This window comes from Homo sapiens, chromosome 1, assembly GCF_000001405.40.
Source record: "Homo sapiens chromosome 1, GRCh38.p14 Primary Assembly".
In the NCBI taxonomy this organism is placed as follows: Eukaryota; Metazoa; Chordata; class Mammalia; order Primates; family Hominidae; genus Homo; species Homo sapiens.
Genome location: NC_000001.11, coordinates 73,126,591 through 73,414,948, shown reverse-complemented (window position 1 = coordinate 73,414,948; position 288,358 = coordinate 73,126,591). Strand labels below are relative to the sequence as shown.

The 288,358-nt window shown below is 34.9% G+C and overlaps 1 long non-coding RNA gene and 2 pseudogenes across 2 annotated transcripts, besides 3 other annotated features; 2 read left to right on the top strand and 1 right to left on the bottom strand.

Moving 5' to 3' along the window:
• The first annotated feature begins 72,433 nt into the window (after positions 1–72,433).
• LOC105378800 (endogenous retrovirus group K member 21 Gag polyprotein-like) lies at positions 72,434–285,801 on the top strand (annotated as a pseudogene).
• LINC01360 (long intergenic non-protein coding RNA 1360) lies at positions 76,072–108,779 on the bottom strand. Of its 2 annotated transcripts, NR_110676.1 has the most exons (4): positions 108,675–108,779; positions 107,586–107,781; positions 103,959–104,096; positions 76,072–79,503 (listed from the first exon to the last, which is right to left on the bottom strand). It is a non-coding gene; the product is annotated as a long intergenic non-protein coding RNA 1360 (long non-coding RNA). The 2 variants fall into 2 exon arrangements; NR_110677.1 differs by lacking the exons at positions 76,072–79,503; positions 103,959–104,096 and having other exon boundaries at positions 107,377–107,781.
• Positions 116,404–116,905: an enhancer, noted in NCBI's record as "H3K4me1 hESC enhancer chr1:73763727-73764228 (GRCh37/hg19 assembly coordinates)". NCBI's record gives its function as "activates a minimal SCP1, AML or CMV promoter by ChIP-STARR-seq in naive H9 embryonic stem cells {active_cell/tissue: H9 hESC(naive)}" and the evidence as "EXISTENCE:reporter gene assay evidence [ECO:0000049][PMID:30033119]".
• Positions 223,094–223,345, top strand: RN7SKP19 (RN7SK pseudogene 19; annotated as a pseudogene).
• Positions 230,456–231,655: an enhancer, noted in NCBI's record as "BRD4-independent group 4 enhancer chr1:73648977-73650176 (GRCh37/hg19 assembly coordinates)". NCBI's record gives its function as "activates an origin of replication core promoter dependent on BRD2, P300/CBP, MED14 and CDK7 cofactors, and independent of BRD4, by STARR-seq in HCT116 cells {active_cell/tissue: HCT116}" and the evidence as "EXISTENCE:reporter gene assay evidence [ECO:0000049][PMID:35650434]".
• Positions 276,886–277,049: a silencer, noted in NCBI's record as "fragment chr1:73603583-73603746 (GRCh37/hg19 assembly coordinates)". NCBI's record gives its function as "represses an EF-1alpha promoter that drives an FKBP-Casp9 reporter gene in an ReSE screen in K562 erythroleukemia cells {active_cell/tissue: K562}" and the evidence as "EXISTENCE:reporter gene assay evidence [ECO:0000049][PMID:32094911]".
• Positions 285,802–288,358: the final 2,557 nt, after the last annotated feature.

Below are 288,358 nucleotides of genomic sequence, written 5' to 3'. Positions count from 1 at the left end.
TTGTTTTATCTAAGTCCCCAGCCGATTGGATGGCGCCGGCCCTCAATGAGGGCAAATATTCCACTGCTCAGTTCTGTAGCCCACATGCCAGTCTCCTCTAGAAACATCTTCACAGACACACCCATAAATAATGCTTTACCATTTCCCTGGGTATTCCTGAATCCAATAAAGTTGACACCTAAAATTAACCACCACACCTACTTCATTAAATTATTGTAAGAATGTAATGAAATGATACATATAAAATGGTTAAGTAAAAGCTCAGTAAAACCAAATTATATCTATTATCTCATTTCAATTCGAATTAGTCAATTAATTACTTTCATAAAAGAAGTACTAACACTTGTTTATAAATGTGTAATTCAATAACTTATTTCAGAAATGGAAACATCACGATACAACACCGACAATAAAATTGGTGATACCAGGAAGAATTTCTACTGCATAAAACAGAACTGAAGTTTTTCGATGAAAATGCAAGTGGTTGATTATGGCCTTGTTAACTACCAACTCAGTATCACAGTACTATTTATTTTTTGGCACAGCTGCTCTAAGAGATTAATGGTGCTTTCTCACTTTAACCGTTGATTAAGATCAACGAATTCACATATAAATTCCAACATAGCTGAGTGTGGTGGCTCACGCCTATAATCCCAACATTTTGAGAGGCCAAGGTATGCAGATCACTGGAGCTCAGGAGTTTGAGACCAGCCTGGGCAACATGGTGAAAACTTGTCTCTACTGAAAATACAAAAATTAGCCGGGCGTAGTGGTGCACCGCTGTGGTCCCAGCTACTTGTGAGGTTGAGGGAGGATCACCTGAGCCCAGGAGGTGGAGGCTGCAGTGAGCCATGATCGTGCCACTGCACTCCAGCCTTGGTGACAGAGTAAGTCCTTGTCTCAGGAGAAAAACAAAACGAAACTTAGTGAAGTGAAGATGGTACGATATAAGTAGAGAGAAGAACGGGGTATTTTATGATTAACCAAAATATGATTGTTTTGATTGCTTTTAGATATTATCAATAATTTGATACAATTTTTCATTAAAAATCAGCTGCTTTTATAGAAAACAATAGTCTGGAATTTAGCACTGGGGTATATTTCTCTTCTTCATGCCAAACACAAGGAGGGCTTTAGGACTTCTCCCATAAAAAGAAGAATAATTTCCTCTGAAATGTTACAGAAAATTTTAAAGAAGACCTATGACTCCTGAAATTATAATAGAACACTCAGCATTTTAAAAGTTGAAACAAAACTAGCAAAAAAATTCCATATTTAACAAACTTTTAACTCAAAACAGGTTATTGTTATATTGAGGACAGATAAAGAAATATTTATACTAATATGTAACAGTAATATCTCATAAAGGAAACAGTCATAAATATAAATTAAGGAAGCTGTTCAGAGATTGACTGCCTAGATTCAAATCTCTGCCCAGCATCTTTTCTTTTCTTTTCTTCTTTTTTTTTTTTTTTTTTTGTGATGGAGTCTCACTCTGTCGCCGCCCAGGCTGGAGTGCAGTGGTGCTATCTTGGCTCACTGCAACCTCCGCCTCCCGGGTTCAAGCAATTCTCCTGCCTCAGCCTCCCGAGTAGCTGGGATTACAGGCACCCATGCTCAGAATCTTAATACCTGTGTAACATTGGTTAATCTATTCCAACTCTGTATTCCTACTTTTCCTTCCTCTGTTAGATGGGAGTAGCATAATGTAATAGAGCTGCTATATGCACTATTAAAATGCACATCATTTTGTGTATAATGAATGTTAGCTTTGGTAACTATTATTAAGCATAAATTCATTCATATATCCAGCAAATATCTATCAAAAGAATACTGTGTGTTGTGGCCCCTCTCATTCTACAAGATTTTCTTATCCTTCGCTGTTATTTTGCTCCTTACTAGTTTTTTTTATTACTTATACATCAGGTGCACGTTGCATGGCTTAGGAATGTTTCCTTTTGCCTTCAATGATCAGTTAAGATATCACCTTCTCTATGAAAGATATACCAAACTACATTTGACTTCTGTGCATCCATAAAATCGTATTTAAAAGATCTGTACTTTAATTAATTCTTTATATTTTTCTCCTTTACTGTTGCTGAAGGAAAGCCATTGTATCTTCTCCATCTTTTTATGCAAGGTCCTGAGAGAACAGTGTTGGGAATGTAGATCCACAGGAACCATCATTTGAATTGATGGCTGGATAAATGTGTACATTAGCTTGAGCTATTTGGCAACTTCAATCTTCACTTGAAATAGAAGAAAGATGGAAGATCTGTTTCAAATTGTTTGGATTATCTTGTAAGTGTTAACTGTCAAATGCTGAAGAGGAAATTATAATAATGAAGATCTCAAAGTTCATCATGGATCAGATATTCCTAATGATAAGCACTAGTTAATATCCAACATTAGGTAAGAGCCATTATGCAAGAGTCAGAGTTCTATCAGGAAGGTTAATAATTTAAGTGACAGAATATGATCCCCTATTTTAATAAGAAATTAGAATTTGAATGTGGTATTTCTTCAGTTATAAATTCAGAGAACTTCTAATGCTTTGTCGTGTCACAAAAGTACTTTATTTTATTTTTATTTTAACCAGTCCATGGCTTCTATGTTGGGTAAAAATATTTTAAAATTAATAAGTGTTTCTGTTTGTGGTTCATAAATATAACTTTTCATATTTACTCCTTTCTGTAGACATTACCCACTGTGTACCTTTAGGCCTGACCTAGACATAAAAGCGTATTTTATAGTCAAAATTCTTACAATACTCTTGTCTTCTCTTTTTTAATTTTCCCTTTAATTTTCAGTTGCCTTACAAATAGGTCAGATGATAAGTTTATCATTCAAACATTTCCTCTGAGACAATATTTTTCTCTCATATTAGTGTCACTTGCCTGTGGCCCTAGTGATCCTGGCAGATTTAATTATTTTATTTCTGACAGACTATGTGTGACACCACATTCTATTTTAAAATAGTGCAAGGGCTAGTTATTTCACTGCTACCTTATCTTACCTCTCTCCCAACTACATGTTAAAAGAAAACAAAATGGGATATCAGGTCTGTTTTCTGATAAACACTGAATGAGAATTGACAGATGTTTGATGTTGAAACAGGTGGTGACAAATTAAGTAAACTAAGAGTATATTTGTGAAAGAAACATTGAGAGAACAAGGAATATAGAATTGCATTTGTAGCGTTTGCTCTGGACAGAAGGGGTACATCATGTGGCCCAGATTCCAGATGCTTTTTTTTACCATTTCACATGCCCTGCAGCTGCTACTTCTGTTGTGATTGCTACATCACCTCCTGTCACTGCCCACTTGAAAGTGAAGAAATGTCTCTAACAAAATGAATGAAACAGCGCTCACTGTGATTTACTTTGCTTTTATTCTTTAGCTGAAATAGCACAAATCACAGATCCCTCCTTTTTTTTCTTTCCGTGTGTACCTCTCTTAGATCTCTAATTATATGAGACTGTAATTTTGTTCAGAAGCTTAAAAAGGAATTATATATTGAAAAGCAAGTGCAACACATATTCAATTTGTCTTCTTCATGAATTTTTAAATATCAAAATTATCAGGTCAGATTTAGGACCAATGCTCTGAGAAAGTTCATGATTAAAAGGCTTAGTCTGTGCCTGGCCATGAGATAATGAAGCAGTCAACACACCTTTAGAATTTTATGAAGAAGGAGGAAAGAGGTTACTGATCTCTGCCTTCTCTATTGCCAAACTGATGTGTACATGGAGTTTGGGTAATATAATACATATTCATGCTGACAGCTAATTTTCAGACTAATGTAATTCAAAACAGAAAAGATAATGAACCCTAAAAAACAGAGTTTGTAAATGGAAATGCTGACAGACTCTTAACTCTAATAGCTTTGGTATTGGGCACCAAAAAAAAAAAAAAAACCTAATATTAATGAAGATTTGAAAGTAGATGAGGCATTTATCTTAGGTAATTATGGTGCTCCACTACAACTAATATCTAAATGGAATTTAAACCATTTAAATGACCCAAGGGAAGGGACAATTGTAGGAATAATTCCTGCTCAGTGTGATTCCATAAAGTTTATCGGTATGGGTATATTTCAAGAGCATTTTCCCCAATATAAGAACAGGGCACATTCCAGCTATAAACACACTATTCTTTTCTAACTTTGATTTTAGAAAATCTGCTTCCAAAACCAATCTAGTTGAAATTTGCTTAAAGTATACTTTTTAGAATAAATTTATTATTTTTTGAGACAAGGTCTTCCTCCGTCACTCAAGCATGTATCACCTGTGTCAATCACAGCTCACTGCAGCCTTGATCTATGGGGCTCAAGTGATCCTTCAAGCTCAGCCCTCAAATAGCTGGGACTACAGGCCCACGTCCCAGTGTCTGGCTATTTTTTTTATATATATTTTTTAGAGACAGAGTCTCATTGTGTTGCCCAGGCTGGTCTTGGACTCCTGGGCTCAAGCGATCTGCCTGCCTCAGCCTCCCAAAGTACTAGGATTACAGGCATAAGCCATGTTGTTCAACCAATTTATTTTAAAAATTGTTGATAAGGGAAAAGATATGTTACAAGTCTTAGTAGCCACCTACTTAGCTTCTCCAGTATCTTTTGCTAAACCTAGATTCAGCATCTTAGTTGACATCTGTGTCAGACTTGCCCTTTTACTCTGGGGCATCGAATGCATTCATGTATATTATAAATATCTATTAAGAATAGTTCATAATGTTAGGAAACATTCAACCCTTTGGGGAATATATGTAAACACATTCAAATGTAAATATAGCTCTCCTCCTGTAGAGATTTGCAACCTAACTGCGGAGATGAAATCCTAAAGAGATAAAATTTAGACACGTGAACCAGTGAACACTCGGTTTCAAGTCTTATTTCTTTGCATTATTCCCTGTTATCTTCTCAGAACTCTTCAAGAATAGGCATTGTTTTCATTTCTCCAGGACCATTTTAATAATTTGGACATTCCTCTTTTAAAAAGACAAATGACTAAAGTCGAAACTCACTTAAAAAAGTCTTCAGCACATTAATTATGTGACATAGTATTAGTAATACTACCTTGAAGATTACTAAATATTTTATCATGGTTTGTTTCCTTTGAACCACATAACAATTTAATGAATTAGAAAACCAAGCGCTTATTTTTCACTTAAATGTATATGGGCAAATTAAGCATAGATAATAAGTGAATATCCAAATAATTTGATGGCTAAGAAGTGGAAATAAAAATGGAACTTTATCTTCTACCTTTTTAAAATCAAAATGTCTATTGTAGAACAGTTTCAAATTTACAGAAAAAATGTGAAGGTAATAGACAGTTCTCATATACTCTGTACCTAATTATTAACATCTTATATTAATATGGTACATTTGTGTTGAAAGTAATATTGATGTATTATTGCAAAATGAAGTTAATCTATACTTGATTCAGATATTTTCAGTTTTTAACCTAATATGTTTTAAAATTCTAGTATCCTATTAAAAATGCCGCCCTACACTTATCCATCGTGTATCCTTAGGCTTATTTCAGTTGTGGCAGCTTCTTCCCTGCTTTTGATAAACTTAACAGTTTGCGGAGTATTACTCAGATATTTTGTAGATTATCTCTATTAGGATTTATTAATGTCATTCATTATTAGATTGAGATGATGGGTTTTGGGAAGGAATACCAGAGATGTAAAATGCCATTTTCAGCACATAAAGGCTACATACTATATACATGTCATCCTACTGTTCATTTTGACCGCTATCACCTGATTTAGGTAGTGTTCATTAAGTTTATCCACTGTAAATTTCCTCTTCTCCCTCCATTCCACATTGAAAGAAAGTCACAATGTGCAGGTCACACTTAGGGAGTAAGGAGCTATGCTCTACCTCCTGCAAAGTAGAATATCTATATAAATTATTTGGAATTCTTCTGCATTGGAGATTTGTCTCTTCTTCTCCATTTATTTATTTCTTTAATTGCTTACTTATATCAATGTTGATTCAGGAATATTCATTAGATACTTTAAGTTATTATCCAGCATCACTTAATTTGTTTTGTTGCTCAAATTATTCTAAATTTGGCCATTATGAGCTCTTTCCATTGGTTCTTGTGCTTCTGTGACACACCTGTATCAATGTAGTGAGTCTTTGGTGTTTGTTTTGGCTTTGGTCTTGGTTTGGTTCAGATTTCTTTTGGTTCATTGGTTTTTTTTTTTTTTTTTTTAGTAGAACCTTACCTTCTGGCACTCCAAGAAGCTTTGGGCTCATCTTGGATATTTTCTTCTCTAGTAATAGAAGTAGTCATTTCTTTTAGGAGTGCTTGTTTCTTTCATTGGAGAATGGTATTAGAAACCAATCTCTGGGTGCTAGGTGTGCTTGTTGCTTTCTTCTTAATTTTCATACAGTTCAATTTCCAAGCTGCATTTTGCACATACTGAGTAAAAACAGATGAAGAATGAGAAACACTCTGCTCTGATTGAATTCCCTCTGAAGGGCTTCAGTTCATTATTCTGGCTTTTGAAAACTTACTACTATCGGGGGAAATTCAGCCAGATATTGGGCAAAATTCATCCCCCATATTTCATGTAGGTTCTTTTTTATTTTCCCTAAGTGTTGGCTGGTTTGAGAAATAAAGCTAAAGAATATAAAAGAGAGAAATTTTAAAGCTGGGCGTCCAGGGGAGACATCACATGTTGGTAGGTTCCATGATGCCCCCTGAGCCGTAAAACCAGCAAGTTTTTATTAGGGATTTTCAAAAGGGGAGGGAGTGTACGAATAGGGTGTGGGTCACAGAGATCATGTACTTCACAAGGTAATAGAATATCACAAGGCAAATGGAGGCAGGGCGAGATCACAGGACCACAGGACTGGGGTGAAATTAAAATTGCTAATGAAGTTTCGGGCACCATTATCATTGATAACATCTTATCAGGAGGCAGGGTTTGAGAGCAACCGATCTGACCAAAATTTATTAGGTGGGAATTTCCTTGTCCTAATAAGCCTGGGAGCCCTATGGGAGACTGGGGCTCATTTCATCCCTACAGTCTCGACCATAGAAGATGGCCACACCCAAGGGGGCCATTTTAGAGGCCCACCCTCAGGGGCGCATTGTCTTTCTCAGGGATGTTCCTTGCTGAGAAAACGAATTCAGTGATATTTCTCCCATTTGCTTTTGAAAGAAGAGAAATATGGCTCTGTTCTGCCTGGCTCACCGGTGGTCAGAGTTTAAGGTTATCTCTCTTGTTCACTGAACATTGCTGTTATCCTGTTCTTTTTTCAAGGTGCCCAGATTTCATATTGTTCAAACACACATGCTCTACAATTTGTGCAGTTAACACAATCATCATGGGGTCCTGAGATGACATATATCCTCCTCAGCTTATGAGATGACAGGATTAAGAGATTAAAGACAGGCATAGGAAATCACAAGGGTGTTGATTGGGGAAGTGATAAGTGTCCATGAAATCTTCACAATTTATGTTTAGAGATTACAGTAAAGACAGGCATAAGAAATTATAAAAGTATTAATTTGGGGAACTAATAAATGTCCATGAAATCTTCACAATCCACATTCTTCTGCCATGGCTTCAGTTGATCCCTCTGTTTGGGATCCCTGACTTCCCCCAACATACTACCACTGAGACCAGCATGCTTCGCCACTACTCTGGATGCAATTTTTACACTATTATTTGATATTGCTTTTTGTATTCCTATTTTACACCTGTAAAAATGAAAAGGAGAGGTTTAATGTGCTCGAATAATAAATAATGTTTCTAAGGTCATAGAGATAATTAGTGGGTAAGTATGAATATAAAATTGTAAGTTGCCTTCCCATAACATTACAGTGCTACAGTAAATGACCTCTTTGCTTGTTATTGAGCCCATGCCATCACAAATGCAATCACTATTACTTTTGGATTAAGTGTCCTTATAATCTGCTTGAGTTTCTATAGAGTCACAGACCAGTGAAAGCATTTCAGAGGAATGAGTTTATACTCCTAAGGGACAATTAAATGGAAAAAAAAATATTTTAATGAGAACATTTAAAGATGAATCTTGTCCAGCAAAGGTAACTAGTACATTGTATACATTCAGTAAGGATTTCTTAAATCTTACTATGTACAGTTAAAGCAATAAGCAGTGGTGATCAACAATTTCAGTATTCCTTCTACAGGTAAAGGGACTTATTCTTTACATAGGAGAGAAAAATATTTAAGCAAACATGTAAAGGTAAAGAAATAGAAAATTAAATGTTTGTAGATTAAAACAGTGGTTCTCAGACTTTAATATGTCTAAGAATCATTCAAGAAGTCCAATAAAATACATATTCTTTATCAATAGACCTGAAGTCGTGTTACTAAAACTCCAAGATTTTTGTCTATGTCCTGCTACTCACAGTATAGAAAGCCAGTCACTGAGACAAAGATTATTGCCAAGGAAAAAGGTATTATTCGGGCACTGCAGCCAAGGAGATGGGCTGTCAGTCTCAAATCCATCTCTCTGATGGACTAAAACTATAGTTTTATATAGCAGGTAAGAAATGTGACCATGTGTGGGCAAAGAACAGTTAGGAAGGAGTGAGGAAGATAAGTTCACCAACAGGAAGCAGGTGGTCAGTTAGCCAATCAAAATGTGTGAGGGGTATGGTGCCCCGTTGTTCAGATGCAGTGATACAGCAAATTTCAGTTCCTTGATATTATCTGAGAGGGCTGATGGTTGGTTTCCTGAAAAAAGGAATTCAGATAAGACAATTGTAATTTTCTCAAGTTTTAAGACCAGGAGGGCCACTTTCTATGTTTATTCAAAAGAAGCCATATCAGTAAAGGACGATTGGAACGGTTTTAGTTGGACTAACATTTCTGCATTTTTAAAAAGTGTCAGGTGGCCGGACGTGTTGGTTCACGCTTGTAATCACAGCACTCTGGGAGGCTGAGGTGGGTGGATCATTTGAGGTCGGGAGTTTGAGACCAGCTTGGCCAACATGGTGAGACCTGTCTCTACTAAAAATACAAAACTTAGCAGGCGTGATGGTGCCCACCTCTAATCCCAGCTACTTGTAAGGCTGAAGTAGGAGAATCACTTGAACTTGGGAGGCAGAGGTTGCAGTGAGCCAAGATTTTGCCACTGCACTCCGGCCTGGGCAACAGAGTGAGACTCCATTTCAAAAAAAGACAAAAAAGTGTCAGGCCACTACACTTAAAAGCAGTGGTGTTAAAAACAGTAGGCTACAAAAATAGTGGTTACTTTTATAAGGAGAAGAGTCAGAAAGGTTTCATAAATCAAAACGCACAAATTAGAGATACAATGGGTATCTGAATCAAGAAAGAAAAGAATCAAAGTTTGGAAATAAAGCAATTAAAGGTAAAATGTTAACTGGAAAACTCTACATTTTATTTTTATACATGAAGTTTTGTTAGAAGATATATATTTTTACTATACTGTTAAATTTGATGTTGTATACACTTTCTCTTCATTTCTGGCCAAATTTTAAAAAAGAACATAAAAATTACCTACAGTTCTAATGGTATTTTTTTCCCATACCCTCACCAAATCATATGGAAGTAGGTTTGTGTGTATATGTTTATGTGCCTAGGTGTGTGCATGTGGGGAGATGTGTATCATGGGCTATAGAAATCTCAAAATGTATTTCTCTTCTGAGATCTGTTATGCCTCAGTTCCTCAAGTTTATTTGATTGTATATAGATAAGTAGAAATTTGAAAGAATCACTTTTTGATGACAGATACAATATCTTTCTACAGCATGATAATATGTACTTTTAATTATATTTTTAATTTCCTGGATTCTAGAAATAGTTTCCTGACTTATTTCCACAGCTCATTAATTAAAAAAGTACAAGAATTGGGCAAGAGTTCTTTTCTTCTAAGAAAAGAAATGTTCTATTTTCTTGGCAGCCAGATTCCATTAACCTTTTATCTTTTAACTGTTCTTCGAAATGTGTTCTCTAAAACACGTGGAATATTCCTTTTGAGATAAATTATTGAATCAAAACAGTTCTGTTATCATATTATGTAATGAAACAGCATGCTATTGATTTGGCATTGCAAATGAACTAGTTTTATTTTTTATATTGTAATTTATCTCATTCTATTTGTATCTACGCATGTATCTTGCAAGCCAATAATCATTTTAGTCTTATGAACTAGAGTTCAGCTAAAATAAATTAACTCATAAGATTGAAAAGAAATATATCAGACAGATTTAAATATATGTGGTCATTAGAGTTCCATGACATACACATGAAGTATTTCTAGGAGAAATATGCCAGTCTTCCAGCTGTGATAGAAGATGAACAAGATACCTATAAACATTTAAAAAAAAAAAAGCCTGAAGTTAATTAAATGAAACTTCATGCAGCACTACACTGGATGAGTGTTTTCAAAACCAAGAGAATGGGGAGCTGGATGAAGGTGACTTCATTGTTCAATCAGCTATATAGATCTATTGATAATTAAAAGGAGATTGGCACTGATTCTCACTGCTTGCGAATCTTTGTAGAAACAACCTAGAATAAAAGTCCATCTATTTTATATAGCTCTTAAAATATCCTTGCAAAAAAGCATATCATAGTACATGCACACGAATAATGTAGCTCCATAATTACCATTCACATTTATTAGAATCACACAAAATAAGGCCTTTTGTAATGTACTGATGTAAATATAATACTTGAACTATGTAATTTCTCGAAACTCAAGTTTCTTCCTCATTAAATTAGAGATATAAATACCTACCTCATAGGCCTATTTTATGAGATGATTACATGGGACAGTATATACTAAGTTATTAACACAATGCCTGAAATACAGAGTTTTATTTTTATCATTGTTGTATCCAAGTGCCGCATTTCTTAGCTCAATTTCTGGGTTAAATTTTATATTTTGACATTTCAGTGCTAGCCTAAAACAATTTCAAGGGGACTTAAAATTTGGCTTCCACTATCTCAAACAGCTTTGTGTAACTTAAGTGATCCGTGTTGACTACTTCATATTGGGAGCAATAAAATTGAAAAATTTCTTCTTACCCCTTTGCAACATTTCCTCATTCCCTTCTCCATATTTTTCCATCCTTGTCTCCCTTTCTAGGCAACCATGGATGTTTTTTGTCACTATATATTTGCATTCCTGTGTTTTCTTTTAATAAGTGGAAGCATTTAGTGTGTTTTTTGCTTTTCATTGATTGCAACATTATTAATTGATAAATTTATTATAGCATTATTAATGCTGACATTTTATTCAGCATAATTATTTTGATATTCTTTCATGTTATGCCTTGTATAAAGAGTTCACTTCATTTTTATTATGTAGTAGTATTCTCTTTTATGGCTATGCCACTGTATGTCTGTTTAACTGTTTGACATTTGAGTTGTTTTCAGTTTGAGGCTATTATGCAAAAGCTGCTATAAACATTCATGTGCAAGTCCTTGTATGAACATATCTCATTTATTGAGGAAACACCTAGGAGAATGCTGAATTATATGGTAGGTGTACATTTAAATTTTTACAAAACAGCCTAATTGTTTTCAGAGTGGTTATTAGCTTGATGAAATTCTCATGTATTTCTACATTTCTTAGAGTCTATAACAGGAGTGAACGCTAAATTTGGTCAATTCCAGTAAACAAGATAACTAACTGAAGAGGGCAAGGAGTCAAGTTCTAGGATGCCACTGTGCAACAGGCCTAGATGTTACCTCATTTAATTTGATGTAGGAGGATGCAAAAGCCTGGAAGAATGTTGTGAGGAAAATATTTATTTATAAGGGAAACTGTAGCAAAGCATAATATATACATATATTCACACACATATGTGTGTTTATGTGTATATTTCCAATACTACTAGCAAATATAAAGCAATTAAAATCCCAGATAAGTGATATAAGAAAAAAATGTAACAACTAATATTCCTGGCTCTGCAAAGTATAGTATTTGCATGTCCACCAAGATATAAGCAATACTTACTGACATTAAATTTCATAAATGAACTACAGACAATACACATAAAATTTAAAATTATGGTTTCAGAAAAATGACCTATCATCAGCATTCACAATTCAGAAAATAAAAGTTCAGTTGACAGAATTTAGGAAGGGAAGTTAGAAGAGTTGAAGGGAAGGGTCACCTTACAAAGTAGAGAAAAGTAAGAGATAGTGTGGGTGCTGAAATTTTTTTAAGAGTTATGTACTCCTCAAAGTTACAAAGATTAAACAATAACAAAAATAAAATTTGAAAAAAATGAGTGAAAGTAGGATATATACCTAATTTCTCTCTATATATATTTATATATGTAAGATATATATTATATATAATTACACAACTGTATAGTATACAATTACATAAAATACATAATAGAAAACATATAATATATATTTTTATATATTTTAGCTTACATTCCTTAATAAACAGAAACTCAGGCAAGGATTAAGTGTCAACTCTTTATTTGGGGTGTGTAACCTTATAAAAGCAGAGACAGATTAAAAATGGATGTGAAGTTCTAAGGGTGGAAAGGAATGCAAATTGATATTTTACTTTGCTGTCACTCTTTCACAATGAGCCAATCAACAGAAATAATTATTCACTATGATTTCTCGGTCTTGGAATTCTCTAGACTTACTAAAACTAGCAACCATGCCTTGAAACAGTCCATCCAAGGGAGAGAGGGAACAGAAATTTATCCTTCATTTAACTGCCTCTCAACTTTCTCCACATGGGAAATTAACTTTCATTATTACAGGTTCAATTGCCTAATTCCTTCAGTAGCTGCTCTGGAAGCCAGGTTCCATATTCCCTGGTGTGGTGTTTTTCTGATACCAGATGTACTGGACAAGTCAGAGTCTGGTCTTGTGACTAGTCACATTTATCTGGTAAAACCCCAGGGGCCTCCACAAAGTAGGCTGGCTGTGGTTGGTGATGAAGGAGTAAGCAACTGATGATCTAGGAGACAGATGAACACCAGAGAATCTCTATTCAGTCAACCTGTGGAGATCTAGCAGAAAGATGGTGGGAGGAGTACAAACCCTGACATCAGTCTCCTCTCACTACCCGATATACTGTAATGCCTCCTACTGGACACACTCAAATGGAAGTCAGCAGTTAAGGAAGCCAGTGGATGCAATCCTATAGCATCAGCCTCCTGCTCAGGTAGTGATAGGCAGTGAGAATCTGTTCGGGCACAAGGTGAGGTTGGGAAGAAGGGAGAAATGTAGACAGTGCACTTGGTGGGGCAAATAGAGGATATCTAGGCAGCCTGCCCCTTGTTTACTAATTGCTGCTCTTTGATTCTTACGTTCTGTTCATGTAATGGGAATGCTTGTTAAGATTTTGTTGTTGGCCGGGCACAGTGGCTCACATCTGTAATCCCAGCACTTTGGTAGGCCGAGGCAGGCAGATCACCTGAGGTGGGAGTTCAAGACCAGCCTGACCAACATGGAGAAACACCGTCTCTACTAAAAACACAAAATTAGCTGGGCGTGGTGGTGCATGCCTGTAATCCCAGCTACTCAGGAGGCTGAGGCAAGAGAATTGCTTGAACCTAGGAGGCGGAGGTTTCAGTGAGCCAAGATCGTGCCATTGCACTCTAGCCTGGGCAACAAGAGTGAAACTTCATCTAAAAAAAAAAAAAAAAGATTTTGTTGTTAACACTGACACCTTCAGAAACTGTCACTGTTCTTTTCCATTCTCACTGTCTTTCTAGATCAAACAACTCTATCACTGACTTTGTCCTACCTACAAAGTGCTCCCTTTTTCCCTTTTCTCTCATAATTTCATTCATTCTTTATGGAGCATCACCAAGTTTTAAATTCATCTGGCCGATATATACAAAATAATTTTAAGAAAATAAAATGAATGCCAATGTAGTACATTACCTTGTACCAGAGAATTCTGCAACTAAAATAACGGGGGAGTTATTTTTCTTTTCTATCAATTAACAGTTTTGATTGGGGAAAAATCATGGAGTATTTAAGGACCATTGTTCAAATTGAAATGGAACTCCAAGATTTGTAATTGTTTTCCATATATATTGTAGCATAATTTTTAACAAACTAATTTAGACCTCATTGGTATTGACACATAACTTCAATTAGTGCATTCGATTAATATTGACAGCACCAATATTGTCTAAATGTTGTGGACTTAATAGACAGATGGTTTAAATTCTGAATTTGTTGTGACTTCAGGCAAGCAATTGATCTTTCCAGATCTTATCTTCTCCTTTAATGGGTAATATCTACCCCATACAGCTATAGTGTGAACATATTTCCTGCTAGACACTACTCCAAAAAATAAAAATAAAAATTTGAGTGGTTAACTCATCATTCAAATACAATATAGTAAAATGTGATATCATTCAATATACCAGAATATCATGTGTAAAAGAAAAAAAACACACATGGAAGCACAAATGCACAAATAATATGGGTTCTCAGTCTTCCTAATATTTGATAAATACATACTTGCACATAAGATGTTAAAAAATACAAGAGTATGTGGGATGTAAATACTTTGTTTAGGCAGCTGTATAAGTTATGCACAGTTCCTTTTGTCTTATCAAAACATGTAGTATAAAATGACCTCTGAAAAGTGTATTGCTTTCATTCAGTCTAGTGCTATTAAAACAGTTGTTAACTATATTTGTGTGTAATTTATGATAATCATCTCATGAAAGCAATTTTTTTGATAAGACAAAAGCTGCAGGATAAAGCAAGGTACGTGATAGAACTGTTGACCTAGATCAGAAATTAGTTGTTATTAAAAACATCCAAGAAATGGACAAAGATTTAATATGAAGTTGGCTTCTTGGTTTGTACAGTGAACTCTATTACCAAAAACAAATATGTGAACTGTACAATTTTAACAATGTTTATTGGCTTAGTATGCCATACTAAAGAGACAGTTATGGCAACTTTCTCCTTTTTGAGATTTAAGTATATATCAAAATATAGTTAGCATACATGCTTCTTATAAAGATGGTTATATTAAAAAATTCAAGCATTTGTAAATAGAAAAATACAAGAAGGCCCTTCATTTGTAGTCAGTGAAGTTAACATAATTGATTTAAGGAACAGATGTGCCTTCCAGGGTTAAGTGGTAAATTCTGAGTCCTGTTGCAAAGAAAGCAAGAACTTTGCATAAATGGGATCTTCTATAACTGAAGAGAGGGGGAACAAACCAGGACAAACTTTGGATGCGGATGAGAGTTTATGTTGAAAATAACAATAAATATGAGCAAAAGATTAACAACAATTCACCAAAGAATATATAAGTATGACAAGTAAGCACATGAAAAAGTTATGTACACCATTTAATTATCAGAGAAAAGCAAACAAAAATTGCAATTTTACTGCTGTAGACCCGCTGGAATGGCCAAATAAAAAAAAAAGATTACACTAATTATTGGCAAGGATGTGGGGTGATGGACTTTCATACAAAGCCGGTAGGAGTTAAAATGATACAAACAGTTTGAAAGACTGACAATTTCCTATGCATTTAAAAATAACTTATTCTATAGCCCAGCAAATCTAGGTATCTGCTGAAGTAAAACAAAAATTTAAGTCTACAAAATGACTTATACTCAATTGGTTATAGTAGCAATATTAATAATGGAAAAAAGTAAAAATAAGAACAAGCATTGTGCTTCACCATGAGAACAGATAAACAAATTGTGGCATATTTATACAATGGAATATTTATATCTCAGAAAAAAAGTATAAAAATACTGATTATTGATTGTTGATTTTTCAGATGCCTTTTTGTCACCTAACAAAAATAACTTATATTGCTTTTTTCTCTGATATTCTAATATTATAATATAAGCAACATAAAATTACCAATTATATAAGTTAAAATGATAACATATTGGAAGTATGTTTCAACCTCAATGTTATTTTGTTAATTTTCTGGTATTGCAATATTCTTACCTTCCTGGAAGGAACTTTATATGCTAAAATTTTAGTTTCCTCCTAATGCTTTGGAGCTTTCTTTCTTTCTCTATATTACAAGGAATGTAGTAGTATATATACTACCTATGAAAGTGCCTTGATTTAGTGAATAACATCTGTAAAAGTGCATAGGTTTAGAGCTAGTTATGTGCTAGTGTTTCTTACTTTCATATAGTTCATTTCCTTCTGTAAACTTTGTTAATATGTATTTTCACAACAACATCATTTTGTCAAGACATTTAAATTCAACAGTAATACAAAGAAGAAAATAATTTTCAAAGACTTTATTGTACTACAAGTAAACTTCCTTTCAAAAGTATTGCTTTATTTCACTCAATAGCAATAAATGACAATCGTCAGTTAAGTATCACTTCAACAAATTTTAGGTTATTCAGTCTTCTTTTGACTAGTCATTGTACACTCGTTCTTATTTTCTCCTAACCTCTCCCAAAGTTAGCATTTCTGGTATAGGAATCTTATGTGAGAGAATGTCATTAAGACAGACGTCAGGTCAGTGGTCATTCTGCACCGCAATCTGCTATGGCATAACACCATTCCTAGGGTTTTGGGCCTGGTAACTGCTCTATACACCACTTATATCTGCAGTCTTATCATGGCCTACCATGGTCAGGTGGGTCCTTGGCAGTCACTACTTACAGCACTGCCTCTAGCAGTTCAGTTGCTTTAGGATTCTTGTGGCTACTTCCTTGTTCCTCATGAGAGGTCCAGGAACTTTGTTCTCTCTTTCTATGCCACTCTAGGATCCTGTGAAAATTGAATGATGTGGTGTCTGTTCTCCCTATTTAACAAGCTCTTTCCCTCATTTAACTCTCATACAGTTCTTATTTGGCTTTCAAAACTCATCTTAGGGAGCCTATGATTATCAACAGTTTCTTCCATCTGATATTACTTCGCTGCAATTTCACAGCAAATCATGAATATTGATATTTTTTCTAGTAACCCCCTCATCATCTTATATTAAGTAGTATGTTTCTTATTTATAATTATTTGTTGTTTCCTTTTATGAGAATATGAGCTCCCTGGCCAGGCGCAGTGGCTCACACCTGTAATCCCAGCTATTTGAGCAGCCAAGGCAGGAGGATAGCTTGAGCCCAAGAGTTGGAGACCAGCTTGGGCAACATAGCAAGTCCCTATCTCCACAAAAAAAAAAAAAAAAAAAGAATAGCTGGGCATGATGGCATGGTGGCACATGCCTGTAGACCCAGCTACTCAGGAAGCTGAGGTAGGAAGATCACTTGAGCCCGGGAGGTCGAGGCTGCAGTGAGCAGAAATCCCACATCTGTACTCCTGCCTGGGAGATAGAGCGAGACCCTGTCCCTAATAAATAAATATATGTATATAAGCTCCATCACAAAAATCAACATTTTTGTTTTATTTTCTTGCTGCTCTGCCTGCACAGCCTGGAACATGTAGTAAGGGCCCAAATTGTACTTGAATAAATTTGTTTCCTGTCTGACCTCCTTGCTATACTGGGTTTTTCAAGCCACAAACTGTCTTTTTCCTTTGTTATATCCCTAGTGATTATCACAGAGTCTGTCTAATGGTGGATACTCAATCAATTTTTATTGAATAAATGCCACAATACAGTCTTACCTCATCAAATTAATTGCAAATTAAAAGTAGAACAGAACGTAGAACAGAATGAACAGAAAAGTTTATTTGAAACTTTATTCTAAAAGTGGTTCTTCATTTATATGAAGCATTTCCTGGCTCTTTTAAGTAGAATTCACCCGTGCCAAGCGTATGTGATTGCATATATCATAATCTATTACAAATATGTATTACATTTATTTTCTCTGTTAGATTTTGAATAGTTTGGGACAGGAATATATATTATTTATCTTTGTGTACAATCATAGAGTCATTTAGAGTTTTCAAGGAAAACAAAACAAAAAATTATGTTGAAGAGATAAATAATTCAAAGGCATGTGCCTCTTGAGGTTTTCCTAATTCGTTGAACAGAGGGTGTAGTTTCCATTAAATAAAATGGTCGCCAAATGAATAAAGAAAACTCTCTAATCATATTATCTTAATAGTAGGGGACCAGAAATTAGTTATGAGATTGAAGGCTTCAGTATGTGGTATCTCATCTTTCTCTGTTTCAGAACCTCAGAGCTTTTTTGTTGTTGTTAATATTAAATAGTTGTGGTTTGAAAAGGCACTGTTATTTTCTGGGAGGAATTCTTTCCTGGATCCTGTAACCTCCTTGAAAACATGGGACATACCTTGATCATCATTGCATTTCTTGTATTTAATAAATGTTTTTTTTTGGCTGGCTAGCTGGATGATGGATGAACTAATAAAGAGCATGTGACCTTGGGCAAGTTATTTTACGTCTTATGATTCTTTGGCTGTCTTTGTGAATCATTTTCTGTCCCATGGTTCATTCCTATAACCTTTGATATTTTATAACATTAATTTTTAACTCTGAATAACCAAAACTGTTTTCAAAGTCATAATCATCTAATTATTAGAATTGTATAAAAGTTCAAATAATATGCCATCCATGGAGAATACATTTAATTTTGTAATACATTTTTATTTTTGTAAAGCACTTCCTCTTATAATCTTATTTTGCTTTTAAAAGTATTATAAGCTAAATATTATGTCTGTTATAAATATGAAGATACTCAGAGTCAGACAAGTTAACTTCCTGGAGAAAACTTCTATGCTAGTTGTCTAAGCTTTGAAAACTGTCTTGTGAACAGTAAAAGATAACTACAGAGACAGGGATAATTTGAAAAAAAGAGATGGGTAACGGACTCTCCAATTGAGTGAAAATATTCAACTGAGGGTAAATGTCAAATTGAAGATAAATTTACCATAGCAATAATTGAATTTCTCATTCTGCTTATCAAATACATAGATCCTCTCCCAAGAGGGTGCACAATCAGTCAAGAAGCTAATCTAAATAAAAAGAAGTCAAATTAAGTAGAAAGATATATGAATACTTGGAGATCATGTGGTTTTAATAATGGAATTTAAAGCAAAACACTTTGTCCTCCAGTTCAACACTTTTCAGACTTTTATTTTGTCAGCTGAATTAAGTAAGCCCTCTGCTTTTTACCCCAATTTTGAATATTCTTATAGGCTAGTGATAACTTTGTACACTTATTGATTTGTGTCAATAATTTTATAGTAATTGCATGGAGCCAAATAGCCAGAGTGATGGTGGAGTCGGGGCATCCCTCTAAGGTTAGTCAAGAGTTGTAACCAAATGTTTTGGGGTTCTCATTGGTTACAATACCAGTACAAATGGGACTAAAGCTTTCATTTGATTTGATTTGATCTCTGTATGGATCAGTCAACGTTTCTCTCTTCCATTCTACTGACACATGATTCTAAAGGCACCTAACAAAATACCTGACAAAGATTAAAAACTTAACAAATAGCTTTTAATTAAATTAAATTGAGTCAAATTCAGGATTAGTAATACATTATATTCAACAACTGTGTGTCAGGAACATTAAGAACCTGTTTTTACTACCAATTAAACTTCAAGTCATAACCTTATGGACAGCCAAGGCAGTCATGATATCATCATCTAGAGAGAACTACAAATTATTTTAAACCGTTTTTTTCAGTCGGTCACTACTGTGAGAATAGAGATTAAAAACTAAATCTTGCCCTAAGTTCAGATTTATTAATTCTCTTATTTTAGGAAAAAAAATCAATACATCTAGATTATTTCAGAAGCAGAGCAAAAAGTGACAGTCCACTAAAGATGTGACATAAATTTACAATAACACCTTTTAGAGTTTTGGTCCTGTTAGTAATTTTGTTCCTGAGATATTTCCCATGAATTCTAGCATCATACAGGTTGACTAACTCACTTGAAGTAAATGTTTCTGGGAGGGGATACTTCTTTACAAATAAACCTTAAGGCATGCATATCAGAATGGGAAGCACACTCTACTGCTAAACAGCAAATGTCAAGGTTGAGGCCTGAAAAGTCAGAGTATAGTGGCTTCATCTCAGCAAGGTATTGTTATTCCAATATTATAGAGAAACAAATTGAGTTGCAAAGAAGTTATCTTCCTTTGAATTTCAAAGATTTTTATCTTCTACTGTAATGTACTGTGTGGGTTTCAAGATCTTTAGCCATAGGATTTGTTCTTTTGTAACAATGACAAAGACCAAAATCCAACATTAAATTAGATTGTAAAATTATCAGAAAATTGTTAAATTCTTTGTATTTAATTTGTATCTCAGCATGATACAAAGAAATGAATTTGGGCATTGGAAAGAGAAAGTCCATGGTGTGAAGATTACACTTGCTAATTGTTATCACTATTATTATTTTTTAGTGTTGCCTTGAGCAAGGTCCTTAGCTTCTTGATTTTATTTTCTATAACATTGTGCTAATAATATTTTGCAAAGGTGATCTAGATATTAAAGAGAACTATGGTGTAATAAAAACACTGACTACATGGTAGACATAATATTCAGCATCCATTCATTTTATCTTTAACCAATATTTACTGAGCAGTTCAGTATTCCAGCTGCTAGGTGATGAAGTTCATTTTAGCAAACAAGACAGATAAATGTCTAACACTCAAGAAGCTTATATTTAGTTTGGAAAAAGCTAATCCAAAATTGACAAATATGTACAATATCCAGTTGTTTTGGGGACTAAGAAAGCAATGAAGTAGTAAAGGGGTTTGAAGAGAGAGAAGGCACCTCAGAAGAGAGAATATTTGAACAGACATGAAGGATTTGAGCAAAGAAGAAAATATGATACCTGGGCAAAGATGTTTCCTGGTCGAGGGAATAGCAAATGCCAAGTTTCTGAGATAAAAGAGTGTATTTAAGGAAGGAGGCAAGGCCCATGTGGGTGAACCAGAGCAATCAAAATACAGTGGAAGAAGAAGAGGTCAGAGAGGCAACATAACTAGATGACATAATGCCTTTGCTATGGACTGAATGTGTCCCCCAAAATTTTACATGGCAAGAGGTCCTCATGTTATCCTCAATCCCCAATGTGATGATAGTTTGAGATGTGAGCCTTTGGGAAGTAATTAGGTCATGAGGGTGGCTCCCTCAAGGTGGGATTAATGCCCTTATAAGAAAAGAGAAATGACATGAGAACACAGCAAGAATGTGGCTATCTGCAAAACCAGGAAAAGAGTACTTACATAAACCTAAATCAGCCAGCCAGCATCATCTTTTTTTTTTTTTTTTTTTTTTTTTTTTTTTTTTTGAGACAGAGTCTCCCTCTGCAACCTCTGCCTCTCAGGTTCAAGCTGTTCTCGTGCCTCAGCCTGCTGAGTAGTTGGGATTACAGGCGTGACCCACCACACCTGGCCAATTTTTGTGTTTTTAGTAGAGGTGGGGTTTCACCATGTTATCCAGGCTGGTCTCAAACTCCTGGCCTGAAATGATTCACCCACCTCGGCTTCCCAAAATGCTGAGATTACAGGCGTGAACCACCACACCCACCAGCCAGCATCTTGATTTGCGGCTTCCAAGCCTCCATAACTGAGAAATAAATGTCAGTTGTTTAAGCCACTTAGTGGATGGTATTCTTCTCCAGCAGCCTGAGCTAAGACAGCCTGATAAACCACTTTAAGGAATTTGACTTTTACTCTGAGATGGAAAGTTATTGTAGGTCATAAAGAGAAGAATGACATAATCAAATTGAACTTTTAAAAAGATAATTCTGGCTATTGTATTGAGAACTACCAATAGGAAGGCAAAGGTAAGGGCAGATAGGTTAGTTAAGATGTGAATATCCCTTATCTTGGGGTACAGATGTGAAGTACTAAACCCATTGTTTGGATATTCTTTGTTATTCTCCTAGACTGACTACAACAAAGATCTGGGAGTAGGACTAGAACGCATTTACATATACCACACCCCCTTCTCTATTGTGGTTCTCAGTAACAGGACTCTAACTCCTTACTTAACAGCATTTCATTTAGCAATTGTTTTTTTTTAAATTTATTTTATTATTATTATTTTTTTTTTGAGACAGAGTCTTGCTCTGTTGGCCAAGCTGGAGTGCAGTGGCATGATCTCAGCTCACTGCAACCTCCACCTCCGTGGTTCAAGCAATCCTCCTACCTCAGCCTCTGGAGTAGCTGGGATTACAGGGGCCTACCACCATGCCCAGCTAATTTTTGTATTTTTAGTAGAGATGGGGTTTCACCATGTTGGCCAGGGTGGTCTCAAACTCCTGGCCTCAAGTGATTCGCCTGCCTCGGCCTCCCAAAGTGTTGGGATTACAGGCGCGAGCCACCATGCCCGGCCAAATTAGCAATTGTTTATTAAATGTTGGCTGTTGACTACATTACTATATTAGGCGGTATGGCAAAAAGAACTAAATAAATATCCAAGAAAGCTTTGCTCCTTAAAATGCCTGTACTTTCATTAAAGTTGACAACATTACTGAAAGTGTAACATGTATATCTGTGTTCAACATCAGGGTAGATGCAAAAGGCATGCTCCCAGTCATCAAGCAGCCATATAAAATGAAGTTTATGAAAAAGAAGTAGCGTGAAAAATATTTCAAATACAATATTAATTGTGAAAACTGATTACAACTGTGTAAAGAAACCTTAGGGAGGAAAAGATATTAGGAGGAAAAAAGGGAAAAATAATAAAGCTATATTTAAGTAATGGGAACATGAGACTATCGGTGGATTCGATTTATCTTTTATTTTTATTTATTTTTGAAAATAAAAATGTCACTCTCCAAATGAATTATTTTAAAATAGAAACACCTACACTGAGGGGAAATATGCTAGGTAAGGTTATTCAGATCAAATATTCTGTTGGAAAAAACAGAACTGTAGTACACATTAGGAAAATTCGACCTTAAGAATTTTTAAACATTTTTTTTAGTGCTAGAAATTTTAAGTAAATCATAAAACTAGATGAGTAACTGAGAATTGAACAGTTAAACACTTGCTTTGTTCTGAGAGAATTTTCCAGGTTTAGGTAACTTAAAATTTGGGTTTGAGGACCTCTCGGGAAGAAAGAAATAGATATCAAAGCCCAGTGGGTTTTAAGTTAGGGAATTTATGAATTACAACTTACTCGTCTAACATTTATTTGGGACTTTCAAGTTGGACAGAGTAAAGTAAAAGATGTCTTCAACTCATTTTTTTTTTCAGGTATGCTAGTCTGATTCAGTGTTAGAAAGTCAATCAGTGTAGTATATCTAATCTACTTTTCAGACAGAAAAAAGAAATATAATGATGCAGAAAAGCTTTTGAAAAAATTCCAACACCCTTCCATGATAACAATTCTTAGCAAATTAAGACTAAAAGGGAATGTCCTCAACTTCATAAAGAAAATCTACAAAAAAAGTATTGATAATAGCATACTTAATCATGAGAGGCTGAATATATTCCCCCTAAGATCAGGAACAAGGCAAAAATATTTTGTCTCACCATTCCTATACAAGGAAGTCCTAGCAAGTTCAAAAAACAAACTGTATATCAGTTGTACATGAAGAAATAAAATTGCCTTTATTCAGAGATTATATTACTGTCTTCAGAGTCTATACAAAAGATTCTACAAAAATTTCTGGAAGTAATGAGTGATTATAGGAAAGTCATAGGAGGCAAAGTCAGTTTACTATAGTCAATTTCGCTTTATATACAAGCCACAAATCATCAGAACTTGAAATAAAAATGATTATTTTACAATATTACACAAAATGAAATACTCAAGTGTAAACCTAACAAAATATGTACAATATCTGTGTCAGAAAACTATAAAACATGATTAAAATTTATTTTAAAATTAACTAACTAGAAATATATTTTGTGTTCATGAATTGTACAATTCAATGCTCTTAAGATGTCAATTATTCATAACTTTGTCTGTAGATTCAACACAATCTATCAAAAGGACAGCAAATTATTTTGTAAATATCAACAAATTGACTTTAAAATTTATATAAAGAGACAAAGAACTAGGAGAGCCAGCACAATACTGAAGAACAAAGTTAGATGACTGACTCTATTAGATTTCAAGACTTACCATAAAACTGCAGTAAACAGAACAGCATGGTATTGATGAAAGAATAGCCACTCCAGGAAGAGCAAAAAGCCTGGAAACAGATCCACCAGACCCATACCAATGTAGTCAACTGATTTTTGACAAAGGCTCCATGGAATTTGAATGTGGAAAGGCTGGTCTTGTTAAAGTGCTAGAAAATTGTGCTAGAAAAATCAGACATCCACATGCAAAGAAGAAGAAGGGGGAGGAGGACAAGGAGAAGCAGAAGGAAGAAGAAGGAAAAAAAGGCGAAGAAGAAGGGGAAGAAGAAGAAAGGAAGAGGAAGAGGAGAAGGAGGAGGAGGAGAAGAAGAAGAAGAGAAGAAGGAAGAAGAAAGAAGGAGGAGGAGGGGAGGAGGAAAGAAGGAATAAGTTAGAAGAAGAAGGAGGAAGGAGGAAGAAGAGGAAAAGGAAAAAGAGGAAGAGGAAGAAAAGGAAGAAGAAGGAAGAAGAGGAAGAGGAAGAAGAAAGAAGTAGGACGAGGAGGAGGAAGGAGAGGAAGAGGACCAAAAAAAAAACCATGCCTAGACAATAGAGTTTTCACTTTACAGAAAATTTAAGTAAAAATAGAACATACAGATAAATGGAAAATATAAAACTACAAGACTCCTCAAGGATAGTAGTATCTGGGAAAATCTAAGTTACCGTAATTATGTTGATGACTTTTTAGACACAGCACCAAAAACATGATCCATGAAAGAAAAAATTTGATAAATTGAACTTATTTTTAGAACTTCTAATTTTCATCTGGTAGCATGTACCTTTAGTCCCAGCTACTAGGGAGGCTGAGGTAGGAGGATCACTTGAGGCCAAGAGTTCCAGGCTGTAATGCACTAAGAGCATGCCTATTAATAGCAACTGATCTCCAACCTGGGCAACATAGGAGAACCTATCTCAAAACAAAATAAAACAAAACAAAAAGAACAAAAGAGCCTAGAATGGGAGAAAAAATCTTTGTAAATCAAATATCTGATAAAGGACTGGTATCCAAAATATACCAAGAACCATTAAACTGCAGTTGAGGAACATTCTACAAAATACGGTATGCCTCAGACAACTGCCAAGGTCATCAAAATAATAAATGTCTGAGAAACTGTCAGAGCCAAGAGGAACCCAATGAGCCATGGTGACTAAATTTAATGTGATGCCATGAATGGGATCTTGGTATAGAAAAATAATATTTTATAAAAACAGATAAATTAATAAATTATGAATTTTAGTTGATAATAATATAGCAATATTGTGACAAAAGTACCATATCAGTCTAAGTTGTTAATAGTATGAGAAACTGGATATGAGGTGCTATAGACTGAATTTTGTTCCCCCAAAATTTGTATGTTGAATTTGATGACATTTGGAGGTGGGGCCTCTAGGAGGTAATTAGGTTTAGATGAGGTCATGAGGGTGAATTCTCCATAAGATAATTAGCACTCTTATAAGAAGAGATCAGAGAGCTTGCCGTCCCTTTGTCTCCACTACGTGAAGACACACCAAGAAGGAGGCTGTGGCAAACCAAAAAAAGGACCCACCTCAGAGAGTGATTCTATGGACACCTTGATCTTTGACTTCTGAGCCTCCAGAACTGTGAAAAATAGACACATACTGGCCATAACCATTCCTTATTCTCAAAATGCTGGAAATTTGACTTCTCTTATTCTTTCACTAAATTATTACAAAATGTTGATTTAAGCTCTAATGATATCTGTTTTTCAAAAATAAATATATGATTCAGTGAAAAGAGCACAGATCTTATGGTTGTAGATCTTATAGCTGTAGTTGTAAAATTTAGAATTCGAATTATCAAACACCTGGTTCAAAGATGTCACTCAGAAGGGGCAACCAGGAAAAGCAGAAACCACTTATTGCTTGCTACATCTCATTCAACAATTAGATTGAGCAAGTAAGCAATTCAGTCGGGGTTTCTGAAAGAGTGGTACCTAAAGCAACTATGTCAGCATTACCTAAACATGTAGAATTGTAAATCCTCAGGCCCCACTCAAACCTACCATCTCAGAAACTGTGGAATTGGGACCCAGAAGATGGTGTTTAAACAAACCCTCCAGGTGATTCTGATGCTTGCTGCTCAAGTTTAAAAACTACTGAATTAGAGTAGTAAACGAGCATGTGAGCTAACAACAACGACAACAACAACAAAGGCGTTAACTTACTATGAAGGTTTGGTCAGTCACTTCTTCTCTCTGCCTTCTGTTGTCATTTACTCCAAGGCAAAATATCTGTTGATCTTTTTCTCACAAATACCCTTTACTCTAAGAAGAGCAAGAAGGTCATAGTAATCATCAGCCCTACGCAAAATGCTTTGTAGACAGCGCAGTATACTCAAAAGAGACTCCGGGAGATGGTTGTTGTTTGCAAATAAACACATCTTACATTCTTTTGGTTTAGTATTGTATCATCCTCATTGGTGCATTTATTCAAAAAGTGTCTCTTATTTACATCCTCATTGGTGCATTTATTCAAAAACACTTATTTATCAAAAAGCGGACAGATTGAAATAAAAATACAATGAATAAACATATTTAAATGTTCACGTTATGTTTCACATAAACATATTAAACATTTCAGATTATTTAAATAAAGGCGATATACACAATGCTGTTTATCTCTAAAACAGCCTGTCTTTGAGCAAAGTAGCACAATGATCCAGCAAACACATTTAGACATTTTAGGAAAAAAAAATACGCTTGCCAATGTAGTAGTGTTCCCAACCAAATCGAGGGTTGGGCTGCTTTTTCTCGTGGCCGAATAACGAGATGCAGATAAACTGAAAAAGAAGGGAGTTTATTTCTGCAGCCAGGTACAAAGAGAAGGCATGGAAATTATCACCAGAGCAACTCAAAATTACAATGTTTACCAGCGCTTATGTACCTTTTAATCTATATGTCTACATGTAAGTGTGCATTCATCTGAAGATATAAGTGATTAAATTATTCTAATCTATAACTAAGATATGAGTCCTGAAGACCTTCCTCTGGAGCCTCAGTAAATTTATTTAATCTTAATGGGTCCAGATGCTGGGGTGAATACCCTTATCTTGTCTCCTGCAAAATCATGGAGGTTTGTGGAGTCCCTTCAGACCCCCAATAAACTTGTTTAATCCCAAATGGGTCCTGTTAAGAATTCCTGCATTATCTTGTGAGGAAGGCTCCAAGGCCCAGCAAAGGCCTGGGCAAAACTCTTGGGGGGCTTTTGTTATATCCCAGCGTTTGTAAAAGGTCACTGTCTCTCTCAGCTTTTAATATTTAACTTAGCCACTCAGTCAGTGCTGAAACAATTGTTACAGAGGCCTGTCTTAGTGAGACCTGGCCTTCCACAGTAGGTCACTGATAAAACACGAAGCAAATAACTAAAAGGAGATATCCTTTACATGATCTATAAATTACACATGTCACACTATATTTCCAAACTGCTCAGATTGCTTAAGCCAATGTCACATTCTCCTGATCTGCCAAATGGAAATGTTAATGATCACTCTATCATTTAGCATTGATAAGAGAAATAATATAACAAAGTGCTACACACATAGTAAATAATAAATATTTAAAGGATATAATACCAGTTCCAGCTCTGCCACCAAATTTTGGAGTGATTATGGAAACTTACTTAATCTTGTGCCTTAAGTGATTTAAAAATTAGTGGGTGGATGTAATAATCCTTAGGACCATTTCTCTATAACTTTATTTGTTATACATCAATTAAATTACAGATTCTGCTTGATTTACAATAGGCTTACATCCCAATAAACATATTGTAAGTTGGAAATATCATGTTGAAAATGTGTTTAATACACCTGACATACTAAATATCATAGCTTAGCCTAGCCTATGTTAAACAGGCCCAGAACACTTACACTAATCTGCAGTTAGACAAAATCATCAAACACAAACCCTGTTTTATAATTAGGTGTTAACCTCTCATGTAATTTATTGATATTTATTGAAATTGAAAAACAGAATGGTTGTTTTTGGTACTCAAAATATGGTTCTTACTGAAAAACAGAATCGTTTTTGGTACTTGAAATACGGTTCTTACTGAAAGTTGTATCGCTTTCACACAATACTAGAGTCAAAAAATCATAAGTGGAGCCACTGGAAGTTGGGGACTGTCTGTACTAAAATCATTTCATCTATATTGCTTTGTATGTTACCAATAACATATTTCAAAGAAGTACATAAAAATTATTTGTAATCAATATTTGCATTTTTCAAAGAATGATTAGTGACATCTTAGTGAAGGTGTATATAATGGACAGTAATCTCCAAAGGACAATTCATAAAACTTTGAAATGTAAGAATTTGAGAGCATTCAAAAGTGTCCAGTTATTCAATTCAGCAAGACATTAAAAATAAAAAAAATTTTGACATTTTCTATCAAAAAAATTAAGGTATCTATTTCTTCTTTTTCTTTTTTTGTGGCATGAGTCAGTATTGGGAAGGTTTTAGAACATTTGCCATTGAAAACTGCATTTAAGAATTTCAGCTCAGAATGCACTGGTCAGGCTGTTATTTCAGAGCTGAAAAGCATTTAAGATTTTATACAATCTTCACTGTGACACTGACATCAAACAGCTATGTTTATTTTATATTTGAAGTGAGGATGAGGGGCAATGAGGGTATTATGGTAAGGGTGGACAGATTGGTAGAAAAACATAATGAGTAGTATCTACCACGTTCATATTTAATATTTTTTCATTTTGAAAAGCCATGATAAAAGACATCTTATTAAATATACATGCTTCTGTCCCAAGATTTTTTAAAATTCATGTTCTGTTCTATTTGTTTGGGTTATTTTGACACAGCAAAGCTGTATTGTTTCCCCAAGTTGACAATTACACTTTAATGAAGTGTAGTCTTCATTATATTTCAAGAGAGAGAATATTGCCTTTACCCTGAGAACTCAACACTTTGTCATGTTACGTTCTGTTTCTCAGATAGATTTCATAAGCAAATCTTACATGATATCACAGAACGCTAGTATTCAGGAGACAGTGCATAATATTGCTTAAAGGGTCTATTACTACATTTTCACTTTATCATATCATTTTTGAACATTTTTATATACTCAAGTTATACTCTGCAGGGGAATTTATTATTGTACTAAGGGACTGAAAGAGACTTTAAAGGGACATATATCCAATTATTTTGCCTTCAGGCAACAGAGCGCCTTGGTTGTCCTCTTCCTTTTAAGCATATTTTTACTGAATATTTAAATTTTCCTCCATGATGTTCGTAAAATATTCACCATGCCTTGGAACATCTGGCTATGTTCCAATAACCCATGTAGAATTTGCTTAAATTTATATTATCTAGGGTGAAAAACTACCATAATGCTATTTTGAATAAATTTCTCATATATAATTTTATTCAAAAATTATCATTTTTTAAATGTGTCTGGAAAAATATTCAAAAATAGATCATTCTGGATTATCAGAGGTGTTAAGGATTTTCTACAGCCTAGGCACATTCAACAGAATGTTGATTGATAACTACAGCAAAACACTATGATGTTGGCATATTTATTTGCTTTTTATGTATTAAAAACAAACAAACCTCTTGCAATTGTCTGAGAGCATTGTGACAAGGCACAGGGTGATCCTATAACCTATCATTCAAAGCAGGACACTTTTGAGAACAGCAACACTAAAAGTATCCTGGATTGGATGAAAATAAATAGATTAAAACAGGGCACCAGGTGTAAACTGGAATGCTGTGCATACATCTAAATGAAGAGCTAATTAGAACTTCACTACGAACTTTATGGATATTTTAGGGACTCCATATTCTAGACCCCATTCTGGGACCCACGAAATCATCTGACCACTTTTCAGTAGTGGAATATGAATGTAGTAATTAGTGTTACATTTGTTAGAATAAAGAAGAAGATGAGCTTTCTTACCTGTTTCTCTTTCTCTCGGCTGACTGCAAAGCACTCAAAGTAGGCCCTAGAGAATGGGAGAGCCACATGCTGCATGATGTCAGTGGGCCTCGATACCCAGGTGGAAACCTATCAGTATTTGTTGGTGTAGGAGAGCAACAATCAACTTTAATTGGGGTAAATCTTTCAGTTTGTGAGTTGGTTTGTGATAGCAGCAGATATTATCCTAACTGATCCAATCATAAAATAGAAAAAGGTGGTGATATAATTTGGCTGTGTTCCCATCAAATCTCAACTTGAATTGTATCTCCCAGAATGCCCACGTGTTGTGGGAGGGACCCAGGAGGAGGAAATTGCATCATGGGGACCAGTCTTTCTGGTGCTACTCTCTTGATAGTGATTAATTCTCATGAGATGTGATGGGTTTATCAGGGATTTCTGCTTTTGCTTCCTCCTAATTTTTCTCTTATTGTCACCATGTAAGAAGTGCCTGTTGCCTCCCACCATGATTCTGAGGCCTCCCCAGCTATGTGGAACTGTAAGTCCAATTAAACCTCTTTTTCTTCCCAGTTTCAGATATGTCTTTATCAGCAGTGTGAAAATGGACTAATATGGATGGCTTATTTGAAAATCTTAGGATTGGATATCAGCATTTTTAGATTCTGATGCAGACTTTTACAATATGTAGGACTTGAACAAATCACTTTAATGTCATGAGGTCACAATATCATTTGTGTTGTGTTAAGTGTGACAGTTGTCCCTTATCAGGGCTTCCTGAATACAGATTGAGCCCCATTCCATTTTTACATATATTTTTAAATAAGATTGCCCTACAGGTTTTTTTTAAATTTATTCCATCTTACTGGTTTGATATTTGTAACAGTGTTACACCAGCCTCATTTAAAAGAATAAATAAATAAAAAATAAAGGCATGTGAAGCTTCCTTCTCTTTTATCTGAAAAAATTTCTGTTAGATTATAATATTTTTCAGTGTTTGACAAGACTTGCTATAGAAACAATCTGTCTGAATCTCCCATATTATAAAGAATATGTGGCCTCGCAGTTTTGAATTTATATTTTTTACAGTAAATTTTATTTTGAGTGTACAGTAAGTTCTCAATGTTGCCTTGGAAACTGCCACTTTAAGCAAAACAACTATAATTAAACTAATTTATCATAGGCTAACTGATATAAACAAGAGTTAAGTTACTATGGCATATTTCTGATCACAAATGATCACCACACTTTTACATAAGGATGAAAACACTTCTAATATTAAATATTCAAATAAATGTGATCTATATATATATTTAACAAAGATTAATAAAAACAAGTAAGGTATTTATTTACCTAATTATTCCAGGGTCTCAGATTGTCAAAGCCCATCCCAGCAGTTTGGGGAACCAGTTGGGAGCCCACATCAGACATGCTGGCTCACTCACACTGGGATCCTTTAGACGTGCCAATTCAGCTCTCATGCACAGCTTTGAAGTGCTCCAAGAAAACCCACGCAGACATAGGGTGAACATGTAAACTCCAGACAGGCAGTGGGCCTACTGGGAATCATTTTTCTTTTATCATCAACGTTATAAGGAAGTGATGTTGAATCAAAAGATGGTTATTCAAGATCTGACTGTATAGTAGTGTTCCCCTTATCTGAGGTTTTACTTTCTGAGGTTTCAGAATATTACATGAAAAATTCCAGGAATATACCATTCATAAGTTTTAAATTGTACACACTCTGGTAGCATCATGAAATCTCACCTGGTCCATGCATCATTCCTTTGTCCAGCGTCTCCACGCTGTCTACAGCTCCCCACCCATTAGTCCCTTAGTAGCCATCTTGGTTATCAGATTCACTGTGGAAGTATTGCAGGGCTTGTGTTCAAGTAACCCTTGTTTTGCTCAATAATGGTCTCAAAGTTCAAGGGTGGTGATGGTGGCAATTCAGATATGCCAAAGAGAAGCCATAAAATACTTCCTTTAAGTGAAAAGGTGAAAGTTCTCTTAATAAAGAAAAATAATCATATGCTGAAGTTGCTAAGATTTGCTATAGGAACAAATCTTCTCTTTGTGAATTGTGAAAAAGGAAAAAGAAATTCGTGCTAATTTTGCTATTGCACCTCAAACTGATAAAGTTACTGCTGCAGTGCATCATAAGTGCTTAGTTAAGAAAGAAAAGGCTTTAAATTTGTGGGTGGAATACATGAACAAAAACGTGTTCTGATTGACCGCAATTGGTTTGGTACTGTCCTAGGTTTCAAGCATTCCCTAGGGGTTTTGGAACACCCTTGTGGATAAGGGGGGACTATTGTATAATAAGGTAAAAAACATAAAAAGTTTGTCTTAATTGATAAACTAACATTAGATTTAAATCTATCATTTATATGACTATTTCGACTCACTAACAAAAGCAAAATATGTAGGTAGTTATTTATATCATAGAATGTTGATCAAGTCTATTTTTACAGTATGCAAGATAAACACTTTTTGGCATCACAGGAACTAAAAAGAGCTAAAACAAGGTCATTTGAATATGCAAAGAATATGCTTCTGTCCCCTATATCAATAAACATAGATACACCTCTATTTGTGGGGAGAAAATAGCCTTTGGTTGGTAGCTTCAGTGGCAGGATAAGAAATCACTTAAGTGAGGCTGCATTACTCTCCTCCGTCTCTAAGCTGCTCAACAGCAAGGGAATACCTTGGGTTATGTTAGATTTCAGTGGGTCATAGTAATGAATCCCATTATTCATCTCCTGAGCAATTCACTTCCATCCCCAAGGGCATTCCAAAGCTAAAATGTACTTTGGGTTAAATTTTCCAGTTTTCAAAATATAGCTGTGTATTCAAGTTCCTTTATGTAAGTACCACGGCTGCTGACAGGAGAAACCCTTGAGATGACAAACAGAACCAAACTTTAAGAATAGAATAAAAAGGAATACTTTTTCCCGTTGATGATATCAGCACTCTTAGAAATAAAAGGTTCTTTAAACTCAATCACAGTCCTTTGATACTATCTTGTTGCAATAGAACACTTATCTTCAACATATTGCCTTTTTTTTTTTTTTTTCTTGAGGAAAACTCTACCCTCTTCCACTATGTCTTGGTCACCCTGAAAGGCTATGAGTTTCCCAGAGTCTGGTCCCAAGCACTTTTTATCATCCTCTTTCTCCAGTCTCCGCTAATCCAAACTCAGATGCACACCTGATCTCAGTATTGCACCACTTGGGCAAAGCCCTAGTTGATGTTTTCTGCATTCCTTCATCCCTGGCAACCCACAGTCTTTTCCTTTCCTTGTGAAATCTCCACCTGATTCTAAGGTGTGGTGTAGATTCTGGAGCCTACTGTGCTTGTCTTGAATGTTTATTTCCCCATTTCAATGTCACTTTTTATGTATGGATTCTGTACGATTGTAATTAGTTTCCATGTTTTCTTGCATAGTTTTTGGAGTCTGTGTAGACCAGTTCATATTTCAACATTTAGCATTATTTTATGGGAACCTGGGTGGGCAGGAGATGGGGGAATTTCAAGTAATGCAAACCATAGCAAGTTTTGCATTACAGTGGGGGAAGAATCATAATATGAGGTCAATTATAATTTTGGCTTAGTCTAGTCACTGTTCATGTGGACTTCCCAAAACATTTATGCACACCAGCAAATTAACTGGTAAGGGCCTCAGGAAGTTCATAATCATGGTGGAAGGTGAAGAGGGAGTAGGCATATCACATGGTGAGAGAGGGAGCAGGAGAGTGAGGTGGGGATGTGCCAGACCTTTAAATAACCAGAACTCTGAACTGAGCGAGAACTCACTTATTACCAAGCGGATGGTGCTAAATCATTCATGAGGGGTCTGCCCCCGTGATCCAGTAACCTCCCACCAGGTCCAATCTCCAACATTGGGAATCACATTTCAACATGAGATTTGGAGGGGACAAACATCTAAACCATATCAATAACCTATTAACTGATAGTTTTGTGTGTGTGATTTTGTTTTGGGCTGTCCAGTGACTGGGGACCAGAGATGTTAGTATGTTGTTGTCAAGGACAATACACAACATGCAGTGTGTGAGACAGTCCTACACAGTAAAGAATTATCCCACCTAGGGCCGGGCGCAGTAGCTCACGCCTGTAATCCCAGCACTTTGGGAGGCCTAGGCGGGTGGATCACGAGGTCAGGAGATCGAGACCATCCTGGCTAACATGGTGAAACTCAGTCTCTACTAAAAATACAAAAAATTAGCTGGGCGTGGTGGTGGGCACCCAGCTACTTGGGAGGCTGAGGCAGGAGAATGGCGTGAACCTGGGAGGTGGAGCTTGCAGTGAGTCGAGATCGCGCCACTGCACTCCAGCCTGGGCAACAGAGGGAGACTCCATCTCAAAATAAATAAATAAATAAAAATTATCCCGCCTAAAATGCCAAAAGTGCTCTCACTAACAGATACTGATACCAACATATAGGGTACAGTCTGTACTATGAAGGAATGACATTCCCAAGACAAAAAATGTGTTCCTGTTTCAGAGACCAAAAGTGTGTAGTTAAAGTGTAATATGCATTATTATCCTCATTATAACACTGGGACCTCCCAGGGAACAAAGGAATTAATTGTGGAAAATGAAAAATATGTATAAAAGAAAGTTTCTCTTATACTACTACTCCCCAGAAATTAAATTTCTTACAAATCAACCCCTGTCATGGAGGGTGCTTTGAGATTCCTGCCTGTTTATGTCACTAAGCACACTACCCGTTTCAAGTCATATTTCAGAGTGGTATGACTCAGGTCAGTGTCCTGACTGTAGTGATCCCATTTAACATAACACATTCACACCCTCTGTGGAAGGCAGAATAAAAGATCCCCCAAGTATATCTTTAGAACTTAATTCTTGGAACTGTTATCCTACATGGCAAAAGGTACTTTGAACACACAATTAAGTTTAAGGACATTGAGTATGGAAATTATCCTGGATTATCCAGGTGGGCATAATCTAAATACATAAATTCTTAGAGGCAGAGAATCTTTTCAGGCTCTAGTCAGAGAGATGTGAAGTGAAAGGGGCTCTACTTGCCATTACTGACTCTGAAAATAGAGGTTGTGATCACTATCCACAGAAGGCAATTGAGACTTAAAGCCCAGCGTGATGGTGACTTGAGGGTAGGGCCGATGCCCTAAATTTTGATCAGGCTCTCATCTAAGTGAGAACCTGACAAAAAGGTGAGAATTGCTAAGCAAAATTTATAGGCCATTGCTTTAGACTAGGCTTTTCTGCACTAGGTTCCGACAGACCAGACCAAACCAGAGTGGAATCACTCATGCAAGGTACCACATCAAACTCAACTTTGAAATGGGCTACTTTTCACAACAGATGCTGGTGAAGTTATAGAGAAAATGGAATGATTTTACACTGTTTGTGGGAATGTAAATTAGTTCAACCATTGTGGAAGACAGTGTGGAGATTCCTCAAAGACGTAGAGGCAGAAATACCATTTGACCCAGCAATCCTATTGCTGGGCATATACCCAAAAGAATATAAATCATTCTATTCTAAAAATACATGCATATGTATGTTCACTGTAACACTATTCACAATAACAAAGACATGGAATCAACCCAAATGCCCATCAATGATAGAATAGATTAGGAAAATATGGTACATGTAAACCATGGAATACTATGCAGCCATAAAAAGGAAGGAGATCATATCCTTTGCAGGGACGTGGGTGGAGCTGGAAGCCATTATCCTCAGCAGACTAATGCAAGAACAGAAAACCAAATACCACATGTTCTCACTTAAGAGTACAGTTGAATAATGAAAACACATGGACACATGAGGGGCAACAATACACACTAGGGCCTGTCAGAGGGTGGGGGGTGGGAGGAGGGATAGCATCAAAAAGAATAGCAAATGGATGCTGGGCTTAATACCTAAGTGATGGGATGATCGGTATAGCAAAGCATCGTGGCACACATTTACCTATGTAACAAACCTGCACATCCTGCACATGTATCCCTGATCTTAAAAGTTGGAAATCAAAAAGAAAAAAGAAATGGGCCAGTTTTTCAACAAAACAAAACAAAAAAACAAAAACAGGAGATTCACAGCAACCAGACATAAGGAGACGAGTTTACCTAAGTTGGCATGATAAGAAAGTCCTCTCTGTTTTAACACCACAAGGAAGGAAAATAACTTTGAAAGGACCTATCCCCTTTTTATTCTGTTTCTGCTTTCTTCAGCCTTTTTCTCTCTATAAAGCCAAACTTCTCTTCTCAGCTCATTGGAACACCTATTCTATTTTATAGAATAAGATGTCACCCAATTGTAGAATTGCTAATAAAAGCCAATTAGATCTTTAAGCTAAGTTTTCTGTAATTTTTTCTTTTGACAGTGTAAATTACACAATAGCTCATTGCCTTCTCAAGCCTAAAAAAAACAAGGAGCCTCTGGGTTATTTGTGTGCCTTAAAACTTTCTATTCTTCCAATTAGATATAGTTATTCAAATTATAAAGTTATTCTTAGAAGGCTGCACACATTTTACTTGGAATTGGATTGTCGTATCATATTAAACATAGGGTATAACAATTCCTGTTGAATTTGCTTATATATAAATAGGAAATAAATGCCAATAATAATACACAGAGAATGTTGACAGGCATAAGTAAACCTTAAAAGCACATTATTCTTATTTGGAGGTCTTTGGCTGCTTGTAATTTGAGCTGAGCAAACTCACATTATATTTTTAGTGTCTGTTTTCACCAAGTACTAGCATCATATAGCAAATACTGTGAGAAAATTCCTACTTCCTATAGCTAAAACTACAGATAGGAACAGGGACAATATATTTTGAGGAAGCTTTTCAGCACAGATTGCAGCAGCAGGAGTGTTTTTTCTCATTGTCATTTTATGTAACAAGATATGGTAATGATATCATAAATTAAAAGAAATAAAATTATTTGCATTTTACCATAAAAATTTAGTCCAAAGGAAACAAGTTGCTTTTTAATACATAGTGGAGGGCAATCTATTTATCATTAAAGGATATTTATCAAAGTAAATCTCAATTATTCTCATAAAGTTGACAGTTTAAAAAATCTAGTAATTGAGACAATAATCTTTTGATATTACTTTTAAAAGTTAAGTGATTTGAAAACCTTTCTAGCAAGGTCTCCAAATGAAAAGATTATTTTTGGCTGTTCTGCCCAAGAACAATGATCAAATATTATAAAAATGCATTTTATTTACCATTCAATTTAGATAAACTTTGAGATTTGTGGAATATGATATAAACAACATGAAAAAGTATTATCTCTAGTGAGAAAGCTGCATAATTGTAGTTACTCCAACTAATCCACCATTAATGCCCACATACACTGGCAAAAGCCAAAGCATTTATTTGGCAGCAAAAAGTAACAACAGTCCAAGAAAGTATGGGCTTAATCCTGAAGGTTAACATTTCTGTCATTAATAGTGACATCTTACTTACCATATGATTGATTTTACACCTAACTCAATTTCTTTCACACCCACTGCAGGTTTCTACTAATATGCATTGCTGATGATCAGTCTTTTTAATTCCAATTGAGCATTATTGGTACTTAACATTTATTACTCAATAGTGCTCTCTATCATATCTGTGAAGAGTTTCCTATTAAGCAGATATTGTGCAAACACCACTGAGTAAAGATAGAGGTAAGAGAAAGTGAGTAAAACGGTGACAAAGAGAGGAAAATCAGAGAGAAAGAAGGAGAAGAGGAGCAATAGGAAGGAGAAGATATAGGAAAAGTAATATTATTTGAGGTGGAGGAAGACATTAGTTTATTACAATAAATAGAGTAAAATAACACCATGTTCCATGGAGGAGAGTGTGTTTGGGTGCATCACTAAATGTTGCCTCTATAAGAATAGCGTTTGCTCATTTAGTACTTAATATGTGCCATATACTCAACTATTATGAAGGTTATTCTATTTGTTTCTCATGTTAAGAGACTTAGACTTTTCCCTGCATCCAGTGGAATGCCATATTAAATTAGATGATCAATTCAAATTTATGATTTTAAGAAGATAATTTTGCAGTATGGGCATTAGATGAATGGAGAACAAAGGCAAATTGGAGAGATCAAGAAGATAGCTGTCAATAACTTACAAAGAAAGAGGTAACAGGAGTTTAGTTATGCATTTAAAGAATAGAGAAGAGACAAATGTAACTGTAGTAAAGATAGGGAGAGAATAATAGTAAGATATAATGCGAGAAAAGAAATGGGGGAGGAGCAGGTGATCTAGGGCAATGCAGCCCATTATAAGGTTTTTGTTTTGTTTCTAACATGGAATGCAATTGATGGTTTGGTGTGGAAAAGTGTCATGATCTGACATATATTTAAAGGGGATTACTATGTATGATACGAGGATAAGTTAGTAGGGTTAATGTATTAGTCTGTTTTCGTGCTGCTGATAAAGACATAGCTGAGAATGGGCAATTTACAAAAGAAAGGTTTAATAGACTTACAGTTCCACATGTCTGGGGAGGCCTCAAAATCATGGTGGAAGGTGAAAGTCACATCTCACATGGCAGCAGACAAGAGAAGAGAATTTGTGCAGAGGAACTGCCCTTTTTAAAACCATCAGATCTTATGAGACTTACCATCACGAGAACAGCACAAAGAAGACCCACTCCCATGATTCAATTACCGCCCACCAGATCTCTCCCAGGACATGTGGAAATTGTGGGAGCTACAATTCAAGATAAAATATGGGTGGGGACACAGCCAGACCATATCAGTTAAAAAAAGACAAAAGCCATTTAGGAGACTATTTCCCTTAAGCTTAGAAGAGAAACTTCTGTCCTAAACTCTACTCCTGCGCCTTTCTCAATGAGAAATCCATGAAGCAAAGAGAATACATTCCCACCAACCCAGATCCCACCTGTCCTCTTCCATTCTCTAGTCATCTGGATCCCTGGATCTTGATGCATCATGACTCTGCTCCAGGTGTGCCTCTCCAAGAGCAGAACACACCAGTAGTGTATGCAAGGCTGGCTTGATGGGCACACATCCTTGTAGTCACATAGGACCCCATATTCAGAAGGGACCCCAGTTAGCTGAATGCATTTGTCATCATTTTAGTAATTTTATATTTGAATTTCTGCCTTGTAAATGAGGTTCAGTGAAGTCCAATCAAGCTTATGCATAAGCAGAGGAGGTATAGGCAAGATGCGTGTAAATCATTTCTTGGTACTTATACATAAACACAGAAGTTTATATATATATATATTTGTCATTCTGATAAGTGTGTAGAATGATATTAAATAGCCAACAAAAAACATGATGACAAGGAAAAAGACCACAGAAGAAAGGACATTTGTTTATATGTAGTAACTTTACAGGCATCCTTTTTTACTCTGCCTTTTAAACAGAGGGCCCTGTTTTAATTTTGTGCTGGGCTCCACAGATTATTTAACCACCTCTGGGTAAATGTATCCAAGTCTAAGGGGTGGTCAAAAACAGGTTGTTCTCAGAGGTTGGGAACTAAACTTGAATGTACAAGCTAAATGGTATGTATTTGTATGAGAGATCTCATATATGGAAGATAGCAGGGTGGGGGTGGGGGCTAAGTGGTAACAGAAGGACACGGGCTACAAACAGGCACCTGGTGCCCAAGGTCAATAACCTGGCTTTTCCTTTGCTGCCATATTTTAATCATTTTTGGGATGTTTTATTTACACTTTTACATATTTAGATATATGATATGTCAGCTTCCATTTCTACTCTAACCATTGGCCCCATAAATGTTCAGGGTTGGATCAATTGCTATAGTCCAGATGAGAGATGACGGTAGTATAAACTAGAGATGGGACAAAGGGCCTGGATGTATTTTCATTGTAAAACTGTAAAACTGTGGTCTTTGTTTAGAAGTCAAATATATGGTGCCCAAGAAAAAGTGGTGTCAACAAAGATTTTAGCCTGAAGCATGGAAGTACAAAGGCATATGAATATACCAATTTGTTTACAGACATTTAGTCTATTTCCAATTTTTGGTGATTATGAATAATGCTGCTGTAAATACTCACATAATTTTTGTAAATTTTTTTAAAAAAATTCTTATGGGTAAATTACAAGGAGTGAAATTGCTGGGCTATATAGTAAGTATACTTTTAACTCTGTAAGAAATTACCATATTTCAAAAAGGGCTGCATTATTTTATAGTCTCACCCACAAGATGTAAGCATTCTAGTTGTTCAACATTCTTTCCAGAACTTGGTAATGTCCAGCTTTTTATTTTATTTTTTTAATCATTTTGCCATTCTAATAGGCATGAAGTGGTACCTCATAATGGTTTTAGTATTCTGTTATCTAATGACTAATGCGATTGAGTATATTTTTATGTGTTTATTATCCAACCATATATATTTTTTGATAAAATGTCTGCCCAAATATTTTGCCTATGTTTTATTGATTTTTATTTCTGTTACTGAATTTTTTTGAGAGTCCTTAATATATTTAGAATGCAAATTCATTGTCGTAAATGAATGAACATGATGTTGCTTCACCTTCTATTTTGTGGGTTGTCTTTTCATTCTCTCTTATATGGTCTATCAAAGACCAAAAGTTTTAAATTTTGAGGAAGTCTAATTTTTTAACTTGTTCATTTATAGTTGCTCTTAGTTCACCTCTTAGGTGGATAGTGTTTTGGTTTCATATGAAACTTTAGAACTACAGATACTATTTGAGAATAGTGAACATAAAGATTGCTGTAAAAATATAATATTACATTAGGAATATTACTTAAGAAATGAGCAGGAATAAAGAATAATATAGATCTGTTGTTCCCTAGAATACTACAAATTTTACAGTTGAGAAAGATGAGAGATATCCAGCAGAGAGATTGGAATAGAGCCTGTAAGACAGGAACATAACTAGGAGAATACGATGAAAGCCAATTGGTGAGATTATTTCAGAGAGAAGGGAATGATCAGCTGTGTCAAATCTCACCAAAAGTCAAGTGAGCTGAAGCCTAAGAGGTGACATTAGAATAGCAATGGGGTGACCATTGGTGAGTTTCAACAAAAGTAGGTTTATATAATAATGGAAAAAAAATCCTAGTTAAGGATCAATTCAAGGAGGCAGTCAAGAGAGGTAAAGTGGAGTCAAAGCATCTGAATTTTTTTTTTTGCCTATTAAAACCAGAAAAAATGCTTAGAACAGAAATTGTAGGTTGAATGGGATTGAAGAAAGTTTTGTTGTTGTTGTTTAGTTTAAGATGGAAGACATTATATCATGCTCATATGCTGATGAGGATGGTATAGTAGAGAAAAATATAATAAGGTAGATCACAGAAAATTTTGATGAGGTTCTAAAAACAAAGGTGGCAGGAAATAGGATCTATACACAAGTAGAGAGTTTGATCTTAGAAACGAGGGGACCAGTTCACTCATTGAAATATGAGGGGAAGCCGAGATTGGGGGAATAGATACACAGATAAATTGGTGGATGTATTGGTAAAGAAGCCTGTGAACAAGTTCTGTCAACAAGTTCATATAGTTTCTGATTTCTTTTGTTTTTAAGTAAAATGAGAAGCAAGTAATAAATTAAATAATCTCCTTTTAATGACTATTATTGCCATACCATTATGTATCCATATAGACAAGTCCCCTTTTTTGTTATACTCTTTCTTGAAATCTTCAAATAATTGAGTGCTCTGTTTTCAAATATTTTACAGTTAAGAAAAGTGCCTATCATTTCCATGCATGGTTTGGATCTTAAAGCATTCCTGAGGCTAGCTCAGGGATTATCTGGGTCCTAACTGTGCTTATTTAAAAGTAAAATAACTTAGTTTTCCCAGTCCCTTCTCACCCTTCTAGTAGATTTATTGTATGAAACTCATAAAATTTCTCCTTCCTGGTTATATCACTGTTCCAGTTCTAACAACAAAACTGCCAGTTTTCAGGAGTTATAAGCGATAGAAAATAGTGGTGCCAATCTTCAATACCATCACTCCGTGCTAGTTTTGTCATTGTTCTGACGTTGCAGTATGCAGAAATAAATCACTGCCACTAGGATGCATGCAAACCAAATCTGGAACTTCCATATTGAATTAACTTTCTGTCTATTCCCTAGGCCACACCCCTTCAATTGCCTTGTAACAGTGATGACTAATATAGCAATATAGTACTTATTTACCTGTATACAAAACAGGTTTAGAAAACTTTTGTTATATAAAAATTTGTCCAAATGACAAAAGTATGACTGTGAAAACAAGATAACATCACTAAGAATTTATACTATCTGCCATGCAAATTATTTGATGGCTGCTTGGAATATTGTTGCTATTTAAATATTTGCTAAATGAACTGAGTTCATCATACAAAAAATGAATTGTTAGTACAAAACCCCAAATTTTGATTCAAAATATATGAGAATTTTTTTTTATTTCTTCTAGCAAAATGACATTATCACAATGAATCTGATTGGAGGACACAAAAACATAAAATATTGTTTTTAAAAAAAATTTAAAAAGTTAAATTTCTCAGTTCTTTGGGATTTGCCTTATGCTTTGTTCCTATCTGGGAAATTCACAAGTCTTATAAATATATTAAAGTTCCTAATAAGATGTTTAGGAAAGAAACTTATTTGATTTGTTAACTAAGTCCTACTCCAGTTTATTAGGCTTTATTTTTCATTTGTATTATATATATATAATATTCCATATATATGTATATGTATAATCCATATATATGTATATATATGTGTATATATATAATCCATATATATGTATATATATGTGTATATATATAATCCATATATATGTATATATATGTGTATATATATTCCATATATATGTGTGTGTGTGTATATATGTGTGTGTGTGTGTGTGTGTGTATATATATATATATATATATATATATATATATATTCCAAAGAATAGGAGTTTTTTTTGGCCTACATATTACAATTGCCGACATAAAATTGCCAATTTTGTAGGACCAGTTAAATATTTTAAGATTAGTACTTTCTATCTTTCTTAACAGTGTCTCTTGATATTTAAATGGTCTAAAATGGAAGCAAAACAGAATCATGATTTACACACAATCCATAGAGTTAAAGTTGACAATCTAAATTAGAGCACTATCCAACTATATAGCTAGGGAATAGGAAAGATTTAAAAATTGCTTTTGAGGAAGTTAATGCATTTGAAGAATCTTTAAAGGGTAAATGGAGTAAACCTTACAGTTAAAACCAAAACAATACTAGGGTTTTGCCATTTGTGATGAAAATAGACAAAAAATTGTCCCATCTAGAACTTGCCAAATACAAAACACGACGCAGAAGTTATGAGCATATAGAGAAGGTGTGGGGTGTTTTTGTTACCATTAAACTTGGTGGCCCCCCCAAATAGCATCTTTCCCTCTTCAGTGCTGCAGAGCCAATACATGAAACTGAAAGTGAGCATCAAGCAGAGCAAGTTTTGTTCCATGAGCAGGGGATGGAGAAGTGGGAGCGTGGCTTGGAAATCCACTTCTTAACTAGTGAGAAGTGAGGCAGTTAAAATATAGGGTTTCTCTAATGAAGGGATTGGACTTTAAAAGTGAGGGGAGGAATTATTCAAGTCTTTTCTGGAAATGAGTGGTGAACTCCTCTGAACTGGTAGTGGCACCTTCCTTTAAGTCCTTCAATGGTTTCTTCTAGTCATTGTTATGACAATTCTCAACTGTCATGGTGCTGATGGGAGTGGAAATGAGATTTTTATTTTATTTTATTTTATTTTTTTGAGACGGCGTCTTGCTCTGTCGCCCAGGCTGGAGTGCAGTGGCGCAATCTCGGCTCACTGCAAGCTCCGCCTCCCGGGTTCATGCCATTCTCCTGCCTCAGCCTCCAGAGTAGCTGGGACTACAGGCGCCCACCACCATGCCCGGCTAATTTTTTGTATTTTTAGTAGAGACGGGGTTTCACCATGTTAGCCAGGCTGGTCTCGATATCCTGACCTTGTGATCTGCCTGCCTTGGCCTCCCAAAGTGCTGGGATTACAGGCTTGAGCCACCGCGCCCGGCCGGAAATGAGATTTGAATGAAGCTTTAGGTTGGCTATCCTGGTTCTAACCAGTCTCAGCTGGTCTGACTATAAAGGGAAATTCTTATAGCAGGCATCCCATTTCTTAAAGATAAGCAGAAGTCGAGTGGGGTAGAAGTTCAACTATGTCATATAGGCATTACATTTGGTAACATTTTTATAATATATGATATCATGTGACACAAGGGGAAGCAGGCAGTAGAATAAGGTTCATCTCCCACTGCACTTCATAAAGTCTTCCTAGAAAACAAAGAACTATATTTGTGAATCAACATAGTACTGTCTTGCTCTCCTCTTGCTTTTAACTTTTAAGATCTTCATCCTTTGAAATTATTAGAGATTAATACATTTATATGAGATGAGGCTCTGGCATATTTTCTGGGGCACATTAATGATGCCAAAGGCATATACATATACTACAACACGATGTCCAAATAATGATAAGAAAACTACGGTCATTGAAGTGTTCCTTATGAAGTAGAACTAACAGTAATCAAGAGTTTTGGAACTCTTAATTCAAAATCAAAATGAAAACAATGATTGCCTCTCTATATTGAGTGGGTGGTGGGAAAATAAAGAGACAGAAATGAAAGAAGATAAAGCGGCAGAGGCAATAAACTTTCCTTATTCAGAATGTTATCTGTGCTTGATAGCCCCCAGTCTCTCTTCCATTAAATATACTATTCAATCTGGAACACAGTCATAACCTAATAAAACTAAAGTCATCTAATATATAATTGAGAAATGAAGATTGTTTCAAGGCTTTCGAATATCCTTTCTGATTTAAACTTTCAATTTTACTCAGATTGACATTGGATTTGGCATACAAAAGAGAGTAATATTAAGGACAAAAAAGAAATATTGACTTATGTCATCAGAAAAGTAATGTTCCAATCTACGTAAAAGTAATACAGAACATAGTAAAGTTTTTTTTTGAGTCAAAGTAGATTGTGATGCGCAAGAAATATCTTATAAGTTAACATCTAAAATCTTAACAGGGCTTTCAGGTCAAATTCCTCTAATTACAGAATGTATTTTTTGTCAAATTAGATAAATAGATTTAATATACTTTTTGTAGTTAATATTTTTTACTTCTTTTTATAGATAAAAAGATATATTGACAGGCACTACCAAAAACTGTAGTTATCAGTAGAAAACCCAACTTTGCAACAGTGAGAGTCTTCTACAACACAAGGTAGTGTCTTCAAACAGATGTTAGATCTCTCCTGGTTGTGAGAACTTAAAAGCTCAATAAACTCACAAAGAGTTTATTGAGTGGAATGTGGCATCAGCAAAGTCATTCAACTGCTAGGCATACTGTATATTTTCTCACAAAATAGAGATTATGTATCAGGCAGTGCAGCACAAAACCTTGAAGGGCTTCATTATTGCTTTTGATTTTGCTGATTGCTTATTAACTGGCTCTCTTCAGCCACCTGGTTGTTCTAAATGAAAAGAATCCACTTGTATTCTAAGTGATTATTGGCATAGTGATTGAAAGAGGGAATCATTCCAAGAACATGTTTAGTATGCCCTTGACCATGTGAGAAGCAACCAATAAAGAAAATAGCTTGCTGAATAGAGCCCATTACACATGATACATCTGCATAACTGCAAATTGAAAGATTGCAAACTAATACAATGACTACAAGGGCACACTAATGAAGCATTTCTTATGTTAACTTCTCATTGGACATAAATATGGAGAAGATGCTATAGTTATTTGACACCTGTCAAATTTTTTAGATTAATATTTCCATATCACTTAACGTGATTTCAACTCTAGTAGAATACAGTTAAGTAATTACTGGAAAACAAAATAATTTTTACTTCCTGTAACATACCTAAACTTAAACTTGCATGCCTAAACTGTTTTTAAGTATCCTAGTGTTTCTGACAGACTTCATCCTTTTATTATTTAAATAGCTTTCAAAAACGTATTTGGATACAATAGTCCAGAGTGATTTCTTGGATATCCTTATTTCAGCAGCACCACTGTGTCCTTCATATGTGCCCTTGCCATTTAGGTAAACACCTGGGTTGTTAAAAATTTCTCCACACCTAGCTTTTACCTATGAGGAAATATAGTCAGACTATTGCTAGGGCACTGTCAAGTCCATGTATCTTAACTTAAACCACTCCCATGACTTGCTTCCTGCCAAAGTTTTTAATGTAGAGAGGCAGAGAAGAAGGACACAAGCATTAAGACAGGAGTTTGTAACATAGTTAATTGCATGGTAATCTCTACATAGTCCATTTGTAATTGCCCTACCCTCTTCCCAGTGAAACAAGTACCTTATTTATATGTAGGTCCTCAGTCCTCTTTTCTAGGTCCATGGTCCTTGGTAATTATTAACAGTTAATAGTCCCATTATTGAAAATTATATCAATGAATCATCTCAATTTCAGTAGGTCAGCTATGACTATATGCTGTTGCATTATCTACGAAAGCAGACTTAATGTTGCCAAAATGGCAGTCTTCCCAAAAAAGTACACTCTGCCTGCAGAGGAAAATGCCAAGCCATTGACCAAATTGCCTTTCTTACATAACCTTTAGCTTTTAATTTAGTCATCCTGTTTTCTGATGAGAAAATAGCCTTAAAATGAAAAAAAATAAATAAAAATAAATAAATAAAAGGAAAGGTTTAAAGAGGGCAAATGAGTTTTAGATCCTTCTTATTTTGGGTTGCTTTCTATTGTAGAGGCTTGCAATTTCTAACAAGTTGTCAAAGGTAGCACATAAGTTTAAGTGTAAAATAAAAATCTCAAGAGAAAAACGTAAGATAAGTTTAACCATATATCTTTCAGAGAGTATAGTGTTTAAAATACGATAGCATTCAAAAAGTGTAGTAATTTTATAGGCTTGGGAGTAAAAGGCTATAAAAGAATGTAAAACTGCAGGTCTCAAAGTGTCATTGAAGTAAAATATGATGGATTATTCCTACCAGGATACTGGAACCTATATTCGTTTTTAGTGAATGTATATTCTCAAAGTCTGGCAATCAGACTTCCATAAGCTTCAGTGTTCAAAGGTGGACACAGTTCAGCTGAGAGCAACGATTTTGCATCATCTGCCTTTAGCCACAAAAATATTTAAGAGTTATTCTTTAGTTAAGTGACTACAAATGTGAGGGAGATGGCCTGAAAACTAAATATTAGGTTAAGTCTTCAAAAAGTTATGCAAATGTGTTGCAATTGGTATGTTAGGGGAAGTTTGGTCATGTGATATCTTCATTTTCCTCCAGGTTCTCATGTCTTACCAGGAATTAAGTGTGATACTATTAACATTTGTAATTTTATCTTTTCAAAGTTAGTATAAAGCAAATGGTTGATCTTTCTTCTTTATTTTCAGTAAACACTACCTTAAAGCTACAGTGTAAGAACAATCAATTGAATATGCATGTTCTATACAAGGTAATGGATTGAGAAAGTGGGCCAAATAACTAATTGATTATGAAAGATATTTTTGTAAGGAAACAAGGAGAACGAAGTTTCAAATACGTAAATTACAACTTGTCTAGCCAAGAAATGAACATTCAACACATTTTAATATGGAAATTTAACTATGTTCTCTTTCCACCTTTAGTTACCTGTATTGTATAATAATCCATTTATTCATAAATTCAACAAATATTTATTGAGTTACTACTACCTGACAGAAACTTCTAGGTACTGAGGATCCATTACTCAACAGAGCAGACAGTGCTCTTGTCCTAATAGGCATTATAATTTAAGAGTTAAACTCATTATAGGAGGGAAGTCTTCTCACACAGATGACACTTCCAGCATGAGTTGCATCATATCTCTCTTGTCACCCCAAGGAAGCGTTTGAAGATTCAGCACAATCGAAACTAAAACCTGTTTCTCATATGCTGATGTTTGGGATTTTGTTTTTTAATGCATCAATTTTTATCATGAAAGAAAATGAGAATGGAATTTCTGAAGGTTCAAGGAAAAAAACCCAGGATAGAAATATGTAAAGGAAAGGAATATAGGAGTCAAGGAAGAATGGAGTGCAGGAAGTCAGGGTCAATGGGAGGCTCCGGGGTGTGACCTTGGCTCCAGGACCTTATCTGTCTACCGCTAACAGCGTTGGTCTATGCCCAGGACTTTCATCTGAAACTGCTGGTAGGACCAGTATTATAATATTCTGGGTTGCTTATATGTCCTCATTTGTTATTGGATAGAGATGGGCAGAATAATTTTATGAGCACTGAGTTGTAACAGTAGTTAATAATGCTTCCATTATACTTTCAGTAGAGCATAGCTGTTAAGTTGTGAGGTTCAATTTATGGCCCTGCAGATGTTTGGTGAGTTACTTAACATCCAGTTCTTCAGTCTCTTCAAGTGTAAAATGGAGATAATAATATTGTCTTGCTAATAGGGTTGTCTGCTGCAAAGAATAAATGTGTTGTTATGTGTACAGCACTTCCAATGGCACCTGTGCCATAGTAAAATCCAGTAGATGTTAGTACTATCTTCTTGCTTTCAAATATGTATATTGATAAAAGCATTGATTTCCAGAGGCTGATGTTTTTATTGAAGTTCTTATCTTCATTATGCATTTCTTTTCTCCTCCAAGCTTCTGCATCTAATCCATCATTGACATTTTAAGTCTTTTTAACATTTCTAGCTCTAGAACTGCTGATAACATATCAATGGAATGAGTCATTCAGCAGTAAGTTGGAAGTTTAACAGAAGGGACAAAATTATGATTGACCATTCTCACAGATCAAAAATACACTTGTATTAATAGCGTCTTCTTAAAATCTTTTCAGGAATTTTTTCACATAAGGACATAACTTGCAAAGCTCAGTGGTTGGGTCATTTTGAGACAGAATTTCTGCATGACGTTTCATTATTTGTGCACATTTTAAGGACTCAAAGACTGATCATTATGTGCTACTTTTTATATATCAGGTATATTTCCCAGAATACTATAAACCTCTTAATTGATGATAATGCATAGGTGATGCAGATGCCATTAAAATTACTTACATTTTAAGTGTTATTTTAATAATTTGCAATTAAAAGTAGAAGTCTAAAATAATAACATTTGAAACCTGCAGTATTTCTCATTTATGGGGCCAGTACTGTTATTTATGTATATTGGCTTTGGAAGGTATACCTAGATGGAGCTGTACGATTGTATGTGTTCAGTGTTAGCATAAAATATATGTTTACAAAATCAATTGCCATTTAATGGTTTTATATTTAAAAAATGCATTCTTCTATTCGTTGTTGTAGTCAACCTCTTCAAATAAACTGAGAAATGAAATTTGTTATTTTAAAAATGAAAAACTCAATTTGTTACTTATTGGTGGTAATACATGATGAAGGCTGCAATATTATGGTTTACTTCATGAGACTTACTTTTTCTATAAAACTGAGGGTTAAAAAAATTTAAATTTAAGTATCTCTTCCAGCCATGAGGAAATAAGATGGTTTAGAATTATCCTCCCACTGTAAACAATTGGACAAATTGACAAGATACCTAAAATAAGAATTTTCACATTAGAAAACAGGCATAACAGGACTGTGATTACTGAGAGAAAGGAAACTGAGGAGGAGAGCCCTAAAATCTTCCCAGCTTTCTGACTAGGAGCAATTTCTGGAACACAGTTCAGGGAAGAGAGCTCAAATAGAACCAAGAGATGTTCGTGGCTCTAGGTGACACAGATCAGGGTTTAGGGAGACAAAGTCACCTAGATTTTGTAGGGCAGAGTACAATACAGGAGCATATAGACGAAGAGCCCAGAAATTTGCATAGATTTTTCCTAAGGTCTCTGGCCAAATACCAATCTGCATAGACATGAAGTGAATATCCAGGAGGCCAGGCAAAAACAACTTAATGGAGTCTTGACTCATCAAACTTCCCAGAGTAAAAAGACGTCATTGAGGCCAGGAGATACTCAGGAAAGACAATAGAAAGGTTCTTGAGCTTCTTGCCTTTGTAGATGTATAGTTTTCACTTGATAAATCTTTATTCATTTTTTCAATTTTGTTTCTATTCCTCTTCTTTCTCTCTTCCTGGAATTTTAAACATAACTATGTATGAAATGTTTGATGTTGTCCCTCTGTTCAATAAGGTTGTGTTTTTTTTCTTTTTTAGTCTTTTCGCTCTGTGCTTCACTTTGCATAGCTTTATTTCTCTGTAAAATGTCAGTTTTAAGAAAAAAAAAAACAGAAAGCAAAATAATAATATAGCAAATCAAATGAGGATTTTCCCAAGTAATATATGGTGACAACACACATAATTTATTAACATAAATTCATGTATTAACCAATTAAAAACTATATAGTCATCACAATGGCAATCAACACAATGGAAGCATAAAAAATGATTTAGAATTTATTACCAAACATTCCATTTTAAATCTTAGCAAGATAGGTAACAAGGGAGCAGTTACTATATGCATGCATTTGTCTACCTGCTATTGAACACAACTGAAAAGACAGAGAGCAAGCCAAATGGAAAGAAAAGCAGGAAGACATACATTTAAAAAATTAAAAAAGAAAATAAAAGAAGAAAAAAGAAAAAGAAAGAAAAAGAAAAAAGAAAGAAGGAAGGAGGGAGGGAGAAAGAGGGAAAAAGAAAAAGCAAGATAGAAAGTAAAGCAGAAAGAAAAGTAGAGAAGGAAGGAGAGAAAGAAGGAAGAAGGAGAAGGGAAAAAATAGATGAATTCTTGATATGAGTAACAACGTGGATAAATCTCTAATTATGGTGAGTAAAAGAAGCTAGACCCCCCAAAAATGTGCATACTGTATATTCAGTATAATTAATTTGAGATGTATCCATGTTGTTGCTCATGTCAAGAAACTAGCATAGTGACAGGAAAGAAAATCAGTGGTTGCCCTGAGGATGAGGGGTTAAGAGGGTTGGACAGGGTTACAAAAAGGAATAAGAAAACTTACCACTGGGCAACATTCCATTATAGATCATAGATCTATACTACAATTTGTTTATGCATTTGCCTTTTGATTAATATTTAAGTTGTTTCCAGATTTGTGTTATTGCAGGTAAACTTGTGATGAACATTAATGTGCAACTTTTTGTATGCATATTTGCTTTCACTTCCCTTGTGTAGTTAGAAGGAGAATGACTGGGTCACATGGTAGCTACATATTTAATGTTTTAAGAATGTAAGAGTTTTCAAATTGTAGCATTTTGTAAGCAGTTCTTCCACATCCTGTGACACTTGTTTTTTTAATTTTAGACATATTAATAAATATGTAGTTGTAATCATTGTAGTTATAATTTGCATTTTTCTAATGAATAGTGATGCTTAGCATCTTTTCATTGCTTATTTGCCATCTATATATCTTCTTGGTGAAGCAGCCATTAAAATACTTTGTTCATTTTGGGGGTTTGTTTGAATTTTTTTTTTTTTTTTTTTTTGTGATGGAGTCTTACTATGTCGCCAGGCTGGAGTGCAGTGGCATGATCTTGGCTTACTGCAACCTCTGCCTCCTGGGTTCAAGCAATTCTCCTGCCTCAGCCTCCCCAGTAGCTGGGACTACAGGCACTCGCCACCATGCCCAGCTAATTTTTGTATTTTTAGTAGAAACGGGGTTTCACCATGTTGGCCAGGAAGGTCTCCATCTCTTGACCATGTGATAAGCCCGCCTTGGCTTCCCAAAGGTCTGGGATTACAGGTGTGAGCTGCCACACCCGGCCTGTTAGATTTTTTTAAATAATTGAGTCTTCAGTGTTTTCTGTATATTCCAGATAGAAATTATTTATTAAACTCTTTGATTTTCAATATTTTTTCAGTTGTAAGCTTGTCTGTTCATTCTTTTAACAGTATCTTTTGCAGATCATAAAATATTAATTTTAACAAGGTCCAATTTATCGTTTTTTCTTTTCTTACTTTGCTCTTTGCGTTCATATCAAAGAGAGCATTACCTAACTCAGGCTATAAATAACTTATTTTATATTTTTTTCTACAAGTTTTATAGTTTTAGGTTTTTCATTTAGGTCTATGATGCATTTTTTCTTTATATTATTATATGGTGCAAAATATAGATTAAGTCTTATTTTACTGGATATTCAATTCAATCACCATCTGTTTAAAAGATTATCATGCTTCCACTGACTTATTACCTATATTAGTCAGAATTCTCCAGGGTTTTCCAAGAAACAAAAACAATAGAATGTGTGTGTGTGTGTGTGTGTGTGTGTGTGTGTGTGTGTGTGTGTGAAGAGATTTACTATAAGGAATTGGTTCACATAATTATGGAGGCCAGCAAGTCTAAAATGTTTAGAGTGGGCCAGCAGGCGGGAGACCCAGGAGAACCAATGCTTCAGTTTGAGTCTGAGAATGCTCTTCTGTAGAATTCTGTCTTGCTCAAGGAAGACTGGGCTTTTTGTTCTATTCGGGTCTTCAAATGATTGAATGAGACCCATCTGCATCATGGAGAGCAACTTGCCTTACTCAGTATTCATCAATTTAAGTGTTAATCTTATCCCAAAACACCCTTGCAGAAACATCCAGAAGAATGATTGATCAAATATCGTTTAGTCAAATATTTTGACCAAAATAATATTTGACCAACTTGGGCCCCCAGTGGCGAAAGCCGAGTTGAAAGTTAAAATTGAGCTCCTTTGTTAAAAATCAAATTACCATATAGGTGTGTGTCTATTTCTAGACTCTCAGTTTTGTTCCATTAGCCTAGTAGTCTATCTCTATTTCATGATTGGATAATGCCTTAGCTTTATAATAATTATTGATATCCAAGTTGGTTTTTCTTCTTCAAAGTTGTTTTTGGTGATTCTAGGTCCTTTTGTAGCCATATTAATTTTAGGCTAAGCTTGATAAATTCTACAAAAAAGTATATGAGATTTTGATTGGTATTATATTGAATACAGACATCAAGTTGGAGATAATTGATTCTTTAACAACATCTTCATGTCAGATTTATTTCTAACCATTTTATTTTTTATGTCATTATGAATCATATTTCAATTTAAATATTCATTTATGAGTATCGGTGTGGATTTGTGGAAATACTTTGATCATTTTATGTCTATCTTGAATTCTGCAATCTTGCCAAACTAGCAAATATTTGGAAATTTTCCAGAGGTTTTTTTTGTTGTTTGTTTTTTTGGGGAGGGGGGGAAAGAGTCTCACTCTGTTGCCAGGCTGGAGTGCTTGGCACAATCTTGGCTCACTGCCACCTCAGCCTCCCGGGTTCAAGTGATTCTGCTGCCTCAGCCTCCCAAGTAGCTGGGACTGCAGGCACACACCACCACACCCAGCTAATTTTTTGCATTTTTCGTAGAGATGGGGTTTCACCATGTTGGCCAGGGTGGTCTTGATCTCTTGAACTTGTGATAAGCCCGCCTCAGCCTCCCAAAGTGCTGGGATTACAGGTGTGAGCCACTGCACCCAGCCAAGATTTTCTGTAATTGATTTCCAGAGATCTTGTAGTATTCTCATTAATTCTATTTTTCTTAGGTAACATAGAGACTCATCTCATGGCCAAGATGATGGTCAATTTTGGCAAACGTTTTACATGTATCTGAAAAAAATGCATTGAGACAAAAACAAAATAACAAAAACTCTGCTGTTAGGCAGAATGTTCTATAAATGTCAATCAGATCGATTTGGTTGTTAGGATAATTCACTACCCTTATGGGTTCTATCATTTAAAAAAATTTTCTACTTTTCTATCACTTATTAAGCGATGAATTTTGAAATTCTTCACTATGAATGTGAATTCATCTTTTTTTCATGCAATTCTTTTCTTTTCACTTCATGTATTATAATACTACACATTCATTGATGCTCTATACTTTTTCTCTCATTCATTTTAGAGATTCTCTCTTCTAGGTCTTTGCAAATCTTTAATCTTGCCTTGTTGAATCTGCTGTTATTCCCTTCCAGTGTATTTTTTACCTCAGACATTGCAGTTCTCATCTATGGAAGTTGAATTTTGCCTCTTGTAAAATATCTTCCATATGTCTACTAACCATACTCCATATTTCTTCTACTTTTTTAACCTATCGAGTATCTAATAGTGGCTGCTCTCATTCCTTTGTCTGTTAATTCCCTCACTGGTGTCATTTCTGGTTCAATTTTGATGGGTTGTTTTTCCTCCTTATTTTGGGTCTATTTTTTCAGCCTTTTTTTTCCCCCATGGATGGTAAGTTTTTATTAGATACAGCCATGCTTGGTTGCTGTTGAATATTTTTGTATTTCTATAAATATTCTTCAGGTTTTTTTTTTCTGGAACACAATCAGTTGGTTGGAAATAGTTTGATACTTTCAGTTCTTGCTTTCAAATTTTCTCAGGAGAGCTCATAGCAGCCTTTAGTCTATGGCTAATTTTCTTCCATTACTGAGGCAAAGTAATTCTGAGTACCCTACTTCATGTTTCATGACTTAAGTGGTTTTCTCCTCTGTCTGTTGAGATCAGGAATTATTCCTCCTAGCCCTGTGTGAGTTCTAAGAATTGTTTTCACAAATTTTTCTGTGTTTTTGTTCGTAGACATGGTAGTTTCCTCACATAACTGATCAGAACTCAGCTGAAGGCTTCAGGACTACTTTCTGCATGACATTGGATTTTTTTTTTTTTTCTCTCTCTCTCACTCTGTCTGTCTCTTTCTCTGTCTCTCTCCCTCTCTCCCTCCTTTGGTAGAACTAATGTCTCTGGTGAATTTCCTATAAACCCTAGCCAACTTGGCCTTTCCCTCCTGAACTCTCAGCCTCACTTCCTCAACTTAGAGAAACTTCTGGGTTCTGTCAAGATTCCCATTATCCACACCACATTCTGAGAACTCTAACCCGGTGTTAGAGCTAAGAAAACTGTAGGACTCACCTCTTTCATTTTCAATTTCTCAGGTATCAATGTCCTTAATTACTAGCTGTCTAATGTCTTTAAAACTGTGGTTTTATATATAGTATTTTGTACTTCAGCTGTTTAGGGGGACTGGTAAATTGGTTCCTGTTATTTCATCTTTTTTCAAAAGCCAAAGTCCTCTGAATTTTCTCAACAATTTTTGACATAGATATTGATTTTGGCTTTAGATTTGCTCAATACTATAATGTAGTTTGATTTCTAATGAAGAACATATTTTTAAGATAAAAGTATAGAGCATCTGAGATGCTCCATCATGTAGAAATGACATTAGTCACTTACTTCGGATGTAAGTTAAATGCACATGGAAAAATTAAAACATGGCTTTTTTGGGTGAATACTCTGCTCTGCCCTGATGATAGGAGTCTCAGAAATGTCTATTTAAGCTTTATTTATATTATACAGCGGAGTACACAATAGTAGACTGTATGGATTTAAAAAAAAAGAACAAGATTCTCTTTGCGGCACAAAAGAATACTATAGTTGTTCAGCAATGTACAGGAGAATAAGAAGAAATTGTCCTTTGTCCTTCTAAGCTCTTATTTCACATTTTACATAGAGAAAGGGAAACAGCTTATTTCCAGTTGTGAGAAACACACATTCACCCATCCAAACCCAAAGAATGGACTGGGAGACACAAAGAACAGTGGAAGCAAGACTTTTAATGGTGGTCTTGCAAGATCGGGTGTCTAGTAGGCAGGCACACCTGGGGCAGTTACAGCAGGTAATTTATCTCCTAGCATGCGATTCCCTCTCCCAGTTCGTCACTGGTCAAATACTATGGGGTTACAATCTTCCCAGACATTTCCTAAGTTTCATTATCCCCCTCACAAGGTTATATCCTGTCTCCTTCTCCGCTTAAGTTTCGATTTCCCAATAATGGAGCTTTCTTCCCTCTTATGGGCTGACCCCTCCTCTACATTCTTTTTGCTTATCATGACTTTATAGGAGCATGAGCCCTGTGGTTTGTTACATCTGCAGGCTGGCTGGCTGCCAGTGCTCAGATTTATCATGCCTTGAAGATGGACCATTTAAAATGTTTTCTCACACAGTTAAGATGTAATAAATAAAAATATTCAAGCTCATAGTTCAAGAGATAAAATTGTATCCATCAATGCATGACAAGGGTTTTTATGCCTGACTTTATCTATATGTTTAAAGTCATGCATGTGATAACTCCTGTGCCCTCTGCCACTGAGTATCATGTCTTCCTATAGTCATGGAGTCATTCATCCTCCTGTATTATTCACCTAACACAGGCTACCAGCTAAGTAAATACTGGGGCAATCAGAGCAATTTACCGTTCATTTTTTCTTTTATTTATTCATTTATTTATATATACAGTATGTATTTATTTAGCACTAATGTGCCAGTCATTGTGAGAAAATGCCCCATATATTATTTAATATTTCATAAAATAACCCAAATGAAGAACAATGAATTTATAGGTTTAGAAAGGTTAGGCAATTTCCCCAAACCCGCCAACATGGTATGTACTAGAGGTAAGCTTTGAATAGACTTTTGTCTAACGTTAAGTCTGACTTAACGTCAATACTGCCGCTTACAGAAATTGCCTGTGAAAAGTAATCTGAAACCTAGAACAAGCTTATTAATTAGCATGTGACAATATCCTATGTGGATGATCCTGGCATATACTTCCCCTTTACAAACTATTATGCATTGTATTATTATATATTTTACTATATGATGGAAACATATTAATTTCCATTACAATTATAAAACTGACAAATTTGAATTTGATGGAAGAAAGAACATTTTATGTAAATAAATGTTTTATAAAACTCAGTAAGGTATAATTTATATGCTATAAAACACACTCATATTAAATGTGAAATTAACAAATGTATACATGTATACACCTGTACACCTAACACTACAAAGAAGATATACAATATTTCCACCACTCTAAAAGTTTTCCTTCTCAATAACCCCAACAGCCAGCACCAGACAATCACTTCTGCTTTATGTCAATATATATTTGCTTTATGTTGTCCTTCTGATCTGTTATTGGATTACATATATATCATATTGGATTACATATACATCTGAAATAATATCACATATTCTCTATTGCGTTTGGCTTCTTTCACTTAGCATATGGTTTGAGATGCATCCGTGTTATCACATATATCTGCAGTTCCTCACTTTTTAATGTGAAGTAGTACTTTGTTGTGTGATATATCACACTTGTTTATTCACTCTCCTTTTAATGGACGTTTGTATATTATTTCTACTTTGGGGCTATTATGAACAAAGTCATGATGAAAATTCTATGTTGGTTTTGTGTGGTGTGAAGTTTTCATGCTTGTTGTAGACTAAATGTTCATGTCCCCTCAAAATTCATATGTTGAAACCTAATCCCAAATGTGATGGGTATTTGGAGGTGAGGTCTTTGAGAGGTGACTAATCCTGGATGGTATTAGTACTGTTATAAAAGGGACCCTAGAGAATTCCCTCACCCCTTCTGCCATATGAGGACACAATAAGAAGTCAGCAGTTTGTAACCTGGAAGAGGAACCTCATTAGAACTCTAACTGCTGGCACCCTGATCTAGGACTTCCAGCCTCCAGAACTGTGAGAAGTAAGTTTCTGTTGTTGATAAATCACCTAGTTTGTGGTATTTTGTTATAGAAAACAAAGCTAACTAATACAATTCTCTTTGGTAAGTAATAGTGTATTTCTCATATTTTATGGTAATCACATGTTAAAGATTTCAAGAAATTGTCAAACTTTTGCAAATTTGTTATACCAATTTACATTCCCAAGAGCCACAAAGTTGAGAGGAAGTTCAGTTACTCAACATCCTCATCGATACTTCAGTATTGTGAAACTTTTTAATTTTAGCCATTATAATGAATATGCAATGATATCTTCCTGTGGTTTTACTTGGAATCTCTTTGATGACTAGTGATGTTGACCATCTCTTCATGTGCTTGCTGACCATCTGTATATCTTCATTGTGAAGTATTTGTGTTAAATCTCCCATCTCTTTTATATTGCAATGTCATATTTTTGAGACAACATAAATATTTTTTCATAAACTGTGTTTTTCATTCATGTTTTAACCAAACATGGTAAATGCACACTTTTGTGTACAATTATGTAAATTTTGTCAAATGCATACAATCATATAATTACCACAATCAAAGTATGAAACAGTTCCATTGTATTAATTTGCTAGGACTACCCTAACCAAGAACCACACATTGGGTGGTTAACCCTAACCCTAACCCTAATAAAACAAAAATGTATTGTCTCATGGCTTTTGGAAATAGAAGTTCAACATCAAAGTGACAGCAGGATTGATTCCTTTTGAGGCCTGAGGAATAATCTGTTCCAGGCCTCTCTTGCTGGCTTGCATCTGGTCATCTTCTCCCTATGTCTGTTTATCTTGTCTTCCCTCTCTGCATATCCCACTGAGCAAATTTCCCCTTTTATCAGATTAGATCTACAGTTATATTGTTAATATGGTTTGGCTGTTTTTCCACCCAAATTTCATCTTGAATTGTAGCTCCCATAATTCCCACGTGTCATGGGAGGGACCTGATAGGAGGTAAATGGATCATGGGGGTGGATCTTTCCCATGCTGTTCTTGTGACAGTTAATAAGTCTCAAGAGATCTGATGGTTTTATAAAGGGGAGCTCCTCTGCACATGCTCTCTTGTCTGCCACCCTGTAGGATGTGACTGTGGTCCTCATTCACCTTTCTGCAATGATTGTGAGGGCTCCCCAGCCATGTGGAACTATGAGTCAATTAAACCTCTTTCATTTATAAATTACCCAGTCTTGGGTATGTCTTTATTAGTAATGTGAGAACAGACTAAGACATTGTATTAGAGCCCACCTTAATGATCTTGTTTTAACTTGATTACTTCTATAAGTGAAAGACCCTATCTTCAAATAAGGTCACATTCTAAGTACTGAGTATTAAGACTTCAACATATGATTATTTTTGGTAAAAGAGGCATAATTAAATCCATAACAGCTACTAAATCAAAAAGTTTCCTTGTGCTGCTACTGTGTAGCCAATACCCTTTATAACCTCCAGCCCTTTCTAAGTATTGATTTCTTTCCTTTCCCTAAAGTTTTGTCTTGTTCAGGATGTCATTTTACGAGAATCATAAAGTATGTAATCTTTTGAGTTTGTCTCCTTTCATTTATCACAATGTTATGAACATTCATCCATTTTGTTTCATGCATCTGTATTTTTTCCTTTTTATCATTGAATAGTATTATATCGTATAGGTATATAACAGTTTATCTAATAAGCAGTTGAAAGGTATTTGGCTTTTTTTATAGGTGTTTGGTGATAAAAATGAAATTGTTAAATTTTTAGTAATGTTTGATACTGGGTAAAATATCCCATTCTTATGAGTATGGTATAATAATGTAATATTTTCTGTTATCTAACTGTAGTTGTTTGTTATTTAATGATGTATTAAGTGCCAATGAAACAACCACTTACATGGAAACTAAATTTTTAAGAAAAACTTACTTTTGTGGCCCTCTATTATTCTATGCCTTGGCTTTCCACAATCTAAAGGCACTACTATGTCAGATGATCATTCCCTTGAGTAACCAGAACATTCCAACATTCTGAAATCATCCCACTACTTACCTCACAAGGTATGTGATTTGCATCCCAAGACACAGCATATGTCAAATGGAATACATGCCCCACTACTACAAAACAAGACTCATCAACGTTCTAGCCTATAGTGGCAGGATTCTCATTTCCTGATATACCCTACCTATTGCATTTCCAATTCCACCATTTAGATTCTGTTTTGTGCATAATTCCATGTCCACATAACTTATACAACTGTGCATTGTATAAGTTAACAATATACTTGCCTACCAAAATAGAAATCCCTGAAAAATATTTTAAGCAACTAAGGCTTATTTATTTCATGCGATAAAATATCTAGCAGTAGAAAGTTTAGGGCTCAACAATGCCATTAAGAAACAGAGATCCTTATATCATTTATCTCTGTTATCCTTAGAATAAAGTGTTGATTACAAGATGGTCACTTCTTCAAGGTGTCAGTTTATATTCTAAGCCTGGAACAAGAGAAAGAATAAATAGCTTTTAATAAACAGCACCAGCATATTTCTGCTAAATCTTATTTGTTAGAACCATGTAATATGGACATCATTACCTACTAGATAAATTGACGAATTGAGTTCTTAGCTTTTATAGCCTCTAAGTTTCAGGCAGGAAAATAAGAATGGGGTGTGAATGACTTTTATGTAGGCACCCGAGTGATTGTCATAGTGATAAATAACTGATAATCTACTCTCTAAACTCTTAAATAACCCCAAATATTTTTCCTTATTCTTAGCAAGGAATTAATTCTTGACTGAGTATGGTTCTTGTGTTGCTGTTAAGTTTAGTGTTCTGCCGAAAGTATTCCACCATCTTCTAGCTTCCAGTGGCACAGATGAAAAGTCCAATACCAATTTGATTATAATCTGAAAGATAACTTGTTCTTTCTGCCTGGAAACATATAAGAATTTTTTGTTTGCCAGAAGAGTTCAATAATTCACCAATGTGTGAGTACACAAGGGTAGGCATTAGTTTTATGTCTTATAACAGCTGATAAATTAGTTATTTTTTCCCTCTGCACACTTTGTCTCCAAGTCAAGAAGATATTTTCTATTATGGTTAAAATATTACCTCTTTCCTTCTGTTTCATTTCTCCCTGGAATAGCTGTTGTTTATACAATGGGTCTCCTGATCACTCTTCAAAATCTATTATATTTTGCCTTTTGATTCTCTTATATTTATATGTTATCCTGTATTTCAAAATGATTCTCACTCACCAGAGATTTTATAAGTTACAAAACTGAGTATCAATAGCAATTGTTTTCTTCCTTTAATTCCTCCATAATTATTTTTGTGAATTTTTCTCCTGAATACCAGAAAATGCACATATTATTATTGTTTGTTCACAATGTCATTTCTATCCCTCTGCAGCTTTATTTCACAATTTCCAATCTCTCTCTCTCTCTCTCTGTCTCTCTATTTCCTCTTTGCTCTCCTCTATGATTGCAGAGCTTTCTGCTTTTTGGGTCAAGATTTGTTATTAAATGATGAAAAACAAAGCAATATCTGCTGTCATAGACTGGGACATAGTGCCTGGCCCTTGAAACAAGCATCTGTGTTCCAAAATTGTTTTGTATTTTTCAAACTTCAGTAGCAGGGTAGACTCAATGTATCCTTCTAGCTATTTCTTAGACTTTAGAAGGCTAAGGAGATGTGAAGCTCATTCACATATTATTCCAGAGCTCCAAACATCTCTGGATACCACATCTTCAAGGACTTGATACTTTCTGATCTTCTCCCAGGCTCATACCTCACTAAGCTGGGTTGCAGTCTCCCTCGGAGGGGTTGGGGGTGGTAGAGTTAGGTAGGGAATAAGAGGATAGGAAGGCTAAAGGGGAAAAACTGGAGAAGAAAACCTTCCTTATATTCCTCTATTGGAAACCCATTAGAGGATAGCACCTCTCTTGAACTTACATGCCTATTGTCTATATGCTACTTGGCTCATAAAGACTGTTAGCTTGGAGTTCAGATTAGAACTGGGAACTGTGTTTGGGTTGCCATGTTCCCAGCGCACCATTCTTCTACAACATCTTTATTTTAAGGTCATCCTTATCTTCTTCTACTGTTTTTATTAGATCGAAATCAGTTTACATCTTAGTTACAGTTTTTTCTTGTTATCTTTCTTAGTTTTGGCTTTTCTCTTACAATTGTAATTTTAATTTATAGTTTAATGTTCAGTGGGAGCTTGTGTTGCTTTTGTTATTTTTGTTCGTTTCTTGTTCTCTACACTCCCCCATGCTACTCTCATGGTAAATATTCTGTCCTTGAGGCTCCGCTGGCTCCCAGTCCAGAAACAGATATATGACGCAACTATAATTCTTATCCTACAGTGATAATGTTGATCTCATAGATACCCCTACTAAGAGGAAGTTGTATTTTCTGGATTTCCTACAAATGTTTTCTACTTACTTTTGTTTACTTCCTTTCAAACTATTTGATGTATAGCAACAGAAAAAAATCAATTTTTTTCATTTCTTAATGTGCATATGTACGTATTAGGAAAAGAAACCTTTATGAAGCAAAACATGTGCAAGTTTGCATGTGATGCACTGTAATATTCTTTATTTTAATTTTTTTTATAAAAAATACTTGTTATGCCAGTCTAGATTGATTTCAAATCCAATAAAGGTTTCAACTTGTAGTTTGAAAAACACTGATCCACATTCTCTGAGTATGAAGCTTTATTAAAACTTATCTCCTGAGTGTTTCACCAGTTTTTATCAAATTATTTTTTATGGCATTAGAACCACATAAAATTTTCTGATGTCAGTCAGTGAATCTGGCTCAGGTACTTTGCTTCTCAAAGGATATGTGACTGTATACTAGACACATCTGGAGTCTAGAAAGTTTGAAGCACCAGTGCCTGCTGCTATTATATTTTTCTATTCTGCAATGTTCCATAAAAAACCTTTGCCTGGTTTTGAATGTGAACCTTTGCCTGGTTTTGAATGTGAACATCTTATTATTTTGTTTATTTTTGCTGTATGCTTACAGATCAGAGAGATGTTCACAGTATAAACTTAGGATATCTATCATGATCAGAATTAATGAATTTGATTAACTTATAAAGACTTGAGAAGCCCAAATATCAATGACTGTAGTATGAAATCTATACATAATTATAAACACATAAAATGCTGACTACAAAAGCAATGTATTAATGGAAAAAATATATATTTATTATAGGGCAAGAGGTACATAAACAAAAAATAAACACACAGTTCAAATAAGTGATTGAAAAAATAATAAAAATATCTGCCATCTTAAATTTGTAAAATAATTTCTGTGCATTTTGTTTACTGTGTTTCCAAACTAAGATAACTGGAAGTTAGTCCTTTTTTTGTATTGATAAATACCTTTCTTCTCTTTTGATTATCTGCCCCGCTCCCTTGTCCATGTTTTACATCTATTACTGTTACATGTACTTGTATAACACACAAGAATGTCATCAAAAGATGAATAATATCAGTTTTGTGAAAATACTTCCAGCACAGCAGAATAAATATATTATGTAAACGTAGCATATGATTACCTTTAGCTTTATTATTTTCCATTAGAAGGCCAAATATACTTTATCTAAAAGCTATGTAAATAAATGACTCTTTAAAAAGTCATTTAATGTTTTACTTAGGCAAGCATTAAATAAAGTTGCCCATACATATTTTTTCTATAACTATGAAATATATGAGCATCTCAGATTTTTACTTGTTTTCTCTTATCACAAAAATGTTTCCATGCTCATTTCTCCCTTTCTATATAATGACCTAATATGTATATCTATAATAATTTTCCTTTATGAAGTGTTTCACAATCATTTATTTTAAATGTAACATTTCTTTAACATACATAATCATTTACTCAGTACATGTCAATAAGCTTTATCTGCAGATAGTGGAATAAGAGTCCTTTTCTTGGCTTACTTATAAATATACAAAATCACAAGGAATATAAGTTAGTTATTGCAGATTGCACAGTCGGTGGCAGAGCTGAAATTAGCACTCGGATTTCTAGCTTTCATCATCTGCACCAGTGCTTCTTAAACTTGGAATTTGGAAACCCTGCGGGAAATTTTTTATGCTTCAGAACTTCAACTTTTGTGGTGGTATTGAGTGAGACATAGGCTAAGGTGACAGATCAGATATAAATTAAACATGAAGAGAGTGATCATACTTTCTTCCCTGAAAACCAAAGAAATGTCTCATAGAGTCCTAATGTTCTTTTGAACATGGTTTGAAAATGATTGTTCTAAGCTAATGTATCTAAAATTGTGTTGTGGGCAAAATCTGAGTTTACTTAAAATAAAATTTTATTGGCATGAAGATAAAAAAGAAATTCATACATATTTTTAAAGTTTTTGTTTATTATGTTAACTGAAGGAAATCACAGAGACGGTGTTATGTTCATTTGCAATAGGACTATCCAGATGGTGGATTGGGTCTGTGGTATTTCCCCAAAATCTTTGGCCATAGAATTATTTCATCAAAAATCACAGAGACGGTGTTATGTTCATTTGCAATAGGACTATCCAGATGGTGGATTGGGTCTGTGGTATTTCCCCAAAATCTTTGGCCATAGAGTTATTTCATCAAAAATACATCTGTTTTACACAAATGGCTTTCAGAACACAGCTTAAACTAAAGATTGATGTATACACTGTGTAATACATTTGTAAGGTATCAAATATATATTTCACTTAGAGTAGATTCTAATATAAAGTTATAAGTACTAAAGTTGCATTTGTCAATTGTTACATTAATTATTTTAAATATTCAAGTTCTCTTATTTTTTAGAAAAAACAACGTAAACATGTTTAGAAGTATGATGGCTTCTGATATCCTTGCTCATAGTCTATTTCACTGACAGTGATCAGCAAAGATTCCAAGAGAGTGATCCTTTTACACATCATTTGCTGTCTTATTTGACCATTTGTTCCCAATCACAGACAGTGCACCAGAATCATCTACAGATCTAGTAAAGATAAGATCTTCTGATCTAGTATGGTAAGAATAGAAACTAGAAATTTCTTTTTTATAAAACAAATGACCAAGTAATTCTATTGAATTTAGAACCACAAAATCTAAATTAAAAAAAATTATTTGTCAAAATTTATCAAGTGGAAAGCCAGACAAAATATGTTCTACTCTCTACTTCTGTCCTTTCTCTTCCATCACCCTTCAGGATTTGAAGAGTAGATACAGAGGCATGTCAAATGAGAGTTGGATCATTTTCACTTTTAAAACCAGCTTTTCTTCCTACAACTTCTTCCTCAATCAGAAAGTCTTTCTTTAACTGTCTGGAAAATACTGCCTATATGATCTCAATTTTTTTGTGTGATACTGTTTGCCCTCCTGTCTCTTTATAGGGTCATAATATAAAAAAATGGTTGCTAGAAATGTGACTTGCACTACAGAAGTGAAAATCTATAAGGTTAACGTTTTGAAGTATTATTTTCTTCACACCTTAATTTTGTTCCCACATTTATTGAACACCTACTAAGTTCTATGCTTAATTCTAGATACAATGAGGACAAATACATCTTGCCTTAAAAATTTAGGTCCCAAGAAAATAGTCATAAACACATTCTAAGGTCTAAAAAATAATTCATTTATCATGAGACTTTGACTTATTTCAGTAGATCAAGTGCAGTTGCCTAGATGTTTCCACTAAAATAGAAAGAATTTCACTTTTCAAAAAAACTAGGCTTTAAAAGTACTACCCATATTTTATTATATTCTTTGGATATTCTTGTACCTTATAACTTAATAAAATAACTAAGAAATTTTTTTTAGATTAAGGTGCTTAATTTGCATAATAATAGGACCTACAATTTATTTTTTTGAAGGAAGGGATGAAGAAACTAGTATCGTTATGTTTAGCTTTTCATAATTTAAAATTTGGTTATCATTGTATATGTCTCTTCTCTCTCTCTATATATATATACACACACAGACACAGACACAGACACACACACACACACACACACACACACACACACACAGACTCATGTCTTTCAATCCTAATTTTAATCAGCTGTTTCACAGAGGATTTGGAATTGTCTTCTAGATCTCTGCTTCCATTATACGATGCCTGCTTTATACTTTTAGCATGGAATATTACTAACCAAATAAACTTCTGAACATTAAGGAAACATTCCAAATATTGATTGGAAAACACAGAAAGATGTTTTCTTCTGATATAATAACAAAAAATAATAGCATGAACTCAGATTTATATATTTCTACCCATGTGCCAAAATGCAGCACTAAAAGTTTTATATTCTTTTCTCATTTAACTCTTAAAACAATCCCATATTACAGGTGTGTGTGTGTGTGTGTGTGCGTGCGCGCCTGTGTGTATGCTTTTCAAACTACGTTGTAAAATAAGTTCTAGAAGAGACTAACAGGTAAATGGACCTTTCTTTGAAAATATAATCAGGAAGAGCCTTCTTTTTCCCCCTCCAACTATTTCTTAAAAGAGTAGCTATTCTTCGCTATCAAACAAATTCAATGTCCTCTGCAAAGTCTTCCATAATCACTCTGGATATGAGTAAGTATTCATTTCCTTTGGAACCTGATAGCAAGCTGTATTTTGTTTTACCTCACATTTCACCCTCTGTAGCTATGTCACTAAATAAATGTTGAGAATCTAACCTGTATCCGTATTTAATTTTTACCTGGTTCCATGTGATGTATAATTATTTTTTTATATATATCAACCACAAGAACACATGCAAATCGTTCTACTTTTAAGTGACAGTGAATGAAATTAAAATATCTCTTTTCACTTGTCTTCTTGCATCTATCCTATCTCGTTTAACTTCAAATAAGTCAATTTTTTGTAGATCTTTGTGAACCAAGTACTTCAAACCCAATATTACTTACACTCATTGATCTGAGCCTTCACTGAACATCCTAAGCAAAGAGAATAAAAATTTTTATTGTGTTTGTTGCCATAGTTTCTCTTATTGAATTCCACTTGGCTTTTCTGCCTAAAGAGATTTTCTGTGTAATGATCACAAGACCATGCCTGACATGGTTAGAAAGATAGAACATTGAGACTTAAGACATATTCAGCTTAATCTCTGACTAATTAATATTAAAGTCTTCACGCTCAAACTCAAGAGATTGAAATTCAAATAAAAAAATTATTCCGTTTTTAAGTACATGAAGCATCAGCATTTGTAAATGTTGAAGAATATATATCCAAGTAACATTCTAAAAGGAAATGCAATGTAAATTTTTATTTATAACAATATGATAATTTACTATTTAAATACGTTTGATTTGCTCCATATTCTCTGTATCCAGTCAGTATAAGTCCTTACATGTCGGCTCTTTACAGGGCTTTAACAGGTGCAGAGTCTGAGGTGACAGGGAGTTTGGTTTATTGATCTACTAAAATATAAAACAGAGGAAATATTATTCAATGAATCTTCATAATAGTTATTAATTATAATTTTATTTTGTGAGAATTAATTTTTTATGAAGGGGAAAATCCAGTACAAACATTTACTAGGTGCTAAGTAAAAATGACAGTACTTTTCTGTTACATATGTTTTCCATGTACCTCTTCTGAAACAGGAATTACTTACCCTCATTTTACAAATGAGAAAGTGAGATAGATAAAAGTGTAGAAGTACACAATTGATCAAAGATTGCAAACCAGGCCAGCCAGGATACAAAACCTACATACTGCATTGTCCCATTCAGTGCATGTACTATTTAGTACATGGCCAGCCAGAATACAAAAAGGCCAGCCAGGATACAAAACTGACATACTGCATTGTCTCACTCAGTGCATGTACTATTTAGTACATGGCCAGCCAGGGTGCAAAAAGGCCAGCCAGGATACAAAACCTACACCCTGCATTGTACCCTTCAGTACATGGTACTAAATGGTACATGCACTGAATGTTTCAAGTGTCATTCTAAAATATTCATATAATAACATATATAATATTTTGAAATTTTTATTGTATAGTTATATATTATTTACTCAATCATCTATTCTGCTATTATATCATGCCTGCAATAATGCAATGTAGTGGATTCTCTGCTCATGAACTAAATAAATGTGCATTTATCTCTCCATATATGTTTCATGAACCAAGGTTAAAGCAAATTTGCTCAACTGGCAAATTATCATACCAATATACCCTGGGATATTAGAGAGAGCTTGTATCACTTCACATGTAAGAAGGGTGAAAAAGATATCTCTAAAATGGAACACACCAACCACACATGATGTTATTCTTGCACAGTCTTTCAATCAGTGATGCAATTGGTTAGAAGTCATAATGAATAAAGCTGTGAACTTTTACAAGTTTTTTTTTTTTTCTCACATAGCAAGCAGTTTTAAAGAGATCAGGTCAGATCTGTGGTAACTTAAATGTATTACCAAAAACCAAGACCTCTGCCTGTGTTCTATGTATTTAGGTGTGTTTTGCCTCATCGCTCCATGGCATGAAGCTTGCAATATTGGAACTATTTAAGGCAGGAAGGAAGAAAACAGCAGTCCTATCAGGAGTAGTCTTCAACTATATTTCAGTTACAAAGTCTAGGCAATTCACAACAATTTGCTGGGAAAAAAATCAATGAAATAAGCAAGTTGTGGGTTTGCCATATATGTTTAAGCATAATACAAAGATGATTTGGGGTAATTTTTCTTCAAGGCTTATAAATTACTTTTGCTTGTATGCAAAAATCAATTTTTTCTTTATTTGGATTCTTGATACTCACTAAAATCCATCCATTTTCTATATGATTACCAAAAATTATAACTTTAGAAGCTTTAATTTAGTTGGTAGTTGCCTTAAATTCTCCTAAAGGCTAACTTTCTCTATGATCCCCGACCAGAGATCACAGTCAGCCTTTGCTACTATCCATTTACTCCCAACATTGATATTTGAACATTTGTTCTTTTCTTTCTTTCTTTTATTTTTTAAATGTAATATGACAGTGTAACTTATAACTATCTGTCCAGATATAGATATTGAGATATATGTGCTATAGTAACTCAATTGAACTTTTCATTTTCCTTTTATAGTATGTAAGCATGAAGCAGGTACTTTGCATATGTTTTCTCATACTTTTTCGTCAGTGTCTAGTTGTGCCTGTCTCTAGGCAGGAGCTTAATAAATATTAATTGAATACATAATTATATTTTTGTTTTGATTTTTTCTTCATATATTTTTAAAGAAAGCAAATTCCATTGTGAAACCAAAATGGTTTCCTATGTTATGTTTAATATACACTTACAAAGAAAGTATACTGTTTTTTATATCAGTTTTAATTTATTTAAAAATTCACACTTAGGATATAGTTCTGTAAATGCTGAGAAGTTTGTCATTAAATTCCTCTTCCTTTTGAAGTGAAATGTCAGGTATACAAATATGAATTAATACTTAAAACAGAGTGATCTTTGTTTGTGTAACTATTTGAATACTAAGACTAAAATTGTTGGTTTGCTGAAAACAGATATATCTTCTCAGTTATTGGTGAAATACTCATATATTTAGCTTAAGATTCTTATTTCAGTGAACATCTGATATTTATAGGCTCTAAAACAGGGTAACAAGAAAATAACTTGAAATGATGACTAGCTTTTTCTATCAGTTTTTACAAGTAATCTTGATATAATTGATAAAAGTAAATAAAGTTAATATAAATGGGATCAACTTTATAAATAAGCTTTGCATGTAATTTGAAATTTTAAAGTTATATAAGTGATAAATACTCAAATGGCTAGGTTATTTTCAAATAAGAAAAAACATTGAAATGCAAATTATTGAATATAAACATAAGTTTGTTTTCAGCTTCTTAAATTTTACAGGAAGAGTAAAAATATTTGGGTCTATTAACATACATAAAATCATGTTAGGGCAAAAGATGTTTCTAAAAATTAGAAACACCTAGAAGATTACCATGTAGAAAATACTGGTATGTGGCAAATCAGTTTAAAATTCCTTATTTTCTAGGTTACCACTAGAAGGTAAGGTTACTAAGAGTTAAAATTATAATTAGTATATAATTCTGTATTGAAAGAATATCAAAAAAGTAAGATATATTTTAATAAGAGAAATGATAAGAAAAGCATAAAAATATGTTCTCTATTAAAAAATACAAAATTTTTTTTTCTAAATTTGAGGTTATTTGTATTAGTCTGTTTTCACACTGCTGATAAGGACATACCTGAGACTGGGCAATTTACAAAAGAAAGAGGTTTAAATGGACTTAACAGTTCCACATGGCTGAGGAAGCCTCATGATCATTGTGGAAGTCAATGAGGAGCAAGTCTCATTTTCGTGGATGGTGGCAGGAAAAGAGAGGACCATTTGTAGAGGCAAACTCCACTTTTTATAACCATCATATCTCATGAGACTTATTCACTATCACAAGAACAACACAGGCAATACCTGCTCCCAGTTACCTCCTACCAGGTCCCTCTCACAACACATGGGAATTCAAGATGAGATTTGGGTGGGGACACAGAGCCAAACCATGTCATTCTTCCCCTGGCCCCTCCCAAATCTCATGTCCTCACATTTCATAACCAGTTATGCCTTCCCAATAGTCCCCCAGTGTCTTAACTCTTTCAGCATTAACTCAAATTTGACAGTCCAAAGTCTCATTTGAGACAAGGCAAGTCCCTTCTGCCTATGAGCCTGTAAAATCAAAAGCAAGTTAGTTACTTCCTAGATACAATGCTGGTACAGGCATTTGGTAAATACAGCCATTCCAAATGGGAGAATTTGGCCAAAACAAAGGGGCTACAGGCCCCGTGCAAGTTTGAAATCTAGCAGGGGAGTCAAATCTTAAAGTTCCAAAATGATCTCCTTTGATTACATGTCTCAAATCCAGGTCATGCTGATGCAAGAGGTGGGTTCCAATGGTCTTGGGCAGCTCTGCCCCCATGGGATTGCAGAGTAGAGCCTCCCTCCTGGCTGCTTTCACAGGCTTTGAGTGTCTGCTGCTATTCCAGGCGCATGGGTCAAGCTATCAGTCAATCTACCGTTCTGAGGCCTGGAGGATGGTGGCCTTCTTCTCAAAGCTCCACTAGGTCATGCCCCAGTAGGAACTCTGTGTGGGGGCTCTGACCCTACATTTCCCTTCTGCACTGCCCTAGCAGAAGTTCTCCGTGAGAGCCCACCCCTGCAGCAAACTTTTGCCTGGACATCCAGGCATTTCCATACATCCTCTGAAATCTTGGCAGAGGTTCCTAAACCTCAATTGTTGACTTCTATGTACCGGCAGACTCAACACCATTTGGAAGCCGCCAAGGCTTGAGGCTTGCACCCTCTGAAGCCATGGCCCAAGCTCTAAGTTGGCCCCTTTCAGCCACGGGTGAAGTGGCTGGGAGGTAGAGCACCAAGTCCCTAGGCTGCACACAGCAGGGGGGCCCTGGGCCTGGCCCATAAAAACACTTTTTCCTCCTAGGCCCCTGGGCCTGTGATGGGAGGGACTGCTGTGAAGACCTTTGACATGCCCTGGAGACATGTTCCCCATTGTCTTTGGGATTAACATTCAGCTCCTCATTACTTATGCAAAGTTCTGCCACTGGTTTGAATTTCTCCTCAGAAAATGGGCTTTTCTTTTCAATTGCATTATCAGGCTGCAAATTTTCCAAACTTTTATGCTCAGCTTCCCTTTAAATCTGAACTCCTTTAACAGCACCCAAGTCACCTCTTGAATACTTTGCTGCTTAAAAATTTCTTCTGCCAGATACTCTAAATCATATCTCTCAAGTTCAAAGTTCCAAAAATCTCTAGGGCAAGAGCAAAATGCCTCCAGTCTCTTTGCTAAAACATAACAAGGGTCACCTTTGCTCCAGTTCCCAACAAGTTCTTCATGTCCATCTGAGACCATCTCAGTCTGGACCTTATTGTCCATATTGCTATCAGGCTTTTGGTCAAAGCCATTCAACAAGTCTCTAGGAAGTTCCAAACTTTCCCACATTTTCCTGTCTTCTTCTGAGCCCTCCAAACTGTTCCAACCTCTTCCTGTTACCCAGTTCCAAAGTTGCCTCCACATAGTCGAGTATCTTTTCAGCAGCACCTCACTGTACTGGTACCAATGTACTGTATTAGTCCATTTTCATACTGCTGATAAAGACATACCTGAGACTGGGCAATTTATAAAAGGAAGAGGTTTAATCAGACTTACAGTTTCATGTGGGTGGGTAAGTCTCACAATCGTGGTGGAAGGCAAGGAGGAGCAAGTCAAATCTTACATGGATGGTGGCAGACAAAGAAAGGAGCACTTGTGCAGGCAAACTCCCCTTTTTATAACCATCATATCTCATGAGAGTTATTCACTATCACAAGAATAGCATGGGAAAGGCCTGCCCCCATGATTCAATTACCCCCTACCAGGTGCCTCCCACAACATGAGAGATGACATTTGGGTGCCAAACCATATCATTATTTAAAAGCCATTTCAAAAACTAAATTTAGAAAAGAAATAGAAACAAGATAGAAAGAAATCAGTAACTAACAGGGAGAGAGATGTAAAGTAAGTTATAAGTATGAAGATGCATTTGAGTGAACAAAAGTTAAAAAGCAAAGAGCAAAAAGTAAGAAGTGAAATTTATTTTCCTTTTTTCTTGAAATGATAAGGGAAAAATAAAAGTAAATTTTGTCCAAATGTAAAATGACTGGTTTTTAAAGAAAGAGGAAATATAGGACAAAGCATAAGGTATAAGTATGTTGTGGATGGTCTAAGTCATGAAAGATTTCTGAAGGATGAATTTATGAAAAAAAAGATGTGTTTGATCAAGTTGAGTATAAATAGAAGGGAATTATTTATAAGTATTTTAAAATACTGAGCTCTAATATTAAAAATACACTAATATAAAACCAGAGTTTTAGTCCTCTATGTTAGAAAAACAAGGTTTTCTTGAATTATTGATTTGCTCTTTGTAAAATTTGCAAGAGGTTTTGATTTAATTCTGAAATCACTTTCTTTAACTGTTCAACCATTTTCTAAAGCATTTTTTTCTTCTCTTTTACAGTCTCCATTTAGTCTCCCCAATTCCTGACTACAAGTGTTATCTTCTTCATTTAGAATGGTGATTTTATTTATCAAGGTAAGGTTTTGCTCTTAAAACTTCTCAGCTTCATATCTCAGAAGTTCAACTTTTGCCATATCTCACATCATGTAATTTGCATCTTGTCTCAGGTCCTTCTTTCCTCAAGGGTATACACATTTTCTTTGGTTGGAGTAATAACGTTTTAATGTGTTTGTTTGTTTGTTTGTTTGTTTTTGTCAGCTCTTGCAACTATTTTCTTTAGTTCCAACTCTGTAGTTAGGGCCTGACACTAAAATGTTCATTCTTGAAGGAGTGGAAAAACATTTTCCTTCAGTATAATTTTATTTTGTACTCTTTACTTTTCTTGATTTGTAGTTCCATGTAACTAGAAATCTTCCTGTGGGGTTTATAAGAGCCATGTATTCCCCTGCTCAAGGTACTAGTTTTTGTGTTTAAATTCTTCTATTATATGGTGGACACTTATAACTTTGGACACAAACTCTTCCTGTGTCTGATTAAGTTCAAGTACATTTCATCAAGTTTGACTTCCAGGTTATCTAAATGGACTTTTCATTAGAAGAATCAATTACACTTCAGGCAGTTTTTCTTTACTTTTTTTGTAACTGGTCAAGGAAACAGATATTTTACATTTTAAACAGGTAATTTCTTCTTTTCTTTATTAGAGTTTTTGATTACTTAGAAAAAATAAGCTTTGAAAGGGTTAAGGTTTTGTGTGTGTTTGTTTGTTATACCTGTGTAGCATTTTGATTGCTTTTGAAGTCTTTGATTATTACTCTCGTTAACAGCATTACTATTATGTCATAGTGACCTGTGATCCTAGTTTGATCAAGTGTTTTGAATCCTTTGACATATTTAGTGAAATTCCCCAGAATCAAAGTCTCAATTAAGTATTCTTGACCTCAAATAACTTTGGGATTTTTTTCCCAAAAGGAAAATCCAGGAAGCCCTAGAGCTTCTCAGAGGTTTCTAAAATAGAGATATTCAGCTAAAACAGCCTTATTTTAGGCTGGATGCAGTGGCTCACACCTGTAATCCCAGCACTTTGGGAGGCCAAGGCATGTGGATCACAAGGTCAGGAGTTCAAGACCAGCCTGGCCAACAGGTATTTTTGTACTAAAAATACAAAAATTAGCCAGCTGTAGTGGTGGTCACCTGTAATCCCAGCTACTTGGGAGGCTGAGGCAGGAGAATTGCTTGAACCCGGAAGGTGGAGTTTGCAGTGAGCCGAGATGCTGCCACTACACTCCAGCCTTGGTGACAGAGCAAGACTCTGTCTCAAAGAAAAAAAAAAAAAAGGGTTATTTTAGATGTTGAGTAAAATGTAAATCATTGTCAAATAATAGATGATGTTAGGTCTTTCACTTACGTTTATGGGTAAGTTAAAAAATGAATGTTCAAAAATTGCATAAAATTTCTAAAAACCTTGTAGTTACCAGTCTTGATTTTGTCTATTATTTTTTATGTCACAAAAATAGCCAAATTTCCTTGTCAGTTTTTGGTTATAATAAGCTTTCAACACATTCTTAACCATGGCTATTCTGTCTCTGCCACCTACTATTTTGATAGTTCTTTAAAAGCACTTGCAACCAGATTCATAGAAAAAGACTCTAACAAGTGCTCTTAAATACAAGTTTCTAATAACTTTAATATTAATGAACTAAATAAATATGCTTCAAAACTCTAATGAAGAAACAGATGAATTCATTAAACTACTAATCAAGATAAAACAGGGCAAAAATTAATTACAAGAGATTAAGTATCTGATGAAAACAATGTTTCATGACTTTTTTTAGAAACATTTTTGGTTGTTCACTTCAATGCTTTGTTTTCCACATTTAGGAAGAAAAAGACTTTTTCTCTTAAGCTTTCCACAGTTTAACAGCAATTTGGTAAAGTAAACTTTTATGAGCAAATGTGAAAACATGTATATTTTACTTTATTTCTCCCCAGTCTGGAAGCTATTCATGAGTATACTTTATTTTAATGGCAATATGGTTATTTGTGTAAGTTCAATAAAAATTTGCCTTTTCTTCATAATGGGATACAATTTAAAATATTGGTTATATTACCAAAGCTTCAACATGAATATCATATTTGAGAATGTGCATAGAAACACTGGCTTTCATATTTCACAGCCTTATAGTAGGTAATTATCACTTCCTAACAGGTACAGAATCCTCAAGACTGTAGGTAAAATCTGAATTCTGCCTTGGTTTTGCTGCCTAGCCTCAAGGAGATTTTTAAAACTGAAATTATGATATGGCAAATTGGTATTCTGGATGCACGTATGTAAATAATAAGAAAAAAATTGATGAGACCTAACTGATTTTACAAACAAATTTGTCTTACTCTGATTATCTTTGGTGGAAATCAGGACGACTATGGAGAAAAAATAAATAAGTTTCTAAAGAAAAGCTATAACACCTGTTATCTACCTGTCAACTTGATTAGACCCTGAATTCTTCTAGATTCCTCCAATCCAAGTTTCTTCCATGGAATTACTAAGAATGGGAACATCTCTGTTCCTAAAGATGTATATGCTGAAACTAGATATTATATTATATTAAATCATATAAATATATATTTATATTATATTAAATTTATACTACTATATTTCCTGTACAGCCTGCAGAACCATGAGCAATTAAACCTCTTTTCTTTATAAATTACCCAGATTCAGTTATTTCTTTATAGCAACACAAGAACAGCCTATCACAGGAACTCAAACACTTCAATAGCAAGAAAAAAAAATAATTGAAAAGTGGGCAAAAAAACTGAATAGACATTTCTCAAAAGAAGACATAAAATTGGCAAATAGTTACATAAAAAAGTACTCTGCATCAGTAATCATTAGGGAAATGAAAATTAAAACCACAAGATATAACTTCATACCTGTTAGAATGGCTGTCATCAAAAAGATGAAAGATAACACATATTGGAGAGGATATGAGGAAAACTCTTATATATTGTTGGTCAGAATATACGTGGATACAGTCATTATGGAAAATGGTATGAAGACTCGTCAAAAAAGTGAAAACTGAAGTACCCTATAATCCAGTTATCTCACTTTTGGACATACATTCAAAGGAACTGAAATATTACGTTGAAGGTATATCTGCACTCCTATGTCCATTACAGCACTATTCACATGACTCAAAATATAGAATCAACCTATATGTCCATCAATGAATAAATGGATTAAAAATGTGATACATTATACATGATGAGATACTCTTCAGCCTTAAGAAATAGAAAAATTCTATCATTTGTGATGAAATGAAAGAATCTAGAGGACATTATGCTAAGAGATATAAGAACAGAAAGAAATATTGCAGAATCTCATTTATTTGTGGAATCTAATAAAGTTAAACTCATAGAAGTAAAAAGTAGAATGATGTTTACCAGAGGCTGGGGGATTAGAGAGAGAGGAAAAGGAGAGTTGTTGATAAAAGGGCATAATATTTCAGACAGGTGAAACAGATTTTGAGATACATTTCACAGCAGAGTACTGTAGTCAATAATAGTGTACTATATATTTCAAAATAACTGAGAGTAAATTTCAAATGTCTCATCATAAAAAAATCAAAGGTAAGCGAGGCGATATATGTGTTAGCTTGATTTATTCATTCCACATTGTATACATATAGCAAAACATCACATTGTATCCTATAGATGTATATAATCATAATTTGTCAATCAAAAACAATTATTTCTAATTATTTAAAAGAAATAATATGCATCACTTGGAATTATTTAAAAATAAAGTTATTTAATTTTAGAAATTACTGGCAACTGAATAAACAAACATCTGCTAATGTACATATTTCAACTTAGCCTTTCTTTTAATATCTTTCTTTACCATCATATCAAATCTGTTAGTAAAAATTGATGATATATTCAAATTAGTGTGAAGAGCAGGAAATTTTTAGGCAGGTTTCCTACCATTTATTTGATCTCAGTTTTGCTATAGACAAAGTAGTTCATGTAGACAAATGATTGCTAATGAGCTTTAATGTCTTAAAATGGCCAAGAGCTAAAAGTGTCTATTCAAATTTCAGATTTGTAATCATCATAGATTGTAAGATAGTATAAAAATATTGACTCCCAGAATACATCACATTTATTTAAAACACATGAAAGCAGAAAGGAAAAACACTCAATATTAGAAAATTAAACACTAGTACTGAATCTGTTATATCACGTATAAAATATAGTACATTCAGTAACAAAAACACAAGACTAGCCAGTAAGATATCGAAAATGGAGAATTTATATCTTGTTAGTGAAGCTTTCAAAAGGGAGTGGGAAAAATTTATTCAGAGTCAACCACATAGAGCAACTCTTTTTCACATAAAGTTTCCTTGAGCCATTTCTAAAATCATCAATATTGTTGGCAAAGTTGAAATGGAAAGGCAATAGTGTTAATTGGTACTTAAAATATATAAATATACAGTGTATTTTAATCACAGGAGTGGTGATATTTTATTAAAAAATTAGCTGTAGTTTTATTACTTATTTGTCTTATTTTTTGCCATATTTGGAAGAAAAAATGGAATACAAATTGAAACAGGACTGAAAAAAGAGAAAAATTATAGCAGGACTGAAAACCTTTAGGAAAAGACTAATTGAGAAATATAGCCATTTTAAGAACTATTAAAACTACATTTATGAAATTATTGAATGTGTAGTTTTATTCATATGTGTATTAAAATTATTCTGCAGATAAAACAATGCAATATATATTGATGGTTCATTCTGTTTTCATTTTTTCTTTATATATCTCTTTTTTAGAGATTAATATAGAGCATACCTAAGACTGTATATATTAAAAGTATCTAGTTGATGGATTTCTACAAAGTCAATATTTATTTATATAATACCAAACTCAAGAAATAGAACATTACTAGCATTTCAGAAGCTCCACTAGATTTCTTTCCCAGTAATCCCCTCCCACTCACCAAATGGAAGCATTATCCTAACTTTCTGTATTCATTTTTTATTTCTGTGTAACAAATTACAATAAACTAATTGATGTTAAATAAGACAAATTCATTATCTCATAATCACTATGTGTTGGGAGTTTGGGTATAGTTAGTTTGATCCACTACTCAGAATCTCACCAGGTTACAAGCAATGCTTTAGTCATGGCTGCATTCCATTTGCAGCTCAGAGTCCTCTTTCACGTGGTTGTAGGACTAAAGTTATTGTTTATTGATTGGCTGTCCACTGGAGATCACTCGTACTTTCTAGAGGCCTCCTTCAGTTGCTTGTACCATGGCCCCCTTCATAGGGAGTTCACAGTATTGTTACTGGTTTCTTCTAGGGCAGTGGGAGAAACTCTACTTTCAAATCTTTCTCTACAGGGAATGTCTGGATTCTCTTTTAAAGAGCTCATCTGATTAAGGTTACCCAGTATGATCTCCTTTTTGATGAATTTGGTTCACTGCAAGCTTTGCCTCCCGTGTCCACACCATTCTCGGGCCTCAGCCTCCTGAGTAGCTGGAACTACAGGCGCCCGCCACCAAGGCTGGCTAATTTTTTTGTATTTTTACTAGAGACGGGGTTTCACCGTGTTAGCCAGGAACCGTGTTAGCCAGGATGGTCTCGAACTCCTGACCTCGTGATCCGCCCACCTCAGCCTCCCAAAGTGCTGGTATTACAAGCGTGAGCAACCACGCCCAGCCAAACATATATACATATGGATATATGCCTAAGAGTTATGTTTGGCTTTAAAATTTTAAAAAAATGAATTTTCCCAAAGGTTGTAAAACACTTTGCTTTTCAGTCAACACATTATGTTAGCTCTAGTTGTTCTACATTCCCACTGAAAAATTATAGTAACTGCCTTCTTTTTCATTTTTGCCATTCTGGGAGTATATGTTGGCATTATGTTATGAATTTGTATAATGACGAAGTAGTGAATTTTTTTTTCCTTTTTGATGTCTGGTATAACATTTCTGTGTAAGTCACTTGCACATTTTTGTATTTGGCTTTTTCTTATTGATTTGTAGGACCTCTATATTTTTTCAATATAATATCTTTATCAGGTATATTTATTGCAAATATCTTCTACTATTTTGTGGTTTTCCATTTCATTGTCTAACTGGTGTATCTTTAGGTGAAAAGAAATTATAATCTTAATATAGTCTGTTTTTAAAATTATTATCACTTTTTGTGTCAAACACAAAACATTGCTTTTCAAAAGTGCTTTTACCACTTCACATTCCCACATGAAGTGTATGAGTTCCAATTTTCTTCACCTTATTACAACCTAATATCAACAGTCTTTTAACTTTTAGCTTCTCTAATATGTGTGCAGTACTATCTCACTTTGTGTTTAATGTGTATTTCTGTAATGACTCAGCATCTATTAATGGCTTATTTGCCATCCACCTGTCTTTATGGTAAAGAGTTTATTCAAATATTTTACTCAATTTTAAAATAATTTGTTTTCTTTTTATTGAGTTTATAAAGCTGTTTTTAAATTTTGAATATCAGTTTGTAATAAGATATATTTTGAAATTTTTTTTCTAAGGTGTGGCTTTTCTTATTATTCTCCTCATGCATGTCTTTGAAAGAGCAGAAGTTTTTACTTTGATAAAGTCTAACTTATTCACTTGTACGCTCATGCTTTTATCATACTATCTATTTCTTTACCTAACAAAAATACATTTTTACCATATTTTCTCTTAGAAAATGTATAATTATGAGTTACTTTTATGTTTATGACACATCTTGCTTTAATGTTTTATGTGGTACAATGTTATGGATTCAAGCTCACTTTAAAAACATATATAGATATTTCATCGATTCAGAACCATTTGTTGAAAAAACTTTTTTCTCCACTGTGCAACCTTTGCAGTTTGTCAAAAACCACTATTTTTAAAAAATACAATGATAGTCTCAGTTCTGTTATGTGTCAGATTTTCCACTTAAGTGTCCAACGTTGTCTCTCCAGTCCCACAAGACCTTCAAATACTCTAATAAATTTTCTGATCTCCATCAATATTTCTCTGTCTAGACAAGATGTTGATCCTATAAAATCAGCAAATGACCAAATTAAAGAACCCCAGCACTTCACTTCTCTTATTTCTTTTACTCTCTCAAAACTCAGCAACCTTAGGCTTTGTTGCTTCAACAGGTAACTGATGCCTTAAAACAGATAGCTTTTAGAAGCCGTCTGAATTTTCTAATAGTTTTCAGTAAAATTATTGGACTGCCTTTAGCTACTCCACTCTATTTCCATTTGTCTCAGTTAGGGCTGCTATAACAAATTACCATACACATAGTGGCTTAAACAATACCATTTTATTTCTTCCGGTTCTGAAGGCTGAGATTTCTGAGATCAGGGTGCCACTACGGTCAGGTTCTGATAAGAGCCCTCTGCTTTTTCTTGGTTTGTATATGGCCATCTTTTTGCCGTGTCTTCACATAGTGAAGAGCAAAGACAGAAAGAGAGAGAGGGAAGGAGGGAGGGAGGGAAGGGGAGAGAGAGAGAGAAAGAGAGAGGGTGAGGAGTACTAATTCTATCATGAGGGTTCAACCTTCATAAATTAATTTTCCTTCTAAAGATCCCATATCCAATACCATCCCATCCCTCTGGGGATTGGGGTTTCAACATAAATTTAAGGGGGAACACAAACATTCAGTCCATAGTGTAATTCTTTTGATAATTTCTGATAAAAAATTTGACAATCTTTTATTTCAATTTTAAATTTGAGTTAATTTGACAGCCTTAGTTTTGAAAAAACAAGTACAAAGTTGAAATATGTTAGATAAAATTCCCTATTTAGTGTAGACTTTTAAGAAATGCATTAAAGCTGAATCCACCTCTGGAATGGTGGTATGGAAAATTTTATGAAACTTCTCATTAGTGAAACAACCATAGAAAGTGAAAATGATATAAAAGACAGCCATTTAAAATCTCTAGAAACTATTCTGAAGTCATACAGTAAATGAAGAAACATTTACTTCAAAAATATATTAAGCCTTGTAAAGAGAGCAAGCATCTGTGGGACTTGAGCCACAAGAAGTCCCTCTCTCAATCCCACCTCAAAGTGGCAGAAGCTCTACTCCAGTTAGGTGTGTGAACAATAAAATGTTGTGCCCTTTATCCCCAACATCTAGTAATGGGCTAATAATTAACACTTGGAGGGGCAGGTCACTAACATTTCTCATCCACCTCAGCTCTGTGTCCCACAGGTTAAATTCCAGGCAAGCAAAGCCAAAAGCTCTAAAACACCTTTCCTCTCTCATACTAAAACATATAGCAAAGGCTCTACTCTAGCTTGGAGGAGTAAAATTGGTATTTGATTGACATCACTTTAATTCATTTATCAGTTGGAGAATTTACTCTGGAAGAGGCAAGTCAGGAATACCAGAGACCACCACTTTGCCCAGCCCCCGTTTATGTGCCACATGTGTCACTCTAAGAGAAGTGGGACTCTGTTCTTGACCTTAGCTTCAGATCAGTAGCTCATTTGCTTATTTTTTTTTAATGGAAAGAGTCAAGCCATTAAAACAGATAATTCCAAAGATAAGAGAGCAGACTTTTTTGTTTTAAACAGAAAGTTGGGATATTTAACCCCAAAGGAATTCTTAAAAGCAATAAAGGTTTTGGTGATGAGCAATTAAGAAAAGTCTGGAAAGTTAAATGAGAGAAACTATTAGGCCAACTAGGTTACCAGAAGAATCAGGGAGATACACAGCTATGAAGTCTCCAAGGGTCAGAAGAAAAAAAAAAATCATAGATAGGTCTCTAAAACTACTAATGTAAGAAATACCCAATTTAGTTGGTTTGGATTTAGAGAAATTTATGCCCCAGAAGAGTCAAAAACAACAGAGCAATCATTCAGCAATTAATGGAGGCTAAAAGCTGGATATGAAACCAAAAGTGGCAGAGAGCTAATTGGAGAAATTTGAGAAGGAGTCAATTAGGAATAATTATAAAATCTGTATAGTCCCAGAGTAACTGTGCACAAGCTCAAGGCTGTGCACTATGAGAAGCACCATCAGAGGCTTCACATTATGAAGGAAATACACTTCATTAAAATATTACAGTCAAGTCAATAAACAAATAAGCAAACAACAACTATAAGAAGCCCAGGAATGGGCAGGGAGGAAAATCAATATTCAGAGTTAACAAAATATGTTATCTAAAATGTCCAGTTTTTTACTATTAATTTTAAGACCTTCAGATAAAAGAAAATGTGATGTGTAGATATGGTGAAAAAAGTAGGCAATAAAAAATGCCTATATATAGATATATGTATATGCATAGTTATATCATTATTATATACATATATAATTATATTATTATACTTCCATTATCTTTATAAACATATATAGGTATTATATATAGTATATATATTGTGTATAGTATAAATATATATAGGTATTATATATAGTATTGAAGTATATGTAGGTATCTATATAGGTATATATACAGACACCTATATGTGTTTATAAAGTTAAGGAAAGGTAAAATAATAATGTCATATTAAATATAAAATATCAATGCATATATTTTTTAAAATAACAAAATTAAAATTTCAGAGTTGAAAATTGCAACAATTGAAATGAAAAATTCACTCGAGGGATTCAACAGATTTGAATTAGTAAAGAAAGAATTAGGAAACTAGACGATAAGTCAATAGACATAATGCAATGCAAATAACAGAAAAGGAAAAATGAGCAAAGACTTAGATAAATATGAGTATAATTCGAAGCAACAGCATATATGAAATGAGAACAACAGAGGAGACAGAGAAAAAGCAACCAAAAATTTGTAGAATTAATGACCAAAAATTTCCCAAATTTGACACAACTGTTAACTTCCAAAAAGTGGAATACATAGGATTAGCACAAAAATAAAGAAATTCACACCCAAACATATCATAGCAAATATATTGAAAGATAAATTTTTAAAAATTTTGGAAGCTTCACGAAAGGGACTGTGTGCAATACAACCTCAATAAGATTAAAAGCTAATTTTTCATCAGATAAAATGAGTGCCAGAAGGAAGTGAGTTGACATATTCAAAGTGGTGAAGGAAAAAAAATCAACCAAGAATCTTGGTTGAAAACTATGTTTGAAAAATAAAGATAAGAAACATTAATTTCTTCTCAAGCATTTTTCAGATGAATAAAAGTGAGGGAATTATTTTTAGCAGAAAGTATAGGTCAATGAAGATTTTCCAATCTAAAATTAAAAAAAGAAAACAGAAAAAAAGAATTTTAAAAAGTGTTCTTTACGGACCTGTGAGACAAAATTTTGTACACCAACATTTGAAGTAATAAGCGTACCAAGAGAAGAGAAGGGAGAAAGGAGTGAAAAAATATTTAAGAAATAATGGCTGAACACTTCTTAAATTTGATTTAAAAACATGAATATGTGCATATAATGCTCAAATAGCACAAAGAAGGGTAAATACAAATGGATAGAAAACCAGATATATCATTGAAAAAATGATAAAAGACAACAATCCTTGAAAGCAGCAACAGAAAAAAATGGCTCACTATGAGGATAGAAAACCCAATAAAATTGACAGCTGACTTTTAATTAGAAGCAATGAAAGCCTGAGGGCAATAGGATGACATAGATAACGGAGTAAAATATAATACATTGTGAACCAGAAATCTTATATTCAACAAAATGATCTGTCAAAAATGAAGGCAAACTAAAGACAGTCAAAAAATAAATAAATAAATAAAGGGGAAGTTTATTTCTAGTAGTCCTGTCTTACCACAAATAATTAAAAATGTTATACATGTTTAAAATAAGAGATAATAGCCCGGGCACGGTAGTTCATGCCTGTAATCCCAGCACTTTGGGAGTCTTAGGCGGTCAGATCACGAGGTCAGGAGATTGAGACCATCCTGGCTTACACAGTGAAACCCCGTCTCTACTAAAATTACAAAAAAATTAGCCAGATGTGGTGGCGGGTGCCTGTAGTCCCAGCTACTCAGGAGACTGAGGCAGGAGAATGGCATGAACCCTAGAGGTGGAGCTTGCAGTGAGCGGAGATTGTGCCACTGCACTCCAGCCTGGGTGACAGAGCAAGACTCCGTCTAAAAAAAATAAATAAATAAAAATAAAATAAATAGATAAGAGATAATAGAGTGTCTATTCAAACTATGTAAAAACATTATTCAAGGTATTTATGGAATTATAAATGCTAAACATACATTTCTTTTCTTAGCAGATATTTAAAACAATTGTACATAAGATGTGCATAATCACATTGTTAGAACCATAACATATATAAATGTAATATAATTTACAATAATTGCACAAATGAGGTGAGAAGAGACAAAGCTGTATTGAAGTAAGAAAATGGCCATACTGCCCAAGGTAATTTATAGAGTCAATGCCATCCGCATTAAGCTACCAATGACTTTCTTCACAGAATTGGAAAAAACTACTTTAAATGTCATATGGCACCAAAAAAGAGCCTGCATTGCCAAGATAACCCTAAGCCAAAAGAACAAAGCTGGAGGCACCACACCACCTGACTTCAAACTATACTACAAGGCTACAGTAACCAAAACAGCATGGTACTGGTACCAAAACAGAGAAATAGACCAATGAAACAGAACAGAGCCCTCAGAAATAATGCCACAACTATCTGATCTTTGACAAACCTGACAAAAACAAGCAATGGGGAAAGGATTCCCTATTTAATAAATTGTGCTGGGAAAACTGGCTAGCCATATGTAGAAAGCTGAAACTGGATCCCTTCCTTACACCTTATACTAAAATTAATTCAAGATGGGTTAAAGATTAAAATGTAAGACCTAAAACCATAAAAACCCTAGAAGAAAACCTAGGCAATACCATTCAGGACATAGGCATGGGCAAGGACTTCATGTCTAAAACACCAAAAGCAATGGCAACAAAAGTCAAAATTGACAAATGGGATCTAATTAAACTAAAGAGCTTCTGCACAGCAAAAGAAACTACCATCAGAGTGAACAGGCAACCTACAAAATGGGAGAAAATTTTTGCAATCTACTTATCTGACAAAGGGCTAATATCCAGAATCTACAATGAACTCAAACAAATTTACAAGAAAAAAACAACCCCATCAACAAGTGGGCAAAGGATATGAAGAGACACTTCTCAAAAGAAGATATTTATGCAGCCAACAGACACATGAGAAAATGCTCATCATCACTGGCCATCAGAGAAATGCAAATCAAAACCACAATGAGATACCATCTCACACCAGTTAGAATGGCGATCATTAAAATGTCAGGAAACAACAGGTGCTGGAGAGGATGTGGAGAAATAGGAACACTTTTACACTGTTGGTGGGACTGTAAACTAGTTCAACTATTGTGGAAGTCAGTGTGGCGATTCCTCAGGGATCTAGAACTAGAAATACCATTTGACCCAGCCATCCCATTATTGAGTATGTACCCAAAGGATTATAAATCATGCTGCTATAAAGACACATGCACACGTATGTTTATTGTGGCACTATTCACAATAGGAAAGACTTGGAACCAACCCAAATGTCCAACAATGATAGACTGGATTAAGAAAATGTGGTGCATATACACCATGGAATACTATGCAGCCATAAAAAAGATGAGTTCATGTCCTTTGTAGGGACATGGATGAAGCTGGAAACCATCATTCTCAGCAAACTGTTGCAAGGACAAAAAACCAAACACTGCATGTTCTCACTCATAGGTTGGAATTGAACAATGAGAGCACATGGACACAGGATGGGGAACATCACACACCGGGGCCTGTTGTGGGGTGAGGGGAGGGGGGAGGGATTGCATTAGGAGATATAACTAATGTTAAATAACGAGTTAATGGGTGCAGCACACCAACATAGCACATGTATATATATATGTAACAAACCTGCTCGTTGTGCACATATACCCTAAAACTTAAAGTATAATAAAAAAAATTTTAAATGTTAAAATAAAAAATGTTCAGTTAATTCAATTGAAGGCAGTAAAAGAACAATAGAGGGAAGAAAAGAGACATGCAGCATGAATAAAGCAAACTAAAATGGCAAATATTAATCTAATTGTATAAATAATGACCATAAATATGAATGAGTTAACACGCTAATAAAAAGTCAGAAATTGTCAGTCTAAATTTAAATAAAAGTTTTGATATATACTCTCTACAAAATACGAATTTTTGATTAAGAAATACAAGTTGAACACACAAAAAGAAAGAGTATATATCATGGAAACCTCAAGAATAAGGAAACTAAAATCCCTATTAATTGGTTATATAAATATCAGAAAAAAATAGACTTGAAAGCAAACAATGTTCCTACAAATAAAGAGGGACACTTAATGAAAAGGTCTTCCACAAGATTATAGAGTAATTGTAAATATATATACACTTAATAAGAGTCCCAAAATATCTTAAATAAACCTCACATAAGAAAAACAGAGAAATTGGCAATTCAGAAATAATAGTTGAGGACTAAAATACTATACTTTCAATAATGGATATAATACCTGGTCAGATCAATAAGAGAATGGAAAATGCAAACAACTGTGTAAATCAACTGGTCCCAAAAGATAACTATAGACAGTTAACCCAAGGACAGCAGAATATAATTTTGTCTCAAGTACACATGGGATAGTCTTCAGGATAGAACACAGGTTTGGCCATAAAAACATTTCAATAAATACTAATGGATTAAAAGCATGCAAAGTACATTCTCCTATCACAATTGAATGAAGTAAATCAAAAACATAAAACTAAGACTATCACAACTTTGTCAAAATCAGTAACTACTCTAAATAATAAATCAGAGCAAAGGCACTGTGCAAAGGCACTACTAGCCAAACAGGGAATCCCACAGCCTTTTGATCCCTGAACAGCCCAGTGTTAGCTGCTGCAGCCTTTCTTTAAAGAGAGGCCAGGCATTTTATGCACCCCTAGGACAGATCCTGCAACCATGGTATGGAGGAGCAGCCAGACTACATATCATGTGACTCTCTATCTCTGCTGCTCCCCGCCAAATGATGCTTGCTTGCTTGCTTAGGCACCCAGTGTACGTGCTCCATCCCCACTGTGGCTTCTTTCCTCTGAGTTCATAAATCCCAGTGGTAACTGACAAGCCTTTTGCAATGGTTGTAGTCTCTGTCCTGATGCAGTGGGCCAAGGAGGTAAAGGGGAACCTGGGTGCTTGCCTGTGCTTACAGTACAGATATCACAGCCAAGTATGGAGAAGCAGTAGGCAGACTGCGTGACCACAGCGCCAGGCCTCTGCTGCTTCCTGCCATATGAGGCCTGCAGGCTTCTGACACCCAGCACACCAGCCCCACTACTGCCTGAACATGGCAGCCATAGCTCTACATTCCTTGGACAGCCCAACTCTCAGAGGTCACTGGCAAGCCCTTTGTGATAGCCACCCGCACCACTGTTTCTGCCACCAGTCCAGGAGGGTACAAGGAGGTTGAATACTTAAACCACTTAAATGTGTCTTCAGCACATGCATATAACCACAGCCTAGGTGTAGAGGAGCAGAAGGCAGACTATGTACTCCATGACTTCCTGCCTCCCTTACTCTGCCAAATGAGGCTGCTGGCTTTGGTGACAGGTTCCCAACTCAGCCATCCTGCCCCGGCCTGAGCACTAGAGCCATGATTCAGCTTTCTTCTGTGAGTTCAATTCCCAGCAGTCACTGCCTCTGTTCCTACCACCCCTGAGTCATGGAGAGAGTGAAGAAGCCTGACCCTTTTGCATTCCCCCAACAGCAAAATCCGGTGCCACTTCAGTAGGAGGGAAACCTGAGCATGTCATTTGCCACACAGCTGCAGTCTCCATTGGTCCAGTTAAGGTGACCCGCCTTCCCCAGTGAAAGATCCACACAGTGCAGCTGCCCTGCCCTGGCCTGAACATTTCAACTGCAGCCCAGAGCCCTTCTGAGAGTCCAACCCCCACAGACCTTTGATTTTACCTTGGCCTCCCACTGCCTGAGTATTCTGCCTGCCCCTACCTGAGAGTTCTGCCAGTGACATAGGAACCAGTCTGCCCCTCCCATCGCAGCCAGCAACTGAACTCTGGGTTAGCCCTACCCCAGTCCAACCCCTTCAGGACTTGAGTATGTCATCCAGTGGGACATCTAGTGGCCTAAGAACTAGGGAACTACCTAGCTTGGTCCAACATTACTAGCACCTAACCACATTCCCCAGGGCCTGAGGTCAGGCCAACACAACCAGCTGATGCAACCACAACTAACACCTACCCACATGGGCTGATAGTTGGAGCCCTCCCCCCACCCACCACAGTACACAGCAGTGTTACCATGTCAGAGAACAGGCAAGCCATAAAGCTGTTTGTATGAGGCTGAGTGAAGAAGTTCCACCCCAATACCACTTCCACGGAGAATCACAAAACAGGTGTTTTCTGTGGCTCTCAGTAACACTGTGGTCTGTAGAAAGACTGCAGTGTGCATCTGAACTAAGAGTGACAAGCCCTGGGACAGGGATGTGGTAGGGAAACAGATCATGTTCCTGCCCTTCTAGGATGTGGAGCCAGTGTAGCCCTCTTTCCCTTCGTAGAGACCTCAGCTTACCTCACAAGGAGCTCCCTCCGCTGTTGGGGCTGGTGCCTGTGCTCATCACTGGATGTCTGTGAGCAAGCCAGTGGGTGTAACTCTGCCAAGCTGCGCCTCACCCACCCCCAATGAAAAGGAAGCTGAGGGCACTGAGCACTCCACTGTCCATCCCGTCACCTAACAACAGAGAGCCCCTCACAGTTAACAAAGATTAAGAACACATTGGCTTGAGTCACAGCTAGAACCTACCCATACGTGCCACCTACTGGTCTGCAGGTCCAGCCTCACAGCCCAATATAAAACTTGCCTGAAGAAATGCACAGGACAATAGAAATAAACCCAAATGACCGTATCCAACATATTCTGCAATCATACTCCCTTGGGAGGGTGGGGAAAGAATAAGAACAAAAAAAGGAAAATAAAACATCTTATCTGAACAAAAATAATTTCAAAAATAAGAAGTGTCAGGCTCTCTGCATGAGAAGGGATCAGCTTAAGAATTTGAGCACCAAGAAAAATCTGAATATTGTGTCATCTCCAAAGGATTACACTACATCTCTAGCAGTAGGCCCTAAATAAAATCGAAACTCAGAAATGACAGATTAAGAATTTGGAGTATGGAGTGCAAAAAAGCTCAGGAAGACCCAAGACAAGGTTGAAAATCAACAAAATCAAATTAAGAAAGCAATCCAGGAAATGAAGGAAGAGATGAATATTTTAAGAAATCAATCAGAACTTCTGGAAATGAAAACTTCACTCAAGAAATTTCCAAATACAATGGAAAGCTTTACTAATAGACTAGACGAAGCAGAAGAAACTCAGAGCTTGAAGACAAGTCTTTTGAACTAACCCAGTCTCACAAAAATAAAGAAACATAATTTCAAAAAATGAACAAAGCCTTCAAGGAATATGGGATATGCAAAGCAACCAAACTTACAACTTATTGGGACTCCTGAGAGAGAATAAAAAGTAAGGAACCTGGAAAACATTTGAGGAAATAATTCAATAAATTTTTTCTAATCTTCTTAAACAGGTGAACATTCAGATAAGAAAAATCCAGAGAACGCCTATGAGATACTATATAAAATGAAAATCACCAAAGCATATAGTCATCATACTATCCAAGGTCAAGATTTAAAAACATTTTAAATGCAGCTAGAGAAAAGGGTCAAATTACCTATAAAGGCAAACCAATCAGACTCATAACAGACTTCTCATTAGAAACCCTACAAGCCAGAAAAGATTGGTTGGAGCCCTGTTTTCAGCCTCCTTAGATTCTTAGCCAGCCAAGCATTTTATATTCTGCCAAACCAGGCTTCACAAATGAAGGAAAAATAACATATTTCCCAGACAAGCAATGACTGAAAGAATTTGTCACACTAAACTAGACCTACAAAAAAATGCTCACAGGAGTTCTAAACATGAAAATTAAAGGATGATACTGGCTACCAGAAAAGGATACATAAGTACAAAATTCAGAGATCCCATAAATCAACTACGAAATCAAAGTTCCAAAACAAACTAGCTAACAACTCTATGTCAGAAATAGAACCTCACATATCAACATTAACCTTGAATGTAAATGTCCTAAATGCCTAATTAAAAGGCAGAGTAGAAAATTGGATAGAAATACAACACTCAATAATCTGATGTCTATAAAAGACTCATCTACTTGCTAAATACACATTCAGACTCAAACTAAAAGGGTGGAAAAATAAATTCTACACCAATTGAAAACAAAAGCAAGCAGGAGTAGTCATTCTCATATCAGATAAAATAAACTCTAAACCAACAGCAGAAAAAAAAATAAAAAGAAAAAAGACAAAGAAGGATATTATATAATGATAAAGGATTGAATATAAAAAAAGTTTTAACTATCCTAAATATATATGCACCCAATACTGGAGAACCAAGATTAACAAAACAAATACTACTAGGCCCAAGAAAACAGAATAATAGCAATAAAACTGTAGTGCAGGACTTCAACATGCCACTGACATCACTGGACAGATCATTGACACAGAAAGTTAACAAAGAAGCTCTGGACTTAAACTGGACTACAGACCAAATAGCCCTAATAGACATTTAATGAACATTCCACCCCACAGCATTCTCCTCATCTGCACACAAAACATTCTCCAAAATAGACAATATGCTTGGCCATAAAGCAATTCTGAATAAAATTCTTAAAAATTAAAATTGTATCAAGAACCTTCTCAGACCACAGTGAAATAAAATTATTGATCAATACTAAAAGGAAGTCTCAAAACTACACAAGAACATGGAGACTAAACAACTTGCTTCTGAATGACTTTTGGGTCAACAATAAAATTAAAACAGAAATGAAAGAAGTTATTTTAAACAAATGAAAATAAAGATACAACATACCAAAACCTCTGACATACAGCAAAAGCACTTCTAAGAGAAAAGTTTATTGCACTAAAAATGCCTACGTCAAAATTATACAAAAATCACATCTCAAGAAATTAGAAAAACAAGAAAAAAACAAACCTAAAGATAGAAGAAGAAAAGAAATCACAAACATCAGAGCGAATTAAATGAGATTAGGGAAAAATGATAAAGGTGATCAATGAAATAAAAAAGTTGGTTCTTTGAAATCATACCAAAATTAACAGATCACTAGCTAGATTAACCAAGAAAACAAGATAGAAAATTCGATTAAGCAAAATAAGAAAGTTTAAAGGTGGCATCACAATTGATATCAGAGAAATACAAAAGACCACCAGAGACTACTATGGACACCTCTATGCACAAAAACTAGAAAATATAGAGGAAATGGACAAATTTCTCAAAACATACAACCTCACAAGATTGAACCAGGAGGAAACAGAAACCCTAAATGGACCAGTAATAAGTAATGAAATCAAATCCACAATACAAAATCTTCTCACCAAAAAAACTCAGGACAAGATGGATTCACAGTCAAAATTTATGAGACATACAAAGAAGAGCTTGTGCCAATCTTAAGCTATTTCAAAAAAGCAAGGAGGACAGATCCCTCTCTAACTCATTCTACATATCTAATATTACTCTGATAAAAAATCAAGGAAAGCCACCACACAAAAAGAAAACTACAGACCAACATCCCTGATGGACATAGATGCAAAAATCCTCAACAAAATAATAGCAAACCAAATCCAACAGTACATTAACAATATAATTCATCATTATTCCAGGGATGCAAAGATGGTTTAACATCTGAAAATAATAAATAAACATGACCCACCACATAAACAGAACTAAGAACAAAAACCATAAGATCATCTCAATAGATGTAAAAAAAGCATCTGATAAAATTCATTATCCCTTCATGATAAAAACCCTCAACTAGTGAGACATAGACGGAACCTACCTCAAAGTAATAAGAGCCATATATAACAAACCCACAGTGCACATCATACTGAATGGGGAAAAATAAACAAATTTCTCCTAAGAATTGGAACAAGACAGGTCCACTGTTGCTACTCTTATTCATCATAGAACTGGAAGTCCCAGCCGAAGCAATCAGTCAAAAGAAAAAAAAATAAAAGGCACACAAATTGGAAAAAAAAATCAAAGTCAAATTACTTCTGTTCTCTGATTATATAATTGCATGTCTAGAAAACCCCAAAGACTCCTTTAGAAGACTTCCAGACTTAAGCAGTTTCAGTAAAGTCACAGGATACAAAATCAACATGTAAAAATCAGTGGCATTTTTATACACCAAAAATATTCAGACTGAAAACAAAATTAAGAACTCAATCCCATTTACAATAACCACAAAAACATATATACAATACTCAGGAATACATTTAACCAAGGAGGTGAAAGATCTCTGCTAGGAGAACTACAAAACACTGATAAAAGAAATCACAGATGATACAGTTGGAAAAACATTCCAAGTTCATGCATTGGAAAAGTCAATATCATTAAAATGACCACATAACCCAAATAGATCTACAGATTCAACACAATTCCTGGCAAATTACCAGTATCATTTTTCATAGATTAGAAAAAGCGATCCTAAAGTTCATATGGAACCAAAAGAAAAAAAAAATAGGCCAAATAGCCAAAGCACTTCTAAGCAAAAAGAACAAATTCAGTGGCATCACATTGCCTGACTTCAAATTATACTACAAATCTATAGTAACTAAAACAGCATGGTCCTGGTAAAAAATAGACACATACATCAGTGGAACAGCATACAGAACCCAGAAATAAAGCCACAGACATACAACCAACCAATCTTTAATAAAGTCAACAAAAAAATGTGGAAAGAACACCCTATTTAATAAACGGTGCTCAGAAAACTGGCTAACCATATGAAGAAGAATGAAACTGGACCTCTGCCTGTCACCACATACAAAAATTAACTGAAGATGGATTAAAGGCCTAAACATAAGAGCTGACACTATCAACATCATAGGAGAAAACCTAGGGAAAATACTTCTGGACATTGACCTAGGCAAAGAATTAATGACAAAGACCCAAAAAAGCAAATGCAACAAAACAAAAAATAGATAAATGAGACTTAATTAAAGTAAAAAGCTTCTGCACAGCAAAAGAAATAACCAAAAGAATAAGCAGATAACCTATAGGATAGGAGAAAACATTTGCAAATTATGCCTCTGACAATTGATGGATATTCAGAATCTAGAAGGAACTCAAACTAAAAGGAAAAAAATGAGCAACCCCATTAAAAATTGGGCAAAGGACATAATCAGATTTTTCTCAAAAAAAAAAAAAGAAGAAATACAAGTGGCCAAGAAAAATGAAAAAAAAATGCTCAACATCACTGATCATCAGAGAAATGCAAATTTAAACCACAACGACATACCATTTTACACCAGTCGGAATGGGTTTTATAAAAAAGGCAAAAAAAAAAAAAAAGGTATTGGCATGGTTGTGGAGTAAATAGAATGCTCATACACTGTTGGTGAGAATGTAAATTAGTTCAATCTCTGTGGCGAACAGCATAAATATATCTCAAATAACTAAAAATAAAATTACCATTTAACCTAGGATTCTCATTACTGGGTTTGTACCCAAAGAAAAATTAATCATTATGTATAAAAAAGACACCCGTTAGCAGGGTGTGGTGGCATGCTCCTGTAGTCTCAGCTACTTGGGAGCTGAGCTGAGAGGGATAGCTTGCTCCCTGGGATTGAGGATGCAGTGAATTGTGATCATGCCACTGCACTCCAGCCTGAGTGACAGAGTGAGACCCTGTCTCAAAAAAAGGAAAAATAAAATAAAAACTTTTATTAAAAATTCACCCGCATTGGTATGCTTATTGCAGCACTGTTTACATTAGCAAATTTGTGAAACCAACCTAAGTGCCCACAAGTAGTTGATTGGGTAAAGAAATATTAGTATATGTACACACCACAGAACACCATGTAGCCATAAAAAAGAATGAAATCATATCCTTTGCTACAATATGGATGGAACTGGATGCCATTATCCTAAGTGAACTAATTCAGAAACAGAAAATCAAATATTGCATGTTCTCACGTATAGGTGGGAGCTAAGTAATGGGTACACATGGACATAAAGATGGAGAGAGTAGACTCTGGAGACTCCAACTGGGGGAAGGGTGAGAAGGGAAATGAGAATTTGAAAAAATACCTATTGGGTACAATGCTCAGGATTTGGTTGATAGGTATAGTAGAAACCCAATCTTTACCATTATCCATGTAATCCCTAACTAACAACAAAAAAAAATATGTACTCCCTGAATCTAAAATGTAAAAAATGATAAATACAAACAACAAAAAAGAAAACATTGTTGAAATTAATTGAAGAGGACCTATATAAATGGTTCTGGTTTATTTTTTCTTTTGTTTTCTTTTCTCACTTTATCTATTTCCTGTCACATTCTACTATAAGCAGCAAAACCAGGCCATGCCTTCCACTTTTAGATTGGAAATCTCCTCAGCTAACTATTCAAGCTTATGACTTACAAGTTCTACTTTGCATCACTGAACAGAAACACAATTTAGTCAAGTTCTATGCTACTTTATAATAAAAATAGCTCTTTCGCTTTCCAACAACATGTTCCTATTTCCATCTGAGACTTCTTCAGAAGTACCTTTGACATTCATAATTCAAGCAAGTCTGTTGTTGTATTCTCTAAGATGATAGAAGCTTTCTGTACAACTTCCCTACTTCCTACTTCTTTCTGAGCCATCACCAGAATCACCTATAAAGTCCACGTTTCCTCCAGCAATCTCTTCAAGGCTTTTGCTATCAAGTATCTCAAAATTCTTTCAGCCTCTATCCAATATCCAGTCCCAAAGACACTTCCACATTTTTAGGTATTTGTTACACTAGAGCTTCAACTCCAGTACCAAAATCTGTATTCAATTTCTATGGCGGCTCTAAAAATATACCACAAATTGTTTAGCTTAAAACAATATAAAGTGTGTTGTGTAAAAGTTCTGCAGGAAAGAAATCAGAAATCAAGGTGCTAGCACAGCCATCCTTCCTCTGAGATTATGAATTGAATTATGCCTTGCCTCTTCCTAGCTTCTGGTAATGGCAAATAATATTTTGAAATCGTTGGCTTGCAGCTGCATCCCTCAGTTCTCTGTCTCTGTCATCACATGTCATGCTCTCTGTGTGCCTTTGGCTTCACATGAGGTTTTCTTCTTTTTAGAAGGACTCAAATCTATTGGATTTAGGGTTTACCCTAACTAATTACTTCTGAAATGACCCTATTTCCAATAAAGATCATATTCTTAAGTACTTGGAGCTAAGCCTTCAATATAGCTTTTCGAGGACCCAATTCAATCCGTAACAGAGCTACTCATCATGCCATGCACAAATATTAACTTGAAACAGATTGTAGACTTACATCTTAGAGCTAAATCTATGAAACATTTGATAAAATGTAGAAGTTAATTTTGGTAACATTGAATCAGGCAAAGCCAATCTCGATATGACACTAAAAGCACAAGTGACAAAAGAAAGAAGTATAAATTGTGCAACGTCAATATAAAAACATTTGTTCTTTGAAAGATGTCAACAAGGAAGTGAAAAGACAGCCTAGAGAAACAAAGAATATATTGCAAATCATATAGTTCATAAGGGACTTACATCTAAACTACATAAAGAAAAAGTGTAAATCAATAATAACAAGACAAACCAATTAAAATGGTCAAAGAAAATAGATGTTTCTCCAAAAAAAATTAATGAGGAATAAGCACCTGAAATAATTCTCAACATCATTAGTCATCAGGGGGATGCAAGTAAAAACCACAATGAGACATCTTTCAGATACACACTAGGCTGTCTTTTATTTGAAAAATGATAACAAGTTTTGGCAAGAATGTGGAGAGAGTGTGACTGTCATACGTGGCTGGTGAAAATGTACAATGGTACTGTTGCTTTGGAAGATAGTCCAGAAGTTCCAAAAAAAGTTAAACATAGAATTACCAAGTAAACCTTCAGTTATACTCCAAGGAATACACCTAAGGGAAATGAAAATATGTCCATATAAAAATTGTTCGTAGCAACATATTTTATGATAGCCAAAAAGTGGAAACGAGAAAGATGTCCATCAATTGTTAATGGATTTTAAAGATGAGGTTGATCTATACAGCATCATATTTTTCAACCATAGAAAGGAATGGCATATTGATGCATACGTAATACCAGGATAAACCTTGAAAACAGTATAAGTGAAAGAAGCCAGTTAAAAAGGAATATATATTATTGATTCCATTTATATAAAATGCACAGAATAGGCAAGTTTATAGAGACCTATTATAGATCACTGGCTTACTATAACTAGGGAGGTTGGGAAAAAATGGGAAGTAATTGCTTCTAGAGGCTGGGTTTCTTTCTATGGTGATTTAAATGTTCTAAAATTGATCAGATTATGGTTGCAGAATTCTGTGGATGTACTAAAAACCATTGAGTTATACACTTTAAACGGATGAATTGTATGTTATATAAATTATTTCTCAATCTTTTACATAAAATTAAAAAGGAGGTGGAATGTATGTAATTATACATAAACATAGATTATAGTATAAAATGTATATTTTAAAACAAAATTTTATAGGCATATCATATATAACATAGGCAAATGCTCAACATACTCATTATTTAAACACACTTGGACACTTCCTATTAACTGAGTTGTCTTTGTATAATTTTGTTGAACCTTCCTCAGTCTACAAAATGGGAATATATTATTATTTCCTTCATTTCACAGGTAGAAAAGCTAAGACTTGTGTTATATTTTTAACTTTAGAGGTGTAATACAAAGCAAAATAAATAATTTTATGGACTGTTAAAGTTCTAAAGCATATTTAATATAAAATATCAACTAAAGGTGCATTATCCTGAGAAACACAATTGATACATTAAATGATAGAAAACAATGGAAGTCATCTGGATGAAGTTTAGCTGACTATTCCATTTATCATTGTTGATATCATTGTTGATAAATGGAATAACCTGGGAAGATCTCCGAAAAGAACACTTGCCACAAACGCAGGAAACTGGGTTCTTAATTTTCAGTTTACTAGTCAGATACTTTTAGGCATGCAATTTAATGTTGCTTTGTAATAGTTTCATCAGAATCTTCAGTTTATTTCTATAATTTGATCCTAAAAAGCCTGTTAGTTTCTTCCAAAGTATTAGTTTAATCACTGTGAATGGTCGCCATGCTTAATGTTAGGGGTTGAATTGTGTCCTCTAAAAAGGTATGTTGAAATAAAAAATCCAGTACCTCAGTAAAATAACTTATTTGGAAACAGGATCTCTGCAGATGTGATTAGTTAAGACGAGGTGTACTGTAGTAGGGTGAGCACTTAGCCCAAGATGACTGGTGTTCTTGTAAAACAACCAGAAAAGACACAGATGAACAAAAGGAGAGTACCATGTCACGATGGAAGAAGAAATTGAAGTGAGGCAGCTGCAAAGGATTGCTGGCAAACCACCAGAAGCTAACAAGAGGCAAGGACATCTTCTCTTCTACAGGCTTCACAGGAAGCACCGCCCTGCCAACACTTTTACTTTGAATTTTTAGCTTTCAGAATTGTGACATAATATATTTCTGTTGTTTTAAGCCACCCAATTTGTGATGTTTTATCATGGCAGCACAAGGAAACTAATATACTCTCAAACCTACCTTGTCTAAATAAGCCCTTATAAATTACAACATACAGGTATGACATGCTTACTAACTTCTGTGACCAATGCTTTGCATATTCCATGCATTCTCATCTATAAAACATTCAAGTTTTAAAAATCTCAACAAAGTAAACAAGCATACAAAATCCTTGAAAATATGACTCAATTTTTATCACTATTGTCAGATTGTCAGTGAAGAAACTGAGGTTAAGAAATTGGCCTCACATGAAAAATATTTTAAGAGTGGCAAGTTAGATCCAATGCTGGATCCAACTATAATTCAATCCTTATCCTAGGTATGTGTAATAAATCACTATGCAGTTTAGTCTGCAATCAAATTTGTAATGCTTGGAACATTTTTAGATTCAGAAATGTGAATTGTGTATTTTCCCCCATTTCTACTTAATCTTCATTAAACAAAAAGCTAGCAGCAGAAATATCCTATGAAATAATGAAAAAGTTTTCAAATTGTCTAGCAATCAGTACTTTTACTGGAATACAAATCACTAAAGTTTACAATCAATTTAAAGAGTTAAATCCGGTCTTTAATTTGATAGAATTTTTTTTCTTTTATTGCTGGTATGCTATTTCTGTGTTCCAATAAAGATAAATCAATAAAGAAGTTTTCTATTGAGACTAATGCTTTCCATAAAAAAACACAAAGTATTTGGGAAGCACTACCATTTTTTTACTTCATCAGGAAAGTTTCAGAGATGACTCATTAAAGTCATATGGTTCTCTTTGTCTTTTCTCTTTTTACATTTTCTGAAAATGTTGCATAGTAATAATAAGTTATAGACAGTCTGTAATATAGACTGTCTTAATTTTTTTAACAGTATACTTAAGTTACCAATTACTATGCTCTTTAAGTTTAGAATTATTACCACAAAATTAATGGTGGATGAGTACCATAAAAAAGGAGTAATGCACAGTTTGATTATAATTTCTTAATCATGTAACATTTTGTTTAAAAGATTTTAACAAATATCTTTTATCTTTTTCATGGATGTTGCTATTCTTTGTGTGTTTTTCTCATTAAACAGCACAATGACACATAATATTCATTTACTCATTAATATGTGTCCCAAGAGAGATGAACTGGGGGATTTTACCTTATTTTCTGTGTGGAATAGTTTTCTGTTTTATAATCTTGACACTTATTTTGACATGTCAGGGTTTACATTGTAGAATTACTGAATCAAATAGTATGTTACAGTGTAACTTTTGGTGATACATATAGTTGGTAGCCACAGACAAAATATGTTCAGGGAAAAAAAGTACTTTTTTGTTTTATAAGTTGAGTATATAAGCCAGTTCAATTTGTCAGAGAATCTTAAATAGTTGTAATGAGTACAACTCTAGTTAATCTCCTCATTAGACATATCTATTTTATTATGTATCTTTCTATCATGTCATTGCATATGTATCACAACATCGAGAACTGTACTTTCTTCCATCCTAGGAGGACTCATTCTAATTTATACTGATAAAAATGGAGCTAGAAAACATACTGTCAGAATAATGTCTAAGAAATTATTTATGGACCTAATTTATTGTAAGTACCAGGAAAAATAATCAAAACATTCATTCATTGTTTATCCTTCTGGCACTGCCAATTGCTTTACGTGAATTTTAGTCCTTCTATTGCAATTTTTTTCTTATTACAAGCAAATGTAATTATTTTAGATGGATATACCACCAAATAACTTGATAATTTGACTTTAAGTAATATGTTTTTATTGACTTAAAAATAATCTTATCATAATCATTTATTTTTGGTCTAAACAAAGAAAAATACATATACATGGATGTGCACCTACAGACATACGTATAAAAATGTATAGCACACATACACACAGATGTATATATGTTTATATATTTTTTTATGGGACCAAAGTTAAAAATGGCGAAGTCAAGGACTAACTGATTTGATGACCATAAGGTTACTTTTTAAATCGATAAAAATAATTATTAAATTAAAGTTAAACTTTAATTATATACATATATACACAGATATATACATTCATTTATACATGCTTACATTTCTATCTAAAGCTATAAATATTTCTATAACTATATGTATATCTGTAACTTTTCATCTCTCTCTAGATAGACAGCACAATATACTAATTAATGTTGGAGATTCTGGAACCAACTGCCTGGGTTTGTTTACTTACCCTTCTATTTACTTCAGTGTGATGAGCATGATTTTTTTTTTTTTTAAATCTCTGGGCCTCAGGTTTCTCAAATAAAATGGAAATAACCATAATAACGATATCATTTTGTTGCTATGAAAATTAAATAAGTCAATTTCTGTTAATTTTGTAGAACAATTAGTTCCATAGCAAAAAAAAACTGTATTTGTTAAAATGATATAGGGATTATTTTGGGAAGAATGGGGACTACTTCAATATTTAATCTTTCAATCCATAAATTTATTATATTTTATTCAATTCTTTCTCTCAAAAATGCTATATTGTTTTCTGTGTAAAAATATTGGCTATCTTTTCTTAATTTTTTTTTTTCTTTTGAGACAGCGTCTCACTCTGTCGCCTAGGCTGGAGTGCAGTGGCATGATCTCGGCTCACTGCAACCTCTGCCTCCCAAGTTCAAGCAGTTCTCTGCCACAGCCTCCCAAGTAGCTGGGATTACAGGCACCCGCCACCTTACCCAGCTAATTTTATTTATTTATTTATTTATTTGTTTATTTTTTGTATTTTTAGTAGAGACAGGGCTGGTCTTGAACTCCTGACCTTGTGATCCACCTGCCTTGGTCTCCCAAAGTAAAATTCTTAAATATTTGATGTTTTAAAGGTTACTGAAAGTATTTTAAATTTTCTTTTTATTTGTTTCCACTGGATAGATATACTATTTTTATGTTGTCCTTATATAAAACACTCCTGCTAAATCGATTTATTTATTCTAATAGTATATAGAATGATTTATTAAATTTTCAATGTACTAAATCATAGGGTCTGCAAAGAATTACATTTTTGTTTCTTTCCAATAATAGTTCTATTCTACTATTATAGATACACTGATGACTAATTCTTTCAAATTTTTTTTCAAAAATATCTTTATTTCACTTTCATTTCAAAATAATAGCTTAGCTAGGTATACAATTCTATTGCTGGAAGTTGTTTTCTTTTAGCATCATAAAGATCTCTTTCCATTATTTTCTGTTTTTTTTATTGCTTCTTTTGGGAAATAGCTGTCAGTCTTGTTTTTCTTTAAAGCATGATACCTCTTTTACTTTGATTTAAGGTTTGTCTTTGTTAACTTTTGAAATACATTGTGCCTAGTTATTTTTAAAATTGATCTTATTTGTCCTTTATATTCGGTTTCTTTAGCTCTCTTATTTGATGCCTTTCATCATTTTTGAATAATTTTATTTCTAAATACATCTTTTGTCCGCTCTCTTTTTGAAACATTTTGCTGTGTTTTGTATTCTTTTGTCTTTTGGTGATCTATTTAGGATATTTTATTTTTCCCATTTCCCACTTTCTACCTATCTTCTTACCATTCATGTTTAATCAGCTTTTAATTCTAGCTATTGAGTCTTTAATTTTAATTGTAATTTTGGTTCTAAAATTTCTATTTAAAAATTTCTAGTTTTCTGAAAATTATTCTAAAATGTGTGCTTTTCTATTACTGTACATACAAACTACAGGTATCTTAAACTTTGTGTCTGATAACTCTTTTATCTGAATTAGCTTCCGATTTCTATTTTTTACTTCTTTTTGTTATTCATATTGCTGTGTGTGTGCCTATTTTTATTTGATTTCTTGATATTTTATATGAAAAAGTACAGAAATTATTTGTAACTCTGGATATTACATTCCCTTACAGTTTGGTTAATATTTTCTCTGGCTAGTAACTGGACACAAGCAATCCAAAATTCCTAAATTTCATCTGGATTCACAAGGTTTTAAAGCTGTGCTTGGCTGGGCACAGTGGCTCAAGCCTGTAACCCCAACATTTGTGAAGTCAAGGCAGGAGGATCACTTGAGACCAGGAGTTTAAGACCAAACTGGGCACCAAGGAGAAACCCTGTCTCTACATATATATGTGTGTGTGTGTATATATATATATATCTCTCTCTCAAACAAACAAACAAACATTTATACATACAAAGTTAGCTAGATTCACCTGCACTTGTAGTCCCAGCTACTGGGGAAGGTGAAGTAGGAGGACCCCTTGACCCCAGGAGCCTGAGGTTGCAGTGAGCTGAGATCCAGTGGGGGCACTTCAGCCTAGGTGACTGTGAGATAGTGTCTCAAACACAAATAAATAAATAAATAAATAAATAAATAAATAGCTGTGTTTTTTCCTTTGTGAGGACTGGGCCCTTATTGGTTTACTCTTAATTCACAAATGTAGTTGTTTAGTGCTCCAATTTGTATCCTGGAATGTTTGTTAGGAAACTTACATTACAAGAAACAAAATACAATTTTTCTTGCTATCTTCATGAATCCCTCAGGTTTTTTTTCTATTTCTTAGCCCTTCCACTGCTGTATATAGATACTTAAAATGCCTTGAAGGTGAAAGGATGCTGAACTCATTTAAGGTTTCTGTTCTTGAAAGGAATTCAAGACATTTATTAAAAGCAGCACTGCTAATACTTACAACCTTGAAAAGTTTCTAGATTTTTCAAGCACATATTATTAATATTTTGCCCAAATTTCCTCATTTATTTTTAGCAGATTAACTGGTTTTTACAAGCTATTCCACAAATTGATCGATGTAAATTCTCAATTGAGATGAGGATACCTTTTATGAATTCTGAATTTTGTAACATCCTTAGGAATTCCCAAAATGTTAAAAATTATCCTAATTTTAATATAGAATTCTAAATCTCTCTTCCTCCTTCTTTCTTTTCCTCTCTCTCTCACACACACATATACCTCACACATACCAACTTACGTTTTGCATGTTTTAACACTTCAGAATATAGAGGACATTATACCAAACCATCAATCTGTCAAACATTGCACTTAATGAATATTTACATTTGAAAAATTTATTTCCTCAATTTAAAACATAATAAATGTTTAAAATGTGAGTGAAGCTCTTCCTCATCGTTCCACCCAACTCCAAGATCATCATTAGCCTACAATTAATGTATATTCTTTCCATAGATGTTTTTATACTTGAATATTGCATTAGTCTGTTCTCAGACTGCTAATAAAGACATACCCAAGACTGGGTAGTTTATAAAGGAAAGAGGTTTAATTGACTCGCAGTTCTACATGGCTGGGGAGGGCTCAGATTAATGGCAGAAGGTGAAGGGAAAGAAAGATATGTCTTACATGGCAACAGGCAAGAGAGTTTATGCAGGGAAACTGCTATAAAACCATCAGATCTCTTGAGACTTAATCGCTACCAGGAGAACAGTATGGGAGAAAATGTCCCCATGATTCAATTATCTCCACCTGGCCTCGCCCTTGACACTTGGGGATTATTAAAATTCAAGGTGAGATTTGGATGGGGACACAGCCAAACCATATCAGTTATATATAAAAATCTATACAGAGTATACAGAGTGGTTTTTATGTTGTGGTTTTAAATTTACATGTTCTTATACTCAGTAAACTACTTTTTGAACACTTCATGTTTTGTGGATTCATTCATATTGGTACCAATATAATTATTCTAATCACTAAATTTTAAAAATTTTGTTGTATTAAAAATATACAATGAATTTATTTTTATCAATCCCAGATAGGTTACTTTCAGCTTTCCACACTAATGTCCTGTAGTATGCCATGTAGCACATGCAATTTCTGATAAATGTTTCCTTATCAGAATGCATGTGGAAGGATTCCTTTAGGGAATCAGTTTTCAAACTTTTTGATCTCTAGACCCATTTATGCTCTTAAAAGGTATTGAGCATCCCAAAGATCATCTGTTTATGAGGATTATAACTATTAAGCATTCAATATATTAAAAATCAAAATTGAGAATTGTATAAAATAGTAGTTTATTTCAAAAATAACAAAACAACTATTTTATGTCAATAAAATTCTGTTAAAAATTACTATTTTTCTAAAAAGATGTAATAAGAAAATCACATGGTTTTACATTTTTGCAACAGTACATGCAGTTTTAATTTTGTTATATATTGCCAATGTCTCTCCAATGTGGTTTGACTTATTTATTGGCCCATTCTCAGGATCCAAGAGCTTCCACATTCCCATCAACATTTGCTAATAGTTTAATTTGCCCAGCCTATGGATATGTAATGGACTCTATTGTAATATGCATTTCTCTGATTATCAGTGAATTTGAGCCTTTTAATATTTTATTAGGTATTAGAGGTTCAGTTTCTCAAACTGCTTATTCAAATTCCCTTTCAAAATAGAATTTCTTTAAGTAATTTGCATACTTATCTTTATCAGTTTCAAATGTTACCATTATCTTTTCCAAATGTTATAACTTTTAATGTGATGTATTTTGTTAAACAGATTTTTAAAATATTGTCAAGTCTTTCAATGCTCTTAAATAAACTTTTTGTTTTAGAATAGTTTTAGATGTAAAGCAATGTCACAGTAAACAGCTCAAGTCAGGCTGCTTGCCTCTCAGAGATGGAAAACATGAGAAGTGAGGTGTGAGTAAAAGGAAAGAGAATTTATTCAAATGCTAGCAACTGGGGAAGGGCAGGCTCTTGCCTTTAAAGGACCATACCAACTTTTTGGGCTGAGTGAAGGGGTTTAAGAAGGAAAATTTGGTGTGGGAAACATGTGGACGTGGCGCAGGAGGGTGCAGGTCTGTGTGTCTTGTTTGCATGATTATCCTGAGAACTTACCTGGCCTGAGGCCCAGTTTGCGTCATCCTGGTTTCAGCGCAGCAGTGGTGGGCTAACTCTTCCTAACATCCCTCAGCCTGCAGGATTCTGCATCTGGGTCTCTGCCTGGTTTGTTTCAAAATTGGCCCTTGGAATTTTCTAAGAAAGTACATAATTAGATAAGTGAGCATTATTCACAGAGGTGGCTGGAGGAAAAGGGAAAAACAAAGAGTTTCAAAGTATGTTTCAAGGCTGAGAGCCAGAGAGGAAAAAACAATTTAAATGTATTTTGAGGCTGGGATACCCGGTTATGTCACAAAGATTCCACGGAGTTTCCACATATATCATGCCCAGTTTCTCCTACTACTGACATATTATGCTAGAATATTTGTCACCATTAATGAACTAATATTAGTGTGTTATGATTATTTCATGTCCATACTTTATTCAGATTTTCTTAGTTTTTTTATGTAGTTATTTTTAAGTTCCTTTTCATAATGTAAAATTACATTTAGTTATGGCTCCTTAGGGTCTTCTTGGCTGCGGCAGTTTCACAGACATTTTTTGCTTTTTATAACCTTGATAGGTTTGAGCAGTGCTGTTCAAATATTTTGTAAAATTTTCCTAGATTGAGGTTTATCTAATTTTAATCTTATGATTGAACTGAGACAATGAACTTTTTAGCGGAACACCAAAGAGGTAAAGTGCCATTCTTATCAGATCATTTCAAGGATACATACTATCAACATAACATATAACTGTTGTTAACTCTGATACCTGGCTGAGGTAGTATTGTTCAGATTTCCCAACTGTAAAGTTACTCTTTTCTCCTCTTTGTAAAGTCATAAACCGCATGTCGCACCAAAAGAGAAGGCAGTTATACTTTTCCTGCTTGAGGACTAAGCATCCACATAAATCATAAATTATTTGGAATTCTTCTGCATGAGATATTTGCCTCATCTTCTACAATTATTTATTTAATTACTTTTTCAAATCGGTATAAACTCATGAATATTCAGTTTATACTTTGGTTGCAACTTTACGTATCTTGTTGCTCAAAGTATTCCTCTTTGGCCATTGGGAACTCATTTAGTTGGCTCCTGTGTTCCCTTGATATACCCCTCATTGTAGCTATTTTAGTACCTCCATCCTTTATGGCACTACAAGAAGCTCCAGGATCATTCGATATTTTTTGTCCTGAACCTAGAAGCAGATATTTCTTCAAAGAGACCTTGTTACTTTTATTGAAGAATGATTTCAGAATCCAAGATCTGGGCACTAGGCTTGTTATGACTGCTATGGTGGCAGTGTTTTGAGGCCCACTAAGCTGCAGAACAAGACAATGTATTTGTGCATATTAATCAGTATATATACAGACAAGTATTAATATTTCTATGTGTACATAACACCACATATTTCAAGCTAAAAATGGGTTTGTACTGATGTTAATTTTAATACATTGCACAAAGATCATTCAAGACTTCTCCCTTATTTGTCTGTAACCTCAGTCCAACAGTGAGAAACAAGGCCTCTGCCACCTGCTATGTATATGCTTAACTATTTGATTCTGTTATACGTGTATTATGGTTTCAGAATTGTTATCATAGGAGACAAACAGCTTTATCAGGTAGAGTACATTTTTTCCCTCTAACAGTATACTCTCCAGTTATTTCCAAAATTACTAAGTTCAGAACCTTTTATTCTCATTCCTCTTATTGAGATTATTTTATATATTTGTAATGCATTTATACTTTTTTCACAGCTTGTCTTCCAAATAGGGATAATCAGCTATCCTAAATTATTTATTTTGTATAAATTAAGGTTTATTCTTTATGCTAGAAAGGTCCATGAGTTTTGACAAATTCAGTGTCATGTATCCACCATTACCCTATCACTCAAAATACTCTCCTTTAAAAAATCCCCTATGATTTACTCCCCAAACACTCTCCCCACCATTAATACCAGGGAACTTTTTTACTGTGTGTACAGTTTTGCTGTTTCAAAAATGTCATCTAAATGGAATCATACATTATGTACTATTTTCAAACTTGTTTTGTTTACTTAGCAATATGTATGTAAAATTCATCAATGTTCTGGCATGGCTCATTCCTTTTTATATCTGAATAGTAGCCCATCATATTAGATGTACCACAGTGTGTTTATTCATTCATCTGTTTAAAGGACAACTTGATTGCTTCTAGGTTTTGTTGATTATGAATAAATTTCTACAAACTTTTAAATGCTGGTCTTTGTATGAACATGATTTCAAATCATCTGGGTAAATACCTAGGAGGGAATTGCTGAATAATATAACACTATGTTTAGCTTTGAAAGAAACTGACAGCCTGTCTTCCAAAGTAGATGTATAATTTTGTATTCCTACTAGTAGTTATTGAGTGTTCCTTTTCTCCATATTCTTGCTAAATATTTTCATTGTCACGTTTTTGGTTGTTTTTTTTTTTTGTTTTTTTTTTTTTAAATTTGGGCCATTCTAATTGTCATGTAGTAGTATGCCATTATTTTGTTAGTTTACATTTTCTTAATCACAAATGATATTTACTTTCTTTTCATATGTTACCATCTGAATATCTTGGATGATACTTATTCAGATTTTCTGCCCATGTTTTGAGTGTATTATTTTATCATTGAGTTTTTAAAGCTCTCTTTATCTTATGATAAATGTTCTTTATCAGATACATGTTGCTCTTTCAATTTGTGGCTTGATTATTGATTCTATAAATGATATCTTTCACAGAACAGAAGTCTCACAAAAGTCATTGATGTATAGTGTGCCCACCTTTTTTTTTTTTATTAAAAGGCATAGAGTGAGGACTTACTAGCACTTTGCATGTCAGAACTGAAACTCTAAATCATTTTTTTAATTTTATTTTTAATTGACAATATTTAAATATACTAAATAATTTTAATGAGCCTTTTTGGTTTTTTAAAATTTTTTCAATGATATATGTTGTTCTGTGTATAGTATGAGACAGAAATTAAATTATACTTTTGCACTAATTAGAAAATACAATTGTTTAGAAAATGCGTTCTGTTATTCCCTGCTCCAGAATAGAAGCTAAATAAGGACAGATTTTTATCTTTTGTTCCCTATGTTTTTCACAGCCTATAAACAGTTTCTGACTTAGCAATAACTAAATATTTGTTGAATAAGTACATATTATTGAATGAATGAATGTGAACAAGGACCTACGTCTGAGTTCTTAGGAATTTGATTTACTGCCGCTTTGGTTTATTTTCTTTCCCTATGTCAATACATTTTTTTTACCATAATTATTTCATATTATGTTAATAATTGTTAATATAATATTTCTGCATACATTTTAGAATCAATAAAATTTCAGGGGAAACAATATATCAACTCATTTGAAAAGCACCTATATCCTTTTAATAGTAAACCTTTTCTGTAAGAGTGTATTTCTGACTTTATTTAGATCTTTATTTATGTCTTTGTTATGATAACAGTAAAGTTGCAGAAAACATAAAACATCCAAACTATTTTAAACAGAACAATTATTCAATTGTTAACAAATTATGGGAAGAGTTGGAGGAGCAATGTTTAGGCTAGATCTCCAGAAATGGCTCTTTGGACAAAATCACATTACTGACCTGGTGAACTTCTACCCTTACCATAATAAGAAACTTGGTACAGAGGACATCCACAATCTCAGCCCCTGGCTTTATGTTCACTACACTTTTGCCATTTTGCCTGGATCAGCAAGGTGATACCATAAATGTTGGCTTCAGGAGAACACCAGCTTTACTGCGTGCGATTCAGGTTCAGAAAGCTGTTTTGAGAATTCTTGACTCCAGAGCCAAACTGGTTCTAAAAGAAATGCAACAGCAAAAATAAATGCCTTGCACACTGGCAAAATCCCCAATGGAATTTGACTCCAAATTCAAGTCCAAGTTCAGTTGGGTACAATGCTCAAATCCAAGTTGGATTGATAGAGCTTAAATATCTTCTGGAATCTAAACTGCAAAGGAATGTGAGAAATGTGGTTTTCAGTTTTTTTTAATTAATGCAATATAATAATGCACATTTACCAGAAAATTTAAAAAGTGGTGGTTGACCTAATTTATCTTTCTGCTACACTCTATCAAAGACTTTTGTAATTATCTCCATAAATGTGTTATCTTTTGTTAGATTTCCTTCTGATATTTTTACTGTTTTTGTTCCTATTCTAAAATTGAACAAAATAAAAATAACATTTTCTAGTTTACTATAATTTGTTATCTATTTTATAACTATTTAATATCTGAAAACGGGAGAACTTACTGGTTCTATTGTAAATCATGCTTAAAATATTTGTGTAGGTAACATTTCATGTATAAATAATGCATTTTTTTTACTATTTTTATATTATTTATTATTTATATATGCATTTATTTACTTGTGGGGTTTTTTTTGCACTGGTTTTATAGGTAAGACCTAAAATTAAAAATCCATATTTTGTGCTTCTTTGACATCTGGTAAAATCAAGGGGGACTTAAAATTGCCTAATTGCAAGTTCTCCTCCCCATTTTTTTTTCCCATGGATAAGTTCCCCAAGCCAAAATATCCACCTTATTAAAGGGAACAGGTATAGTTTTTGCCTATTGCTGAATAGTAGGTTCAGTTCACAGCAAGCCTGAAGAATTATTAAAACAAGACAATCTCATCCTTTACCAGGAACCAGAAAACATCCCAACCTACCCTCTTAATACTAAAAAGCTTGCCTTCCACATCTTCTAGTTGTTCACTCTCTTTCTGAGTGTAACATCTATGCATCTCTCTGTGATATGCAGTGTCCTTTTCTCTCAGGCTGTTAGTGCAGGTGACCAGTAAACTGTCAGTCTACATCTGTATAGTGTCCAGTGGTTTCTGTCCAAGTCATCCCCACAGCACTAGGGAAGAAATACCTCCCTCAATAATAAGGGATATGGTCAAAATATGTTTTGGTTATGGTTAAAATATGTTAAAATATGTTTTGGCTTTCAATTCAACTTGTTTAAAATATAGTTAAAATATGTTTTGGCTTTCAATTCAACTTGAAAACATAGGTCTTTTTACTGAAGACAATGGTCTTTTTACTGAATCAAATTTCATTTTGAGAATCTCCTTTTAATCTTAATAATTTGTTTTATTATTCATAATTTACTTGACTGTATGCTTCCTTTATTTCTTAAATTGGATGTCTATCTTGAATTTTCAAAAATTTTTATAATAGTTGACATTATAAATTTTATTATATCCCATGAAGTTGTTATTTGATAGTTTTATTATCATTCAATTCTAAGTATGTTCAAATGTCCATTTTGATAACTTGACTCATGAGTTATATGGAAATATATTTTCTGCTTTTTTATACCTTCTTTTATATTTAAATCCAATCAAAATTCTACTATGAACAGAAAACATTGTATTTATAATACTGAATCTTTGAAATTTTTTGAGGCTTGCTTTAAGGCTTTGTGATTATTTACATTTTGTAATTATTTCATGTAAGCTTTGAACTTACGTTTCTTCAAGTTATTGTACACCTGCTTCTTAAATAACATATTAATTCTATGATTCTATACCTGCTTCTTAAATAACATATTAATTATGTTTCTCAAATGTCTTATACATTTCCTAATTATTTCTACTTTATTGGTCAATATTTTACAGAGATATATTGAATTGTTCTATGATATATAGTTTCTTCTTATAATTCTAATCATTTGTCTTTATATATTGAGACCATAGAATTAACTGAAATTAAGTGTACAATTATTAAATCTATCTGAATAATTGAAGCTTTCAAACTACTATAACCATATCTACTTCTAAAGACACTATTGAGTTTAATGTCTATTTTGTAATATTCATATAGTTATTCTAGCTTTATTTTGGTGAATCTACACCAGATGCATTTTTTTTCCAAATAGTTTTATATAAGCTTTCCAAGCTCTTACATTATAGATATTTCTCCTGTAAATTACATAATTCTTATGGTAATTTGTTTCATTTCAAACTGATCTCTTCCTTTCAGCTGATAAATGTTGTACTTTAATATTTATTATCATGATTGAAATATATGGCATTTTTGAGAATCATCTTACTTCATGTCTTTTCCTGTAATGATTATCGTAAGCTTTTTTCTTCCTTTTAAAAAAATTTATTGATTGAGTCTTATTCTGTTTATTGATTTTTTTCTTACATTCAACCTCTATCATTGTTGAAAAGTGCAACAATTTATATTTAATTTAAATATTTATTCGGAAATTTTACGTGGCTTAAATAGTGTAGATCAAGGTTAATCTATGCTTTAATCCTGCCACTCCTGTTTCCAAATAGGGACCTTACAACACTTTTATTTTATGATTAATTGCCCATGCTCTAATGTCTTCCACATACTACACCAAGTGTTAGTGGTATAAAAAAATATGTATATTTGACCTGATAATTGACTTGTTTAAAAATTTCTAATAACTTCCCAAATTTCTTTAACTTACCTAAGCCAATGAGGGTTGATAATACCCCTAATAAGATACAGCAAGGGAGTATTGTAAGATTCAGTCAACTTTATTGTGTCCCAGCAGGTGTAATATTAATATATCTTTGCTTAGTCAAATTTTGCTTAATGATTGTCTCAGATATCTCGAAAATCACAGAATACTGGATGAAGTTCTGCACTAGGTAATACTAAGTTTTTTTTTTCTTTACAAATGTGGAGCTGGTGTTTAGCGTGCAAATTAAATGTTTATAAGTTTTAGTTACATCAGTTTGTGTTTAAAATAACATTGTGATAAAATAAATGCAAGACATCCCTAAAGTTATCATAGAAATTATAATTGATGAAAAATAGTCACTTCAGTGAGATAAAAATGTTCACTTTCACTGAATTTAAAATATTGATCATTTCATATCTTTATTCTCATTATATGTTAAGAATAAGAATATTTAGATTCAGCTAAAAGAATGTCCAGACAAAAAAGCCACTGTCCTAATTTTCTAACTCCTTGCAAATGCAGGGTCAGTGGTGCCTAGGGCGTTATTTGCATGGTTGGATAAGTTGGGAAATTATAGGGTTAATTTAATGTTTAAGTTCAATAATCAATTTTGAATCTCTGTCCTAAAAAATTAACAACCGAAAGAATGAAAATACTTTAGAATGAAAAGTGCTTTAAAGCCCAGCTTACTCAACTATTTCTCCATTCTATGTAGAAGACCATTTATATTCAAAAGAAGTAATCACTATTAATAATTAATAAGTCTCAATTTGTCTGTAACTCTTCTATTCTCCTAGAATATTAAATGTTGGCCGCTAGCTGAATAAAATATTTTAGGTTTAATTTAATTAGGATAAAGCAGTGAATCATAACAACCTCTCTTATTCTGTATATTATTTATATTATACACATGTACATACCCACATATATAAATCCAAAAATATACTGTTCATTACAATCTGATAATATGATCTTTTTTGATCTCAAAGTTTCAAGCAGCTATCATCCATATCCATCCTCCATACACAAAACATACATTCTGTGTGTGAGAGTTGATTTTAGAGTCTCTTTTCTTTTTTCTTTTTTCTTTTTTCTTTTTCTTTTTTTTTTTTTTTTTTTTTTGAGACGGAGTCTCGCTCTGTCGCCCAGGCTGGAGTGCAGTGGCGGGATCTCGGCTCACTGCAAGCTCCGCCTCCCGGGTTCACGCCATTCTCCTGCCTCAGCCTCCCAAGTAGCTGGGACTACAGGCGCCCGCCACCACGCCCGGCTAATTTTTTTGTGTTTTTTAGTAGAGACGGGGTTTCACTGTGTTAGCCAGGATGGTCTCGATCTCCTGACCTCGTGATCCGCCCGCCTCGGCCTCCCAAAGTGCTGGGATTACAGGCGTGAGCCACCGCGCCCGGCCGATTTTAGAGTCTCAAGTCTAGACTTCACATCAATTTCTCTTTACCTCCTTTTATTATAACAAGCTATTAATTTAATTTCTTAAGGCATATTTGCATTGTGCCTTTAAAATTGAACATATTCACTATACTTTTGCTTTTTATTCCAAAGTTTAGAAACATGTAGAAGGGATAATATTACAGTTTCCATAGAATTTTTTTTTTTTTATTTCTTGTAGTGATTTAAAACTCTGACTCTGAGCTCCAGTCTGTCTGAAGCTAAAATGTTAATCTGGATGCTTTCGGCCAAATTAGCTCAATTCCAGTGATTTATCAGTCACTTTAATTTAATATTTCATCAGTTCAAGGAGCTGCTCATCTGCCTCAGATATTGGGATTATGTCTGGATTCAGGATAAGTTTAACGCCATTGTGGAAGGATGCGACTGGTCTGTGCTCATGCTGATAAAAATGTATCTATGGTTGTTTGGCACAATCTGAGGTGATTGCTCCAGGAAGCCTTTGCAGTCTTTTTCCATTAATTCCGTTCTATCTTGGCTTTTGCTGGAGCTAATCCCCTGACGTCTCGTTGCATCTCCTATTTGATGTCTACTTGGGATTCTTTCATACTAGCTTCTACAGTGACTTCGTCAAATGTTGGGAAAACGCTCTGTACCCCACTCTGCTCCACCCTGTTAAACTGGAATAGTTTACTCTCAGCCACATTCTCTTGCTGAGGACACATTTCCCCCCACTGTATATCTTCTTTAGAGCATTGGGAGTATATTTTTTAACCATTAAAGTCTTTTATCTTCCATTTCTTTGGCCCTCTGCTGCTGAGATATATCTGAAGTCCACTTCCACTGATTTTCATATTTACATTGACAGTATAAGCACATTTATGTATAAAGCATTGTGGCTGCCTTCAGAGTCTTGGGCAAGAAAAAAGGTACAACCTATTTATTCTCAACTCTCCTAATTCAACTTTCTGTCTGCTCATTCCCCTGAAAAGCAGGGCAACTATCATGTGATTGAAAGAGGTCAGTCCTATGTTGAAGTACGAAACTTGCCAGTTGATGTTTTAGTTATTGAAGTAATTGAAGTTTAATGAAGTAAATTATTACTTCATAGGATATCCTGCTATTTATACCTTTCTTTATCAAAAATATTCATACTACTTATTTCAGTAGATGTCCCTTCAGTGTCAAATTGGTGACATGATTTCCTCTTTCTCGGAATGTTCTCTGTATAATGAAAGTGAATATTGTAGCAATATCTAGCTAAATTGGCAGTGCCTCTCCTGTCATAGCTGAACGATCCAGAAGGAGAAAACAGGCCTGAGCTGAGACAATTGGATTTCTTCTCTTGGGAATGTGAGACTTGGAAAAAGGGAAATGGAAATATACAAGGAGATAAGTCACACCATTCATTGATGCTGGTATCATAAACAGAATTTGCATAAATTTCTGTTATGGATGTATTCTGTTCTAGTTCTTGTTCATTCTTTTACCAAGATTTGTATGTTTTAAATTCTTTTACTTTTTAAAAAATATCAGATTTATTCTCTTTAATTCCTATTTTCTGTGTAACCTTCTTTAAATTGAATTTCTCTCATTTACAATGTGGTTTGTTCTGGCTAATGAATTATGAGCAGAACTAACAATGAAAACTTCTGGACTTAGGCAAAGAAAATGCTCCACATGAGCAACCTGTTCTCTGTTTCCAGGCTGTAGCACCCTGGAAGCCATTGTTGATAAGGCAGACCCATCATATCTCTGAGTCATCACATGGGAGGGAGTTGCCATTAAGAAGTATTGAAAACACCGCTGACTTGGTATATGTGAGAAATAAACCTCTGATGTATTAAATCATTAGGAATTCTTAGTTTGTTACTGCATTGTAACCTACTATATCATGACTGATAAAGCCACTTTCAATACTTAAAACAGTATATTTCTTCTGCCTCTCTGTTGTTATATATGTAATACTCTTTACAAAGATTCTCTCTTTGACCAAATTTTAGCCAGGCTCCTCTGAGCCCTCTTCTCAGTTAGGCTGTAACCTTGACATGTAAAGACCTGAACAAAAAACAAACATTGTTTCTAACACCTAAAGGCTACGTCCCTAGAATGACCCTTGGCCCCCTTAAAGTGCCTGTGTGAGAAAACTCAAGACTGCTAAAGGACTTGAGTGTTTGTCATTCAACACCTAAAGATAGGGCCTGTGTCTCCCAGCCTGTATGAGAAAGTAGGAGCCTAACTCTGATAACTCTCAGTTAACAAACCCAAAATGGGTTTCACATTGACTAAACCCCCACTCCTCATTTTAATAACTTTTTTATTTCCCTGACTTTAGTGAGCCCATGTTCATTACCTTTATTCCCTCATACTCTTTCTAAAATGCCGTTACCTCTATGAAAATCAAGTTGAATTCAGTTCATGCTGGACTCTTTCCAACCACACTAATATATTACTGATTACAATCTGTCCTTAGCACTTTAGTGTTCAGCTTTATCTTTGACACTTTCTCACTGGAGTACTTTTCTATTCTCTGTCCCCATCCTCACATCACTCATCTGGCTAACTAGCTATATATGAACTAGAGTTGACCCTTGAACTACATGGGGGTTGGGGTGTTGACCCCCACACAGTTAAAAATCCGTGTATAACTTTAACTTCTCAAATCTTAACTATTAATAACCTACTTTTACCAGAAGCCTTGCCAATAACATATACGGTTGATTAACACATTTTATATATGGTATATGTATTATATACTGTATTCGTACAAGAAAGTACGAAAGAGAAAATAAAATGTTATTAAGAAAATCATAAGGAAGAGAAAATTTATTTATCCTTTATTAAGTGGAAGTGAATTATCATAAAGGTCTTCAACTTCATCATGTCATCTTCATATTGAGTAGGTTGAGGAGGTAGAGGAAGGGCAGGGCTGGTCTTGCTTTCTCAGGGGTGGCAGAGGTGAAATAAAATGTCCTTATAAGTGGACTTGCACAGCTAAATCCTGTGTTGTTCAAGAGTCAACTGTTTATCTAAGGTCATGACTTTGAAGCTAGTCTTTGATAAAGCTCTGCGTGTCTCCCCACTCACCCAGGATGGGCTAGGTGACTTCTTGTATTTCCACTAAAGTGAATATTTGTCCCAATTGCTATTGTTTGAATGTATGTGTCCCTCCAAAATTTGTATATTGCATCTTATACCCCAAGTTAATGGCATGAAGAGGGACCTTGTGGGAAGTGATTAAGTCATTAGGTTTCCACCATTATGAATTGGATTTATGCCCTTATAAATGAGGCTTCCAGAGAACTGCTTCACCCTTCCATTTCTTCTGCCACATAAGGACACAACATTTGTCCCTACTTTGTGTCTTTTTTTTGCCATTTGAGGAGGAATAGAAGATGCCATCACCAGACACCAATTCTTCTGGTGCTGTAACTCCAGTCTCCAGAACTGTGAGAAATAAATTTCTATTATTTACCAATTACCAAGCCTAAGGTATTATCTGCAGCAGCAAATGGACTAAGGCACCTTTTGTTGCATTAATTTCACAATATTGCAATTTTCCCATTTCTTTACTATTTCCACTACTAGACGGTGAACTCGATGTCACAAAGGATTTATTATTCTGAGAAACTAGCATAGAGCTTGTTGATTACTGAATAGCTCTTAAACAAGCATAGATTTGTAGCTAGTCATAAATGAAATAATGATTAGAACACTGAGAGCATAAAAAATATTTACTGAATGAATAAATATATAATGACTATAAATTAGTACCACAATAGACTATCAACCTCTTCTAACATTTACCAAAATTCCATTATTAGATGGAAATAAAATCATCTAATTGAACCAAAGATACTTTCAGATATACCTGTGAAAGCCCTTAAAAATTAAAAGTATAGTAAAATTTTGCTGAAAATAATGTTAAATGGCAAAGCATGCTGCTGTATTGGGGATGGGAAGATTTTAAGTAGTTTTATTCAGGAAAGGAGAATCATGTTGTATTTGCTCCAAGAAGAAGGTGCTTTTTTTTTTCTTTTCTTTTCTTTTCTTTTTTTATTTTTTTGAGATGGAATCTCACTTTGTTGCCCAGGCTGGAGTGCAGTGGCACGATCTCGGCTCACTGCAACCTCTGCCTCCCAGGTTCAAGTGATTCTCCTCCCTCAACCTCCTGAGTAGCTGGGATTATAGGCGCCCGCTACCATATCCGGCTAATTTTTATATTTTTAGTAGAGACGGGGTTTCGCCATATAGGCCAGGGTGGTCTCCAGCTCCTTACCTCAAGTGATCTGCCCGTCTCGGCCTCCCAAAGTGCTGGGATTACAGGAGTGAGCCACTGTGTCTGGCCAGAAGATGCTTTTAACTCAGAATTAATTACGAAATGACTCTTCTCGGCCGGGCGCGGTGGCTCACGCCTGTAATCCCAGCACTTTGGGAGGCCGAGGCGAGCGGATCACGAGGTCAGGAGATCGAGACCATCCTGGCTAACACGGTGAAACCCCGTCTCTACTAAAAATACAAAAAAAAAAATTAGGCGGGCGTGGTGGCGGGCGCCTGTAGTCCCACTTACTCAGGAGGCTGAGGCAGGAGAATGGCGTGAACCCGGGAGACGGAGCTTGCAGTGAGCCTAGATCGCGCCACTGCACTCCAGCCTGGGCGACAGAGCGAGACTCAGTCTCAAAAAAAAAAAAAGAAAAAAAAGAAAAAAGAAAAGAAATGACTCTTCTCCTTACATCACTTCAGAATGTTGACCCTCCCTACTTAACAATTATTGTGAACTACTGTGTTCCAAGCACTGTTTGATTTCTAGATTTGGTGGGGAACAGAGAAAAAATATGGCTTTAGGTAAATGATATGGTTTGGCTCTGTGCCCTTACCCAAATCTCATCTTTAATTATACTCCCATAATTCCCACGTGTTGTGGGAGGGACGCAGTGGGAGATCATTTGAATCATGGGGGCGGTTTCCCCCATACTGTTCTCCTGGCAGTGAATAAGTCTCACGAGATCTGATGGTTTTATCAGGGGTTTTCGCTTTTGCATCGTCCTCATTTTCTCTTGCTGCTGCCATATAAGAAGTGCCTTTTGCCTCCTGCTATGATTCTGAGGCCTCCCCAGCCATGTGGAACTCTAAGTCCGATTAAACCTCTTTTTTCCCCAAGTCTCAAGTATGACTTTATCAGCAGCGTGAACACGGACTAATAGAGTAAAGCAAGAGGTTCACTGATGAATTATCACTAAGCAAAGAAAAAGAAGCCTTTCTTAGCGAGTTAAGGGCAGGGAGCCAGTATTTTGCAGCATACTGAATGGAGGTATCCACTTCAAAAGATAAGTAATAATAATAAAGCTTATGTAAAAATAAAAAAAATTAGAGAAGAAAGTACAAGAATGTTTTACTATACTATATGGTCCCTAATATTACAGAGTGGATTCAATAAAAATGTAGAGCACGCATGTTCAAGATGTAAAGATTAGCACTATATGGGAGAGAAAAACAGGGATTGAATGAAACATTCCCCTTGCAAAGAGTTTTCATTATTGGAAAGAAGTTGATTTCAAATATTTTCAATTATAAACACATTCATTCACATGTGCAAGAGTTTCCAGGTATGCTTAAATTAATGGTCTTTGTATACCGAAGTGTGCATAGTTCTCATTATATAGTATGTACTACCTTTTAAAAATTATTTTGTAAAGAAAATTGTAATGCCCTTGATAGAGCTTGGTAGATAAAACCAAGTTTATTTCTGCTTGGATATACTATGATATTTGAAATACACATAAAACCACACACACATACATGGACTCACACACACATACACATACACATTATATATATAATATATATATTAAAGTATTTTAAATATTATTAAGGATATTTTTATTTATGAGGAATATGGAATAGATCTGTAGTTTTCTTGTTGAGTCTTATTTTCATGGTGTATATTGGCTTCTAAAAGTGACTTGGAGACTGTTTTCTTTTCATATAATGACTGACATACTTGTACTGTATTTTCTGCCTCTAAAACACCCTGGTATTTATCATATGAGCTGATTCTGAGCCATAATTTCACTAACCCGTTCTGCTGCTAGAATGGAATGTCCAATATTTATGTACAGAAAGTTCATGTTTAATTGAAGTAGAGTCATATAAAAGCATTATGACAAATTCTCACATAAAGATTCTTGAAAAAGAAGAAAAAATATAGATTATTAAAACACTTAAAAATAAGATATTGTATTTAAGACACCAACACACATCTTTGAAGAATCTCCAACCAGCAATTTAGGTCATTTAGCATGAGTTTATTGCCATACCATTTCTTGAACTTAAAACGTCAAATTTCTAAGTAAATTCATACACCATTATTATTCAGGTGTGAACTGTTCTACTATATATTCTAAGGTGCCCTGTACATTTTAAAGTTCTATAAAATAGAAATCTATACTTAACCAGTTTGTATATACTATTTTATATAATTCATAGTCATCGCTGCCAACAGGTTATTAGCTCCGTGAATATAAGTGTGAGAAATTAAGGTGGTTCACTTTTATGACTTAAATAATTAACAGTGAAGAATACTCCCAACCCAATGTCTTATTTACGTTTTTATGAAAACAAACTTTAAGAGAAAGTCTTGAGTACTGGTCTTGGGAGGTGACACCAGGAGGAACAAGTGAGGCAATGAGAAATATGAAAGAAGGAAGGGGAAAAGCCAATAAAATGTGCATTCATGATTGGATTGTTCTGTCTTATATTGCCTCAAAATTGTCCCACCAGAATACGGTGAATCCGGGTTATTCACATATTGTCCTTCAGGAGCTGAGGATTACTTTGGAGTCATTAATTCCATCTTAAGTTTGTTTTTTTCAAGGAAGCTGCAATGTTTCTGGAAAAAGTCCTTAAAGGAGTAGTGGGAAAGTGTAAGCATGAAAGCTACACTGGCTGCAGGCAAACTCAGAGGTAGAAATGAATGTGATCTTCCACATTTTGTGCAAATCCTGGGTGTTTCAATAGGTGAATGACGTGAAAATATATGATGCATATCAAATCCAAATCAACACAATAGCTTTCAAATTGCATTAAAGGCAAATCCAAATTCCTGCAGATTAACTATCTTGAATCACTATTTTCAACCAATATCACATTGATTTGTGATAGCCTTTCTCAATATTATTAAGCACTTCATAAGTATTACTTAGTTCAACTAAGTGGTTATGCTGTAGTCCCTAAGTAAACTAGTTCAGGACAGAATATTTAAATGTATTTAATAAAGAAGCACAAGTTATTATGTGCAGACTAATCAGTAAAAGTTGTGATTAACATTGAAGAACTCTTATATCAGTTTGCTCTTGACAAGATTTTGTTTATCCTATTTTAGTGAAAAATAAGTTGACTTTTCAAAAGGTAATGTAGTTTAGCAGAAAACACTCAACAGGTACTCAAGAATCGGATTTATCTTCCAGATTCTAAAGTAGAGGCACAGCTTATAAATCACAAATGGCTATGATGATGGGGTTGGGAGCAAGTGGGATTATTTTTCCTCCCCATGAAATGAAAAAAAAAATGTTGAATTAGAAAAACTTAGGTTTGTTTCCAACTCTCTTATCCCATGTTTATGAATGAATGTTTGCAAAATAATACATTCCTCTGTTTCTGCAAATGAGTAGATATCTTCTTCCTTTCTTATCTCATACTATCATTGTGAACTTTAACGAGAAGTTCTGGATCTGAAGCAAATTTCCAGTGGTACAACAAACTGTGCTTGGTAGATATTGTTGAAGTACGTAAAAAAAGATACCTAAACAATTATATTGCTTCTTTATGACTTGTTTTTGTTAAAATAATAATTTAAAATACACTTTATTTCTGATATATTTTTCCTTGACTAAATTAGAGTTAGAAGTAAGTAGTTTACTAGTTAAGATTCCAACAGAATCCCACTATGTTACATAGACAAAAGCATATACAAATTTAGTTTTTAGAAAGATGGAAAGTGAAATTTGATTAACAATAAAATAACTTTTAGCATCATTTTAGTAAATCAGTACTTAGTTTTGTTGTTGATTGCATAAAAAAGATTCACACAGTAGGATATAATTTTGAAAGTGTTAAAATTTGCATTCATTAGAGTTGCAGTGGCTAATCAAGAAATTTCCAATTAAACACCACTTCAGCTACATTTTCATCAACTATGAGAACTGTCTACATAGTTAATGATAAAATTTCAGACTGCACCAAACTATTCTTGATCTGCTCTGGTCTGAATATTTCTGTCTTATAATTTTGTTATCTATCTTTGAGGGTAGGATCTGTGCCTTTTGTATTTTTGAATAATTGTTATATCTTCACATATAAACAAGAAACTGCAGAAAATATATATTTTTTGTTTCAAAGAAATTTATGGTATAAATTTCCTTATATTTGACAAGCAAATTGTGTTGATTGGAATGACTGTTAAAGGTGTTCTACCCAAATTTTCATTTTTTTCTAAGAAACTTGAGACCTGGAATGGTGAAATTATTTTTCAAGAAAGAAGAAAGGAGAGCTGAACTAGAACCTAGCTCTCCTCAGTATCATTCAATTATCAGTTTATTGCAACACATTTCAGTTGCAGTCATTAGTCAATAAATACATTTTGCCTACATTCTCCTAAGTACCAAAGTAGATACCAATAAATTGTGTTAAAGATAAATTACAATGAGTCTGTATAAAGAAGTGATAATTCTGCCTTATTCTGCTCAGTATTAATCTACTCATGTTCCAACTATTAGCCCATTTGCTTTGGAATTTTTGTTAATGAGCTATCAATTTCTTATTCCTATATCTTAAATTGGTACATACTTAAAATTTAGAAATGTACACTTAGTCTATATCAGATTTAATGACAAAATTGTGAAGTAGGAAAATATTTTGTTCAACTAGTGCTTTATGAAAAGCTCTGTGTCACCCTTAAGGTGAGACTTCCAGATGGCTAGGAACCTGCAATGCTTATTTATCCATGGGTCAGGGATGTCTAAGCCATTATATTCTATATGAGGAACATTAAGTATTATGACCATGGTCATGGACTCCACAATATGAGGGCCTCATCCTAGCCTTGACTGTCTCACTTGGTAAATACGGACTTCGATCAAATTATCTTTTCTGTCTGTGCCTCGCTTTTCTCTCTGGGCTTCAATTTCCTTATATAGTTACTGTAAGCAGTAAGTTAGCTAATTTTTGCAAAGATGATACTGCGTACTAAACATCATTTGGTAAGTAATCCACAAAAATAAACTTTTCAAACCTGATATATGGATTAAGACTGCTTTCCGATTTTTAATTGCAATAATATGAATCCAAAAGTGTGTCAAAACATTTAACTTTTATAAGCTACCTTTAAGTATTTTATTGTTAGATTAAGTTGGCTTCCCATTCTCCGATTATGGGTTGTATTCACTGTTTATTAGAGCACAATACTATAATATAAAGTTTCCCACTACTATAACGGTGGAGTAAGAACTTCTGAAAACTAGCTTTTTAATAAAAACTATGAGATCATGGTGAGAGCTGTCATTATCAACTTTTTCAGAACTTGTTAATTTCAACCAGCCAAAATGATTGAATTAAAGAAAACTGACTGAATCCTGATAAGAACAGTGAGTCTTTAGCTTTTTAATTTGCCCTAATCCTATCCTTTTCTGATCACTCCATCATAGTCTTGAAAATCAAGAATTTCACAAGTACGGTACCTATTAAAACTAGTACCTTAGTAGCATCTGGAGGGGGTAGATGGATTTAGAGCTCTCCAGGACCCCCATTATTAGAGAATTATCATTTTCTAACTTTGCAGCTTGTTGAAGAGCTCTATTCTTAGAGCTTGTTATTATTTTATCTAACTTTGAGTTAACTTTGTTCAAATAGCCTTATCCTCAGGGAATTTGTCAAAACCAAGAAACAAGAAGTATTTAATATGAAAACTGTCTGTGACAATATTACCAGTTAATTGAAGAAGACATTGGCCAGAAAAAAGTTTGGAAATGGCTGTACCTGGGAAATTTTTATAGACTCAACAAATTCCTGGGAACATAAAAGGCCGTGAACATTTGAAATGTTGTGTACAAGCCAAGAAAATACCTGAGAAGGCCTTAATTTCTCAATTCTGGTTGACCTTAAGGTATTGCTCAAGTGGGAAATAGAGGCTAAAACAGAGTAATAAACTGCCTTTCAGAGCACAGAGACTTGTCTCAACATACACACAGAATCACTCAGCTGGCTAAAATACATACTGGCCTAAGATATTTAACAGAAATTTTTGTCCAATAATTTAATGATTACTAGGCTAATTAAGCAAAGGCATCAAGTGCTTGCACATGAAAAACAATATAGATATTACAGAATTAGCCCAACAAATTCACTGAGCAACAAACACACATGATAATGAAAACCACTATACTCAACCACAAGAAGAAACCCTGTGAGAAAATTTGATTTAAAATGTTATCCATTAGATTATTAAAATGGCAACTTTTAAAACAACAACAAAAAGTTAAACAAAAAATAGAAAAGTGTGTCCTGTACACATGGTAGAAAGCAGTTGATGGAATTATCCCCAAGGAAGCCCAAATGTTGAATGAACCAAACAAAGAATTTAAAATATCCTTAAAACAGCAACCAGGCAAAATGATTATAACAATGATTTCTCACTCAATAGAGAATATGAATACAGGAATAGAATTATAAAAAAATATTGTTCAGTTCCCACCTATGAGTGAGAATATGCAGTGTTTGGTTTTTTGTTCTTGCGATAGTTTACTGAGAATGATGATTTCCAATTTTATCCATGTCCCTACAAAGGACATGAACTCATCATTTTTTATGGCTACATAGTATTCCATGGTGTATATGTGCCACATTTTCTTAATCCAGTCTATCATTGTTGGACATTTGGGTTGGTTCCAAGTCTTTGCTATTGTGAATAGTGCCACAATAAACATACGTGTGCATGTGTCTTTATAGCAGCATGATTTATAGTCCTTTGGGTATATACCCAGTAATGGGATGGCCTGGTCAAATGGTATTTCTAGTTCTAGATCCCTGAGGAATCGCCGCACTGACTTCCACAATGGTTGAACTAGTTTACAGTCCCACCAACAGTGTAAAAGTGTTCCTATTTCTCCACATCCTCTCCAGCACCTGTTGTTTCCTGACTTTTTAATGATTGCCATTCTAACTGGTGTGAGATGGTATCTCATTGTGGTTTTGATTTGCATTTCTCTGATGGCCAGTGATGGTGAGCATTTTTTCATGTGTTTTTTGGCTGCATAAATGTCTACCCTTGAGAAATGTCTGTTCATGTCCTTCGCCCACTTTTTGATGGGGTTGTTTGTTTTTTTCTTGTAAATTTGTTTGAGTTCATTGTAGATTCTGGATATTAGCCCTTTGTCAGATGAGTAGGTTGCAAAAATTTTCTCCCATTTTGTAGGTTGCCTGTTCACTCTGATGGTAGTTTCTTTTGCTGTGCAGAAGCTCTTTAGTTTAATTAGATCCCATTTGTCAATTTTGACTTATGTTGCCATTGCTTTTGGTGTTTTAGACATGAAGTCCTTGCCCATGCCTATGTCCTGAATGGTAATGCCTAGGTTTTCTTCTAGGGTTTTTATGGTTTTAGGTCTAATGTTTTAAGTCTTTAAGGGGAACATCACACTCTGGGGACTGTTGTGGGGTGGGGGGAGGGGGAAGGGATAGCATTGGGAGATATACCTAATGCTAGATAACGAGTTAGTGGGTGCATCGCACCAGCATGGCACATGTATACATATGTAACTAACCTGCACATTGTGCACATGTACCCTAAAACTTAAAGTATAATAATAAAAAATAAAAAATAAATAAAAAATAAAAAATAGGCAAACATAAATTCTAGAGGTGAAAAGTTCAGTAATTGAAATGAAAAATTTCCTAGAATGTCTCAACAGAAAAATAACAGAAAAGTTTGAAGTTAGTTGAGGTTGGTTCATGAGGTTTAAGGAAAGAAGCCATCTCCTTAAGATAAAAGTGTAAGATGAAACAGCAAGTGCCTATCTTGGTGTTGCAGCAAGTTATCCACATCTACCTAAGATAACTGATGAAGGTGACTGCACTAAACAACAGATTTTTCAATATAGTAATACATGAAGCAGCATTATATTGGAAAAATATGTCATCTAAGACTTTCATAACTAGAGAGAGGAAGTCAATATTTGGTTCAAAGTTTAAAATGATAAGCTGGCTGTCTTGGTAGGGGCTAATGCAGCTTCTGACTTTAAGTTAAAACCAATGCTCATTTACAATTCCAAAAATTACTGGGCTCTTAAAAATTATGTTAAATCTACAATGCCTGTGCTCTATACATGGAACAACAAAGTCTGGGTGACAGCATATCTGTTTACATCATAGGGTTTACTGAATATTTTAAGCCCACGATTGTGACCTACTGCTCAGAAAAAAAAAAAAATGACTTATTTTAAAGTATTACTGCTCATTGACAATGCATCTGGTTACCCAAGAGCACTGGTGAAAATGTACAAATTGTTTAGTATTTTCATGCCTTCTAACACAACATCCGTTTTGCAGTCAATGGATCAAGAATTAATTTAGACTTTCAAGTCTTATTATTTAAGAAAAATAGGTTGAAAGATGGTAGCTGCCATAGATTATAATTCATCTGATCAATCTGAGAAAAGCACATTGAAAATTCTCTAGAAAGGATTTACATTGTAAATGCTGGACACAGTGGCTCATGCCTGCGTCCCAAAGTAATCCCAACACTTTGGGAGGCCGTGGCAGGCGGATCACGAGGTCAGGAGTTTGAGACCAGCCTGGCCAATATGATGAAACTCTGTCTCTACTAAAAATACAAAAATTAAACTAAACTAAAAATAAAAATACAAAAATTAGCCAGGCGTGGTGGACCTGTAGTCCCAGCTACTTGGGAGGCTGAGGCAGAATAATTGCTTGAACTGGGGAGGCAGAGGTTGCAGTGAACCGAGATTGCGCCACTGCATTCCACCCTGGGTGACAGAGCAAGACTCTGTAAAAAAAATAAAAAATAAAAACATTTGAGATTCATGAAAGGAGATCAAAATATGAACATTCAAATGAGTTTGGAAGAAGCTGATTCCAGTCCACATAAATGACTTTGAAGGGTTCAGCACTTCAGCAGAGGATGTAACTGCAGATATGAAAAAAACAGCAATATAACTTGACTTAAAAAGTGGAGTCTGAAGGTGTTCCTGCACTGCTACAATTTTGTGACAAAACTTGAACAGATGCAAAATTGCTTCTTAGGGATAAGCAAGCAAAGTAGTTTCTTTATTTGATGTAAAACTTAAGTAGTACATTCAAGAAGCTTAATAAACTCAAAGTAGTATAAACTTAGAGATCAACACCTAGACACAATCAGAGTCAAGTTGTGGAAATTCAGTGACACAGAGTGAATCATAAAAGATTCAATAAAAAGTATCAGGGCATGCTCGTAAGATTAGCAGCTAACTTCTTGTCAGAAACCGTGGAGACCAGAAGGCTGTGGAATTAGCCCAAGTACTGAAACAAAACAAAACAAAACAAAACAACTATGAAGCACTGGTTCTATATCTATTGTAACTATCCTTTAAAACAAAAAATAAATCAAGAATACATTGATAAACAAAAGCTATGAAATCTTATAAGTTGTAGAATTGGCCTAGAAGAAATATTAAAGGGATTCCTGAGGCTCAATTGAAAAGACCCTAAACAATAACTCAATTCACATAGAGAAGAAAATTACATGAGTAAATGTAACTAAACTGTTAATAAAAATGTGTTTTCTTTATAATTTTTTCTACTTTTATCTGATATAAGAGACAATGGCACCAAGCAATAATTATATAACTGTTGATGCTCACAAAAATGTATAAAAATTTAGTTTACATGGCAATAACAGAACAAAAGGACCTGGAAGGAATGTAGTTGACATGGAGCAAAATTATTAGGTAGTATTTAAAATTAGTTGATATTAATCAGAACTATATTGTTTTAAGTTAAAATATTATTCACAATCCCCAGGACAACCACTAAGAAAATAGAACAAAAGAGAAAAATATATCAAATGAAACAATAATGAAATTAATTAAAGAGTGAATTATGAAGTAAAAATACTTCCTATAAAAAAATTCCAGGCCTAGATGGCTTTTTTGGTGAATTCTAATACTTTTAACAAAAAAAATGCCAATCATTACATAAACTTTTAGAATATAAAAGAGGTGCGAACTTTTAAAAATTTGTTGTATGAGGCTAGTGTTACATTTCCCTGATACCAAACTTAAGAAACACATCACAGAAAGAGAAAGATGTATGCCAAGTTTATTAATATTATGCAAAAATCCTTATCTAAATACGATCAAACTGAATTCACACAATGCAAAATGGATTATAGGCTAAGATCAAGTAGAATATACCTGAGAAAGGCAAGCATTATTTAACATTAAAAAACAATTAATGTAATACAAAATATTAAATAAATTTTAAAAAACCTGGCATGATTATCTCAGTAGATTTAGAAAAAGCATTTTAAAAATCCAGTATGCTTTTATGATAAAAGCATTCAACAAACCAGGAATAGGTGAAAACTTGTTCAACCTAATAAAGGCAAAGCTTATTGACTAGTATACTTATTGGTGAAATACTCAAAGCTTACCAAAAGATCAGTAATAAAACTTTATGTTAACATTTTACTGGAGGTTCTATTCAGGGAAATGAGGCATAAAAATGAAATAATAGGCACACAGATTAGAAAAAATATAAAACCATATTTATTTCCAGATGGTATGATCCTTTATATGAAAAATCTGAAGTAATCCACTAAAGTACTTACTATTAAACAAGGGCCGGGCGCGGTGGCTCACGCCTGTAATCCCAGCACTTTGGGAGGCCAAGGCGGGCGGATCACGAGGTCAAGAGATCGAGACCATCCCGGCTAAAACGGTGAAACCCCGTCTCTACTAAAAATACAAAAAAATTAGCCGGGCGTAGTGGCGGGCGCCTGTAGTCCCAGCTACTTGGGAGGCTGAGGCAGGAGAATGGCGTGAACCCGGGAGGCGGAGCTTGCAGTGAGCCGAGATCCCGCCACTGCACTCCAGCCTGGGTGACAGAGCGAGACTCCGTCTCAAAAAAAAAAAAAAAAAAAAAAAAAAAAACAAGTTCAGCAAGTTTAAAGGGCATAGGATCAATATACAAAAATCTGTTGGAAGGTTTTGCATATAAGAAGCTTGAAATTTGCTACTCTTATCCCAACAAGTAAGAGACTGAACAGACTGAAAAATCGACTTCTTTTTGGATCCGTAAGAGAGGGACAGACAAAAGGCAAACTGCTGTCCCCATGACTGAAGAAAAAGACAGGCAAACAAATGGAGTCATGGCCAACCAGAGTAGAGAATCACAAGCAGAAACAACCACAGGAACTAGTGCCAGGGTAGGAAAACCTAAATTGTAATTAAGAAATTGTTGGATGATCTTTGGATAATCTGAGTATTAAAAATTTAAAGAGAACCAGTCATAGTGAGGCTACTACACTTTTGTGAATTCTACCTCCAGAATAACAACCAGGTTCTCAGAGTAAATATTGGACAAAAAACCCGGTTGTTTCTGGCAGCAGGGATGGGTTTGGTGGAGGTTTCATTGTGAAACATGCTAGATCATTCTGTTCTTCTTAATAAGACCTAGCATGAGCCACCGTGCCTGGCCAGCAATAACCTTTTATGTGGTAGAAGAAATACCCAACTTCAGTCCACTCTAGCCCCCTACTTGGCAAAGAGGAAATATCCAACTCTAGTCCACACTAACCACTCTGCTGCACCTAAGAAGGAAAACCCAGAAGTACATGTGAAGTTCATTGTCAAGAGGCATAGGCTCCCTAAAAGACGGGGACCTAATAATAGGATCCCCTCATTGCACACCTTACCATCACATTACTAGAGGTCTGTTAGCGGCAATTCCTTTTACACATTATATTATATTCAGCTAGCAGGAAAAAAATGCAAGGCATACTAAAAGAAAAAAAACATACAATTTGAAGAGACAGAGCAAGCATCAGAACAAGACATGGTAGAAATGTTGACATCAGATTGAGAATTTAAAATCACTGTAATTAATATGCTAAGGGCTCTAGGGATGAAATAGACAGCATACAAAAACAGGTAGAAAATATAAGTAGAGACATGAAAATCTTAAGAAAGGACCACACAGAAATGCTAGAGATCAAAAACACTATAAGAGGAATAAAGAATGTCTTTGATGACCATATTAGTAAATGGGACAAAACTAAGAAATGAATCTACAAAACTGAGGATACTTTAATAGAAAATTGAGGGTAATTTACACATAATAAGAGTACTTGAAGGGGGCGTAAGGGACAAAATAGAAGAAATATTTGAAACAATAATGGCTGAGAATATATCCAAATTATTAGCCATCAACAAAGATCCAGGAAACTCAGAAAACATCAAGCAGGATACATAAACCAAAACAAAACATACAAACAAACAAAAAATTTTACATCTAGATATGGCATTTTCAAGATAAAAAATAATCTAAAAGAAGCCAGAGTGGAAAAAAAAAAAACAACCCACCTTATCTATAATGGAACGAAGATAAGAATTATATATGACTTTTCTTCAGAAACCATGCAAGGCAGAAGAGAATGGAGTGAAAAACTTAAAAGTATTGAAAGAAAACCCCACTAACTTAGAATTCTGTATCTTCTGCATTTATTCTTTAAAAATGAAAGAAAAATAATTTCTCAGACAAAGATCGAGGAAATTTGTTGCCACTATACCTGCCTTGCTAGTAATGTGAGTAGAAGTTATTTTGAGATATGGAAAATAATATAGGTCAGAAACTCTGATCTACATAAAGAAAGGAAGAGCATCAAAGGAGAAACAAGTAAAGTGAAACTGAAAACTTTTATTTTTCTTATTTTTAAGTAATCTAACAGATAACAGATTAAAATAATAGCAAAAGTGTGTTTGATTATGTATGCATATGTACGCATCATTTATATATCATATACATTGTTCATATGCTCACATAAGTGAAATAAATGACAGTAATAATAAAAGGGTAGAGAAGGGAGAAATTAGGATGATTTTGTTATAAAATATTCACACTACCTTTGAAGCAATGTAGAGTAACTTAAAGTATACTTGAGTGAGTTTTAAATGTATATGGCAAACTCTAGGGCAACCACTAAAAATAAATTTAAAAAGCAAAACCGATATACTAAAAAAGGAGAGAAAATAGAATCATATCAAATGCTCAATTAAAACCATATAATGCAGAAAAAATATGGAAGATAAAAATAGGAATCAAAAACAAGGGCGACAAATAGAAAAACAATGATATAATGCACCTATTAAAAGATAGAAATTGTTAAAGTGGATCAAAAAATAAGACCTAGCTGTATGTTTTCTACAAAACCCACTTTAAATATAATACAATACTTTTTAAAAATTTATTTTTTATTTTTATTTTTACTTTATTTTACTTTAAGTTTCAGGATGCAAGTGCAAAATGTGTAGGTTTGTTACATAGGTATACATTTGCCATAATGGTTTGCTGCACCTATCAACCTGTAATCTAGGTTTTAAGCCCCGCATACATTACTTATTTGTCCTAATTATTTTTCTCCTCTCACCTCTGAACCCCTGTCTGGCCCCAGTGTGTGTTGTTCCCCTCCCTGTGTCTATGTGTTCTCATTGTTCAACTCCCACTTATGACTGAGAACATGCAGTGTTTGGTTTTCTGTTCCTGTGTTAGTTTGCTGAGAATGATGACTTCCAGCTTCATCCGTTTTGCTGCAAAGGAAATGATCTCATTCCTTGTGGTGGCTTCATAGTATTCCATGGTGTATATGTACCACATTTTTTTTATCCAGTCTGTCATTGATGGGCACCTGTGTTGGTTCCATGTCATTGCTTTTGTAAATAGTGCTGCAATAAACATACGTGTGCATGTGTCTTTATAGCAGAATGATATATATTCCTCTGGGTATATACCCAGTAAGGGGAATGCTGTGTCAAATGGCATTTCTGGTACTAGATCTTTGAGGAATCATCACACTGTCTTCTGCAATGGTTGAACTAATTTACATCCCCACCAACAGTGTAAAAGTGTTCCTAATTCTCCACAGCCTCACCGGCATCTGTTATTTCTTGACCCATTAATAATGCCCATTCCGACTGGTGTGAGATGGTATCTCATTGTGATTTTGATTTGCATTTTTCTAATGATCAGTGATGTTAAGCTTTTCTTTATATGTTTGTTGGACGTGTAAGCATCTTCTTTTAAAAAGTGTCTGTTCATATCCTTTGCCCACTTTTTCATAGGGTCTTTTTTTTCTTGTAGATTTGTTTAAGTTCCTTGCAGATTCTGGATATTAGGTCTTTGTCACATGGGTAGATTGCAAAACTTTTTTCCCATTCTGTAGGTTGCCTGTTCACTCTGATCATAGTTTATTTTGCTGTGCAGAAGCTCTTTAGTTTAATTAGATCCCATTTATCAATTTTGGGTTTTGTTGCAATTGCTTTTGGTGTTTTAGTCATGAAGTCTTTGCCCATGCCTATGTCCTGAATTGTATTGCCTAGGTTTTCTTCTAAGGTTTTTATGGTTTTGGGTTTTACATTTATGTCTTTAATCATCTATCTTGAGTTAATTTTTGTATAAAGTGTAGGGAAGGGTTCCACTTGCAGTTTTCTGCATATGGCTAGCTGGTTTTCCTAGCACCATTTATTCAATAGGGAATCTTTTTCCATTGCTTGTTTCTGTCAAGTTTGTCAAATTTTAGATGGTTGTAGATGTGTGGTGTTAATAAAGGCACTATTCCTAATGGCAAAAACCGCACTTTCTTTTGGACCAACCTAATAGATTAAAAGAAAAGGGATAGAAAATTTTACCATAATAACAACAATAAAAAAATCAAGAGTAGCTATATTAATTTTAGACAAAGCAGGCATCAAATCAAGGGAAGTTACTGTGGTTAAAAAAGATATTATATTTTAATAAAGAAGCCAATTATTTAGAAAGACTTAACAATCCTTAATGTGTATACACCTAACAAAAGAATACCAAATTATGACAGGCAAAATCTCTTAGAAACATAAGAAGAAATGTATGAATCCTTTACTGTAGTTGGAAACTTTAACAGCCTATCAAAAATAGACAGTTTCAGTAGGCAGAAAATTAGTAAGGATATACAACACCATCAATCATTTAGTTATAATTGACTATAAACTATTTCATCTAACAACAGCACAATACACTTTTAAACTCAAGTAGAAGATTCACCCAAGAAAGGCTATATTCTGTGCCATAAAACACACTGTAACAAATTTAAAAGCATAGAAATCCTACAAAGTCTTCTATCAGACCACAGTGGAATTAAACTAGAAGTCAATAACAGAAGGAAAATTGCAAAATTCCAAAATAAATGGTGATTAAAGAACACACTTCTAAATAATACACGGGTCAAAAAAAAATCTCAAGAGAAATTTGAAAAAATATTGGTATCTAAATAAAAATGAAAACGCAGCTTATCAAAATTTGTGGGATGTAGAAAAACATAACTCACAGGGAACTTTATATCACTGGATGTATATATTAGAAAAGACTAAAGATCTAAAATAAATAACTTAAATTTCTACCATAGAAATCTAGGAAAAAGAAAAACAAGATCAATCCAAAGAAAAAGAAAATAAATTTTAAAAATTAGAGAAGAAATTAATGAAATCAAAACAGGAGATAAAAGTTAACAAAACTCAAACCTGTTTTTTTTTTTTTGAAAAGATCAATAAAATTGATAAACCTCTAGCCAGGCTACCAAAAAACAAACAAACAAAAACAAAAGAGAGAGAAAGAGCTGGAGGTAAGAGGATGCACAAATTACAAATATCAGAAATTAAATAGAGAATATCACTATGATTCCATGTCAGGTCCCTTTAATGGTTAGAAAAGATACACGATGAACATCTCTATAGCCACAAAGTTGATAACCTAGATAAAATGAACTGATTGCTTGCAAGACACAACCAGTCAAAACTCACATAATAAGAAATAGACAATCTGAACATGCCTTTACCTATTTATGAACTATGATACACAAAAAAGAAAGCATCAGGCTCAGATCCATTCACTGGTGAATTGTACCAAACACTTAAGGAAGAAAGTATACCAATTCTCTAAAATATTTTTCAAAAGATGGAAGCAGAGAGAATAATTTCTAACTCATTATGAGGACAAAAATATTATAATACCAAAGCCAGAAAAATATCTTATAAGAAAAAAAAAACTACAGACCTGTATCACTCATTTAAATAGATGCAAAAATCCTCAACAAAATACTAGCAAACCAAATCCAACAATACATAAAAAGAATTATACACTGAAACCAAGAAAAATTTATTCTATATATGAAAATATCATTCAACAATTGAATATCAACTAATGCAATTTATCATATCAACAGGCTGAAAAAAAATCACATGGTCACATTGAGATGCACAAACAAAACAAAACAAGCAGAAAACCCCACACATTTTACATGATCCCAAATGTGTACATGATAAAAAACAAAACAAAACAAAAAATAACTAAAAAACAAAACCTCTCAGCAAACCAGGAATGAGAAATAGCAAATATTTCTCAACTTGGTAAAATAATATCTAGCTACAAAAAAACATGCAACTAACATTGTACATAATTATGAAGAACTAGAAGCTTTTTCACTAAAATCATAAACAGGGCAAGAATGTCTCCTCTCCATGTTTTTAAACGTTGTACTGGTAGTTCTATCTAATGCAATAAGACAAGAAAAAGAAATAAAATTTGTACATTGGAAAAAAAAGAAATAAAACTCTGCATGCAGTGTCATGATAGTCTATGTAGAAAATATGAAAGAAACAACAATAAGAAAAAGATCTCCTGAAACTAGTAAGCAATTATAGCAGAATACAAGGTTGCAGAATACAAGGCAAATATGTTAAAGTCAAGTGCTTTCCTATGTATTAGCAATAAACAAGTAAAATCTGACATTGAAAATACAATGCTATTTAAATTTTCACCTCAAAAATGAAATACTTACATATAAATTTAACAAAATATGTGCAAGATCTATATTAGGAAAATTATAGAAATCTGATAAAAAATTAAAGAACTAAACAAATGGAGAAAGATTCCATTTTTATTGATAGGAAAATTTGATATTGTAAAGATATGTTCTTCTACAACTGATCTATGGGTTTAATGCAATTGCAATAAAAATCTAGTTACATTGTGGACATCAACAAACTGATTCTAATGTTTACAGAGAGAGGCAAAAGTTCCAGAAGAGCCAACACAATATTGAAGAAGAAAAACAAAACTGGAAGACTGACATTGCCCAACTTAAAGAATCACTATAAAGCTAGAGTAATCAAGACATCTGGCTGAAAGAAATACAAAACGATCAATAGAGTAGAGTGGAGGGCCCAGAAATATATCCCATAATATAGTCAACTAATCTTTTTATAAAGGAGCAAAGGCAATACAATGAAGTAAATGGTCTTTTTTTCAAATTGTTCTAGAACAACTATGCATTCTCATGAAAAAGAAGCTGGAAACAGACTTATACCATTCAAAAAATAAGCTCAAAATGGATTATAGATCTAAATATACAACACAAAACTATAAAACTTCTGGAAGATAACAGGGGACAATGTAGATGAGCTAGATTAGGTATGGCAATGACTTTTTACAACATCAAAGACACTATGAAAGAAATAATTGACAATCTGGACATCATTAATATTAAAAGTTTCTGCCTGTAAAAGACAATGTTATGGGAATAAAAAGCAAAGTACAGACAATGGGAAAATATTTGCAAAAGATATTTCTAAAAAAAGACTGTTATCTAAAATACACAACTCTTAAAACTTAACAATAAGAAAGCAATCTGATAAGAAATTTTTAATTGCCAGGGGTTGGGGAAAAGAAACGATATATAGGCAGAGTACAGAGGATTTTTAAGGCAACTAAAATACTTTATGTGATACTATAACAATAACTACATGTCATTATACATTTGTGCAAACTCACATAATGTACAATGCCAAGAAGGAACTCTCAAGTAAATTATGAATTTTGGGTGGTTATGATGTGTAATTGTGGGTTTATCCATTGTTACAACTCAATCACTCTGTTGGGCGGTGATATTGATCATAGTGGAAGCTATGCATATGTGGAGGGTAAGGGATATATAGAAAATATCTGTAACTTCCTCAATTTTGCTGTACTCTTAAAATTGCTGCAATCTTAAAAAATAGTCTTAAAATATCTATTGTATTTCTGTCCAATAACAGTAAACAATCTAAAAATAAAATTTATAAAACTATTATATTACAAAAGCTTAAATAAAAATAAAATATTTAAAAATATAAGGAACAAAAGTACAAAATGTGTGCAAGGAAAACTCAAAACATCATTAATTAAATTAGAGAAGATATAAATAATATTTTTAAAAACATTCTATGTTCATGGTCTAGAAAGCTTGTTAAAAGTGCAGTACTCCCACAAATCATCTACAGAGCCAACCCAATACCTATCTGCATGCTAAAGTACCAGGTGCATTTTTTTGAGAAATGGTCAAATTGGTTCTAATATTCACATAGAAATGCAAAGTTCATGTTTTGGAGTACTCTTTTCGGGGTTAATTCTGATTAGTAATTTTTTAAAACATTTGTGTACTTGAATATTTACATATTTTTCTAGATTTGAAAAGTTATCTGCTATTATTTTCTTAAATAAGCTTTCTATGCATTTATCTGTCTCTTTAACTTCATAAATCAAATATCTATTTTTTGTTGCTGTCTCATAAATCCCATAAGCTTTCTCCATTATTGTGTATTCTTTTTTCTCTTCAGACTGTCCATTTTAAAATAACTTTTATTCAAGTTCACACAGGTTTTCTTATGCTTGATCAGTTCTATTAATGCTTTCTATTGCATTTTTCATTTTGTTAATTGTGTTTTCTGCTCAGGATTCATATTCTATTGTTTTTTAAATATTTCAATCTGTTAAATTTTCTTTTCTGGTCATTTATTGTTTTTCAAACTTTATTAAATTGTTTCTCTGTATTTTCTTAAATTTCACTGAACTTCCATAAAATAGTTATTTTGAAATTTTGTCAGACAGTTCATGCATCTCCATTTCTTTAGGGTTGTTACTGGCATTTTATTTTATTTCTTCGGTTATGTCATGTTTTTAGATTGTTTTTGATCCTCATGGTTGTGCATCTATGTCTGCACATTTAAGGAAGTCGGTATTTATTCCAGTCTTTGCAGACTGGCTTTGTCTTTGCAGATTTTAGGCAGACCATTTGAAGTGGTTTTGATGCCTGAGGCCACTGTATTTTCTGTGGTGCTAGGGCACGCCCAAAACCTGGAGGCTAGCATGGCACTGGGACAGGCTGGAAACTTGGGGTCATTGAGGCCTGTCAGCCACTGAGGGATGTTTTGAACACAGAGCTACTGAGTGTGAACCAGAGATGGAGTCTGCTTCACAAGCATGAAACCTGGGGCAACAGCATCTGGCTTAGTGCTAGCTAGTCTGAGGGCTCAATTGATGGATACTGGCCTGGAGTTTGAGGTTATTGGGGCCTATTCAATTCTGAGTTTTATTGTTGTATGCTCAGTTTGGGATCTCAAAGCAAAGTCCTGTATGCACTTACCTCTCTCCTTCAAGTGGATTGTATTTCTGTCTGGGTTGTGCTGCCTGGGGTTGGGGAAAGGATAACAGTGGGTATTGTAAAACCCTCCTTCCTATCTTCTTCAATGCTTCTTTTCTCATTATTTTGCCTCAACCAGTTCTAGTATCACTCACCTAGTATTTATAGCTCTTGTTTAGGCATGTTTGTGGATAGTAGTTCAAATTGAGATTTCTGTGAGGGGACAATTCCTGGGAATCCTATTCTATCTTGCTCCACTTTTCTCTCAGAATAGAATATGTATTCAGGAATCATTATAATATACACAATATTTAGAGCCAAAAAAAAACTGGCTAAAGCACTAAGAAATAAGATTAGACAAGGAAAATAAACAGGCATGAGTACTGAGTCCTGGGGCATTTTAGTATTTAGAGATTATTTAACAACAGAAAGGCCACCAAATAGAGACTTACAAAAGAGCCAGTGAGATAGAAATAAAATATTTTAAAAATATTTTCTCTGAGGCAAATAAAGAGAGGGGACAAATTTGGGTCAAATAAAATCAGTGTAGTGTAGGATACAAGTAGAAGAAAGAGGGCTAATGAGTATAGTAAAAGTAGAAATAAACAAGGGAGTTGAGAGTGTGTGCAAGAGGTTGATACAAATCCTCTATCACACACTCTTCTTTTAGTTACCTGGGGATGAGTAAGAAAAAGCAGTGATGAGAAAGGTCTTCTAGAGTATTAACTGTATCAACTATAAACTATGGAAGAGAACATGGAAGGCACTTCAGATTAATTGTAATTATTTTTCAGTAAACATGATCTAACAAAACAAAGTGGGCATATAAAAATTTCCTTCAAATGTTCCAATAGTGTCTAAGATCTCATTAGAAAAAATGTAGCTTATTTCTTCTTCAAGCTTCTCAACTAGATATTCACCTGCTGTCACAAGGTTTAAATCATAGGCGTGTCAAACAGAAGAGCAGACTGAACTGTCTCTTCCATATTTAATAATAGCAATGAGATAATGTTTTTGTGCTGTGAGGAACTAGTGGTCAGAGAAAGAGAACCCAAACTACTGATGTTCAAGACCACCAAGGGCAGCTCCAGGTGGACAACAATGATGTCAAAGCACAGTGTTTGGGATACCTTCATTATACCAACAGTGTTTGGAGGAAGTATCAGTACACAGTTCTGGCTGATGATAACAAGGGAACAATACCTATTAAAAAGTTACAGAAAAGGATATGACAATCTCACCTGGCTTAACATATTATTATACAGGTGTTTTTTTCTATAATTTATGTAACTCTCAAAAATGCATCTGTATGAAGCCATTTCCATCCACCACTATAATATATTATTTTGTCTAATAAGTGACAATTATTTTAATAAATTCTTAAATGAAATCGAACATCCAGTAGATGTAATCTCTTGTTCTTGTTTCCTCAAGTGTTCATAATTTTGCTTTATTCTCACAGCTTATCTCAAACCTTTGATAATCCTCCTTAGTATTTGTTCATATATTTTAGCAATAAAACTTCATTTATATTTCTAAAGATGAATAGTATTATTAACCAAGAATTATTTCTTGGGAGGCCAAGGAGGGTGGATTCCTTGAGGTCAGGAGTTCAAGACCAGCCTGACCAACATGGTGAAACCCTGTCTCTACTAAAACTACAAAAATTAGCTGGGCATGGTGGTGGGTGCCTCTAATCCCAGTTACTCCGGAGGCTGAGGCTGGAGAATTGCTTGGACCCACGAGGCAGAGGTTGCAGTGAGCCAACATCATGCCATTGCACTCCAGCCTGGGCGACAAAGCCAGACTCCGTCTCAAAAAAACAAGAAAGAATTATTTCTTGTTTACTGTCATTTGTTTGAAAAGTTATATATAAATGAGAACTATTTGCTGAAATCTATCTAGTTTTATAGGTGAAAACAAATTTTTTCTACTTTTACGTCAATATAAAAGTAGACAAAAATGTTCCTTCTCTGTTTCTGCTTTGCATTAATTAGGCTGGGTTCTGCCTCTTTAAGATTAGGGTAAAACCCAAGCAAGAAAAAGCAAGTATACATTTTGAACTATCATAAACTATTAAAAACTGTAATTCATGTAAAAATTATAAATACTAGAGGCCAAACTATTATATAAAAACAAAGTTAACACATATAGTTTATAACATGATTTTTGGAAGGTAAATTTGGAGAATGTTACCAACATCTGTTTCTCTTCAGTTCAAGCTGATTGCATTAAATTAATTTAGGAAATAAAAAGTTTCCTGAGCTCATGATTTCACTAAATATCATTTCCTTAATATCTGTATGCTTAAATTATATTTCTTTAGAACTCAACAGAGAGGACATATTTTCCATTATGAGTGCATGTGTTCTTCAGTGCTATATAGAATTTCTTCAGTTGAAATGTTTATTCATTCTCTATAACCCAGCTAATGCATACATTTTATGCATCAAATTCTGTGATTTGATTTATAAACTGATAGTTTGTTTTATACATGGAGTACAAAATTTGTAATATAAATATCATTATAAAGCATATTTAACCAAGTACATGTCATTGTTACAAATTATAAATTGATATTCATTTTTAATAAAATGATTGTTTCAAAAAGGGTCATCTTTTAATTAATGTAATATTAAAATTAAATATACAGTAAAATAATTGTTATTGTTAATAATTCTAATTTAATATTTGGCCTACTTTTTCTAAAATGAAATACTTTTTGTTTTGCACTAAAGACTTTATTGTAATTATCATTACAAGTGGATACGAATACTCTGTAAGTCCATTCTCCTTTATTATACATATTGACACTATAGGTCAGCTGTAGATCTCTTACAAATATGTTCTTTTATGGTCAAAGGGAGGTTGAGGTTTCTAAATTAAGTTGCAGTTGAGAAATCACAAATAAAACCAGGCTGTCTCCACCCACCTTTCAAAAATTATAGACAGAAAGTGACAGGTAGAAGATGCTTCAGGTCTTAGAATTCCACAGAGACAGGCAAGCCTGTCTCCCTAAAGATTTGTAGTGCAGCGACATTCAGTCACAGTGAAACATATACTGACATTGAAATGTGCTAAAGGATATTATGAAAAATAGCCCTGATGATTGCCAATATTGCAGTGTATTTGAAGAATGACTGGAGATCAACAAACAGAATAATTCACGCTCAGGATGTCACTTTAAATCTAAGTCTATTCTTAATACCAAACTCTTACTATACCAAGAGTTTAACACCTTTAGTTCATCTATATATAAAAAAATACTCACTCATATCATTGGCAAATTTTATCTTCTGATTAAGAACTTCTTGATTTCCAGTTCAGACAATTCTGAAGAATAAGAACGTTGAGTGATTGCCTTGACCTCATCCTACACAACCAGTCAAAAGTTGATGAATGACTCTTAGTCTATTAATCATGCAAAGGGAACAACATGAGGTATTATTTTCTCTTGAGTACAAAATTAGGAGTGCTGTCAAAAGCACTGACACAGCCAACAATTACTGCAGTGTTTTCCAGTTATTCCATTAATAATATAATGTTAATTAGAATGCCCCCAAAAATAAATTTGTGACTTTCAAGAGAGTCTAGATATATTATTCCAGCCATTATTTATAACAAATCATTGAACAACAAACTTAAAAATAAGCAAGTCAAGCTTAGGTCAACTTTACCTTCTGGGGCTAAGTAAAATAATTTACCTCATGTAATATTCTATATTTGTAACATGCAAATTTACATATGGAAATTACTACAAGATGTTTTGTAGTGTAGTTGCTAATCTTTGGCCCCATGAAATTCTTCCTTTATCAAAAAGTATATTGTTATTTACCTGCCTGCTACAAGAAGATAACCAACAAATCCAATTAGAAAATAAATTAAAATATTGTCGATATTTAAATTAAATATCCTATTATTTATGTCAAAATTTTTAAATAGACAAGGTAAATTTATGTTACAATGTACTTATCTTGTCAATAACTAGGGTCATAGAAACATAAAGTAATGTTCCTGATATTAAATAAATAATTAAAATTTTGAGCTACCTCATTTCATAATTGAAAAAATGATTGAATCACACTGTCAAAATTATTTATCTTTTCTAAGCAATATGAGACTTCTTAAAGAACATGTGTCTTTCGTATCAATGGAAATTCTTGAAAATAATTGAAATAGACCATCAGAACCCTGAGGTACCTTCTTCTCTACGTTGAAATATTTTCCTTTGAAATTAACAATAATTAAAATTTCCAAGAATTTTTTCTTAAATTTTCTCATTTATTAAATTATTGATTCATCCAGCGAATGTTAATGGACACAGACTGTATTTCAGGCTCTTTGCTTAGGCTGAGGATAGAAGATGAAGAAATAAGTTAATCATGGATATGTACCTCTAGCCTGATCTTTAGAATGCATTCTTAGTATGTATACCTAAAGAACTCATGGATGTCAGATAGGATCCTTAAACTACGTATTTTAAAGTCATGCTTCTCATATTCTCTCTCTCACACACACAAACTATTTCTCCTTGGGATAATAAACACTTCATCCTTCTAGATTGTTAGGTCAAAAATCTATAGTGTAAACCTTCACTCTACTTTTTTGCATACCTTACATCCTCTCTATCAGCTAATGCTCTTGAATCTACCATCACAATATGCCTGTAGAGTGAAATACATTAATGTCTGCAACTTACAATGAAGGCATAAAAAAGAAGAATTGATAGCTAGATAAAAAATGAATAGATAGATGTGTCATAAATCAAATATAGCAAAATGTTAATTGTCAATCTAGCTGGGTTTTGTATTTTCTCTGTGTAATTCTGATAATTTTTCTATATATTTGAACATTTCATAATAAAATATTCAGAAGGAAAACATCTATGACACATTATTTTTCCTAAAGTTGCAGAGGACTAAATTCCTTCTCAATAACAATTACACATTTTTGACAAATATAAAAATTGTAAAAATGTGAACATTGTGAAGAATGACCAAAAATAGGTAGAAGCTGAAAGGTATATGACTTTTTAAAACAATAAATCACATTACGAATATCGCTATGTGAGATCCACATTTAACAGGCTTTTCTGCTTAGAGCGTATGGTTTAAGTCTTAAAGTTAAGTTCCAGTATTATAAACTGCTTCAAAATCTGGTAAAGTTGGGAGGGCCTCCAGTGGGCTCACCACCAGTTGCCTTCCCACCTCTGCTCCTACAGATAAGTTACCCTAGCCAAACAACCATAAGGGGGAAAATGACAGTTCCTGCTTATTGCTGAGTAATGGGTTTCCAGCCAGCCTGCATAATTTTTCAAACAAGCCAATTACATTCTCTTTTGGGAACCAGAGATACCCTGTCCTCTTGATATTATGAAGTTTACCTGCCACTGCTTCTGGTTGGTAATTCCAAGTACAATCCCTATGTGGCTGTGCAGGACACGTAGTATGTTCCTTCCCCAGGTTGTGAGTATATGTGACTAATAAACTGCTGTCCATCCCATCTGTCCAGGACTGGGTGTCATCTGTTAAACTATCCCCATAACAATAGGTTAGAAATCTTTTCCTTGCTAATGGGGTGAACAAAAGATAATTAAAGCAGAGAATCTCCCCAGCCTTCAGTCTTACAGTGCAGAGTGTGAGATTCACAATGCAAGTAAAAAGTAGCAGCAATGTCACAGGAGTAGTAAGTCAAAGTTTCTAATTTGGGATGCCAGAATACTTAGAAATGGTTTGGGAAATATCACGATTAAGGAACCTTAAGAATTTACAAACAAACTCACCCTGAAATATCTTGCCATTAAATTACACACACACCTGGAGAAACTGCAGGAATGCAGAGATAAGTAAAAGCTGTAAGATTAAAGATCTCAGAAGATAATATATAAGCTACCCAGTTGTGAAAATAAAGAGTTCAAGTCCCCCAAGTTACACGGCATTGTAAACATCTTGGGCTTCCACTGAACTTCAGATGCAACAAACATTAGAAATAAAACAGCTATAGCATTATGTGCTATATTCCAAGGTATGGGTAGAAATAATAGACTTAACATAAAGTCTAAAACCAAGCCTCCATTGGATCAAGGTGAACTGACAGTAGCTGCCAATTACTACCTGCTAGAACAAAATCCAACATTCCCTAGAGGAAGATGACAAAATCCCATGTCACTGCAATATGGCACCCACTGCAATATATATTGTTCACTATATAATTTAAAAATGAGGCAAGAAGAGAAGGAAGATAGGAAACATAATCTAGAGAAAATCATAGTCAACAGAAACAGGCTCATTATACAGATGTTAGAATCAGGAAAAAAATTAAATAACTGTTATAAACATGTTAAATAATTTAAGAAGTATATAGAAGAGTAAATTTGAGATAAGAATCAATTATGAAATATGGAACTAAGAAATACAATGTCTTAAAGAGTCAGTTGCTTCACCTAAAGATAGGGCTCTTCAGAAGCATGTAAAGTGAAGCATAGAGAAACAAAAGATTGAAAAAAAATTAACAGAGCCTGAAATACATGTCGGGAAATGTCAACTGTAATCAAAATGTGCACTATATAATGCACTAGGCAAGAATAGAAAAAATACAGGAAACATAGTCTGGAGAAAAGGAAAGAGTAGAAAAGACAAAATGAGAGAAAAGACAAAAATGTTTTTAAAAAATTTTTAAACATTTTAGATTTGGTTAAAACATTAATCTCAAGCTTCTATAAAATCAGCAAAAAGCTAAATTTAGTAAGTAAATTTAGAAGGACTAAGTAAATAAAATTACAATAAAAAATTGCAGATTAAATACTATAAAAATTGAAAATAAAATTAAAATATATTGTTAGGATTTTACTTCTGATTGGGACATGGAAAGCCACAAGAGAATGTTCTTTCCATCTTTACCAACAGCAACAAAAATAATAAAACAGATAATATATAAAATTCCAACTTTTTGTTGAACCTATAAGAAAATTTAGGAAATAAGGCAACCAGATGAATGAAATTCCAAAATATGACAAGCCCTTTTGGTAAAAATCATCAATTGTTTCCCTATACGAGGGTACTAAAAGAATAGGAGTAAACCAAAAAAGTGATAAGAAAAAAAATCTGAAAATATAATGGATGTTTAAAGTCAGTTTTGGCTAACAAGGCAGATCAGATATAACAGGAGGCCATCCTGACTTGCTAACTCTTTTTCCATAGACCTCCACTGTATGTTCAAGTGAAAAATTGGAGGTCAGACGTGTGACATGAGAGAGCATCTTCAGTGGAGCAGCTGTGCTGCTGATGATTAGCTGTTACTGAAAGGTAGGCATAAATATCGTTAGCTTCTCATTCCTTCTTCTGTGGTACAATAGTGAAGGACCTGTAGAAAGCTGAGGATGGAAAAATAGCACTGAGAAAAAAATCCGGCATTCCAGACTTCACACCAAGTAGGATGAATCAGTAGTTCATCATTGGAGAGATAGAAAGTCAGTGGTATGTTGAAGGTAACTATAACAACAACCTAACTTCAGTTTGGCCTAATTACTAAATTGATTTAATTACTCGTACTAAAGGAATAACAGGAAAAAGGGGCAAACAATTTGGGGAAATAGATAATATTTATCACAGTCTCTGCTAGTCTTTCAATTACGATGTACAACAATCCTAAGAAAGGCAGAAAAAGAGAAAAACAAAAACAAAAAAGAAAAAGGTCAAATACGAAAAAATAAGACTCTTATGCCTAACCATGTAAATTGGAAATAGTCTAGGCACTTTTATTAAAGGAAGAATATGTCAGATTGGATATAAAAATGATACCTGAAAACATGATTTGTACACTAAATTCACCAAAACATTTATAATTTGAAAGTAAAAAGATGAGGAAATATTTCATATAAACAGTAATCAAAGGAAAGCTTCATGGCTCTATCAATCACTGTAGACTTTAGAACAAGAAAAATTACTAATGATATGACCCTTAAATATATTTCAAGAATGGGCCAGGCACAGTGGCTCACACCTGTAATCTCAGAACTTTGGAATCACCTGAGGTCAGGAGTTTAAGACCAGCCTGACCAATATGGTGAAACCCTGTCTCTACTAAAAATACAAAAATTAGCCAGGTGTGGTGGCAGGTGCCTGTAATTCCTGCTACTTGGGAGGCTGAGGCAGAAGAATCGCTTGAACCCAGGAGGTGGAGGTTGCAGTGAGCTGAGATCATGGCATTGCACTCCAGCCTGGGCAACAAGAGTGAAACTCCATCTCAAAAAAAAAATTATTTTGAGAACAGTTACAGGATAAATTCATCAAGAACCTGTTACAATACTAAAACTGTATGTACCTAATAATGTCATCAAAATCCATAATGCAAATGAATTGTTAAAATAAGAATTCCAGTTGCATTTGGAGATGTCAGCCTTTTTCTCTCTGTAACTGAGAGATTATAGAGAAAAAAATAGATAAAATATTGTATTAGCTCATTCTCACACTGCTATAAAGGTACTACCCAAGACTGACTTATTTATAAATAAAATAGGTTTAATTGACTTACAGTGCCACATGGCTTGGGTGGCCTCAGGAAACTTACAATCATGGTGTAAGGTGAAGAGGAAGCAAGGTCCTTCTTCACATGGTGGCAAGAAATAGAAGAGTGAGGAGTGAAGGAGAAAGAGCCCTTTATAAAACATCAGATCTTACGAGAACTCACTCACTATCATGAAAACAGCATGGGGGAACTGCCCTCATGATCCAATCACCTCCCATGAGGCCTCTCCCTAGACACATGGGGATTACAAGGATTATAATTGAGGATGAAATTTAGGTGGGGACACAGCCAAATCATATCGTTCTGACCCTAGCCCCTCCCAAATCTTGTTCTCTCTTTTCAAAGCACAGTCATGCCTTTCCAACAGTCCCACAAACTCTTAGCTCATTTCAGCATTAACGCAAAAGTCCAAGTCCAAAGTTTCATGAGACAAAGCAAGTTGCTTCCACGTAGGAGCCTGTAAAGTCAAAAGCAAGTTAGTTCCTTCCTAGATACACTTGGGTAGAGGCATTGGTTGAATACACCCATTCCAAATGGGAGAAATTGGTCATAACAAATGGCTGCAGGCCCCATGCATGTCCAAAATCCAGTGGGGGCAGTCATTAAGTCTTAAAACTCCTAAATAATGTCTTTTTACTCCATGTCTTGTATCCAGGTCATGCTGATGCAAGAGGTGGGCTTCCCCAGTCTCAGGCAGCTCTGCCCTTGTGGCTTTGCAGGGCACTGTCCTCTTCTCAGCTGTTTTCACAAGCTGGCATTGAGTGTCTGGAGCTTTTCCAGACACACTTTGCAAGCTGTCAGTGGATCTACCATTCTGGGATCTGGAGGATGATTGCCCTTTTCTCACAGTTCTCCTATGCAGTGGTGGACTCTGTTTGGGGGCTCCAACCCCACATTTCCCTTCTGCACTGCCCTAGCAGGGGTTCTCCCTGAGGGCTCCACCTCTGCAGCAAACCTCTGCCTGAACATCCAGGTGTTATCATACATTCTCTGAAATCTAGGCAAGGTTCCCAAACTTCAATTCTTGACTTCTGAGGACCTGCAGTACCAATACCACATGGATGCTTCCAAGGCTTTGGACTTGCACACTCTGAAGCAACAGCTTGAGCTGTACATTGTCCCCTTTTAGCAATGGCTGGGAGGCAGTGTACCAAATCCTGAGACTGCACAAAGCAGCAAGGTCCTGGGCTTGGCTCACAAAACCATTTTTTCCTCCTTGGCCTCTAGACCTATGATGGGAGGGGCTGCCATGAAAACCTCTGACATTCCCTGAAGACATTTTCCCAATTGTATGTGTGATTAATATTTGGCTCCTTGATACTTATGAAAATTTCTGCAGCTGGCTTGAATTTCTCCCCATATAATGGGTTTTTCTTTTTTATCACATCATCAAGCTGGAAATTTTCCAAACTTCTATTCTCTGCTTCCGTTTTAAACACAAGTTCCCATTTCAAGCCATCTCATTGTGAATGCAGATAACTGTGCTTTTAAGAGCACCCAGGTCACATCTTAAATGTTTTGCTGCTTAGCTATTTCTTCCACCAGATCCCCTAAATTATCTCTCTCAAGTTCAAAGTTCCACAGATCTCTAGGCAGAGGCAAAATGCTGTCAGTCTCTTTGCTAAAGCATAGCAAGAGTGACATTTTCTCCAGTTCCGAGTAATTTTCCCATCTCCATCTGAGACCACCTCAGCATGGACTTCGTTGTTCACATCACTATCAGCATTTTGATCAAAATCATTCAACAAGTGTCTAGGAACCACCAAACTTCCCCACATCTTCCTGTCTTCTTCTGAGCCCTCCAAACTGTTCTAACCTCTGCTTGCTACCCACTTCCAAAGTTACTTCACATTTTTGGGTATGTTTATAGCTGTGCCCCACTCTCTGTGGTTTCAATGGACTATATTAGTCTGTTCTCATACTGCTATAAAGATATGACCTGAGACTGGGTAATTTATAAAGGAAAAAGGTTTAATTGACTCACAGTTCCACATGGCTCTGGAGGCCTCAGGAAACTTACAATCATGGTGGAAGGCAAAGAGGAAGCAAGAACCTTCTTCACATGGCAGCAGGAGAGAAAAGTGTGAGGAGCAAATGAGAAAGAGCCCTTTATAAAACCATCAGATCTCATGAGAACTCACCCACTATCCTGAGAACAGCATAGGGGAACCAACCCTTATGATCCAATCACCTCCCACCAGGTCTCTCCCTAGACATGTGCCGGTTGTGATTACAATTCAACATGAAATTTGGGTAAGAACACAGTCATATGAAATATTAAAGACTTAAACAACACTATCAAAAAAATTGACTTATTTGACATTTTTACAACACTTCACATGACAAAAAGAGTATACATATTAATTAAGTACAAATGTGATATTTAACAAAATAGACAAAATTCTGGCCTATGTAACAAGTGTTACCAAATTTAGAGACCAAAATAATATGAAATGTGTTATCTGAAAACTAAAATATTAAATGAGTCAGTCAAAGAAATGTAGCATATATTTTGAAATTAATGAAAATGAAAATCAATGTATCAAAATTGTAAGATACAGCTACAAATTTTTTCTACAGTGCTTAGAAAAAATATATAGCATTTAATGCTTATAAAATATGTGAACAGAAATCTCAAGTCAATAATATAAAGTCCTACTTTAATAAATAACAAAGGAAGAGAATAATAAGCCCAAATACATCAAAAGGAAGAAAATAATAAACATAAAATGAAATACGAAGCAGAAGAGCAACAGAGAAAAATCAATAAAACAAAAAGTTGATTTTTATAAAATTTCTAATCTTCAGGTTAATAAATAAAATAAAAACATAATATTGTTCATATGGGAATGAAAGAAAGGTAATGTATATAGTAAAATAGAAAAAAATCAAAGTATTTTATTTTTAATAACTTTTATGAAAATTTCCCTGAGAAGCTGCAACTAATCCAAACTCAATTAAAAAGAAATAGGTAATCTGGCTTTTATAGATATTAGATAAAATAATTTCACAAATATAACAGAAAAAATAAACTTTCTGCATTACATATTTCAGGCTCAAATGACTTCAATGTTAAATTCTACCATAAATTTAAAAAGATATATTTCATATTGTCTTCCACAATATAGAAGAAGAAGGGGAGTATCATTAAGCCATTTTTGTACTAATACATAATAAATGTACATATTTTTAGGGTACTAGTGATAATTTGATACTTTCATATAATATGTGTCAAGATCTATTCAAGACAATTGGCATATCTATCACCTTAAATATTTATATTTTATTTGTCAGGAATATTCAAATTATTATCTGTTTTTCCCTGTCATTTTGATAAAAGCCATTTTAACTGGGGTGCTATCATTGTGGTTTTGATTCACATTTGTTGGATGATTCGTGATGTTGAGCATTTTTCCATATACCTGTTGGCTATTTGTATGTCTTCTTTTGAGAAATGTCTATTGAGATCTTTTGCCCATTTTTAAATCATTTTTTTGTTTGTTTATTTGAGCTCCTTATGCATTCTGGTTATTAATTCCTTATCAGATGGATAACTTGAAATATGTTTTCTCATTCTGTGTGTATCTCTTCACTTTTTTATTGTTTTCTTTGTTGTACAGAAGCTTTTTAGCTTAATGTAACCCATTTTGCCTAGTTTTGCTTTTCTTGCATATGCCTTTGAGGTCTTACACACAGAAAAAAATCTTTGTCTAGATCAGCATCTTGGTGCATTTCTAGTAGATTTTTCTGGTAATTTCTTAGTTTCACATCTTAGGATTCAGTATGTAATCCATATTGATTTGATTTTTGTATATGGCAAGAGATTCTTCTGCATATGGTTATCCATTTTTCCCAGCACAATTTATTGAAGAGGGTTTTTCTCATTCTGTGTTATTGGTGCCTTGTCAAAAAAGAGTTGACTGTAAATGTATGGATTTTTCTCTGGATTCTCCATTTCATATCATTGGTCTATGTATCTGTTTTATGCCATTACCATGTTGATTTGCTTACTATAACTTTGTAATATTTTGAAGTAAGGTGGTATAATGCCTCCAGCTTTGTTCTGTTTGCTCAGGATTGCTTTGGCTATTCAGGATCCTTTGTGATTCCATATTAATATTAAGATTAAAAAATTCTATAAAGAAAGTCATTGGTATGTTGATAGGGATTGCATTGAATCTGAAAATTGCTTTGGGTAATATTGTCATTGTTTATTATACATTGATATAATAACTGTATTATTTCTTCCAATACATAAACATGAAATATCTTTTTATTTTTGTGTATTCTTTTCAATTTTTTCCTCCGTGTGTTATAGTTTTTCTTGTATAGATCTTTTGCTTTTTCGTTAAACTGATTCCCACATATTTTACATTTTTGTAGTTATCATAAATTGTATTACATTTTTATTTCTTTTTTAGATTGATTGATGTTTGCAGATATAAATGCTACTGATATTGTATGTTGATTTTCTATGTTGATTTTCTAATCTGAAAACTTACTAAATGTGATCATCAGTTTTAATAGTTTTTAGTGGAGTCTTTAGCATTTCTTAAATACAAGATCATGTCATCTGTGAACAATAATAATTTTTCTTCTTTCTTTTCAGTTTTGGTTGCCCTCATTTCTTTCTCTTGCCTAATTGCTCTAGCTAGGCCTTCAGGTATTTGTTATATTTAATAACAGTGGCAAAAGTAGACATCATTGCCTTCTTCCAAATCATAGAGAAAAGGCTTCAGTTATTCGCTATTCAGTATGAGGCACTATGGGTTTGTCATACACAGTCCTAATTATTTTGAGGTATGTTCCTTCCATACCCAGTTTTTTGAGGGTTTTTCTCATAAAGAGATGTTGAATTGTATTGAGTGCTTCTTCAACATCTGTTGAACTGATCACATAGTTTTTTTTTGTTTGTTTTTGGTTCTATTAATGTGATGTATAACATCTATCGATTTGCATATTCTTGTATCCCTGGATAAATCTCACTTGATCATGGAGATTTTTAAAACATTTTTGAATTAAGTTTGCTTGTATTTTGTTGAGGACTTTTCCATTCATGTTCATCAGTGATATTGGTCTGTAATTCTTTTGTTGAGTCCTTGTCTGCTTTTGGTATCAGGGTAATGCTAACCTTATAGAATGAATTTGGTAGTATCCTTCCTTTCCTTTTTTTTTTTTTTTTTTTTTGAAAAGAGTGAGTATAATTGATATTAAATCTTCTTTAAAAGTTTGCTTTAAAAGAATGGACCAATGAAGCCATCAGGCCATGAGATTTTCTTTGCTGGGAGACTTTTTATGACAGCTTCAATCTCATTACTCTTCATTGGTTTGTTTAGATTTTCTATTTTTTTATGATTCAACCTTTGTAGATTGTGTGCGTCCAGTAATTAATCCATTTCTTCTATTTTTTCCAATGTGTTGATTTAGAATTCTTCATAATCACGTCTAATGATTCTTTGTATTTCTGTGGCCTTGGTTGTTACATCTTCTATTTGTTTCTGATTTTATTTGTATCTTCTCTCATTCTTGCTATTCTAAGACAAAATTTGTCAATTTTGTTTACCTTTACAAAATACAAATTTCTTGTTTTGTTGACTCCTGTATTGTTTTCTTAGTCTCAATGTCATTTATTTCTACGCTGCTCTTTATTCTTGCTTTCATTTTATTAATTTTGATTTTTTTTGTTATTGCTTTTTTAGTTCCTTGAGGTGCATCATTAAGTTTTTTAGTTGCAGTCCTTCTACTTTTTTATTTAGATGTATATTGCTAAAAACTTCCCTCTCACTACTACTTTGTGGTATCCCATAGTTTTGGTATGTTGTTATTTCCATTTTCATTTATTTAGAAAATTTTTTTAATTTTCTTCTTAATTTATTCATCAACCCATTGGTTGTTTGGGATTATTTTGCTTAATTTCTGTGAGTTTGTACAGCTTCTGAGATTTTTCTTGTTATTGATTTCTAGTTTTAGATACTTGATATATTTTCTACATTTTTGAATTTGTTGAACCTTGTTTTGTGGCATAATATATGGTGTATTCTGGAGAATGTTTCATGTGCTCATGAAAAGAATGTATTCCATGTGCTGATGAAAAGAATGGTGAACTGATTTTTAAATGTCAGTTAGGTGTATTTGGTCTAGTGTGTAGTTGAACTCCAATATATCTTTGTCTATTTTCTGCCTGGATCATCTGTCTGTTACTAAGAGTGGAAACTGGACTGATGAAGTCCCCTACTGTTATTTTATTTCACTCTAGCTCCCCTTTTGGATCTACTAAGGTTTGCTTCATATATCTGAGCTCTCCACTGTGGGATTTATAGTTGTTTATAATTGTTGTATCCTCTTGATACAGCAGTTTGGCACTAATTGGAACCTTAAATCCCAGTTTGCTTTGGCTCTGGTAAATGATTAAAGGGTTTCTGGTCCTGAATGGGACAAGTCCCAAAGGTGATATCCTCAGTGTGAGAAAGCTGGCTAGTGGTTTGTGCCTAGTGAACTTACAGAAATCAGAAATAAATATAAGAAAATATGTGTAAGTTCTGTGACTGAAAACTACAACGTAGGCCAATGGAAATTAAAAGAAGAGCAAATATATTAACAGATTTTACAGATTAACAAATCAGAAGATTCATTATTTTTAAATACCAATTTAAATTTATCTCCAGTGACATATAGATTCAATGAAATTCTAGTCAAAGTCTCAGCAATTTGTTTTAGAAATTGATAATCATAAAATTTATATGGAAATGAAAAAGAACTAGAATAGTCAATTTTAAAAAATTAGAGCCACCACTAATTGATTTAAAACTTTCTAGTAAGATACAGTAATAAAATAGTATGTTATAGTCCTTACATATATAGGAAACAGAATAGGAAGTTCATTAATTGACCCATGCATATATGATCAATAGACATTCATCAAAGATGTCAAGAAAATCCACTGAAAAAAAAATCCTTTCAACACATAGTCCTCAAAACTGGAGATTATATATATATATATATATATATATGTACATATGTGTGTACACGTGTGTATGCATATATATACACTTATACATATTTCACATGTATACACATATACATATTTCACATATATATGTGAACTAAATGAACAATCATACAATCTTAGTTTGAATCATGTATAAAAATTAACTAAAAATGAATCTTAAGACTCTAAATCTAAATATAAGAATTTAAACGTTAACACTTCCAGAACAAAATATCAGAGAAAAATTTCGTGACCTTGTGTTAAACAGGGATTTTCAAAATAAGACACAAAAAACATGAGATATAAAAAATAACGATTAATAAGACTCCATTAATATTAAAACTTTCTAATCTTTGCAAAACATAGTTAAGAAAAATATTTACAAAACGTGTCTTTAATAAAGAACTTTTTTTGAGTCAAATAAAGAAATTTCACATTCAATATTGAAAAGAGAAGCAATCCAATAAAAATGGGCAAAAAGGTGATATATAAATGTTTGATACACACATTTAAAGATGCACAATATCCTTATACAACATGGAAATGTAAATAAAGTCACAGCGTGGTCCTAATTGAAAACTTATACATTGTTGGTAAAATTAACATAAACAATGATGCACCAACAATGCCATACCAGCAATTTGGGAAAATACTTTGTTTAAAAAAATATGTAAAGTTAAGCATACCCTAACCATACTACCCAACAATACTATTCCTATGTATTTACCCCAGACTAACAAAAGCAAAGGTTCTTACTAATACATGCATGTAAATTTTCCAAACTGTTCTGTTCATAATTATAAAAAACCAGTCTCCATCAACTACTCAGTAAAAAATTATGGTACATCAGCACAATGGTATACAACTCAGTAATGAAAATAATAAGTTACTAATATACAAACAACATAGTTAATTCCCTAAAGATTCTTAATAGTCTGCATAATTTAAGGTTCCAGTCATACTAAAACTCTAGAAAATATAAAACTATGGTGACGATAAGCAGAGCCATTTTTATGTGCTGGGGGTTGGAGAAGAAAACTGGCTTCAAAGGGACTCAAAGAATCTTTTGAGAGTGATGTAAATATTCATTTTCTTTATTTTGTTCCTAACTACAGGGCTTTTTACATGTTTCAAAACTCATTAAATAGTATACTTTTAAAAGGATGAAGTTTAGGGCACATAATTTGTATTTAAATAAACATGAAAAAACAAATTTTAATAGCATAAAAGTAAAATATTTAGTAATAAATTTAGCCAACGGTGTGTAAAAGGAAACTCAGTGCTGAAAATGACATACAATTGCAGATACAGAAGAAAGAAAACCTTAAAATTAGAGAACTATATCATGTTTATGTATTGGAAAACAATATTAAAGGGCTAGAGCTGTCCAAAACATTTTATTGATGCAATTCCTTTATCATCAATATCCATCAGAGGTCCCAAAGGATTCAATACAGAAAAGAATATCATTTCAACTGATGGTGCTGAAACAATGAGATCTCTGCATAGGAAAAGTAAACCCCACATGCAAACAAAATTAATTCAGGACAAATCACAGATTTAAATTAAAATCTTAAAATATTAATGCTTCTGAAATAAAGCATAAAGTATATTTTATGGCATTTGTGTTGGTGAGGTTATCTTATGAGGTATTTCTAATCATCATCAATTCATTAAAATTAATGTCTTAATGGGTGAGGGTTATCCAGAAACTCTCTATGCTGTCTTTGCAGTTTTTATGTAAAGATAAAATTATTCCTAAAAAATAAATTTACTAAAAAAATAGCGATCATGAAAAACACCTCATATCTTTTACTTAATCAAAAGTCATCCTTAAAAATGAAAAAGCAAGGCATCACCTAGAAGAAAATATTTATGATACCTATATCTGACATAGGACTTACATCCATAATGTTGAACGACTTCTATAAATCAACAGCCAATAAAGAAACAATCCAATAAAAATGTACAAAAGACTGAAGTGAACTCTACCCACTGAATATATATGAATATCTAAAAGCAAATGAACATGTGCCTAACATCATTTAGCTTCTAGGAAATGCAAACTAAAACCACAATGTGATACCAGTGCACTATCAATAGAATTATAAACATTAAAACAAACAAACAAAGGCTGAATACTAAGTTTTAGTGAGGATGGGTAGCAACTGAAAACCTCACACACTAACATTTTACATGGAATTTGGAAAAGTGTTTGGCACCTTCTCATATAGTGACACATACATGTACTCCATGACGTAGAAATAAAATTTGAGGGAAATCAAACATATGTTAAAAAAAGACCTATAAACCAAAAGTAATAGTTTTATATATAATAGCCCCAACCTGTAAACAACCACATGTTCATCACCAAAGTAATGTATAAACAAATCGTGCTACATTTATACAATGGGAAACTTCTTTGAAGTTAAAGGGACAATCCTCTGTAACATACAATGATATAGATGAATCTCAGAAACGATATAGTGTTATTGACGGCAGATACAAGAGAGCATGCTACACAGTTCTATTTATATGAGGTTCAGGTATAGAAAATGCTAATGAATTGTGATGACAAAAATTACAACAATGATTTTCTATATTGTTGAAAGATGGGTAGTAGTGATCACCATGCATAAATAGAGAACTTTTTGGGTGATACAGAGTTTTCCTTGATGGGGATGTTGTTTAGAAGACTGCATATATTTTAGAAATGTATTGAACTTTGAACAAAATATCTGTGCTTTTATTGTAGATTCTTCAATATGTGAATGTACTTGAAAAAATATATGCCCATTACCTAACCGCTAGTCAACACCTCTACTCCTGTTATCATTTATCTCCTAAACAATTGCAATTATGTCTTAACTCATGCCCAGGCAACCCCAATATTGAGAACAATTCCTGACTCATAGTAAGTTCTTAATTAATATTTAACAGACTATTCAATAACAAATTACTTAAATAAATTTTGATAGTGGCTTTCAAAGCATTAGTATGTAGATATCATATGAATGCAAGGCACAATAAAAATTTAAAATTAATTTCCAAGGTTCTAGATTTGCACATTAATTACCAATGCCAAAACAGCACATAATAAATTAACATGTTTCCCTTAGTTATTGTTGGCTTAACCAGGATAATTTTAGGCATAATATTTTAAATTTTTACATGAAAAGCAGAATAAATAATATACAGTCGTGCATCACTTGACAGTGGGAATGTATTCTGAGAAATGCATCATTAGGTAATTTTGTCATTATGCTGACATTATTGAGTATATCTACACAAACCTAGATGGTATAGCCTACTACACACCTAGGAAATATGATATACCTTATTGCTCCTAGACTATAAAGCTTTACAGCATGTTACTGTAGTGACTACTGTAGGCAACTGTAATGCAATGATAACATAAAAGGTAGAGTAAAAATATGGTAATATAATTTTATGGGACCACTATCTTATACATGGTCCATCATTGACCAAAACATTGTTATGCAGTAAATGTATAACTTCTTTTGTCACACATATGCAAACAAACACATACACTCTTAAATGTTTATTAAGAATGTACACTGAAATGTTAATATAGATATCTCTGAAAGATATATAGGTGCTTTTGTTTTATTTTTAATGTATTATTTTACTTCATAAATATTTTTACAAATATATATTTATAATATATAATTTCATAGATATTTCATATCTATGAAATATTTCATATCTATGAAATATTTCATATTATGAAATAATATATTATATATTTGAATTATTATTATATATCATTAATAATAATGATATATAATATTATATATTTGAAATAATATATTATTTCATAAATATTAATTTCATAAACACTTTGTTATTAAATATATTCATGATATATTTAAGAAAAGTTATTTCATTTCCTATTTAATAAACCCATATTTGTACAAATACATTCTTTGCTGTCATTCTTAATTTGTTACTTTTTAAGAGAAGTCGTTATTTAACATAATACTAAATAAAGACAGAATGTACTGTACAGAATAGATGCTTAACAAACATTGTAAATTCAATAAAAATAGCACATTCTAAGTCACAAACATAAGTTCTATTAAGTTTTATCTTGGAGCACACATCTATATACTCTGTGGCTATTGATTCCTTAGTATAATTAAAGATCAATATTTTTGATGTTATTTTTAAGTTCAGGGAAATAATCAATGACATAAACAGCCCAAAAAATCTTAAATGTATGCTTATGCAAAAATATAATCAAAGGTTAACACCAATATTTGATAAAGGAAACATTTGTTATCACATTTATCATTAAGTATATCTGAGAGGTGATGTTTAAATACTCAGAAAAATAATAATTTGCTAAGGTATCACAGAATAATGTTGAATTGGCAGCCACTCCAGCTTCTTTCAAGTTTTTTACTCATTTTTGTACCCATTTTAATACACATATTCTGAATTCTTTTTTTTTTCTTCTGAGCATTCAAGTGGTATAGTGGTACCAGATTTTCCCCGTTATGTTAAATATTTATGTATTAAAATGATGAAAATAAAACCACTGATGAGTTGATGAACTGAAAAAAAAGTCAGCTATAAAACTAGTTTTGTCATCATTGTGTCATAGCTATGATGAAAAGGCTGTGGCAGTGGGTGGACAAAAATGAAAATGAAAAGAAAAATTAACTCGTTTGATACTAGCCATGGTGGTAGGCTTCTGACTGAATAGTAACAGAATTTGCAAAGCTAATTCTGATTCTTTAAATTGCAATTTTAAAATTTCTAGTAACTTGAATTCAATAGGTTTATACATGAACTTTTCACAAGTTAGTTGTCTTAAACTTCTTAGAAGAAAGCAACTGACAAATTGGCAAAATTAATTGATTTTCTTTAAACAAACACTGGTGAAATGCTGTTTTTTATTTCAAGTGACTAAGCACCCTAATCAACTGCAAAATTTCTAATAATTAAACTAACTTTAAAAATATACAAACTTGTAAAAGGCCTTATTCAAGACATTTATCCAAATCCTCTCCTGGTTTTAAGATAATTAAGTATTAGCATTGAAATTGACTAGAAAAAATTTTGAACTTTGTCGGGGAGTGTATTGGGTCATCATTTCTAGATTCCCTGAATAATATGAATTATCTCCCTATGTGGTAGGAAAATCTGGGTAATGTGCAAGCACTTGAGTCTAGAACTAGGAAATATAACCTTGATAGTGAAAAGTCAAATGGACCAAATTTAGTGGCAGAATTCCAGATACTGTCACATGCATAACAATGCCATAAATTGGAAAAGCAACAGTTTTCTCATGTTCATCAAAATACTTGGCCAACACTTTGAATATTTGACCAAATAAAATAGATTCATAAAAGAAACATAAACATTCGATATGAAATAATTTTACTCAGATTGCAGAAGAAACAATTTCCTCTTCAGATCAAAGTAAAACTCATTTATATTACCCATTCCACGTTACCTTTTTAAAAAGACATTCACAAGCTGTACATTACATAAAATGTATAGGTAATATAGTAGACAATTCCAGCAATGTTTGTCATTTGATTAATTATAGAATATTAATCACTTGGTATAGTATGATTATTTTGTTTTAATATGGCAATTGAAAATTTCCTATAATTACCATTTAAAGGTGGAGTCGAATTTGAATTTGAAATAGAACATATGTCATTAAAGAGAATATAACATAACTATTTACATTAAAATGTTAGTATACATCAACAAATTTTTTTGTTTATTTATTATGAGATAAATACTAGAAATTATATTTTTAAATTTTTAAGCCAGATTTCTTTTGACTATTATATATATACATATACACACACACACATATATATACACACACACATACATATATATACACATATATATACACACACACACACACATATATATGTGTGTGTGTGTGTGTATATTGTGTGTGTGTGTGTATATATACATTTTTTTTTTTTTGAGATAGAGTTCCACCCTGTCACCCAGGCTGGAGTGCAATGGCCTAATCTTGGCCCACTGCAACCTCCGCCCCTGCCGGGTTCAAGTGATTCTCCTGCCTCAGCCTCCCGAGTAGCTGTGACTATAGGCATGCACCACCACGCCCAGCTAATTTTTTGTATCTTTAGTAGAGATGGGGTTTCACCATGTTGGCCAGGCTGGTCTTGAACTCCTGACCTCATGATCCACCCACTTCAGCCTCCCAAAATGCTGGGATTATAGGTGTGAGCCACCACGCCCAGCTGACTATTATATTTTTTAAAACTTCAAGATTTCCTTTTTGAATATTGATTTTCAATTATACTATGTAGGGATTACTTTGCAGATATCTGTTTCATTCTCAATTTCTTCACTTCCAATCAAAGACAATTACACTACTAATAGACAATTATTTTCCATAGTAAAAAAATAAGTTTTAAAAGTTGAAGTGGCAAGCAGTTGTCAAAATATAATTTATATATATTTTTCCATATTGCAAACTCTGAATTATTATTATTATTAAACCTCAAAATATAGATTTCTTAGTATCCTCTAAGAAGTGATATAGCTTTACTTTTGAAATGTTTTCAGGACTGAACATTTAATCCTTTCTTATCTCATGTGAGCACTGATGTTTTCAGAAAGTGAAACTGAGCATATTAAGATTACACATATGCACACACGTGCTCATGCTCACAAACACAAAAGGAAAATAGCATTTGTTTAAAGTTTTGTCCAGTTGAAAAAAAATCTATACAATCTTTCATATTTAAAGTTTATATTTTATCTCTTGGTTTTATAGGCAAAATATTACCACTTAAGTGTTAAGATATTAGATCTTAATCTCTGAATTTTTTTCATCTCTACCTGAAAACTCTGTTGGACTCCTTTTTATAAAAAGCTCTCTGCCAGGCGGTGGTGGCTCATGCCTGTAATGCCAGCACTTTGGGAGGCCAAGGCAGGCAAATCATGAGGTCAGGAGTTCGAGACCAGCCTCACAAACATTGTGAAACCCCGTCTGTACTAAAAATACAAAAATTAGCCGGGCGTGGTGGCAGCATCTGTAATCCCAGCTACTTGGGAGGCTGAGGCAGGAGAATCTCTTGAACCCGGGAGGCAGAGGTTGCAGTGAGCTGAGATCACACCACTACACTCCAGCCTGGGTGACAGAACGAGACTCCATCTCACACAAAAAACAAAACAAAACAAAACAAAACAAAAAAATCTCATATTTAGGGTTGCTGGGTTTAGCAAACAAAAATACAAGGTATTCAGTTAAATTTGAATTTCAGATCAACAGCTGACTTTTTTAGTATAAATATTTCCCCCAATACTGGATTGGATATCCAGATTAATGTGTTAATGATTTGGGGACACACTTATACTAAAAATTGTAAATTGTTGATCTGAAATTTAAATTCAACTGGGTGCTCTACAATTTATCTGACAGCCTACAGATAATAGAATATATATGTTGAAACCATTAAGGCCATCATGTATGCTTAATGATCAGTATGTAATTTCTTGTGGCTGAGAAAGATTACACTTTAAATTCAGAGGGCTGGACCCTATTTATCTAAGGGGCTGGCAAAAGAAGAGCATTATTATTATCTGAGCACCTCTCCAAATTTATCCCCTACGCTGTAATTCAAATCCTAGCCTGGTCCCAAAGTTTGTATTCCATTACTATATAAAACATTTTCCTGCAGTGGAATTAGTCCCTGGAATACAGATTTCCTGTTTACAGAGCCAATTCTTTGTACATATTTTCTATGTAATCTTTGGTCAGAAGAGAATATTTGTGTAATTCTTATATTTAATAACATTTGAAGGCTTAAAAATCAGAGTATACAAAAGATTTACTCAAATTTAAAAATAGAGTGGAATAAAATGAATTAGGCACCTTTCAGCTTCTGCATGTAAAATAGCAGTAGCGGTGTTGTAATACAGCAGAACACATTGGTTTTTTTTTTTTTAAGCACAGCTATTGTCTTCTTTGCATCTCTCAAAACAAAAACCATTTTGTGGGAGTGAAAATCACTGTCATCTTTGTCAGGTAATTATCCAACTTCTGGCAAAATGGATATTATCCTTTCTCCATTTAGAAATAAAATTAAAATATTCCTGGCTTTGAAAGAAGTGTTTTCTCTCATCACAAGTTAGAAATTATCTCAGTATACTTTCTGCAGAATATTTTTAAACAAATATCTTAGAATGAAGCAAGCATTCCACTCAACCCATTTTGGGGTCCTTTGTGTTAGGCAATTTACTTGATTCTATGAGGAATGATGGGTCTAATTTGAGTGCCTACTATGTGCCAGGACTTAAACAAGATGCTAGAAATTAATAAAACTGAACATAAATTCAAATCAGAAATACATGAGCTTAATATAGACCCCAAATATTTCTGCTTCTTAAGAATTTAGAAAATTATCCCCTTTGTGACTAAGGCTGCTAATCTTTAAACAGATTTTAATAACTTATACCTCCCAGAGGTGTTGAGGATTTTATAAGTATATAGATATAAATATGAGCATATAAGAATAGAAGAACATTTTATACTTATATAGAAGTACTGTATTTAGCAGACCATATGTCACATAGAAAGTACTCAATACGTCTGGGCACGGTGACTCACGCCTGTAATCCCAGCACTTTGGGAGGCTGAGGCAGGCGGATCATGAGGTCAGGAGATCGAGACCATCCTGGCTAACACAGTGAAACCCCATCTCTACTAAAAATACAAAAAATTAGCCGGGCGTGGTGGCAAGCATCTGTAGGCCCAGCTACACGGAAGCCTGAGGCAGGAGAATGGCATGAACCTGGGAGGCAGAGCTTGCGCCGCTGCACTCCAACCTGGGCAACAGAGCAAGACTCTGTCTCAAAAAAAAAAAAAGAAAGTACTCAATACTTGCAGCTGTTACTAAATAGATAGGGGATATTTATTTCTGATATATGCACTAAATAGTAATTATTGTAATAGCTTTAAAGCTTGTCAAAGCGAACAAGATGGGGCAGATTGAAATTGCCTACTTGAAGCTAAATGTTAGGCAAGATATTAAAAATTGCTAAGCCCCTGTTCCATTTTGGGGGTAAAAAGGTGGCTAAATTATAAAAGTAATATAATTGTGAAGGCTAATGGGACATATTGTGTCTGGAATTGGTTCCTTCTGGTGGGTTCTTGGTCTCGCTGACTTCAAGAATGAAGCCGTGGACCATCACAGTGAGTGTTACAGTTCTTAAAGATGGTGCGTCCGGAGTTTGTTCCTTCAGATGTTCTGATGCATCCAGAGTTTCTTCCTTCTGGTGGGTTCGTGGTCTTGCTGACTTCAGGACAAAGCCGCAGATCTTTGTGGTGAGTGTTACAGCTCATAAAGGTAGTGCAGACCCAAAGAGTGAGCAGCAGCAAGATTTATTGCGAAGAGAGGAAGAACAAAGCTTCCACAGCACGGAAGGGGACCTCAGTGGGTTGCCACTGCTCGCTGGGGTGGCCAGCTTTTATTCCCTTATTTGGCCCTGCCCATGTCCTGCTGATTGGTCCATTTTACAGAGTGCTGATTGGTGCGTTTACAAACCTTTAGCTAGACACAGAGTGCTGATTGGTGCGTTTTTACAGAGTGCTAATTGGTGCATTTACAAACCTTTAGCTAGTCACAGAGTGCTGATTGGTGTGTTTACAATCATTTAGCTAGACAGAAAAGTTCTCCAAGTCCCCACGGGACCCAGAAGCCCAGCCGGCTTCACCTCTCAATATCATGTGAAAATTCTTAACACACCTAATTCACACATTTTGTGTGGTACAAAATAGAAAAAAATTTAAATATAAGATCAAAAACAACTTAAAAGAAACAGAGTTTTACCTCCATCTTGGTTATACAGGATTTAGATCTAAACCAAGAGGGTCCCTCTGAGAAAAGTCATTCATTCACCTCGACAACAACATAGTCAAATAAATAAATAAATAAATAAATAAAAGAATAAAGAAAGAAAAAGGAAAGAAGCAAGGAAGGAAGGAAGAGAGAAAGAAAAGAAAGGAAAGGAAGGAAGGAAAAGGAAGCAAAGAAAGGAGGGAAAAAACGTTGTTGTTACTAAGGTGGATCTGGAATTGAAATGTTTCCGATAATTAGCTGACATATGTAGGGGCTTTACTTTCCTAAATATAAAATATCAGTTAGGGAGACACGTGAAAAAAAAAAAAAAACACAGATGTCTTTGTTCATAACTTTTGGGCTAGGGTAATGAAGCAGTGATTAAGTTTTTAAATTTTTTTTAACAAAGATAACCTATTTCAAGAATAATGTTGCTTTTGGACCCTTCTGCTGTTAAAGCTTGAAACTTATATTTGTTTTATCTGAGTTCCTTCTTGGGGGAAACAACCCTCAGGCCTCTCACAAAAAGAATCAAAGATCTGAAACCAGATCACCATATCTGATTCTGGACCCCTCATTCACCTTAATTGCTTCCTTGCCCCTCCCAAGCTCCTGTTTCCTTACACATTGTTACATTTCTTCCCTGCTACATAAACCCCTGGTTCTAGTCGATCAGGGAGATTGAGATCCCAGCTTCTCCATTGCAGCACCTGGTGACAGCCTTCTTTCTTGGCAATACTTGTTATCTTAGTGATTGGCTTTCTGTACAGTGAGCAACAGGACCTAGACCAAATCCCTGGTGTTTCGGTAACAGTGTTAGTTTTAAATTCTCTAACAAGTGCTTGTTCAGACTAAAGGCCCCCTAAAAAGACTGATGCATAATAAATATTCAATAAATTTACATTAAATGAAAGAACACTGAGCCTGGCTCTAGGCCTGGTTTTGGCTTTCAATGGATTTTAGATTTTGTCGTATTAATTTGACTAGTACTTAAGACTGCAGCAGCAAAGTAATACTCCATTCTATCCTAAAGAGACCAGGATGTCAAAGGTTTAACATCTCCCTGTTTTGTATGGGAATTTACCTTCTTGGTCAATTCTTCCCTCAAGTTACCAGAACACTTATAAAGAAAACTTGCATTGTATATATCGAGAGCCAAAACCTTACATGAAGCATTTATTTTTAATAGAGCAATATAATCAATAGTAAATTGTTTCAACTTTAGTACCATATGAATGATAATATTTAGTAATAGATGTTCTGAAAAGGTAGTACCTTTGGAAAATTTTACAAGCTCTATTAACTTAGGATAATAGAGTAATAATATTTTTCTTTTAATAGAAAAATCTTTAATTTAGCAAAAATTTATTAGTAGAATCCATCACTTTCTTTCAGCAATCTGAATTTGGCTTGATTTTCTCCCTTTAATTTAGTATTATTTAATTCCAATGACCAAATACATTTCTGGAATGGGCATTTATTACAGCAGGACACACACTTATAGGAAACATATGATGCATATTAACTGAAATAAAATGATGTATATTTATCTTCAAGTTCTTGAGATTAACCTTTGTAGTAGATTCATAGGTATTGTAGAGTAGTGTCATTAATTGTATTTCAAGTTCAGTCACTGTTGTTAACACAGAGTTAAGGAAAAGTTTATTTCTGTGGAAACAGCACGAATACACAGTCAGGAAAACATGTTTTACACATTTAAAAGCAAATTTTTTGTTCTTTATTAAATGCTCAAGAAAACAGTCCAGTTTTAGAAATGCTTGGTGAGTGACCAAAAGAATGCTTTAGAATAGTCTCAAATTAAAAAAAATTACACATTATCACTTGCTGCATATATTTTATCAAACTCATTTTTTCTTAGCTCGTAACTTCTTTTCCTATGTGCACGTTACTGAAGTTGCAGTAAGAAAACACATGTAGTTTTTTCATGTTTTCTAAAATTATGCACAATTTTTTTTAATTGCTCACTGTACTTTTAAATGACATGAACTGAAGTTGTAAAGGCAACTTGAAATTATGTGTTTCAACTTTATTCTCTTCCATTTTCCCTCACATCCTTCCTGGTAAATGGTATCTCTATTTATTATTGCTGTCTCAAAGCAAAATTTTATATTTTCTATTGCTCTCTTACATACAGAAAATACTCAATAAATTATGGCTTTTGAAACCTGTAGATTGTGAATAATATGTAATCTCAATAATCTGACATCTATATTAAGAAAACAATCTCTATCTCAACTGCTTTAACCACTGTGAAAAACATAATAATCATTTTAATAAATTTTCTGACCTGCCAGAATTTTGCATGGATCATAAATTGATATATATGTATCAAGTTTTATTTTGCTCTTGTACCTTCCTAGTCAGTTTCTTAATTACTCAAATCTCCTTGCTTTATTCTAGAAATAAGTGGTTAAACTATAAATATAAATATGTGTCACATATTATGCAATTACAAGATAAGTAAATATTTCCCTAACTTTCTAACATATTCATAAACTAAAAAATATGCAACTTTAACATAATATAATGATTAGAAAAAAGAAGTATTGTCAAGTTTAAAGAAAAGCTTCATGGGAAGTTATGTTTAGACCTTTATAAATATGCAAGAGAGATCTAAAAACAATGTTGGATAAGGTTTTTATAAAGAAAGATGAATATTATGAAAGGCAAAGAGTAGAAACAAAAACTCAATTGTCTACCAATTGCAGAATGAATAAACAAAATATGACATATACATACAATGGAATATTATTCAGCCATAAAAGGTAATAAAGTGCTGATACTACAACATGGACGAACCTTAAAATCATTATGCTAAGTGAAAGAAGCCAGTTTCAAGAGGTAACATATCATTTATATAAAAATATCCATAATAGACAAATCCATAGAGACAGAAAGTATAATAGTGGTTGCCAGAACCTGGGAGAGTGGTAAATGAGGAATGATTTATCAGTGGGTATGAGGTTTCATTTTCAGGTGGTAAAATGTTCTGTTAATAGATATATGTGATAGTCATACAACCTTGTGAATGTACTAAAAGATATTGAATTGTATGCTATAATATGGTCAAAATGGTGAATTATATATTATGTGAATTTTACCCCAATTTAAAAACAGAATGGCATAGAAGTGTGAAATATTATGGTATAGTTTATGTTACTATAATATAGTAAGTGGCATAAAGTAATCATATTATCTGGCATATAAGATATCAAAAATGTTTGCTGAAAAAAAAATGAATAAGATAAAGGAAAATTATTGGAGGACCTTGCCAATAGTGTTAAGGAACTTAAACATCTGCCATTGAAGGTCTGGAATCTAGAAAGTGGGATTTTTAATGTAATACTTTAGTATATTTACTGTCATTTAAAAAGTCACTGCAAAAATCACCAGTCTAGTCAAGAAAGGATGAGGTCTTGAACTAGAACAGCGGCCACTAGGTTGTAGAGGAGAGAGAAATTTACATTCCAAGAAAGCATCTCGGCCGGGTGTTGTGGCTCATGCCTGTAATCCCAGCAATTCAGGAGGCCGAGGCGGGTGAATCACGAGGTCAAGAATTCGAGACCATCCTGGCTAACATGGTGAAACCCTGTCTCTACTAAAAATACAAAAAATTAGGCTGGCATGGTGGCACGTGCCTATAGTCCCAGCTACTTGGGAGGCTGAGGCAAGAGAATTGCTTGAACCCAGGAGGCGGAGACTGCAGTGAGCCAAGATCACGCCACTGCACTCCAGCCCAGGTGACAGGGCAAGACTCTGTCTAAAAAAAAAAAAAAAAAAGAAAGAAAGCATTTCAGAAACTAGTGGTTTATCAAGTATTACATGCACATAGACACTGAGCCATAATGCAGTCCTTGTCCTCAAAGAAACTACTGCTAATGAAAGTATGTTTATTTTGATTTTGCAAAATATAGAGTAAAAATAATATTATTGACATTTTTAGAATTTTATATATGCATATATTTATACAGAATATATACTAGATTGTATCATATATTATTTTACATATGAAACATTTATCTATATAGAGGGAAATATATATACCTACATGTATATCTATATATGTAGAGAAATATATATACGTACATATATATCTATATATATGTAGATATATATCTACAAATACGTAGATTAAGATATGACTACCAGAAATTATCAACTTTCAACTGCTGTGAAGATTACAGTCCAAAGTGGTTAATTCATTTTTACCAGTTCATTCTGTCAGGAAGATAATTAATAACGTCTTTTTTTTCTATTCTTATTTCAGGTGTTCTTCTGTTTTTCCATTGCATTTTCATTTGATTTTTCTGGCAAACATAAATAGGAGAATAACTAAATTTGAAAATATTTGGCCTTCCCTAAGTTAACAGAAAGAGGAAGAGAGAGTGAGGGAAAAATCATATTAAATCAACTCTGATATTCTGAAAGAATTGATGTACCTCCCATGTTAGCAAAGTACACCTCTTGCACGGGGAAAATCAGAGTTACTGTCTGAAAAAAAAATTAAATAACTATCCAGAATTATAATATGGTATCTGCCTGGGCATAAGCACACAAAGGGAAAGCTAAAAAAAAGTATTCAATTTTATTAGATACATATTTTATCCAAGATGAAGTCGCTATGACCCTCTATACTGTAATTCACATTTGAGACAGCTGCACTTTGCCTTTTTCACAAAACAAACCATCAGATGACGGTGATAACAAAATAAGAGATGGTGAATACATCATCTTCCACAAAACAGAGTCAATTACTCCCGGATTTATATATGAAAAAATATGAATATGTTAACATCTTTCACCACATCATTCCAAACCAGCTGAGGAAAAACAATTGCTTGAGAAACCTATGCTGTTTTGAGAAACAGAAAGTAAAGTTTGTAATCAAGATTCTGCTTTAGCTATTTACTAAATGCATTTTCACTTGCAGGACCAGGCATAAAGTTTATAATAAAAATCTGTTTATTTAATTCACTAAAATATATGAATAATGTTGCTACAAACTTCTATAAAAATGTTCATGTGTAATTAAGTGATAGGAATTTTAAATTGAATGCATGAAATATTCTATGTGATTTGTGGGGGTTTTTTATTATTAGGTAAGTTACAGACTAATTTCTGTAACCTTATGCCTACAGTATAAGACTTAAGAGATTATAGAATTATTGGCTGGGACAACTTTAGAGACTGGCTAATACTCATTTTGTTACATTTTCACTTTACCTGATAGAAATCTGTTGAACAATGTTTGGCTAGCTAAGCTTTCTATTTCACCAGTGCATCTCATATGCTAATGAATTAATTCATTGATCATTACCAAAATCTATTTGAAGCCCCATTGTTCACTACTTAAACTGCAGTATTACACTAAATTGTTGGTGTACTGGTAGGTTATACACACACACACACATTTATATATGTATATATAAAACATGAAGATACATATATACACATTTATGTATATGTATATATAAAACCTACCAATACACCAACATTTTAGTGACTGTGTTGAATATATATATACACATGCACAGTCATGCGTCACTTAATGACAAGGATACATTCTGAGAAATACATGGTCCTTAGGCAATTTCATCCACACCTAAGCTATATGGTATAGACTATTGCTCCTAGGCTGCAAACCTGTGCTGCATGCTACTGTACTGAATATTGTAGGCCATTGTAACACAACAAGTATTTGTGTATCTTAACATAGCTAAACATAGAGAAAGTACAGCAAAAATACGGTATTATAATCTAATGGGAAGACCATTCTATATGTGGTTTGTCATTGACTGAAACATCATTATGCAGCACACGAGAGCTTGTGTGTCTGTGTGTGTGTGTGTTTGTGTGTGCATTAGCTATGTATACATTTTACAGGCAATATGTATATTTATAGGCAATATACTTATTGCCTATAAAAAGGTACACATGAAAATGATGTTATATTTATCAACAAATGTGAAAATTAATAGTTAATATGAGTGCAGTTTTAATAGTTACAAACCATAAACTAATGTTAATAGTGTAAATAGAATATTATTTGCATATATGAGCAACCAGTAGCCAAGAGTAAAAGGAGGATGTACCCAGTATGTAAAAAAATGCTGGACTTTATTATTTGAATGACCTTCTTGTTTATCTATTAATGATAGGTCACACACTATAATTTTTAAAATAATAGTATATATGCTTTATAAAATCTTTGATTTAGAAATATTACAAATCTTTCATTGAAGAATGTTTAGTGATATTGAAAAAAGAGATACCTCATCTGCCGGGATCCAATTATGCAGATGCATGGAGCTTTATGAATCTTGTTTTTAGTAGAATATATATTACAATTCTTATTAATTTTGAAATTATCTTAGTTTTTATGTGTACATCTGTCTTCTCTTAATTAGGCTATAAAGGGCTATATTTAGCCAATAATTAAAAATTTAGTTCTGAGGCAAGAATATTCTTTTGGATATGAATGAACTACTTGACATACCAACAGATGTTTCTTCTATTTAAGATAAGGAAAATATTTTTCCTCCTATACAAATGAAACCATAAATATGAGCAGTACCTCAAATTTATATAAGATCCCCATGAATCCATGTTATGGAGAGATTTGAAGCAGGTGAGACTTAATAGTTGAATCTACAAATTCAACCAATAAAATTGAATTCATTCTATGCAGGTACCAGAAATTATTCATGTTCAGAAAAAGCACATTTTTCTAATAATGACTCTGTTTTATATTATTTTACTAACGCTATTCACATTTTGAAGTGTTTCTTTTATATTAAAACAGTTGGCATAATATTAGACAGTTCTTAGTTTGACAGCCATACAGGACACAAAAGGCAAAGCAAGCTGAGAGCTCAGAAAGGATGAAATTCATAACCCTTAATTGAGATATATTTAATAGTTTGAAGTGATTGAGAAAGATTGTTTTAAGAACGATTAATTTTAGCCTTAATTCACAATACTTAATAAGAAAAGTTACTTTATATTGTAAATAAATAGAGGACATTTCCTAGAAAATTTGCTGTTGCATATATTCAATTAGGGATCTGGTCTGGTATTATTAAATAATACAAACACTGAGTGGCTTAAAAATATACAGCTAAGATACTTATATTATCCTCTTTGCACAGCTTCACAATTAAGTTAAATAGAATGTTCTGTACTTCGAAACCTAGGCAAACTTCTTAAAATGTTTAGCTACTTTTTCTTATTTCCTAACTAGCTAATACTAGTTAATACTAGTATTAATACTAGGAAGAAACTCAGGAAATTCCATAATGGCATTTGTAGGAACTAGATTGTCTAGAAAGGTATATGATGTTTAATGCAAATATTTTTGACAGATTGTTTAGTGTATACGAGTTTAAAAATAAACAGAAATGCATAATCTTTCATGGATAACATATATAAGCAGCTGGAAATGATATATTTAAAATTGTCCCCTGTCTTAAGTTACAGAGAACAAACAGGGTTTACAATCTTTTGTTTTATCAAGAAAAATGAGATTGAGATGTTATATATCTTCTCTCATTTTAGTATGTGAAATCTTTATTGTGGTACAAATTGGCTGTATGTGAGAACATAGAAGTGTGTCATTCTTAGCAGTATAAAATTGTCAGCAACTAGGCAAGAAAAGGGAGATAAATAAATAAATACAGGATTCATTATGTAACTACTAGTTTTGTGTTTATTGCTTTTAATGAAAAAGACCAAAGATAGCTATTTTTCTCAAGAAGATACCTTTTTAAAAATAATTTCCACTTTTATTTTAGACTCAGGGTGTACAAGTACAGGTTTGTTAAATGGGTGTGTTGCATGATGCGGAGGGTTAGGGTACAGATAATCTAGTCACCCAGGTTGTGAACATAGTACTGGATAGGTATTTTTCAGCCCATGTCTCCCATTCTCTCCCCCTTCTAATAGCCCCCAGTGTCTATTGTTCTTCCCTTTATATCCATGTGTTCTCAATGTTTAGCTCCCACTTGAAAGTGAGAACATTTTTTTTGTTTTTTTTTTTTCTGTTCATGCTTTAATTTGCTCGGGATAATGGCATCCACCTGCATCTATGTTGCTGCAAAGAACATGATTTCTTACCTTTGAATGACTGCTTAGTATTCCATGGTGTATGTGTACCACATTTTCTTTATTCAATCCACCATTTGATGGGCATGTAGGTTGATTCTGTGGCTTTGCTATTGTGAATAACACTGTGCATGTAACTTTTTGGTTGGATGATTTATTTTCCTTTGGGTATATACAATATATACCCAAATGTAGATCCAATAATGGGACTGCTGGGTCTAAGGATAGCTCTCTCTTAAGTTATTTGAGATGTCTCCGAACAACTTTTCACAGTGGCTGAATTCATTTACATTCCCACCAAAAGAATATAAGGGTTTCCTTTTCTCCATAGCTTCACCAGCATATGTTGTTTTTTGACTTTTTAATAATAGCCATTCTGATTGGTGTAAGATGGTGTCTCATTGTGGTTTTGATTTGCATTTCTCTGATGATTAGTGATGTTGACCATTTCAACATGTTTGTTGGTCACTTGTATGTCTTCTTTTGAGAAGTGCCTGTTCATGTTTTTTGCCCATTTTTAATTTTTTTTTTTTTTTTTTTTTTTTTTTTTTTGCTTTTTGATGATGAAGTTCCTTATAGATTCTGGATATTAGCCCTTTATTAGATGTACAGTTTGTGAATATTTTCTCCCATTCTGTAGTCTGTCTGTATACTCTGTTGGTAATTCTTTTTTCCATGCAGAATCTCTTTAGTTTAATTCAGTCTCACTTGTCACTTTTGGTTTTTGTTGAAATTGCTTTTGTGGACTTAGCTGAAAATTCTTTCCTAAGGCCCGTGTTGAGAAGGGTATTTCCTGGATTTTCACCAAGGATTTTTATAACTTGATATCTTACATTTAAGTTTTAATCTATCTTGAGTTAATTTTTGTATATGTTGAAAGGTGGGAGTTGTTTCATTCTTCTGCATATGGCTAGCCAGTTATACCAACACAAGTTATTGAATAGGAATTTCTTTCCTCATTGCTTGTTTTCATCGACTTTGTTAAAGATCAGATGGTTGCAGGTGTGTGGCTTTGTTTCTGGGTTCTCTATTGTGTTCCATTGGTCTATGTGTCTGTGTTTGTACCAGTATCATTTTTTTTTTTTTTTTTTTTTAGTTTATTTAAGGTAGGTTCAAACTGCCTTATAGTACAGTTTGAAGTCTGGTAATGTGATGCCTCTGGCTTTGCTCTTTTTGTTTAGGATTGCTTTGACTATTTGGGCTCTTTTATTATTCCATATGAATTTTAGAATAGGTTTTCCTATTTCTGTGAAAAATAATGTTGGTACTTTTGTAGGCAAAGCATTGAATCTATAAATTGCTTCGGACATTGTGGCCATTTTAACAATATTGATTCTTCCAGTTCCAGTGAGCATGGAATACTTTTCCATTTATTTATGTCATCACTGATATCATTCAGCAGTGTTCTACAGTTCTCTTGTAGAAATCTTCGACCTCCTTGGTTAGCTGTATTCCTAGGTACTTCTTTTTTGTAGTTATGTTACATGGAATTGTGTTTTTGATTCAACTGTCAGCTAAAACATTATTGGTGTATAGAAATGTTAATGATTTTGGAAATTGATTTTGTATCCGAAACTTTACCAAATTCATTTATCTGTTCTAGAAGCCTTTTGGCAGAATCTTTAGGGTTTTCTAGGTATAAATCATATCACCAATGAAAAAATATAGTTTGACTTCTTCCTTTCCTACATGGATAACTTTTATTTCTTTCTGTTGTCTAATTGTTCTGGCTAGGACTTCTAGTACTATGTTGAATAGGAGTGGCAAAAGCAGTCATACATATCTTGATCCAGTTCTTAAGGAAAATAGTTGCAGCTTTTTCCCATTTAGTATAATGCTGGCTGTGGGTTTGTCATGGATGAGTGTTATTATTTTGAGGTGTGTTACTTCAATGCCTAGTCTGTGAGGATTTTTATCATGAAGGAATATTGGATTTGATCAAAAGCTTATTCTATGTCTATTAAGATGATCATATGGTTTCTATTTTTAATTCTGTTTATGTGGTGAATGACATTTATTGATTTGCATATGTTGAACCAACCTTGTATCCCAGGAGTGAAGCCCAGTTGATTGCAGTGAATTAATTTTTGAATTATTTCAGGACTCTGTTTGCTAGTATTTTGTTGAGGATTTTTGCATCTGTGTTCATCAGGGATATTGGTCTAATGTTTTCTTTTACTGTTGTGTCTCTGCAAGATTTTGGTATCAGGCTGATGCTAATACTGCCTTCATAGAATGAGGTATGGAAAACCTACTCCTCAATTTTTTGCAAACATTTCAGTAGTATTGATAGTAGTTCTTCTTTGTATGTCTGGTAGAATTCAGATGTGAATCCATCTGGTCCAATTTTTTTTTTGGATAGTAGAGATTTTATTATTGATTCAACTTTGGAACTTGTTGATGATCTGTTTATGTGTTCACTTTCTTCCTGGTTAAATCTTGGGAGGTTGTGTATTTCCAGGAACTTATCTATTTCCTCTAGATTTCCTAATTCATGTGTATAGAGGTGTATAAAACAGTCTCTGAGGATCCTTGTATTTTTGTGCAATTGGTTGTCATGTCATCTTTGTTATTTCTGATTGTGCTTATTTGGATCTTCTCTGTTTTTCCATTTGCTAATCTAGTTAGCAGTTTATCAACCTTGTTTATTTTTTTGAAGGACCAGCCCTTGGTTTCATGCACCTTTTGTATGGATTTGTGCATCTCAATTTTGTGTGGTTCTTTCCTGATTTAGTTATTTCTTTTCTTCTGCTAGCTAAGAGGTTGGTTTGCTCTTTTGTTCTAGTTCCTCTAGATATAAAGTTAGATTGCTAGTCTGAGATCTTTCTATTAGATGAAGGTGTTTAGTGCAATGAACTTTCCTTTTAATAATGCTTTTGCTGCATCTCAAAGATTTTAAAAAGTTATTTCTATATTTTCATTAATTTTAAATATTTTGTATTCATGCCTTAATTTCATTGTTCACCCGAGTTATTCAGAAGAAAATTGTTTAATTTCCATATATTTGCATAGTTTTGAGAGATCTTCTTTGTATTGATTTCTATTTTTATTCTGCTGTTGCCTGAGAGTGTACTTAATATGATTTTGATTGTTTTGAATTTATTAAGACTGACTTTATGACCACACATGTGGTTGATCTTAGAATATGTTCTTTTTGCAGATGAGAAAAAAAATGTATTCTTGTTGAGTCTATCAGGTTCACTTAGTTGAGTAGACAGGGTTTCTTTGTTAGTTTTCTTCCTTGATGATCTCTCTAACACTGTCGGTAAGGAGCTGTAGCCTCCCATTATTACTGTGTAGCTACCAAAGTCCTTTTGTAGGTCACAAAGAACTTGTTTTATGAATCTGGGAGCTCCAATGTTGGGTACATATATATTTAGGATAGCTCAGTTTTATTTTTGAATTAAATCTTTTATTATTATGTAATGTTCTTCTTTGTCCTTCTTATATTGTGTTGGTTTGAAGTCTGGGTTTTCAAATATAAGAATTGCTGCTTCTACTCTCTTTTTTTCTGTATGCATGGTAGATCACTCTCCATTTCTTTACTTTGAGCCTGTGGGTGTTGTTACTTGTGAGATGGGTTTCTTGAAGACAGCAGATAGTTAAGTCTTCTCTTTTTATCTGGGCTTCCACTATATGCCTTTTAAATAGGACATTGAGATCATTTACATTCAGGTTTAGTATTGATATGTCAAGATTTGATTCTGTTATTATGTTGTTTGCTAGTTATGTAGACTTGATTGCATTGTTTCTTTATAGTGTCTATGGGCTAGGTGCTCAAGTGTCTTTTTGTGATAGCAGGTACCATTCTTTCCTTTCCTTGTTTCACACTCCCTTAATGACCTCTTGTAAGGCTGGTCTAGTAGTAATGAGTTCCAATAGCATTTGCTTGTCTAAGAAAGATTTTATTTCTCCTTCACTCATGAAGTTTAATTTGGTGGGATATGAAATTCTTGGTTAACATTTCTTTGCTTTAAGTATGGTGAAAATAGGCCCCCAATCTCTCTTGGCTTGTAAGGTTTCTACTGAGAAGTTAATTGCTAGCCTCATGGGATTTCCTTTTTACATGACTTATCCCTTCTCTCTAGCTGCCTTTAAGATTTTTTTCTTTCACATTTACCTTGGTGAACTGGATGACTAATTTCCTTGGGGATGGTTGTCTTGCATAGTATCTCATTAATGTTCTCTTCATTTATTAAATTTTCATGTCAACTTCTCTAGCTATATTGGGGAAATTATTGTGGACTATATCCTCAAATATGTTTTCCAAGTCATTTACTTTTTCTCCTCTTTCTGAAATGCCAGTGAGTCAGAGGTTTGGGCTCCTTACATAATACCATATTGCTTAGAGGCTTTTGTACATTTTATAAGATTCTTTTTTCTATATTTTTATCTGAGTTGATTTGAAGGAACAGCCTTCAAGCTCTGAAATTCTTTCCTTAGCTTCATCTGTTTTGCTGTTAATTCTTCTGACATAATTACAAAATTCTTTTCGTAAATTTTTTAATTCCATGAAGTTCAGTTTGGTTCTTTATTAAAATGGCTATTTCATCTTTCAGTTCTTGGGTTATTTTACTGGATTTCTTGGATTTGGTTTCCACATTATCCTGAATCTCAGTGAACTTTCTGAATTCTATGTCTGTCATTTCTATTTTTTTTAAACTTTTAATTGGTATTTATTTAGTTAAGTGAAGAAGTCAAGAGAAAAAAAAAGTTAAGGATTTTTAAAGAAATCTTTGTGCTTATAATTTTTTTAAATTGGGAATCTGATTTTCCATTTTTAATAGGGCAAAGATCTGGAATACATATATTTTACTTGGATTGAGTAGAATTTCTAATATTAAATTAGTGATGCTTTTTAGACACTAAAGTGTATTACATTAAAAGAAGTTGTAAAGTCATATCTTGGTATATCAAAGAGTTCTGTACATTTAGTTGTTCATGAGAATTTTTTGACACTAAAATATAATTCACTGAAATATGTAATACTAAAAAACTATAGTTTGGAATTTTTCCCACTTTTTTTTTAACAATGTCTTAGAATTGTATTTAAGAACCAAATACCAAGAGGGAGAATGTTCAATGTTCTCTCATATTTCATCTTTATGAAATTTGTTGTTCAAGTTGTTTTACTACAACTGTCTTAACCTTTTCTTTATCCCATTTATTTATTTATTTATTTATTTATTTATTATTTTTTAAATTATTATTTTGCTTTAAGTTCTAGGGTACATGTGCACAATGTGCAGGTTTGTTACATATGTATACATGTGCCATGTTGGTGTGCTACATCCATTAACTCATCATTTACCTTAGGTATATCTCCTAATGCTATCCCTCCCCCCTCTCCCCACCCCCTGGCAGGCCCCGGGTGTGTGATGTTCCCCACCCTGTGTCCATGTGTTCCCATTGTTCAATTCCCACCTATGAGTGAGAACATGCGGTGTTTGGTTTTCTGTCCTTGGGATAGTTTGCTCAGAATGATGGTTTCCAGCTACATCCATGTCCCTATAAAGGACATGAACTCATCCTTTTTTATAGCTGCATAGTATTCCATGGTGTATATGTGCCACATTTTCTTAATCCAGTCTATCATTGATGGACATTTGGGTTGGTTCCAAGTCTTTGCTATTGTGAATAATGCTGCTATAAACATATGTGTGCATAACTCTTTATAGCAGCATGATTTATAATCCTTTGGGTATATGCCCAGTAATGGGATGGCTGGGTCAAATGGTATTTCTAGTTCTAGATCCTTGAGGAATCGCCACACTGTCTTCCAAAATGGTTGAACTAGTTTACAGTCCCACCAACAGTGTAAAAGTGTTCCTATTTCTCCACATCCTCTCCAGCACCTGTTGTTTCCTGACTTTTTAATGATTGCCATTCTAACTGGTGTGAGATGGTATCTCATTGTGGTTTTGATTTGCATTTCTCTGATGGCCAGTGATGATGAGCAATTTTTCATGTGTTTTTTTGGCTGCATATATGTCTTCTTTTGAGAAGTGTCTGTTCATATCCTTCACCCACTTGTTGATGGAGTTGTTTGATTTTTTCTTGTAAATTTGTTTGAGTTCTTTGTAGATTCTGGATATTAGTCCTTTGTCAGAAAGGTAGATTGTAAAAATTTTCTCCCATTCTGTAGGTTGCCTGTTCACTCTGATGGTAGTTTCTTTTGCTGTGCAGAAGCTCTTTAGTTTAATTAGATCCGATTTGTCAATTTTGGCTTTTGTTGCCATTGCTTTTGGTGTTTTAGTCCTGAAGTCCTTGCCCATGCCTATGACCTGAATGGTATTGCCTAGGTTTTCTTCTAGGGATTTTATGGTTTTAGATCTCACATATAAGTCTTTAATTAATCTTGAATTGATTTTTGTATAAGGTGTAAGGAAGGGATCCAGTTTCAGCTTTCTACATATGGCTAGCCAGTTTTCCCAGCACCATTTATTAAATAGGGAATCATTTCCCCATTTCTTGTTTTTGTCAGGTTTGTCGAACATCAGATGGTTGTAGATGTGTGGTATTATTTCTGAGGGCTCTATTCTGTTCCATTGGTTTATATCTCTGTTTTGGTACCAGTACCATGCTGTTTTGGTTACTGTAGCCTTGTAGTATAGTTTGAAGTCAGGTAGTGTGATGCCTCCAGCTTTGTTCTTTTTGCTTAGGATTGTCTTGGCAGTGCATGCTCTTTTTTGGTTCCATATGAACTTTAAAGTAGTTTTTTCCAATTCTGTGAAGAAAGTCATTGGTAGCTTGATGGGGATGGCATTGAATCTATAAATTACCTTGGGCAGTATGGCCATTTTCACAATATTGATTCTTCCTATCCATGAGCATGGAATGTTCTTCCATTTGTTTGTGTCCTCTTTTATTTTGCTGGGTATTGGTTTGTAGTTCTCCTTGAAGAGGTCCTTCACATCCCTTGTAATTTGGATTCTTAGGTATTTTATTCTCTTTGAAGCAATTGTGAAGGGGAGTTCTCTCATGATTTGGCTCTCCGTTTGTCTGTTATTGGTGCATAGGAATGCTTGTGATTTTTGCACATTGATTTTGTATCCTGAGATTTTGCTGAAGTTGCTTATCAGCTTAAGGAGATTTTGGGCTGAGATGATGGGGTTTTCTAGATATACAGTCATGTCATCTGCAAACAGGTACAATTTGACTTCCTCTTTTCCTAATTGAATACCCTTTATTTCTTTCTCTTGCCTGATTGCCCTGGCCAGAACTTCCAACACTATGTTGAATAGGAGTGGTGAGAGAGGGCACCCCTCTCTTGTGCCAGTTTTCAAAGGGAATGCTTCCAGTTTTTGCCCATTCAGTATGATATTGGCTGTCGGTTTGTCATAAATAGCTCTTATTATTTTGAGATATGTCCCATGAATACCTAGTTTATTGAGAGTCTTTAGCATGAAGGGCTGTTGAATTTTGTCAAAGGCCTTTTCTGCATTCAATCTGATTAAGAATTACTGCTAGAGAGCTAGCGTGCTCTTCTTGAGGTAAGGGGACACTCTTATGGTTTGGATTGCCAGCATTCTTATGCTAATTTTTTTCTTATCTGAGAGGTCTAGTGTTTCTTTAATTGTATTGTAATCTGAGAATAGTCAATTGGCTTCATTTGTGGGTATTTTCAGAGAGCTATGGCTCTGTGCAGGATCTTCATTTGTGAGTAGATGATTCTTTCCCTGCATTTCATACGTGGTGTATAATTTCAGAATATTTTGGTGTTGTAATTTGAGGTGAAAACCAGTAGATTTTGCTTAAGAGTAATTGCTGGCAGATACGCAGTTACTCAGCTGTATTTGCAGTAGTGCTCAGTGTTGAGGATGGAGAGGAATTATCCCCCCACCAGGTCTGCTCCTAGGCTTTGGGGAGCCCCTTGTGATCACCGGTCCTGTGCCTGTATTTCTTTTGTGAGATGTTCTGGACTATCAGAGTCCTGTCAGCTGGAGGCTGCAACTGGCAGAGAGGTCATACACTTCCTAGACTGGCCATGCAGTGGGAGACAATGCCCTGCCCCTGGACCAATCCAGAAGCCCACATGTCTCACCCCTCTCTGTGTTCTGAGGGTGGGAGTTCCACCCCTGCTCATGTGCTGAGAAGAGCTCTCTGCTTGGTACTCCTAAGCTGCACATTGCTGCTCTAGAGTGCTGGCACCAGCACCTGGCTTCCCCTTCCAAGCTCCTGTGTTTGGACACCAGCTTTGTTGGGGGATCTGAAGTACTCCCAGGCCACCAGGAATTACTATGGTAGGGATAATTGCAATGCACTCAGTCTGGGCAGCAGAGGCTGCTCCGTGTACATATTCCTGTGGGAATGGCCAGGCAGGGGTCTTGCAAGGGGCTAGTAGGCAGGAGAGCCTACAGATCAGAAATGCCCTTGCAAGAAAGTTGGCACTGCTTTCTCTTTGTCCCATAATAAGCTGGAGATAGAGCAATTTGGAGGAAGATGGGGAACCTTGAGGGATGGCCTCATATGGCTCATCCATAAAACATACAGGCTTATATGGCTATGCTCTACCATAGTTATCCTGCACCCAGAATCCCCTCTGGGCTCTTTGCAGGCTTGAGTTCTGTCTCTGCCTAGTCTCTGGGCATATCCCCCTGCCAATTCAAATGTCTATAGGGGTAGTGGGATCTTTCTTAGCTAGGATCCTAGAGGCCCACAGCAAGAGTGGTCTGTCCCACCTATTTTATATCTTGATGAATGAATTTTGTCCAAATAGGAAACAACTTATTTTCATTTCTGTGTCTAAGACAGATGTGTTCAGATCATCTATACGTATGTTACTGGACTTGACATTTGATTCAATATCTTCCCTAAATGCACTTGGGAATATATAAAATAACAGTATGAAAAGATTCAAATAAAAGTAGTCAAAACATATATCAAACAATGCAGACACACATACGCAGACACAAACAAGATTACTTGCTTTATGTACAAAGAGGCATCTAAATTTAACTATTTTATTTTCTTTTTTTATCTATCCATACATGATATAGCTGAATTTACACCAATTATTAGATTGTCAAACTGGACTCGCACACATTAAGCTTGACTAACTAATGTCAAGGGTACAGGCAATTCAAAGACTCAGATGAAGCAGATAGAGGTCTTGAGAGGTAAAGGACAATTTCTTAAGTTCTTCTTGCATGAGAATAGCCATGGGAGGTTCAAAGGATTCCTAATTTAGAGAGGAATTTTAAATACTAAAATTATCATTTTATACCCCCAGAGAGTTGCATAGCCTTCCTTACATGACATAGCGATATTTCCTAGGAAATCAGGACATACAGGTACAGGGCATCTTGTTAAAGTGAAATATAAAGTCTCTTCCTCCTTCCAAATATCAATGCATTATGTTATGTATTTACCAAGGTGACCATCAACTCACATTTGAAGGGAATGAGTAGATCCTAAATGAGCTGCTCCTTTCTCCCAGTCAGTAGTCTTCCAGCCATTCAACAATTAATCAATTTAACAACTAACACAGATTTTAATAGTTTTTAATAGGTTTGGAACATTTTTTCTACTATGAAGTTACTTACAATCAAATATTTGTTTTTTATCTAGTTTTCTAATTATTTTGTCTTTATCAAAAAGTAATTTAAGGACCTCCTACTCACAATTGCATCTTTTCTATCTAACAGATGTGAATCACGTAGAAGTCAGTCATAATTTATTTGCTTAAAAGAAATGAGTGAAAACCTACTTAAAAGTGTAAAAGCTCATAACTATAACCACATTGAAGCCTAAAAGATGTATCACATATTTGTGATTTGTTGTCAGAAATTTAGGGTGTCAGCAATAGAACATATTTAGTACCTATGAGCTACACGGTAGTACAAAGAAAAAAAAAATGCCAAAGTAATTTATCATAGTTCATGTTATAAAAGGAAAGTCTATCAGCTAGGTCATCAAAGACAAATGTAATCTAATAAATAAGTATAGCTTTGATGTGCAAAAAATTATATATAATTATGTTTTCCATTCATATTTTATAGTTTGAAATTTTCAAAACAATCTATTTTTTGTTTATTATTATTATACATGACTTATGCTTGTTACAAATTTAACAGAACAGGCCAATGATACTCATAATGTCTCAACAATTTTTTTATAAGTAATATCGTAAGCTAGAGTTGAAGCAAAGACTTAAACATTATTTGTGAAATTTCCATGTTCTTCCCACTGTACCACACCGACACCCATTATAAATGTGGCCATACCATACAGGCCAAAGTGCTTTGTAAGTCATCTTATATTAGATATTGTCTTCTGTCACCATTGATAATTCATTAAGCAAATATTATAAACAAGAATAAATATGAAATATAATAAAGCATAATAGTATTACTAATTTACACTGGTTATCATTTTTTTTAGAAAAATTAAGATTTGCTTTAGAAATGTCTAGATATTTGGCAGCAGCATAAATCACAATTCTAAACTACTCAAAAGAAGTGACAAAGAAAATCACAGTTCCCTTTGACTACAATTCTACCTTTAAAATAAATAGTCTTATGATTGAGAAAATATTTTCCATGATAAATGTTCTTCAAGAAAGTATATCAGTGGCAAAGTAAAATAAAATGGCATTTAATTTTATGTATTCAATAGTTATGTGAAAATGTTCAACATTACGGCTGGGCGCAGTGGCTCCCATCTGTAATCCCAGACTTTGGAAGGCTGAGGTGGGCGGATCACCTGAGGCCGGGGGTTTGAAACCAGTCTGACCATCATGGAGAAACCCCATCTCTACTAAAAATAAAAAATTGGCCAGGCGTGGTGGTACATGCCTGTAATCCCAACTACTTGGGAGGCTGAGGCAGGAGAATCGCTTAAACCTGGGGGCAGAGGTTACAGTGAGCCGAGATTGCGCCGTTACACTTCAGCCTGGGCAACAAGAGCGAAACTCCATCTCAAAAAAAAAAAGTTCAACATTACTAATCATCAAGGAAATGCACTTTACAACCAGAATGAGATATAATCATATCCATTAGAATGGTCATTAACAAAAAGTTGAAAGATAACAAGTGTTGGCTAGAAGGTGGGAAAAGGGAACTTTTGTACACTGTTGATGATTAACCCAGTCATTATGGAACAGAGTGGCTTTTCCTCAAAAACTTAACAATGGGACTACTATGTGGCCCAGCAATCTCACTTCACATTAAATGTATCATCACATACATTTAAAGGAAATAAAATTAGTATGTTGAAGAGATGTCTGCACTATTGTGTCATTGCTACATTCTTTATGATAGACAAGATTTGGACTCAGCCTAAGTGCCAGTCATCAGATAAATGTATAAAGAAAATATATTATGTATATACAACAGAGCACTTTTCAGCCTTAAGAAAGAAGGAAATTCTCTCATTTGCAAAAACATGAATGAACCTAGAGGACCTTATGTTAAGTGAAATAAGTCAGGCACAGAAAGGCAGATACTGCATAATCTCATATATATAATCTAAAAAAGTTGAACTCATAGAAGCAGAAAATAAAATGGTGGTTTTAAGGGTCTAGGGGCATTTGGGGTAGGGAGATGTTGATCGAAGGGTACAGAGTTTCAGTTAGGAAGAATAAATTCTGAAGATCTTGTACAGCATGGTGACTACAGTTAGTAGCAAATGTATACCTGAAAATTATGAAGAGATGTGATGGTGATCTTAAATTTCTCACCATAAAACAATTGATAAGTATGTGAAGTAATGGTTATATTAAGTAGCTTGATTTAATCATTTCAGAATATATACATATATAAAAACAACACATTGTAACCCATAAATATACACAATTTTTGTCAAGTATACCTTAATAAAGCTGGGGAAAATGAATAAATGAGTTAATTAATTAGTGATAAAACATAAAGTTTATGTCTATGAAAGATAAAATGTGTATGTCTTGTTATATTCATCTTATTCTATCCCAAAGAGATGGCATTTAATGAAAGAAACGCAGTTTGAAAGTAACTTGCCATTTTGAAACATTTACTTTTCCTAAGCACTATTATGAGCTTTTGATACAAAAGCACAAATAGAAGTGTCAGTCAGAAAGCTCTATGGGAAGTTTGTGAAAGGATTCTGAAGAAGTCATGAAACAAATATTTTCCTGAGCTACATGTGCCCATCACTGTGCTAGATTGTGGTTATAACAACAGTGGGAATAACATACAGTGTTGGACCGAAGAGTTATTTGGTGTGTTAAGAAAATACTTGGGGATTGGAAGATTGTTAATATGTGTAAGGTAATTTAATTCATTTTTATGCAATGAAAATGTAGCCAAATGCATAAACATGCATATATACATGCGTGCCTACTTACACACATAAATATAAAATTTCAACATTTCTGGAAAGATTTTCTCATTTCATCCAGTTACAATGCTGCCATGTCTAGAAAAACAGTTGTTTTGTGTGATATGTGTACAATAAGCTCTGAATAAATTAAGAAATTTTATAGTTCAAACTTTAACTTATTCAATTCTTTCAGTGCAGTTTCCTTGATCACATAATCAGCCTGAATTAGTTTCTCCCTCTTCAATTTCCACAACATTTAAAATATACATTATTGGCCGGGTGCAGTGGCTCACACCTGTAATCTCGGCACATTGGGAGGCCGAGGCGGGCAGATCACCTGAGGTCAGGAGTTTGAGACCAGCCTGGATAACATACTGAAACCCCGTCTCTACTAAAAATACAAAAATTAGCCAGGTGTGGTGGTAGGCACCTGTAATCCCAGCTAATCAGGAGGCTGAGGCACAAGAATCGCTTGAACCTGGGAGGCGGAGGTTGCAGTGAACCGAGATAGTGCCTCTGCACTCCAGCCTGGGTGACAGAGCAAGACTCCATCTCAAAAAAAAAAAAAAGGAATATACATTGTTATTTTATTTTTTATAGCTTCATAGTTGGTAATGGCATCTTTTTTTAATAACAAATTAAAAACCGTGACAATGATGGAAAGTATATAACTAAAGCAGTCAAAAACATCTTCTCTTAATTTTCTTTATCAATTTACTCTGGTTAAGTGTTCTTTTATCTTTTCACATCCAGAAATTTACATTTATAAGTTTCCTAGGTTAAAGTACATTTTTAAAAGTTGGCTTATAATAACCCATCTTACGGAAGATTGATATATAAATTAGATCATCCAATTAATTTATCTATAGTATAAAGATAAATGTCATTATCTGGGATAGAAATATTCAAGATGAGTCATATCTATTGTTGTTTGGTGAGTTCAAAATTAATCAGGAAAGTGATTCTCATCTTCCAAGTTTTAATAATATAATTATATGAGGGATAATTTGGCTGGTGTGATGGCTTCAAGTCACTGGTTTGTCCTCTCAGATTTTCATGCTGAACATTTTTTCTTTATATAAGATTCTTAGTTGCACTTCATAAGCCTCTGTTTGCTTTCTTCCATTTGATCTGATTTGAAAAATTCTAGGCCTTAAGTTTCATTTGCATTATATAGTCCATGCTGTGTTGACTCTATCATTTGAATTTTGCGCACCAATTTGGTATCTGCTATCATTTACAATAGAGTTCCAATATATTCAATGCATGTTGGCTGAGTTTTGACCAATGCATATTCCTGTGTAGCCCAAATACCTATAATGACAAAAAACATTTCCATCATTCCATAAAAATTATTTCATGTTCTTTTCCAATCAATCCCCTCATCACAAGTAACATTATTATGATTTTTCTTCATCATAACATTTTTCCTGTTCCAGAAATTCAAAAATTATGCATTATATATTACTTTGTGTAATGCTTCTGTCACCCAGCCTAATGTTTCTCAGATTCATCCTTGTTGTTGGGCAGATTAGTAGTATATTCTTACATTTGCAGAGTATGATTCCACTGGTATGAATATATGACAGTGTGCTGATCCATTCTGCTATTGATGGACATGCAGGGACCTATTATCAATAAAGCTGCTATAGATATTTCTATTTTGTTCTTTTCAGGAACATATGTTTCCATTTATTTTTGGCAAACTGCAGTTAGGAATAAGAGTGCCAGGTTTTAGGGTATTTAATTTTATAATACAGTGTCAAGAGACTTCTGTTCTGAACTCTAACAAGAAGTTGTCAGCTCTTTTCCAAACTAGTTGTACAATTTTACAGTTCCATGAACAATTTGTTAGAATCATCAGTAAAATTTGGTAATATAATTCTTTTAAATTTAGACATTTTGGTAGATGTTTACTGTTTTCTCATTGGTTTCAATTTACCTTTTGTTGATGATTAGTGATGTTCAGAACTTTTCCATGAGCGTATTAGCAATTAATATTTTTTGTTTTTGAAGTGTCTCTTCTGTTTTCTATTTTATTGGGTTGCTTGTTTCATTTATTATTCAGATGTAAGAGGTCTCTATATGTCACGGGCATTGTACTTTTGTCTGATGTATGTTTTGAAAATATTTTCTCCAGCCTGTGCCCTGCTCATTTATTTACTTAGTATTGTTTTCTTTTAATGAACAGAACTTTAATTTCTGGTTAAGTCTAATTTATCACTTTTTTTCTTTGTTACTGCTTTCTGTGAACTATGAAATCTTTATCTACCTCCAAGTCATGTACTGATTATTTCAGGTTTTCTTGTAAAAGTTTTATGATTTCAATAACTGAAACATAGATGAGTTTGTTCTATTTGTTGTCACACTTCCTGCCTCTTTTCATATCTAGTAACTATTTTGAACTTTAGAATGATTTTAGGTTCAGAGCAAAATGGAGCAGAAGACACAGATTTCCCATATGCCTCCTAGCCCCACACATGCATGGCTACCCTCGTATTTCAACGTTCCCCATCTAAGTAGCATATTTATAACAACTGAGAGCCTACAATAATACATCATCATCATTCAAAGTCCATAGTTAAATTAGGATTTGCTCTTGGTATACATTCTATAGAATTAGACAAATATGTAATGACAGATATCCACCATTGTGATACTATACAGGACAGTTCACTGTCCTAAAAGTCCTCTCTACTCCACCAATTCATCCCTCCTCGCTCTTAAGTTCTGGCAACCACTGCTTTTTGACTGTTTCCATAGCTTTGCCTTTCCCAGAATGTCATACAGTATGCAGCCTTTTCAGTTTGATTTTTTTTTTTTTACTTAGCAATATACATTTAAGTTTTCTCCATGTCTTTTCATGGCTTTATAGCTCATGCTTTTTTAGTATTGAGTAATATTCCATTTTCTGGAGGTACCACTGTTTATTTCTTCAGTCACCTACTGATGGGCATCTTGTTTATGTTCACATCTTGGCAATTATTAATAAAGTGACTCTAAAGACTTATGGGCAGGTTTTTGTGTGAACACAAATTTTATTTATTTTTATGTATTTATTTATTTTTTTGAGATGGAGTCTTGTTCTATTGCCCAGGCTGGAGTGCAGTGGCAATCTTGGCTCACCGCAACCTCTGCCCCCTGGGTTTAAGCAATTCTCCTGCTTCAACCTCCTGAGTAGCTGGGGTTACAGGCATGCGCCACTATGCCTGGCTAATTTTTGTATTTTTAGTATAGATGGGGTTTCACCATGTTGATCAGGCTAGTCTCGAACTCCTGACCTCATGATCCATCCACCTTGGCCTCCTAAAGTGCTGGGATTACAGGCGTGAGCCACTGCGCCCAGCTGTGAATACAAATTTTAAACTCCTTTGAGTAAATTCCAAAAAACATGATTGCTGCATCCTATGGTAAGAATATGTTCAGTTTTATAAGAAACTGCCAAACTCTCTTTCAAAGTGGCTGTACCATTTTGCATTTCCACCTGCAATCAACGAGCGCTCCTCTTCCTCCACATCCTCACCAGCATTTGGTGTCAGTGTTCTGGAATTTGGCTGTTTTAATAGGTGTGTAGTGGTATCTCATTGTTGTTTTCATTTGCATTTCCCTGATTACATAAGATGTGGAGCATCTTTTTATACATTCGTTTCCCATCTGCATACCTTTTTTGATGAAGTATTTGTTAAGGTATTTGGTCCATTTTGTAATCAAGTCTTTGGGGTTTTTATTGTTCGACTTTAAACGTTCTTTGTATATTTTTGTATATTTTGGATAACAGTTCTTCATCAGAAGTCTCATTTGCAAATATTTTCTTCCAGTCTCTCCCTTGTGTCTTCATTCTCTACATAGTGTCTTTCACAAATCAGATTTAATTTTAGTGAAACCCAACTATCTAGTAATTTTTAATTTTATGCTTGGCATTACATATAAAAAAGCATGGAAACTTCATGTCTTGCACTAGACAGGGTTCTCCCTTTCCTGTGTCAAACTATATAACAAAGTTCCTACCATTTCAATTCATTCAGGGCTTAAGCTGAGTTAATGCTTAATTGCAGTTTAATTCCACCTCTGATTTATTTCTACTCCTTGGCCCTGTCTTTTCTGGGATTGTGATTGAAAGCCTGGCAGTTCCCTAATGCCTCAGCTCTGAAATACAGTTGTGCAGAGGTTTGGAGCTAAGCTCTTTATCTTTTAGGTCCATGAGATTGTAAATTGTGGGTAGTAATCTGAGATCCACTGTGTTTTTGTTTGTAGCAGTATTTTTCCAGCAGGGTTTTGTCTCTAAGCACCTCCAGACACAGAAAATTATACTCCACCGTTTAACTTTTGTTCTCGCTTCTGCCTACAACCTGCATTGCCCAAGACATATTCTGGATAGAAATGATTTTACAGTTGGAACTCTTCTGGTTTTCCATCAGTCATGGCCAAAGTCACAGTACACAGATCTGCTAATTTTCTTCTGGCTTCTGCTTTCCTCAGTTGAGTCTAATTTGGCTGGGTCCAGCAAAATCTGCCCACCATCTCCTTTGGAAGAAAATAAATGCCATTCTTGATAAATGACATTCTTGAGAATTGTCCCTACTAGAGGGCTTTTTCCTTGCTAAAATTTTAGTTCATCTAGTGTTTGTTGCTTCTGAAGCTAGGCATTGCTTATAAAATATAATATTTGAAAGTTTTCTATGTATAGAAATATCCAGCTGCCATAATATATTGGAGTTTAATCAGATGTAGAAGTGAATGGCATTACTTAAAGTTTATTTTCTTATTATTTTTGCTGGTATATTTGGCAATTTTTAATTGAAAGTTAAATATGTTATATTAAAAAACTGTCAAGGCCCTAAATGATTTTTTTTTAGCATAGATTTACCTTTGCCTCTGACAAAGAGTTAGAATATGAGCAAATTTGCCCATGTTGATTTGAGTGATTTGAACCTGAGTTCAATCTTTTGAGAGCAGATCTATCCCCAATTTATACTTACTGCAACAGAATAGCTTTAGGAGATATAAATGAAAGCTTGGTTATTTTCTAGAGCCTCTTCTCTTTCGCCATCTCTGGATTCTGATTTGTTCTATTACTGCTGAAAGTTCTTCTTAGTGTCTCAGTCTTTAACCACCATTTACTGCTGAGTTTCTCAGCCTGTCACCTGCTTCTTACAAATTAGCAAGTGCTTCAAGAGGAAAAACAACATAAATGTTTGACTTCTCTAAGTTCATCTTCCTCTGGGAGCTTTGTTTCCCAAATCCCAGTTGCCTCAATAGCTCTTTTATTTTCAACTTTACATTTTGTCCTTCTCTTATTATTGTCCTCAATGGAAGAATTTATCTACTTTGTCATAGCCAAAGGTGGAAGCATGCATCTGACTTTTTGCAACCCAAACACTCGTTTCCAAGTCAATACCTTTACTTTAAACTTGAATGTGTTAGATATTGAGTGTAAGTAAATTTAGTTGGGCCTTTCATATCCAGATTGTAGCTTTTCTCAAATTTCCATACACTTCAACTATATTGGAAAAGTTAATTGGCCATATAGACAGTCTTAATAGTAACTAAGTTTCATACCTTCTTCATATCCAATTCCTCACTATACTGTGTTTCAATCCAGAACCAGACTACATTATAAATCTTGCTATCACATGGAATTTTAAGACTTTAAAAATGTTTAATTTCATGTTAAAATACAATAATCAAACTTCTGCTTTTATATCTACAACTTGTTCACATTTTTAATTTTGCTACATCTTCTTATGAATTTCAAAAAGTTTCTTGATTATCCAATTTCCAATAAGCATATAGTCTTCTTCCAAATTTGATTTCTATAATGATAAGCTTGTACAAAATGGTTATTAACTTTTTAAAAGGTCTTCATAATAGTTTGGAATGTCCTAACATAAATAAATTCCATGAAATTCCCTCTCTGCTCAAGGATATTGATTATTTACTAAGAAAATCTCACCATCATGCTGATTGATATACATTTTCCATCTTTGGCAATATCCAGCTTCACAAAGTTTTGGCTTACATTCTAAAACATTTTTATTAATATATAATAGTTGTACACATCTTTGGGGTACATTTAATATTTTGCTACATGCATAGAATATGTAATGCTCAAATCAGGGTAATTGAGTTATCCATCACCTGAAACGTTTATCTTTTCTTTGTGTTAGGAAAATTCCAATTCTTCTCTTCTAGCTTTTTTGAAATATACAATAAATTATTGTTAACTATTATCTTCCTGTGGTATTATAGAATACTAGAACTTATTCCTTCTATCTAACTGTAATTTTGTACTCATTAACAAATGCTCAGTATCACAAATCATCAGGGAAATGCAAATTAAAACCAGAATGAGACATCCTCTGGACCAGTTAAAATGGCTATTACCCAAAATATTTAAAAGTAGCAGATGCTGGTGAGGATGTGGAGAAAGAGTAATTTTCATACCCTGCTGGAGGGAATGTAAAGTAGTACAACCATGATGCAAAACATTATAGAGTTTCCTTAAAACACTAAAAATAGAACTACTAGATGAGCCATCAACCCTGCTGATGGGTATGTACACAAAAGAAAGGAAATCAGTATATCAAAGAGATATCTGCACCCCCATATTTATTGCAATACTATTCACAATAGCCAAAATAAGTAATCAACCTGTGTCCATCATTGGATGAATGACTAAAGAAAATATAGAATAGATACAGAGTGGAATGTTATTCAGCCATAAAATGTAATAAAATTATGTCATTTGCAGCAACATGGATGATATTGGTGGTCATTATATTAAGTAAAATAAACCAGGCTCATAAAATCAAATATTGTATGTTCTTACTGATATGTGGGAATTAAAACTGTGGATCTTATGGAGGTGGAGAGTAGAATGGTGGTTGCCAGAGGTTGGGAAAGGTAGTGGGAAGTGAGGGATGAAAAGAAGTATGTTTACATATTGAACAAGTTTATCTAGATGCTACATGCCAGTTCAGATTTCAGGAGTCTAATGATTTCATATGTTTGCAAGGAACGGAGGAGCAGTTGAGACAATCATTGTGCTATAAAGTACAAATAATATCAGGCACCACAAAAAAATGCAAACAGGTAACATTGAGAGAGAATCAATCAGATTTTAGACAATGAAATATAGACTGCATATAGGGGATAATCAACAAAGTTGGTGAGAAAGGATGAAAAGGCACCTGTAGATATTCTGAAAAATTAGAATATGATCTTGGAATTTTAAAGTCAAAGAGTTCTATCCTTTGAGTGAAGACATTGTCCTTATGGCTTATTAGGATTAAATATCTTCATATCAGTTCTTTAAGAAGACCATGACATTGTTGACAGAACAAAGTCTGTCTTGTTTATTTTTCTGTTTCTGTGTCCAACAAAATGTTCCAATCCTGTGTGGCGCTTAGCACATATTGATTCTATTAAAGTAAAAAATAGTTCAACTGTATTTAAATAATATAGTCTACGACTTTATTTTCAAGCGGAGGTTCACAAAGTTTACATTTCATGATTTGTATTATATTTTTACAAATATCCAAGACGGGTAAATATGTAAACTGAGAATATTTTAGTAAAATTTAATTGTTTCACATTACCAAAGCTAAATGTGTAAATTATGTTTTCACATCGAAGAAATAGGCACATGTTCTTCCTTGCTAAGAAAAATTATAATAATGTTTAAATGCAGAAACATGTCCTTCACCCCCCTTCTAGCAATGGAATATTAGATATATACTAAGCAGGTATGAAAAGTAATGTAACATGTGTTTATGAATCAGGGTTGGTTTGTGGCTATGGAACATACGATGTAAATAATAATGAAAAGTGTTTGAGTGTTCTTTATTATAAAGAAAAATAAATTGCTATTTGGATACATATATATAGCTCTTCACTAGAAACAAAAATTTGGAAATCTGAAATAAGATTCTCTCTCATACAATTTACTAGCTGTATGAAATCAGGAGCTCTTAATCTCATAGTATCCCAATTTTCTCTATTTCTAAAATGAACAAAAGGACATCAATGGTTGTGAGAATTAATTTAGGTAGGAATGTGATTGGTCTAGTATAATACTTGGCACACATTAGATATATAAGAAAAGATTATGAAAGTAAAGGATGTTCCCAAAAGTATTAAATGTATGATTATCATTAGCAAATAAGTGCTTAAACTTGAAAATGAGAACTACCTAGGGACATACTGAATAAGACAATTGATATGTTCATAGCCAATAACATCTTACATATTAGTTTTTAGAACAATTTAGGGTACTTAAAATGAATTATATGTTAATATTTTGACAAAAAATAAGACTTCCATATTTTATTTTTCTCAATTTAGTCAAAAGAAATTTTAACAATTAAGAAAAGTATTGATTATATAGTATGGCTAAAAAGTGCTGAAATTATCTCATTGTACATAACCTTAATAGTTTTAGTTGAAGAGACATGTGCTCCTGACAAATATTATGTTTGTAGTCCCGCCTTATCCATGGGATGTATGTTCCAAGACCCCCAATGGATGCCTAAAATCAAAGATAGCACCCAATTCTATATATGCCATGTTATTTTTCTTATACATACATACTTATGACAAAGCTTAACTTATGAATTAGGCACAGTAACAGATTAACAACAGTAATAATGAAATGAACAACTTTAACAATATACTATAATAAAATTATGCCAATGTCATCTCTTTCTTTCAAAATATATTATACTGTACTCACCTATTTTTTGGACCATGGTTGATCATTGTTAGCTAAAACCATGGAAGCAAAACTGTGGACAGGAACTACTGTACTACAAAATGCAGATACCAATAGCGGCCTTATATACAGTGGTGTGGTCTTAAATTTTAACAACCTGCTTTCTTATGGGGTGATGGTTGGATTTTTATATGGGGTGGATTTTCTTATGGGGTGGAAGGATTTTTATAGCACTTGCTAGCTTCTATGGTGTAAATAGTTCCACTATGGCCAACTTCTATCTACTAACATTGTGTCAGCCAGATCACAAAAGTTCTGGCAATTTACCAAATGGCTCTCATGAAGTAGTATAAACCAGTTCCAGTGCATCACTGCTATATGTATCATGATAAAATGTCTAGCAGTTCATACTTACATCCTTTGAACTCCTGCCTCTCTCCCAATTTTAGTCTTTCTGACAACCATCTTAGACTGTATTTGCATAGTTACAGCTTAATGATTATTTGATAATGTAGATTACCCAGAGGATTAGCATGAAGTTGGTAAAAAAAATACACTCATATAGAAAACAGTAGTGGTCTTCCTATTCTAAGATCAACATTCAAAGTCAGTTTAGGATGAGATATGGGGTTCGAATTATTATTGTTGTTGCTGTTGTTATTGAGACAGGGTCTCATTCTGTCACCCAGCCTGGAGTGCAGTGGTGCAATTTCGACTCAATGCAGCCTCAACCTCCTGGGTTGAGAATCTGGTGATTCTCCTACCTCAGCTTCCCAAGTAACTGGGACTACAGGCATACACCACCACACACAGCTATTTTTTGTATTTTTTGTAGAGACGGGGTTTCATCACGTTGAGCAGGCTGGTCTCAAACTGCTGGGCACAAGGGATCTGTCCATCTCAGCCTCCCAAAGTGCTAGGATTACAGGCATGAGCCACCACCCCTAGCTGGGATTTGAAACATTTTCTTAAAATTAATAATTTGGTTACATCATCAGGAGAAAGCAATTATGCAGGCATGATCTTTGAAACTAAAAAAAAAAAAATTACTTTTTTCTTAAATGTTATATTTCTTACCCAAATATAGAATATAGTTAAATGAAAGATGATGAGACACTTATTAAAATAATAAACTGCTAATGTTATACAAGAGGAGTTTCTACCACATTATTTTACCAAAATAGAAAAAACTTGAAATATAAAAAGTTCAAGAATGTCTATCCAGTCCAGTTTCTCTGTATAGAGGGTTCCAGGAACATGCCATGAGTAGCTTTTGTTTTTTGCCATGATATTTGTTTGATAGTCCAACTTCCTAAATTGAATGTAAAAAGTCACTGAAACAGAAGGCAGATCTCAAAGGGTTAGCTTGAGGGTGCCTGAGAATTGATAATAGAAGGAGTTCAATTTTGCACTTGGATTTTGTATCTTGGCACAAGGATACTGTTTGTTCCTCTGGCCCTTTACAAGCTTCTGTTTTTAATGTTCAATATCACTTTTTTTTTTTAAAGTGGCACACTGGGGCAAACTATGAAGCAGGCCTTCTGTTCTTTAATAATGAAAACCTAGTCTTTCCAAGAGATGGAAGATTCCAGAGTAACTCAGAAGACTGACCAAAAAGCTAGGCAGCTCTGTGGCTTTAGGCAAATGATCTTGCTTCATGTCTCTCCCTCACAGTTCACATGAATGAACAGTGTGGATGCTGTTTCCTAAAGGGGTTTGCATTGTTTTTCTTTAATTCTTATAATTCATTAATATGGCATAATTGAATAGGACAATATTATTCTATAATTATTTTCCAATGAATCAGAAATATGCACGCACTATAGAAATGCAGACTTACCCTAAAAGTCCTAAGTCTTCAAGTACTAAGGTCATTACTTTCTGCGGATCTTGATATGGGTTGGCTGTGTCCCCACACAAACCTCATCTTGAATTCCCATGTGTTGTGGGAGGGACCCAGTGAGGGATGATTGAATCATGGGGCAGGTCTTTCCTGTGCTGTTTCGTGATAGTGAGTGAGTCTCACAAGATCTGATGGTTTGTATAAGGGAGAGTTTCCCTGCACAAGCTCTCTTTTGCCTGCTGCCATCCATATAAGATGTGACTTGCTCCACCTTGCCTTCTGCCATGATTGTGAGGCTTCTCCAGCCACAAGGAACTATAAGTCCAATTAAATCTCCTTTCTTTGTAAATTGTCCAGCCTCAGGTATGTCTTTATGAGCAGGATAAAAACGGATTAATACAGTAAATTGGTACCAGGAATGGGAAGCTGCTGAAAAGATACCCGAAAATGTGGAAGCTCTTTGGAACTGGGTAACAGGAAGAGATTGAAAGAGTCTGGAGGGCTCAGAAGAAGAGAGACAAATGTGCAAAAGTTTGGAACTTCCTAGAGACTTGTTGAATGACTTTGACCAAAATCCTGATAGTGATATAGACAATAATGCCCAGGCTGAGGTGGTCTCAGTTGGAGATGAGGAACTTGTTGGGAACTGGAGCAATGGTGACTCTGATTATGTTTTAGCAAGGATACTGATGACATTTTGCCCTGGCCCTAGAGATTTGTGGAACTTTGAACTTGAGAGAGATGATTTAGGGTATATAGTGGAAGAAATTTCTAAGCAGCAAAGCAATCAAGAGGTGACTTGGGTGCTGTTAAAGGCATTCACTTTTATAAAAGGAAGCAGAGCATAAAAATTCAGAAAATTTGCAGTCTGAAAATGTGATAGAAAAGAAAAACCCATTTGTTTTGAGAAGACATTCAAGCAGGCTGCAGAAATTTTCGTAAGTAAGGAGGAGCTGAATGTTAATCCCAAGACAATGGGGAAAATGTCTCCAGGGCATGTCAGAGGTCTTCACAGTAGCCCCTCTCATCACAGTCCTGGAGACCTAGGAGAAAATGGTTTAGTGGGCCAGGCCCAGGGTCCCCATGCTGTGTGCAAGTCTAGGGACTTGGTGCCTCTCTCCCAGCCACTCCAGTTGTGACTAAAAGGGGCCAAGGTATACCACGGGCTGTTGCTTCAGAGGGTGGAAACCTGTAGCCTTGGCAGCTTCTACGTGGTATTTAGCCTGCAGGTACACAGAAGTCAAGAATTGAGGTTTTGGAACCTCTATCTAAATTTCAGAGGATGTATAGAAACGCCTGGATGCCCAAGCAAAAGTTTGCTGCAGAGGTGGGCTCTCATGGAAAACCTCTGCTAGGGCAGTGCAGAAGGGAAATTTGGGGTCAAGTGCCCCCACACAGTGTCTCTACTGGGGCACTGCTTAGTGGATCTGCGAGAAGAAGGCTGTCATCCTCCAGACCCCAGAATGTTAGATCCACCAACAGGCTGCACTGTGTGCCTGGAAAAGCTGCAGACACTCAATGCCAGCCCATGAAAGCAGCCAGGAGTGGGGCTATACCCTGCAAAGCCACAGGGACATAGATACCCAAGACCTTGGGAACCCATCTCTTGCATCAGTGTGACCTGGATGTGAGACATGGAGTCAAAGGAGGTCATTTTGGAGCTTCAAGATTTGACTGCCCTGCTGGATTTTGGACTCGCAAGGGGCCTGTAGCCCCTTTGTTTTGGCCAATTTCTCCCATTTAAGATGGCTGTATTTCGCCGATACCTGTATCCCTGTTGTATCTAGGAAGTAACTAACTTGCTTTGGATTTTACAGGCTGATAGGTGGAAGAGAATTGCCTTATCTTGGATGAGACTTTCAACTGTGGACTTTTGAGTTAATGCCGAAATGAGTTAAGACTTTGCAGGCCTCTTGACAAGGCGTGATTGGTTTTGAAATGTGAGGACATGAGATTTCGGAGGGGCCCGGGGCAGAATGATATGGTTTGCCAGTGTCCCCACCCAGATCTCATCTTGAATTTTGACGTGTTAGGGGAGGGACCCAGTGGAAGGTGATTGAATCATGGAGACAGGTCTTTCCCACGCTGTTCTTGTGATAGTGAGAGAGTCTCATGATATCTGATGGTTATTATAAAGGGGAGTTTTCCTGTACAAACTGTCTTTTTCCTGCTGTCCTCCACTTAAGATGTGACTTGCTCCTCCTTGCCTTCCGCCATGATTGTGAGGCTTCCCCAACCACATGGAACTGTAATTCCAATCAAATCTCTTTCCTTTGTAAATTGCCCAGTCTTGGGTATGTCTTTATCAGCAGCATTAAAACAAACTAATACAGATCCCAACTTGCTAACCTTGATTAACTCTCTCTCTTCCAATCTCTTTTTCTCTCTCTGTCTCTGTCTCTGTCTCTGTCTCTCTTTCTCACCTTTTCTCTCTTTTCTTTATATCCTATTTTGTTGTCTTCAGATATACTTCCTCCTTGCCCTCTGTGCTGTTGCACAATTCCTACCATTAGCTAAGGCTTTGAAAAGCATGTTCTAGGAAAATAACTAGCTTAGACGCAATTTCTACTTTTGACTTCTAATAAAATTAATCCTAAGGCAAAAGGGTAAAGACAAATAAAGAAGGGGTACAAGGGAGTTTAGCTATATTTGTGTATGGTACACTTGAATATATAGATGTATAATTGAGTGGCTGGCCATACAGATATTAAAACAGTATTAATAAATCATTAAATTTTATTACCTCAATCTACTTTTCAGTCATTATCCACTGTATTTTGAGATATGGGGTTGGCAGATATTAAATAAGTAATTCTAGTGGAGTGCAATGGTAGTTATGAAAAGAGAGATGGAAGAACTCTTCACAAGCCTGTGTCCCAGAGTAAATAATGTTTATATGATATAACATAAGGCATATAATTACCTAAGCAAAATTAGAAAAGCAATATGAAGTTTAGGAGTGTCGCAAAGCAAGTTAAATTCCTTAGATCAGTAGTTCTCAAACTTTTTGGTCTCAACACTCCTCACATCTTTAAAAATTGTTGAGAATCACAAAATGTTCTCAATCTTGTTTCTGTGAGTTATATCTGTTGGTATTTACATATTAAACATTAAAAATCAGAAATCTTTTAAATATTTCAATTTGTTTAAAAATAAAATCTCATTGCACATTAAGTAACATATTCTGTGGAAAAATAACTACATTTTGTAAAAAGCAATGAAAAGAGTGGCATTCTATTACATGTTTCCAATCTTTTCGATGTCTGGCTTCACAGAAGACAGGTAGATTCTCAAAGATTCTCAAATTCCCTAGAGAATAAATCAAATACAATATAGATTCTGTATTCAATCTTTGCAATATTACATATCATATAGACTTTAAAAAATTTCAGACTTGTGAGTGAGAGTAAAAAAGGCAAGTAAAATTTTAATACTGCTGTGGAAAAAATTTTGACCATGGGGTCCTTCACAAAACAGTTCAGAGAAGCCCAGGGATCCTAGGGCCATGATTTGAAAAACCCCCCAAAATGGTAGCAAATATGAGGAGGTGGTTAGCATTGCATGATTCCTCTGCAGGTTGCAAGAAATTAAAGACTCACAGCTAAAACATTCCTTTATTCATCCTGGGAAGAATCAGCCTTCCAAAAGAAAACACAGTCTTCCTTCACATTCTTCACAAAATTTCACACTTCCTTCCACCTAGCTTTTACTGTCTTCTCCCTTGAAATAAATCCATGTCTATTACAAGTAGAAGGATTTAAATGCTGCCACACTTATTAAATAGCGTTATATCACTGACACCATTCATTTCTTTGAGCTTGACTAGATTTCCAATCTTGACAGCAAGTCATCATAGAGCATTCACAATCAGTATTGCTACCTAAACTGTGACAGAAAAATTTAAGGATAGTTTAGTAGGAACACTTAAAGAAACGTGTGAGGATTTGATGGGAAGATTAAATGGCTTCTACTGAGATTTGAATAGGTGGTTTTACTAAAAATAATTATTCACAGTGAAATTGTAAAAGATAGTACTTATCTTTAACAGTGTGGAATGAATACAAAGGTATCAGCTTGGTATATCTAGCTTGGGATTTAAAGCAGAACTTACAAAAATTCTGGAAAAACTGGAAACCTTTTAACAAATAACTACTTACCACCAAGACCAGTCTAATTCCAAGAGTTGGAAAAAAAGTCGCCGTTTTATGTAATATATCTATTCCTATAATTTTGTTAATAATGGGGAAATAAATAAAAACTGAATGATTGCAAGTGTTTCAATCTATATCAGTCTCAATTCTCAAATAGAGGTCAGAATTGAGAAATAATCAGGAGCAATTGATAAATAATTTCTTATCCCCATAATTTTTGAAAATAAGAGTTTCAAAGCAACATCCTTGAATGATTGTCATTTATGTCTTCATTCAACGAGCACTGATTCTTATTTGATATCAACTGTTGTTTTAAACGAGAGATAAGATCTCCACTGCATCCTCAGTACCAAGTAAAGATATGTAACAGGTAATTAATAAAATATTTTGTTTGTTTGTTTTTTGTTTTTGTTTTTGAGATGGAGTTTTGCTCTTGTGGCGCAGTCTGGAGTGCAGTGGTGTGATCTCCGTTCACTGCAAATTCCATCCCCTGGGTTCAAGTGATTCTCCTGCCTTTCAGCCTCCTGAGAAGCTGAGATTACAGGTGCCACCATCCCCAGCTAATTTTTGTATTTTTAATAGAGATGGGGTTTCACCATGTTGGCCAGGCTTGAACTCCTGACCTCAGTGATCCATCTGCCTCGGCCTCCCAAAGTGCTGGGATCACAGGTGTGAGCCACCACGCCCGGCCAATAAAATTATTTTTAATGATTGGAGAACAAATCAAATACAACATAGCTCACCCTCTCAAAAAATTCAGGATCTACAAGAAGAAACAAAAGTATGTATACACTTGCATAAATGGTATAAATAAGAGTACATAGAAGCAAAGGAAATAGAGTAGGTAATTCTGTGTTTGAGAAAAGTAGTACAGAAAGATTTAAAAGAAGAGGTGATAAATTTAAAAACCTTGAATATACATGGTTAAAATTATTTTTCCAATTTAACAAGGGGATGTGGAATTAAAATGATGAGAACCAAAGTTATAAAAAATATGTGGCATAAATAGGAAATTTTGACTTTTTAGTGTTGCATATTTGCATAATACAGAAAGTTTAGTGAAGCTGGAAAGTTGAAAAAGGTCAGTTGGGACCAGCTTAAATTCCACTGTGAACTTTGAACAGTATTAAGTAGGTAGTGGGAATCCACTGAAATCTTTTAAGCAAGGAAGTGACAAGATTGGATGTATGTGCTAGAAAGATGACTCAGATAACCTTGAAGGTTGTACGGCAGTTGAGATGAAAAGTAATTGTAGTGGGCATTAATTAGCTTAATTTTGCTCCCAAATGCCTGAAATCCCTATGATTATAATTCAAAGGAAAGCCAGAGAGATATTCTTTCTCTCCATGGTCTGACATCCAGGATGAGAGCCCATGTCCTAGTTTTGAAAATCAGATGTTTTTACCAGAGCAAGTAATATGCAGGTGAATGTTCACAACAGGGCACTAACTATAGTCAGTTTCCAGCAGTGATGGTGGCCTTTTGACAGCAGTGGCAATGGATCCAGCTATCGTATCTCAAATGTGTCTGTAGGATGAATTTGCTTATGATTTCTATGGCTAAGCTTTCCTTGGTTCCTGGTTGTTTGCTGAGATTCTCTTTAATCTTTCCATTTAGTCTGTGAAGTATCCCAGATTTTTTCAATTTATTTTTTTGCCTGTTTGTTTTATTTTGCCAGGATAGTTTTCAATTGCTTGGAACCAAGAACACTTTCTCACTGTTAACAGGTGGGCAATTCATTTAAATAATCAAGCTCAATACTTCAAAACCTCTTAGTTCACTTATTGCTATAGCATGCTTCCAAATGGACTCCATTTCATTGACCTGTTTTAACCTTTTCTCTTACTGTCACTAGAAATAATGTTCCCTATTGTAGCTACTTGAAGTGTGATGTAAGCACCATCAGCATTAGCACCCCCTAGGATATTGAAAATTCAGAATCTCAGGCAATTTATAGCCTCAGAAGTATACTGATATTGGAAGATTATTATCCAATGATTCTCATAAATATATTAAAAACAGGCTAAACCCTACATAGAGACTGTAAGTATGAAATCTTGGGGGGAAAACGATATATTTAAACTTGTGTAACTTGAATGTTTTGGACTGAACATATATACCAGAAAAGAAGGAAGTCTTGAGTAAAAAGGTAAACATCCAGTAATTTCCTCTGAGATGGTGGTAATTTAATAAACATCAACATATTTACCCAAATTAGTTTCCAAGCATGCTTTTAATAAAATGGAATATCAAATTTAAAACTTTTGATGAACAAAGTCCACTTAAAAAACTCAGCTTATGATTAGTCTTTGAAATAATTTTCAAGGGCATAGTTCATACAACACTATAATTATGTATTTATGCACCTCTTTGTCCTAGTAGACATTAAAGGTTTTGGTAGTAGAGGCATTACCTTACTCATATTTTAATACTTTAGCCCAGAATTTTCAGAGATCTAGAAATTGGCCAATCAGTATTAATTGAAGGAAATCTGTAATTTTTCCCTTATTTTTTGCTTTTGTGATAATGTTTTGATAACAATGCATAAAAAAACTGATAATACCCCTGCTTCTCAGCAGCTAAGACGTTCATAATTGTGTATCAGCTACCATCAAACAAGTACAGTGTATGCAAATTGGTGTATTATTTCTGTTTCCGGATTTAGTTTTTCAACCAGAGTTGGTGAGTTCCTCATTCACAGAAAGCCCAATGGTTTCAATGTTCCCTTCAAAATTCATGTTGAAATTTAGTCCCTAATGTGGCAGTACTGAGAAGTAGACCTTTTAGGAGGTGATTGAATCATGATTACTCTGCCTTCATTAATAGATTAATTCATGGATTGATGGGTTCATGGATTAATGGGTCATCAAGGGAGTAACTGGTGGTTTAATAAGAAGAGAAAGAGAGATTTGAGATTGCATGTGACCACTTTGAGCCTCCTTGCCATTTGACATCCTGCACCACCTCGGGACTTTGCTCTGAGTCCTCAACAGTAAGAAGGCTCCCACAAGATATACACCCTCAATGTTACAGCCTCCAGAACTGTAATAAATAAATAATTTTTTGTTATAAATTACCCAGATTCTGGTATTCTGTTATAAGCAACGTAAAATGGACTAGGACACCCAATATGGTTCATACAAAAAATAGTTTTCTAGTTTCCTTTTAAAAGAGTTAAAAACTAGTGGATAAAGTCAGTGTAATAAACTATTTGGTAATGCCTTTATTTTCAAGGATCAGAAGGCTGTATTAGTTTTACCGTAATAGTGATGAATCACTCTGAATTCTTATTTTATAAAACAAGGGTTACATATATATTAATGGGTTTATATGTTATGGGGAACACATATGATATCTTACTATATATGTAGAAACCTAATTTAACTAGCAACATAATCAAATGTTCACTAACATGGCATTGTAAATAGGGTTTTTATTGTATTAATGTTTTTATTTACATTTATAGATATTCCAACATTTTACAATGTGATTTATTTTATTTTCATTGTAATAAATCTTTTTGCCAACAATCAGATATTATGTACAGTTTATGTTTTGATTTATGAAGAATGATTTAATTTAGAAACATATAAAAGGTTAGGGCTTGGAGCTCATTAATCCTGAATATGAGCATTCGGACAAACTGTCTCAAAAATTAGTTTTCGAAGAACCTAAACCATACAATATATACTAAGACTTTTTTGTACATTTTGTATCTATGATAGGAAGGATGAAGTTTGCCTTGAAAAGCTGGCAATTTATATTGTGGAAAAATACATGGTAGGCAAAATGCTATAAGAATAATGCGCTGTTTTGCCTTTTCGGCAATATATTTAAAAGTGAGTGCTGTCATTGTATTATATATCAGTGCATTAGGCAGACTGATTCTCTGCATGAAGATGTTTAATTTAGGATGCAGATGGCACTTACCTTGTACAGTTTTCAGTGGGAGCACAACATTGCCTTATCGGCAAACTCATTTGGACAAGAAGATGTTTGTAGGGTAAAGTTTCTTTCACTTACATTCTAATAGAATGCTATGCTTTAAATCCATATTGACTTTGTTAACAGTGAAAAAGTATTAAATAACTTATGAGCTTGCTTGCATAAGTTAAGTCGTTAACCTTTTTTCCAGAAAGTAAATTTACAATTAAAAATGACTCACGTATTTTTTGTTTCTGAGAACATCCAAGAGAAGTTGCAAAGATCCACACCAAAAACAGAAAGAATTGTATAAGCTCATGTTCCTACAGATATTACTAGAGCATCTGTGGTATATTGGAAATTATACTGGTTCTGCCATCTCACAAGCCTTTGCTGATAATCTCTTTGTGTCACTTTCTAATTTTAGCAAACAATACAATCTCTCTAAAGTTTTGATTGTTCAGTAAATACAATGGAATTAATAATACTTATTTTGTAGGATTATCCTGCCGGTCATGTGTATAACATCCTCCATGTTTTGGATGCTAATTTAAAAAGCTTGCAAGAGACTCAATTTATCTTGTATATTCCAGTGCAGTTTTTATTAAGGGTAATTGGTTTTGGAATTATGTTTATTCTAAGAAAATATTAGTAAATAAATAAATAGAGCGTATTTTTTAATCATACAATTTCTCCCATCATGACATTTTAATCTCTGAATGATAGCACTTTGTTTTATTGCAGTTTATTTCCAGGTCTGCCTCTCTCTCTAGATTATAAGCATAATGACTGAAGGTTAATAAATAATTTTATTGTTATGTCATAAGTTCTTGACATAAGATAGTGTTTCAGTTAATATTATTACCTTTAAAGAAAATAGTTTTTTTTTTTTTACTTTTATCATTAAGGTTTAGCAAAATTTTAAGACACAAGAAAAGAAAAAGAAAAACAAAAATTTCTGAAAAAAACTGAATTGCTAATTGTTTTAATTGCTAAAAGTTTCCTCAGAATTTTCCACTTAAATGCTGTATTTAGAAAATGAAAAGTGTTATTGAAAGGAAGTACAAGCACTAGCACACAAGAGGGATTTATTGCTTCAGTTGAAATTTTTGCAAGTTCAGTATGAGAAAAGAAAAAATCCATTTTTTCGTTATTATGTATAAATCTTATCAGTTAGGGATATGAGTAGGAAACTGTATTTTCAAAAAGAGATTGCAGACTTGTAAGTTAGAAATATAGATAGAAAAGAAAGTGATGATAATTTAGTATGAGATTTTGTGGATTAGAGAAAGTTTATTGTGTACAAAATGCCCTAAGTAGCTGATATATATTCAGCGAAATTACATTGCCTCCTAATATGGTTTGGATCTGTGTCTCCACCCAAATTTCATTTTCAGTTATAGTCCTCAATGTTGTAGGAAAGGCCTGGTGATAGGTGATCGGATCATGAGGGAGGATTTCTCATGATTGGTTTAGTACCATCCCCTTGGTACTATCCTTGCAATAGTGCATGAGTTATTGGGAAATCTGGTCATTTAAATGTGTTTGTCACCTCCTCCATCTCTCTCTTGCTCCTCCTCTGCTCATGTAACATGCCTATTCCCTCTTAACCTTCTGCCATGATTGTAAGTTTCCTGAGGCCTCCGCAGAAGATAAGCAGATGCTAGCATCATGTTCTGTGTACAGCCTGCAAAACCATGAGCCAATTAAACCTCTTTATAGATTATCCAGTCTCAGGGTGATATGGTTTGGCTGTGTCCCCACCCAAATCTCATCTTGAATTGTAGCTCCCATAATCCCCGTATGTCATGGGAGGGACCCAGTGGGAGGAATTGACTCATGGAGGTGGGTTTTCCCCTGCTGTTCTCGTGATAGTGAGTAAGTCTCACAAGATCCGGTGGCTTTATAAAAAGCAGCTCGTCTGCACACAGTCTCTTGCCTGCCACCATGTAAGATGTGCCTTTGCTCCTCCTTTGTCTTTCACCATGATTGTGAAGCCTCCCCAGTCATGTGGAACGGTGAGTCCATTAAGCCTCTTTTTCTTTACAAATTATCCAGTCTCAGGTATTTCTTCATAGCAGTATGAAAAGGGATGGATGCAGAGGTAATTATACAATACAAGAATGGATCTTCCCTGGAATACACCTTCCCTGGGTGAAGTTAAGAAAGGACTACAGAATTCTAGGTGGTCTAGGTAGGACCACCTCTCATTTAGTGTTCAGAACTTCAGCATTGAAGCTGTAGTGTGGTCCCAGAGCTAGGAGGGAGCATCAGGAATGCTAGTACCTTGAATAAGATCATCAATTTCCTAGATGTTATACCACATAAGAAGTTAAACAACTGTCTCAGAATTCTGCATACTTTTAACAAGGTCCACACCACTCCTTCCCTAAAACAATCTCAACCAATTATCTCTGAAACTATCTGTAATAACAATATTTAATCCTTTGATCACTATGTCAATTCCATCAAAATATCCTGGATTACCAATTTGTTCTATATAACCTCTGTTATCTATTCTCCAAAGGTGCTGACCCCATCTATCACAGTTTTTGTAATCCTAACATTCATTTAATGTACTTTCTGGAACTCTTGAAATCTTCAGCTTTCCAACTCAATATCTTTTTCTGTATCTTCTTATTCTAACACAAATTGAGTGGCTCCTTTTGCACCAAGCTTCATATCATGAGGCTTGGGTGACATAGGTAGGTACATTTCTTGCATTTCACTATCATTTCCAGGATTTTCTCCTGCATTTCACCCTAAAAATCTAAAAGTTTTCAGCAAATTAAGCCACCCAATTCTACCTTGTGATCCTCCAAAGACTCTTCAACTACAACTTCTGATTCCTTGAAGATGTTAAATCCTGGCTCACTGCCACTCTGTGTAATCACTCCTGTCATAATTTTCAGTAATTCAAATATCCATGTGGATTATATCTCCAATAATTTAACATTTCAGTAACTTGATCTCTTTGCCTTCAATGATCTCATCTACCTCCCTTCCTAAGCAATGCATTCCTATGTTCATCCTACGTAACTACCTTAATCTCATTCTTACTGTAAATTCAGTTTCAAACCCCTTAATCTCTAACCACAGATTCTTAATAGCTCACTGTTTTAAATACTTCAACTCCAATAATATTTTCACACCACAAATCCTAATTCACTGCCTTTCAAACCTCTGATCTCTTACTTCCCTCATTTTTAGCTTGAAGCAAAATTAATTATTATAATTACTTCCTTTCACATTTTAGTTCCCTTGGTCCTTTTTTGCTATTTCTTATTCACTCATAAAAACCATAACTTTAAAAAAACATAATCATGCTGACTCTTACCACTTTGAAATCATAACCGCTAACCTCAAGTTGATCTTTAATAATGTCAGCAATCTTTGTATTTTTAAGTAACTATAAATATATTTAATTCTATTTTTTAATGTCATTTTACTATCTGACCTCAATAGCAGCAGGTTGTACAGCATGATTGACTTTTCTGTCTTTTATGAAATGATTTACTTCAATTTGGCTAAGAAAATCAAGTGAAATTATTATTCTTTAGAATTTTAAGATATATGACCTTTCTTTTTTAATTTCAATTTTTATTTTAGATACAAGGGGTACACGTGAAGATTTATTACATGGGAATATTGCATGATATTGAGGTTTGTTGTACTAATCCTGTCACCATGGTAGTGAGTGTTGTTTGAATAGGTAGCTTTTTAATCCAAGCCCCCTGCTTCCACCCTCCAATAGCCCACAGTGTCTGTTGTTCCCATATTTATGTCTATAATGTGCTCAATGCTTAGCTCCCACTTATAAATGAGAACATGTACTATTTGGTTGGTTTTCTGCTCCTACATTAATTTCCTTAGAATTATGACCTCCAGCACTATCCATGTTGCTGCAAAGACATGATTTCATTCTTTTTATATGGCTGTGAAGTTTTCCGTGGTGTATATGTACCACATTTTCTTTATCCACTCTATCATCAATGGCCAACTAGGTTGATTCCATGTCTTTGCTATTGTGACTAGCACAGCAATGAAAATAGGAGTTCATGTGTTTTTGCTAGAATGATTTATTTCCTTTTGGGTATATACCCAGTAATGGGATTGCTGGGTTGAATGGTTGTTCTAAGTTATTTGAGGAAGCTCCAAATTGGTTTCTACAGTGGTTGGGCTAATTCACCACCTACCAATGTATATAAGCATTCCCTTTTCTTGGCAGCTTCTTCCATCTGTTGTTTCTGACTGTTGTGAGATGGTATCTCATTGTGGTTTTGATATATATATTTCCCTGATTATTGGTGATGATGACCATTTTTTTCATATGTTTGTTGGTCACTTGTATGGTTTCTTTTGAGAAGTGTCTGTTCATGTCATTTGCCCATCTTTTAATGAGCTTATTTGTTTTTTTGCTTGTTGATTTAAGCTCCTTATAGATATTGGATGTTGGATCTTTGTTGGATGCATACTTTGTAAATATCTTCTCCCATCTGTAGGGTATCTGTTTGTTCAGTTGATAGTTTCTTTATTATGCAGAAGCTCTTTTGTTTAATTAGGTTTCACTTGCCAATTTTATTTTTTCTTGAAATTGCTTTTGGGGACTCAGCCAAAAATAATTTTCCAAGGCCAATGTCGAGAAGATTATTTCCTAGGATTTCTTCTAGGATTTTTGTAATTTGAGGTCTCACATTTAAATCTTTAATACCTTATGCATTAATATTTTGCATATGTTGAAAGTTAGGGATCCTGCTTCATTCTTCTACATGTCGCTAGCCAGTTATCCCAGTATCATTTATTGAATAGGAAGCCACTTCCACTCTGCTTGTTTTTGTCAGCTTTGTCAAAGATCAGATAGTTGTATGTGTGTGGCTTTATTTCTGAATTTTCTATTCTGTTTTATTGGTCTATATGTCTGTTTTTGTACTAGTATCCAGCTGTTTTGATTACTATGGCTTTATAGTATAATTGGAAGTCAAGTAATGTGATGCCTCCAGCTTTATTCTTTTTGCTTAGAATTGCTTTGACTATTTGAGCACTTCTTTGGTTCCATTAGAATTTTAGAATAGTTTTTTTTTAATTCTGTGAAGACAATGTTCATAATTTGATAGAAATAGCATTGAATTTGTAAATTGCTTTTGGCAGTTTGATCATTTCTACAATATTTATTCCTCCAATCCATGAGCATGGAATGTTTTTGCACTTATGTGGCATGTCTCTGATTGCTTTCAGCAGTAGCTTGTTAACTCTCCTTGTAAAGATCTTTCACCTCCTTGGTTAGCTGTATCCCTATTTAGTTCATTTTCTTTGTGACTATCATAAGTATGTTTTTTATTTGTTTGTTTGTTTGTTTGTTTTTGAGACGGAGTCTTGCTCTGTCACCCCAGCTGGAGGGCAGTGGCACAATCTCGGCTCACTACAGCCTCTGCCCCCTGTATTCCAGCGATTCTCATGCCTCAGCCTCCCAAAGTTGGAATTATCGGCGCATGCCACCACGCCCGGCTAATTTTTGTATTTTTAGCAGAGACAGGGTTTTGCCATGTTGGCCAGGCTGGTCTCGAACTCCTGACCTCAGGTGATCAGCCTGCCTCAGCCTCCCAAAGTGCTAGGATTACAGGTGGGAGCCACTGCGCCCAGCCGGGATTGTGTTATTGATTCCACTCTCAGTCTGGATGTTGTTGGTGTATAGAAATGCTACTAACTTTTGTGCATTGATTTTGTATCCTGAGACATTTCTAAAGTCACTTGTGAATTCTAGGACTCTTTTGGCAGAGTGTTTAGGATTTTATAAGTATAGAATCATGTTAGCAGTGAAGAAAGTTTGACTGCTTCTTTTCCTATACGGTTGTCTTTTGTTTCTTTCTCTTGTCTGATTGCTGTGGCTAGGACTTCCAGTACTACATTGAGTAGGAGTGGTGAGAGTGGACATTCTTGTCTTACTCCAGTTCTCAAGAGGAGTGGTTCAAGCTTTTGCCCATTCAGCATGATGTTGGCTGTGGGTTTGTCATAGATAGCTCTTATTATTTTGAGGTTCCTTCATTGCATAGTGTCTTGAGGGTTTTTATCATGAAAGAATGTTGAATTTTATTAAAAGCTTTTCTGTGTCTATTGAGATGATCATATGGTTTTTGGTTTTTATTCTGTTTATATCGTAAATTACACTTATTGATTTGCATGTTTAGCCAGTGTTGCATCCCAGGAATAAAACCTACTCTACGGTGGTGTATTAACTTTTTGATGTGCTGCTAGATTTGATGTGCCAGTATTTCATTAAGAATTTTTGTACCTATGTTCATGAAGAGTATTGGTTGTAAGTTTTCCTCATTTTGTTGTGTCTCTGCCAGGATTTGTTATCAGGCTGATGCTAGCTTTTTAGAACAAGTTAGGGAGAAGCCCCTCCTCCTTCCATTTTTTGGAGAAGTTTGAGTAAGATTGGTATCAGTTCTTTATATATCTTGTAGAATTTGGCTGCAAATCTATCTAGTCCTGGGCTTTTTTTTTTTTTTTAGGTTGGTAGTTTCTTCACCACTGATTCAATTTCAGAAGCTGACATTGGTCTATTCAGGTTTTAATCTTTTCCTGATTCAATCTTGGGAGTTTGTGTGCTTCCAGAAATTTTTACATTTTCTCTAGATTTTCTAACTTGTATCCATAGAGTTGTTCATAGCAGTCTCTGAGGATCTACTATATTTCTGTAGGATCAGTTGCAACATCATCTTGTCATTTCTGATTGTGCTTATTTGTATTTTCTCTTTTTCTTTGTTACTCTAGCTAGAGGTATATCAATCTTATTTATTATTAAAAAAAAAACAACAACTCCTGGTTTTATTTGTATTTTGTATTCATTTGTGCATCTCATTTTCATTAACATCTTACCTAATTTTAGTTATTTCTTTTCTTATGCTAGCTTTGAGGTTGGTTTGTTCTTCCTTTAAGTGCAATGCCAGATTGTTCATTTGAAACCTTCTAACTTCTTGATAAAGGCATTTAGAGCTATGTAATTTCTTCTTACCATTGCTTTGACTGCATTTGAGAGATTTTGGTTGTGTTCCTGTTTTCATTGACATCAAAGAATTATTTTTATTTCTAACTTAATTTTGATATTTGGCCAGGAGATACTCAGGGGTAAGTTGTTTAATTTTAATGTATGTGTATAATTTTGAGGGATGTCCTTGGTATTCATTTCTGTTTTGATTGCACTGTAGTCCAAGAGTGTGCTTGGTATGATTTCTCTTTTTTAAAAATTTATTGAGGCTTGCTTTATGACCAAGTATGTGGTCAGTCTTAGAATATGTTCCCTGTGGAGATAAGAAGAATGTATATTCCATGGTTGTTGGGTAGAGTGTTCTGTAGATGTCTACCATGTCCAGTTGGTCAAGAGTTGAATTTAAGTTTAAAGTTTCTTTCTTAGTTTTTTGCCTCCATGATCTGTCTAACACTGTCAGTTGAGTGCTGAAGTCTCCCACTATTAATGCATGGTTGTCCAGGTCTTTTTATAGGACAAGAAAAAGATGTTTTATCAATCTGGGTGCTCTAATGTTGAGTGAGTATATATTTAGGGTAGTAAGGCTTCTTGTTGGATTGTATCTTTTATCATTGTGTAATTCCCTTCATTATCCTTAGTTTTTATTGGTTTAAAGTCTGTTTTATCTGATATAAGAATAGAGATGCCTGCTCTTTTCCTTTTCTGTTTGTATGGTAAATCTTACTCCACCCTTTTACTTTGAGCCCCTGGGTGTCATTACATTTGGGTCTCTTGAAGACAACAGATGGTTGGGTCTTGTTCTTTTATCCCTTAAAGTCACTCTGTCTTTTAAGTGGGGACATTTAGTCCATTTACATTCAAGGTTAGTATTGATATGCGTGATTTTTATCCTTCGATTGTATTATTAGCTGGTTGTTATGCAGACTTGATTGCATAATTGCTTTATAGTGCCTGTAGCCTATGTGCTTAGGTGTGTGCTTTTGTGTTAGCATGTGTCATTCATTTGAATTCATGTTGAGTGCTCCCTTATGAACCACTTGGAAGCCAGGTCTAATTGAAATGAATTGTCAGAGAAGGATTTTATTTCTCCTTCACTTATGAAGCTTAGTGTGGCAGGGTATGAATTTCTTGGTTGGAATTTCTTTTCTTTATGGACACAGGAAATAGGCCCCCAACCTCCTCTGGTTTGTAAGGTTTCTGCTAAGAGGGCTGCTGCTAGGCTGATAGGGTTCCCTGTGTAGGTTACCTGCCCCTTCTCTCTAGCTGCCTTGTTTTTCTTTTTCTTTGGCATAGACCTTGGTTAATCTGAAGACTATGTGTCTTGGGGATGGTTATCTTGTATAGTACCTGGCTGGGGTTCTCTGTATTTCTCAGATTTTCATGTAATCCTCTTCAGTGAGATTAGAGAAATTTTCATGCACGATACTCTCAAGTATACTTTCCAAGCTGTTTATTCTGTCTTCTCTCTCTCTGGAATGCTGATGAGTTTTAGATTTGGTCTCTTTACATAATCCCATATTTCTGGGAGTTTTTGTTCTTTTTTCTTAATTCTTTTTTCCTTACTTTTGTCTGACTGAGCTAATTCAAAGAACCGGTGTTTGAACTCTGAGATTCTTTCCTCAGTTTAGTCTGTTCTTCTGTTAATACTTCCAACTGTATTATGAAATTCTTGTAATGAATTCTTCAGCTCAAGAAGCTGAGCTTGAGTCTTTGTTAAAATGGGAATTATGTCTTTCATCTCTTGAATCATTTTACTGTATTTCTTGATTCCTTGGATTGAGTTTCAACTTTCTCTTAGATCATGATGAGGTTCCTAGTGATTCAGATTCTGAATTCCATGTCTGTCATTTCAGATAATTTAGTCTTGTTAAGAACTATTGCTGGGGAGTTAGTGGCTTGTTTGGAGGCATAGGGGCATCTGGCTTTTTGAATTGTCACAGTTCTTGTGCTGATTCTTTCATCTGAGAGGGCTGACATTCCTTTTATTGAGGAATAAATCAACTATAGTCTATTGACCTCATTTCTGGAAGTTTTCAGATGACGAAGCTCTGTACAGTCTTTGTTGTAGAATTCTTGCTCTTGGTTTTGCAGGAGAAGAGTTAGTAAAGTGATTTCTGGTTTTGTAGTTGGGCTGTGATCCAGCAGATGGTGCTTGAGAGCAATGGGCAGTAGATAGGGTTTGCTTTTGTTGTCGTTAGGCCTCTTGGGCCACAGGGCTCTGTTGGGGAGAGGTCTGACAGGAAAATAAGCTACATCTTTATTGGAGTAACCCTGGAGGGAAGTATGGCTAGGCTCCACACCGACTTCTGAACCTGTGCAATGCAGCCTTCTCAGTTTTCTGAGAGTGTGGGCTCCTCCCCCTTTCAAGTGCCAAGCACAGATCCCATTTTGGCACTCCTAAGCTGCAGGCCACAGTCCTGGGGTGCGAGGACATGCTGGCTGCTTCTTCTTCTGAATGCTTGTGGTTGGGTTCCTGGTACAGTGTGGGATCTGAAGCGTTCCCAGGCTGCCAGGATTCACTCAGGTGAAACAAAGCACCTAGGCTGGGCAGCAGAGGCTACACTGGGTATGCATTCTTATGGAGTGGCCAGGCAAGGACCATGGGAGGGGCTGGTGAATAGACAGGTCTGCAGGACAGATGTGCCTCAGTCCTGTGAGGAAGCTGGTCCTGCTTTCTCCCTGGTTGTTAGCTGGGGCCAGGACCTCTCGGTTGGAGGGAGGCAGGGAGCCCTCGTGGGTGGGCACTCATGGCCAGGCTCTGCCAGAACTCACCTGTGCTCAAAGAATCTCAGCTCTCTGCCTACTGCAGTTCTATCTTCATCTAATATCTTCATCTAATATCCATGGATATCCCCTTGTCAGCTCACATGTCTGTGGGGATGTGGGATCTCCTGCAGCTAGGATACCAGAGGTCCCTGGTGAGAGTGGGCAGTTCCCCAGTCATTTAACTCACCACTTCCCCAAGCACCATCCAGTCACCCCATATAGGGTCCTCTGCTTCCTCCCTTTTTAGCCTTAGCAACTGCATCTTTTCTCCATCAATATTTTGCATGTTCTCTCTGAAAATCTGTTAAAATTTTGTTGGTGTAGTTACAATCACGGTCTTTCTGTAGAAAAAGGTTCCCAGCTGCATCTAGTTGGCCATCTTGGAGAAAGTCCCAACGCCAACAATCTTACTGCATTTGCCTATTTCAGTCCCACTTCCACTCTCTTAGATTTCAATTTTATGAGTTCTTTAGTCATATTAAACCGCAATTCCTCCTACTCAAAACTCAAACTTCTTTGATGACCTAGTATCTTTTGAAGCTTGAAATGTACATTTGAACAGCTCTTTCCTAAGCTCAAATCCTTGTTTGCTCATCTACTTAAATCTATGGTCACTCTTGAAGTATACCCTTATTATAGATAAACTGTCCTTGATGTTAACTAAAGCACATGTGTACTAGATCTATGTGTACTAGATCCATGTGTACTAGATGCCATCTTCTGATGTATTTTTAAAGAATATTTCACCAGCAATTCTCCCACTTAATTTGAATCACCAGTTTTCACTCCCAGTTGGATCATTTTTATTAGAATATAAACATATCCTGTATTATCCATTAAAAAATATAAAATGTTCTTGATTCTATAGTTTTCTCTAACCTACTACCCTATTTCTCAGCGTGCATATACAGAAAAATTGGTTGTCCTGCTTTTTTCCATCATTCTTTTGTAAAGCTTTAAATTTAGAAGTTACTAAATTTAACATAAATAAAATCATTAAACTAATACGTATCTTAAATAATTTTAGCACAAACCAGCTTATAACTACTATACAAGTCAGGAAATAGAACCTTGCCTGACTTTCAGAAGCCTTTCATAATACTCCCTCAATGACAAACGCTTCTTTCTATCCTAATTGCTATTTTCACTCTAATAGTAACACATTTTTACATTTCTGCCACAGTTTATTTTTTTTAATCATCTTCATATTAGGTTTGTCCTCACATTCTATGTAAATGTTCTTTTGAAATTTACCAATGACCTACATGTTGCTAAACTGAATGAATCCTCCTGTAAGTAACTAGATCAGTATTTGACTATTAATATATATATATTATTTATTTTTCATGAATATCACACACTTCTTTTCCTCCGTACTCTACTGATTCTCCTTTTTTTTTTATTCTCATTTTACTGGCATTTTTATTATGGTGGTAAAAATGTCCAACATTGCTAATGTTGCTTTTGCTTGAGTCCTCTCATTCTTAGGTAGTCTAGCTAAAGATTTGTCAATTTTGTTAATTAATTTTTTCAAAAAACAACCTTTACATTTATTGATTTTGTTCTGTTTTTATATTATCTATTTTATTTCTGCTCTAATCTTTATTATTTCCTTCTTGCTGCTAATGTTGCTAAATTATATAAAGTTTTGTATACTGTACTTTTGTGTTTGTCTCAAGATGTTGTCTAAGTCTCTAGTAATTTATTGGTAGTTAAACCACATACTGTTTAAAAGTATGTTGTTTAGCTGGCTGGGCACAGAGGCTCATGCTGGTAATCCCAGCACTTGGTGGGCCAAGGTGGGCAGATCACTTGAGCTCAGGAGTTCCAGACCAGCCTGGACAACATAGTGAAACTCCATCTCTACTAAAAATACAAAAATTAGACGGCCATGGTGGCCTGCATCTGTGGTCCCAGCTCCTCCTTAGTAGGAGGCTGAGGTTGAAGCCTGGGAGATAGCGGTTACAGTGGGCCAAAATTGTGCCACTGCACTCCAGCCTGTTGACAGAGTGAGACCTTCTCTCTCGCTCTCTTTCTCTCTCTCTCTCACACACACACACACACGTATGTTGTTTAATATTTACGTTTGTTAATTTTCCAGTTTTCTCCTGGTATTAATTTCTAATTTCATTCCATTGTGCTTGGAAAAGATATTTAATATGATTTCAATCATCTTAAATTTGTAAGACTGGTTTTGTGACCTAACGTGATCTTTCCTGGAGAAATTTTAATATCAGTTTGAGGAAAAAACAATGAATTCTGCTGCTGTTTGGTGGAAGTTCTGGATATGTCTATTAGGTTCAGTTGGTCTATAGTGTTATTCAAATGCTCTCTTTATTTTCTGGTGGTTCTATCCATAATTAAAGTAGGATAACAAAATTTCAAACTCTTTTTGTATTTCTACCTATTTCTCACTTCAGTTCTGCCAATATTTGCTTTTATATTTTGGTGTCTGAATATATACATGTAATATGTGCATGTGTATGTGTGTGTGCACGTGTATGTGTGCATAATATCTTTATAATTATATCTTCCTGGTGAATTTTTTTTTATCATTAATGTCCTTCTTTGTCTTTTGTGAAAATTTTTGATTTTTCAACTATTTTTTTCCGATGTAAGTTGTCAAGTCTGTCCCGCAGACCCTGGCCGAGTGACAGATGAAAGGAGTACTTAGACACAGGTATCCAGTGAAAGGATGGGCTAGGGGACTACCAGCACCAGGGGCCGAAGACAGTTAGCAATCTCGATAAGCCAGAGCTGCTTATATTTATTCAGCACAGATTTAATGACAAAGGCCTGGACCTAACACAACTTGTAGATAATTAACATTGTTGTCCCCCCTTGCAGGGAGCAGTCTTGTGCGTGGATGATCAAAGGTTGGTTTCCGGAAAATAAAATAAATAAACTTATCTATATAAATTCCCCTGCATTCCCTTGCACCTACTTTTCGCCCTCTACCTCAGGGTAAGAGAATTAGCTGCCTTCAGCCTTTATTCTCTCCTTAAACTTTGCAAAACCTCCCGGCCTTCCAAGAAGGTTTGTGTCTTTCCCTGTAACTTTTCTTACAAATCTTCCACCACCCTGATCGATCTCCTACAATAAGTATGATCTTTCCTGCTTTCCTTTTGTTAGCATTTGCATGGAATGTCTTTTTTAATCTAGTCACTTTCAGATCCTTTATGTCTTTAAATTTAAAAGGAGTCTCTTACAGACCACATAGAGTTGGGTCTTGTTTTATATCCACTCAGTCACTATGACTTTTGATTGGGGAGTTTGTTTATATTTAAAGTAATTATTAATAGCAAATGTCTTGCTGTTTTGTTAATTAATTTTATCTATCTGATAATTTTTTGCCCATCTTTTCCTCTCCTACTGTTTCCTTTGTGTTTCATTCATATTTTTTTTCTTTCTGGTAATATGTTTTGATTTTTCTTTAATTTTCTTTGGTATATAGTGAGCTGTGTTCACACTACTGTACTTCAACCTGGGCAATGGAGTGAGACTCTGCCTCAAAATATATATATATATGGTATATATATAATGATATATATAAAATATATATGGTATATAAATAATGGTATATATAATATATATGGTATATATGCACTATATATACACACTATATATACTATATATACACACTATATATAGTGTGTATATATATACCATATATATTTTATATATACCATTATATATACCATATATATTTTATATATACCATTATATATACCATATATATTTTATATATACCATTATATATACCATATATATTTTATATATACCATTATATATACCATATATATTTTATATATACCATTATATATACCATATAAATTTTATATATACCATTATATATATACCATATATATATATTTTATATATACCGTTATATATATACCATATATATTTTTTTTGAGGCAGGGTCTCACTCCATTGCTCAAGTTGAAGTACAGTGGTGTGAACACAGCTCACTGCAGCCTCCTGGGCTCAAGTGATCCTCCTGTCTCAGCTTCCCAAGTAGCATTGTAGCTGGGACTTACAGGTATGCGCCACCACATCCAGCTGATTTTTGTACTTTTTGTAGCTCTCTATGTTGCTCAGGCTGGTCTTGAACTCCTGGGCTCAAGCAATCTTCCTGCCTTGTTCTCCCAACTTCTGGGATTACAGGTATGTGCCACCATGCCCAGCTGTGTATATCTTTTGCAGGTTTTTTTTTTTTCCTGTGGTTACCATGACACTTTCATAAAACAGCAATCTATTTTACACCGATGTCAACTTAGCTTTAATCGCATACAAATATTGTACTCAATTACTTCCACAGTCCACTATTTATATTATTGATGTCACAAATTATATCTTTTTATATTATTTATCCATTTATATATTATACAGTTTAAACTATTTTTAGTCTTTTTGCTTTTTAAATTCTATACCAAAATTCAAAATGATTTACACACTACCATTACAATATTACAGTATACTTTATTTGTCTACATATTTACCTTTATCAGAAAGCTTATAGGTACTCTTATACTTACCTGTGCCTTCATGTTGCTATCTACTGTCCTTTCTTTTTGACTTGAAAGGTGACTTTTAGCTAATTGTAAGCCAGATATGTGGTAATAAATTCTCCCAGCTTTTTTTTTATCTGGGAGGGTTTTTATTTCTCCTTCATTTTTGAAGGACAGTTTTTCCAGATATAATATTCTTGCTTGGCTGATTTTTTTCTCTTTTCAATGTAAATGAAATTTCATAATTCCACTTCATTCTGTCCTGCAAGATTTTTACTGACAATTTTGCTGATTGAGATTTTACGAACAAGAGTTCCTTTGTAGATGATGATTCTCTCCTGTTTTGCTACTTTCAAAATACTGTCTTTGAATTTTGACAGTTTGATTATAATATGGCTCAGTGTAGTTCATTCTATTTAGCATCTACTGGTCTTGAATCTGGATGTCCGTTTTCTTTCCCAGATTTGGGAAATGTGTGGCCACTATTTCTGTAAATATGCTTTCTATCCTTTTATCTTTCTCTTTATTTTCTGGGATGCTATAATGTGCACATTGCTATGCTTCATGATGTCCCATTCTTCTTCATTCATTTTTCTTTTTGCTTCTCTGACTGGATAATTTTAAATAACCTGTCTTTGAATTTGCCATTTCTTTCTTCTGTTAAGTCTACTGCTGAAATTTCACTAAATTTCAATTCAGCTTTTATATTATTCCAAGCTAAAATCTGTTTGGTTCTTTTACATTTTTAATGTTTTCTATTTGTTGAAATTTTAATTTTATTCATATATCATTTTCCTAAGCCAATTGAGCATCTTATGAAAATAAATTTGAATTATTTGTTAGGTAACTTGTAGACCTCCATTTCTTTATAGACATTTGCTGGAGATTTAGTTTGTTCCTCTGATTGTGCCATGATTTCCTGTTTCTACGTGTCTTATAACTTTATGTTGTTATCTCCACATTTGAATAAAACAGCAACCTCTCCTACCTAGACTTTACAGCCTAGCTTCATACAGGAAAATATCTTTGAAAATCAGCCTGGGTATAGATTATGGAAATGTCTCAACTATTTTCTGGGGATACATCTTCTCAGGTTTGTGCATGTGAATGCCCAACTACAGAGGTTTCCTTTACTGGTTTCTCTTTTCAGGAGCTCATAAGCTATTGTGTTCTCAGGTTTTTATTTGCAGCAGTATTACAGGTTCTCTGGAGCAGCAACGGCTACTTCTTTTTTGTCCTCAGCAACTCCCAAGCATGTAGAGTATATTAGGTGCCATTAGCACTCCAAGACAGGCCAGATAGCAACAAATTCCTTTGATGCCCCTGGAAAAGCTAAAACACTGGATGCATGTTCCAACTCTCCCCCCACCACTCTCCACCCATGGAGAAACTGGAATTCTTTGGCTTCCCACTCACTCAGTGCTGTATCAGGAGGAGGGGCTCTCACAGATGCACGCCTATATTCAAAACTGTGGCTTTTTTTTCTTTCTCAGCAGCCTCTAGCTTCAGACAATACAGAAATCCATCACTTGTTTATTCCTCTGAAAAGTCAGAATGTTGGAAGTACAGTCAAGTCTTTTCCTTCCCAGGGAGAAGGCTGGAGTTGGAAATTTCTTCCCTATTGTACCTTGTTGTTCCATGGGAAGCAGCTCTATGGAGTGGGCCCCACAAATTTCCTGCCAGCTTTGATGCAGCTGTTTTTCTGTTTGCCTGGGATAAAGGAACTTATTAATTGGTTTATGGATTTCTCACAAAGGAGGTTGGTCTTTGTATTATTGTTAATTATTAGGCGTCTCACGTCTCACTCACAGAAAAGAGGTTTCTGTTCTGCCATCTGCTTAACGTCATACTCTCATTGACATTTTTTACTTTGGTATGATCCAAAATCCAGTCATTGGGCATTTTACTTTCTTCATTCACACTTACTCTCTTAGTAATCTCAAACATTTCATAATTTAAATTTTATGTATTAATTGATACCTTATAAATGTATATCTCGATGAACACTAGTCATATATTTTCAATTACCTATTGACCATTCTAGAGATAGATGAATAATAAGTACTTTAAACTTAGCATACTCAATACTGAAATTTTGTATCCCTGATAGTAAAACCTTGAATCTTCTGTAGTTTTATTTACTTTCATAAGCAATGTTTTATTCTTCTCTTTATTCATCCAGCATGCTTGGAGTCATCTAAAATTCCTTAATTTCTCTCAAATCCAACATCCAGTCTGTCAGAAAATCCTGTTGAAAATATAAAGGTAATATAAATATTTTTAGAATCTAGCTATAGCTTTTTGAATTGTTTGCTTGCATGTTCCATTTCCTTTCCTCACATTAATATTCCATACAACAGCTAGAGTTATCTATTTAAAATATATCAAATAGTGTCATCACTCTGCTCAAAACTACTGAATCCTTAAAATAGCCTACAAGGATTCTGAAGATTTTTCACCTCTCTCCTACTTCTGACTTTACTGCTCTAACAACATCTCTAATTACTATTCTCTTACTAACTACTGGCCAGAATATAACCTTCTAGCTGTTTTTCAGATATATCATGTGTACTCCCAGCTAATGGACTTTACAATTATTGTTCCCTTGACCTAAAATGTTCTTCCGCCTCATTGACTGTCTTCATTTAACAAATTGCTCAAGTGTCAATGAAGATGAAGTCTTCACTGACCACTATATTTTATGGAAGTCCCCATTTTAGAGAGTTCCTTACCTTCCTATTTTTTTTTTCAAATCACTTTTTGGCATCTATTTTTATAATTTAATTAACCTTATTGATAACTTACCTAATAAAATATACCCGTATTATGTTGTGAGTCCTATGAGTTTTGACAAATATACACACCTATATGCATCAGCAAAATCAAGATACAGAATGTTTCAATAACATAAAATGTCCCCTTATGCCTCACTGCAGTCAAAAGCCCCCAAATTCTTGGCCCTCAGCAACCACTCATCTGATATTTGCATTTCTAGGTTTTCATATAAAGGGAATCATATAGTCTACAAAGTTTTCTTTCTGTTTTCTTTGGCTAAATATAAGGTTTTTATATTTATTAGTGTTGTGTGTAATAATTGGGTTTAAAGTGTTAATTAGCCTTTCAATATATGGATATATGTATATATCATAATTTTACTTATTTTGCCCTTGATGGACATTTGCTTTAAGTTGAATGTGGGGATATTATGAATGAAGCTGCTACAAGTATCTAGGTACAAATTTTTTTAAATATGTTTGCTTTTGATAATTAGGGTGGAATTTCTGTGTCTCATGGTAAATTAACTTTTTAAAAAGCAGCAAAATGTTTTCTAAAGTGGTTGTACCATTTTTTATTCCCCATTGCAACATATTAATATCCCAGTTGCCCCAAGTCCCTATCAACAATTGATTTTGCCAGACTCTTTTGTTTTAGCCTCTTTAGTGGATGTGTATGATATCTCTGTGGTTTTGATTTGCGTTTCTCTAATAGCTAAAAATATTGAGCATGTTTGACATGTTAAATCTGATTACTTATCTTCTTTCATGAGTTGCCTATCCAAATATTTACCCACTTTGTAGTTTTCTGCTATTTTCTTATCATTGAGATATTGGAGACTTTTATCATCTTAATAAAAGTCAGATATATATTTTCTTCAAGTTTATGTCTTTTTCATTTTCATAATAGTGTCTATTAATTAGTCGAAGTTTAAACAATTTTTAAAAAATTTTTATGACTTGTGCCTTTTGAGTCCCATTTAGGAATGGGACTAAATGGGCCCATTTAGTTGGCCTATGCAAAGGTCACAATTTTTTTCCCTTGAGTTTTTTTATTTTTCTGAGAATTTTGTAATTTGGGGTTTTTACATTTTTTTCTTTAATGCTTTTTTGTTGTTGTTGCTGTTGTTGAGACATGGTGTCACTCTGTCACTCTGGTTGGAGTGCAGTCACGCAATCATGGCTCACTACAACTGCTGCTTCCTGGGCTCAAGTGATCTTACCACCTCAGCCTCCCAAGTAGCTGGGACTACAAGTGCATGACACTATATGTGGCTAATTTTTGTAAGTTTTGTAGAGACAGGCTTTCACTATGTTGCCCAGGCTAGTCTCAAACCCCTGAGCTCTAGCCATCCTCCTGCCTCAGCTTCCCGAAGCGCTGGGATTACAGGCATGAGCCACAATAGGCTGCATTTTTATTTTGACAACATATGTGTATTCAGTTACTCCAGGACTATTTGTTAAAAAGACAATCATTTCTCAATTAAGTTAGTTTGATTCCTTTGGTGAAATAAAATTGGCCACTTATGTTGTGAGTTTATTTCTGTACTCTCTAATCTCTTTCACTGACGTATATGACTATCTATTTGCCTATATCATATTATCTTGACCACTCCAGATGAGTACTAAATCCTGAAATCAGCTAGTGGAAAAATGATAGTGTTCTTTGTCTTTTTTTTTTTTTTTTTTTTTTTGAGATGATGGAGTCTCACTTTGTTGCTCAGCCGGGAGTGCACTGGCGCGATCTCTGCTCATGGCAACCTTCGCCTCCTGAGTTCAAGATATTCTCCTTCAACCTCTGGAGTAGCTGGGATTACAGGCATGTGCTACCATGCCTGGCTAATTTTGTATTTCAATAGAGACAAGATTTCACCATGTTGGCCAGGCTGGTCTCAAACTCCTGACCTCAGGTGATCCGCCTGCCTCAGCCTCCCAAAGTGCTGGGATCACAAGCGTGATCCACTGCATCTGGCCATTTATCTTTTCAAACAATAATGTTGGTGATTCCTGGTCCTTTGCATTTCCATTTATGGTAGGTAGATACTAAGATGCTCTGCTATGATCTTCACCTCCTGGGATTCATAGCCCTGCGAAAAACACACACTCTAGGCTGGGCGCAGTGGCTCACTCTTGTAATCCCATCACTTTGGGAGGCCGAGGCGGGCAGATCACGAAGTCAGGAGATCGAGACCATCCTGGCTAACACAGTCACAGTGAAACCCCATCTCTACTAAAAATACAAAAACTTAGCTGGGTGTGGTGGCGCACGCCTATAATAACAGCTACTCAGGAGGCTGAGGAGGGAGAATGGCATGAACCTGGGAGGCGGAACTTGCAGTGAGCAGAGATTGCGCCACTGCCCTCCAGCCTGGGTGACAGAGCGAGACTATGTTTAAAAAAAAACAAAACAAACAAAAAAAAAAACCACACGCACTCTAATTGAAATGAAGATGTTATAATCATTAATTACAAAAGAATGAATAGTCTTGCTAGCAACTTCTTTTTCTTGCACATTTTTATGAAACAAGTTGTCTTGTGAGGGAGGCTCTGTGGCAGGGAATTGAGGATGGCCTTTAGCCAACAACCAGCTAGGAACTGAGGCACTTGTTTCAATAGCCCACAAAGGAAATGAATTCTACCAACAACCTCATAAGTAATACTAAAAATACATCTTTTCCTTGGTGAATATTCAGATGAGATGGCAGCCCTGGCTGGCACCTTGATTGAATCCAGAGATATGCTGAGTCAGAGGAAAAGCTAAGCAGTAACCTTTATTCCTGACACACAATTTATGAGAAAATAAATGTGCAATGTTTTAAGCTGGTAAGTTTGTGGTAATTTCTTATACAGCAATAGATGACAAATATAGCATGTAAGTTTTAGAGACAAGTTAACAATTTTTTTCTTTATTAGTCTTGCTAGCGGTCTATCAATTTTGTTGATCCTTTCAAAAAACCAGCTCCTGGATTCATTAATTTTTTGAAGGGTTTTTTGTGTCTCTATTCCCTTCAGTTCTGCTCTGATTTTAGTTATTTCTTGCCTTCTGCTAGCTTTTGAATGTGTTTGCTCTTGCTTTTCTAGTTCTTTTAATTGTGATGTTAGGGTGTCAATTTTGGATCTTTCCTGCTTTCTCTTGTGGGCATTTAGTGCTATAAATTTCCCTCTACACACTGCTTTGAATGCATCCCAGAGATTCTGGTATGTTGTGTCTTTGTTCTCGTTGGTTTCAAAGAACATCTTTATTTCTGCCTTCATTTCATTATGTACCCAGTAGTCATTCAGGAGCAGGTTGTTCAGTTTCCATGTAGTTGAGCGGTTTTGAGTGAGATTCTTAATCCTGAGTTCTAGTTTGATTGCACTGTGGTCTGAGAGACAGTTTGTTATAATTCCTGTTCTTTTACATTTGCTGAGGAGTGCTTTACTTCCAACTATGTGGTCAATTTTGGAATAGGTGTGGTGTGGTGCTGAAAAAAATGTATATTCTGTTGATTTGGGGTGGAGAGTTCTGTAGATGTCTATTAGGTCCACTTGGTGCAGAGCTGAGTTCAATTCCTGGGTATCCTCGTTAACTTTCTGTCTCGTTGATCTGTCTAATGTTGACAGTGGGGTGTTAAAGTCTCCCATTATTATTGTGTGGGAGTCTAAGTCTCTTTGTAGGTCACTCAGGACTTGCTTTATGAATCTGGGTGCTCCTGTATTGGGTGCATATATATTTAGGATAGTTAGCTCTTCTTGTTGAATTGATCCCTTTACCATTATGTAATGGCCTTCTTTGTCTCTTTTGATCTTTGTTGGTTTAAAGTCTGTTTTATCAGAGACTAGGATTGCAACCCCTGCCTTTTTTTGTTTTCCATTTGCTTGGTAGATCTTCCTCCATCCTTTTATTTTGAGCCTATGTGTGTCTCTGCACGTGAGATGGGTTTCCTGAATACAGCACACTGATGGGTCTTGACTCTTTATCCAATTTGCCAGTCTGTGTCTTTTAACTGGAGCATTTAGTCCATTTACATTTAAAGTTAATATTGTTATGTGTGAATTTGATCCTGTCATTATGATGTTAGCTGGTTATTTTGCTCGTTAGTTGATGCAGTTTCTTCCTAATCTCGATGGTCTTTACATTTTGGCATGATTTTGCAGCGGCTGGTACCGGTTGTGCCTTTCCATGTTTAGTGCTTCCTTCAGGAGCTCTTTTAGGGCAGGCCTGGTGGTGACAAAATCTCTCAGCATTTGCTTGTCTGTAAAGTATTTTATTTCTCCTTCACTTACAAAGCTTAGTTTGGCTGGATATGAAATTCTGGGTTGAAAATTATTTTATTCAAAAGAACTTATTTCATTAAAAGGATTGCTCTTTATCTTTAAATCAATGTGGAAAGAATGGTAACACTAAAATGTTTAGTTGTCCAATCCAGTAACACGGTGGGGTTTCCCATTTATTTGAAACTTCTTTAATTTCTCAAAGCCATATTTTATACTTTTCAGAATATAGGCTTTGCACACATTGAGTCAAATATTTAGGTAAGTCTTTACCTGTTTTGATGCTATTTCAAATGACAAATCTAAACTTTCTCTTCCCATTAATCATTGCTGATGTATAAAAATACAATAGATTTTTTTTACTCATCTTGTATAATATTGTATTACAAAATTCATTTATCAGTAACAATTTTTTGAATAGATATTTTTGTTTTTTAATCACATAATTATGTCAACAAAAAATACAAAGTTTTACTTTTATCTACAGAGTATTTATCTTATTATACACAAGCTTCACAATATTTATCTTATTTTAAATGTGCACCTTTAACCTATCACAATTTAAACAAGTTTACATAGGTCTTTGTTATAGACTAAATGTTTATGTCTCTCCAAAATGCACCTGTTGAAATCCTAACCACTTGGTGTCTCTCCCAAAATTCATTTGTTGAAATCCTAACCACTAAGGTTAGGAAGGTAGGGCCTTGGTAAGTATTTAGGTCCTGGAGATGGAGCCCTAATGAGTGGAATAGTGCCCTTATGAAAGACACTAAGGGAATTCCCTTAACCCTTCTTCCATGTGAGGACACAGTGAAAAGAGAGTTGTTTATGAACCAGCAAGAAGGCTCTCATTGGACACTAATCTGCCAGCACCTTGATCCTGGATTTATGAATGTTCAGAACAGTGAAAAATAAATTTATGTTGTTTCTAAGTTACCCAGACTATGATATCCTTCCTATAGTAGCCTGAACTGATTAAGACAAAAATTGGTTCCAAGAAATGAGGTATTACCATAACAAATACCTAAAGATGTGGAAGAATATTCAGAACTGTATAATGGGTAGAGGCTGAAAGAGTTTTGAAGTACATGTTAGACAAAGCCAATATTTCTGTGAAGGGACTTTTAAAGGTGATTCTGATAAGAGTTCAGAAAGAAAAGAAAAGAACACGGCTGGACACAAAGCATCTTCTTAAACAATACTTAAATCATGATAAACCAAATGTTGGTAGAAATATGGATGGTAGAACCTATTCTGATGAAGTCTCTTATGAATATTAGGAACACTGACCTAGTCTGGTAGCCTGCCTTAACAAAGCACCATAAACAGAGTAGCTTATGAGCAACAGAAATTTGTTTCTCACAGGTCTGAAGGCTGGAAAGCCCAAGATCAAGGCTCTGGGAAATATAGGTTCTGGTGAAGGCCTTTTTTCTGGTTAATAGATGGTGCATTCTCATTGCATCCCATAGTGGGAGGGGTCAATGATCTCCCTTGGGCCTATTTTATAAGTGCACTAATCCCATTCATGAGGTTTCTACCTTTCTCACATAAAAAATACATCATTCCATCCCAATAGCCCTAAAAGTTTTAACCAATTCCAGCATCAACTTAAACGTCTAAAGTCCCATCTCATTTAAATATCTAATTCAGATATGAGTGAGATTCAAAGTATGTTTTATCCTAAAGCAAATTGCTCTCGAGCTGTGAATCTGTAAAATGAAACTTCATGTGCTTCCAAAATTCAGTGGGGGGACAGGCTTATGATAGACATTGCCATTCTCAAACAGAAAAATAGGGATGTGAGGGTGATCTGGGTAGCTGGGCGTGTTTCCCCTTTCTTCTTCACTGCTCCATGTGCTCAGTTGATGAGAATGGCCTCCCCAATAGAGGAGGACTTTCTTCAGTCAAGAGCATATGAGTAACTGTGCTCCCCTGCTAGAACCTCCAAACAAGCTCTCAAAAGGGAGAAATAGGAAAAAAGAAAGGAGAAAGTAGTGACAGTTTCTGAGCAAGTCTAAAACCAATCTGTGGCTCAATGCTCTATTTTCTAGGGCTACTGGAAATGCTGTCCTGCCTTCCAGAACCACTAAGGTGTGGGTACAACTCCTACAGCCTTTCCGTGCATGGATTGGGCCACAAGGCTCCAGGTGTCCCTGCACTCACATTCTAGCTCACACAGATTGGGCATGTGCCTGCTGCCCTTCCTGGCTGGAAGTGGATACAGGTGGCTCTACCAGTCTAGGGTCTCAGTTGTGACACTCCCTGCATGACTCCATTAAGCATTGTTCTGTGGGGTTCTGTGTTAGGGCCCCAAGCCTAGCCATGGCTGTCTGTGGCATCATTTGAAATCTAGGTGAAGGAAGCCATGCCCTCACAGCTACGCTAGATACAGTACACACAGCATCTGGGCCTATAGGAGCCATATCTGAGACAGCTGACAAGTACAGCAAAAGGGTGATATGAGGAGGTACCAGGCAGAAATCTTAACATATCCTCATCTTAGAACTTTTGGACCTCTTGGTGTGTGATATGGTTTGCCTCTGTCTCCACTGAAATCTCGTCTTGAATTGTAGCTCTCATAATTCCCATGTGTTGTTGGAGGGATCCCATGGGAGATAATTGAATCATGGGGGTGGTTCCTCCCATACTGTTCTCATGGTAGTGAATAAGTATCATGAAATCTGATGGTTTTATAAGGGAAAACCCCTTGTGCTTGGCTCTCATTATCTCTTGCCTGCGGCTATGTGAGACCTGCCTTTCGCCCTGCGCCACGATTGTGACGCCTTCCCAGCCACGTGGAACTGTGAGTCTATTAAACCTCTTTTTTCTTTGTAAGTTACTCAGTCTCAGATATGCCTTTATCAGCAGTGGGAAAATGGACTAATGCAGTGTGAAATCAATGCATTTGGCATGTGAGAAGGACATGAATTTTTGAAGGCCTGGGGTGGAATATTATGTTCCGAGTGCTTGTGTCTCCCCAAAATGTATATGCTGAAGTCCTAACATCTAAGGTGATGGAATTAGGTGGTGAAGCCTCTGGGAGGTAATTCAGCCATGAGAGGGGACTTCACCAATGGGATTAGTACCCTTATGAGTGTACCCCTTCTCCCATGTGAGGACATAGCAAAAAGACAGTCATTTCTGAACCAAAAAGCAGGCCCCATCCAGACACTAAATCTGTTGGTATCTTGATCTTGAAATTCCTAGTCTTCAGAACTATGAGAAATAAATTTTTGTTGTTTGTAAACCACCCAGTCTATGGTATTCTGTTATAGCAGCCTGAATAGACTAAGACAATCTTGGACAATTAAGAGTAGTATCTTTCAACATCCTCCCTCCTATCCTTTGTGCTATTTGTGTCACACATTTAAATATATATATAAAATAAACTAAGCTGGCATTAAAATAGATTTATAATAAATTTTTTATTAGTGTTCATTTAGAAGAATAATTGTTTTCTTTAGTAGAAAATGTATTTTCTCTATATCCATATATTTACCTTCTTTTGGTGGTCCTTTTCTATTTGTCTAGATTCAAATTTTCACCTGGTATCCTGATTAAAGAATGTGCTTTAAGTTTTCTCATAGTATAAGTTACTGGTAATGGTTTTCTCTTCCATTTGTTTTTCTGAAAATGTCTTTATTTTACATTAATGTCTGAACACCATCTTCTCTAGTTGTAAAATTCTAGATTGACAAACTTTTTCTATTTTCATTTTTTAAAATGCCCCATTTTCTGCTTGCATAGTTTGTCATGATAACTATGCTATTTTTTCCTATTTGTCTGTACATAAAATATCCTTTATTTGTTTTGCCATTAAATTTTTCTGTTTTTACCTTGTTTTCATCAATTGAGTATAATCTGCCTAGGACTAGTGTCTTTTCTTTATGCTTTCAGAGGTTTGCTGAACTGTTTAAATCTGGGAATTTATAGTTTTCAACAAACAAAAAAATAAGCTATTATGAAACAATATTGTCCCATGTTTTCACTAAAGTTCTGGGAGTGTGTGTATGTGTGTGTGTGTTTTCTCAATCTTTTTTTCAATGTGGATAGTTCTTATAGCTTTGACTTTAGCTATTATGATCCTTATATTCAGCAATATTTTATATTTGTTATTAAGCCAACTCAGTGAATTCTTTTTACATATTGTACTTTTTTACTTTTAGAAATATCATTTGGGATTTTAAAAACATCTCTTATTTTTTGTAAGAGTTTCCCACTCTTAATTGTTGAAACGCAAACTTCTTTCAACCCTGTGTTCTCTCTGGGAACTTTTATCTCACATATCCCCAGTTATTTTCTCCCTATCCTTATGATGTTTCTACCTATACATGTATTGCCTAGAATTCAGTAACAGAGAGGGAGGCATGTAACAGTTAGAGGGAGGCCCCTGTGCAGAATTCTGCAGCTTTTTCTCCATATTACTCTATTCTTCTAGGTAGTCTGTCTTACAAAGTGAAACCACCTCCACTTCCCTGAACTTAGAGCTCTGTCTTGTCACCTTAGCCAGACCAACAAGCTCTGCGTGGAAACCTAAACCTTTACTGAGATTTGTAAAATGTTTCCAGGTAGAAAGTCATTTTATTTATTTATTTATTTTAAATTGATTTATTTTTTCTCTGAATAATCACAGTCACATCTTTCTTGGTTTCTATATTTTCTTAAAAGTATTTACATGAAAAGGATAAATCCATTTCCACTTACTTCATTATTGTTATAAATAGAAGTCTCTGCCATACCCTATTTTCCCTATTTTATCATTTGTTTATTATAGTCTGATTTTCCTAAAACGCCATAGGGCAGAGATTTTTGTCTTCTTTTTTCTTCACTGTATTTTTACTACCTCAAGAGTTATCTGGCACACAGGCACTGAATAAGTATGTGTTGAATGAATGCTTGTAAATACACATAAAGGAACTGCCTGCTGCACAACATCAATATGAATGTTATTTATATAATGTACAGGAACAATTATGGACCCAAAGAGAAATGTTGGTTATATCATTTTCTCAATCATTATTAATGTTCTTAAATAAATTATATTATCATATGCTTAGTTTGAGTAGTTGGTGTCTGTAGGAAAGAACAAAATCCACATTTGAAATATTATGATTTCATAAGAGTAGAAGATATACACTCAAAGTAAATTTGAGGTGGATCTACACAGATGTAATATTTATCTAAAAAATCCAAATAGACTTCTTAGACCCAGAGTCAATAATGGACTAAATTAAACTCTACATATAGATGTCCTCAAGTAATAGATGTGATTCTCTGGGTTTCACACAATAATGTTTGTCTTTACTTATCCTTTATCCATAGTATTTATCTGATACCCACAGGCTTGCCAGCCATCTCACCTAACCAGCCCGTGTTTTGATCTAGAAATTCAACTCATATTTATGTTTTAGAGTGGTGATAACCCCAGGCCTAAACTAAAAGCTACTCTATTCCTTCACTTGCCTATTAACTTCAACACTCTGTAAGGCATTCGATGGCAAAATTTAAGTACATTTATCATCAAAATCTGAGGGTAAAGAACTTCCATTTCTGGCCACAAAGAAATGGCAGGAGCAGAATTTACCCTCCCATATTAACTGCTATAAAATCAGTCACAATATGCAAGACAGTTTTTAGACACAAGAAAAGAGGCATTTCAGGACAATGACACCTAAAAGAAGGAAAGCAGATGAGGTGGATGATTGTCCTACTTAGTATGTAGTAATAATTTTCAAGATGCAATAGGGAGAAGAGAAACTAAAATAGAAATCAGCAGTCCTGCTTCAGTGAGGAGACAGTGATCAAAGCTCTCAGAGGACAATGGTTAGACTTTAGTGGAAAAATACAACAAAGGAAGAAGCTGTGTAAGGAGAGAGCTCTGGAGATATGCAGAAGGGTTCCTTTAAGTCTTTTGCTTAGAATTTATCAGCTTGTGTGAGGAAAATACCTGTAGCCAGAGAAAGAACAATCAGAAAGGAGAAGGAGGAGCACTTGTTGGAGCATTTTAAAGCCAAAAAAAAAAAGAAAGAAAAAAAAGTCATGCTCCTACCACTACAATAGAAAGACCTCCTGATCCATAGGAAATTGCTTAGAATCTTTAGGAAGGAATTGGTTTAGAAGTGAGATTACTAGGTCTACTACTAGGGCCATCGAAAAAATAAAACTTAAGAGCAAGCCCTAAAGGAACAAACTAATTCTTAGAATATAAAATATGTCCCAAAATAAAGGCAAAATATTTTTTTAAAAATCAGTAGCAAATTGTAAAATTTATAATATTTTACATTCAATAAAAATACTAGCATGTAGAAATATAAAAAATGTGACATGTAACTAGGAAAGATATACATGTTCAAAATGAAAGATATGAACATGAAGAGAGAAATGGAAGATGAAAAGAAAACTCAAATGGAACTTCCAGTAATGAAATATACATTATCTATAATTTAAAAGACACTGTATGGAATGAATTGCAGGTAATTCACTGGAGAAGTAAAGGCCACTGAACTTGAATACACAGTAATAGAATTCCAACATGAAGCATAAAGAAGAGAAAGAAAAAATAAACAGACCATTAATGATTTGTAGAAAATATTAGCAATATGGGAAAGTTTTACAACCTACAGTCATATTCCTTAATAAATCAAGGTAGGCCATTCTTTTCTCCTGGACTGGTCAATATTGTTATAACAGGATTTGACTTACCAAATCTGTGAGTCTATATGCTCTATTTTATGATGAACAACTCCATCAGAAATGGTTGGCATGCCATTCAGAATACATAAAAGAATAGCCATAACAATGATGTCTACTTAACTCTACTTCAAGAATTTCTGAGTGAAGTTGCAATGCCAGAACTAGTAATTTTATTTTTTATTTAACTTCCATAAGGAATACCAATTGCTTCAAAATTAAGCAATAAGCTTTTAAAGGGGCACTTTTTCAACTGGTGAAATGTATTGAATTTTGGCAGCTTTAATTTTACTTCTTTGTGCAGTAGTTACTATTCTAGTACTTTTTTTCAGTGCATTTCTGTGTCATTCTTAAAATCATTTTCCCATATTACCTTTGAAAATATTGAGGCATTCTAAACAGTGTCTAACACAAAAGATATGCATCCCTGATGTACAGTAACTCTTCGCACTCTATTATCTAGCTGACATTCTAACTGAGCCTTTTATAGTCTCTGTAAGAATAAGCTTTCTCCAGATCCCATATAAGATGTGTCTAGGACTCCTATTATATTATTAAAAATCAAATATTAATTGTTCTGAATTCACATTGAATTTTCACAAATCTTTTATGTAACCTCATAATCTAACATACCAAACTTTTATTAAAGATAAAAGTATTTTATATAACAATAAATAGACCCTTCTCTATTCTTTAATCTCATGCATTTTGTTGCTAAATCTTTCATTGCTAGATGTATGTATACTTTTGCCAATATCTAAAACTTCTGCCTTTCCATTGATGTCATGTCACACTCTTCACAAGTCTATTCTCACTGTTAAAGAATAAAACCATTCAGTTTGTTAATATGTTGTGTTATATTTCGATTTTTCAAATTGAATACACATTTTCAAAAATTCTGTATTGCTAATCAGAATTTTATAACTAAATTTGAATTTACTGTTTTCACACAGTTATAAAGAAATGCCTTACAATCTTTCTCAGAATGTTTCATTATAATAACAATAATAGTTTATAAGAAGGAATAAAGAAGTCAAGCACACAGAAAACTTTTTAACCTATTAGTCTCTCCCATTCTCTTTCAAAACTCATGAAATAACTGGCTTGAATGGCAGTATAATTGCTTATAATTGCATAATAAACTTCATTTGTTATATTTTTTGGCTCTAACTTTTCCTTTAGTAAAGTGTGATTTCCTTCATCTCTTGAGACTATTTTTAAAACATAAACTTCAATTACCTGTTTTTTTAAAGAACAATAAAAAATGTATTGATGCAGTTATAAATCTTGCTATACCAAAGTTTTAATCAGCGCTCTCCAGAGAAACAGAACCAATAGGAGATACAAACACACACACCAACCCATAAAAAGAGAGAAAGAAAGAGGAGAGAGAGTGAGATGATAAGGATTCAGTTTAAGTGATTATGGGGGCTGAGAAGGCCCACTATCTGCTGTCTGTAAGCTGCAGACCGGGGAAAGTCTATTGTGTAGTTCCAGTTCAAGTTCAAAGACCTGAGAGCATGGAGAACCAATGATGTAAGTTCTAGCTCAAGGGTAGGAAAAGACCAATGTCCCACACTAAAAACATTCAGTAGAGAGAGCAAATTGTCCCCTATCCCACATTTTGTTCTATTCAGACCCTCAGCCAATTGAATGATTCTCCTTTATGCTGGGGAGAGCAATCTTCACTCAGTCTACTAATTCAAATACTAATCTCATCCAGAAAACACCCTCAGAGACACATTCAGTGTAATGTTTAATCAAATGTCTGGGTAAAGTTGTCACCTAAAATTAACCATCACAGAACCCCTTGAAAAGATAGCATTAATAACCATTCATTGGATCCTTGATGGTGATGGCACAGGGATGAGACTAGAAGAAGACTGAAGATATTATAATCACATATTATCTTATTGATGTATTTTGTAGGATATCTAATGTGGATTTTAGTTTTAGCTCTCTTTATTGTCATGTGGTATTGAGCAAGGTAAAATTTAACAGATTTTAGGCAAAGTGGCCAATAAGATGTGACTGCCTAATTCACATAACTTTTATAAATATCAAATTAGATTAGTGATCGCATCATGGAACTGCTGAAATATATTTTATTATATTGTTTTTACTTGATAGTCAAATACTTATATGTTCATTAAAATGAGAACATGGTTATGATTATTCATCGCCCTACAACTAAACAACATTCAATAAATTTTAGACATTAAAAATTATTCAGTTCAACCAAACTTTTGATAAATTGTATAACCTCATCTTGTTACCTGAGCCACCACACAACCTCATTAAAATACTGTGCAACAGTTTCTGTGTTAACACACTCCCAAATAACCCCCTTGAGCAACAAAAGGAGAAGCTTGAACTCACTAAAATTAAAGAGGGTATAATTAGGCAATGGGTAACCTATAAGCAGAGGAATATTCAGGCCTAGGCTGGCTTCTGATTAATTATACAAGTAATTTTCCAGCATACCTCCTACTAGAGCTGTCTAATCATGCCTGCTAGTAAGGGATATTATCAAAACAACACATCTCTATTACGTATTAGGCCATGATGCATTATTAGGACAGTTAAGACCACAGGATCATTATCTCATTGTGAAGAATAGTTCTATAATGACTGAGTTTGGTGCTCTTGTAAAAACTGTAGAAGGCAGTGGTTTAAGAAACCAAAAAAGTTTAAAAAGTCTACAAATTTTTAGCTATTTAAAGAAATTATAGCTAATGAATATTTAATTATCCAGGTGTTATAAATAAAGTTTTGGTGCCGCAAAAGAAATAGCACTCGAATATAAAATTGTCTTTTTTAATTCTCAGCAAGGCAAGTTACTTCTATAGAAGGGTGCGCCCTTACAGATGGAGCAATGGTGAGCACACACTTGGACAAGGGAGGGGTTCTCATCCCTGACGCCCGTGGCGCCTGCTGCTGTGTCGTTCCCCTGTTGGCTAGGGTTAGACTGCACAGGCTAAACTAATTCCGACTAATTTAAAGAGAGTGATGGGGTGAGTGGTTTGGTGGGAAAAATGGTTATGACAGAGCAGATAATCGGAATGACTCAGGGTGGAGCAGGTAATGAGAATGAGTCAGGGTGGAGCAGCTAATCAGAATTAGTCAGGGTGGAGCAGGTAATGGGAATGAGTCATGGTGGAGCAGGTAATGGGAATAAGTCAGGGTGGAGCAGGTAATGGGAATGAGTCAGGGTGGAGCAGGTAAAGGGAATGAGTCAGGGTGGAGCAGGTAATGGGAATGAGTCAGGGTGGAGCAGGTGATTGAAATGAGTCAGGGTGGAGCAGGTGATTGAAATGAGTCAGAGTGGAGCAGGTAATGGGAATGAGTCAGGGTGGAGCAGGTAATGGGAATGAGTCAGGGTGGAGCAGGTAAAGGGAATGAGTCAGGGTGGAGCAGGTAATGGGAATGAGTCAGGGTGGAGCAGGTGATTGAAATGAGTCAGGGTGGAGCAGGTGATTGAAATGAGTCAGGGTGGAGCAGGTGATTGAAATGAGTCAGGGTGGAGCAGGTAATCGAAAAAGGTTGCTTTATGAGGAAGTTAAGTTTTTTTTGTTTTGTTTTGTTTTGTTTTGAGACAGAGTCTTGCTCTGTTGCCCAGGCTGGGGTGCAGTGGTGCAATCTCACTCACTGCAAGCTCCACCTCCCTGGTTCAGGAAGTTAAGTTTAAAAGTAGAAGGCAAAGAATTGAACATACTGACATACTGATTCTTTGAAAAGAAATTTAGAACTCATATCTAACACAGATAATTATTTTTCCATTTATTTCCAGCTTTGAAATTATGTAGAAATATTTTGACACTTCAAATATTTCACATTCTTGAATGTGGTTGATTGAAATCTGCTCTCTCAGGAAGACCTGTTATTTCTTTTTCTGGATCTTTTTCTTCACTGCACGAAAAGCCCCCAGCTTGTGGAAATGAAACAATGCCCTATCCTAGCCCATTAGTGAATACTTGACTCAGAACAGACTGAGAATGAATTATCTGGACAAGATGGGTGACAAAATATTCAAATAGACACAATAAACAAAATACTTTAACAAACAGAATAAGCCTGGCTAGAGAAATCAGAGACTCAGAATAGGATACTTTACTATTTGGAGCATGTTATTCATAGAGTATTCTACAAAACAAAAACAAAAAACTAAGTTCTTCAAAATATTCATATTTGTTCTGCTAATAAAGAGTTCCTGGTTAAACCTTGGAAGACACTGGATTTAATAACATTAACTAAATTTTCTTTATGCAAATACCTTTAATATAATGAGACTTTAATTTCTAAAGAGTAAGATCTGATATTAAAAGTTCTCCCTGATTATTTACTGCTAAACTATTTACCGTCTGTAGAATGTCAGTATTCTAGAAAACACAGTTTAAAAATGGGTAGAACAAAGATGAAAATGTCCAAGGTACGTTCATTGTACCAGAACACTACACTTCATTAGCTCTAAGAACTTCAGCAACACTTTTTCTCATAAAATGACTTCAACCCTTTCTCCATCAAAACACATACACACACACACACAATACACACACATACACACCCATATGCCTCACCATTTCAACTGAAGCTAAAATTGACTCTCCAGGAATATATTTTTTCAATCATTCCACCTTGTGGCATATATCTCAGCACTCATGGATTCCTAAGTTTTCAATAATTATTATTTTTTCATTACTCCTCTTAATTGTAATTAACTTTAAACTCTAGGGCCGGAATATGGCTTATGTCTTTAATAGCTTAAAACTTCACACCTAGTGGATTGGAATTAAAGTTTGAATGGCACAAGGAAAAGTGGACAAAATTAATATGATTAGTTTTTGAGGAGAGATACAGGATACGACGGAAATAACATTTGTTCAGGAAGTGAGACTTAATATAAGCTTTCTAGCATATAGCTGTGTGAACTGAGTAATGTAGTTAAACCCATAGAACATCGGTTATATCTTCTGATATTTATAAAAGGAATGTTAGATTAGGATTTTGGAGCTGAAAGGAATTTGGAAATTTTATTATTCCTGGTCTAATACTTTGTTTCCTCCTTTACCCCCATCCATCCCTATACAAAAACATAATTCCTGCCGAGGATCTACCTAACTTCATATAAACTGTAATGGGTGGAGAATTACTTAATCCAGAGTAGCTCAAAATTGTGATGCCTTACACAATCTTTAAATCCATTTTCACCTCTGAAATTCCATGATATATTAATTTGATTGTGTGGATAGATTATTGCACTTTGAGCAATGAAAAAATTGGAACCAATATCAAATTCAGTTAATGGAGATAGATATTTGGCAGTCACCACTCCAGATGGCCTGCCGCTGCCATCACGCAGCTGCAGCAGGGATGCCCGCTATGGCTGCATGTTCCATGGAGTCTGCAGGAGCCCCCTCCCTTCCGTGTTGGGAAGGGAGCTCCCTGGGTGCTGCTGTAGCTGCCCAAACTAGGGCTGTAGACCTGGATCTCCAGCTCCATGGAGCAGGCAGGGACCCTGCCCTCCTCGGTGGGGCTGCAACCATCCAAGTTATGGCTGCGGATCGGAGCCTCCCCGTGCCTTTGGGGTGTCGCAGGAGCGGGAGCAGGCAGGATCCCTGCCCTCCCGTTTGCAGCTGCAGCCGCCCAATCCACAGCGCAGACCCAAGCCTCCTGCTCCACAGAGCAGGCAGGAGCCCTGTCTTGGGCACAGCTGCAGCCATCCAAACCGCCGCTGAAGACTCAGGCATCCCTGCACTCTTGGGGGCCTGCGAAGGCCCCCCGACCCTCACAGGCTCAGAAGTACCTTATCCTGCTGCCTGGCTTCTCCCTGCTGTCAGTGCCTGCTCTGATCTGGGAGCGGGGTTGAGGCCGAGCCCAGGTGATGCACAGTCCAGCTAGGTGTGAGTAAGCTCAGGGCAGCACTGACACGCCAATCCCCGTAAACCTCAGTCCTCTCCAGAATTTGGGCCCAAGGAACATGAGAGGGGAAGCTGAAGGAGTCTGAGGGAGGCTAGACGCTGGCCTGCAAGTGCTCCTTGGTTCAAGCAGGCTGGGTGTCATGGATGGCAGTGAGAGGCAGACAGGCTCCTGGGCAGAAGGGGGCGGGTTCCCAGGAAAGCCCCACCTTCAGGCCAGGGAGGGCCAGAAGGCTGGGGGCTGGACTGCCAGTCAGGGGTCCCCAGCGGGATCTTTTGCCCTTTCCAGGCCCTCCCATGGCTGCCCATGCACACAGTTCCTCCCCTCTGAGGTCTATAAAAGCCCTGAGCTCAGCCACAGCAGTGCAGAAGAGGGAGAGATGATGGGAGGAGCAGTTGCAGAGAGGAGTTACCCTCTCTGCTGATAGCAGTAAATGACAGAACGACCAGCAGTAGAGAGGAACCACCCTCTCAGCTGAGAGCTTCAGAGACCTTCAGAGATGTTGGGACTACCAGCTGCAGAGAGTAGCCACCCTTTCCAGGCCTCCTCTCTGCTAACTGCAGAGAGGATGGGAGGACCTGCTTGCAGAGAGTAGCCACCCACTCCAGGGCCTCTACTCTGCTGAGAGCTGAACACTCGATGGGATGACTTGCCTGCACAGAGGACCTACCCCTGCGGGTCTCCTCTGAACTGTTCTAACACTCAATAAACTCCTGTTCATCTTGCTCACTCTCCACTTGTCTGTGTACCTCATTCTTCCTGGATGCAGGACAAGAACTCAGGCAAAGGAGCCACCGGCCACAGAGGTTTTCAGCCAGAAAAGTAACACCCCAAAGATCCTGTAACAAAAGCTAAAATAATACAAGCACCATAAGAATACAGACATAAGAATGCTGGAAAATGCTCACCTGGTCAACAAGTGCTGATCACAAAAGTGCTTTAAATATCATTACTATATATAATTTTATTAAGCAAATAAAAGAGTTGCGCTCTAAAGGGATTTTCGTATTTCTTTTTTTTTTCTTTTTTTTTTTCTTTCCCAGCAAGAAGACAGTAAGGAAAAACAAAGAGCTCACTCTTGATTCAATGATCTGGTGAAAAATGTTGTAGTTAATTCTCATTCTCCAACCTCCAATAGCAAGAGCAGAGTGGCACTATAAGAAGACTACACACTGTATACAGAATTGGAATCTTGATTAATCATCCTGTTTATTCTAATGATGTATACAGATATGAGTCAACATGTGAATTTTCCTATAACATAAATAAAAGAAATCACATCATAGCTTGTGATGAAAATAGATAGGAACGTAAGGGCCTGACTGTAAAGGAGGTACCTTCTTAAGGTGGTTTACCTGAATACAACATATAGGGTGCTTTTAAATAATTTTAAACAATGAGTGATATGATTATATATTTCTAAATGTTAGAAAATATACCCACCCAGGCAGCAGTTTGAAAAATATGAGGGAAACCAGAAGAGAGACTAGAGAAATTGACTGTAGAATAGCAGCAGCAGGGCAAATGTTCAAGACCATTAGGAACATGATGGGTCAGTGTCGATGAGGGTCTAAATAGAGTGGTGATGGCAGTAGTAATGAAGTCATGCCACTTAAACTTTTGCTAACACTCACACTCTAGCCTGCCATCTCCCTCTTTGCAGTAACTGTATGTGCTCTCACGGTGCTCCTAAAAGCTGAGTGGTTTAGCCTGCATATGGCTAGTTAGGTCTGCAACAATTTTCCTCAGTATATTTAGTTTGGAATTTTAAATTCTCATTATCGTATATGCCCAGTCCCCACACCATGGATGCTTTAATACCGGCATGGCAGAAAGCCACACTTTTAAAGGTTAAGGCTCTTCCTACATGACCCCCACTGGAGTTTGGCTGGTAAGAGGCAATAGAAATCTGCTTAACTCTCAATTGCTTATGTTTAATTGTATGAGCAAATCCATTTCTTGAAGGATGAGTCTTGAGTGCCAGCAAGATTCACATACATTTGAGGGAAACATTTAGTCCCAGAATATCCCATGTTAATACTTTAAAAGTTAACACCGATTTTATGTAGCATAATTTGATGTGGTGAAGAATATCAAATGAGGAGAATATTTTAACAGTATAACATTGAAAATATAATGGGCCCACATTCCTTCAGCAGATGAGAGGAGGCTTGTAAAATTATACTTCTAAGAAAACAAACACAATGTTTCATTCCTGCTATTATCAGCCTCCCTTCATTTTACTTCTCTTGCTTCTCTAACCCCAGAGCATTCTGAGAGATTTCAAAACAAAAAGAAACAATGCTTAAAATAGTTGGGCAGTTCTGGGATCCATCCAAATATGATGATTAATTAATATAAAAGAGCCATAGCGGCCAGGCGCGGTGGCTCATGCCTGTAATCCCAGCACTTTGGGAGGCCCAGGCGAGCAGATCAGGAGGTCAGGAAATCGAGACCATCCTGGCTAACATGGTGAAACCCTGTCTGTACTAAAAAAATACAAAAAAATTAGCCGGGCGTGGTGGCGGGCGCCTGTAGTCCCAGCTACTCAGGAGGCTGAGGCAGGAGAATGGCGTGAACCCGGGAGGCGGAGCTTGCAGTGAGTGGAGAATGCGCCACTGCACTCCGGCCTGGGCGACAGAGCAAGACTCTGTCTCAAAAAAAAAAAAAAGCCATAGTTCCAAGGCTTAAGTGGCATGTTTAACATTCCAGTGGGGAAACTGATATGCTAATAAAGATTTAGGAACAGTGTTTTTTGTTTGCTTAAGATATCACAGTGCCTATGACTTTATTATCCATGTAACAGAGGTTTTCTTTAGTGGAAAAAGTAGAATTGAGACTATGGTTACATCCTGCAATGTTGAAAGTTTCTTCTTTTACTTTTACTTTTATTTAAACCAAATAATCAGGCCGGATAGTATGTTTGAGAGTTAAAATGGTGGAATAGCTAGATTATTTTAACCAGATAGAAAATCTTACTAATCAAAATACAGTGACTTTTAAAAGAAACCATCCATTCTTTTGGCGATGAGTTAAATAGCATATTGAGAAGAAATGTGGATTTTTTTTTTCCCATTTGTGGCACTTAAGATTGTATGGTATAATGTGGTTTACATTTTTTAAGGGTCATGCAGGACCTAAGTGTCCTTAAATTTTTTCTAATAAAATTTACTTCTGTTTGGCCAGGCGCAGCGGCTCATACCTGTAATCCCAGCATTTTGGGAGGCAGAGGTGGGTAGATCACCTGAGGTCAGGAGTTTGAGACCAGCCTGGCCAACACGGTGAAACCTTGTCTCTACTGAAAATACAGAAAATTAGCCGGGCGTGGTGGCAGGCGCCTGTAATCCCAGCTACTTGGGAGGCTGAGACAGCAGAATAGCTTGAATCCAGGAGGTTGAGGTTGCAGTGAGCCAAGATTGCGCCATTGCACTCCAGCCTGGGCAACAAGAGCAAAACTCTGTCTCCAAAAAAAAAAAAAAAAAAAAAAATTATTTCTGTTTTATACTTCACATGTCAGGTAAAAATAATAATGATTTGCAAATGTTAAAACACAAATGTATATGACCTACTAACCAAAATAAAAGCATTAGAAAAAGAAACTATTCTCAGCATGATGAAATAGACCAGTGTTTTATATGTTTCATAGTCAAGATATATGAGTAATTAATTATGTCATTACATCATTATGTCTTAGGTTACTTTGTTTCTACATGGACTATGAACAGTTTATTTACCCAGAAATTGTGGTAGTTTATTTGCCAATAATCTAACTTCTAGGAACATAGACAATATTATGCATATTTATTGTATAATAAAGCATTTGCCTGGTCTTTGTCCTGGGTTCCTGGGACACAGTTTCTAAATCTTTGAAACTTCCCAAGTGGTAAAGTGCCTTTGTTATTCATGATGAGTCCCTGCGATCATACCTGAGTTTATGCTAATGATATGACTCATAGTCGGCCCCTAGATAGTTTAAGGATAGGGCTGGCCATGTGGGAAAGAGCAATCACATGATTAGAGGGTTAGAGCTTTGAGCCACTTAATATCAGTCTGACCTCTGAGGAGGAAAGGGAGACTAAATATTGAGTTCAACACCATAGTCAGCAATTCAACCAATCATGTCTATGTTATAAAATCTCATAAAACCTTGAAACTTCTAGTTGGGTTGAGCTTCCTGGTTGCTGATACATACTGATAGTCTGGGAAGGTAACACATCTTGCAGAGATGGATACTTTGAATTTGGGACTCTGCCAGACTTCATCCTATGCCTCTCTTCATTTGACTGCTCCTGACTTCTATCCTTTGCAACATGTAATTGTAAGTAGAGCACTTTCCCACATTCTGTGACTCATTCTAGTGAATTACTAAACCTGAAAGTAGTGGGAATTGCCAAATTTATAACCTGTTAATGAGAAGTATGGTCACATTTGGAACCCCTAGAACTTGTAGTTGGTAGCTGAAGTGAGGGGACTCAGTCTTAGGGAGGACTTAGCCATTAACCTGGGAATTCTGTTCTAATTCTGGGTTGTTAGTGTCAGTGCTGCTATACAATGTCCTACCACAGCTAAGGAGGAAACTGTCTGAAATCTATGTAAAGCCCATGTCCGGCCAGCATCAATATATGATGGAGCAGAGCAGGAAACAACCAAACAAAAAAAGAAATCCTCTACTAATGGCCCTATTGACAGTAGGAACCTTAGAATCTCAATGCCAAAAGGTAGCATAAGAGATGACTTGCTGGATTTCTATATAAGCATGACATCAATACTCTGTCACCTTTAACAGGCTATAGATGCCCTGATTCAAACTGCACATATAACACTGGAAATATATGTATAGCTGCATCAAGCTGTAGTCCAGAAATGTTTATCTCCATGTCACAGTTAGTAACAATTAGCCTTGGTAAATGGAGTCTTTAATAGGTTGCAAGTATTCTGGGCCTGTACTCAATCCAAGATGAAAGAAATCAAGACATTGCCAGGTGCAGTGGCTCAGGCCTGTAATCTTAGCACTTTGGGAGGTCAAGGTGGAAGGATTGCTAGGGGTCAAGAGTTTGAGACCAGCCTAGGCGGCATAACAAGACCCCATCTCTACAACACCAGCAAAAAATTATCCAGGCTTGGTGACTCACACCTGTTGTCCCAGCTACTCAGGAGTGGAGGTGGGAGGATCACTTGAGCTGGCGGGGGAGGGGGGGGTCAAATCTGCAGTGAGCTGAGATCACACCACCGCACTCCAGCCTGGGTGATAGAGTAAGACCTTATCTCAAAACAAAACAAAACAAAGAATAGAAAGAGAAAACAAAGAAATCAAGACAAATCAGAAGTATGTGATGGGTTTTCAGAGATGAGGCCTTACAGAGATAATTAGGGAAAGATAAAGTCATGAGGGTAGGGCTCTTACAATGGGATTAGTGCCTACCTTTGTAAATTTGGACTGTTATAACAAGGATAACATAGACTGGTTGCTTAAATTACAGAAATTTATTTCTCAGTTCTGGAGGATAGAAAGTCTGAGGTCAGGGTGTCAGCATGGTCAGGTTATGGTGAAGGCACTGCTTCTGGTTTGTATATGGCTGTCTTCCTGATATTTCGTCATATGGTAGAATGAGAGAAATAGTCAAGTTAACTCATATCTCCTCTAAAAGGATACTACTCCCATCATGCATGTTCTACTCTTGTGACCTAAATACTTTCCATAGGACCCATCTTCAAATACCATCACAGTAGAGATTAGGGTTTCAACATATAAATTTCAAATGGACATGATCATTGAGTCTATAGCATTTGTCCCTGGCCCTCCATAATTAATGTCCTTCCCACACAACAAATCCATTAATTCCATTCCAACAGCCCCAAAGTCTTAACTCAATCCAGCCTCTACTTTAAAGTCTAGTCTCCTCTAAATCTCATCTAAATCAGACATGGATGAGACTGTATGTATGATTCATCCTGGTGCAAAATTTCTCTCCAGTTGTGAATCTATGAAACTAAACATGTTGTGTGCTGCCAAGTACAATTGTTCTACAGGCATAAGATAGACATTCTCATGCTCAGGGGAGAAATAGGAAAGAAGAGAGGGATGAGGGGTCCAAAGTATCTCCAAAACTTAGCAAGGCAAATCTTTAACAAGGCAACTTCCTTCCCATTAAGCACGTGGAAAACAAAAACAATCCTCTTTGTTGAGATGTTGTTCAGTCTGGGCCCACCAATGAGGCGACATCACCTCAATGGTTCTGTGGGGTGCAGCCCACACCACTGCTCCCTTCCAGGTCCCCACCCACACTCTGGCTCCAGTATTCTCTTATGGCAGTCCAAGCAGACTAATACATTAGATTAAGAAAAGTTTTCCCATTTCTTCTTAGACATGAACCTTGAGATTAGGTAGGAGAAAGAGGTTTTATAATGATTCAGACACTTTAAAAACATTCTATACCCTCTATTGTCTATGGCATCTAGCAAATGTCCCATATTCTCCATAATAAATCAGATTGTTTTGATTAAAGATAAGTAAAAATGCCAACAGATAAGATGCACATCAGCATCTCTGATGAAGTGATGCTTGAACTAAAATGTGAAAGACAAGAGGGAAGCATACTGAAATCAGAGGGAACCGCAGGTGCAGAGGCCCTGGAACAAATGGGAGTATGTCATCCAGAACACATAGGCCGTATTAAGGAGATTTGATTTCATCCTTTGAACTATAACAAGCCCCCAAAAGGTTTGATGCAAGGAGATGACTTGATCAGATTTGTGTCTTGAGAAGATCAATCTGGTGATCTTCTTCAGTGTAGAGAAAGCGGGAGTCAAGAGAGAACTTAGATGTAGAAAGATAAGGTTACCATATGTTCCAGCTTGTCCAGAATAGCCTCAGCACAAGCCCGTTGCCCTAGAGTAATTATTAATAGCGAACTTGTAGCAGAAGCTCAGACTTCAATGTTTTCTTTGCTCTAGATGACTGCCAACTTCCAGGTGTGCGTCTTTGCATCACTATGCCTGAAGGCTTTTTTTCTAAAAGTACTGAAGATCACTGTATGCTACAAGGATGGGAGGCCAGAAGCGCTAAGAAAAAACAACCCCTCCATATTAGCCCTCAAACAATAACTGACAGACATTAATAAACTAGTACTCAAACAATTATATTATCCTGAAAAACAATCTGTACATTTTCCCAGTGTGATTACGTGACCTCAGTCACCACAGGTAGTGTTTTAGAGACATCTTCTCATCCTTGCATTTGCTTTTCATGCCTATATTCATTTTTTTTTGAATAGCTGACATTAGCTACTTAAAATTGAGCCCTTATCTCAGAATCTGCATCTTAGGAAATCCAAAATCAAACAATTCAAATTAAAAGTGATTAGAAAGTGATTTCTAGGAGAAGTTTCTGGAACTGAATCACTAACCAGAAAGAAGTAAATGGAATGGTAATGATCTCTGGCTTTTTATAGCATAATAGTTACTAGGAATCTCACTTGTGAAATAAGAACTGCAATGTAGAAAAAGCCAAGAAAATATTTGTAAAACCATGACTCGCCAAGCCCTGGAGACGTTAAGTTAGAAGCCATAACGGAGAGATTAGTGCCACCTCAGAGCCTTAAAGGATGCAGGATTGGTGGTCACCTTTCTATTTAATTCACCTGTCTGGCCCTTTCAAAACATGACTGAATGATGGCCTTTTATGGGGACTGTCATAAACTTAACTGTCAGCCTCATTCGGAGCTGCTATATTGAGTATATTTAATGTACCATAATTGATCTTCAAAATAGATAATAATAGACAATAACAATTTATGACAGGAATTGATGAGAACACATTCACCAGATCAATAGCTTCATAGCGAGCACCAGAAGCTATTGATCTGGCAAATGTGGTATTTTCAATCCTTATTATGAGGAATAATTTGAAGCAATTCACAAAGAATAGACACTGGGAAACAGTCATGAGACAAACGATGCATTTATGGTCTTGTTCCAAAGCTATATTATACTTGTATTATTCTTCACACAGGACTTTGATTAGACATTCTACAGAACAATAAGCTGGTCTCACTATATTGATAATATTCTATGAATTAAGCATGGAGAACAAAAAGTAGATCATACTCTAGGTGCTCTAGTGAGGCACATATGCACCAGATTGTAGAAGATAAAACCTAAAAAGCTTCAGATTCCTGCCACATGGGTAAAACTTTTAAGGCTCTATTAGAGTGAAAAATTCTGACACACCTCTCCCAGACAAAGAACACATATTCTACCTCACACTTTGGATCCTTTCATGTTGCAGAGGCAGTACATCATTTGAAAATAATGCTCTAGCTAATTTATCAGTTGAGTCAGAGGATTGCTAATTGTGATGAAGGGCCATATCAAGAAAGGTCACTGCAGCAGTACACAGACCTGCTACTTATGTAATATCATCCAAATGATCCTATGTTGCTAGGGGCATTTGTAGTCAATAACATAAGCATGTAGAATATTTGTCAAGTCCCAATATTGAAGGCTGCAATAGAGATTCTAGTGTTCTAGAGGCATGGCGTATCTTCTGTAGCAAGAAACTGTTCATAAGTTGAAAAATTTCTCTTATCATGCTCTTAGCCTTAGCAGAGAATGAATGCCTAACCACGGGAATCAAATTACTTTGCATTCAGAGTGCTCATGAATTGGGTATTGTCAGACCCAACAGTAGAAATCCATCATATGATGGGGATTATTCATTCAGTAGAAGGTGCAAGTAAGACTATAGGGCACATGTAATTTACATAAAACCATGACCCAGCTTATAATAAGTAGGCTCAATGCATTGATCATAGCTAAAAATGTTTATCATATTTTATCCTCATATTTTCAAATGGCTTTGGAAGGTAGGTAAAATGTTTACAGTGGCCACAGTTTTAAGTGGTCTTCAATTTATGTAAAGACATGTTGTCTTGAGCAATGAAAAGTGATTAGCTGGTTGTTTGAGGGCCTGGAAAGAACAAAGTTAAATGACTGGAAGGAAAGAAACGAATCTAGGGACTTATCTGTGAGAATGCCAGGAAGCATGAGGATCATTCATTCATTCCTGCAATCATGGCTATTACATGCACTGTGTAAAAACTGGAATGGCCAAGAGTAAAGATTGGCCTCTGCTGAAAGAGTTCTACTGCCCAACTTGTTCAGTGTCTTTTGTGGGCTTACCCTTTCAGCAGAAGGAGGAAGGCTATGCATGAGCCTAACATCATTGGCTCCTTCTCATTCAGGCTCATCTAGTTAATGAGATTGCATGATTGACTTTTTAGTAACAAAACCCAACACTAAACTTTTGTATGCTATCCTCCCTTAAAGAAACCACCCATCCACATAGTAAAGTTCATTTTATTAAATCCTTCCATCCTGGAGGAGGCAACAATTCATCTATACACTGTTTCACCCTAGCTCTCTATGCTAGGGAACAAAAAGTAGTTTACCATGATGGAATCCCACATGACAATGGAAAAGCACTTCATAAATAAGGAGATATGATCATGGGCAAATGACCATGGTATCCACTGATCCTACCACATACTCCACAATCTAGGAATGCCTATCCTGATAGAATGTTGAGATTATCTTTTAAAAGCACAGCTAATGTATATTCTTAGAAGTGATACCCTGTATGCGGGGTTGGGGTGGTACTCTGAACCAATGAACATTATATGATGCTTCATGCTGATAGGTGTTTGTTTATAACTTGGCATAAAAACCAAGAAATGAAAGGAGTGACCTGTCTCAACATTACTCTCAATAATCCACTTAAAAATGTTGTCCTTTTTGTCTTGACAAATTTAGGCTTTGTTGAAACAGAGGTTTTTGTTCCCAGGAGAAGCACACTTTTACCTTTAGATAGTAAGAGTTCCCTTAAACATAAAGTTATAACTTGGTTTGGTTATGTTGGATTTATATGCCAGTGCATTAGCAGGCAAAGAAAAGAGTAACTATACTGGCAAGGATGATTTACTCTGATTATCATTAAGTCTTGAGATTGCAACTATATAATAAGGTGGGTGGAATATATCTGGAACCAGGTGATTGACTGTGGCATTGCCTGGTGCTTTAATATCCAGTAATAACTGTAAAGGAACAATTACAGTAATTGTGATTCATTGGTGTTAATCTGGGGTTCAGAACCTCAGAAATAAACCTCAGGTGAAAGAACATTAGAATGGATGGAAGAAGACAGAGACAATGAAAACCAGTTGTGTTCCTGGGACCAACTGTGTCATCTTGTCCTACTAGTCTGACTTGTCCCACTATTCCTCTGTTGTAACTCTTTTTGTTTTATTTTAGTTTTTTTTTCAAATATCATGAGTAAGCAGTGACAGATGGAGTGAGCTTCATGAAGGGAGAAAATGAATCTGAGCATTGCAAAGGGTGATTGTAGCAGTCACTGACAGTCCCTTGTATATGTCCCTTAGACATTATTGCTTTGCTGTAATAAAAATCACTTCCAGCTGTCAATATCTGCATCTTGGCCCAAGAGTGGTTTCTTTTAGAACCATGGAAGTCAGTTCTTTTTATATTCCAGAAGTACCAAGAAATAAACATGTCTCAAGAACAGTCCTTAACCAATGATTGTAGGAGATGGTGCTTAAATACTCCAATTTCCTGTCCTTTTAAGTGGGATTGCTGAGTGTTTTTCACCATTTCACGCATTTCCCTACAGAATTATGTTTTGTTTGTTCTCTGTGATACTTGGTTTAGTAATTCACCCTTTATTGGCGTACTCTCTTTACGTGTATAACTTCTCTACTTTTCTGCTGGTATCTGCTGCATCCTCCAAATAAACTATTTGCTGTGATTTTTTTTGTTTGTTTGTTTGACTGAAATAAAGATTATGTAATTTTCTTATGAGTATAATGTGGACACAATAGTTTTGTTAGGAAACACTGGAAGAAGATAAAATTGAAAATTTTCAATTTCATTTTGTATAAGAATTTTTGAGTTTCTTGCATATACCAAATAGTATACACAAACATACACACACACACACACGTGTGTATATATATGTATATACATACTCTCATATATATATATGAGTACCAAGTGCAGACAAAAGTTCTTGACTGGAGATATGCATTTGTGAGTCATAGATTTAGATATAGTAATTGAAGATTTGAATGATGTCTTCTAGAGAGAGTATAAAGTGGAAAAAGGAGAAGATCTAAAATAGATTTCTAGGGATTTTGACATTGAATAGCTATGTAGAAGAGGATGGAGATACAAAATAAACATAGACAAAGTAGTCAAAATGTGGGGAGAAAAACAAAGAGTGTTAAAAGTAAGAGTGTTTTAATAGGGAATGTCAACCATTCTGCTGAGATAGCTAGTAAAATAAGAGATGGAAAATATCTACTGATGTTTAGAAATAAGACTTCTAAGAATCATTGATGTTTGCAAACACTGAAATTTATGGTAATTTTTGAAATAGTAGTTGCAGTGGAGAACGGGAACTGGAATTCAAATTGCAGTAGTTTGGCAAGTGAGTAATGGTTTCGGAAATGGAGGCTGTGAATATTGTAAACTCAGGAGCTGGCCTATAAGTGAGAAAGGAAAAGTAAGGAAGCTGGTATTGAAGAGGAAGGAAAAATTGGGTGATTTTTTGTTTTTTAAACACCTACCCAGGACATGTTCCTTTCCTAATCTGATTTCTTTAGAATTTATTACTGATGTTAGTTATTAGCATTGCCATCATTCTAAACATCTTGAAATAGGTTGTGTTTTTTATTTTCCTTTATTTTTTACTCCTATATGGAATGATTCATTGACTTGATAATTTTCACATACATTTTTTATTGAATATGTTTATGCCTCCTCCTATCCTTTACTTATCTCTTAATATGATTCTTCATCATCATTTTTCTTCTTCATCAGTGCTGCCAAAGTATAACTACTGAATTATAGACATGGATATCAACTCAATAAAACGCCTTTGATAATTACTCAAATTATTTAAATGGTATTTAGTGGCTCCATCCCACTTAATGCATTCTTATCTTATCCCCTCCCATAAATGCTATCAATTTAGCACTTCCATACCTTTCCTTATGCCATAATCTTTATATAGTACTCTCTTTCTATTACCCATAGAGTTTCAGGTTTTGCGCATCCTCAAGCTTATATAATTTAGGGTCCATTTTTACCATTAAATATTACAAAGTTTAAATATAAATTTGGTTATAAATCTAGGTATTTATTTCAAAAGACAAACCTGTTACAAATTTTAAAGGGTGACAAACAGTATAAACATCACAAACTCCAAAATAACTACATTTTTATTAATGAATTGCTTGACTTTTTTGTATTTACTTGACTTAGATACATACACATTGATCATCTCTTTGAATGACAATGATTTTGTAATATTATTTTCTTTAGAGAAATTACAGTTAAATCAATCTTTCATTTAGCATGACTGGCAGGATATTTTTATTATTAAAAGATTAGATGCATAAATATGCTGTACCACATATTGATTTTTTTTTTGCATAACACTGCTGAAAGTTTGATCCTTTGAACAGAAGCACTCTGAAAAAATTTATTTTTTGAATCCCATTAAAAACAGTGTGGAAAAACTGAAGGTTTGCCTTTTTATCATCGTATATACCACATTATCAACTGGATTTCTGACAGGATATAAGGTCCATTCTGACTGTGTATTGAGGCAAACTCTTATCTTCCACTTACAGTTTTCCATGTCTGTTTGATATTTAGAAGAAATTTGCACAGAATACCTTCTTGCTCCTTATACTATTTTTCTACACTAACCACATACTTGTAATGCTCAGTGCTTGAAAAGTGTGAATAAAGATACATCTAATGATCCTCCACTTTCAGGTCATAATACCACGTATATCATCTATACATTAAAGGCAGAAAGAGGTATTCCAGGAATACATTTCTATATTAGTTCAGTTATTAATAAATTGACACAGAAGTGGTTAGGAAACACACAATTATATCATTAAACCCCAAATAAATGTATTCCCCATTCAACTTGCTCTTAGCCAGATTCCGAAAATATTCTTGTTCACTGGAACACTAATAAAATAAGAATTGCAACAAAGGGAAGTCAGTGTATAACGAGAAAATAATCTTCACAGCAGTTTAAAACTGCATTATAGAAAGATCACCTTGTGATCATATTGTTTTGCGAAACACCCTCCACCCAGGGTTTTGGAAGATTCAGTGCAAGCAAAAGGATTGATGCTTAAACTTAAGCTTTATTCATTTCATAGTAAACATCTGTCTCATATGATACATATGTACTAAACATGCATGATCTGATTTTTCACAGCACCCGCAAATTACAGGTTGGCTGTCACTTTTTCTTTGAAGATGTAATCTCTCCTGAACTGAACTATCATGGCAATTTATTTTCACTTCTCTGAATGATACTTCTCTCTCCTCTTTTTGCCTTGTCTTGTCTTCTCTCCTTCCCTCCTTCTGTATACTTTTCTCTTTCTATATATGTCATCAAGTTATTGGCTAGAGTTATGAATACACACACACACACGCACACACACACACACACACATACCCTATAGTCTTTGTAATGACATGGCCTCTGCAGAACAGATTTATTTAAATTGCCCACAATAAATATAGCATTTAATGTCAACTTCAGCAGCTGTCCAGTGAAATATTTGCAACAGTATCAAATAAATAAGAATATTAAATTTGAACATGATGACAAAAAGGGTCAAAGAAACAAGTCAAAGTAATAATTTCAAAGAAGACTAGTAAGAAAAATGCATTGGTACAAGAAACTGCACCCTGGTTTGCCTCAGGAAGAAAAATCCATAGACTGCTGTATAGGATTAACACAGTGTGATGGTTATTATTAGGTGTCAACTTGATTGGATTGAAGGATGCCTAGATAGCTGGTAAAGTATTGTTCTGAGTGTGTCCATGAGGGTAAGGGTGTTGCTAGAGGAGATTAACATTTGAGTCAGTGAACTGGAAGAGGAAGACCCACCCTCAATGTTTGTGGGCACCATCCAACCGACTACCAGTGCGGCTAGAACAGAGCAGGTGGAAGAAGCTGGCTTCCTGAGTCTTCTGGCCTTTATATTTCCCCTGTGCTGGTTACTTCCTGCCCTTAGACATCAGACTCCAGGTTCTTCGGCCTTTGGACTCTTGGACTTACACCAGTGGTTTGTCGGGGGCTCTCAGGCCTTCGGCTACAGCCCTAAGGCTGCACTGTTGGTTTCCCTATTTTTGAGGCTTTATTCTCAGACTGAGCCACTACTGGCTTCTTTCTTTCTCAGCTTGCAGATGGCCTATCGTGGGATTTTGCCTTGTGATCGTGTGAGCCAATTCTCCTTAATAAACTCCCTTTCATATATACATCTATCCTATTAGTTCTGTCCCTCTGGAGAACCCTAATACACACAGTGAGTAATTCCTTAGCTTTACTACACTCTCTGATCACAATTCCTGAGTTCAGGTCCAGAATCTACCTGAGAGTGAAGGAAGCAGGAAAGGTATTTGTACCCTAAAACTATCAGGCCAAATCTGCAGCAAGCGTATGTCTCTTCGGAGACATATGTTTTCAACTAAAGCTGAACTGTCAAAACAAAAACTGGGTACCCAAAAGCTGCTCAGGCAAGAAAAATAATGTAAATACAGTAGAAAACCAATTTCATCAGTTAATATAGGCTAAGTTATGATACAGTAAAAGTTACCACAAAAATCTCAGTCAGTCATAGCAACGAATATATTTCTCTTTAACAACGTATGTCTATCTTGGGTTGACTGTGGCTTTGTTTTATGTCATAGCCACTGTGGGACCCAGGCTGATGACCAGCTGCTTCACAGTACATTGCTACTCATCAGGACAGAGGGGAAAGAGACATGTCAGCTCATGAACTTCTGCCCCAAAGTGACACATGTCTCTTCTACCTATATTTCATCAGTCAAAGCAAGTCTTAAGGCCACTTCAAAGTTCAACAGGGCATCATCTTCTCACACCAAGAGGCACTACATGGACAGGAACTGGAACTTTTGGTAACAAGTAATATAATCTACCGTGCTAATAAACTGTGTTTTATCCATGCCATATTTTGCCATGACCCGTGATCCCTCTTTCAGAAATATTGTGTTTAGAAACATTCAAACACTTTCTATTTAGAAAAAAAAAATCCATTAAGATACCAATAGATTGATCCCAACAGAAAGGTCAACAATATTTGAGTGGCAATTTAAAGCTTTCAAAGCACTTTCAACTAAATATCTCATTTGTTCTTTCAAAGTACTCTATGAATATTTGAACTCTGAACTTTGATCTTAAATTTACCTGTTCTTTTTATTAATCCATATTGTACTTATTTCCAAATGAAAAAAAATTACACGTGTAGGTATTTTATCTCCTTTTAGTCTTTCATGATTTGAATTTGATCATACTAAACTGGGCTTACTAAAAATTACTATTAAAATTTTTATGGATTTTTTAATTCATCTGTATTTCCTTTGTGTTCTATGTTATATCCTTTTATTTTCACACCATCTCCTGTGACAACTCTTGTTCTTGTTAATAACCCATTGTCATTAGCAAATCCTACATATTACCTTTCCTGCTGCTCTCTTAATTTTCTTAAAGCAGGTCATTGCTATTTCATAATTATTCTGCTTTCTTAAATAATTCTGAATCTCATTTCCCAAAGTCATTCTCTTCATAGACTTCATATAGGAAATTTAGGTAGGTATAATTATGGATTGTAAAAGCCTGAAGAAACCCTAGAGTTTATGGACTCATTTAAAAGATGACAAAACAGACCCAGAGAGATAGTGACTTGATTGTAATATAAAAAATAATCAGGTATATTAATAGTACTATAACTGAGGTCTTTCCATTTCTGATGCAGTAGTCTGTCTCATGTTCTGCCTTTCCTTTGCTTCATGAATTAGCATACCATTCTTGATCTTGAGCTTTATTACTTTGGTCTAGTCTTTATTTTCCTGTCAAATCTACTCTTCACTCTGTGCTGGCCTTGTTCTCTGCGTACAGGCTGTCCTCTACCTGGCCCTCTGGCTTCTGGCTGGGCTCACCCCATGGCAAGCACCAGCGATAGTTGGGACTCTGGAAAGAATGAGAGATCTGTGTTTGTGTTCTTATGGCTTCTTGCAGCTAGGCTATGGTTGGTCCATGGCTATACTTTTTTCTCATCTGTGAGGGATACTCCTGTCCCAGCTTGTTGGGTTCCGGTAACCATCTCTTACCCATATCCCTTACAGGCCTAGGGTTAGTGATGTCTTCCTGCATTGCTAATTAGATTTTTATAGCCTCCATGTCAAATTTTGTTCTTCGTAACAAGTTATGTAACAACCTTCTGGGTTTGCTTAGGCCTGTCCACACCTTTGTAAATAGTCTTTTCATTAAATTTTTAAATTGTCACCTTTGAGTATATATCTGTTTCCTGTCCAAATCCTGACTGATACAAGGTATATTGCTCTGATTTCAGCAAAGGGGCTACAGTAAAAATTATTTGTCTGTCAATAGAAGGGCTTTGTAGAAAGAAATGGGTTCTTTTTGTCGTTACTTGGTTATCTCTAAATGTAAGCTGTTGAAGGTTGGGTTCTCCGAATGCAGACATGAAGACAAAGTTTGAGGCTCAAGATATTTATTAAGGATTGAGGTATGTGAAAGGAAGGGGAAGGAGGTATAGTTGGTTATCAGGAAGTCATAAAAGGCTTGGACTGCCTACAGAAGCTTACAGTCAATATTGCCTGTTAGGGTTGTTTGGCATTGGGCTACACTAGCCGAGCCTTTATAGGCACCATCCTCAGTCAGCAGATGCCAGCTGCCCTAGAAAGGGAATGATCAGACAGAAATCAAGCAGACCCTGAGGAAGTGCTGGGAGGAGGCTTGTCTGGACATTCCACACTCCACAGTTGGAAAGTACACTATTTCATAAAGGTTATCTGGGTGGTACATCTCTCTATCTACCACACAAGTTGTCACACTTCTGTTTAGATGTATATCATTATTTGTATTTGTAGAATGACTGGATGTAATATAAAACACCCAGTCAAATTTGAATTTCAGATAAACAACAATTAAATTTTAGTATAATTATATCCCATGCAGTATTTAGGAACTACTTATAAAAAACAATGATTTGTTGTTTACTTGAAATTCAAATTTAATACTTTGTTTTGATTTGTTAGATTTTGTTTCTAAATCAGGAAATTCTAATATTTCTCATCTATTAATAAAAGAAGTTTCACAGAGTATTTAAACAGTTCAGCCTCTGAGACTGGACCTCACTGATTCAAAGATTGTTTTTTCACTTAGCACCACTTTAACCTTAGGGAGGTTATTAAATTCCCGTGTGCTTTAGTTGTTTTATCTTCAAAATGGCGAATATAGGAGAGCTTTATTTATAAACTGTTTTGAGGATTACATAAGTTATTAAAAGTAGAACATTGAAAAATTAATAACACATATAGTAAGTGTTTAATAAACATTAGCAATTGCAATTATTGTTTTTATTACATCCCATCTTTTTTACTAATGCAATACATCTTTGCAGAGTGTTGTAGCATAGCTGACTAAGGTATAGTCTCTATTCCCTAAAATACTATATTCTAGTAGGGCAATCATATATCAGTTCAAAATAATACAAACACCTTACAAATAATGCTATGAAAAAAAGTATTGTGGTTAATGTAGCATGGAATTGGTAATTAAGGAATTGAACAGTAATGTGGTTTCATAGAGATTATGAAATTTAAGCTGGACCTGGAGGAAGACTATGATTTTGACTCATGAAGGTGAAGCTGAAACACTTGAAAAGAAGAATCAACTAAATTTTGATCTGAAATGTAAGCTAGATAGCATTCCACGTGAATTTTCTACAAATATACAAGAAGAGAGAGAAGATGGAGGCAAGAAATACAGTCAAAAATCAACATGGACCAAGAAATTCTTAAAATATATGAGAAGAAGTGAGTTATATTACAGCATGCAGATGGACTAAAAACAGGTTAGAAGATACTTCATACTTCCCTTTTTTCTTATTGTCAAAATATTATCTTATCTCTTTTAGAAGGTTTATAGAGATACTTTTTAATTCTTGGCCCATCTGTTCTAACATTTTGCTTGTGGTGAAAGTGGTAAGCCAATATTTGTTTTTCTTTAGAGATGGCTGCGCTCCTCAAGGGTACTGTTAATTTGGCATTGGACCTCCTATTCCCGGAGGTTATCAGTTATTTCATCAATGTTTCCAGTGTCTCAGGGATGCCCACACATCTGATGACTCATTAAACGAACTCAGCAATCTTAGCATGTGGCTATACTCACAGCTGAGATTTATTAGAGACAGAATAAGAACCAACAAAGAGAAATAAACAGTGTCTGGAGGAATCCACGTGCAGATTTCCTATGCTCTCTCCTTTCCATAAGGGGTCGCAGAGAGTATGCCCCCCCTCTATCACCAAAAATGCAGTCACATCTTCATGACATTTCTACCCAGGTAATCTTGTTTGAGACATAATTTAGGATTTTTAGTGGAGGCTGGTCACACAGCCATTCTCAGTCTAGCAACAAACATGCCAGACTCCCAGAAGAAGAGCATGTTTTCACCACAAAGCACATTGTTTGTATAAACAACCTAGACTTAAGAGACACAATCTTATCATTTTGAGAATGTTTCAGAAGTCAAGTTTCCAGACACCAGACAAGGGCCAAACTTGTAAGGGAGCTCTTTTAAAATTACAGCCTCCAACCTGCTATTATCACGTCTATGAACAGTCAGTATGTGAGCAAGGCCAGACCTCAGTCCAACCCCTGTGAGTTCAGGGTGGATTGAGCCCTGAGATGGAGGAAGCTGATATGAGAGTATTCCTCATTCTAAAATAATTCTTCAGATTATGACCTCATTTATTTTACCCCAATAATAGGGTGAGAATACTTCCTGAATGGTTGCAGAAGCAACAACCAGAAGTTACGGAGGGTGGTGGAAGAACAAGGGCAGAACGCTACAGTTTCTGCCCCGCTAAAGTTTTCTCCTTGTAGTAGGTCTTGCTCCCTGTACCACCCCCTCACACAGCAGTTTTAAAAGAGCCACCCATCACCCAAGGATTTCTTACAGTTTTTTTCCTGTCCTTGATGTTTTATGTTTTCCCTTTGCAATTTATCTGGGATTTCTCTCTAGTTTCTCTTAAAGCTGAAATCCAGCAGTCTTGCTACTTCAGCATCCTGGTAGGAACTAGATAGACTGTCATTTTAAAAAAGTTTCCTTATTTTATTTTAAAATCTCATATATCCTTATTGAAGTTCTCTTGAGAGGTACAGATCCAGAAAAAAAGAAAGAAAGAAAGAAAAAGAAACCAAAACTCATGTGTAACTTTACAGTAGGAAATAGTTAGTAGCTTGTGGTAGGTCTTGACAGTAAGTTTCTGTTTTTCTTCCTATGTGCCTTTTGTTTGAAGTGTAACACTAACATCAGGTTTAGCCCACACTTGGTCTATTACTAAGTGATGGAATATCTGAAGACATCTGGTGAGTTGCCTAGCAATTCCTAATTGGAATCTCTTTATCTATGTGGTGGAAGAAACCTCTGGGGAATAATATCAACGAGGACCCTTTGGGGGATTCAGACACTGCGGTTATGTGTAGAAAACTGGTGGGACTATTCAAGAGAAGTCTGTTAACAGGGAAAATAATTAGCTTTTTAGGAGAAAATAAATTTTAAAGTAAGAGAACGAGGTATAAAACTATTAACTTGATACCACTGTCTTAATCATTAAGGAGTAATTCTGGACAGAATATGGAATTGGTCTGTAGGATTTACATTTCTACTCAGTCCCCATTGGACTCATTTCTGAGACCTATGAAGGGTAGGGATAGACTACATTAAATATCTTCCTAAAATACTGAATGAGCTTGTTCATTGAACTATGAAATATATTAATGTACAAACACTGCCTAGCATCACTGTAACAAGAAATAATGGTTCTTTGTTCCTCTCTTTCCGATGTCCTTAGTCACAGGCCACCTTAGAGCTTTGCCATTGAGAAACTCAGACACCACAGAAACCAGGTCCTTCTACTGTGCAATGGTGGCAATCATGAGTAAATGCTGTGCCTGGTGAAACAAGAGACATAAGTGCCAAGGGTAGCAACCACAGATAGAATGCAGTTTATGTATGCTGGGGATTGTCACAGCCTGCAATCCAGCAGCAGTATTTGTTGGCCAAATGAAACAGTGTAAAAATAAACATGAAACTTTTTACCTAGAATTTAATGAAGGGACTAACTTACCCCTTGGAAAAGTAGGAGTGGAGCATCAAAACCTTGCAGGCATGAACTTGTTTGTGAGTTCAATGAAAGATAGCCTCTGGTCTCCAAAAAATTCCCTAGGGTTACTACTGCTGGAATATCCACAGGCTGCTGATGCTTGTGAAATATGAATTGCAAAATTTATAAACCTATGTGGTGACTATGATATCCCTAATTTAATCTCAATATTAGAAAACATGGTTTAACAAAATATTTATGACATGTGGCAGAAAACGATTTTTTCTGATAACATAATATTGAAAATTCTGGAACCTTTAATATTTCATTTGTTTGTTGAATAAAAGTTGAATTTGAATTGTTTATTATAGTCCATTTGGTGAGTTTATGTTGATAGCAAAGTAAAATATTTAAAATCATTATGCTAGGGGTTCCTTTGACATATGCTGCCCAGACAACAAGTGCAATATCCCTCATTTTTTCTATGAGATGTCTGAAACCTAGAAAAGTGTCTCTGGTAGAATTGGGACCATGGCTCAGTTTGATTCCCAACCCACTAGAAATCCTTGCATATTGCCGTACTTCATGGGAGATGCCTCATTTTGTCACATCAGGGCAGCAGTGTTATTATCCATTCTCAACTAATGTGCGATATTGGGTCTGCTGATCTGTACTCAGGCAAACACTTTTATCCCCACTTGAAGAACTGTTGCTTATACATGAACCAGCTATTTTGCTTAAAGACAAATCTGCAACACATTTCTTTGCTTTCCTGTCCTTTTATTTTGTTTCTTTTTCTCTTCTTTTTTTCTGGCTTTCATTTTTTGGTCAATTTATAGTTATTTTTAATAATGTTATAGCATGATTGAGTTCAAGCAAACATATCTTCAGTGCCTCAGAAATAAAGGAAATTTAAAAGGTCTGAAGTAACATCTGGGTAACTGAAAGAGAAATAAAAGTAGCAGCAAAGTAGAAACAAAAAAAATTCCTATTTTTATAGGACCTCTAACTTTGCAGAAATGTTTTTATTTTGTATGTTTGTATTTAAATGAAGAATATACCCTACTATAACAGTCAGTTTTTAAAGAAAGATAAATAATTATAAATGATATGGAGACAGTGAGAGAGTTAGGTGCAAGGCAAAAGGGACAGAGATTTGGAAGGAGGAAGGTGATATGTATTTCCAAACAAAAATACTGATAAAATTCTGAAAAGCTAAAAAAGCTAGACTTGTTGATTTGATAGACACCTGCATTTCCTTACTTGCTTGATTTGTGTTATAAGTTTATCCAACTTTTTAGGTAAAGTTGGGTCATTCTTTGTGGCTAGGTTATTTGAAGACAAGAAATGGATCCAATTCTTTAGATTTTATCTGCATTCACCCAGTAAACGTGATCATCTATGCTATAAGAGAATAAAGAAAGGGCATCCGAAAGGTGGATGCCTGTAAAGTCAGTCTTGCTTCATTATAAATTAAAAACCAGAGCAAAGGTTGGGATGGGTACTACTGAATTGAAAATATCTAGTCAGAAAGGGATCTTACTACTTTCATGGCCCTTGTCATATGATTCATTGGAGGATCCTAGTAATCTTCTGTCTATTGGCAATTGTAGGACTTAACGTAGATTTTAATTTTTCATTACATAATTTTCAATCTTTTTCTACTTCAAACATGCAGATGCAATTTTTGTAGATCTTGTTTTCCCCATAGTAGGGGATCTCCTAGTTTCTCCCAGTTCTTTTTCAGCTGCATTTGTGTCTTTGACCTTCAACTTACATGCAAAACAGTTAGGTTTGTAGTCACACCTCTACTTAGACATCTGGGTTGAAATCTCTAAGAAGAGCTACTTTCTAAGAGGACAGTGAAAATCCCTTAAGTTAGAAGGTTTATATTTTATTACCGAACAAATTAATTTCTGCTTTTTAATTCTATGTATTTCTTACAATTAAATACTCAGAGCTACGAATATTTCATACTAAATGAGAAGATAATTTTATCTTTCTGGTATTAATTAGTTGGCTAAAAATATATTTGGCTTGGGGAAAAAACAGACACAAAGGAATTTTTGTGAGATATTTTTAGGATAGGTTTGTGTATGGAATATAAAAATGTTTTTACAAAATTACTTCTAAATTTTCTTATTTAATCCCAAAATTAATAAAAGAAAGAAAAAACAATTTAGTCATGGGAATCAATAATTAACATAATATTGGAAAATAGAAAGCAGTTTTTTTAGGTTTAAGGCTTAATAGAAATTATATATATTTATGGTATACAACATGTTTTGATATTTGTATACATTGTGTAATAAATAAAGCTAATAAACATACTCATTACCTCTCATATTTTTCATTTCTTTGGAGGTGAGAATATTTAAGATCTATTTTCTGAGCAATTTTCAATTATACAATAAATTTTAATAACTATAGTTACCATGCTGTACAAGTGATTTCCAAAAATTGTTTCTCCTAATTAAAAATGTGTAAGCTGTGACTAACATCTCTCCATCTTCACACCCCTGCTCAGCCCCTGATAACTACCATTTTCTTCTCTACTTCCATGAGTTCAGCTTTTTAAAATTCCGCATATAAACGACAGGATTGCAGTGTTTGTCTTTCCATGCCTGGCCTCTTTCACTTAGCATAATGTCTTCCAGGTTCATCCTTGCTGTCACAAATCACAAGATTGAATCCTTTTTAAGGCTGAATTGTATTCCATTTTATGTATACATATATGTGTATATATCTCTCTCTGTGTATGTGCATATTATATATGTATGTGTGTGTGTATACATTGCATTTTCTTATTCATTCATCTATCGATGGACTCTTAGCTCGATTCTGTATCTTGGCTATTGTGAGTAACGCTGCAATGAGCAGGGAATGCAAATATCTCTGGCAAACTGATTGCCATTTCTTTTGGATATATAACCAGAAATGGGACTGCTGAATTGTATGCTATTTCTATTTTTAGTATTTTGAGAAATTTACATACTGTTTTCCAAAATGGTTGCACCAATTTACATTTCTACCAGTCGTGTACAAGCCTTTCTTTTTCTCCATATCCTCACCAATACTTATTTTTTGTTTTTTGGATAATAGGCATTCTAAAAGGTATGGGGTGATATTTCATGTGGTTTTAATTTATATTTCCCTGATGATATAAATATAAAAATGTTAAACATTTTTTTTCATATACCTGTTGGCCATTTTTGTCTTATATTTGGGGAAATGTCTATTCAGGTTCTTTGCCCATTTTTTAATCAGGTTACTTGTTTTCTTGGTATTGACTTATTTGAGTTCCTTATATATTTTGGACATTAACCTCCTGTCAGATGTATGGTTTGAGAATAGTTTATCACATTCTGGAGGTTGTTTCATCACCCTGTTGATTGTTTTCTTTGCTGTGCCGCTTTTTGTTTGATGTAATCTTACTTGTCTCCTTTTATTTCATTACCCGTGCCTTTGGGGTCACATTCAGAAAAAACTTTGCCCAGATCAATGTCAAGGCGATTTTCTCTGTGTTTTCTTCTAGTAGTTTTCTAGTTTCAGGCCTTACATTTAAATCTATTTTGAGTTGATTTTTACATATGATGTGAGATGAGGTTCTAATTTTATTTTTCTACCTATGGATATCCAGTTTTCCCAACATTATTTATTTAAAAGACTGTCCTTTCCATATTATGTATTCTGGCACATTTGTTCAGCAGTTGACTGTAAATGTTTGAATTTATTTCTGGGCTCTCTCTTCTGTATATTTAGTCTATATGTCTGTTTCTATGCCAATACTGTGCTGGGTTTTGTTTCTCAGAAAAATTATCTTATTTGTATCTTAAGTTAACAAATAAAAATTCTATATATTTATGGTTTACAACATATTTTGAAAGATATATAAATATACGTACATTGTAGAATGAATAAATTAAGTTAATTAACATGCTTTACTACACGTATCATTTTTTATGTTTAACACTTAAAATCTATGCTCTGAGCGCATTTTAAGTATACAACACAATGTTTTTAACAGTAGCCACCACACTGTATAACAGATCTCTTGAACTTGAATATCGTGTTGTTTTGATAACTATACTTTTTTTTTCTTTTTTTAAGAAGCGATCTTGCCATGTGGCCCAGACTGATCTCAAACTCCTGGCTCAAGCAATTGCCTGCCTCGGCCTCCCAGAGTGCTAGGATTAGAGTTGTGGGCCCCTGTGCCTGGCTGATAACTATACTTTTGTAATACATTTTGAAATCAGGTAATGTCATGTCTCCGGCTTTGTTTGTTTTGCCCAAGACTACTTTGGCGTGGTTTTTGTTTTTTTGTTTTGTTTTGTTTTTGAGGTTCCATACAAATTTTAGGATTTTTTTTCATTCTTGCAAAAAATGTTCAGTGTTAATATATAGAAACACAACTAAGTTTTGTATGTTGATTTTATATTACGCAACTTTAATGAATTTGTTTATTATTTTTAACAGTATTTTTGGTGAACTCTTTAGCATTTTTTCTATAAAATATCATGTCATCTGTAAACTTTTGATTTGGATGTATTTTATTTATTTTTCTTCCCTAGTTGTCCCAGCCAGAACTTCTAGTACTGTATTTAAGGGACATATTGAAAATGAGTATCCTTGTTTTGTTTCTGATCTTAGAGAAAAAGCCTTCAACTTTTCACCATTGATTATGATATTAGCTGTGGGCTTGGTATGTATGGCCTTAATTATGTTGAGTAACATTTCTTCTATACCTAATTTGTTGAGGGTTTTTATCATTAAAGGATATTGACTTTTTTCAAATGCCTCATCTTTATCTAATGAGATGATCATATAGTTTTGTCTTTCATTCTGCTAATGTCGTATATCACTTGTATTAATATGCATATGTTGAACCAACTTATATCCCATGGATAAATCCCACTTGATCATGGTGAATAATCATTTAACTGTGCCTTTTAATCAGTTTGCTGGTATTTGCCAAGGACTTTCACATTATTGTCCATCAGGAATATTGGACTGTAATTTTCTTTCCTTGTCTTGTCCTTTTCTGGCTCTGCTATAAGGGTAACACTGGCCTTGTAAAATGAATTTAGAAGTTATTTCCTCTTCTTCTTCAGTTTTTGAAAGAGTTTGAGGCCGGGAGCGGTGGCTCACACCTGTATTCCCAGCACTTTGGGAGGCCGAGGTGGGTGGATCACGAGGTCAGGAGATCGAGACCATCCTGGCTAACATGGTGAAACCATGTCTCTACTGAAAATACAAAAAATTAGCCGGGCGTGGTGGCAGACGCCTGTAGTCCCAGCTACTCCAGGCTGAGGCAGGAGAATGGCGTGAGCCCGGGAGGCGGAGCCTGCAGTGAGCCGAGATGGCGCCACTGCACTCTAGCCTGGGCGACAGAGCGAGACTCCATCTCAAAAAAAAAAAAAAAAAAAAAAAAGAGTTTGAGAAGGATGTTATTAGTTATTTCTTGTTTTTGTTTGTTTGTTTGAGACAGTGTCTCACTCTGTCACTCAGGCTGGTGTGCAGTGGTGTGATCTTGGCTCACCGCAACCTCCGCTTACCAGGCTCAAGCAATTCTCCTGCCTCAGCCTCCTGAGTAGCTGGGATTACAGGCGGGTGCCACTACCTGACCAGCTAATTTTTGTATTTTTAGTAGAGATGGGTTTCACCAGGTTGGCCAGGCTGGTCTTGAACTCCTGACCTCAAATGATCCACCCACCTTGGCCTCCCAAAATGCTGGGAATACAGGCGTGAGCCACCGCACCTGGCCGGTTATTTCTTAAATGTCTGGTAGAAATGAGTCATGAAGCCATTGGGTCTTGGGCTTTGCTTTGATGGGAGCTTTTTCTAATTAGTTACCCAATTACGTTACTCATTGTCAGTCTGTTTAGATTTTGTATTTCTTCATGATTCAGTCTTGATAGATTACATGTTTCTAGGAATTTATCCATTTCTTCTAGGTTATCAATTTGTTGGCATATAACTGTTCATAGTAGTTTCTTATAGTTCTTTGTATTTCTTTGATATTTGTAAAGTTTCCTCTTTCATTTATTGTTTATTTGAATCTTCTATTTTCTTATTTAGTCTGACTAAAGTTTCTTTTTAAAAACTCAACTCTTAGTTTGATCTCTTCTATCGCTTTTCTAGACCCTATTTCATTTATTTCTGCTCTTGTATCTGTTATCTTCTTTCTTCTGCTAGTTGTAGGTTTAGTTTGTTTTTCTTTCTCTAGTTTGAGGTATAATATTTGGATTTTATTTCAGTTCTTTCTTTTTTTATGAATGCAGACTTTTGTAACTATAAAATTCTCTCTTAGAACTGCTTTTCTTGCACATCATAAGTTCTGGTATGTTGTTTCCATTTTTGTGTGCCATTTAATATTTGTAAATTTTCCTTTTAATCTTTTCTTGGACTCATTGCCTGTTCAGGAGCATGGGGTTTACTTTACATATATTGTGAATTTTCCAAAAAACTTTCTGTTTTTTTATTTCTAGTTTTTTACCATTGTGATCAAAATATTTACTTGATATTATTTCAGCCCTCTTAAATTTCAAAAATAGAAGTGTGTCTTCCCCTTTCAAACAGGGCTTGTAAAAATAAAAATAAAAATAAATTTGATTACTTTGGGGGATACCTGTTAACTAAGGCATTGTATCTATGCCTGAGAATTCTCTAGCTTTTTATCCCCACCAAGACAATCATTGTAGTCCTGCTCCTTGGATATATGTGTGGCCAAGGGGAAGAATATTTAGGTAGGGGCATATTGCAAAATCTTTCAAATTATATCACATTGACTACCATTATTCTTCCTTTAGGTGAGGGTTTGTCTATAAATAGAAAAATCCACATGATATGGTTTGGCTATTTCCCCACCCAAATCTCATCTTAAATTGTAGTTCCCATGATCTTCATGTGTCATGGGAGGGACCCAGTGAGAAGTAATTGAATCATGGGGGTGGTTACCCCATGCTACCATTCTCATCTCATGGGATCTGATGGTTCCACAAGGGGCTTTTCCCCCCTTTTGCTTGGAATTTATCTCCCCTGCTGCCATGCAAAGAAGGACATGTTTGCTTCCCCTTCTGCCATGGTAAGTTTCCTGAGGCTTCCCCAGCCATGCAAAACTGTGAATCAATTAATCCTCTTTTCCCTTTAAATTACCCAATCTTGGGTATGTCTTTATTAGCAGCATGAGAATGAACTAATACAGTAAATTGTTAGCAGAGGTGGGGTGCTGCAATAAAGATACCTGAAGATGAAGAAGTAACTTTGGAACTGGGTAGCAGGCAGAGGTTGGAACAGTTTGGAGGGCTCAAAAGAAGACAGGAAAATGTGGGAAAGTTTGGAACTCACTAGAGACTTGGAGGACTCAGAAGACAGGAAGATGTGATAAAATTTGGAACATCCTAGAGAACTGTTGAATGGAAAATGCTGATAGTGATAATGGACAATGAAGTCCAGGCTTAGGTGGTCTCAGATGGAGATAAGGAACTTGTTGGGAATGGAGTAAAGGTCACTCTTGCTATGCAAAGATACTGGTGGCACTTTGCTCCTGCCCTAGAGATCTGTGGAACCTTGAACTTGAGGAAGATGATTTAGGGTATCTGGCAGGAGAAATTTCTAAATGGCCAAGTGTTTAAGAGAAGAGCATAAAAGTTTGAAAAGTTTGGAAAATTTGCAGCGTGATGATGCAATAGAAAAAAACCCATTTTATGGGAGAAATTCAAGCTGGCTGCATAAATTTGCATAATTAGTACGGAACCAAATGTCAATTACCAAGAGAATGGGAAAAATGTCTGCAGGGCATAACAGTGACCTTCACAGCAGGCTCTCCCATCACAGATCTGGAAACCTAGGAGAAAAAATGGTTTTGTGGGCCCAGCCCAGGGACCCCCTGCTCTCTGCAGCCTCGGGGACATGATGCCCCTGAGTCCCAGCGGCTTCAGCTCCAGCTGTGGCTAAAGGGGCCAAGGTACAACCTGGGCCATTATTTAAGAGGGTGCAAGCCCCAAGCCTTTGCAGCTTCCGTGTAGTATTGTGCGTGCAGTGCACAGAAGTCAAGAATTGAGGTCTGGGAACCTTCATCTAGATTTCAGAGGTTGTAAGGAAACACCTGGATGCCCAGATAGAAGTTTGCTGCAGGGGTGGAGGCCTCATGGAGAACCTCTGCTAGGACAGTGTGGAAGGGAAATGTGGGGTCATAGCCTTCACACAGAGTCCCCACTTTGCACTGCCTAGTGGAGCTGTGAGAAAAGGGTCACCATCCTCCAGACCCCAGAATGATAGATCCACTGACACCTTGCACCATGCACCTGGAAAAGCTGCAGGCACTCAGTACCAGCCCATCAAAGCAGCTGGCAGGGGGGCTGTATTCTGCAAAGCCACAGTGGTGGAGGAGCCCAAGGCCATGGAAGCCCACTTCTTCTATCAGCATGACCTGGATGTGAGACATGGAGTCAAAGGAGATCATTTTGGAAATTTAAAGTTTAATGAATGCCCTATTGGATTTCAGACTTACATGGGGCCTGTAGCCCCTTTGTTTTGGCCAATTTCTCCCATTTGGAAAGGATGTATTTATCCAATGCCTGTACTCGCATTATATCTAGGAAATAACTAACTTGCTTTTGATTTTACAGGCTCATAGGCAGGAGGGAGGGACCTGCCTTGTCTCAAATGAGACTTCTGACTTGAACTTTTGGGTTATTGCTGGAATTAGTTAAGACTTTTGGGGACTGTTGGAAGGACATGATTGTGTTTTGAAATGTGAAGACATAAGATTTGGGAGGGGCCAGTTTGGAATGATGTGGTTTGGCTGTGTCCTCACCCAAATCTCATCTTGAATCATAGTTCCCATAATCCCCATGTGTCATGGGAGGGACCCAGTGGGAGGTAATTGAATCATGAGGGTAGCTAACCCCATGCTGCTGCTCTTGTGACAATGAGTTCTCATGAGATGTGATGGTTTTATAAGGGACTTTTCCCCCTTTTACTTGGCACTTCTCTCTCCTCCCACCACGTGAAGAACGGAGTGTTTGCTTCCCCTTCCACCATGATTGTAAGTTTCCTGAGGCCTCCCTAGTCATGTGAAACTGTGAGTCAATTAAACCTCTTTTCTTTAGAAATTACACAGTCTCGGGTGTGTCTTTATTAGCAGTGTGAAAATGGACTAATATACCACTGTTTACAGTTTGTTTCCTATTCCCCAAAGAAAACATGGATACCATTGTAATAGTAGTATAAATATGTGGATACCATGCTGATCCAAAAATAAACCAAATTCTTCAGTGCGAGCTCTCACTGGAGCTCCATTATTTTCATTCTGGTGATGTGACTTCTTCATATTAGAGAAATAGATTTTTACATTTCTCCCATTGGGGGATCATCATCATATCAAACACTCAAATATTTAATTCAACAAATGTTTTCATCAAATAAACCCCATTAGTTCAGATAGCCTTTGTATTTTTTTCATTTCACTGTGATGCTATTTTTCTGGTCAGGGAAAAAAAGAATTTCCTGATTTGGCAGTATTCTCTGTGGAATCAATTGGGCTGCATAGGCAGCTACCTGGCTGTGAAATGTCAGGCTGATTCAAATATCATATTAAGTGATGTTAAATGTTTTCTGGGTATGGGACTGAACATCATCTTTATGGAAGCTGAATTTTGACTGAAAGGGTCACATAGGCAAGCAAGTGTTCATGAGTTTTAAAATAGGAGCATGTATTAGAAGTTCACTGGGATTTAATATTTGCACAGCCGGGATGAGCATGAAACATGAAGAAAGGAGAGTATATCGTTTGTAGGTCCTATTTCTCCTGATCCCAAATCTTTGGTAATTATTCATTCTACTCTTAAATAATGGACATTAACATCAATATGGGCCAAGGTCAATATTAAATGGTGATTAAAAAGTTATAGACACTCCATGCCCTCCAGGCAGCACGAGATAATTGGGAAGGGCAGTTATGCAGCAAGACAATTCAAGTGCAAGTTGCAAAGTGCTCTAACAGAGACATGTGTGAGGTGCTAAAGCAGTAGAAATGAGGTGCACTTTCTACTCTCTGTGGGAACAGAGTAAATCAGGGACTCTCACAGAGAAGATGGTATTTGAGCACCTGCCTTTACAATCAATCACTTCATAATTTTATTCATATACATACACATATATCAATAATGTGTGTATATACTATATAGATATATGTGTGTGTGTGTATATATATATATATATATATATATATATATATATATATATATATAATCTGTATCCTGTATCCTGCTCAAAGTATTATGTGTGTGTGTGTGTATATATATATATTTTTTCTTCAGTAGGACACAGACTAGGCACAATATATTGTAACATCTTGGCAGCAAATTATCACAGTCTATGGCCATCAAATGTCAAAAGCCATCAGAAATAACAGAATTAACATAAAAATAGTAAAAAAAAAACCTAGATTTTGCAACTTGTAGTTGGTCCTTTCAGCAAAGCTGAGAAAAAAAGTTCAACACAAAAAAATGCAGTTTTTGTCACCAAAGAAAGATTTGTCTACTCTCCTTTTTTTTTGTGGCTGTGACATTTTCAGGCTGATTCAAGGCACCATGGTTGACATCACTTCTACTAATAAAAATGTAGTTGTTGTTTAGTACTAGATATTCTTAGATTTAGTGGTGAGAGACGTTTTGTATAAACATCCTTTATTTATCTGAGCATTATCTGGTAGTCACTATGGACTTAGTCGGAAGAACAATGAACTAAGAAGCAGGAAACCTTGAGTATATTATTGTGACCTTTGAGCCACCAGGTAATATCCCTAAATCTCAATTTTCTTATCAATTAATTCTGAATGACTTTTGCAAATAAATTTACACGGCTATGTTACAATGAAATGAGATAATAATTATTAATGTAAAATTGAAAATGTGCAAGTACTAGGCACAGTGCAGTGTAGATTGAAGATTGGACACTCTTCATGAAAAGGCTAAAACTGTGACACCACATAATTCAAATATATAAAATTATAGACATTTTGAATAAGGTAAAAATAATTTGTTTTACCAAATTTTAAAAAAGCTGGAATAGCTTTTATACTCTCAATAAGAATTATTTAGAAAAATACACATATGCCAAGCATTTTAAATACCTATTTTAATTTACTATTATGATGCCATAAGGATATAGGCATTGTTTACATTTTTGATGAAAATGCCATAAGTTTGAGAGTTTAACTACCTTATAGTGTGATTGGGAGTCATAGAGAGAAGATAGCCATATTCTGAATCCAGTGTTTTCCAATAAAGGAGAGAGAGGACAAGATCAGACTCACCTGGGAACCATTTTGAATTTGGGCTTCTAATTTGATAAATTATTAGAAGTGCCAACACTGGGAAATCAGGTGAATTTAGTTTGATTTTTTTTTCCCCAGCTCTTTAGAAAATAGACACAATTATTCTTCTCTAACTGGGCTGCTCATGTTAAAAAGATAAGAGTAAAACATGTAGCTTCCTTATTACCAAGCAGCAATTTTTGGGGCAGTGATAAGCCAAAACGAAAATATTTCTTATGGATACTTCTTAGATATTTTCCACACTGTAAATGCAACATTCATGCAAGGTTTACTTGGGTCTTGAATGTGGACTTTAAAAATAGAGGAGGATTTATACTATAAAGTAAAAGTCACCTATAATCTACCCACATTAAAATTTCTATCAAGATAGAAGTGAGAATTGCCACTTTCCAAAACTCCAGTGCCAGCTTCCTGGGGGAAATCATGGAGAATCATTTGATATGTACTTTTTGAATGACCCCTTTAATTCAAGATTTTATAAATTCAGCAAGAAATTTATCAGAGGTTGAACCTATACTGTGGAGCAAGAACTATCAGCCCACTACTATTACTGAATTTAGGCACGTATATGTTTTTAGCTAGGACAGTACAGGTGGGCTGAGGTAATAAATACACAAAATGTCGTTGGCTTAACATATTTTTATATTTATTTATTTATTTATTTATTTTTGAGACAGAGTCTCACTCTGTTGCCCAGGCTGGAGTGCAGTGGCGCAATCTCTGCTCACTGCAAGCTCCGCCTCCCGGGTTCACGCCCATTCTCCTGCCTCAGCCTCCAGAGTAGCTGGGACCACAGGCACCTGCCACCACGCCCAGCTAATTTTTGGTATTTTTAGTAGAGACGGGGTTTCACCGTGTTAGCCAGGATGGTCTCAATCTCCTGACCTCGTGATCCGCCCGCCTCGGCCTCCCAAAGTACTGGGATTACAGGCATAAGCCACCATGCCCGGCCGGCTTAACATATTTTTAAATGTTTACTTTTGACTGAGGAACCTTGTGCTGCATGTTCAGGCTACTGTCCAGGGACGCCCTGCTGTCTATGTGTTGGACCAGATTCCCCATGGCCCTGTCATATCAACACTATGCCCTACCATCTTCACAGCAGGGTAAGAAGTGGAAAGGCAAATATTTGCCCTTAAAACTTTCCACCTGAATGTGACACATGCCACTTTTATTTGAATCTTATTGGCCTAAGAATGATATGAAGCCACACTTAACCTCAGAAGAGACTATAAGTAGCATCCTACAGAATACCTCGAAAAAGAGGAAAAAGAAGATATTGGTAAATGGTTGTAATGCTCACAATATCTGTTACATTTGACAAGCAAATTTTATATGAGACACAGTGGTAATACAGCTTAATAGTCTTCAGGTGAAATCAAAGTAACCGCTCTCTTGTGTTTGATTCTGAATTCTATCATTCATGCATTGCCCAGGGGCTGTTGTTTCTTTTTCTGTGACTGGCTTTATTTCTTCTTTTACTGTAGCAGATACCTTTTTAATTTTCATGATCTGTCACAAATTGTTAGTCTTCAGTTATGTACTTGATACCTAATATTTAAGAACCGTGTCACAATTATCTCATGAAGGGAATATTCAGTTATGTAGTAGAGCTGGCTTTCTGGATCTTGAGAATTGAGAACTTCCTAACATGTTTAGTGACATGCCAGTAGCTTGATAGAAGCCATAGTGAAAGTTTTTATACCATGAATATCAACAAAGGCTACAACACAGGTTTGTTTGCTGCCTGTTTGTTTCATTTTCCCAGAGAGCTGGATGTTTAATACATACCAACACATCGCTGAGATTATTTCTTCCTCCCACGTATTCTGCAATATGTGGAGGAGAAGGCAGAAAGAGTTTTTATCTACATGTGTAATACAAAGAACTAGGAATGGCAAAATTTTTCATAAGACTATGGGCCAAGAGTGAAGTCAGAAAAGTATGTCCAAATTATTTAAAGGGGCAAATAGAGCCATGGGAGATCCAGAAGGAATGGGGAAGAGGACCAGCGAATTTTTATGAATTCTTTCTAGTATGTGCTTGCCCTAGCCAGATAGAGCTTCTTAAAGAGATCCCATAGTAAGTAAAAGAAAAAAATACTGTTATTCAAAGAAGCAGGGTTTTGAAGAAATATCAGGTATTTTCATTCCATTTATTGGTTAACTTCTGCACTTAAAACAGATCCCATGCTGGATTTAGAAAATAGATTCTATGACCTTGTATTATAGATTTTATCTTCGTGTGATATAATCTGCTTACATATATACCCTACTAGACTGAGTTTTAAGGAGTGTCAAGATTGTGTTCTAGAGCAGTGGTCCCCAACCTTTTTGGCACTAGGGACAGGTTTTGTGGAAGACAATTTTTCCACAGACCAAGGGGCAGTAGGGATGGTTTCAGGATGATTCAAGAGCATTACATTTATTGTGCACTTCATTTCTATTATTATTAAATTGTAATATATAATAATAGAAATAAAGTGTACAATAAATGAGTTGTATAACTATTTCATTATTGTAATACAACTCACCATGATGTAGAATCAGTGAGAACTTTGAACTTGTTTTCCTGGAATTAGAAGTTCCCATCTGGGAGTGATGGGAGAGAGTGGCAGATCATCAGGCATTAGATTCTCATAAGAAGCAGGCAACCTAGATCCCTCCCATGTGCAGTTCACAATAGGGTTTGCTCTCCTATGAGAATCTAATCCTGCTGCTAATCTGACAGGAGGCAGAGCTCAGACAGTAATTCAAGTGATGAGGAGCAGCTGTAAATACAGAGGAAGCTTTACTTCCTCACTGCTACTCTCCTGCCGTGCAACCTGGTTCCCAACAGGCCATCGTCCAGTACCACATCAACCAGTACCACATCATCCAGTACCACATCATCCAGTACCAGTCTGTGGCATGGGGGTTTGGGGAGCCCTGTTCTAGAGAGCTGTCTATACCCTCTTCTTGGCATGGAATATTTAGCATAGAAAAAAACCTAGTAAATATGTTAAATTGACCTAAATTTAAAACTCTGATACAATTGTAGCATGTCAGAATGTATTTCCACTTACCTAGTTTGCTTCAAATATCCTGTAGGTATTGCTGGATGAAAACACACATACGTTTTAGAAAGATAAGTATTTTTCTGGAAGGCATGGGGATACAAGAGTCTTGTTTAAACATGATCCTGTGATCTCTGTTAGGAATATAACCTTGACCTCTAGTGACTCTGTTGATGGGACTTAGTTGGATTCAGATTATGAAATCCAGTTAAAAAATAAAAGGTAACTCTGCAGAGTAATGTGTATGTTCTTATGAAAAAAATCACAGAATTTTATACTAATAGGAACATCAGAGTTTCTACAAGGTTATTGCACAAAGAAATACAAACTGTCCATTATCAAATGATAAGAAATCTCATCTAAACTCCATAGGCTCAGGCCTACGCCTTTTAAAGAGTGCATAGTAAGAAATATTCTACACTCAACACATTTATCTTACATAACTTTTTATTATACAGTAAGCAAGTTTATGATGATCACAGAAGCACCTACAAATTTTTCCTAGATAAAAGCATGATTTTGTGAGAGAAAAGAAAAAATACAATTTTGTCCTCCTTTTATTTTAACCCATATAATTGTATTAAATTGCCTTTCATAAAGAAGACAAATATTCCCACTATGAATATATATATTTATGCCATAAGTCAGTATGTATTTCTATTATATAAAACCCCAAATTCATGGTCAAAGCTCATTTTAAGAAACAGAAGCAATTTGGACAGCATTTCAGATAGTAATCACATTGTCTTTAATGTTCATTGTCTTTTATCTTATAGAGAGTGTTGTTTGTATTTCAAAGCAAGCCACATTACCTAAATTTGAAGTGAATATATTTTGTTTACTTTTTTCAGAATATCACAAAATACAAACAATGAATTACACATCTCTCACACTGTAGAGGATACCAAAAGGTAGGGATACACTGAGGCCTTCAAGTCTTTCACTAAAGGACACAGACTCAAAAAAAAAAAAAATGAACCAAAGTAATTTGTATTTCTGTGTTCAAGAACTTTTTATCTAGGTAAAGGAATATAAGAGAGAAGGGAATTAAAAAAAAAATTGGAAGTGAACTGAAAAAAAGTCACCTTAAACACAAAGCCTAAAATTTCCTTTTTCTTATGAATATTTCAACAGGTAATATGTTAAAATGGGTCAGAAAGTAGCTTCAAGGACAAGTTCAAATTAAGCTAAGGTTTTTATCTCAAATTCAATTTCACTAATTATTTTAATAATTGAAGATGTTATCTAAAGCAAGTTGTAAATCAGCTAATTATTTGCTCTGTTTATGTTTTCTATCAAATTATACATTTCAATTGCTATAATAAATTTTTCCTTTAGGAACATACAGGTGTAATGTCTATATAAAACTAACCAGGAACAAAATCAATATCAGTATCAAATAAAACAGGTGTACATATAAACTAGTTAAATGAGGGAAACAAAAAAGACAGTTTATAGGGATTTTTATCACATATATACTTTGATGGTCTTAGGAAAATAAAAGTATGGAAAACTGACTTTACTTACTTAAATAATTGCTATATTTGGGTTTTCAGATTCATGACTATTTTTAGAGACCCTAGATTTGACTCTTCTCTTTGTTCTACATCTTTGGTCTTCTATCTTAAGTGTTTATCCACCTTTTCCTTTCTTTTTCCTATATACCATCATTTTTTTTTTTCCATCAAAAATGTCAAGCCCAGGTGACCTACCCACTGTTATCCAATGTTTTAACATTGTAGTCATGGCCACACTCATTAGAGATTAAACAAGGAAAACACTGGGAGAGTCAGTATCAGAGAGAGGCAGAGGGGCCAGGTCACCAGAAAAAGGGAAGTGGAAAGCATATTTATAGGTACAGTATTGTCAAAGGCATCAGAGAAAGTATGACAGAGGCTGGAACAAACACTGTAATGTACTGATAAGCACAAGCCCTTGACATCTGCTACTTCTATTTAAGTGTGAAACACAATGCATTTACATATTGATATCCTGGGAATAGAGAGACTAATTAAAGAACATTACCCTGACATTACAAAGTGAGGGAAAGAAAGACAGGGGATATAAAGTAGATTCATTTTATTTCACAGAGTTGGTGTTAAGACCTTTGAATCCTTCATTGCTGAGAAATATTAGAAATGGGCTCATGTTGGATAAGGGCCTTGTATCACTGAAACAAATTTTGTCTTTCAAAAAAATATCTTTGAGCACTTAATGTTTCTTAAATGTTAAGAAGCACACAGCACCTGCCCACCAAGATTTTTCAATCTTATGGAAGAGGACTGGCAGGTACATAGATAATTTTCATATAGCAAATTACAATACTGTCAGAACACAGAGCAGAGACAACTCATATAGTCTAAGTGGAGAGAGAGTGACTGCCAAAACATGGGAACCTTCATGGTAGTATTTTTATTATCAATTTAAATTCTCTAAGATAATTTCCTTCTGGATATTTTCTTCAAATAATCCCATACAAGAGATCCTCCCTGTCTCCAATGTGGAAGGGAAATCCCCTGAAGTTTAAACTCAGAAATGATAAGAAAAAACTAGACACATACCCAGATCTGATTAACTCAATCCAACAAGACAAAGAAAAAACAATTTAAAAAATGAACAAAACCTCAAGAAGAGTGGGATTCTGTTAAATGACCAAACCTAAGAACAACTGATATTTCTGAGGAAGAAGAGACATCTAAAAGTTTGAAAAACATATTTGAGGGAATAATTGAGGAAAACTCCCTTGACCTTGCTAGAGATCTAGACATCCAAATACAAGAAGCTCAAAGAACATGTGGGAAATTTATCACCAAAAGATCATCACCTAGGCACATAGTCATCAGGTTATCTAAAGTCAAGATGACGGAAATAAGAGCTGTGAGGCAGAAGCATCAGGTAACCTATAAAGGAAAACCTATCAGATTAACAGCAGATTTCTCAGCAGAAACCTTACAAGCTAGAAGCAATTTGGGCCCTATCTTTAGCTTCCTTAAACAAAACAATTATTAGCCAAGAATTGTCAGGCCTCTGAGCCAAAGCTAAGCCATCATAACCCTTGTGACCTGCACGTATATATCCAGATGGCCTGGAGCAACTGAAGAACCACAAAAGAAATGAAACAGCCAATTTCTGCCTTAACTGATGACATCCACCATCGTGATTTGTTTCTGCCCCACCGTAACTAATCAATTGACCTTGGGACATTGCTCCCCTGGACAATGAGTCTCATGATCTCCCCACCCTGCACCTTGTGACCCCCAACCCCACCTGTAAGAGATAACCACCTTTAACTGTAACTTTCCACTACCTAACCAAATCCTGTAAAACTGCCCCATCCCTATCACCCTTTGCTGACTCTCTTTTTGGACTCAGCCCACTTGCACCCAAGTGAAAACAAAGAGCCTTGTTACTCACTGAAAGCCTGCTTAGGTGGTCTCTTCACACAGATGCATGAAACGAGAATTTTGTATACAGTGACACTAAGCTTCGTGAATGAAGGAAAGATACAGTCTTTTCCAGACAAACAAATGCTGAGAGAATACACCACTACCAAGCCAGCACTACAAGAATTGCTAACAGGAGCTCTAAATCTTGAAACAAATCCTCAAAATACACCAAAATTTAAACTTCTTAAATCATAAATCTCACAGGATCTGTAAAACAAAAACACAATGAAAAAAAAAGAAACCACAAGGTATTCAGCAACAAATAGCATGATAAATAGAAGAGTACCTCACATCTCAATACTAATGTTGAATGTAAATGGCCTAAATACTTCGTTTAAAAGATACAGAATGGCAAAATGAATAAGAATTCACCAACCAAGTATCTGTTGTCTTCAAGAGACTCACCTGACACATACTCACATAAACTTAAGGTAAAGGGGTAGAAAACATTATTCCATGCAAATGAACACCTAAAGCAAGCAGAAGTAGCTATTCTTATATCAGACAAAAAAGCCTTTAAGCAGGAACAGTTAAAAAAGACAAAGAGGGACATTATATCATGATAAATGACTTGTCCAACAGGAAAATATCCTAAATATATATGCACCTAACACTGGAGATCTCAAATTTATAAAATAAAATAATTACTACTAAATCTTAGAAATGAGATAGACAGCAACACAATAATAGTGGGAGACTTTAATACTGCACTGACAGCACTAGACAGGTCATCAAGACAGAAAGTCAAAAAAGAAATAATGGATTTAAACTATACCTTAGAACAAATGGGCTTAACAGATATTTTACAGAACACTCTACCCAACAACTGCAGAATATACATTCTATTCATCAGCACATAGAATGTTCTCCAAGATAGACCATATGATAGGCCACAAAACAAGTCTCAATAAATTTAAGAAAATTGGAATTATATCAAGTACTCTCTCAGACCACAGTAGAATAATATTGGAAATCAACTCAAAGCTAAGGAAATTAAATAACCTGCTCCTGAATTATCTTCTGGTCAACAATGAAATCAAGATGGAAATTAAAAAATTATTTGAACTGAATGGTAATAGTGACACAACCTATCAAAATCTCTGGAATACAGCAAAGGCAGTACCAAGAGGAAAGTTCATAGCCTTAAATGTCTACATCAAAAAGTCTGAAAGAGCACAAATGGACAATCTAAGGTGATACCTCAAGGTACTAGAGAAACAAGAACAAACCAAACCCAAACCCAGCAGGAGAAATGAAATAACAAAAGATCAGACCAAACTAAGTGAAATTGGAACAAACAAACAAAAAAATACAAAAGATAAATGAAACAAAAAGCTGGTTCTTTGAAAAGATAAATCAAGTGGATAGACCATTAGTGAGATTAACCAAGAAAAGAAAAGATCCAAATAAGCTCAATTAGAAACACAATGGGAGATATTATAACCATACCACAGGAATTTAAAAAAATAATCATCCAAGGCTAATATGGACACCTTTATGCACATAAACTAGAAAACCTAGAGGAGATGGAGAAATTCCTGGAAATCTACAACCCTCCTAGATTAAACCAGGAAGGAATAGAAACTCTGAACAGACTAATAACAAGCAATGAGATTGAAATAATAATTTAAAAATTGCCAAAAAATATAAAAAGTCCAGAACCAGATGGATTCACAGCTGAATTCTTTCAGACATTCAAAGAAGAAATAGTACCACTGGATAGAGAAAGAGGGAATCCTCCCTAAATCATTCTATTAAACCAGTATCACCCTAACACCAAAACCAGGAAAGGATACAACAACAACAAAAAACTACAGACCAACATTCCTGATAAACATAGATGCAAAAATCCTTAACAAAATACTAGCTAACCAAATCCAACAACATATCAAAAAGATAATCCACCATGATCAAGTGGGTTTCATACCAGGGATTCAGGGATGATTTAACATATGCAAGTCAATAACTGTGATACACTACATAAACAGAATTAAAAACAAATCACAACAGTTTGATTTCCTCTTTACTGATTTGAATGCCATGTATTTATTTCTCTTGTCTGATGGCTCTGGTTAGAACTTCTAGTACTATGTTGAATAAAAATGGCGACAGTGGGCATCCTTGTCTTGTTCTTGTTCTGAGGGGGAGTGCTTTCAACTTTTCCCTGTTAAGTATAATGTTGGCTGTGGGTTTGTCCTAGATGGCTTTTATTACCTTAAGGTACGTCCCTTCTATGTCAATTTTGCTGAGGGTTTTAATCATAAAGGGATGCTGCATTTTGTCAATTTTTTTCTGTGTCTATCGAGTTTATCATGTGACAATAAACCCACAGCCAACACTATACTTAACAGGGAAAAGTTGAAAGCATTCCCCCTCAGAACAGGAACAAGACAAGGGATGCGCACATGTTGCCACTTCTATTCAACATAGTACTAGAAGTCCTAACCAGAACCATCAGACAAGAAAAAGAAATAAATGGCATTCAAATCAGTAAAGAGGAAGTCAAACTGTCACTGTTTGCTGATGATATAATCGCATACCTAGAAAACCCCAGAGACTCCTCTAAAAAGCTCCTAGAACTGATAAATTCAGCAGTTTCAGGATACAGAATTAATGTACACAAATTAGTAGCCCTGCTATACACAAACAGCAACCAAGGTGAGAATCAAATCAATAACTCAACCCCTTTTACAATAGGTGCAAAATTTGGGAATATACTCAACCAAGGAGGTGAAATACCTCTGCAAGGAAAACTACAAAACACTGCTGAAAGAAATCATAGCCAACACAAACAAATGGAAACATATCCCATGCACATGGGTCGGTAGAATTAATATTGTGAAAATGACCATATTGTCAAAAGCAATCTACAAATTCAATGCAATTCTCATCAAAATACCACCGTAATTCTTCAGAGACCTAGAAAAAACAATCTTAAAATTCATATAGAACCAAAAAAGAGTCCACATAGCCAAAGCAAGACTTAGCAAAAAGAACAAATCTGGAGGCATCATATTACTTGACTTCAAAGTGTACTATAAGGCCATCCATGGTACTAGTATAAACAGCATGGTACTGGTATAAAAATAGGCACATGGACCAATGGAACAGAATAGGGAACCAGAAATAAATCCAAATACTTACAGACAATTGATCCTTGACAGAGCAAACAAAAACGTAAAGTGGGGAAAAGACACCCTATTCAACAAATTATGCTGGGATAATTGACAAGCCACATGTAGAAGAATGAAACTGGATCCTCATCTCTCACCTCATACAAAAATCAACTCAAGATGAATCAAAGACAACTCTAAGGCCTGGAACCATAAAAATTCTAGAAGATAACTTTGGAAAAACTCTTCAAGACATTGGCTTAAGTGAAGACTTCATGACCAAGACCAAGAACCCAAAAGCAAATACAATAAAAACAAAAATAAATAGATGGGACTTAATTAAACTAAAAAACTTCTGCACAGTAGAAGAAACAATCAGCAGAGTAAACAGACAACCCATGCAGTGGAAGAAACTCTTTGCAATCTAAACATTTGACAAAGGACTAATGTTTAGAATCTATAAGGAACTCCAACAAATCAGCAAAACAAAAACAATCCCATCAAAAATTGGGCTAAGGACATGAATAAACAATTCTCAAAAGAAGATATACAAATGGCCAACAAACATATGAAAAAATGTTCAACATCGCTAATAACCAGGGAAATGCAAATCAAAACCACAATGTGATAGCACCTCACTCCTGCAAGAATGGCTATAAAAAAAAAATAGATGTTGGTGTACATGTGGTGAAAAGGGAACACTTTTACACTGCTGATGGGAATGTAAACCAGTACAACCCTATTGAAAACAGTGTGGAGATTTTGTAAAGTACTAAAAATAGAGCTACCATTTGATCCAGCAATTCCACTGCTAGGTATCTACCCAGAAGGAAAGAAGTCATTATATAAAAAAGATACTTGGACATGCATGTTTATAGCAGCACAATTCTCCATTGCCAAAATATGGAACCCGCCCAAATGCCCATCAATCTATGAGTGAGTAAAGAAATTTTATATATATATATACCAATATAATATATATTATATTATAGAATTATATGTGTGTTTGTACATATATATACACATATATGTATATGTATATATATATATTCCATGTATATATATGTGTGTGTATATATGTATATACATGGAATACACACACACACACACACACACACACACACGTGGAATAAGGTAATGGCAACCTGGGTGGAATCGGAGACCATTCTTCTAAGTGAAGTAACTCTGAATGGAAAACCAAACATTATATGTTCTCACTCATAAGTGGGAGCTCAGCTGTGAGAATGCAAAGACATAAAAGTGGACTTTGGGGACTTGGGGAAAGTGGGAGAGGGGGGTGAAGGATAAAAGACAACACATGGGGTATAGTGTACTTTGCTCAGATAATGGGTACAACAAAATCTCAGAAATCACCACTAAAGAACTTATTTATGTAATCAAACATCACCTGTTCCCCAAAAGCCTATTGAAATAAAAAATTAAATAATATGATTAACTGATAGACACCCCTGGGTTTGAAACCACATTACCTAAATTTGAAAGGAATATATTTTGTTTCCTTTTTTCAGAATATCACAAAATACAAACAATGAATTACACATCTCACATTGTAGAGGAGACCAAAAGGTAGAGATACACTGAGGTATCATGTAATGACCTTGAAAGTTAAATCTCTGAACCTCACTTTGTCTCACTTTTCTTCCCCTGAAAATGGGAATGATAGTGCCTACAATACTGGATTGGTAAGATAGTAGAAAGGCAATAAATATAATAAATAGTTTTATTCCATGGCACATAGTGGAAATTCAGTTCATTGAAGTATTTCTGAAGTATACTAAATATATTGAAGTATTTGGATTATTATCCAAATGATAAGTTTATTATATAATATTCAGTACACAAGTATTCCTGAATAAGTTTATTATAAAAATGATTAGGAAATCATAATTCTATAGCTCAGAGTTGATTGACACCACATGAGGCACTGAGCTCAGAAGAGTCCCTTGAGTGTTGCCCCCTTAATTAAAGGAGGACCTCAGTGTCATCCTCAAATTTGTCTGAGGATTCAGTGGCATTTGAAAAGGGTAATTGTGTTTTACTAGCTGAACTTCAATTTTAGTTACTATAATTTTACCGAGAGCACAGAAATACAAAGCCGTCTTTATAAAAGCTACTGAACCTTCAGGCACAAACAATACCTCATCTGGAGAAAATCACCTGCACCTTCTCTCCACAGATATGACCAGATAGGCTATCTTCCCCTTCAGTTAACTAGCTTTAGGTTCTTCCAGAAGCATGTCCCACCAAAAGGGAATGCCTTCCTTTTGTTAATGGAATTTAAAATAATATCAGATCCTAAGAGGGTGGGAAAAACGGCACCATGCCCTTTCCAGATTTCCTTTATCTTGAGAGTAGTAGATATTTTGCCTATAGCGACAAAATCACTTAGTATAATATTATATTAAGGTTAAATTGTTAATTGCTTTTTTCTTATTAGAAAATGGTACTTGCTTTGGGATAGGAACTATAAAATAAAATCAAGACATATTTTTATTAGGAAGTGTGATTTAGATGTTTTCTTGTTAATGCATTCAAGTGTTCTCACTGTGTCAGCAGAGCTTAGAAATAAATCTTCTTTATGTCCTATATTTTCTGTGGAACCTCACTTAATTCAACATAGCTGTATTATATGCTAGGCATTGAACTCTTAGTGGTAATTATCCAACTTGATAACTTTGCACTAGATCAGTGGTGGGCTAGTTAATACATTGTAAAATACATTGCACTAGATCAGGTGGTGGGCTAGTTAATACATTGTAAAACATAAATGGTTTCTGTCCTAGGCTCAAACCTGCTAGAAGACAGAGAACCTGGAATTATTCAAAATCTGCATGAGACAAGGCAACCATAAGTTTCCAGAGCTAAGTTGAACACAACAAATAATTTTAGTTGGGAAAAAACACAAATTTTTATTATTAATCATAGCATTGGCCCCCAACCCAAAGGCAGACAACTTTGGTAGCTAGGTATACCATTATTTCTAAATGTTACTTAATAAAGTCTAAATAACATTAGGTCTTGTAAATGTCAGGGCCTACCTTTGTCCCCACACTACCACCTGTCTGAGTGGTAGTCTTGCAAACCCACACAAACACATACACCCCATTATCAGAGAGAGAGAAAACATGGTTCACTTGTCACCGACTTCACAGTTTGCAGCTGTAGCTGCAGTGATCCCAAGTACAACTGAGAGAAAGAACAAAACAGCCACAGGGAGAATTTTAGCCCTTCCTACACTGACATAGTAAAAGCAAGAGCCCTTTGTGATATTTTAATGTAGTGATGGCACCTACTAGCTATTGGTCCAAATGATGCTATGAAATTAGATTGATAACATTTTTCCTTTGTGGTTACAGCAATTTGCTGTTGTTGCCTAAATAAATTACCTCAAATTTCATGGCATAAACAGCATAAATTTATAATCTTACAATTTCTACAGGATCTAGAGAATAATCCATTTTCTGCACATTTGAGTTGTGGCAAGATTGAGTTCCTGGCAGTTGTAGGCCTGAGATTTTTGTGTCCTTGCTGGCTGTCAACCAAGGGCCACTCCCAGCTTTAAGAGGCCACACACATTCCTTGTCTCATGATGGCTTCCTCCATCTTTGATTATACTTAGTACAGATCTAGCACCTTTCACATTAAATCTCTCCTCCTCCTTCTGTCTCATATCTCTGAACCAGCAGGAAAGGTGCTCTACTTTTAAAAACACATGTAATTCAATTGGGTCTACCTGGATAATACGGGATCGCTATTTTAAGGCCAAATGATTAGCAACTTCAATTCCATCTGCAAACTGAATTTTCCTTTACCATGTAAAATAACATGTTCACAGTTTCTAGGATTAGGATATGAGCATTATTGGAGGGACATTATACTTCTTACTATAGGAGTGAAGATGAGGATATATGAGGTTGGGCATGGGGATTGAGAAAGAAGAAAATAAACATAGAGAGGGACCTTTAATTATTTGCCTGGATTCCTTCTATGCCAGGTGCTAGTTTTTCAAATGTATGAAAGTTGCTTAAATTTCTTAGCCCCATTTTCTGTTCTTCATATCAAAATACTTAATATCTATCATAACAAAGGCTTTTGGGGATCAGTCAGGTGTGGGGGTCAAAGGTATCAAGAGAAGAGTTCATCTGTGGTTGACTGAGAGAGAATTTCTCACCCAAAATAATTTAGATTCCAAAATTTTAAAACATTCTTCTCAACAAATGAAGAATATCTTTGAGACACATGAACTAAAGCTATCATTTGGAGATATTTTACGCCCCTCATAAGATTGCTATGAGGCCTAAGTGAAATAAATTTATGTAAGATGAAAACATATGATAGGCACTCCACAGATTTTAGTTTGCTTCTTTCCTAAATGTTCTGCCCCAACAATATTTACTAGGTTTTGGAATGTGCAAATTAAAAGAGAAAAAGTAAAAAGATCATTTTATTCATTTTTTCATAAATTATTATTCATATCATGCTATTCTCTTACCACCTGGGTTCATTTTTACTTGATTCTAAACCTATCCATCCAAATATTTGGACTTTAAAATCCCTCTACTCTCTCATAAGACCCATCAATCACATTCAATCACATCTATATTCATCCATAAAACATAAACATGAAAAAATGGCCAGTATTCAAAATAGCCTTTTATAGAAATCATTTTATTATTCCTTTTGTGAGCTAGTTTTCGAATGTCTTTCTAATCCTCTTTTCTTATTAGTATCACTGTAGTTGCTAATGCCATATCATTTTGACAACATTGCTTATTCATTTCATCCTTATTTTCTAATGATTTATAAAAGGATTTGAAATTCTGGATAGGCATGTCTAATAAGCACTATTTTTCTCATGTAGCTTTATGAGCTAAAGCCTCCATAAAATCTTTCAGATGTTAAGGAGCATTGCTATATATGTTATTAACAGCACATTTAGATATTCTTAGAAGTATATTACATCCAGAATCTACAAGGAACTCAAACAAATCAGCAAAAACAAAACAAACAATCCCATCAAAAAGTGGACTAAGGACATGTATAGACAATTCTCAAAAGAAGATATACAAATGACCAACAAACATGAAAAAATGCTCAACATCACTATTGATCAGGGAAATTCAAATCAAAACCACAATGTGATACCACCTCACTCCTGCAAGAATGGCCATAATAAAGAAAAAAATTAAAAAATAATATATGTTGGCAGGGATGTGGTGGAAAAGGAACAATTTTACACTGTTGGTGGGAATGTAAACTAGTATAACTACTATAGAAAGCAGTAGGGAGTTTCCTTAAAGAACCAAAAGTATAACTACCATTTGATCCAGCAATTCTACTGGAAAAGAAGTCATTATATGACAAAGATACTTACACATGTATGTTTATAGCAGCACAATTCATAATTACAAAAATATGGAATCCAGCCCAAATGCCCATCAATCTATGAGTGGGTAAAGAAATTATATATATATAACCATGGAATACTATATACTATTCAGGCATAAAAAGGATCAAAATAATGGCCGTCAAAGCAACCTGGATGGAATTGGAGACCATTATTCTAAGTGAAGTAACTCCGGAATGGAAAACCAGTTCTTACTCACAAGTTGGAGCTAAGCTATGAGGATGCAAAGACATGAGAATGATACAATGGACTTTGGGGATTTGGGAGAAAGGATTGGGGGGTGAAGAATAAAAGACTACACATTGGGTACAGTGTACACTGCTCAGGTGATGGGTACACCAAAATCTCAGAAATCACCACTAAAAATCTTCATATGTAAGTTGGGATGAATGACACATAGGCACTAATGGATATAAAAATGAATAAAGTTTATTATTCACACAATAAACATCTAAATAATTACTGAGGAGAAGGGCTGAAGTTTGGTCTGGAGTGAAACAAGAAGATCAAGGGAGAAGGATGATTCTGATTTTAATTGTAGTTAGGAGGTGTGGCTAGGGGGAATGTTCACTCGTAGGCCGGGATATGTGTGCTTTTAACTTCCACCAGCACCGAGGGGGGAAGTCTGCAGCTTTCTTACCAGCTTATCCAGTTGTTAAGTAAAAGGGAAAGGGGAAGCGTGGATCTTGCAAATAGTTAAAGATCAAACATCAAAACTGGAGTCTTTGTCTTTATCATAGTACATAAGTCTAATTCTGAGGGTTTTTTAAAAATAAGGTTAATGATCTCATTGATAGACACTTTGACAGAAACAAGGAAAAAATATTTCAGCAACCCATCTAAACAGTGTTCATCTACACTTTAATGCTGCATTTTACCCAACATGCTAATGAAGCTGTGGACCATAATATCAAGGCATTTGTCCATACTTTTGTTTCCAAGAAGCAAATACTACTGTTTGTTAAATGTTACGTAACAGAAGTATTGGTGCTACAATAAGAGTTAGAGAGGGTACACTACACTCTGAAAAAGAATCTGCTAAAACAAGACAAACAGCATCTATATTACAAATCAGATTTCCTTTTATGCTGTGCGGTATTCACATTTGATTTTATAATTCAAATTTAGGAACACATTTTTAACCTTTGTTTCCACACCTGAGAGGTTTGCTAATGTGTAATTCCACTGAGAAAATACACACTGATTCTATGTGCTCTTAAAGTGTCATTAACATACAGTATACACAACCTGTTCAACTCCTCTCTGAACTGTACTATAAATAAATGCAGAGCAGTTATTGTAATTATAGAGTAAATATAACAAATTGACATAATTATAATTAAATCCAGGAAAAGTGGTGAGCACTTTGAAATGTACAAAATTAATTCAAGACCCTTATTTGTGGTTAAAATTTCTCTCTCCTTGGAGAAGCAAAATATTAACTGATAACTTAGAGGTATAAAAATCAAAGGCTACAAAGCTACTTTCCTGTATAGGGCAAGAAAAATGAACTCTAAGCCAAACTTGAGCTCTGTAAGTGTTCACCCAGTTTACATGAAAATGAACTTAAAATGCCTCTTTCATGCCTACTTCAAGAGATTTGAAAGAAATGTTCAGATAAAACAAGCAAGGATGAAAACATGCATTCACATACAATTTTGCCGCATTAATGAGTTTCTAGTGAAATTATGATTGGGCCTAGGTTATCCAGAAAATTGTCTCAATTCTCTAACTCACTTTGCAAATTAAGAAAGACATATATGACCTTGTTTTTCCAATTTTTTTTCCCAAATAGTCTTGCCTAAAAGTTTTCTTGTAATTAATGTAGGGAAAAAAAAAAAAACTACCTCACTCTGACATTTTCCTTCTCTTCTTAGAGACTGCTTTTTTCACACCCAACTTTTCTTTGCTTTGATGTTACAGGAGTGAGAAACTTGTAAAAGAAATCCTTGGTGAGCATTTGCTATCTATTTTGCAGTTGCACACAGGACCTTCTTTCAACTATGTTCATTAGTATGAAGAAGATGAGTACTGACCACTCATCCTTGCAAAAGAATGTACTTTAAGATTAATATAAAGAATGTATCATGAATAGCACCTGCAAATTGTCTATTATTACAAAATTCTGTTCAGTAAATGAATGTCAGTGATTAAAAAATATCTTGTGCAAATAGTTTCAAATGTAGATTTTTAAAACAAAGAATAGAAAAGGAAGAAATGAGCAAACAAAGGAAAGAAGATGATGGCAAAAAAAGTTAATAATGAGGAGAGACGTATGTAGATATGGAGTAACTTAAATGTGTATTTCCAATAGATAACAATAAGAATTGAACATAGATAAATGACAACTACAATGAGTTTCATTGCACAATTTTTATGCATCATTAAATATGAAGAATAAAAGATGAGTACAAAGTCTAAAGACAAATCTGAGTCTATCAAGAATGACAGATGAGGAATAGGGGCACAGAGGACAAATTTCACTGCATTGGCAAGGTCTGATATTGTGAAGTGATTGGACTTCATATGACATGGAGAATTAAGAGAATTAAAATAAATTTGGAAAAGTGTTCAAAGAAACATTATCGGCCATTTCATTATGGTGAAGATGTTTCTTGTATTTTTATTCATTATTCAATCAAAATAAACTGTTAATAAGGTCAATAGCACAAAAATGAATGATGTAAAACAGGAATAAAAATATTCATCTATATACTCCTCATATTCTCTTTCTTAATTGATGTACTTACTCTGATGTGAGAGACACTACAGATATAAGCAACAACAGCAACAACAACATTTGAATGGAAGAAATCTCCTGAGCCTTGACTTCAGGGAATTTTCACTAGCTCAAATTGTTAAACTGTAGACTTCCCATCTGTTAGTGTCTCTGTAGGTGATTTCTCAGAAGTATCAGAAGATCCTCAACATTCAGAGTATACTCATAGCGTTAATATTTGAAGCCAATTTGGCAGCTCAGAGACCAAAGTTATTTCTGACAATGTACTGCTACAATATCACTTGGTTTCTTCCTTGGCCTCAGAGTCTATTGTTGTCTTGTTATGCACAAGTCGAAATAAAGGGTCGTTCCATAATTTTTTAAGTTTACTTTCCATTTAAAAAGTAAAGTTTTTCAGTAGGCCCATAACCCTGAATTGTCATGATTACCTAAAGACTTTATATTTAAGGTACACACCTGTGGAGCAATTTTTTTTAAAAAACATATTGGTTTGTAATATGCTATCATAGCAAATCCCAGTGTAGACATCTCTGACATAGCAAGTTTAACTGGACAGGGTTGGCTGAGAATATCCTTTTAAGGGCCATTATGTGTGTTTATAGTAATGCTGTCTCATATTGCCAACACTGTTTTATCTACATTTCAGGGCCAGAGAGTTGTATTCTGCAAACTCTTCATATCAGAGAGTCATGAGAATTTGTAAAATGTATGAGAATGCTATATATTATTCCAAGAAAGAACTTACACATACCGTAAGTATGAGGGCAGATGAAAAGGTATCTGAGATAAGCCTTTATTTTATTCCTTAAAGGTGTGGAAAAACTCAGGCACAATATTTAAGATACTACAATTAACCTTCAATTTTGATATAGAGTCTAGTGCCTTTATTGGCTGAGAATGGTGCTGATTTAACTAAGTAATCTATTAACTCCTAGAGAACTGAAAGAAGTGAAGAACTATGAGCATAGAAGGTAAGAAAATAGATTAGGAAAGAAGGTAAAGGAGAGAATGAAGAGAGTAAAAAAGAAGAAAACAAACAAATTAAAAGTACCTACTTTAAAGAGTACTTTAGCAATTCAATCAAGTTTTTGATACATTCTTACAATAACCGTAGGAAGTCAGAATTATTATGATGTTTTACTACAGTTGAAAAATTAGATTTAGAGAGGCTAAATGTTTTACTTTTCTCCTAGTGACATAAATTATGAACTGTAGAAAAGAGCCCAACTCTTAGATTTTTCTCCCCAAACACACGGGCTGGTCCACTTTACCCAATGGTAGATCACAAAATCCCATGATGGGTAACAGTGAAGAACCAGTGACTGCCTCAGGTTTCCATTTGGGGTCCTCATGAAGCAGAATGTCTCTTCATCTTTTGGGAGATCAACAACTCATGTTGTGGGGAAAAGAAAGAGAGATCAGATTGTTACTATGTCTGTGTAGAAAGAAGTAGACATAGGAGACTCCATTTTGTTCTGTACTAAGACAAATTCTTCTGCCTTGAGATGCTGTTAATCTATAACCTTACCCCCAACCCCGTGCTCTCTGAAACACGTGCTGTGTCAACTCAGGGTTAAATGGATTAAGGGCTGTGCAAGATGTGCTTTGTTAAACAGATGCTTGAAGGCAGCATGCTCCTTAAGAGTCATCACCACTCCCTAATCTCAAGTACCCAGAGACACAATACACTGTGGAAGGCCACAAGGACCTCTGCCTAGGAAAGCCAGGTATTGTCCAAGGTTTCTCCCCATGTGATAGTCTGAAATATGGCCTCGTGGGAAGGGGAAGACCTGACCGTCCCCCAGCCCGACACCCGTAAAGGGTCTGTGCTGAGGAGGATTAGTATAAGAGGAAGGCATGCCTCTTTGCAGTTGAGACAAGAGGAAGGCATCTGTCTCCTGCCCATCCCTGGGCAATGGAATGTCCAGTATAAAACTCGATTGTATGTTCCATCTACTGAGATAGGGGAAAACCGCCTTAGGGCTGGAGGTGGGACATGCGGGCAACAATACTGCTCTGTAAGGCATTGAGATGTTTATGTGTATGCATATCTAAAGCACAGCACTTGATTCTTTACCTTGTCTATGATGCAGAGACCTTTGTTCAGGTGTCTATCTGCTGACCTTCTCTCCACTATTATCCTATGACCCTGCCACATCCCCCTCTCTGAGAAACACCCAAAAATGATCAATAAATACTAAGGGAACTCAGAGGCTGGCGGGATCCTCAATATGCTGAACGCTGGTTCCCTGGGTCCCCTTATTTCTTTCTCTATACTTTGTCTCTGTGTCTTTTTCTTTTCCAAGTCTCTGGTTCCACCCAACGAGAAACACCCACAGGTGTGGAGGGGCAACCCACCCCTTCACATGTAACCAACCAGAGAAGTAATAAAAGAGAAAAATATATGTTACAGAAGTTTCTGTGTAGCATTCAGCATACTTACCATTTTCTATCATCAATTATCTTACAGTAAGTTTTTACTCTGTTTTGAGTTTAAAACTAAAGTTTTGTGTTATATAAGTGGTTAATAGCTAATACATATGACTCATTAAATAACATAAAATGAACTGGAACCTCAAGCTGTGTGGCTGATCCTTTCCACTTGAAAACTTTTCATATTCAAAAGAAAAAAATCTCAATTTTGGCAATTTTATCTATTATTCTTAATGTTAAAGTTGCTTAAAATAATTTTCAAAGACCAAAAATATTATGATAAAAACATTTTATTGAAATTATTTATATTCCTTACCTCTTTCTTTTAATTTTGAATGCAACCTATTAGAAAAAAATGTAAACTTGCCAGGTGCGGTGGCTCACGCCTGTAATCCCAGCACTTTGGAAGCCAAGACGGGCGGATCACGAGGTCAGGAAATCGAGACCATCCTGGCTAACATGGTGAAACCCTGTCTCTACTAAAAATACAAAAAATTAGCCCGGTGGGGTGGCGGGCACCTGTAGTCCCAGCTACTCGGGAGGCTGAGGCAGGAGAATGGCGTGAACCCGGGAGGTGGAGCTTGCAGCAGTGAGCGGAGATCGCACCACTGCACTCCAGCCTGGGGGACAGAGCAAGACTCTGTCTCAAAAAAAAAAAAAATAAAGTAAGCTTGTCCCTATAAACCACATAACCTACTTAATTGCCCTTATACTCCTAGACTTAGATCATATCATTTAACCTGCAGGTAATTGGAAAAGTGATGATTTGAAAGAAATAATCAAGAAAGGATCTCAGAGTCAGGTTTCATGTTGTAGAAGAAGGCAACGGTGAATGATTTTTCTACATCATGCTGCTCTCTTCCTAGATCCATAGGAAGATAAATTATCCCTCCCAGTACAGAGGCAGAATAAAAGTAAAAACAAAAAGTGAGTTGTGAAATCATCATCTGAGGATACAGAAGGTTAGAGTAGTAAACCAAAACAAACTGCAAGACCTATCAAACATTCAGTTATGGAGGAATGAAGGATAACATGCAAAGGAAAACACAAAGGGAAAAAAGAAAGGAAACAAAAGTAAAAATAGCATCATGGAGACTGACCACCATGCAATGGAGTCAGAAGAGAAACAACAGCAAAATACACACAGCATTGCAATGCAAGTGGCAGCATGTGCAAACAAATGAGAGAAAATTACCAGAGAAAGAGAAGATGACAAAAAGGCACAAAAGAAACAGTAGAGAGTAGTCATTTCTTTTTTTTTGAAAACCACATAGCCCTAGTAGGAACTAAAAGTATTATTAAAATATGGTAATTCATAAACTCTCTTGCATAAGCCTAGGAAGATTCCAGAGAATAATGAAAAAGAATCTAGAAAAACACTAAGGCAGTGAAAGCATGAAAATACTCTAGCTACTGTAAATTTAAAAATATGCACAATTTCATTATGAAAAAAAATTGATAGTTCAAACTTAGTCTCTATTTTCATGTAATTTGTTTTTAGTGAATCCCAATTATAATTGATTATTGCAATGCAATAATAATTTTTAAAAAACCTAAAAACAAAAGCAAAAAAAACACACCACATTCTGAAGGAAAAACAAACACTGCACAAATAAAATCAGAAAAATAATCAAATATTGGATAGCCTAGAAACAAAGTTATCTGCAAATATCTTAGAATCTAAATAAAAACTTACTCTTCATACTTTCAATTTCTTTTATCACCCTAAGAAGAAGAGACAGTATACAAAAAAACAAAAACAAAAACAAAAACAAACCCGCTTTTTTTTTTTTTTTTTTTTGCTTTGGTTCAAGAAACCAAAGAGAAGTAAGTAATTATGAAAAAAAAAAAAAAATCTAGAGCCATAAAGACCTACTGACTTCCAGTCATTGGACACAGATGGAGAGTCACTGATTGAGTCCTCCTGAGCCCCTCTCTACCATAGGCAGCAGGGTACATAACTGATACTTTAGCAAGGGTCTATTACTCCACGATGATAATAGTATTTCAAGGAGGCAACACAGATGTAATGACAAGACTCGAGGGCATTGAAGTAAGAAAATGAGAGCTTACATCTGGTTTTTCCACAAGCTAGCTGTAAGACCTAGGGCAATTCCTTTAATCTCTGTGATTCTCCATTTCTTGGAGAATATACAACAGTTGTTATTTTTATAAACGTTGAAGATATATTTATAAAGCATGTGTATATAAAAACAAAACCAATATTATTTCTCTTAAACTAAATGTCTAAGGCCACTTTATTGGGGAGGTATAAAATGGTACTCTAGAACTAAACATCAATTGAATGCTGCAGTTTTTAGAAAGTCAACAGTAAAATACCTTAAAAATGGTAATTTAGTTGTCTTTTGCTTTTTAAACTCGCATATCAACCTATTTTCTCTATATTTTCCATAATGTTCAAATGTGAAATAAATGGAAAATATTATAAAACCCACCAATTTTAATGCACCAATCATTTCACATCTCATTTTTTATATCAGTTTATGTAACCATTTAGAGCTAGGGTTCTCATCTCAGATTGAATTATTATCAAGGACAACTGAATTTTTTGAAGAAAAAAACCACTGCAGAAATAGAATAAGAAAATTAATTAAAATTGGGTAGGCTAGAAACAATGA